The sequence below is a fragment of the Pan troglodytes genome, chromosome 1, assembly GCF_028858775.2.
Source record: "Pan troglodytes isolate AG18354 chromosome 1, NHGRI_mPanTro3-v2.0_pri, whole genome shotgun sequence".
In the NCBI taxonomy this organism is placed as follows: Eukaryota; Metazoa; Chordata; class Mammalia; order Primates; family Hominidae; genus Pan; species Pan troglodytes.
The window spans coordinates 214510303-214741815 of NC_072398.2; the positions used below are offsets into that span (position 1 = coordinate 214510303).

Below are 231513 nucleotides of genomic sequence, written 5' to 3' on the forward strand. Positions count from 1 at the left end.
GACTCTTGAAACAAAAGTAATAGAGACGGATTGTAAGGTTTATAACAGGTATAAAGTAAAATGCATGACACTAGCATAAAGGCAGGGAGAGGAGTCATGTGAAGAGGTATGATGCCACTTGAAGGCTGACTGTGATGGGTTAATTTTTGTGGAAAGCAAGGCAGAATTTTTGAAGTTTGTTTCTTCAAATACTTTGTTTCCCGTACATACAAGCTAGTTTGTTCTGCAGAGATCTTATTTTCTAGGAGGCTCGGAGGGGGACCTTCTGCTGTCTGTCCTCATGGGATGCACAAGACACAAGGGAACAGTCTTTCACTTTTAAATACAGTGATAGGTCTGAGGAGATAGATACAGCTGCAATTTTTTTTTTTTTTAAATGAGATGGGATTCTCACTGGTCTTGAACTTCTGAACTCAGTGGAGGCTTCCCCTACGTCGGCCTATCAAAGTGTTGGGATTACTAGGCGTGAGGCACTGCACCCGGCCACAACCACCAACATTTAAAATCACGTCCTTGGGTGGTGTCCAACCACCAAACTTACGGTTAACAGCCGAACGCGCTAACCGACTGCGCCACAGAGACAACGTCAATTGTCTACTTTCATCTCTATATAGATTAAGCAATCACAAAACCCTAGGGGTTGCCATTCGCTTTCTGCGGGACAACTGTGCAGACTACAAAGCTTCGGAAAACCGGAGAGGCTGAGTCGACTAATAGTCTTGCTGCACGTTAGAAACGCGTGCATTGCGTGACTCTGAAGCCAGAAGGGCGGCCGAATGGCCTTCACCCTGCGTTCACCCTCGCCTGCTTCAGAAGCCAGTGCCTCTGGAAATGCCTGGATCTGCGACCCCAGCCTGAGCCAAGTGGGGCCCAAGGGAAGCTGAACTCCCCGACGGCTCTCACGGTAGCTCTTTCTGTTTTTTTGCGCCGCCTTCAGGCAATCATCTGTTCCGCTTGCTCTCCCTTCACTCAACTCGGCTTCAGTAGATGGGGTCGGTGGGGCGGGAGCGGGAAAGAGGCAGGGGAGTCAAAAGGGAAAACGTGAAAAGGAGGAGGGAGAAGCAGGGGAGACCAGGACTAGACAATGGGACAGCTCAGGATGCCCGTGCAGAGGGCACCGGCTGGATGCAGAGAAGATGGGACATGTATCAGAATGGAGAGGGGGAAATGGGGAGAAGATGTGAGAGAAAATCACAAGAACCTGTAGCTGCCCAAGAATAAAGAAGTAAAAATCGCATAATGTTTTTACATTAATAAAAATAAAATCGGGGGACCAGGGGCAGTGGCTCACGCCTGTAATCCCAGCACTTGGGAAGGCCGAGGTGGGTGGATCACTCACTTGAAGTCAGGAGTTCGAGACCAGCCAGGCCAACATGGTGAAAGCCCGTCTCTACTACAAATAGAAAAATTAGCTGGGCGTGGTGGCGCACGCTTGTAGTCTCAGCTACTCAGGAGGCTGAGGCAGGAGAATCGCTTGAACCTAAGAGGCGGAGGTAGCAGTGAGCCGAGATCGTGCCACTGCCCTCCAGCCTGGGCGACAATGCGAAATTCTGTCTCTCAAAAAATATATAAATAAATAATAGAGGGGTAGGGAAGCAAAACGATGGGCAGTAGGTGTGGGGCGCCTTGGGATTCTCTAGTGGTTAGTAGTCTGCATTGTGCCTGCAGCAACCTCTGTTCTAATCCGAATCCTGGTACAGTCAGACTCTATCTTGGACCCACTGGGGCGAACCCACGTGTCTTTTGGTTTGCTTTTGATTCCTGCAGCAGCTGCGGCCTTTATGTGCAGCCAGAAAGCCGGAAAGCAGGGTTTACCGCTGGCCCCACAGCGCCATACTGTCTGGGGAAAAGAAGGAAACCCAAGAGTACACAAACAGTGGCCCAAAGACAAACCTTCGAAGTGCGCTATGCCTCACCGTTTAGCAGAAAATATCAAGAAACTCTCAACCTAGCTGGTCTGTAGCTTCCACGAATGAAATAATGTATTTATTGCAGTCTTTCTGGTTGAGATATTTCAAATATTTGGTGGAGCTTTTAATGAGAGAGAGAGACACTATCGAGTGTGGAAGAAAAAATGAGGGGATGTGAAGATGAGGCGACTTTAGGACAGAAAAAAAAAGAGACAAGGAAGCCATGTAAACGTTTTCGGGTGGGCGTGAGGCGATGTCAGTCTTGAACCCCGTTATGTCAGGTAAAGAGCTCAGCCTCTTCTAGCACAAACACCGTTTCCCACATGGAGGAAATCACAGGGATCAGCAACTCTAGAGTGAGATGAAGAAGCTTCACTCTGGGAGAACCCCCTTCGCGACCACGGTCTCTCCCCTGCCAGGTAAGTGGAAATGAGCACATGGCCTGCAGGGACAGCACACCCTCCTCGCCCTGGCCGGTCGCTCAGGGTCACCACCCTCCCCACTGCCGCCCCTCGCCAGTCTTCCAAACCACTCTCCACCAAAGATTCCAACGACAGTCACCCCACAAGACAACACAGGCCGCCTCTCAGCAGCGGCTCCCGCCCCGCAGCCACCGGGCCCTCTCACCCCCGCGGTTCTGCACACCGCCTCTGCCGAGTCTGTGCACTTCACCTCCCTGGCTCCCGCTCTCCCCTGAGCTTACAGTGGACTCGGGGTTCTTCCGAACCCCTCTTGGGAGTACTGAATGGAAAAGGGGGAGCGTGCGCAAGTGCTTGGTAGAGTGTAGACATCGTGGGATTTGACTGTGGTACCATCGCTTCGACGTCCTAGTGCTGATTTTTCCACCTGCCTTCTGCTTAGGGCACCGGCAGCAGTTTTCCATCTGTGCCTACTCCACCTGCTGTCCTTGTTGGGTCAGCGAACATCGCCTCCCTCTACCGCTCAATCAGCAAACGGGACCGCCCTCGAGGACCTCACCCGCCGCTTACCCCCCTAACAAATTCACGGGCATCGCCTCCGGTCGCCTCTTCCCAAGGCCTAACGAGCGCCTTCGCTGGCAACGGAGGTGAGGAGGCTCCGCTGACTGGCTGGTGCCCGTGTCCGGGGCTGCCACAAACGCCACGACTTGGCTTGGCCTCTCTCTTAGTTATTCGCAGCTCAGCCCGATAGGCGCCTCCGGGGTGGCGACGGGAAAGAGTGTGGGCTTATTGGGTGCAGCTCCATGGGGTCTGGCATCTCTGCCCGGCTGTGTACACCGGAGCGAGACGCTCAGTCGCTCTCTAAAGCTGCTCCCGCGGATGACGGACACGGAGATAAATAGGAGCGGTGTGTCGTGAGAGGTGGTCCACTAGGACTTGCCCTCCTTCGCCCCTCGCTGCGGAGACTGTTCTGCTTTTGGCCCTTGGAGCAGGCCAGCTGACAGCGTAGTGAAGGAAGATTCCTGCGGGAGGGCGGCCAGTGTAAAACAATTCCCTGACCGGGAATCGAACCCGGGCCGCGGCGGTGAAAGCGCCGAATCCTAGCCACTAGACCACCAGGGACACACCGGAGGGAGCTTTCTCTCCCTCCTTCCGTCAGAAGCGACAGCTTCCCTGAGCTCTGGGAGGACTTGGGCCTTATGAGGGTCGCTCTTTGCTCCTGGAGTCTCTCACAAGGCCATTCCCTCCCTGCTTTCTTCAAAAAAAGAGCCTGCAGGCGGCACACCGAGGGCTCCGCTAGGGACACCAAGGATACGAGTCCCGAGTCCTGGAGCGAGTTGCAGCGACCCGGCCGCAGCTCACCACTGGACTAGAGATGCGCCTTTGCGAGGCGGCAGCAAGTGACCAGCCGGTCGTGGGTCGCCAGGTCCGGAGCCGCGCACCAGGTTGCCAGGAGGAGGCGGGAGCCCGGAGGCGCCCGGGGTGAGACGGGGGCCCCCTCTGCATCATAAAGGACCCAGACGCCAGCACCCTCAACGTCATAAGGAATCCGACGGATGCGGAAACCGAGACGGGCTGGATGGGAAACTCTTTCCAGGAAGGCTCCGGGGCCCTCAGCTGGTCTCCGACCTTCCCCAGCAACCTGTGACACCTGCCATTTTCCCATCTTAGGCGATGGCAACGCCACCCTTCCGTTTGCTCCGGGCAAAACTTCGAGACTTCCCTCTGACGCTGGAGATTTTTCCTCAGATGCAAGAGCCAACTGGTCATCAATTCGTAATTTCCCATCGGCTAAGTGCGTGGGCATTGAGCTACACGCGAGTCTCTCCACCTCTGCGGAATGGCTACTTCGGGGTAGGGGAGGGGCCCTCCAGTGGATTGTAAGGTGTTTAGCAGCAGCCGTCGCCTCCGCTGACTAGATAGATGCCAGGGGGTTAACATTCTCCCTCCCCGCTTCCCCCATTCGTGACCTAGTGTCCCAGCGGGGATGGGAGAGGCGTGTAAGGGTGAAGTTGCCCCCTCTTGAGAACCACTGATGCGCGTTGTCCTGCTCTGAGCTTGTGCAGAGGACTCTCCAGATGAAGGCTGAGGGGTCGATCCAGCTTGAGACCCTCTCGCTCCCTCGCACAGTCGGACCTTAGGATTGGAGGTTTTTAACATCTCTACGTCATGAGATTCGAAACCTTTAGGTGTTTTCTTCCGTTCTGTCCTCCAAATCAGCCTCTTCCGAGCCTGTTGACCAGGGCCAGCCAGGAGAGGGCTGAGTTCGCTCAACGAGGCTCCTCTTGGCCCTCCTGGAGCTTCAGGCCTCTTTCGGTTGCAGAGAAGCTTTATGGGCCACTTCCTTCCGCATCCCCGGGGGCAGGTGCGCGGTGCCCCTGGAAGAAGAGGGTTTGACCGCGGTTCTCGACCCCCGGCGCCCAACTTCCACCTCGGTGCGCGCGCTCTTCCAGGCTCCTGCTGGTCCCACTCGCCGGGAGTTAGGTCTCGGGTCAGCCTGAGTTCCCGAGACGCCCAGGCCCGGAAGGACACGTAGGGGAAACCAGCTGCTCTCTTTGGTCTTGTCCGCAACGGACCCCTTTCTGCCGGGAAAGAAAGGCGGCGAGTCCTGTCCTGTTGGGTAGGCGGAAGAGAGATCAAAGGGAAGACAAGAAAAATCCTGGAGGTTTCCGGATCTAAAGTTACCATGAAGTCGACCTAACCTCCTCTGGAGGTCCTCCCAGTCCTCCCGTGGCTGGCGATGGTGAATCGAGTTTCCGTCTCCAGTTTGCCAAGGCGGACAAAGCCGACACAATGGGCCTGTCCACTATCTTCTTTCATATACACAAAATGTCAGCTCTTCCTGTTTCTGACTGGCAATATGCCGCCTGATGACCAGCTTAGCAAATTAGAGACCCTCCATGGGACTTCATCTCTGTCTTAGTTCGGGCTTCTCTAACAATGTACCATAAACTGGGTGGCTGATTCACAACAGAAATTGATTTCTCACAGTTCTGGAGGTTGGAAGTCCGAGATCAAGGTGCCAACGTGGTAGGGTTACGGTGAGGACCTTTGTTCTGGTTGTAGACTGCCACCTTCTCATTGTATCCTCAGGGGGCAGAAAGAGGGCGAGAGAGCTCCCCAGGGTCCCTTTTATAAGGGCATTAGTCCCATTCAGACTAATGGGACTAAATCCAGACTCTGTGCTGAGTGTTGTGGATTTTTTGCATGTTCATCCTCCCCGCAGGCAACTGGAGATGTATTGTCCCCAGAGGGTACAATAGAGAATCTTCCGTCACAAGTCAGCAACCAGCATATGTGAGTGACAGCATGTGTCCCACTCAGAAATGAGAGTGTATTAGTCCTTTTTCATGCTGCTGACAAATACATCACAGAGTCCAGGACCAAAAAGAGGTTTAATTGGACTTACATTTCCATATGACTGGGGAGGCCTCAGAATCATGGCGGGAGGCAAAAGGCACTTCTTACAAGGCAGCAGCAAGAGAAAATGAGGAAGAAGCCAAAGCAGAAACCCCTGAGAAACCCAGCAGATAGTGAGACTTACTGGCTATCAGGAGAATAGCACAGGAAAGACCCGCCCCCATGATTCAATTACCTCCTCCTAAGTCCCTCCCACAATACATGGGAATTCTGGGAGATACAATTCAAGTTGAGATTTGGGTGAGGGCACGGCCAAACCATATCAGAAAGGAATGAAGTGACAGCATATCCTGATGTGTGTGATGGTTTCATGAGTTATTATCTATTTCAAAATTTATTGCAATGTGTGAAAAAGAACAAGGACTTGTACTATCTGACTTTAAGGCTTCCTGTAAGCTATTAGAGACAAGGCATCAGGAGTGACAAACAGATAAACAGCCTGAGTTAAAAGACCTGAAATTGATCCACAGCTATATGGTAAATAAATGGGGTTTCAATAAAAGAAAATAAATCATTTCAATTAATGAACTTCTATATGGAGGTGGGGGAGACCAACAATGTTATTCTCCCTCACACTACACCCAAAGTAATTTCAGCTGCATTACACACCAAAATTGAAAAGTTAAAGATATAAAGCATTTCAAGGATACTTTGTGACTTGTTGGCAGGCAAAGATTAGCCTACCAACAAGCAGGACACAGAAAAAATACATATAGAAGAAAGACATGATAAATGAGACTTCATCAACATTAGCCACACCTTCTCATGAAAAGATACCACTAAGAAAGCGAAAAGGCAAGCAAGACACAGACAGAGAGAAAATAGCCACAAAACGTATCTGACCTCCACACCCTGCAATTATAATTATAGCGGTCTGATACACTGCACCCAGTTTCCGCTGGAGTATTTTCTGGGTGTCTCTAATGAGTAAGAGAGGGCCCCATGGGATATTCCTTCAGTTCCCAGATGAATAGTGGGAAAGACTCCACATTGACCAACCTTGGGGGCCTGAAAACCCAGGTCCTCAAGGAGGATAGAGTATACCTGGACCCTGACCCAGACCCCTGGATGGGCTGTGCCAAGAGACCCAGCAAGGGAAGGGATTTCCTCCTGCCTCAGGTTCTCTGTTCTTCTGTGGTTAGACCACCTGAACCCAACTCCTTCCCCAAGCACTAGAGATGGGCTTTTCCAAGGGCTGGGGATCTGGCTGTCCTGAGGACAGCTGAGCAAGGGGGTCGAGGAGGAGCTTGGGTTGTGGAGGAGAGGAAACCGGGTAAGATGCGTGAAGCAGTTGGCTATACCAGGCACAGAGAGGACCCGCTGAGACCCAAGAGCCTGCATGTGAAGCCAGGCCTTGGGCCACCTTGTCCATCAAGGGGGTGCCTACTTCCGTGGTGTCTTCAAAGGGACTGTGGAAAGAGAGGCCTTCAGCCCATACCTCTGAATGCTTTTCCACCACAGCATGCCCTGTGGCCTTTATCCTGCTGGTGTGGAACAGTCAGACGCCTGCAGGGCTGCAGAGCCTCTGTACTGAGCGGCATCCCAGCCTGAGTGCCAGAGCTCAGAGGGCAGGCCCCCGAGCAAGCAGAGAGGAGGGCACCTTTTGGACAGAATGTGTGGGACAAGAGCGATGGCTCATCCGTTCAGGTTCCTCACAAAATGAGAGTCAGGAAGATCAGGGCGCAGGCCTGATTTCCCAGGCAGGGCTGAAAGCAGACAACCGGAGGGAGAGCAGCACCTGGGCCAATGAGGTAGAAGACAGAAGACCACAGTGTACTCCTGCCCTCAACCTCACCCCCTCCCACCCACATCCTCCACACTCCCTGACCACCTTCCTCAGAAGTGTAATAGGAATCCAGATTCCCCCTGGCCTGGTTGCTGCAGGAGGCACAGTAGCCTGATGGAGCCTGAGGCAGGTGTGGGAAGATGTGGATTGTCTAACTGGAGGTTGGGAGTCCAGGGTGTAGAAGCAGCTTGGAGTGCAGGATTTGGTGGTATGTGTGTGGCAGTAGGCAAAAGAAAGAGACAACTGGCCGGGCGCGGTGGCTCACGCCTGTAATCCCAACACTTTGGGAGACCGAGGCGGGCGGATCACGAGGTCAGATGAAGACCACGGTAAAACCCCGTCTCTACTAAAAATACAAAAAAGTAGCCGGGCGTGATGGCGGGTGCCTGTAGTCCCAGCTACTGGGGAGGCAGAGGCAGGAGAATGGCGTGAACCCGGGAGGCGGAGCTTGCAGTGATCTGAGATCGCGCCACTGCACTCCAGCCACTGCACTCCAGCCTGGGTGACAGAGCAAGACTCTGACTCAAAAAGAAAAGAAAAGAAAAGAAAAGAAAGTGACAACTGAGCCACTTGAAATACCATGAGAATTCAAATTTAGAAAATTCCTGGGGAACTATGCATGCAGGCACTCACCAGATCCACAAAACAGCTGCTGCATAACTGCATGTTGCAAGCAAGCCCTAAATTGCTGATTTTGAAACAGCCTGCTGGGTTCACAAAGACAATTTCTGAATAGTCTTAAGAGCAGAGGTGCACTAAAGCCACTGTGCCCTGCAGGCCCGGATCCCAGTAAGTTCTTTAAGGAGTAAGTCTTACTTCCATTTATGGAAGATTTTTGGAGTTGTCCTTGGTCACCCCCAGGAATGTTTTGGTTAAGAGTAGAATTTTAGATGTCATCAATTTAAAAATTAAAACTAAAACGCTGGAACTCATAGAGAGATAAAATTAAGAGAATACATTCACTATCCTGAGTAGAAAGATTTCTTATAGAACATAACAGGCTTTAAAAATAAAGAAAAAATAGGGCAAAATTTCATCAAATTAAATGCTTTGAGAACTAAAATTAAAATCCAAAGCCACCCAACCAACTGGACAGACTGCTTCTTGGCCAAGGAGACCCCAGAGAAGTCTTAAATACTGAGTTCCTGCCCAGTAGTTGGAATCTCAGACACCTCTCCTTATACTCTCTCCCTTTGTGGTTTAGACACAACTGACCAGCATTATTGTTAAAATAGAGATCCTAAGACTGACAGAACAGACTCCTTGCAGTAGTAAGATACCATATTATAAACAAGACCTAAGGCCACGCCAGGCAAGGTGGAGTCATGCGCCCCTCAACTTAAAGAATAAACTGTGTTCTAATTGCCACAGGTTTTTTTCTTCTTCCTTTTTTTCTCTAGCTAAACAAGCACTGGCCTTGAGATAAGCAATGCTGAAGCACTTGCAGCTCACCCATTACCATAAACTGACTGAGCCCTCCCTACACAAGCCATAACTATAGCTTTGATTGGACAAGAGACTGATTTCAGTAACTTCCCCTTGATAAGAGACCACTGGCTGTGGACTGGTTCTGGACAGTTTACAGAGGCTGTGCACTTGACTGCCTTTGTGTCCCTGCTTCCCCTTTTGAAGCATAGGGCCTAATTATAATGTATTTAAATGTTGTCTCCACTCCAAAGTGAACATGGGTTGCATGTAACAGGCATGTTTACTCAGCATGCATGCAGCAGGATCCCTTCATGAATATTCAGAGCTCCTCCTATTCCCTGTTGAATATGTATATGTGGCCCACCACATCAACATAAATCCCTGTTCCCCCCTCCCCTCCCTGGAAACGTACTTTTCAGGTTTCAGCAGGAGGGTATGCCTCCCTGTCTGTCGGAATGGCCACCTTGCAGGCTGTAACCATTTATAAAAAATAAAATCTCCCTTCTAAATTTATAAATTGTGTGATTTTTCAGTTGACAGCTTTCAGTCAGACTTTTCACTGACTGGGAAAATTCATTTGCAATATATTTATTTTAAAAATGACTCCTCAGGATACAAAATCAATGTACAAAAATCACAAGCATTCTTATACACCAATAACAGACAAACAGAGAGCCAAATCATGAGTGAACTCCCATTCACAATTGCTTCAAAGAGAATAAAATATCTAGGAATCCAACTTACAAGGGATGTGAAGGACCTCTTCAAGGAGAACTACAAAACACTGCTCAACAAAATAAAAGAGGATACAAACAAATGGAAGAACATTCCACACTCATGGGTAGGAAGAATCACTATTGGGAAAATGGTCATACTGCCCAAGGTAATTTATAGATTCCATGCCATCCCCATCAAGCTACCAATGACTTTCTTCACAGAATTGGAAAAAACTACTTTAAAGTTCATATGGAACCAAAAAAGAGCCCGCATTGCCATGTCAATCCTTAGCCAAAAGAACAAAGCTGGAGGCATCACGCTACCTGACTTCAAACTATACTACAAGGCTACAGTAACCAAAACAGCATGGTACTGGTACCAAAACAGAGATATAGACCAATGGAGGAGGACAGAGCCCGCAGAAATAATGCCACACATCTACAACTATCTGATCTTTGACAAACCTGACAAAAACAAGAAATGGGGAAAGGATTCCCTATTTAATAAATGGTGCTGGGAAAACTGGCTAGCCATATGTTGAAAGCTGAAACTGGATCCTTTCCTTACACCTTATACAAAAATTAATTCAAGATGGATTAAAGACTTAAATGTCAGACCTGAAACCATAAAAAGCCTAGAAGAAAACCTAGGCAATACCATTCAGGACATAGGCATGGGCAAGTACTTCATGTCTAAAACACCGAAAGCAATGGCAACAAAAGCCAAAATTGACAAATGGGATCTAATTAAACTTAAGGGCTTCTGCACAGCAAAAGAAACTGTCATTAGAGTGAACAGGCAACCTACAGAATGGGAGAAAATTTTTGCAATCTACTCATCTGTAGTTTCATCAGAATCTACAAAGAACTCAAACAAATTTACAAGAAAAGAACAAACAACCCCATCAACAGGTGGGTGAAGGATATGAACAGACACTTCTCAAAAGAAGACATTTATGCAGCCAAAAGATACATGAAAAAATCCTCATCATCAGTGGCCATCAGGGAAATGCAAATCAAAACCACAGTGAGATACCATCTCACACCTGTTAGAATGGTGATCATTAAAAAGTCAGGAAGCAACAGGTGTTGGGGAAGATGTGGAGAAATAGGAACACTTTTACACTGTTGGTGGGACTGTAAACTAGTTCAACCATTGTGGAAGTCAGTGTGGTGATTCCTCAGGGATCTAGAACTAGAAATACCATTTGACCCAGCCATCCCATTACTGGGTATATACCCAAAGGATTATAAATCATGCTGCTATAAAGACACATGCACACGTATGTTTATTGCGGCACTATTCACAATAGCATAGACTTGGAACCAACCCAAATGTCCCACAATGATAGACTGGATTAAGAAAATGTGGCACATATACACCATGGAATACTATGCAGCCATAAAAAATGATGAGTTCATGTCCTTTGTAGGGACAGGGATGAAGCTGGAAACCATCATTCTCAGCAAACTATCGCAAGGACAAAAAACCAAACACCGCATGTTCTCACTCATAGGTGGGAATTGAACAATGAGAACACTTGGACACAGGAAGGGGAACATCACACACTGGGGACTGTTGTGGGGTGGGGGGAGGGGGAGGGATAGCATCAGGAGATATACCTAATGTAAATGACGAGTTAATGGGTGCAGCACACCAACATGGCACATGTATACATATGTAACAAACCTGCACGTTGTGCACATGTACCTTAAAACTTAAAGTATAATTTAAAAAAAGTCAAAACAAGACTCAATTCTTGAATATATGAGAACTTTTGTAAGTCAGTAATATAGAGCTAAGCCAAATAAAATAGGGCAAAATATTCGAATAGGCCTTTGCAAAGGAGAGTTTCTTATATGCTGGAAGCCATAAGAAAATATGCTTCATAGGATTGCTCATTAGGCAAATACAAATTAATTCCACACTGAGATAGCACTAACCACTCACCAGTGTATGGCTACTTTTTTTTTTTTTTTTCTGAGACAGGGTCTCATTCTGTCACCCAAGCTGGAGTGCAATGGTGCGATCTTGACTCACTGCAACATCCCCCTCCGGAGTAGCTGGGACTACAGGTGCATGCCACCATGCCCGGCTAATTTTTGTATTTTGAGTAGAGACAGGGTTTTGCCATGTTGGCCAGCCTGGTCTGAGAGCATAGCTACATTTAACAAAGTTAGTACATCAAATGCTGACAAGAATTTGGTGCCACTTCAACTGTCATCGCTGGCGAAAAAACATTCTAGAAGACTGGCAATTTATACTGATGTTAAACTTATACTCAGGTCATGACCCAGCAATTGAAGGACTTCCATGAATCTCAAGTGCACTCAAAGACTGTTATAAGAATATTCAGCACAAGAAATCAATAACCCCAAAATTGAGAAGTGATCTATGAAACTACATGGATATATCTCATGAGTATAATGAATGTAACTGGAGAAAAAAGGCCAGACACAAAACATATGTACATTCATTCATGTTAACTTTAAGAACAGGCAATTGTAACCTATGGGAATAGACATCAGAATAGTGATTAACTAAGAGGACACAGGGTGGGAATCACCTGGACAGGGGCTCTAACAGGCCTTTCTCAGATGATGGCAATTTTCTATAACTTGAGCTGGGTGGTGATAACATTGATCAAAACTAAACAAATTGCACTAAAGATTTGTGCACTTTATGTGAACTGTAGTTTCTTTACTGTTCTCATTGCTTGAACCTCGGAGACACAGGTTGCAGTGAGCCGAGATTGAGCCACGGCACTCCAGCCTAGGTGACAGAACAAGACTACATCTCAAAAACAATAATAATAGTAATAATTAACTATTCTCATAAAAATTAACGCATGGGGAATGGAGGCAAGCTGGTGCAGACCATGACAACTAGTTTAGATTTTATTGTAAACTCATTAAAAACTCGTTCTCGTTTTGTGTTTTTAAAAAATTCCACTGATACAGCCGTTTTCTCTACCGAAAAAGACTATAACCGCATTATTTCATCAGTGGAAGCTACAGACAAAGGGCCCTTGAGAGGCGGCATCTTCACCTACGGGAATTTTTCCTGCTCAATTGTGAGACAAAGAGCATGTCCAAGTTTTCCTATCGGCCAGGCCGCCCCCTAGTTTCTGCGCTGCGGGTTAAACTCCAGAAGCTGGCGCCCTTCAGGGCCAGAGGTTTACTCTGCTCTCTGGAGGCTGCTAGGATTAAAGGCAAAGCAAACGACAGGTCTATTAGCCACAATCGCAGGATAGAAAACACTGCTGTGACTCAGATTAGAACCGAGGTTGTGGCAACCACAACTACAAGTATTAACCACTACACGACCACAAAGCCTGCTGACAAGCATTGCACTTCTTCTATTTTTTTAATGTAAAAACACTCACACTATTTTATCTGCTTTATTCTTGGACGCCGCCGATTTTCGTGCTTTTCTGTCTTTCATGCGCTTCTCCTTTTCTCTCCCCATTCTGCTACATAATTTTAAAAAAATCTCATCTCCCAGGATCCACCCACTGCCTCTACAACAAGCCTCCTGGGAGGTCTCTTTGTCCCACTGACGTCTCTGCCTTCTTTCGCTCTTTTTTTTTTTTTTTTTTTTTTGACGGAGTCTCGCTCTGTCGCCCAGGTGGAGTGCAGTAGCGCAATCTTGGCTTACTGCAACCTCTGCCTCCTGGGTTCAAGCGATTCTCCTGCCTCAGCCTCCCAAGTAGCTGGAATAGCAGGTGCATGCCACCACATTCGGCTAATTTTTGTATTTTTAGTAGAGACGGGATTTTTCCATGTTAGCCAGGCTGGTCTTGAACTCTTGACCTCAAGCGATCCATCCGCCTCGGCCTCACACAGTGCTGGGATTACAGGCGTGAGCCAACGTGCCCGGCCAAATTTCAGGCCAACACCTGTTGACACACATTGCCAGACACACGGAATCTCTCGCAGAACACCGATGGGCCCACAAAGCACGCGGAGGCCGCGGCCGCTGACGATGTGAGCAAATTCGGTTCACGGTGTCTGGGGTACAGCCCTGAGGGTCCACTGGCCACCTCTGCGCAAGGACCAGTCCCCGCCGCTCCCCTCATCTCCACGCAGATTCTTCCCCACACACCTTCCCTTTCTTTGGGCCGCTGAAGCCTCTTGGACCTCTGAGGTGACTGTCCTGCCCGCAGCTTCTCTCCTTCCAAGAGCGTCATTTCTTGATCCTCTCTACAGTGGCTCAGCAGTAAGCCCAAGGTCCAGCACGCGAATCAGGAACCTGATGATTCTTCGGGTTTGCAGGGATCCGCCCCGTGAATAGATGAAAGTAACAGGTACCAATATCAAAACTGCAGTGACTCACCGGAAACACTTCGTGCTTGCCACTTTGCTAAGCTGTTTGAGTCCAACAGTTGCATGGGTCCTGGGTTAGTGTCCTGAATGTCTCTTGCCGCTACTTTCGTGAGTAATGTTGTCACTTTACCTTGTGGTGGCCAAGCACCTAAATGCACTATTAGGTTATGCAGTATAATTTTGCAGCGTAAAAGACGCATAAAGGGCCATAATGATGTGAAAAAGTCCCTGCTGCATTGGCCGGGAATTGAACCCGGGTCTCCCGCGTGGGAGGCGAGAATTCTACCACTGAACCACCAATCCCTCTCCACAGCTGTGGCCTGGAGGATAAGAGAAAAGAGTATCCAAAAAGACTTAGAAACTTCCAACCGCCTTTTTCAAGTGTCGACTGAAAGCTAACAAAGACATCCAAACCAAATGTTTTTATAGGAAACTTTTACTAGACAAAGTTATAAATATCAAAATAGCTCATTTGGTGGATCAAACTCTTAACTCTGAAAAAGGTCTTTCTACCTGCATTATAAACCCCTATAATAAAACATCAGAAATTCATTCAGGTTTCTTTTTTCTAATCTTAAATCTTCCATTGTCAATCTCAAACTGCTGCCTTTGAGGTTCTGAGAAGGTAACCTAACTGGTAGTTTAGGTAAATAAAGTTCAAATCCAGGGAGGAAATAAGAAGCAGAAGCAGAATTAGAAGAAAGAGGAAATAAAAGGACAGAACCAAGGTAGAGATAATGAAGAAACAAAGGTTGGTCCACTAAGTTAGTCTTTTGTCGCTGGTTTTTTGGGCAAAAGAGTAATGATCAGTCTCGTAATCATTATAATACTATTATTTGTCTGCTTGAAGATGTATAAAGCATTTGAAGGAAATGTGATGTGAAAAGATTAAGAACCCTTGCCGTCAATGTTTCATTGTTTGGGAGAATCCCATTTCCTAAGTTAATATGCTTTGATGTATTAGCTATGAAAGGAGTAGACTAGTTTAAGGAAATATTGACGGTCAAAATATTAACATATTAGTCTTTTGATGAAGTTCAAATAGTAGAGAGATTTCTTTCCTCAATTTTCAATGGAGACATTCAACTGAAGAGACAAATCCAGAGTTTTCCCCACATGTTGGGTCTGGGAGTCATTATGACTTTTTCAAAGACAGGAGCTGTGACATGGAATCATGCTTCTTCTCTAGCTGAGAAGCCAAGCTAGGTCCAGGCTGCGTCATAAACTTGAGCCCACCAAGGAAATCACCCTTCACATTGACCTCGCAGAGCTTTGGCTGTTCTCTGTTCTTTGCCCAACACCCAAGACACACACCAGCTCTGGCCAACAAACCTTAACATATGATCTATATCAACCAGAGCTATATTTATTCCCAAATCTCCTTCTAAAATACAAACCTGTACTTTCTACTCTCAACTTCTAAATTTACAAAGCCCTCATATGCATCTCAGAGTCACAGATGCTAAAACTTAACCGGTTTTCTGAGGATTATTTGGGGAAGGGGTATGCATTCAAAATCTTTTGTATGTAGATAATTCGTGTGGTTTCAGATTATTGACTCTACGAGTTCCAGATCCAGATTTAGAACCTTTTAAAATAATATTTTGTTTTTGTCTCGCAAATCAGCCAGATCTGCAACTTATCAGAGTAAAGCGAAGCCAAGCGGGACACTTAGGAAATGCACTAAGATGTCATCCACTTTCAGTGTCAGCCTGTGAAAATTCAGGCGACAGAAGAGAATGAAGAGAATCTTAAGGAATTTCTGGAACCAAAGCTAATATTAAGCAGGCCTCTTGCTGGCAGATCAGTGGAAACTGTAGCCTGGTCAACAATCTGTCTAGATTGAGGAGGTCTAAAGTGTAGCCACAGGTTCAACTACTTTTCTGTTTGTTTCCCAACCTCGATTAAACTCACTAAATTTAGGGACAAAAAGAAAAACCAAAAAACCATGTTTCCCTCCAGTCTCGAGCCAAGGGTCTTTCACATGTGAGGCAAACATGATAACCACTATACTACAGAAACTGCACATAAACTGGAAAAGGCAAAACATAATCATGAAAATCTTAGATCAGCCATTTCTATTATCGTTTCCAAAGTAAGAAATTCAACTGCATTTTGAAATTCGACTGAAAAAAGCCCAATAAGCACCAGCCATCAAGAAGACTATGGCTCCCAATAGGCCCAGGCTTAGCGTTCCGCACCTACCCCCAACACGAAGACCACGGGGACCCACACCCGGGCTTCGGGATCCCGCATCCTCCCCCGGGTATCCAGTTCCAGAACTAAGCGCCGTGTGCGGGATCCTTCCGGCTGACACTCTTGGCTCCCAGAAGCTGCAGAAGCCGGCGGGCTTTGAGCGTCCGAGCCCCGGGCGCCCCGTGCCTCGCAGGAGTGTGGACGCCGCCTCGGGGCCTTTTCCCCGGCGCCAGCTGTCAGAGCTCTTGGCTCTTCGCGTCCTCCCAGGAACCGTAGGACCCTCCTTGCCCTCCCTTCCGCAGGCCGAGGGGCGCGAGCTGCGGGCTCTTTCCTCACGGACCCTTTGGCCTCAGCGCCTCGACGTCTTTCTCCCAAAGGGCATCCTTCACTGCTGCTGTCTCTTAGTCTGCCCCACTCAATTTAAGTAATAGTTAATCACACTTCCAAATTTCAGCAGCTACCGTAGCAAAGGCTGTGTCTCAGGGCACTTGGCTGTTTGAAAATATGGGCACATCAACTCAGGCCAAGCCACCGAGTACAAAACCCTGGAAGACCCGGGGGCAGCCCACTTAGATTTCACGATCGCTCCTCTCTCCCTCGTCGGTCTTCTGATTCTTCTTGAAGGGCAGTTTCATTTTACCCTTTACAAAACTGAAACGTCTTATATGTGCTTTTTGTAATTTTTCTGTTCAATAAGGTTTTGGAGTGCGGATTTTAACCTAAGAGGGACAAAGAGATAAAGGCGGTTTTCACAGAAAGCCTCTCGATGGATTTTCACGTTCACCTGGCAGCAGATGGACAACAGGCAGAAAGAGTCTCTTTTTGCTTGAAGACATTAAAATCAATCTCTCTCTCCCCCCCCTTCCCTCTCTCTCTCTCTATGCCAAAAATTAGCTTCTTGGGAGGCCGAGGCAGGAGAATCGCTTGAACCCGGGAGGCAGAGGTCGCAGTGAGCCGAGATCGCGCCACTGCACTCCAGCCTGGACGACAGAGCAAGAGTGTCTCAAAAGTTTGGAGAAGAAGGTGCCATTTTCCCTAGTTGCTTTTCTTATTGCAGTGGTGACCGCATTGCCTTCAAACCTGAAGTCCGAGTGCTTCCACCCTGGGGAATATGCAGACCGCTGGGTCACTGGACGCCAGGCCGCAGTGCTGGCCTAGTTCTGCTTTTGGCTTTCAATGCAGTCGGCGGAGGCGACTGGACCTCACCAGAGACTGGTGGGATGTTACCCTCACCAGCGACTGGAGGGCCGAGCTCCCAAAGAGGCCTACTTCATGATAGCCTTGAATCAGGAAATTTCATGAAATCCCACCCCTCTACTGCCCCATTCCCATATTCTATCTCCTCCCCATATTCTATCTCCTCCCCTGCCCACTCTGAGAGGATTCGCCGCCTTTCTGTCGCGTCTGGACCCTTTGGAGTCCCACATGGACAAGACAAAAGGGGCACTGCCTTTTCCTACAGGAGCGGGAGGAGCCCTCACGGCGGAGGAAACACAGGCTCACAGAGCGCATCCCCACACATCTGAGCCCTGCCGGGTTCCAGAAAACCCAACAAAGCATTCTCTGAAGCTTCTCTTGGATATGTACCCAGAAATAGGGTTCCTGGATCATAGGGTAGATTCTATTTTTAGTTTTTTGAGGAAACTCCATACTGTTTTCCACACCACCTGTACTAATTTACATACCTATTCACAATGTGTGTGTTCCCTTTTCTCTGCATTATGTCTAACACATCATTCACCTTTTTGATAAATGCCACTCTAACAGGTGTGAGATGATATTCATTATGGTTTTAATTTGCATTTCCCTAATGATTAATGATGCTGAGCATTTGAGAAAAGCTAATTTTTAATGCCTTAATGTTGAGAACTGACAACATTGTTGTGAAAGATAGGAAGCAATAAGGTAAAAACAAAACAATGTCATTCAAACAGAATATCAGATTTGCACATAGGCCTTTGTGGGGCAAATGGGAACCCAGTGCACAAAAAGTTGAATTATATGGAAGCAATATCACAAATGAGTTAGGAAATGTGAAAAAAATAACCAATAAGAGAGATATAATTAAAAATAGACCTAATGGATTCACACTATCGCTACAAATACTGGAAGCCCGGGGGTTTCATTTGGGGGAAAGAAATATTTGCTTTCATACATGATCAAAACTAATGAAAAAGCTAGATCCTGAGTTACTTTTCAGGCCTTTACGTTTAAAACTTAAAGTTAGCCAAAGAAAGTCCACTTTGAGATGGAAATATGAAAACCCGAATTAGCCTGGGGAAAAATCAGACCCCTAGGCACTGTTTGATTTTCTCACTTTAAAGTGGGAAATTAGATGAGATGTACCTTAAGGTTTTTCTGGTGTTAACACTCATGGTTCATAATTTTTTCTTTTTAAAGAAAATAGGTATATTGAAACCAATAGAACAAGATAATATATATTCAGAAGGCACCTTAATAATGGGTAAACTTCATGAAAGTTAGACATTATTTTTAAGCAGAAGGAACCCTTAAGGCCTAGAAAAGAATAATGCTGTGCCCACGCTCAAGACTAATGGCAAAGTGTGTTTTAGTTAAGTTACTTGGAAAGAGTTTATATAGAATGACAACATCACATAGTTTAAATGAGGGGTGGGATCATAAGCTTTCAGAAGCAGCTTTATTGGGTCCCCTTCCTTTATTTTGTCACAAATGCTGGGGGGGCACATATGGAGATGGCCACCAGCCTGATTAAGCCTGCCAACAGAGTCTTAGAGACAGACATTCCCAAGAGCCTGTCAAATCTCAGGTTCACAAAGCCCAAGGAAGATTGGGTGCCTGGGAATTGAGCAGCTTTGTCTAAGGATCTTTCTTCTTTGACCTGGGTGCACATGTCTTCACAACCTCAACTGCTATGCTACTGAACGCCATTGCACATGTATACTGTGAATCAACCCTACCACAAACCTGTGACCTAGATTTGAACATACTTTGTTATGGGGAATAGCAAAAGTCAGTGGCTTTGCAGCAACCCCATCAGCTCTGTCAGTCGTTGATCCATATAAGCTGTTCAGGGCCCTGCTCTGTTTAATGTATTGGTGACCTGAATGGAGATCTAAAGCACATAATTAATTCTACAAATCATCCCCTATCAGGGGGCCACTACATGATTTGTGGAAATGCGCATCGAATATTTGGATGACTTGGATAATTGGGGAATGATTCAGTATAGCCAGAATGAATTTATAAGTGGCAATTACAAGTCACAATATTTATAGAGATAAAAGAAAACAGCATGACCCAGCAACAGCTGTGGGGGAGGGGTGGAAAATTCAGAGGTCGAAATTGACCCTAAGTTAAGTAAAAGCTCCAAATGCTGCCACTGAGAAGGAAAAGAAGCCAATGTGACATTGGGACGTAGTAAGATTAATATTGGACAGACAGGCAGGAACTCCTTGTACTGAAGTAATTAGTCATATGATAAGTGGGTTATCATACTCAGATTTTGATTTGCACCCTTTTAAGAGCACAGGAAAAGACCAAAGATAAGCCCAAAATGAACAATAACAAAGTCTAAAAGTGAACAAGTTCCCATTTGAGGAAAAGCGATAAGATCTGCTTTAATTAAAACATTGATGAATAACTTCAAGAGTGTCCTCGAGAAATAGAAAGGTGCTGGGCAATTGTTCCTGCCTCTGTTTCTTCCACATGCTGAGATTTGTAGAGAGAGTTTGTCTGGCAGCATCGGCACAAGGATAATAACCAAAAAGTGAGGTTGGCTGCTCGGCAGGGTGGCTTCACCTCCACCTCTCAGTAGCTGCAGAGTGTGATTCTTCTACTGCCAATGAAATAGTTGGTGTTGGCAGGGCGCGGTGGCTCACGCCTGTGATCTCAGCACTTTGGGAGGCTGAGGCGGGCAGATCATGAGGTCAGGAGATCGAGACCATCCTGGCTAACATGGTGAAACCCCGTCTCTACTAAAAATACAAAAAAAAAAAAAAAAAATTATCCGGGCGCGGTGGCAGGTGCCTGTAGTCCCAGCTACTCGGGAGGCTGAGGCAGGAGAAAGGCGTGAACCCAGGAGGTGGAGCTTGCAGTGAGCCGAGATCGCACCACTTCACTCCAGCCTGGGTGACAGAGCGAGACTCCGTCTCAAAATAAATAAATAAATAAAATAAAATAAAATAAGAAAAAGGAAATAGTTGGTGTTGTCTTCCCTGCGTAGCTCCACCTTATTCTAATTCTGTGACTGGGTCTGCTGACTTTCCCCAGTGCCCTGAGTCCTCCCTCTCAGCTGCCCTTGAGGGAGTCGGAGTGACAGGCAGGGCCTCAGGCTTTGCGCCCAGATATCTTAAGCCATCATCTCCCGCCATCCAGGGCTCAGGTGTTGCAGAGCTGATGAAGCTTCCTGACTTGTGATAAAACTCGCAGGACCCTGTCTCCTCAGGAAGAGAAGAATCACCACATTCACACCCTCCAGCCCTGTTTCAACCTCATTTGTTTGCATTTGTTTTTAATTTCTTATGTGCTTTTCTCCCTCACCATCTCTGGATTCTCTTCGCCTCTATGGGGAAATTCCTCCTGCTCATTTGGTGTGTCCTTCCCACCCAAACCAGTCCCCAGGGCCCTTATTGCCTGACTAAGGCACTGAGGTTGGGTTGCTGGAGGCGCACCAAGGTGGAGGTCTCTGTTCCCACGTGACACCTAGGAAGGGTGGAGAGAGAGGGGGCAAGTGTTGGATGCAGGGGCTGCCCCCCAATCCTGATGCTAGCTTGGTACAGCCCCACAGCCCCCCTTCCTGGCCCTGCTCAGCCCAGTAACCCTGTGTCACTCCTTCAGGCATTCCCTGAGCCCCTGGGAGTCAGGGCTGTGGCCCTGGGCCTGGAGCCAGTCTCCTGCCATGACAACCAGGTGCCTGTCGTGTAGGCAGCTCGCAGTCAGGACCTGCAGCCTCTGAAAACCCTGCATGGTGCTGCCTATTGGCTACGTACGGTTCAGAGAGGGCCAATTAGTTGCCCAAGGACAGAAGCAGGACTCAAACCCAGGATCCGCTTGACCCAAAAAAAACCATTGCTGAGTGAGGCCTGGCCAATTCTTCCAGGGAAGACAGAGAGCACAGAGCTACCTTCCAGGCCTGTGGGAGTCTGGGAGCGGCCCAAGCCAGGGGCGGGGCAGCAACAGGCTTTAGGACTTGAACCCGCTCTCCTCCCACAGGACAAAGACAATTCTGGTCCCACAGTCTTGCATCTGACTGCCTGCTTCGGCCACCCCGAGGTGGTGAACTGGCTCTTGCATCATGGCAGTGGGGATCCCACCGCGGCCACAGACATGGGTGCCCTGCCTATCCACTATGCTGCAGCCAAAGGAGACTTCCCCTCCCTGAGGCTTCTCGTCGGGCACTATACTGAGTAAGATCACTCCTCTTAAGGGGTCCTCTGGGTGGGCCGGGCCAGGGCTTTGGGGGATGCCTGGGATTTTCCACACTTCTCTGGCACTCCAGGGCAATGATCCCTCCAGTAGCCATCCTGGGGCCAGAGGGCCAGGCCAGAGAAATGGCTCCCACTCAACATGAAATTTTCCCCTCCTGGAAAACCCCTTCTGGGGCTGCCCCCAGAGCCCTGCAAGCAGGTGCTCCCAACATCCTCAGCTGCCCGGCCGCACACAGCTGGACCTGGGAGGCTGGGCACACAGGCCAAGGTCACCTGTTCCCCTTGGGCTGCTTCTGCCGCAGGGGCTCTCTCTGGCGCAGGCTGTGCTCATTTGCAAGACTGTTCAGAATGGAGTTGGGGGCAGCAAGGGCAGGAGCCCCTCCTAGGCCCTAGTCAAACAGGCAGAAAGGGAACCCCATTAGTTACCAAGCAGTTGAGGGAGAAAGGCCCCTCCCCAACCCCCACTCCACCTCCTGACCCCAGAGCCCCTGGCTGGAGGACATCCAGAAAGCAACTTGTTATCTCCTGTGGACCCTCAGCCCATTCCCACTATCAAGGGAAGCATGGGGATCCCAAACCTCCTGGGGAGTGGTCTGGGAGCTCCCCCGGGTGGGGTGGGGGGTCGTACAGAGCAGGTGGCATGTGTGAGTCTTGGGGAGGGAGGAAGAGACTCAGGTCTTAGGAGCGCCTGGGGAGGCAGGGATCCTGGGAAAAGCCGCCCAGGCCCTGTCTGAGAGGGTAGGGTGCCAGATGCCACAGGGGTCTGAGCGGGGAGTGGGTTACTCTGATGGGTGACCCTCGTTAGTCTAAGTGGGAGCCTGAGATGGAAATGTGAATGTGGACCCAGCCTCAGGACGAGAGCAGCTATGAGGTGAGAGGGTCTGGCCTGTCCCCACCACTGGTCAGTTTCTGGGTGTGCCTGCAGGGCCCCTGGCCACCAGGGAGCAAGCTGGAGGCCAGTTCTGGCCATATGGCCATGTGGCAAGGTAGCCACAGCTGCAGCCTCTTGGGCCCAGGCACACTGGCGTGGATGTAGGGTGGCCCTAGGACCCACCAGGCCGGGCTCCAGTGGTCCTCTCGGCCCAGGACAAGGGAGCTGGGCCTGGTTCCATCCTTGCTAAGAAGGGGCTCCCTGGTTTGGTTAGTGGGAGACCCAACAGGCAGCACCCAGGGGAAGGGGTGCTTCACAACCAGCCCTGCCAGGCCTTCTTGGTGGCTGCTTTGGTATGAATTCACTGCTTCCAAACAAACTAGGGTTTGGATCATGTCAAAGTCAGTGGGATTTAGACTAGGAGGGACCCAGGGACCCTTGAGTAGAGGGTTCCAACTGGCTCCTGTCAACACCTCTTGGAGGCTGTCCCAGATTCCTGAGTTAGACTCTCCAGGTTGGGGCCTGGGAGCCACACCTGGGACATGTCCCCATCCTCATGGTGGTGATTCTGATGCACCTGTCCCACCCCCTCACTTCAAGCAGAGGAGAAGGACAGGTCTTGAGAGGGGCAGGTGCCCCTGATGGCGGGACCAATATGGCCCAAGTGTGAACTGGAAGACACTGAGCCCACCTTATGCAAGTGCTGGTGGGGACCGCCAGCCCCTAAGCCTTCCTCACTGAGAAGCCACGATCCCTCCGTGGGCTGGATCCCAGGTGTTAGGAAGACTGGCTGTGCTGTGGAACGCCCTCCAGGGCTCCGGGGCTGGGGGACCCTGACCCCCTCCCAGGCCATGCCAGGTGCTGTGTGTGATTGGGCGCTGGTGCCGACTCAGTGGCCAGATGGCCTGGACTGATGAGCTGCCAGCCCCCCAGGAGTCACCATGAATCTCAGGGAGGTGGACAGAGGGCTTGGGCTCCGTTCCCCACAGCAGCATGTGACTCGACTGATAAGAAGGTGTCTTTCTGTGGTTGCCAGGCTGGGCTCATGCAGGAAGGGCAGCTGGGAATTGGGGTTGGGGGCTGGGGTACCCACTTAACCTCCTATCTTGGGGGTAGGGATTCCTGCTCACCGAGGCTGTGGATATGAAGGCTGGGAGCTGGGTAGGGCAGAGGCTTGAGCTGCCCCAGGCCACAGGGCCCAATCAGGGCACCCAGGTGGCCCAGCTTCATGCTCTTGCGAGCCTCTGGGGCCTGCTGTGAATCGCTGTGAATTATTCACAAGGCTCAGCTCTCTCGCTGGCGCGTGGGTGAGTGCTGAGGGAGGAAGGGCTCCCGGGCCTGCGGGTGGGAAACTCGATCCTGCCCAGGGAGGCTGTGGGTGGCCATGGGACACGGAAGTGACACGCTGCAGAGGAGCTGGGAGGCTGTGGGTGGCCACGGGACATGGAAGTGACACGCCGCAGAGGAGCTGGGAGGCTGTGGGTGGCCACGGGACAAGGAAGTGACACGCCGCAGAGGAGCTGGGAGGCTGTGGGTGGCCACGGGACAAGGAAGTGACACGCCGCAGAGGAGCTGGGAGGCTGTGGGTGGCCACGGGACAAGGAAGTGACACGCCACAGAGGAGCTGGGAGGCTGTGGGTGGCCACGGGACAAGGAAGTGACACGCCGCAGAGGAGCTGGGAGGCTGTGGGTGGCCACGGGACAAGGAAGTGACACGCCGCAGAGGAGCTGGGAGGCTGTGGGTGGCCACGGGACATGGAAGTGACACGCCGCAGAGGAGCTGGGAGGCTGTGGGTGGCCACGGGACAAGGAAGTGACACGCCGCAGAGGAGCTGGGAGGCTGTGGGTGGCCACGGGACATGGAAGTGACACGCCGCAGAGGAGCTGGGAGGCTGTGGGTGGCCACGGGACAAGGAAGTGACACGCCGCAGAGGAGCTGGGAGGCTGTGGGTGGCCACGGGACAAGGAAGTGACACGCCGCAGAGGAGCTGGGAGGCTGTGGGTGGCCACGGGACAAGGAAGTGACACGCCGCAGAGGAGCTGGGAGGCTGTGGGTGGCCACGGGACATGGAAGTGACACGCCGCAGAGGAGCTGGGAGGCTGTGGGTGGCCACGGGACAAGGAAGTGACACGCCGCAGAGGAGCTGGGAGGCTGTGGGTGGCCACGGGACATGGAAGTGACACGCCGCAGAGGAGCTGGGAGGCTGTGGGTGGCCACGGGACAAGGAAGTGACACGCCGCAGAGGAGCTGGGAGGCTGTGGGTGGCCACGGGACATGGAAGTGACACGCCGCAGAGGAGCTGGGAGGCTGTGGGTGGCCACGGGACAAGGAAGTGACACGCCGCAGAGGAGCTGGGAGGCTGTGGGTGGCCACGGGACATGGAAGTGACACGCCGCAGAGGAGCTGGGAGGCTGTGGGTGGCCACGGGACAAGGAAGTGACACGCCGCAGAGGAGCTGGGAGGCTGTGGGTGGCCACGGGACATGGAAGTGACACGCCGCAGAGGAGCTGGGAGGCTGTGGGTGGCCACGGGACAAGGAAGTGACACGCCGCAGAGGAGCTGGGAGGCTGTGGGTGGCCACGGGACAAGGAAGTGACACGCCGCAGAGGAGCTGGGAGGCTGTGGGTGGCCACGGGACATGGAAGTGACACGCCGCAGAGGAGCTGGGAGGCTGTGGGTGGCCACGGGACATGGAAGTGACACGCCGCAGAGGAGCTGGGAGGCTGTGGGTGGCCACGGGACATGGAAGTGACACGCCGCAGAGGAGCTGGGAGGCTGTGGGTGGCCACGGGACATGGAAGTGACACGCCGCAGAGGAGCTGGGAGGCTGTGGGTGGCCACGGGACATGGAAGTGACACGCCGCAGAGGAGCTGGGAGGCTGTGGGTGGCCACGGGACATGGAAGTGACACGCCGCAGAGGAGCTGGGAGGCTGTGGGTGGCCACGGGACATGGAAGTGACACGCCGCAGAGGAGCTGGGAGGCTGTGGGTGGCCACGGGACATGGAAGTGACACGCCGCAGAGGAGCTGGGAGGCTGTGGGTGGCCACGGGACATGGAAGTGACACGCCGCAGAGGAGCTGGGAGGCTGTGGGTGGCCACGGGACATGGAAGTGACACGCCGCAGAGGAGCTGGGAGGCTGTGGGTGGCCACGGGACATGGAAGTGACACGCTGCAGAGGAGCTGGGAGGCTGTGGGTGGCCACGGGACATGGAAGTGACACGCTGCAGAGGAGCTGGGAGGCTGTGGGTGGCCACGGGACATGGAAGTGACACGCTGCAGAGGAGCTGGGAGGCTGTGGGTGGCCACGGGACATGGAAGTGACACGCTGCAGAGGAGGTGGAAGGCTGGACAGCCTCGGGGAGGCTCAGCTAATTCCAGGGCTACACCTTGGGGTGTTATAATAGAAAGTGCTTGAGATTGCAGGAATGTCCTGCACGTCCCCCACACCTCCCCGTCTATCCCGTTCATGGGGCCAAGTCTTCCCAGAAGCAGAGGACTTGTCACAGTGACCTCGGGGCTGCTGCCACGTGGGACCCTCCCTCTGAGCCCTTGTAGAAAAGGGATCTCTCATACAAAATTAGCCGGGCGTGGTGGCGCGTGCCTGTAATCCCAGCCACTCAAGAGGCTGAGGCAGGAGAATCGCTTGAACCCGGCAGACGGAGGTTGCAGTAAGCCAAGATCGCGCCATTGCACTCCAACCTGGGCAACAAGAGTGAAACTCCATCTCAAGATGGGGAAAAAAAATAAAAAGAAAAAGGACCTCTCAGTTGGGAGGTATGGGGCTGGCAGGAGCTGGGCTGGGCAAGTCCCAGGCTCTGGGTCTCAGGGAGATTGAGTTGGGAGGGTTGGCCCTCCCAGCAGGAGCTCCAGTGGCTGATGGAGGGGAACAAGGGGTCCAGACCCCCATTCAGGGCAGAGTGAGGAGGGGCGAAGAGCAGGTGGCCCCAAGGCCAGTGGCCACCCTCCCACGAGGGTCCTGGAGCCCAGGAGCTCACTCTGCCCCCCTCACACCTGCTTCTGGCTGCGTCAGGGCCTGAGCAGCTGGGCAGGGCTGTGGGAGTCGGGGAGCTGGGGATCAGCTGGGACCCTGAGGCTTCAGCTTCCAGGCTGGGGAGTGAGGAGGCTCCAGTCTCTTCCCCTGGGCTTGTGGGTGCTGCCAGTCACAGCAAGCTGGAAAACCAGTTAGCCCAGAGATGTTATCAACTTCAGCAGGTGCCTCCTTCCCCCAAAGCCTCCCCTACCCCTGACCAGACTAGACTGGAATGGGATTGGAAAGTACCTGGGGCTGGGTATGGTGGCTCACGCCTGTAATCCCAGCACTTTGGGAGGCTGAGGCAGAATGATCACCTGAGGTCAGGAGTTCGAGACCAGCCTGACCAACATGGTGAAACCCCGTCTCTACTAAAAATACAAAAATTAGCTGGGCATGGTGGCACGCTCCTATAATCCCAGCTACTCAGAAGGCTGAGGCAGGAAAATCACTTGAACCTGGGAGGCAGAGGTTGCAGTGAGCCGAGATTGTGCCACTGCACTCCAGCCTGGGTGACAGAGCGAGACTCCATCTCGATAAAAAAAAAAAATTAGCTGGGTGTAGTGGCACACACCTGTGGTTCCAGCTACTTGGGAGGCTGAGGTGGGAGGATTACGTGAGCCCAGGAGGTTGTGGCTGCAGTGAGCCATGATCTCACCACTGCGCTCCACCCTGGCAACAGAGCGAGACCCTGTCTCAAATAATAATAATAATAAAACTTAGTCTTGAGATCTTATTGCTCTTATTGCCTGACTAAGGAGGTTCTGGGTAGGGAGTTCATTTTAGATCTGCTTTTTTTGTTTGTTTTTGTTCTCATCAAAAACTACCTTTGCAATCTCATGTTTCTCTTGGGCCCTCTTTAATGGCCTAACTTCTTCAAAGCATGATTTTCTTTTAGTTCCTCAAGGTGGCTTTGGAGAAAAGTCTGGCAACTGTGGAGACCCAGAACCCATCTTTGCCTTGAGAACGCAGAGCTGAAAGAGCAGATGGGAGAAGAAATGTCTGAGGGATGGGAGATTGAGGAAGACAAGGAGAAGGGCAAGATGATGGTTGAGACTGTGGTTGTCAAAGAGGGTCTGAGCGAGAGTAGTCTTCAGGCTGAGTTCAGAAAGCTCCAGGGAAAACTGAAGAATGCCCACAATATCATCAACCTCCTCAAGAACAACTTGTGCTGAGTAGCAAAGAAGGGAATAGTAAACTTACTCCAGAGCTCCTTGTGCATCTCACCAGCACCATTGACAGAATAAACGCAGAACTGGTTGGTTCTCCTGGGAAGCACCAACACCAAGAGGAGGGGAATGTGACTGTGAGGCCTTGCCCCAGACCCCAGAGCCTTGACCTTGGGGCTACCTTCACGGTGGATGCCCACCAAGTCAATGTGGGCTTAGATGGAATGAAAAACCACTGGAGAAGGGCTCGAGATGACAGTGTTTACTTTAAAACATTCTCCCATGTGAATCAAGAGGTACCAAGAGAAAGGTCTCTTTGTACCACAAACAACAGTAATAATATTCTGCCTACATTCAGCCTTTAGAAAGCCTTTTACAACATAAATATTTCTTGAGTACTTAATTTTTCAGATAACACACTAGGCATTGGCATGGAGCAATAAAACCAATGGCTGCCCTTGAGATACTTAATATGGTAAGGAAAGATGGCACACAAACAGGTAATTTTAATAGGAGGGGGTAACTGCTGTAACATAGGGATGCATCAGGTTATGAGGCAGCCCAGACAAGAAGTATGTAATGACATCCCTTCCTTATCAATGCCATTTTTTTTTTTTTTGGTCACAGCTCATCACAGGTGTCTGTTCCTGGACCTCAGATGGGTTATTGGGATCCTGTTTAGGGGAGGAGCCATGCTGAGGATTCAGTAAAATGGGGAATACAGGGGATTCTGAGAGAATCAATGGCACAGAATGTGAGGGGAGATGAGTGGAGGGTTCCACCCCTTCTCTTTTTGACCACTGAGAAAACGTTTCCTAAGAGCTCCTCTGTAGACTTGATTGGCGCTGTGCTGTGTGCTGTGGATACAGATATGAAGAAAACATTATCCCAGCACTCCAGGAGCTCCATCTGGAAAGCAAGTCACTGCCAAATGGCATGAGAAGTGCTGTGACAGACTTGAGTAAAGTCCACAGGGTTCACAACGGGCCTTGGTCATCACTGCATGGGGGTGGCCTCGGACTGTCCTGATCCTTGTCTTGGCCCCTTTCACAGTTGGAGAACCAGTCCCAGCCTCGTGACACTGGGCCCAATCAGCGTTTAGCCCACCAGGGTCCACCCAGCACCTGCGCTCCCAGCTGTCACAATGCAAACAACGCTATCAAGATCTCCAGGAGAAGCTGCTGCTATCAGAAGCCACTGTCTTTGCTCAGGCGAACGAGCTGGAGAAATACAGAGTTATACTTAGTAGGTAACTATGACTTACTAGTAAAGAACTAGCCTGTACGTCTTATAAGCTCTGTATGTTCTATACAGACATAACGTGGTTATTGAGCACATGAAGCGTGGCTAGTGCAACTTGGACATTTGGTTTTATTTAATTTTAGTTAATTTAGTATAAAGTGGCCATATGTGGCTACTAACTACCTTATTGGACAGTACAGGTCTAGGTGTCTTGGGACTCTAAATTAGTTCAGCTCCATTCAACATTTATTGAACCCTTGCTGATAAAGCACTTGCCAGCTTCAATGGGGCTGCTAGAGATGAGAGTACACAATCCCTGACTTACAGATACCTTGTCCCAACTAAGGCCTAGGTTATCTCAAGGGGAGATTATCAACGGCAAATGCAGGCTCCTCCTGTGGAAAGAAATTCTGCTTCCTGGAGCTGGTGGTCTCTTCTCCCACCAGTTCAAAGAAGCTTCTCTCGCACTGTGGATCTGCCCTCCCTGCCCCACAAGGTTAGGGTATGTGCCATTGAGGCTCAGGGCATATGTGGGAAATTCAGACATTCTGTAACACCTGCTGTCTCTTCCCATGCAGGTGAATCCTTGCTGAAGCAGGACAGTAAACAGGTCCAGGTGGACCTCCAGGACCTGGGCTACGAGACTTGTGGCCAAAGCAAGAATGAGGCTGAACAGGAGGAAACCACCAGTCCCAGTAAGAGCACAGGGTGTGGGGCTCACCTTCCCTCCCTGGAGTCAGCTGTCACATTTGGGTGCTGTTGGCCAATTCCACACCTGACAAGTAGTGGGGAAGAGGAGGACAGGAGGTTAATAGGAGAACTCTTACCCAAAATGAGGCTGAGTATAAGTTTGAATTTCTACAATTAGTTTGTGGCATACTGCTAATAATAATAATAATCATATAAAGTTCTATCCAACTGATTATTATAGAAATACTAAGGCCTACTTAGAGACCACGTGAGGTTTTGGAAACATGCAAACCATAAGTTAAAAATAATTTTGTTTTGCATTATAAAAGGACTACAACCATAGGGCCACCCACCACATTGAAAACCAGAAGAGAAGAAAAACACAGTCTGTCTCATTCTTGAGGAAGTGTAGTGTGGCAGTTAAGAGAAAAGATCCTGGGGCCAGACTTGTTGCTTCAAATCCCAATTTGTAAACTTTCCTATGCCCCAGTTTCTTCAAATGTTAAAATAGTAATAAAGGAACTACCTACCCCATCAGGTACTAATGTCAATTAAATGAGTAAATTCTTATAAAATGCTTTAGAACAGTGTCTGGCATCGGGTAAAATGCTGTGGATTAGTTCTCATTCTGACTACCACTGCCCCAATACACCGATGTTAACATGCTGATATATTTATTCGAAGTCTTATTTTCCTATGCCTATTTTTCACACAGTGGTAACCCAATAAACTTTTAAATTACAGTAAAATTTAGAGAGCATTAAACTTGCAGCATGCAGAAATAGCTTGTCCTACATTCTTGTGGCTATCCTAACTAGATAAGGGCATGTTAATGTCTTGAGAAACATCAGTGTGTGTGGAATGAACACAGGACATTGGAGGATTTGAATTCTGGCTCTGCCATGTGCTAGTTTGAGTGATCTAGAACAAGCTGGTTTACCACCTCTCTTTAAGTTTTGGTTTCCCCAGTCAGTAAAATAGAAAGTGGTGAAACCTAACTTATGGGTATAAGGAGGATAAGAAATACTGTATTTGAATGCCTAGCACAGTGCCAGGGTTGAATAAAGTATGACTTCACCTTTTTCTCTAGTAATTATTGTCCTCATGACCAAACCTGCCTCCTCTCAAAGGCAGTGGCCACAACAGCACATCCAACTTTTATTTAGGAAGACATCTTTGTCTTTTTTCAGAGCGTGAGGAGCACAACAGCTGCAAGGAAATGGTCCTGATGGAGGGGCTGTGCTCTGAGCAGGGGCGCCGGGGCTGAACGCTGGCTAGTTCCTCTGAGAGGAAGCCCTTGGAGAATGAACTCGGGAAGCAGGAAGAGTTCTGGGTATATGGAAAGTCAGAAAACATCTGGGTCCTATGAAAGGACATCAAAGATCTGAAGGCCCAGCTGCAGAATGCCAACAAGGTCATTCAAAACCTCAAGAACCGGGTCCGGTCCCTCTTGGTTACAAGTGATTATTCATCTAGTCTGGAAACACCCTGGAAGCTGAGAGCTCTTGACACCCTGGAGGGGTCTTCACCTCATAGTGTCACTGATGAGGATGAGGTGTGGCTATCTGATGGCACTGGGGCTTTCTACTCTCCAGGACTTCAGGCCAAAAAGGACCTGAAGAGTCTCCTCCAGAGAGTATCCCAGCTGGAGGCCCAGCTCCCAAAAAATTTATCTAGGGACATATATATAACATATATATAACAGTTGAAGAACAGTGGCATGGTAAATTTTTGTTTTGTTTTGATACAGAGTCTCACTCTGTCACCCAGGCTGGAGTGCAGTGGTGCCATCTAGGCTCACTGCAACCTCTACCTCCCAGGTTCAAGCAATTCTCCTCCCTCAGCCTCCCAAGTAGCTGGGATTACAGGCATGCGCCACCATGCCCAGCTAATTTTTTTGTGTGTTTTTAGTAGAGGAGGGGTTTCACCATATTGGCCAGGCTTGTCTCGAACTCTTGACCTTGTGATCTGCCTGCCTCAGCCTCCCAAAGTGCTGGGATTACAGGCATGAGCCACCACGCCCGGCCCATACTAAATTTTTTAGTGCAATACTTTATCAGAGTAGAATTTACTATTAAATGCCTCCTATGGCTTACGTGCCAGAATTCAGTTTGGGGGAGTTCCTTAGAGATGTTCTCATGGAAATCTCTACAGAAGCCCCATAACTTATCATCCACTCTTTCCTCTTCTGTCCTGCATTAGGAAATATGATTTCCTGATTCAGGATCAGGCCCGGGAACTGTCTTACCTACGGCAAAAAATACGAGAAGGGAGAGGTATTTGTTATCTTCTCACCCAGCATGCAAAAGATACAGTAAAATCTTTTGAGGATCTCCTAAGGAGCAATGACATTGACTACTACCTGGGACAGAGCTTCCGGGAGCAACTGGCCCAGGGAAGCCAGCTGACAGAGAGGCTCAGCAGCACACTCAGCACCAGTAAGTTGGCCACAGGGCTTTGGAATACTCTCAGTCACCCCACAGTTCCAGCCCCTGGTGGCCACCACATCTCCACTGCAACTTTTTAACGTAGGGTCCTGTTTCTATTTCATTTCCTGGGGCTAATACAGGATCAAGACTGCTCAATGGGGAGCATGGAGAGGAACACACAGGGCTGGAGCTGCCATGGTTACAACTCTAGAAACTTCACCACTCATGGAATGTGACCTGTGGGGCGGGGGAGACATCTCTCTGGTGCTAAGAGGGAGTAGGGGACATGAGATGGAACGGCCTTGTTATAGAAGGAAGAGCCGTGAACTAAGAATTGCAAGACGTCGAGGCGCTGAGGCCAAAGGGTCCGTGAGGAAACAGGCGCAGCTCACGCCCCTCGGCCTACAGAAGGGAGGGCAAGGAGGGACGGCAAGGAGGGTTCTACGGTTCCTGGGAGGACGAGAAGAGCCAAGAGCCCCGACGGCCGGCGCGGGGGAAAAGGCCCCGAGGCGGGGTCCGCATCCCTGGAAGGGCGGCGTCCACACTCCTGAGAGGCACGGGGCGCCCAGGGCTCGGACGCTCAAAGCCCGCCGGCTCCTGCAGCTTCTGGGAGCCGAAGAGTGTCAGCCGGGAGGATCCCGCACACGGCGCTTAGTTCTGGAACTGCATACCCAGGAGAGGATGCGGGAACCCGAAGCCCGGGTATGTGTCCCCGAAGCCCGGGTGTGGGTCCCCATGGTTTTCGTGTTGTGGGTAGGCGCCGAACGCTAAGCCTGGGCCTATTGGGAGCCATAGTCTTCTTGATGGCTGGTGCTTATTGGGCTTTTTTCAGTCGAATTCCGAAATGCAGTTGAATTTCTTACTTTGGAAACGATAATAGAAATGGCTGATCTAAGATTTTCATGATGATATTTTGCCTTTTTTGGTGCATATGCAGTTTCTGTGATGTAGTGGTTATCATGTTCGCCTCACACGAGAAAAGTCCCTGGTTCGAGACTGGGTGGGAACCTCGTGGTTTTTTTTTTTTTTTTTTTGGTCCCTAAATTTAGTGAGTTTAATCGAGGTTGGGAAACAAACAGAAAAGTAGTTGAACCTGTGGCTACACTTTAGACCTCCTCAATCTAGACAGATTGTTGACCAGGTACAATTTCCACTGGTCTGCCAGCAAGAGGCCTGCTTAATATTAGCTTTGGTTCCAGAAATTCCTTAAGATTCTCTTTATTCTCTTCTGTCGCCTGAATTTTCACAGGCTGACACTGAAAGTGGATGACATCTTAGCGCATTTCCTAAGGGTCCCGCTTGGTTTCGCTTTACTCTGGTAAGTTGCAGATCTGGCTGATTTGCAAGACAACAAAAACAAAATATTTTTTAAAAAGGTTCTAAATCTGCATCTGGAAGTCATAGAGTCAATATTCCTAAATCACATGAATTATGTATATACATTTGCATGCATACCCCTTCCTCAAATAATCCTCAGAAAACCGGTTAAGTTTTAGCATTTGTGACTCTGAGATGCATATGAGGCCTTTGTAAATTTAGAAGTTGAGAGTAGAAAGTACAGGTTTGTATTTTAGAAGGAGATTTGGGAATAAATATAGCTCTGGTTGATATAGATCATATGTTAAGGTTTGTTGGCCAGAGCTGGTGTGTGTCTTGGGTGTTGGGCAAAGAACAGAGAACAGCCAAAGCTCTGCGAGGTCAATGTGAAGGGTGATTTCCTTGGTGGGCTCGAGTTTATGACGCAGCCTGGACCTGGCTTGGCTTCTCAGCTAGAGAAGAAGCATGATTCCATGTCACAGCTCCTGTCTTTGAAAAAGTCATAATGACTCCCAGACCCAACATGTGGGGAAAACTCTGGATTTGTCTCTTCAGTTGAATGTCTCCATTGAAAATTGAGGAAAGAAATCTCTCTACTATTTGAACTTCATCAAAAGACTAATATGTTAATATTTTGACCGTCAATATTTCCTTAAACTAGTCTACTCCTTTCATAGCTAATACATCAAAGCATATTAACTTAGGAAATGGGATTCTCCCAAACAATGAAACATTGACGGCAAGGGTTCTTAATCTTTTCACATCACATTTCCTTCAAATGCTTTATACATCTTCAAGCAGACAAATAATAGTATTATAATGATTACGAGACTGATCATTACTCTTTTGCCAAAAAAACCAGCGACAAAAGACTAACTTAGTGGACCAACCTTTGTTTCTTCATTATCTCTACCTTGGTTCTGTCCTTTTATTTCCTCTTTCTTCTAATTCTGCTTCTGCTTCTTATTTCCTCCCTGGATTTGAACTTTATTTACCTAAACTACCAGTTAGGTTACCTTCTCAGAACCTCAAAGGCAGCAGTTTGAGATTGACAATGGAAGATTTAAGATTAGAAAAAAGAAACCTGAATGAATTTCTGATGTTTTATTATAGGGGTTTATAATGCAGGTAGAAAGACCTTTTTCAGAGTTAAGAGTTTGATCCACCAAATGAGCTATTTTGATATTTATAACTTTGTCTAGTAAAAGTTTCCTATAAAAACATTTGGTTTGGATGTCTTTGTTAGCTTTCAGTCGACACTTGAAAAAGGCGGTTGGAAGTTTCTAAGTCTTTTTGGATACTCTTTTCTCTTATCCACCAGGCTACAGCTGTGGAGAGGCATTGGTGGTTCAGTGGTAGAATTCTCGCCTCCCACGCGGGAGACCCGGGTTCAATTCCTGGCCAATGCAGCAGGGACTTTTTCACATCATTATGGCCCTTCATGCGTCTTTTACGCTGCAAAATTATACTGCATAACCTAATAGTGCATTTAGGTGCTTGGCCACCACAAGGTAAAGTGACAACATTACTCACGAAAGTAGCGGCAAGAGACATTCAGGACACTAACCCAGGACCCATGCAACTGTTGGACTCAAACAGCTTAGCAAAGTGGCAAGCACGAAGTGTTTCCGGTGAGTCACTGCAGTTTTGATATTGGTACCTGTTACTTTCATCTATTCACGGGGCGGATCCCTGCAAACCCGAAGAATCATCAGGTTCCTGATTCGCGTGCTGGACCTTGGGCTTACTGCTGAGCCACTGTAGAGAGGATCAAGAAATGACGCTCTTGGAAGGAGAGAAGCTGCGGGCAGGACAGTCACCTCAGAGGTCCAAGAGGCTTCAGCGGCCCAAAGAAAGGGAAGGTGTGTGGGGAAGAATCTGCGTGGAGATGAGGGGAGCGGCGGGGACTGGTCCTTGCGCAGAGGTGGCCAGTGGACCCTCAGGGCTGTACCCCAGACACCGTGAACCGAATTTGCTCACATCGTCAGCGGCCGCGGCCTCCGCGTGCTTTGTGGGCCCATCGGTGTTCTGCGAGAGATTCCGTGTGTCTGGCAATGTGTGTCAACAGGTGTTGGCCTGAAATTTGGCCGGGCACGTTGGCTCACGCCTGTAATCCCAGCACTGTGTGAGGCCGAGGCAGGTGGATCGCTTGAGGTCAAGAGTTCAAGACCAGCCTGGCTAACATGGAAAAATCCCGTCTCTACTAAAAATACAAAAATTAGCCGAATGTGGTGGCATGCACCTGCTATTCCAGCTACTTGGGAGGCTGAGGCAGGAGAATCGCTTGAACCCAGGAGGCAGAGGTTGCAGTAAGCCAAGATTGCGCTACTGCACTCCACCTGGGCGACAGAGCGAGACTCCGTCAAAAAAAAAACAAAAAAAAAAAAACCAGCGAAAGAAGGCAGAGATGTCAATGGGACAAAGAGACCTCCCAGGAGGCTTGTTGTAGAGGCAGTGGGTGGATCCTGGGAGATGAGATTTTTTTTAAATTATGTAGCAGAATGGGGAGAGAAAGGGAGAAGCGCATGAAAGACAGAAAAGCACGAAAATCGGCGGCGTCCAAGAATAAAGCAGATAAAATAGTGTGAGTGTTTTTACATTAAAAAAATAGAAGAAGTGCAATGCTTGTCAGCAGGCTTTGTGGTCGTGTAGTGGTTAATACTTGTAGTTGTGGTTGCCAAAACCTCGGTTCTAATCTGAGTCACAGCAGTGTTTTCTATCCTGCGATTGTGGCTAATAGACCTGTCGTTTGCTTTGCCTTTAATCCTAGCAGCCTCCAGAGAGCAGAGTAAACCTCTGGCCGTGAAGGGCGCCAGCTTCTGGAGTTTAGCCCACAGCGCAGAAACTAGGGGGCGGCCTGGCCGATAGGAAAACTTGGACATGCTCTTTGTCTCACAATTGAGCAGGAAAAATTCCCGTAGGTGAAGATGCCGCCTCTCAAGGGCCCTTTGTCTGTAGCTTCCACTGATGAAATAATGCGGTTATAGTCTTTCTCGGTAGAGAAAACGGCTGTATCAGTGGAATTTTTAAAAAACACAAAACGAGAACGAGTTTTTAATGAGTTGACAATAAAATCTAAACTAGTTGTCATGGTCTGCACAGGCTTGCCTCCATTCCCCATGCGTTAATTTTTATGAGAATAGTTAATTATTACTATTATTATTGTTTTTGAGATGTAGTCTTGTTCTGTCACCTAGGCTGGAGTGCCGTGGCTCAATCTCGGCTCACTGCAACCTGTGTCTCCGAGGTTCAAGCAATGAGAACAGTAAAGAAACTACAGTTCACATAAAGTGCACAAATCTTTAGTGCAATTTGTTTAGTTTTGATCAATGTTATCACCACCCAGCTCAAGTTATAGAAAATTGCCATCATCTGAGAAAGGCCTGTTAGAGCCCCTGTCCAGGTGATTCCCACCCTGTGTCCTCTTAGTTAATCACTATTCTGATGTCTATTCCCATAGGTTACAATTGCCTGTTCTTAAAGTTAACATGAATGAATGTACATATGTTTTGTGTCTGGCCTTTTTTCTCCAGTTACATTCATTATACTCATGAGATATATCCATGTAGTTTCATAGATCACTTCTCAATTTTGGGGTTATTGATTTCTTGTGCTGAATATTCTTATAACAGTCTTTGAGTGCACTTGAGATTCATGGAAGTCCTTCAATTGCTGGGTCATGACCTGAGTATAAGTTTAACATCAGTATAAATTGCCAGTCTTCTAGAATGTTTTTTCGCCAGCGATGACAGTTGAAGTGGCACCAAATTCTTGTCAGCATTTGATGTACTAACTTTGTTAAATGTAGCTATGCTCTCAGACCAGGCTGGCCAACATGGCAAAACCCTGTCTCTACTCAAAATACAAAAATTAGCCGGGCATGGTGGCATGCACCTGTAGTCCCAGCTACTCCGGAGGGGGATGTTGCAGTGAGTCAAGATCGCACCATTGCACTCCAGCTTGGGTGACAGAATGAGACCCTGCCTCAGAAAAAAAAAAAAAAAGTAGCCATACACTGGTGAGTGGTTAGTGCTATCTCAGTGTGGAATTAATTTGTATTTGCCTAATGAGCAATCCTATGAAGCATATTTTCTTATGGCTTCCAGCATATAAGAAACTCTCCTTTGCAAAGGCCTATTCGAATATTTTGCCCTATTTTATTTGGCTTAGCTCTATATTACTGACTTACAAAAGTTCTCATATATTCAAGAATTGAGTATTGTTTTGACTTTTTTTAAATTATACTTTAAGTTTTAAGGTACATGTGCACAACGTGCAGGTTTGTTACATATGTATACATGTGCCATGTTGGTGTGCTGCACCCATTAACTCGTCATTTACATTAGGTATATCTCCTGATGCTATCCCTCCCCCTCCCCCCACCCCACAACAGTCCCCAGTGTGTGATGTTCCCCTTCCTGTGTCCAAGGGTTCTCATTGTTCAATTCCCACCTATGAGTGAGAACATGCGGTGTTTGGTTTTTTGTCCTTGCGATAGTTTGCTGAGAATGATGGTTTCCAGCTTCATCCCTGTCCCTACAAAGGACATGAACTCATCATTTTTTATGGCTGCATAGTATTCCATGGTGTATATGTGCCACATTTTCTTAATCCAGTCTATCATTGTTGGACATTTGGGTTGGTTCCAAGTCTATGCTATTGTGAATAGTGCCGCAATAAACATACGTGTGCATGTGTCTTTATAGCAGCATGATTTATAATCCTTTGGGTATATACCCAGTAATGGGATGGCTGGGTCAAATGGTATTTCTAGTTCTAGATCCCTGAGGAATCACCATACTGACTTCCACAATGGTTGAACTAGTTTACAGTCCCACCAACAGTGTAAAAGTGTTCCTATTTCTCCACATCTTCCCCAACACCTGTTGCTTCCTGACTTTTTAATGATCACCATTCTAACAGGTGTGAGATGGTATCTCACTGTGGTTTTGATTTGCATTTCCCTGATGGCCACTGATGATGAGGATTTTTTCATGTATCTTTTGGCTGCATAAATGTCTTCTTTTGAGAAGTGTCTGTTCATATCCTTCACCCACCTGTTGATGGGGTTGTTTGTTCTTTTCTTGTAAATTTGTTTGAGTTCTTTGTAGATTCTGATGAAACTACAGATGAGTAGATTGCAAAAATTTTCTCCCATTCTGTAGGTTGCCTGTTCACTCTAATGACAGTTTCTTTTGCTGTGCAGAAGCCCTTAAGTTTAATTAGATCCCATTTGTCAATTTTGGCTTTTGTTGCCATTGCTTTCGGTGTTTTAGACATGAAGTACTTGCCCATGCCTATGTCCTGAATGGTATTGCCTAGGTTTTCTTCTAGGCTTTTTATGGTTTCAGGTCTGACATTTAAGTCTTTAATCCATCTTGAATTAATTTTTGTATAAGGTGTAAGGAAAGGATCCAGTTTCAGCTTTCAACATATGGCTAGCCAGTTTTCCCAGCACCATTTATTAAATAGGGAATCCTTTCACCATTTCTTGTTTTTGTCAGGTTTGTCAAAGATCAGATAGTTGTAGATGTGTGGCATTATTTCTGCGGGCTCTGTTCTCCTCCATTGGTCTATATCTCTGTTTTGGTACCAGTACCATGCTGTTTTGGTTACTGTAGCCTTGTAGTATAGTTTGAAGTCAGGTAGCGTGATGCCTCCAGCTTTGTTCTTTTGGCCAAGGATTGACATGGCAATGCGGGCTCTTTTTTGGTTCCATATGAACTTTAAAGTAGTTTTTTCCAATTCTGTGAAGAAAGTCATTGGTAGCTTGATGGGGATGGCATGGAATCTATAAATTACCTTGGGCAGTATGACCATTTTCCCAATAGTGATTCTTCCTACCCATGAGTGTGGAATGTTCTTCCATTTGTTTGTATCCTCTTTTATTTTGTTGAGCAGTGTTTTGTAGTTCTCCTTGAAGAGGTCCTTCACATCCCTTGTAAGTTGGATTCCTAGATATTTTATTCTCTTTGAAGCAATTGTGAATGGGAGTTCACTCATGATTTGGCTCTCTGTTTGTCTGTTATTGGTGTATAAGAATGCTTGTGATTTTTGTACATTGATTTTGTATCCTGAGGAGTCATTTTTAAAATAAATATATTGCAAATGAATTTTCCCAGTCAGTGAAAAGTCTGACTGAAAGCTGTCAACTGAAAAATCACACAATTTATAAATTTAGAAGGGAGATTTTATTTTTTATAAATGGTTACAGCCTGCAAGGTGGCCATTCCGACAGACAGGGAGGCATACCCTCCTGCTGAAACCTGAAAAGTACGTTTCCAGGGAGGGGAGGGGGGAACAGGGATTTATGTTGATGTGGTGGGCCACATATACATATTCAACAGGGAATAGGAGGAGCTCTGAATATTCATGAAGGGATCCTGCTGCATGCATGCTGAGTAAACATGCCTGTTACATGCAACCCATGTTCACTTTGGAGTGGAGACAACATTTAAATACATTATAATTAGGCCCTATGCTTCAAAAGGGGAAGCAGGGACACAAAGGCAGTCAAGTGCACAGCCTCTGTAAACTGTCCAGAACCAGTCCACAGCCAGTGGTCTCTTATCAAGGGGAAGTTACTGAAATCAGTCTCTTGTCCAATCAAAGCTATAGTTATGGCTTGTGTAGGGAGGGCTCAGTCAGTTTATGGTAATGGGTGAGCTGCAAGTGCTTCAGCATTGCTTATCTCAAGGCCAGTGCTTGTTTAGCTAGAGAAAAAAAGGAAGAAGAAAAAAACCTGTGGCAATTAGAACATAGTTTATTCGTTAAGTTGAGGGGCGCATGACTCCACCTTGCCTGGCGTGGCCTTAGGTCTCGTTTATAATACCGTCTGTTACTACTGCAAGTAGTCTGTTCTGTCAGTCTTAGGATCTCTATTTTAACAATAATGCTGGTCAGTTGTGTCTAAACCACAAAGGGAGAGAGTATAAGGAGAGGTGTCTGAGATTCCAACTACTGGGCAGGAACTCAGTATTTAAGACTTCTCTGGGGTCTCCTTGGCCAAGAAGCAGTCTGTCCAGTTGGTTGGGTGGCTTTGGATTTTAATTTTAGTTCTCAAAGCATTTAATTTGATGAAATTTTGCCCTATTTTTTCTTTATTTTTAAAGCCTGTTATGTTCTATAAGAAATCTTTCTACTCAGGATAGTGAATGTATTCTCTTAATTTTATCTCTCTATGAGTTCCAGCGTTTTAGTTTTAATTTTTAAATTGATGACATCTAAAATTCTACTCTTAACCAAAACATTCCTGGGGGTGACCAAGGACAACTCCAAAAATCTTCCATAAATGGAAGTAAGACTTACTCCTTAAAGAACTTACTGGGATCCGGGCCTGCAGGGCACAGTGGCTTTAGTGCACCTCTGCTCTTAAGACTATTCAGAAATTGTCTTTGTGAACCCAGCAGGCTGTTTCAAAATCAGCAATTTAGGGCTTGCTTGCAACATGCAGTTTTGCAGCAGCTGTTTTGTGGATCTGGTGAGTGCCTGCATGCATAGTTCCCCAGGAATTTTCTAAATTTGAATTCTCATGGTATTTCAAGTGGCACAGTTGTCTCTTTCTTTTCTTTTCTTTTCTTTTCTTTTTTTCTTTTTTTTTTTTTTTTTTTTTGAGTCAGAGTCTTGCTCTGTCACCCAGGCTGGAGTGCAGTGGCTGGAGTGCAGTGGCGCGATCTCAGATCACTGCAAGCTCCGCCTCCCGGGTTCACGCCATTCTCCTGCCTCTGCCTCCCCAGTAGCTGGGACTACAGGCACCCGCCATCACGCCCGGCTACTTTTTTGTATTTTTAGTAGAGACGGGGTTTTACCGTGGTCTTCATCTGACCTCGTGATCCGCCCGCCTCGGTCTCCCAAAGTGTTGGGATTACAGGCGTGAGCCACCGCGCCCGGCCAGTTGTCTCTTTCCTTTGCCTACTGCCACACACATACCACCAAATCCTGCACTCCAAGCTGCTTCTACACCCTGGACTCCCAACCTCCAGTTAGACAATCCACATCTTCCCACACCTGCCTCAGGCTCCATCAGGCTACTTTGCCTCCTGCAGCAACCAGGCCAGGGGGAATCTGGATTCCTATTACACTTCTGAGGAAGGTGGTCAGGGAGTGTGGAGGATTTGGGTAGGAGGGGGTGAGGTTGAGGGCAGGAGTACACTGTGGTCTTCTGTCTTCTACCTCATTGGCCCAGGTGCTGCTCTCCCTCCGGTTGTCTGCTTTCAGCCCTGCCTGGGAAATCAGGCCTGCGCCCTGATCTTCCTGACTCTCATTTTGTGAGGACCTGAACGGATGAGCCATCGCTCTTGTCCCACACATTCTGTCCAAAAGGTGCCCTCCTCTCTGCTTGCTCGGGGGCCTGCCCTCTGAGCTCTGGCACTCAGGCTGGGATGCCGCTCAGTACAGAGGCTCTGCAGCCCTGCAGGCGTCTGACTGTTCCACACCAGCAGGATAAAGGCCACAGGGCATGCTGTGGTGGAAAAGCATTCAGAGGTATGGGCTGAAGGCCTCTCTTTCCACAGTCCCTTTGAAGACACCACGGAAGTAGGCACCCCCTTGATGGACAAGGTGGCCCAAGGCCTGGCTTCACATGCAGGCTCTTGGGTCTCAGCGGGTCCTCTCTGTGCCTGGTATAGCCAACTGCTTCACGCATCTTACCCGGTTTCCTCTCCTCCACAACCCAAGCTCCTCCTCGACCCCCTTGCTCAGCTGTCCTCAGGACAGCCAGATCCCCAGCCCTTGGAAAAGCCCATCTCTAGTGCTTGGGGAAGGAGTTGGGTTCAGGTGGTCTAACCACAGAAGAACAGAGAACCTGAGGCAGGAGGAAATCCCTTCCCTTGCTGGGTCTCTTGGCACAGCCCATCCAGGGGTCTGGGTCAGGGTCCAGGTATACTCTATCCTCCTTGAGGACCTGGGTTTTCAGGCCCCCAAGGTTGGTCAATGTGGAGTCTTTCCCACTATTCATCTGGGAACTGAAGGAATATCCCATGGGGCCCTCTCTTACTCATTAGAGACACCCAGAAAATACTCCAGCGGAAACTGGGTGCAGTGTATCAGACCGCTATAATTATAATTGCAGGGTGTGGAGGTCAGATACGTTTTGTGGCTATTTTCTCTCTGTCTGTGTCTTGCTTGCCTTTTCGCTTTCTTAGTGGTATCTTTTCATGAGAAGGTGTGGCTAATGTTGATGAAGTCTCATTTATCATGTCTTTCTTCTATATGTATTTTTTCTGTGTCCTGCTTGTTGGTAGGCTAATCTTTGCCTGCCAACAAGTCACAAAGTATCCTTGAAATGCTTTATATCTTTAACTTTTCAATTTTGGTGTCTAATGCGGCTGAAATTACATTGGGTGTAGTGTGAGGGAGAATAACATTGTTGGTCTCCCCCACCTCCATATAGAAGTTCATTAATTGAAATGATTTATTTTCTTTTATTGAAACCCCATTTATTTACCATATAGCTGTGGATCAATTTCAGGTCTTTTAACTCAGGCTGTTTATCTGTTTGTCACTCCTGATGCCTTGTCTCTAATAGCTTACAGGAAGCCTTAAAGTCAGATAGTACAAGTCCTTGTTCTTTTTTCACACATTGCAATAAATTTTGAAATAGATAATAACTCATGAAACCATCACACATCAGGATATGCTGTCACTTCATTCCTTTCTGATATGGTTTGGCCGTGCCCTCACCCAAATCTCAACTTGAATTGTATCTCCCAGAATTCCCATGTATTGTGGGAGGGACTTAGGAGGAGGTAATTGAATCATGGGGGCGGGTCTTTCCTGTGCTATTCTCCTGATAGCCAGTAAGTCTCACTATCTGCTGGGTTTCTCAGGGGTTTCTGCTTTGGCTTCTTCCTCATTTTCTCTTGCTGCTGCCTTGTAAGAAGTGCCTTTTGCCTCCCGCCATGATTCTGAGGCCTCCCCAGTCATATGGAAATGTAAGTCCAATTAAACCTCTTTTTGGTCCTGGACTCTGTGATGTATTTGTCAGCAGCATGAAAAAGGACTAATACACTCTCATTTCTGAGTGGGACACATGCTGTCACTCACATATGCTGGTTGCTGACTTGTGACGGAAGATTCTCTATTGTACCCTCTGGGGACAATACATCTCCAGTTGCCTGCGGGGAGGATGAACATGCAAAAAATCCACAACACTCAGCACAGAGTCTGGATTTAGTCCCATTAGTCTGAATGGGACTAATGCCCTTATAAAAGGGACCCTGGGGAGCTCTCTCGCCCTCTTTCTGCCCCCTGAGGATACAATGAGAAGGTGGCAGTCTACAACCAGAACAAAGGTCCTCACCATAACCCTACCACGTCGGCACCTTGATCTCGGACTTCCAACCTCCAGAACTGTGAGAAATCAATTTCTGTTGTGAATCAGCCACCCAGTTTATGGTACATTGTTAGAGAAGCCCGAACTAAGACAGAGATGAAGTCCCATGGAGGGTCTCTAATTTGCTAAGCTGGTCATCAGGCGGCATATTGCCAGTCAGAAACAGGAAGAGCTGACATTTTGTGTATATGAAAGAAGATCGTGGACAGGCCCATTGTGTCGGCTTTGTCCGCCTTGGCAAACTGGAGACGGAAACTCGATTCACCATCGCCAGCCACGGGAGGACTGGGAGGACCTCCAGAGGAGGTTAGGTCGACTTCATGGTAACTTTAGATCCGGAAACCTCCAGGATTTTTCTTGTCTTCCCTTTGATCTCTCTTCCGCCTACCCAACAGGACAGGACTCGCCGCCTTTCTTTCCCGGCAGAAAGGGGTCCGTTGCGGACAAGACCAAAGAGAGCAGCTGGTTTCCCCTACGTGTCCTTCCGGGCCTGGGCGTCTCGGGAACTCAGGCTGACCCGAGACCTAACTCCCGGCGAGTGGGACCAGCAGGAGCCTGGAAGAGCGCGCGCACCGAGGTGGAAGTTGGGCGCCGGGGGTCGAGAACCGCGGTCAAACCCTCTTCTTCCAGGGGCACCGCGCACCTGCCCCTGGGGATGCCGAAGGAAGTGGCCCATAAAGCTTCTCTGCAACCGAAAGAGGCCTGAAGCTCCAGGAGGGCCAAGAGGAGCCTCGTTGAGCGAACCCAGCCCTCTGCCTGGCTGGCCCTGGTCAACAGGCTCGGAAGAGGCCGATTTGGAGGACAGAACGGAAGAAAAGACCTAAAGGTTTCGAATCTCATGACGTAGAGATGTTAAAAGCCTCCAATCCTAAGGTCCGACTGTGCGGGGGAGCGAGGGGGTCTCAAGCTGGATCGACCCCTCAGCCTTCATCTGGAGAGTCCTCTGCACAAGCTCAGAGCAGGACAACGCGCATCAGTGGTTCTCAAGAGGGGGCAACTTCACCCTTACACGCCTCTCCCATCCCCGCTGGGACACTAGGTCACGAATGGGGGAAGCGGGGAGGGAGAATGTTAACCCCCTGGCATGTATCTAGTCAGCGGAGGCGACGGCTGCTGCTAAACACCTTACAATCCACTGGAGGGCCCCTCCCCTACCCCGAAGTAGCCATTCCGCAGAGGTGGAGAGACTCGCGTGTAGCTCAATGCCCACGCACTTAGCCGATGGGAAATCACGAATTGATGACCAGTTGGCTCTTGGATCTGAGGAAAAGTCTCCAGCGTCAGAGGGAAGTCTCGAAGTTTTGCCCGGAGCAAACGGAAGGGTGGCGTTGCCATCGCCTAAGATGGGAAAATGGCAGGTGTCACAGGTTGCTGGGGAAGGTCGGAGACCAGCTGAGGGCCCCGGAGCCTTCCTGGAAAGAGTTTCCCATCCAGCCCGTCTCGGTTTCCGCATCCGTCGGATTCCTTATGACGTTGAGGGTGCTGGCGTCTGGGTCCTTTATGATGCAGAGGGTGCCCCCGTCTCACCCCGGGCGCCTCCGCGCTCCCGCCTCCTCCTGGCAACCTGGTGCGCGGCTCCGGACCTGGCGACCCACGACCGGCTGGTCACTTGCTGCCGCCTCGCAAAGGCGCATCTCTAGTCCAGTGGTGAGCTGCGGCCGGGTCGCTGCAACTCGCTCCAGGACTCGGGACTCGTGTCCTTGGTGTCCCTCGCGGAGCCCTCGGTGTGTCGCTTGCAGGCTCTTTTTTTGAAGAAAGCAGGGAGGGAATGGCCTTGTGAGAGACTCCAGGAGCAAAGAGCGACCCTCACAAGGCCCAAGTCCTCCCAGAGCTCAGGGAAGCTGTCGCTTCTGACGGAAGAAGGGAGAGAAAGCTCCCTCCTGTGTGTCCCTGGTGGTCTAGTGGCTAGGATTCGGCGCTTTCACCGCTGCGGCCCGGGTTCGATTCCCGGTCAGGGAATTGTTTTACACTGGCCGCCCTCCCGCAGGAATCTTCCTTCACTACGCTGTCAGCCGGCCTGCTCCAAGGGCCAGAAGCACAACAGTCTCCGCAGCGAGGGGCAAAGCCGGGCGAAGGAGGGCAAGTCCTGGTGGACCACCTCTCACGACACACCGTTCCTATTTATCTCCGTGTCCGTCATCCGCGGAAGCAGCTTTAGAGAGTGATGGAGCGTCTCGCTCCGGTGTACACAGCCCGGCAGAGATGCCAGCCCCCATGGAGCTGCACCCAATAAGCCCACACTCTTTCCCGTCGCCACCCCGGAGGCGCCTATCGGGCTGAGCTGCGAATAACTAAGAGAGAGGCCAAGCCAAGTCGTGGCGTTTGTGGCAGCCCCGGACACGGGCACCAGCCAGTCAGCGGAGCCTCCTCACCTCCGTTGCCAGCGAAAGCGCTCCTTAGGCCTTGGGAAGAGGCGACCGGAGGCGATGCCCGCGAATTTGTTAGGGGGGTAAGCAGCGGGTGAGGTCCTCGAGGGCGGTCCCGTTTGCTGATTGAGCGGTAGAGGGAGGCGATGTTCGCTGACCCAACAAGGACAGCAGGTGGAGTAGGCACAGATGGAAAACTGCTGCCGGTGCCCTAAGCAGAAGGCAGGTGGAAAAATCAGCACTAGGACGTCGAAGCGATGGTACCACAGTCAAATCCCACGACGTCTACACTCTACCAAGCACTTGGGGACGCTCCCCCTTTTCCATTCAGTACTCCCAAGAGGGGTTCGGAAGAACCCCGAGTCCACTGTAAGCTCAGGGGAGAGCGGGAGCCAGGGAGGTGAAGTGCGCAGACTCGGCAGAGGCGGCGGGCAGAACCGCGGGGGGGGGGGGGGGTGAGAGGGCGCGGTGGCTGCGGGGCGGGAGCCGCTGCTGAGAGGCGGCTTGGGTTGTCTTGTGCGGTGACTGTCGGTGGAATCTTTGGTGGAGAGTGGTTTGGAAGAATGGCGAGGGGCGGCAGTGGGGAGGGTGGTGACCCTGAGCGACCGGCCAGGGCGAGGAGGCTGTGCTGTCCCTGCAGGCCATGTGCTCATTTCCACTTACCTGGCAGGGGAGAGACCGTGGTCACGAAGGGGGTTCTCCCAGAGTGAAGCTTCTTCATCTCACTCTAGAGTTGCTGATCCCTGTGATTTCCTCCATGTGGGAAACGGTGTTTGTGGTAGAAGAGGCTGCGCTCTTTACCTGACATAACGGGGTTCAAGACTGACAACGCCTCACGCCCACCCGAAAACGTTTACATGGCTTCCTTGTCTCTTTTTTTTTTTCTGTCCTAAAGTCGCCTCATCTTCACATCCCCTCATTTTTTCTTCCACACTCGAGAGTGTCTCTCTCTCTCATTAAAAGCTCCACCAAATATTTGAAATATCTCAACCAGAAAGACTGCAATAAATACATTATTTCATTCGTGGAAGCTACAGACCAGCTAGGTTGAGAGTTGCTTGATATTTTCTGCTAAACGGTGAGGCATAGAGCACTTGGAAGGTTTCTCTTTGGGCCACTGTTTGTGTACTCTTGGGTTTCCTTCTTTTCCCCAGACAGTATGGCGCTGTGGGGCCAGGGGTAAACCCTGCTTTCCGGCTTTCTGGCTGCAGATAAAGGCCGCAGCTGGTGCAGGAATCAAAAGCAAACCAAAAGACACGTGGGTTCGCCCCAGTGGGTCCAAGATAGAGTCTGACTGTACCAGGATTCGGATTAGAACAGAGGTTGCTGCAGGCACAACGCAGACTACTAACCACTAGAGAATCCCAAGGCGCCCCACACCTACTGCCCATCGTTTTGCTTCCCCACCCCTCTATTATTTATTTATATATATTTTTGAGAGACAGAATATCGCTTTGTCGCCCAGGCTGGAGGGCAGCAGCACGATCTCCGCTCACTGCTACCTCCGCCTCTTAGGTTCAAGCGATTCTCCTGTCTCAGCCCCCTGAGTAGCTGAGACTACAAGCGTGCACCACCACGCCCAGCTAATTTTTGTATTTGTAGTAGAGACGGGCTTTCACCATGTTGGCCCGGCTGGTCTCGAACTCCTGACTTCAAGTGAGTGATCCACCCACCTCGGCCTCCCAAAGTGCTGGGATTACAGGCGTGAGCCACTGCCCCTGGTCCCCCGATTTTATTTTTATTAATGTAAAAACATTATGCGATTTTTACTTCTTTATTCTTGGGCAGCTACAGGTTCTTGTGATTTTCTCTCACATCTTCTCCCCATTTCCCCCTCTCCATTCTGATACATGTCCCATCTTCTCTGCATCCAGCCGGTGCCCTCTGCACGGGCATCCTGGGCTGTCCCATTGTCTAGTCCCGGTCTCCCCTGCTTCTCCCTCCTCCTTTTCACGTTTTCCCTTTTGACTCCCCTGCCTCTTTCCCGCTCCCACCCCACCGACCCCATCTACTGAAGCCGAGTTGAGTGAAGGGAGAGCAAGCGGAACAGATGATTGCCTGAAGGCGGCGCAAAAAAACAGAAAGAGCTACCATGAGAGCCGTCGGGGAGTTCAGCTTCCCTTGGGCCCCACGTGGCTCAGGCTGGGGTCGCAGATCCAGGCATTTCCAGAGGCACTGGCTTCTGAAGCAGGCGAGGGTGAACGCAGGGTGAAGGCCATTCGGCCGCCCTTCTGGCTTCAGAGTCACGCAATGCACGCGTTTCTAACGTGCAGCAAGACGATTAGTCGACTCAGCCTCTCCGGTTTTCCGAAGCTTTGTAGTCTGCACAGTTGTCCCGCAGAAAGCGAATGGCAACCCCTAGGGTTTAGTGATTGCTTAATGTATATAGAGATGAAAGTAAGCAATAGTGGTTGTCTCTGTGGCGCAGTCGGTTAGCGCGTTCGTCTCTTAACCGGAAAGTTGGTGTTTCGAGACCACCCAGGGATGTGGTTTTAAATGTTGGTGGTTGTGGCCGGGTGCAGTGTCTCACGCCTATTAATCCTCAACGCTTTGATAGGCCGACGTAGGGGAAGCCTCCACGGAGCTCAGAAGTTCAAGACCAGTGAGAATCCCATCTCATTAAAAAAAAAAAAATTGCAGTTGTATCTATCTCCTCAGACCTATCACTGTATTTAAAAGTGAAAGACTGTTTCCTTGTGGCTTGTGCATCCCATGAGGACAGACAGCAGAAGGTCCCCCTCCGAGCCTCCTAGAAAATAAGATCTCTGCAGCACAAACTAGCTTGCATGTATGGGAAACAAAGTATTTGAAGAAACAAACTTCAAAAATTCTGCCTTGCTTTCCACAAAAATTAACCCATCACAGTCTGTCTTCAACTGGCATCATACCTCTTCACATGACTCCTTTCCCTGCCTTTATGCTATTGTCATGCTTTTTACTTTACACCTGTTATAAACCTTACAATCCATCTCTGTTACTTTTGTTTCAAGAGTCAGATGTGTTTTTGTTTGTTTGTTTTTGTTTTTTTGTTGTTGGTGGTGGTGGTGTTTTTAAGACGAGTCTTACTCTATTGGACAGGCTGGAGGGCAGTGGCACAGTCTTGGCTTACTGCAACCTCTGCTTTCTGGGTTCGAGTCATTCTCCTGACTCAGACTCCTGAGTAGCAGAGATTATACGCTTGGGCCACCACATCTGACTAATTTTTGAATTTTTCGTAGAGAGGAAGGTTCACCATATTGGCCAGGCTGGTCTCGAACTCCTGACCTCAAGTGATCCGCCTTCCTCGGCCTCCCAAAGTGCCGGGATTCCAGGCGTGAGCCATCGTGCCCGGCTAAACAGTCAGATGTTAAAATTATATATTTGCCTTTGTAGATGTCATTTCTAGTGTCTTTTTTTTTTTCATCCAGATTTTCATCTGGTGTCAGTTTCCTTCTGCCTAGAGGACTCCTTTAACTTGTCTATTAGGTGTCTTAAACTTGCAGTATCATTCACTGATGCTCTGTTCATTAAAGAAAAAAAAAAATTGTTGGCCGGGTGCGGTGGCTCACGTCTGTAATCCCAGCAATTTGGGAGGCCGAGGCGGGTGGATCAGGAGGTCAGGAGATCCAGACCATCCTGGCTAACACAGTGAAACCCCATCTCTACTAAGAATACAAAAAATTAGCTGGCTGTGGTGGTGGGCGCCTGTAGTCCCAGCTACTCAGGAGGCTGAGGCAGGAGAATGGTGTGAACCCAGGAGGCGGAGCTTGGAACCTGTCAAAAGGCATTCTTAGCCTTAAAAGAAAAGCCAGGGACATCCCTTGCCTCAGGACTCTCGAACTTAGAAAAACCTTTCACCCTGTATGTGGATGAATAACAAGGGACAGCTTTGGATGTTCTAACTCAAAGGCTGAGGAATTACTTTGGACCAGTGGCTTATTTCTCTAAACAGCTAGACCAGGTGGCAGCTGGGTGACCAGGAAGCTTGAGATCTGTGGCTACCATCACTCTGTTGTTAGAAGAACCACTAAGTTTACCTTGGGACAACAATTACATGCCATACCACCCCACCCCCACCCCCACCCCCTGCCACCCCATGAAGTACAGTACAGAGGGTCCTAGAGGCAAAAGTACACCAATGGCTAACAGGGGGCCAGTTACTTAAATATCAGACCCTTCTGCTTGACACCCCAGATGTTACCCTGAAAGTATGCTGATTTTTAAACCCTGCTACTCTGTTGCTGCACCTCACGTCTCAAGAAACAGATCCCAAACTCATTGACTCCTGTGTGGAAACCATGGAAGAGCTCTACTCTAGAAGGCCCAACCTTGAAGACAAGCTCTTGTCTAACCCAAGTGTTGACTGGTTTAGAGATGGAAATAGCTATATTCATGAGGGAGTAAGAAAGGAAGCTTAGCCAACAAGAAGTCATTGAGGCCAAGGGTTTACCTTCTCAGACTTCTGCTCAAAAAGCAGAATTAGCTGCTCTAATTAGGGCCTTCCAACCATGAAAAGACTTAAGATGGGCACGGTGGCTCACCCCTGTAATCCCAGCACTTTGGGAGGCCAAGGTGGGTGGATCACCTGAGGTTGGGAGTTCGAGACCAGCCTAGCCAACATGGCGAAACCCCGTCTCTATTAAAAATACAAAAATTAGCCAGATGTGCTGGGGGGCGCCTGTAATCCCAGCTACTTGGGAGGCTGGGGCATGAGAATCCCTGAGTTTGCAGTGAGCTGAGATTGTAGTGAGCTGAGATCATGCCACTGCACTCCAGCCTGGGCGACACAGCAAGACTCCGTTTCAAAAAAAGAAGAAGAAAACCAAAACCCTCAAGAGTCAATGTGTTGACTGACTCTAAATGTGGGTTCCTGGTGCTCCATGCTCATGCAGCCATAGGGAAGGAAAGAGGACTATCAAAATCCAAGGGATGCCCCATACAACTTTACTCAGATCTTGGAACTTTTAGATGCTGTCCAACTCCCAAAGAAATAACAATTATTCACTGCAGGGGACACCAGAAGGGAGACACTTTTATTATTAGAGGAAATTCCCTGGTGGAAAGAGCAGCTAAGGCCACAGCTAAGGAAACCCTGGTATTTCAGGCTGCTGCGCTACTACCAGGTACTGCATCCGTGTCAGTGACACCATACTATACCCCTAAGGAAATTAAAGGGACTGAGTAAAAGGCTTCCAGGGAGACCCATCTGGATGGTTGGTAGAAAAGAACAAACTATTCCTGAGGCTGACAGATGGGAAATAATTAAACATTTTCATGATTCCTCACATTTGGGAAAGGATTTTCCATTCAAATTAGTTTCCTAAATATTCTTGGGGAAGGGACTGTTCCAAAATATAAAAAGGGTTACCACTCAGGAAGCCACCCCATACCCCGATCCCTGCTTAAACCTGTACAACACCAAGGAGCATACCATGGTGAAGACTGGCAGACAGACTTAACCCAGATGCCACCTTACAGGGGACTACAAGATTTGCTAGTATTTATAGACACTTTCACCAGGTGGATAGAAGCTTTCCCCACAAGGACAGGAAAAGTACTGGAAGTGTCTAAATTCTTAAAGAAATCATTCCAAGATTTGGATTACCAAAAGGTTTGCAAGGTGACAACTGACCTCACTTCACAGCTAAGGTGACCCAGTGAGGTCATGCCTCAGCCTTAGGCATTACCTATCTTCACTCCTCATGGAGATCTCAGTCTTCAGATAACATAGGAAGCCAATCGCGACATTAGCAAAACTCTTTCAGTTTAGGAGCTTGCCTGCCCTGCGTCACTATCATTGTTTCCTTGGGTTTCCCAGGAATGTACATGTGTGAGACTGCCGCCCTGCTTATAGATCTGTTTCCCTGCAAGGAAACAGGAATATGTTGCCTGTGGCTTCCAGAGTTGGAGATACATGTAGTTGCACCCCTGAGGGCTAACATTTAATTTTGGAATCAAGTGATGCATTCAGACTGGTTGTTATCATTCTGTGGTATATATTTAGTGAACACACTCATGATTGAGTTTCCCGCTTTTAGCTGGAGCAAGAAAGTTTAAGAATTGTGATTTGTATGAAAAATCATAGGCAAGGGAATGGATGTAAAATAAACTTTATTGTCAGAGGTTTCTAAAGGCTCATCCTTCAAGGAAAATGGACATATGCTGAAGAGCTGATAAACTGTCTACAGCACTGTTATTCTAACCTAATCTTGATTCCAAGTTCTTGCCATTTTCCTCCAGCTGCTGTTGACTCCAGTTATATATAGGATGGGGGAAAGGGGATTATCTATGAATGTAGGCATCACTGTCTCTTGGGCAGTTATCACTGAAGGGATGTGATTTCTACAATCAAACTATCCATTTGGAGTACAAATCTGGAGTGGCTGTAAAATTCGGTTCTCAGAGATGAACTTGCAGATTCAGACTTTCAATTGTTCTGTTGTTTTAGTTTTTCTCATCAACTGGGGAACTGTTTGTGACTAAGCTTTGTTAAAAGTAGGGAAGAGCTTTTCATAGTTCCAACATTAGTTGTTACCCAAAACAAACAAACACACACACACATACAATTAAACAATAATCTTTGGTGAGGTCTTGCTGATACCTGAGGCTGGAGTGAGAGCTGAGTGGTGATACAGGCCAGGTGCAAACTGAGTGCAACTAAGTGGATAATCTCCAGTAGTGAACTACAGTCTAGAAGAAGATAGTAATAATAGATTGAAAAAAAAGTCTCCTGAAATGAACTAGCTGGCCTGTGGTGTAGGACACAGGACCCCACCCACCTTATGATTCTAAAAGCCTTGCTCAAAGCCACTGCAGATGAGTTCGCTAGGTCTCTACCACCTCCTCAGCATCAATTGACTCTCCATAATACTCCTCTGGAGAGAAATAAGGGTCTTTCAACCTCCCAGGAAGGGATTTGCTTAGCCTCAAATGTGCACATTCAGAAATAGCTTGTCATAAGAAAGAGAGGATAGTTTGCAGAGAAATAACCCTCCTAAGTCCACATCCTATTCCTTTTAAATAAGAGAGTGGTGCCAAGGGAAGAGCCCTAGAATGTCAAAGCCAACAGGGTGCTCAGATACCACCCAAGTACAGTTCCATCTTTGGCCGTAAGGAGACAATGGTGTCAAGAGGCTGAGGCCATATGATCTGTAGGTGAAAAACCTGTGATGAGAATTGAGGCCTCAAAACTTTTCCCCTACATCAGAGAGTTTAGGAGCAGCTAGAGGGAAGGCTTCAATCTGGAGAACGCTAACAGGCTCTAGAGATTATTGGGTCATGGTGGCTGGGACAGAAATAAGGATTCACAGAAAGATGTTTATACTAAATGTTCTTCTGGGATTTTGCTTGATAAAAAGGCTGAGCAAAAGTAAAAATTTATTTCTTTTCTTTCTTTTTTTTTTTTAGACAGTTTCACTCTTGTTTCCCAGGCTGGAGTGCAATGGTGCAACCTCAGCTCACCACAACCTCCACCCCCTGGGGTTCAAGCAATTCTCCTGCCTCAGCCTCCCAAGTAGGTGTGATTACAGGCATGCACCACCACGCCCAGATAATTTTTTTTTTTTTTTTTTTTAGTAGAGACGGGGTTCCTCCATGTTGGTCAGGCTGGTCTCAAACTCCCAACCTCAAGTGATCTTCCCAAAGTGCTGGGATTACAGGCTCCAGCCACCACACCTGGCCAAAAGTAAAAATTTTCTAATTGCAATTCTGAACCACTTAGGGGTTGTGAAATCAATATAGTGGACTGCTTATTACTACAGGCTTTATTTAAATTCTAGGTAGGGTGGATTACACATAGTAAAAGATTTTCTAAAAACTGATCACAGGAGAGGCGCAGTGGCTCATTCCTGTAATCCCAGCACTTTGGGAGGCCGAGGCAGGCAGATCACGCGGTCAGGAGATTGAGACCATCCTGGCTAACACGGTGAAACCCCGTCTCTACTAAAAATACAAAAAAAAAAAATTAGCTGGGCATGGTGGTGGGTGCCTGTAGTCCCAGCTACTCAGGACGCTAAGGCAGGAGAATGGTGTGAACCCGGGAGGGCGGGGCTTGCAGTGAGCCAAGATCACACCAATGCACTCCAATCTGGGCAACAGGGCAAGACTCCGTCTCAAAAAAAGAAAAGAAAAACTGATCACAAAGAATTGTATATTTCTCACTGCATCCTGTGGTCAGAAAAGTTTGAGAAACTGCTCTACATAGGCAAATTACAGGTCCAATCTCTCCATCTACCTCTTTATCTCCTCTCTATTTCCACGCTATGCAGACAAGACCACGGAGAGATGAAGGCAAATTCCATCAATGGGTGGTGTTAAGCCTTTTCTATGAGGTAGCTGCACATTTGGGGCACTTCAATACTGGTTACCTGAGATTCTAGTAGATAGATTGTCCTTTTCATCTCTAGCTACATGGTAAAATTACTTGGGAGCTTTTTAAGACTACTAGTGGCTTCCACCCACCTGGAAGCATTTAAATCAGAATCTCTATGTGTAGAGTCCAGGCACTTGTGTTAGTTAAAACCTCACCAGGCTTTATAATATGACAGAGTGGTTTAAAGCTACTGAGTAGACCCATCCTATTTCCTACCTTTCTCTTTGTTTCTCTTTCACCATAGGCTTCTTTCCCATGAGAAGGTAAAGATTTTAGTCTCTGTTTTCAGAGTCTCAAGTAAATCACTCTCTTTCTCAACTGGACTTCCAAGGCAAAGATTTCTTTCTATTTATCTATCTGCATTTTTACAAAGTTGGCTTCTGGATTCCCTTTTCCCAAACCTAATTCACCACAAAGGCACCCCTCAAGTCAAGGAGCTGGGCTTTCATACACCTGCACCTGTCAATCATGGGTCAATATTTTGCAGGCAGGGTTGCTGGGTGCTGTGGGATTGACATAAACTCCCAGGTATTGCCAGCTCTGAGCCTCAGGCAAGCTTGTGACTAAATGACTCCAGTAGTCTGAGGATAGTCCTTACTCAGAAGGGTCTTCGGAAGCAAAAGCAAACATAGGCATGAGAGGGTAAAAAAAAAAAAAAAATCTCATGTCATCTTGGCTTATACCTAACAGAACTTGTGCAAGAATGGATATTAAGGTGGGTATTGTACACAGCAGAACTTAATAAATACCAAGTCTGGAGTTTAAGGGATAGGCTGAAGAGATTTTGCAGGTTTGTAAACATTTTTGCCAACTTGAACACACTTTTGTTTGGGTTTGGTTTTTCTCCTCAGTGGTAAGAGCTACGCACAATAGGGTAGCTAAGATATTATAATTTGAATCGATACATTTGTATTTTGCCGAGGACCAAGATGAACTATGATGATTTCCATTTTTTAGTACTTTATTTTCATCAGTTTGAAAATTAGGACTTTTGCTCCTTTTTTGGCTTGTGGCACCTTTTTGGTTTTCACACTTTCTCAAAGACCAGTAACTTAGAATCTAAATTATGATTGCTTATTCTTTCAGTACTCTAGGGGAAAGTTGAGTTAATCTTGACAAAATGTATTCAATTAAAATAATTGTTCTCTTAAATCTTTCTTTCTTTCTTTCTTTTTTCTTTTTTTGGAGATGGAGTCTTGCTCTGTCACCCAGGCTAGTGTGCAGTGGCACAATCTTGGCTCACTGCAACCTCCGCCTCCTGGGTTCAAATGACTCTCCTGCCTCGGCCTCCTGAGTAGCTGGGCCTATAGGCGCATGCCATCACACCCGGCTAATTTTTGTATTTTTAGTAGAGATGGGGTTTCACCATGTTGTTCTCTTAAATCTTTTCACCTTTTAAGTTTGTCCTTCCTTTCTCCAATTTGCAATAGTGGAGTGTGGCTCGCAGCTAAATAGTAGACTTCTCAGAGCTACTTATTCCTGGAGCCTGGCAGTCTGCAGGCCTGGAGGGGGAGCATCTAGAAAGCAGCCCTCTCTAAGTTGAGAATAACTATGAGAATTGTGGGTTATAAGGCTTTGAGCAGCTCTGGCCTCCCCGTCCTCTTTTGTTTCTACTGTGGGGTGTGACAAGAGAAGGAACTCGTCTGAGAGAGACTTCATATTGTAGCCTTTCACCGCTTACTTCTGGAAATTTGATTCAGGCAAGCCAGGGAGAATCTCTGGTATTCTTCTCTGAGAAGAAGAATTCATTATACAGCTGGACAATGGAATCTATGATCTGCCTGTAGAGGTTAGAGGTGCATCCTGTTCCAGGAAATAATTACAATTTAGGCAAGTTATACATGTTTGCTTAAGAGAATGCTTTCTGCACATTTCCTGTTCTTCCTTTCTATCTTAGCCTAGGGAGAAAACCGTGGGGACTCAGGGCTGGAACTTTAGTGTGATGGGGCAGAAGCTTAATTTTCACATGATTCTCAACAAATGGCAGCACATCCCATGTATTATCATGTCCAATGGCTGCAATATGAAGGAGGCTTTTCCAAAATAGTTGCTGCTTTGGTAAAAAATTAACTAGATGGATTCAAAGTCAAATTTGAAGAAAGCTGAGCAGGCAGAAGAAACAATCAGTGAACCTGAAGATAAGGCAATGGAAATCATCCAGGTTGAGGAACAGAAATAAAATAACATTGAAGAAAAGTGAACAGAGCCTAAGTGACCATCAAGTGGACCACCATGTACATTGTGGAAGTTCTTTTTTGTTGTTGTTGTTTTGGGGGGTGGGAGGGGGGAAGGAGTTTCATTTTTGCTGCCCAGACTGGAATGCAATGGCACTATCTCAGCTCACCGCAACCTCTGCCTCCTGGTTTCAAGCAATTCTCCCACCTCAGCCTCCCGAGCAGCTGGGATTGCAGGCATGCACCACCATGCCTGGCTAATTTTGTATTTTTAGTAGAGACGGCATTTCTCCATGTTGGTCAGGCTGGTCTCAAACTCCTGACCTCAGGTGATCCTCCCGCCTCGGCCTCCCAAAATGCTGGGATTACAGGCATGAGCTACCGCTCCCAGCCTTGCATTGTGGAATTTCTAAAGAAGAGGGAGAGAAGGGCAAGAGAGAATATTTGAAGAAATCATGGCTGAAAGCTTCCCAAATTTCATGAAAGACATGAATACAACCACAGTAGCATAACAAACTCCAAGTAAGATAAACCTAAAGAGACCTACACCAAAACACATTATAATCAAACTTTCAAAAGTCAAAGACAGAGAATCTTTAAATTGGTAAGAGAAAAGCAACTGGTCACATGCAAGAAATCTTTAATAAGATTATCAACAGATTTCTCATCAGAAACTTTGGAAGCAGGAAGGACAGGAAATCAAAAGCTGCCAACAACCAGGAGGGATGGCTCATACCTATAATCCCAACACTTTGGGTGGCTGAGACAGGCAGATCACTTGAGGTCAGGAGCTCAAGACCAGCCTGGCCAACATGGCAAAACCCTGTCTCTATTAAAAATACAAAAATTAACCAGGCGTGGTGGTGGGTGACTGTAATCCCAGCTACTTGAGAGACCAAGGTGGGAGAATCACTTGAACCCGGGAGGCGGAGGTTGCAGTAAGCCAAGATCTCGCCACTGCACTCCAGCCTGGGTGATAGAGTGAGACTCTGTATTAATAAACAAACAAACAAAAGCTGCCCGTGAAGGGGAAAAGGATCAATAAATGGGCATTCCAAAAAGTCAAAGTCACACAAATATCAAGCCAAAATAAACTGGTTTCCTGACTGGAAATTGAACCCAGGCTATGGCAGCAAAACGCAGCACTTTAAGCACTGAACTGCAAGGTAGAGCAGACTTTATTGTGCATCCTGGAAGGGATCCAGAGCAGGCAGTTTGAGCTTATGAAGAATTTTAACTTTGTTTTGGGTCAAATTTTGTTCTTTAATTTAGTCAAGAGAATTTTTTTCCCTACACAACACACATAATATTGTCAAGAGAATTTTTAAGGGTAGCCATGACACTACTATGTGTGTTTGTTTTAATTTGATCTTCCTATGAACTGTTAAAATAAGAGATCTCTAAAATCTTTTTTTTTTAATTCAGGTGTCTAATTTAAGGGATCCATCTTCAGGCCATTGGCAATTAGAATTTCCAATGGTGTAATTATTGCAATAGCAATTCAACCAAATAGCCCCTTTCTGGAAAACCCAGGATGTCATTTTCCACGTTAACCTTCTGGGAAGGGCAAAGAAGAGGCAATCCCAAAGATTCCCCTGCAAGAAAAAAGTTCAATGCAAGGAGTAGACCACAGATGGGTAAGGATGATGTTTGCCTCCAGCAACCCACAAATTTATGGGGACTTCCAGTCACAGACCTGTGAATCCGTGATACCAGGTAGGCCCTCTTGGGATTGAGCTTTCCTAGAACTAACCAGGCAACAAGAATTGAGAGGACAAAAGCCTCAAAGGGATGCGACTTCTTAAGACAAACCCCAAGAGCTTGACATGGTCAGAACAAAAAGTGTGCTGGGGTTCCCAGCCATTTTCAGAGGCCACCTAGTATGATCTGAAAGTTACCGCCTCTTTCCAGATAGTGGAAACCAAGAGAAAGCGCTCCCACTTGGTCACAAGTCAAGCTCTCAAGGACATAAAATAAGATGAGAAGGAACCTCAACCAGTACCCCCTTTTATGACAGAATAACACATAGAGACAAAGACAAAGGAACAGACAATTTCTGGGAAGAAAGGGATTAAACAGTAGGAATTGGTACCACAAAGTACCAAAAAGCACACCAGAGTCACTACACCCAAGACTAGTCACACAAATCCTTTTCTCCAATTAAGCAAGATTTTGGAGAGGGAAAAGAAACAAACAGTGATTTTTACCATCCACTTGATGAGATTCCACACAGAGAAGGAGGCCAGGAGCCTGGCTGGTAAAAAAATTCTTACCCTTATGACAGCTGATCAGATCCTGGGTTCTTCACTGCAACTTCCAGAAGAGCAGAGCTTTCCTATCCTGTTTACAGCTCCAAAACTGTAGGGGCCAATGGAAACCCTCCCTCTTAACTCTCTGAAGGTTCACTCAAAAATCAAGTCACAAAAGGCAGATTAATTGGAGAAAAGGCATAAAATGTACTAACATGTGCATGGGGAGAGTCACAGAGTGATTACCCTCCCCTACCCACAATGGGATGCAGAAGCTTATATACCATCTTGAGGTAACAGAATGAATGAGGGCTCAAAGCATGGCCAAAACCAGGTGCAATCAGAGTCAGAGGTATATCCATTTATTGTGGACAAGATAAGTGATGGCAGGGAGAGAAAATGAGGCTCGGCTAGCAAAGGTGGTCTTAATATGTAAATGAAACCTTACAGGTAGCAGCTCTCAGAAAGAATAAACCCTAAAAGTTTCTTTCAGACCTTTACAGGTGTCAGACTCTCAGTTCATCTTTCCTAGATCTGGACAAGGAAAGACTTGGCTGTATCAATGCAGATTCCCTACAGATGCAAATCTCCCCAACAAAAGACAACTTTGCAGGGCTACTTCTGCAGCTGGCTTTCTGAACAGACATCTCAAAATATGTCAAAGAAATGTAGTTTGGGGTAAAATATTTTTAATTCCTTCACATCTACAGCCTGATGCACCTGCCGTTTCAATGCACCATTGTTGGTGGCAACTCCATTCTTCCCTACACTCAAGCCAAAAAACCAAGTTCTCCTTGAGGCTAGTCTTTTTCTCACAGCACATATTCAATTTGTCAGAAAACTTATGTTTCCTGTTTGGTTAATTACAGATTTTGATCTGCCCAATCTTTCTCTTTCTTGGTCTCTGAATTTTGGCAAAGGAGTCTCCTGATACAGGCAGGATCGATTCTACTGACGATTCTCAAAACCGTCAGACACTTAAGAGCCTTAATCTCGGGGTCGGGGTTTGGGCCGCCCTCGAACCTTTTCTTTGGGCCTACCCATCAAAATCAGCCTGGCCAGGCCTGTCTTCAAGGCCCAGGGGCAGGGCCAGGTCCTCCCGACGCTTCTTGAAGCTTCTCCCGCCGGGTCGGCAGCCACCCTCCCCTTCCCTCTGACCTGCAGAGAAGCTTCAGGGGGCATTTATTCAATTTGCTAGGAGCCCACGGGCGCAGGTGCACGGTGACTCTGTGGTTCCCACTGCACCCACCGCCCTCCTTGGTCCTCTCAGTGTCTGCAGCGGGCAGTAATGTTCTGGGTGAGCTTGGGCTCCGAAGACACCCAGTCAAGGAGGGACCGGTAGGGAAGGGCACTGGCCCCTTAGGTCCTTCGCACCCAGGGATCCGAAAAAGGTCTTGAAGAAACAGAAAGGGAGAGTTGGAAGTAGATCAAAGGGAAAGAAAGAAAATCCTAGATTTCCTATCTGAAGGCACCATGAAGGGAAACTCCGTCTCCTCTGGGCCGCGTCCTCACGTTGCTGGTGAACCGAGTTCCGTTCTCCATTGGAGACCAAATCAGTTGACTTTGGCTTGACTCCTAGTGAAGAAGCCCCGCTTTGTCCTCCCCTGTTTAGCTCTTGGTCCTGAAGCACTTGATTGTCTCTCCCGGGCTTTCGATGGATTTCAGGGGTGCAACTGAGAAATTTGTTTTTAGTACACCTACTTGAAGTAAGAATATTTTAAAGTATTTTTGCAAGGAAAAACGTTTCCTTTTGCAATGAAGACATTCAGATGTGAGGAAAATCACTAGGCTGGGGAAAGCAAATGCTGTTGAGAATGTCTCACAAACACAAATTCCACATCAGCAGGTAGGTTTGACCCTCAGGTTGGGCACATTTTAAGTGCACTGTTGGAACTTAAGATGAATCTAGGACATTCATGATTAATATGTTTAGTGTTTCAGTACAATTTAATATTTTAAATTTAAATACACATTCTGAAAATTGTATAACCAGCACAAGAAACCGGCTTTACGCCCTATTTACAAACATAGGAAAGAAAGATGATATTTTAAATGACAATGCTTCATAAATGGCAACATTTTTAAAGTACCTAGAGAAAAAAAGTTAACCTAGAATTCTATGCAAAAATAAAATTTCAAAACTGTGAGTGAAATAAGGACATTGAAAAACATACGGAAGCTAAAACAATTCACCAACCCACGCTACAAGAAATCTTGAGTCCTCCAGGCAGAAGCAAAAGGATACCAGATAAAAATGTGGTCCTACACAAAGAAACGAATATTGGAAATGGCATTTCGAAAGCATGTACTACACGTTTTCTTATACTTTAAATCTTTCAAAAAATATTTGACGTAATAAATAAAAGTAATAATAATGAATCACAAAGGTTATAGTGCATAAAGTAAAAATACATAACATTACGATAAAGGCCAGAAAGGGAGGCATAATGACACTAGAAAGCAGACTATGATAAATTAAAGATGTATCCCGGAAACCCTAAAGCAGCCTCTGAAATAAGAAAACGGTTATAGCTAATAAAGCAACAAAGGAAAGAAAACGGAATGAAATAAAAGCTATGTAAACACTATGCTGGAACAACTACTCTCCAGGCCTCCACCCTACAGAAATACACCAGTGGCCAATGAGAGTGTACAAGAATGATGACTGCAGCATTACTTGTAATCATAAAATAATAAAACCAACGTAATTTTAAAGATATAGGAAAAGGGTTTTATTTATTTAACAGACAGACAATTGAACAAGCAAACAATGGGAGCAAGCCCTTTGCCAAAAGGAACACAGAGGGTCATGATGATGCTACTCCTCCAAGGATTTCAGAGTTCCCAGACGCCTAGTTTTCTGTCTAGTTCTTCTGGAAGATGTTATTCTTGGGGAGCAATAGGTCCTCCAGTTTGGGGCTCTTTCAGGTTCTCTCTCCATTTCCCCATTCTACTACAATAAACAAACAAACAAACAAACAAAAACAATTCTCACTTCCAGAAGATCCCGCCTGTGCCCCTTCATGAGCCTTTCAGGAGGTCTGGATGTCTGGTCCACCGCTCCCCGGCTTCTTTCCCAGCTTTTGCTTTTTCCTTTCCCAGCTCTTGACCTACCACCCCACGGCCGGACCACCGCCCAGCTGAGCCCCCGCGGCTCCACCGCGCAGAAGGTGCCCCAGAGGCCCTGCCAGTTGCCCTCCCTGCCGGGTGCCGAGAAATCAACGCTTTGTAAAAAGAACTTCCCCGTGGAAAAAATCTCTTGATTTCCACTCTCAGGGCTCTTCAAAGGACTAAAAGCTAAAGGCGACGATGAATTCATTCCACAAGTCCTAGTCATGCGCCCTGGTGAGTACCAGACCCTGCTCCCCCCAGGGGACCCACGAGCGACCCTCACCACCATCCCTGCCCTGGTGGAGCCCCCGTGCGGAACACAGGATCCGAAGATGGCAGCGGAAGCTCCTCAGCGGCCCGGAAAGCGACTGGGCAGGGTGGGCATAGGCTCCTTCAATGGGTGAAGGCGGCGCAAAGAACGGGAAGAACCATCCCGGGAGCCCACAGGGCGTTCAGCTTCCTTTGGGGCCCCAGGCAGCTCGGGCTGGGTCGCCCACCAGGGAGTTTCTGGAAGCTTCTGAAGCAGGCGAGGGGCAGGGCGAGCGAAGGCAATTCTGCTGTTCTTCTGGCTCCGGAATCTCCTAAAGCGCAGGCGTCCAACGTGACCGGCGCGACTCACCGCTCTAATCTCTCTGGTTTTCCAAGGCCTTGCTCGGTGGTCCTGCCCGGTGGGCCCTGAGAATAGACGGAACGGAGGACGTTCAGTGAATGCGCCCTTCCTATATGCCCAGTAGAGTTAGAAGCGCTTCTCTCTGTGGCGCAATCGGTTAGCGCGTTCGGCTGTTAACCGAAAGGTTGGTGGTTCGAGCCCACCCAGGGACGCTTATTGGACGTTTTGAAGCATTCACGCAATGTCAACCACTGGATAAATGGGGAAGATTTTATCTTCCCGAAGTCTCAAGCCACTAATTTATGAGCCACTAATTTATGACTGATCCCTGTCAACGGCCGCCCACCTCCCCGACCAGATTCTTAACCGGCTATCTCCTGAAATGCCGGGTTTACACCTGTGTCACTAAGGAATCCTGAAACAGAGACCTAGGAACCCACTTCTGATGTGATAAAATTCTAATTCAGTCCGTTATACGCTTAAACGAGTATTTACGTGTCTCCATTTTTTCATATGTTAGTAATAGGAGTCCAGTATTACCTCCAGGATGTGCCTGGGTTTCCCGATTGCTCTATCAATAATGTCACCAGTGGAATCATTCATCATGAAAGTGATTCTCTCCATCATTTTTGAAAATAGTATTTTTCCTCAGTTTATGCATGATTTATTTAACCCTTTTCAAAATGTTTTTGTTAGCCAGGCATGGTGGCATGCACCTGTAATCCCAGCTACTCGGGAGGCTGAGGCAGGAGAATCGTTTGAACTTGGGAGGTGGAGGCTGCAGTGAGCTGAGATCACACCGCTGCACTCCAGCCTGAGCATCAGAGCGAGACTCCATCTCAAAAAAAAAAATGTTTTTGAGATGACGTTAGTTTCATAGTTTTAGGATTACAAAGAATGCTGCAGTCACCAGTCCTGTACAGATATCTTTGGTCATTGTGGAAACGTTTACCCTGCAGACATTTCTATGGTGTAGAGAGCTGGATGTGCCATTGCTACATTATAGTGCTTGTATAATGCTTCTAATCTGAGTCAATTCTGCAAACGTATCTTTCACGGGAGCAGTACCAAATAATATTCCAATATGAATGTTTATAAGAGGAAAAATGTGCAGATGTGCAGTTGAGCTGCGTGCCTCTCCATGGGGCTCATGTTCATAAAATGGTGGCGTTAGCAATCATCTGAGAGTGGAGTTTGTGGCCCTCTGACGTCAAAATCTGAGGCAATGGACATGAAAACCCTCACTGTACATCCTCTGTAGTCTGGCCAGAATCATTCCTAGGTCGGTGGTCTCTTATCAGGAGGGAATGCTGCTTGCTTGTTTTGTCAAAACCACAAAAGGGAGGGAAAGCATCAGGCTGTTGGTTGATAACAGCAGTGAAGCAAGTCTCTCTAAAGGCTTGGATTGTTAACCCTTAGGAAAAACAATCCTAATTCTTGCCAGATGGTGCCATGCACTTCCAGGCTCTTGGTGTCCCAAACAAAGAACTGTACATGACACACACAAAGCAGCAAAGCAAAGCAAAATTTATTAAGCACAGTAACAGTCTCAGAGTGGGGAGAGTGGACTGACCTCTGGGATGTGAGATCAGTATTAGTTTGGTGTACTTTGGGTCTTTTTATGTGTGTTTCTTTTTCTTCTCTTCACAAGGATGCCTAATCGTTAGCCAGTGTTTGCCTTTTGATTGATAGGTGGGTTGCTTGGTTATTTTGGCCCTTGTGTGCTTGCACATTGCCTCCATCCCATAATTTTAAGTACATGCATGATATGCAGTCCATATGCATGAGTTTTAATGAGCTGATTATCATATGGAGTCATGTTAAGGATACTTTTTTTCTCTAATGCACATGCCTATCTCTGAGGAACTGCCCCTTTACTGGTTTGGATCTGGCCAGCCATGGGGTCCTGGCTTGCTTTTCTTTTTCTTTTTTTTTTTGAGACAGAGTCTCACTCTGTTGCCCAGTCTGGAGTGTAGTGGTGCAATCTCGGCTCACTGCAACCTCCGCCTCCCGGGTTCAAGTGATGCTTCTGTCTCAGCCTCCCAAGTAGCTGGGAGTACAGGAGTGCACCACCATGCCCAGCTAATTTTTTCTATTTTTAGTAGAGATGGGGTTTTGCCATGTTGGCCAGGCTGGTCTCAAACTCCTGACCTCAGGTGATCTGCCTGCCTTGGCCTCCCAAAGTGCTGGGATTACAGGCATGAGACACCGTGCCCAGCCTTGCTTGCTTTTTTAAATCTTACTTTTTGTTTTGGCTGCTCAACTTCTGCCTTATATCTTGCTTCTTGCTCTCTCACCCCATCACCTTGCTTCTTTCTCTGCTTTCACTCACTCTGCCTTTTATCCAACTTCCAATTCCCTCTGCTGTTCTCCTGCATCATAATGGCAGTTAGTGAGGGGAGGGTTTTGAGGTGGCATGTCCAACCTCCTAGCCTGCCACATCCAGAAACCGCTTTCGAGGTTTCTCTGTGGTCCTGTCAGCCAAGAGGGAGTCCATTCAGTTGGTTGTAGGGCCTAGGGCTTATTTTTATTTCTCAAACCTGACAAGATAAAGCTGGATTAATGCAGATTCTCTGCAGGTGTAAATTTCCCCTACAAAAGACAGTTTTGCAGAGTTCCTTCTGTTTGCTGGCTCTCTGACAGCCATCTTAAAATATGCCAAAGAAATATATTCTGGGGTAAAATACTTTGATTTTCTTCATCTATCAACAGCTTCACCATGCTGACAGCCTCCAATCCAAGCATACCTGAAGCTTTTCTTTGTTTGTTTGTTTGTTTGTTTGTTTGAGACACAGTCTCGCTCTGTCACCCAGGCTAGAGTGCAGTGGCGTAATCTCGGCTCACTGCAAGATTCGCCTCCCAGGTTCACGCCATTCTCCTGCCTCAGCCTCCAGAGTAGCTGGGACTACAGGTGCCTGCCACCACACCTGGCTAATTGTTTGTAAATTTTTTAGTAGAGATGGGGTTTCACCATGTTAGTCAGGATGGTGTTGATCTCCTGACCTCGTGACCACCCACCTGGGCCTCCCGAAGTGCTGAGATTACATGTGTGAGCCACCGTGCCCGGCCCCTGAAGCCTTTCTTTTTAAAAAGCTTTCCCACCTTTATGACTGCCTTCAAGTCTCTGCCAAAACACAAATAACAGTGACTGACTCCCTGCTATAGCAAGCTCAGAATAAATAGCTTTTGCTTTTTTTCATTTGGTTGGTCTTTGTTTATTTGCAGAAGCTTCAATGTAGAGTTGACAAGGACTCCAGTCTTTGACCAAACCTTAGTAGTTTCCTCTGAGCCCTTTTCTCTGTTATTTCTTTCCCTGCCAAGTCCAGTTTTAGGAAAGAATACTGTTGAGTCTAGTTTAGCAAGAGTCCTCGCAACCACCTTTGATAGCTAATCAAGTTCCTCTTAGTAATTTTCCATCCACTGACTTTCTTATCTTGCCAATTGGCTATAATCTTCAACTCCTCCTGCTGTATTCGAGGTTGAGCCCAGTTCTCTGCTGGTCTCTCTTGCCTACTGTAGTACATACAATAACATCTGTCTCATGTTTTTAAGAAGTGTCCAGTGCAGCCCCTCAGAAACTACCTTTGCAAAATTAGGACAACAAGAGAAAGCTGACATGGCTGACTCCATCTTGGTTCTAGCCTCACAGGCTTGCTGTCTTTGCTCATTCCTGTGCAATTTCTCCCAAGCTATCTTTGGGAAAAATTGAGTTTATAGTTTAAATCAGGGCTCCCCAATCCCCAGGGCCATAAGACAGGTACTGGTCCATGGCCTGTTAGGAACCCAGCTGAACAGCAGGAGGTGAGCTGCAGGCTTTCGAGCATTACCGCCTGAGCTCTGCCTCTTGTCAGATCAGCATGAGCATTAGCTGCTCGTCGGAGCTCGGACCCTATTGGGAACTGCTCATGTGAGTGATCCAGATTGCGCACTCCTTATGAGACTGTTACTGATGCCTGATGACCTGAGGTGGAACAGTTTCATCTGGAAACCATCCACCACCCCCTTCCATGGAAAAACTGTCTTCCATGAAACCAGTCCCTGGTGACAAAAAGGTTGAGGACAGCCAAAAAGGCTGCTTTAAATGATAACCTTCCCCAAAACTAAATTACCCCTGTAAAATGAATGAAAGGCCACCAAGTTAGAAGGATGAAAGGGGCCTGATTTCTACTAAGATGTATGCCTCGTTAAATAATTACCAGCCATTATTCCAGAAGTCACAAGATTGGGAGCTTCCCCAATTACTGCTGTGAAGAACATCACTATCGTAGAACCTAAGATTGGCCTCTTGAGATGTCTTTTCAGGCTTTGGCATTTCTGACTGCTGGATGGCACCATCTGGCCCAAAAATCAACCAGTTCCTTAGCCCCCACCCAGAAGCTGACTCCATGCAGGAGGGCCATTTTCCATGCCCCTGTGATTTCATCCCCAACAATCAGCACCGCGCAAGCCCTAGCCCCCTCCCCAACAAACTATCTTTGAAAAACCCCTTACCTCCAAGCCTTCAGTGAGATTGGTTTGAGTAATAACTCTGTCTCCCACATGTCGTGGCTGGCCTGTGTCAATGAAACTCTTTCCTGCAGTGCCATGGTCTCCATGAATTGAGTTTTTGTGTACATTGGTCAGGAAGAACCCATCAGGCGGTTACATCTGCAGGATGGTGCCAGTTCTTTCCACAAAGGCTGGTCAGATACCCAGAAAACATTTCTCCACTACTACCTGGACAATGTGTCTCCCTGTCAATCTCCAGGGAATGGGGCCTGGATCAAGTATTTAGTATTCAGCAGTTACTACACTGTCACCTAATCCCTCATTTTCAATATTTTGCCATGCCTTCCAGTGGCCTAACTGGCCACCATGCCACAGAATCTTTACTTTATGGTCTCCAAGGAGAACTCTCCACTCGATGTTTTGTGATTTGAGCAATGGAATAGAATCTGATACTGGTGGGCTGGGGGAGGTCCCTGGACACTGGTGGGATCTCGACCCCAGCCGTGGTGTCCAGGCTGTTGACACCATCGTGAGAACAAAGTCAAAGATGAGTCAGCAAATAGTGAAAGAAGAGCTTTATTGCAAAGCAAAAAGTACACACTCAAGAAAGGGGAGCTCGGGCATACCTGAGAGAGAATAATGGGTTCTGGGGTTTCATCTTGATGGGTTTCTTTAACCAAGAATTGGAATATTCACGAAAATTCCTGGGTAAAGGTGGAGATTTCTTGGAACTGTGGTGCCATTTTTACATCAAACACTGGTCTCAGAACTGTCATGGCACTGGCGGGTGTGTGATTTAGTATGTTAATGAGCATATAATGAGGGCCTAGGTAAAACCTCCATCAAATCCAGCACCACGTTGGGTCCACTCAGTCTTAGCCAGCTTGGTCCACACCCTGGTTTTTCAGCGTCTTAACAGCCCACAGCCTCAAGTCATGTAAATCTGCTGCCTAGAATTTGTTATCCTGTGACCACCCTGTAGTATTCCTGTCTGAAATCTACTTGTAAATATTCAAATGGTCTTTGACTTGGGCATTCCAACTTTGCTTACTTCACAGTGTTTCCTGCGTAATATATAAGAAAAGATGATCCAGACATTTGTTAAACATCTCAAATAAGATGTAGCCCAGGTATTTGTGTCAAATTTGGATTATTTTGGTTTCGTCTTTGCAGAATATAAAAAACTAACATGAGGTAAGCACTAAGGTGTGGAGATGGCTGTGCAAGAGATGACAAAGTCCAGCACCACACTTGAGAGTGTCCAATCACCTCTTCTGGGGCAGCATAGTTTTCTACAATACGGATTTTTGAAAAAAAACAACATAAAAAAAAACCCTACAAGATTCATGAAACTGGACAACTGTCTTTATAACATTACCAGTGATAAAACCAGTAAGGAAGGCTGGTTTGCAGTCATCTGAGCAGCCTCTTTACTTTCATAAATATGGTTTCTCTCTGATATTAAACGGCTTCCAATTGCAAGCGGAATGCTGCATCACAAGGATAAGGATGTGAAGAGAACCGGTTTCTTTTGTAATCCGAAACATTCTAGTCTGCGAATTAAAAGCCATTATTTGAAGAAGGATGCCCCGGCTCCATCTGGCCACCGAAAGGTTGCTCCTTAACACAGGCTAAGGACCAGCTTCTTTAGGAGAGAACAGACGCAGGGGCGGGAGGGAAAAAGGGAGAGGCAGACGTCACTTCCCCTTGGCGGCTCTGGCAGCAGATTGGTCGGTTGAGTGGCAGAAAGGCAGACGGGGACTGGGCAAGGCACTGTCGGTGACATCACGGACAGGGCGACTTCTATGTAGATGAGGCAGCGCAGAGGCTGCTGCTTCGCCACTTGCTGCTTCGTCACGAAGGAGTTCCCGTGCCCTGGGAGCGGGTTCAGGACCGCTGATCGGAAGTGAGAATCCCAGCTGTGTGTCAGGGCTGGAAAGGGCTCGGGAGTGCGCGGGGCAAGTGACCGTGTGTGTAAAGAGTGAGGCGTATGCGGCTGTGTCGGGGCAGAGGCAGAAGATGTCATACTTACCTGGCAGGGGAGATACCATGATCACGAAGGTGGTTTTCCCAGGGCGAGGCTTATCCATTGCACTCCGGATGTGCTGACCCCTGCGATTTCCCCAAATGTGGGAAACTCGACTGCATAATTTGTGGTAGTGGGGGACTGCGTTCGCGCTTTCCCCTGACTTTCTGTGGTTTCAAAAATAGACTGTACGCCAAGAATGATATCCTTTTTTTGTATTGGTTTGTGTCTTGGTTGGCGTCTTAGGTGTTAATCCTGCAGTGGAGGCCTGGGGAATAGGAAGTAACATGTCGCCTCCCCGCCATAGGAGAAAAAGCGAGCATCCGCCGTATCGGCTTTGTAACACAAATTAGCTATCGTGAAGGCCGCTCAGCTCTTCCCTTTCTACCCTGGCTGCTTTTTGCAGGGATTGGTCCGTGGTCTCCAGTCTCTTGGGTTCTCACCCTGTGTGAAAATCTTCGTGTTTTTCCCTACCCCCCAGTCACTTCTTACACAGCCTCTGCTTCCAAGCGCAGCCCCCACAGGAGTTTGTAGGATTTCTGTGCTAGCGGGGAATGTGTTCTCACCTCATAGAGCCAGGTAGAAACTACGCAGATGGGCGCTGTTCTCTGGGAAGAAAGCAGGGCCTTTGGGGCTCTCAGTGTCCCCGTTGGGTTGTAGACATAACACGCTTACTTTGCGTAGGGGAACGGCTCTGCCGGCCCCCAGGTGCCCTCGCGCATGTTCATGGAGGCCCGCAGGTCAGAACCGCAGTCTCACCTGTCTTGGCGGAAATGCCCTGCGATCCTCCCTGAGACAGAAGGCGGGAAGTTTTATGAGGAGCCGGTCCAGTTTCCCTACTATCTCCTGCCGTTTATATATCTAGTCTTTCTTCAGACTTTAAGCGACTGCTTCGTGTTTGATGTCTCACTCCCACATCCTACATCCACTGCCAGGCAACTTTCTAGATAGCACCCTGACCCATCCTTCCCACCCCCAAGAAGCCCTTTCCTATTTCTGGGGCCAGTGTCCTCCCCAGTCCCTCTTTCTTCAGGCCCTCGCTTATCACCTTCATGGACAGAAAATACTTAGCTCTCTCTCAACCTGAGGTTTACACCTGACACGCGTCAGTGCCCTGGCAAATTCCTTAATACCCCTTCTCAAATAGCACTGAAAATCATCTCTTTCTAACTCCCAGAACTATCTAATTGGTTTTGTCCCTGCACTACATGAATACTAGTATTCCACTACAGAGGAAAACCCCAGGCCTAGCGATGGCGGTTCTGGGCATTGTGCCAGCCTCTCCCAGGGTATGTTTTCTGACCTCACCTACTTTTGATCAACTGAGGTCAGGAGTTCAAGACCAGCCTGACCAACATGGCAAAACTCCGTCTCTACTAAAAATACATACACACGCACAATAATAATAATAATTATAATTATATATAATTATATATATAATTAATTGTATATAATTATATAATAATAATAATAATAATATTATTATTATTATTATTATTATTATTGCCAGGCGCAGTGGTGTGTGTCTGTAATCCCAACTACTCGGGAGGCTGAGGCAGGAGAATCACTTGAACCCGGGAGGTGGAGGTTACTGTGAGCCGAGATCGCGCCATTGCACCGCAGTCTGGGCAACAGAGTAAGACTCTGTCTCAAAAAAAGAAAAAAAATTAGTGCATCTGAGACATATTATTGGAGACAGTAGAATCCTGCGTCCAACAGGCACTTGGTGCAGATCTGAACCCATTGAGCTATTGGCTCATGTTCCCTATGTTCTATTAAGTATCATGAGCAGAAATTGAGCTCTTTGGCTTTTACCCACTGAGTATGGCTATAGGACAGGTCTGTCTCTCTCTCTCTCTCTCTCTTTCTCTTTCATTCTTTGCATCATTATTTTTTGCCATCAGTGTGGGTTTTTGGTTTTGAGGTTATGAAGTGAATTTCTGGGGACAATCTCTGTTGGGTCGTGTTGACAAGGATCCAGTCCCTGTTTGGTGATACATGACAGCTAATCTGGTCTGTGAGTCTTCTTTATTGTCTATTTATTGTCCTGAGAATAATGGTATTTCCTGATATTTGAGACTGCAGCAATGATAAGTTGTTCAGATCTTGTCTTTCCAATGTTTGGTAAAAATTTTATAGGCCCAATTGTTGTCAATATCTGCAAGAGTGGCATCTCTGTTACAAGAGTGATCTTACTACTCAATGTCCCCCCTCCCACCCAACTTCGTTTCCTAGGGGCTCTTGGCTTTAACGAATTTACTGTATCTAAAAGACATCTTAGTACAGGAAGAAAACTGAATCTGTAGCATGTAAGGAGCAGTTTTCTTTGATTGGTATATTCAGGTTTCTAACCAGCTGAAAAATTCAAATACATGCCCTTTAAGGATTAAGTTTAAACCACACTACAAAAAGAGAAAAGATTTATATGATCACATATAAGCAATGGAATCAGCTATATGAGTCCTTTTCACAATTTACAAATCAAATTTAATAATCTCCAGAACATTAAGGAAGTTCAGCCCTTAATGGAAATGAATGAAAAGAAATTATTCACCCACTGTTACATGCCCTGGAAAGAGAATGTCCTGCCAGACTCAAAAGAGTATCACAATATTACTGAGATTTTCAGCAATGAAGGCCCTCCAAGGATCTAATGATGTTCATCTTTTCAGTTTATTTCCTTCACTGATAAACATTGTTAATAGATACCATTGCCTCTGTTTTCACTTTAAGTGATGTTACTTAGCACAATTCGTTTCTTTAGAATGCACCCTAGTTTGGTGGAAGGAATTTTCCTGCTTTATAAATATAGGATATTTTCTCATGAAACAAATTGGCATACTCTTTCAGTGAAGTGAATAGACAAATTAGATCTCTACAATTGTAAAGAAGTCACTGCCCCAATTATCTTAGGAACAATAATAATCACTTATATAAAATTAAAATAAGAAAATTAAGCCAGGTATGGTGGCTCATAGCTACAGTCCCAGCACTTTAAGAGTTGGAGACCAGCCTGGGCAACACAGTGAAAACCCTGTCTCTACAAATTTTTTTTTTTTTTTTTTTTTTTTTTTTTTTTTTTTTTTTGAGACGGAGTCTCGCTCTGTCGCCCAGGCTGGAGTGCAGTGGCGCGATCTCGGCTCACTGCAAGCTCCGCCTCCCGGGTTCACGCCATTCTCCTGCCTCAGCCTCCCGAGTAGCTGGGACTACAGGCGCCCGCTACCACGCCCGGCTAATTTTTTGTATTTTTAGTAGAGACGGGGTTTCACCGTGTTAGCCAGGATGGTCTCGATCTCCTGACCTCGTCATCCGCCCGCCTCGGCCTCCCAAAGTGCTGGGATTACAGGCGTTGTCTCTACAAATTTTTAAGTATTAGCTAATTTTTCAAAGTTGGCCGGGCATGATAATGCATGACTGTAATCTCAGGCTGCAGGGAACTATGATTGTGCCACTGCCCTCCAGCCTGAGTGACAGAATGAGACTCCCAACTCAAAAAAAAAAAAAACGAAAGAAAATTAAGAATTTGTTGAAAATTGTTTTACTACAATGCTAGGCTGCATGTCTTGCACCTGTACTCCCAGCAACTCAACAGGCTGAGGTGGAAGGATTGCTTTAGGCCAGCGGTTGGAGACCAGCCTGGGGAACAGGGCAAGACATCATCTCTAAAAAAATACAAGGCAAGCTGAGCCAGGAGGATTGCCTGAGCCCAGAAGTTCCAAGTTGGTCAGCTATGATTGCCCCGCTGCACTCTAGCCTGGATAACAGAGCAAGACCCTGTGCCTTATTTTTTAATTTATGTTATTTTTTTACTACTTATGCTTATTTATCTATTTATTTATTTTTGAGACAGAGTCTTGCTCTGTAGCCCAGGCTAGAGTGCAGTGGTGCCATCTCAGCTCACTGCAAGCTCTGCCTCCCACGTTGAAGCTATTTCCCTGCCTCAGCCTCCAGAGTAGCTGGGATTACAGGCACACGCCACCACGCCCAGCTAATTTTTATATTTTTAGTAGAGACAGGGTTTCATCATGTTTGCCAGGCTAGTCTCAGACTCCTGACCTCAAGTGATGCAGCTGTCTCGGCCTCCCAAAGTGCTGGGATTACAGGTGTGAGCCAACTCGCCCAGGCTCCTTATGCTTGAAATGTGAGGTTTCATTAGGGAAAAATTTTCTTGTTGAATTTCTAACATGAAAAAATAATAGATTTAGCTGTAGATTAAATTAATGGTCCTGGTAGTTTGGTACAATAAAATAAATGAAATGAAATTGATAGCAGAGAGGAATCTTTGATGCTTTTGAACAATTTAAATAATGTAATATTTATTATATAAAGACATGAAAAAGTTCATTACATTATTATTTTATTTATTTATTTATTTATTTATGTATTTTGAGATGTAGTCTCACTCTGTCACCTAAGCTAGAGTGCAGTGGTGCAATCTCGGCTCACTGCAACCTCTGCTTCCCGGGTTCAAGCAATTCTCCTGTCTCAGCCTCCTGAGTAGCTGGGATTACAGGCACACACCACCACACCTGGCTGATTTTTGTATTTTTAGTAGACACGGGGTTTCACCATGTTGGTCAGGCTGTCTTGAACTCCTGACCTTATGATCCTCCTGCTATGGCTTCCCAAAGTGCTGGGGTTACAGGCATGAGCCACTGCACCTGGCCCATTATATTATTTTTTAAAAATCAGTGTGACTCTTTTGACAAATTAGAATGGTTTAATAATCTTGGTTAGGCTGGGCATGGTGGCTCATGCCTGTAGTCCCAGCACTTTGGGAGCCCGAGGTCAGGAGTTTGAGACCAGCCTGGCCAACATGGTGAAACCCTATCTCTACTAAAAATACAAAAATTAGCCGGGCATGGTGGGGGGCTACTGTAATCCCAGCTTCTCAGAAGGCTGAGGCAGGAGAATTGCTTGAACTCAGGAGGCAGAGGTCGCAGTGAGCCAAGATCATGCCATTGCACTCCAGCCTGGGGGGGCAACAGAGTGAGACTCTGTCTCAAAAAACTAATAAATAAATAAAAATAAAGTATAAAAAATTAAAATTATGTGTTCAAATACATTAAATATATGGCAATGAAAAGGAGGCCTAGCATGACTGTCTGCATTTTGCTCCTAACCCTTCCTACCCTGTGGTGACATCTTCCAGGCTAACTGCTTTTTCTTATTTCTGCACATAGGCCAAGCTATCTATGGGAGGGATTTAGCTTACAGTTTAACTTTAAAGCACAGATGATAATAATCCCTTCCCCAAACTAACTCCTGAGAAGATAGAGAGGTTGTATACACAAGTAACAGTGTTATGCTGAAGATTTATAAGAGCAGTGTGACCTGACAAAGGATGAAGGATTTTCACCATCCCCTTGGGCTCCCACTGCAGCCCATGTCTGTCATTGTCAGACCTCTTCACCTCAACCGCCTCCTTCTTCCTCCCTTCCCTAACGTACAAGGAGCCTGAAAATCGTATTAATTTAAGATGGTTCTTTAGGATATTAGTTCACCATCTGTTCAGTTTGGTGGCTCTCTGGAATAAAGTCACCTTCCCTGCCCCTACACCTCAACCCTCGACTTACTGGCTGTCATGCAGCAAGCGGTGAGTGCAGTAAGCGGAGATCACAGCACTGCACTCCAGTCTGGGTGACCCTGTCTCAACAAAAAAAAAAAAAAAAAGAGAGAGAGAGAGAGAAATTTGGTTTTCGAACCAGACAAATTAAATAGGAGACTGAATTCCAATGAGACCTAGAAATGTCTAAATTTCTAAAATTTCTAAAAGAACTGAGAAAATTGCCTCCATTGAGGAAGTAAGCTGAAGGAGGTAAACTGCCATGTTTTCTGATTTGAGAAATATTGAGGAGACTTTGTCTCTTTCACCTCCAACTGCTCCTTCTCCTCCTGCCCCTGCACCTGCATAGTCTTTCTTACCTGAGCCTTCCTGTCCTGCCTTGCCTCTTCTTCCATCACCATCACCTAAAGAAAGTCCTCAGGGATCTGGTCCCTTCCCTGAAACTTCTGTTCTGACAGCCCCTTTCAAGGTAAAACCCAAACCCACAGGAAGAGGGGAGCCTACCGTTGTGTATACCACTTCACCAAAACGTGAATTAAGAATATTATAAAGGACTTCCCTGATCTAAACTTAAATACATTTCACTCTTGTGTTTCTAAAGCAGGCTCCAAGATCCTGTAGGCTTTGGCAGAAAATTTGACTTAACTGTTGAAAGCTTTGAGCCCAAATATTCTGATCTTTATCAATTAATTCACATGCTGGTGAAGAAGGGAAGGCCACTAACTGGTTGCAAAAGGTAAATTGGAAGGATTTTCAAAAAGGGACTGAAGCAGAACATGAAAGGCTCACATTTTCACCAAATATCTCCAAGTTGCCATTCCCCAGGTCCTTCCTAAAAATATAGATTGGAGGATAATTCAGCATTGTACTAAAAAGCCACACAAATCTGTCTTTGCTTAACTAAAATGGTTTGAGAGCCAGGTGTGGTAGTTCATGCCTGTAATCCCAGCACTTTGGGAGGCTGAGGCGGGTGAATCACTTGAGATCAGGAGTTCGAGACCAGCCTGCCAACATGGTGAAACCCTGTCTCCACTAAAAATACAAAAATTAGCCAGGTGGCTACTCAGGAGGCTGAAGCAAAAGAATTGCTTGAACCCAGGAAGTGGAGGTTGCAGTGAGCTGAGATCCTGCCACTGCAATACAGCCTGGGAGACAGAGCGAGACTCTGTCTCACAAAGAAAAAAATAAAAAGAAAAAAGAAAAATAGAAAAAAACCCAGCAGGGTAGTAGAAATATAATGCACACAAGAATGATAATCATGAAGACAATCTGATTCTAGAAGAGTAAGGGAACCTATTCCATTAGAGAGCCAACTGAAAACATCAAATCCCAGTTCACACCCCAGGGTGTGGGGTCACGTGCCTGTAGTCCCAGCTACTCGGGAGGATTAGTAAGGAGGTTTGCTTGAATTCATGAGGTCAAGGCAGGAGTAAACCCTGATCATGCCACTGCACTCCAGCCTGGGTGACAGTGAGACCTTGTCTCAAAAACAAACAAACAAACAAACAAACAAACAAACAAAAACCCACAAAACCAGACAACAACAAATTGCCACCTCACTCTGAAATGACAATGGCAAACATCACTTTGCTATTGGCAAATTAAAAGAAAAACACTCCCTCTTGCTATCAACCTGGCCTCTTGCTCTAACATGTCTGACCCATGGTTTAAAATGCCCAAAAGCTGATGTACTCAAATTATAATACACTTACCTGTTCTGCACCAGCATTTATTTTTGTCTGGAGGAGATCACCATCCATGGTCCTGTAAATGTCTAACAGCATGGAATGATGAAGGGCAGTGTCTTTTAGGATATTGGTTATATCTATATATATGGCTCTGAAGAAACCCAACATTGGGTGAGTTCCCTCAAACTTTTCACTAGGCATGACCGCTGCTCTACTTTAGATAGAGATTCTGTGGGGCAAAACCTGAGAATTATCTGCCTGGCTATCAAGAAGATAGCTCCTTGCATTTTTGAGGGGAGAACACTTTTGCTTCAAGGGAGTGTTTCCTCCCAGGATTAGAAATCTTTCTGTAACCTCAGGAAACATTGCTGATGAAAACCAGGCATGGTGTGCTGCACAAGTTGTAGTAATAAGGCAGAAGTTAAAAGGAAAAGACAAGCTTTCCTGTACTTGGCTGACTCCAAGACCTGCCATACATAGAGCCCTAGCAGATCCTCGGTAACACGATCTGAAAAGTCAGAGCCCCGAAGTATGAGTTCCGGAGACTCTCTCAACACAGTCAGCCCCTAGCAAAGATAAGAGGAAAAAACAACAAATGCCTTTACTACCTTCTCTTTCCCCCTTTCCATTTCGAATTATTCAAGTTTTGTTAAGTTCCTGATTTCCCTTCAGTGCAGCTGCAAGGTCACCAGCTATACTTGCATTGCAAGACCTGTGACAGTTTGATTAGCTGCCTTTGTTCTGCTTCTATAAGCCCTCTTGCCCGCCCCCGAGTTTCATGCCATCAAATTCCCGCCACGCCATTCAAACTAGCCAACCCGCTTTCAGAAGTATCTATAAAGTCAAGCCCTGTCTTTGTTCGGGGCTCAGCCTTTGGATTTTAATCTGCTGGGCCTCAGTGCAGTCAATAAATCCTCCTGTTCCACCCATTGGTCTCTCTGTTCTCCTGATTCCCACAACAGTAGTAGGGGACTGCGTTCGCACTTTCCCCTGGTCTTTCATGGTATGAATAATGGACAGCATTTTTTTTTCGCCTATAGTCGCAGGCTCGGTCTCAGTGATTGTATGCTGTGGTCAGCTGTTTTTGTTTTTGTGAGACCTTGTTTTCTTGTTTACTGTCCTGGGACAGATGTCTGTAGTCACTTGTTTCCTCGGGAGGCAAATTTCAGTGTCTGTGGGGGAGGTCTCCCATGTTAGCTGTGGTGGTACTTGGCAGGCAGAGCTCAGGGATCTAGGCTTCCGTGCTTTGTAGATTGCTCAATGGTCCCCAAGGCCTAGTGGCTTTTAACACCACTTGAAAACCTTAGTGTTTTTCCAGTGTCCCCAGAGTCACCTCTTACACAGCCTCTTTTTTTGTTTGTTTGACTTATTCTCTGAGAGACAGTCTCACTGTATCTGGTGGCATCTTGGTTGAATCGATCCTCCCACCTCAGCCTCTGGAGTAGCAGAGGCACGAGTCACCACAGCCGGCTAATTTCTGTTCTTGTTTTTGTTGTTGTGGTGGTTGTCTTGTTTTTTTAAGAGTTGAAGTGTCTCCATGTTGCCCAGGCGACGTGCTCCCGGCGACGGAGGCCGCCTGCCTGGGGGCGGGCTGGAGCCACGTCCCAGGGCTGGGGGCGCTGTGGGCGCTGTGGGTGCCGCACCCACCACTGCCCGGCACCGGAGGCCAAGAGAGCGTTCCCGACGGGCTCCGCGGATGCCCCGCCGCATCCTGCTGCCCATCCTGCCCGGGTTGTCGCGGGCCGGGGGCACGACAAGAGGCCGGGGCCTGCCCGGATGCAGCGGCCTGCAGGGCGCAGCTGTCCCTCCACCAGCCGGGGTCCCCTCGCTCAGCCCATGAGACAAATAAATGAATAAATAAATAAATAAATAAATAAAAGATGGAGTCTTGCTCTGTCGCCCAGGGTGGAGTGCAGTGGTGCGATCTCGGCTCACTTCAACCTCTGCCTCCTAGGTTCAGGTGATTCTCCTGCCTCAGCCTCCTGAGTAACTGGGATTACAGGTGCATGCCACCACACACCGGCTAATAGGTGACCAGTGACTGGACTCACAGCTGCAAGGACATGGATCGGTGGGAAGCGGCATGGAGGCGCGAGGAGGAGGTGGGCATGGGGGTGCAGGGAGGCCAGCAATATAAGAGGAAGATAATGCACAATTATGCTAGTGAGACTCTCTTTTCCAATAATGTTTGCACTTCTCAATACTACATTTAAAAAGGAAATAGTAGCACTTGAACAGTTAAGTAAGAAGATGAACAAAATTGAACAGAGGAAAAATAACTGTCTGAAGACATGTTGAAAATACATTTAAAGACAGTCTGTCTGAGATAGGAGCTGAGCTGGCCAATCCATCTTTTAAATAATTGAACATCATTCAGGTGTCAAGTATTTGACCTGGAGACTGGAAGGGGAGGAGAGAGTCCAAAAAAAAGTCAAAATATAAAGAAAAAAAATTAAAGAACTTGTCCCACAAATCAGGCAACCAAGGTCTAAACTTATACCCTCTGCCTGGGTAAATTGTTGTTGCTTCTTTCTGTGACTCTTAAAAGATGTATCATATACCTCATTTAATGACTTTGATTTATTCATGAAAACTCTATCCCCATGGGAAAAGCTGTTAAATGAAAAAAGATTTCTTTTAAGTAGAAAAATTATGAAAGGATTCCTTCCAACCCTCCATACCCAAAATATCTCAAATGAATTATATAGCTATCAATTATCTATATATATCAAAATATACCAATTAAAAATATCAGTTAAACCGTACATCAATTGAATTATGAAAGCAAGCTTATTTAAGTAGCAAAGAATAATGTGAAGGTTAGTAAGTATAGCTTATACTTAAAATACAATGAATTGAAAGCTCATGGCACTTCATAGAGTAGGAAGAAGAAACTTAATAGAAAGTGGTAGTTGGGAGAGAAGGACTGCAAGGGAGTTATTTGGAAAATGCATTTTTTATTTCTGCATCATTTTATTCACAAATTATTCTTAATCTTTTGTGAATTTGTGGATTTCTTGAACTCAAACCAGACTTAAAAATACAGTTATAGCACAGAAAAAAATCTTTAATGGCAAAATAAAAGCTAAGCAAGAGAGCCTTTGAAAACACATGAAAATAGCACACACATTAAAAAAAAGAAAGAATAAAGAGATGTACAAGCGACACCTCCTCAACCTTCTCACTTGGTGTACATACGCACAGTAAATTATTTTGGGCTCAGCCAAGCATGGGAGCAATTCAAATAGATTCATTTGATATTCTCTGATTAGAAACTCTTGTGGAGTAAGTTAGTGAGTGTATCTTTGCCTAAAACAGTCATGTCAAAATATAGCTTCCTATAGCATATTTATTTAGTATCATTTTGGTGAAAAAGTGGTTATACAGAATAGAAAAGAGTTGTCCAAAACTAAGTGGTTGACCTTTCCAGAGCCATTACCTGCAGAATTGTTATGTAAGTCTGTTCCATACTCATAAAGGAATACTCAGCTGACCCAACTGATATTCTCGTGTTTTTTCCTTCAAGGGCTAGTAGAAGTCTATATGTTGTGGTGGAAAACAACCTCAGCCCTATAGTCCAACATTTGCCTAACAAAACTTGTCCTGTGATTTACAAAACTAGAACCTCACTGGTAAGTCACATTCCTAGAGTCTCCCCCATCCCTAACCCCAGTCACGGAAAATAAATCAAATCATTGTCACTCTTTCTTAACAAAGAGCGTACATTTAAAACTTGAGTAAAATTACAGGTACCGTCTGGGGCCTTCAAGGGGGAACTTGAAGTCTCAATACCGCAGTTGTCCAATCAGAGGATCCAAGATGAATATACTCAAGGACTTCATGCTTGGCATCCTCTGGAGACAGTACATAACCACCAGCTTGGTTTAACCGGAGATTCATTTGGGTTAGGAGAAATTATGTAGGCAATGTACTTAGTCAATGGAGGCCTTATGCCTGAAGACTTACAAGAATCTGAATTCGTATGTTACTTTTCCTTTAATGGAGTGGAATTCCAAATGAAAATAATCAAACAGCATGTGCATAAACATTAGATATCATACCCACATTTACAAAGCCTTTATAGATATGCAAGTGTTACTGCGTCTGTCCCTAGCTTCTGTACAGAATTTAATGGGTAGCTGTTACTATTTTATTGTTGTATAAAAATGAGGAAACTGATAAGTTGTCTAAAGGTGCACAATCAAAACACATCAAAGCCATTGTGAAATACAGGTCCCCGGATTTCAAAAACAGATCTTCTGCTTATAAATTCAGTCTTTTTCATACTGCCATAAACTCCAGAATGGGAAAACAAAGTTACTATCAGAAAAGCTGCTTTTAGCTGGGCGTGGTGGCTCATGCCTGTAATCGCAGCACATTGGGAGGCCAAGACAGGCGGATCACTTGAGGTGGGGAGTTCGAGACCAGCCTGGCCAACATGGTGATCTCCACTAAAAATACAAAAATTAGCTGGGCATGGTGGCAGACACCTGTAATTCCAGCTACTTGGGAGGCTGAGGCAGTAGAATCGCTTGAGCTGGGGAGGCCGAGATGGCTTAGTGATCCAAGATGGCGCCACTGCACTCCAGCCTGGGTGACAGAGTGAGACTCCATCTCAAAAGAAAAAAGAAAGCTTATTTTTCCCCTAATCACCATAATATTCACTATGAAGTGAACATTTTATGGAAAATTATTGAGCACAGTCTTTTCATGATCACTGTATGCTGTGTTTCCTGAGGGCACTAACTCAGAGTGTCCTGTTACTCCCTCATCAGTGTGTCACCTGGACAATTCACCGAGCTCGTTCTCTCTCTCTCTCTCTCTCTCTCTCTGTGTGTGTGTGTGTGTGTGTGTGTGTGTGTGTGTGTGTGTCTGTCTTTCTCTTTCATTCTTTTCCATTTGGCCCTGTTCTGTCCCAACATGAAGGCAATAATTTGTTACCTCATTAATGGATCTATCCTTTTACTTTCTTAACCACTTCCTTATGCTACCCATGAAACCTAGTTGGGGCTCTGTTGTGTCTGATTTCCCCTGGCTTATTCCTTACTTTTTCCTCCTTTTCCAGGCTCAGCAGGGAGCTGCTGGAGGTAGTAGAGCCTGAAGTCTTGCAGGACTCACTGGATAGATGTTATTCAACTCCTTCCAGTTGTCTTGAACAGCCTGACTCCTGCCAGCCCTATGGAAGTTCCTTTTATGCATTGGAGGAAAAACATGTTGGCTTTTCTCTTGACGTGGGAGGTGAGTACCTTTCTATGAAGGTGATAAGGATCCACTGAGTCTTCCATATAAAGATCATATTCCTGCTCCAAGTGGCCATTACTGAGCTGAGAGATGTCATTGCTGCAGTGAGGACCTATAGGCACATGTAGGTTGAATGAAACTCTAGTTCTAACTGGAAGCCCAGACATGGGATGGGTCAGTGAGCATGGCTCTCTTCCTAGTCTCAGGCCATGCCTGTGGCACTCTGATTCTACTCTCATGACATTGGACCTGGGCAGATGTGACAAATTCCGAGAACTATGATTTTGACTCAAGGGTTTGTAGATTTCCTTTTTCACTCTAATTTCAGTGTCTAAAGTCCTCACAACCATGAACAATCTGAGTATCTGATGAGACAGGGCTAAATATTGCAGTTTTTCTCCTAGAAATCATTTGAGGGTATTTGCTTTAAATTGATTGGAAAAATATGGCATAACTGTTTGCACAAACTTGGGACAAATGATATTGGGATAACGATCTACTAGAATAGGGACATTTTACCCACAGTTTCTGGGAGAAAAACCGAGGAATTTCTATCATGACCAGCCTTCAGGCCTCCTGAAATATATCTCTCACAGTCTCCTATTCTTATGCTGAGGAGCCTGAGGTCCCTGTGTGAGGATTAGACAGTGGATTGTTATGTGTGTAGGGGAATCAGCTTAATGTGTCTGTCCATGTCTGAATTTATTGCAGAAATTGAAAAGAAGGGGAAGGGGAAGAAAAGAAGGGGAAGAAGATCAAAACCCACCATGCCCCAGGTAACTTTCAGCAATTGCGGATGCTTAATTCTGTGTTAACACCTGGAGGCAAGAGATTCAGGGAAACCAGAGTGTGTTTGATTTCATGTTTTCAACGAAGGCTGAATGACTCCTACTGTCATTGCTGTTGGTTTTCATTGCAGTAGATGTTTAGGTTTCCATTTCTTCCTCCCCTTATCATTTACTAACGTACCATAGGATGACCATACCTCAAAAGCTGTACTCTCATGGCCACTGCATCGAATTTTGAGCATATTTTATGGAAAACTATTGCGCTCACTCTTTTCATGATCGCAGTTTGCTGTGTGTCATGAGGGCACTAACTCAGAGTGTCCTTTTACTCCCTTACTAGTACGTCACCTGGCCAATTCACTAGCTCACTTTCTCTCTGTCTCTGTCTCTGTCTCTCTCTCTCTCTGTCTTTCTCTTTCATTGTTTTCTACCTGGCCCTGTTCTATCCCAACATAAAGGCAATAATTTTTTTTTTTTTTACCTCATTAATGGATCTATCCTTTTTCTTTTCTAACCACTTCCTTATGTTACTTCTGCAATCTAGTGGGGCTCTGTGGTGTCTGATTTTCCCTGGCTGCTTCTTTAGTTTTGTCTCCTTTTCCAGGCTCAGCGGTGTGCTGATGGAAGTGGAAGAGCCTGAAGTCTTACAGGACTCACTGGATAGATGTTATTCGACTCCGTCAATGTACTTTGAACTACCTGACTCATTCCAGCACTACAGAAGTGTGTTTTACTCATTTGAGGAACAGCACATCAGCTTTGCCCTTGACGTGGACAATCGGTTTTTTACTTTGATGGTGACAAGTCTCCACCTGGTCTTCCAGATGGGAGTCATAGTCCCACAATAAGCAGCCCTTACTAAGCCGAGAGATGTCATTCCTGCAGGCAGGACCTATAGGCACGTGAAGATTTGAATGAAACTATAGTTCCATTTGGAAGCCCAGACATAGGATGGGTCAGTGGGCATGGCTCTATTCCTATTCTCAGACCATGCCAGTGGCAACCTGTGCTCAGTCTGAAGACAATGGACCCAAGTTAGGTGTGACACGTTCACATAACTGTGCAGCACATGCCGGGAGTGATCAGTCAGACATTTTAATTTGAACCACGTATCTCTGGGTAGCTACAAAGTTCCTCAGGGATTTCATTTTGCAGGCATGTCTCTGAGCTTCTATACCTGCTCAAGATCAGTGTCATCTTTGTGTTTAGCTCATCCAAAGGTGTTACCCTGGTTTCAATGAACCTAACCTCATTCTTTGTATCTTCAGTGTTGAATTGTTTTAGCTGATCCATCTGTAACACAGGAGGGATCCTTGGCTGAGGATTGTATTTCAGAACCACCAACTGCTCTTGACAATTGTTAACCCGCTAGGCTCCTTTGGTTAGAGAAGCCACAGTCCTTCAGCCTCCAATTGGTGTCAGTACTTAGGAAGACCACAGCTAGATGGACAAACAGCATTGGGAGGCCTTAGCCCTGCTCCTCTCGATTCCATCCTGTAGAGAACAGGAGTCAGGAGCCGCTGGCAGGAGACAGCATGTCACCCAGGACTCTGCCGGTGCAGAATATGAACAATGCCATGTTCTTGCAGAAAACGCTTAGCCTGAGTTTCATAGGAGGTAATCACCAGACAACTGCAGAATGTAGAACACGGAGCAGGACAACTGACCTGTCTCCTTCACATAGTCCACGTCACCACGAATCACACAACAAAAAGGAGAAGAGATATTTTGGGCTCAAAAAAAGTAAAAAGATAATGTAGCTGCATTTCTTTAGTTATTTTGAACCCCAAATATTTCCTCATCTTTTTGTTGTTGTCATTGATGGTGGTGACATGGACTTGTTTATAGAGGACAGGTCAGCTGTCTGGCTCAATGATCTACATTCTGAAGTTGTCTGAAAATGTCTTCATGATTAAATTCAGCCTAAACGTTTTGCCGGGAACACGGCAGAGACAATGCTGTGAGTTTCCAACCTCAGCCCATCTGCGGGCAGAGAAGGTCTAGTTCGTCCATCACCATTATGATATCAGGACTGGTTACTTGGTTATGGAGGGGTCTAGGAGACCTGTCCCTTTTAGAGACACCTTACTTATAATGAAGTATTTGGGAGGGCGGTTTTCAAAAGTAGAAATGTCCTGTATTCCGATGATCATCCTGTAAACATTTTATCATTTATTAATCATCCCTGCCTGTGTCTATTATTATATTCATATCTCTACGCTGGAAACTTTCTGCCTCAATGTTTGCTGTGCCTTTGTTTTTGCTAGTGTGTGTTGTTGAAAAAAAAACATTCTCTGCCTGAGTTTTAATTTTTCTCCAAAGTTATTTTAATCTATACAATTAAAAGCTTTTGCCTATCCCTCTGGACTGTTGGATTGTTTTTTACATTCAGTGTTATAATCTTTTGTTATGCTGATTGGTTTTGGTGGGTACTGATGTGAATTAATAAAAACATTTCCATTTCCCTGTTTATTTTCTAATCTCTTCCACCTTGTAGGCTATGTTTACCGTATGTAGCAGAATGCATTTACTCCATTTCTTGGTTCTAGATATTTATATTCTTTGTGAGAGTGTGTGTGTGTGTGTCTGTGTGTGCCTCTGGCATTTAGGAAGGGTTGTGTAGCTCATGTTTGATATTGATTAAAAATGTTTCATAGTTTTCCCCCCTTTGAACTAGACACACTTCTAATATTTGGTTTATACATTTTAAATTATGACTTTCAACGTCAGATATTTCCATATGACAGTCAGTTACATGATGTGTTTTCTTTTTCCTACCTCCTTTACCTGCCACTTCTCATAATGGTATTTGAACCTAAACATATACCAGTGACATTCTGTGGTTGTCATCTTGCCCACACTTTGGGTTTTGGTTTAGATCCACAATTAAATATATTAATGCTCATGAGCTGTTCAAAAGTGAATGTCACAGTCATCACTTGCTGAGTGGTGATACTCATCCTTAACAGAGTCCTCATGAGGGAATCAGGTCTCGCTGAGTTTAGCATGTTTAATAATCTTCCTCGTGGTCTTGATACATGGATCGCATTACTGGATATAAGGTGTTTGCCCAAAATGATTTTTCTTGCATTTTTAGGAGCTATTGTCTTCCTTGCGGGACATACATGGTGTATGTTCTCGTTGTGGGATTCTATTTTGTTCTACCAGGACCTATAATTTCTGCCAGTTACTTCATTTGTTCTCTTCACCATGAGTCTCCAGAGGATGCTTCCTTTGTCCATGCCTCCCCATCTCCCAGCAATTCTGCGTTTCCAAGACTGGCACCTCTGGTCCTGTGCATGGTGAAGCCCCTTCCTTTCAATTCCCCAGTAGCCAGTGCTCTAATCCACCAGGTCTCAGGCATGATCTGTGTTTCTCCACATGCTCTTTCTGAGGATAGTTTTACCTGTGTTCTCTCATGAACAGGCCCTCCCTGCTGTCCTGGCCTCGATTTGCATAGTGTTTCCTGCTCCCTCTGCCCTTGTGTGGCTCCCAGACCAAGTGAAAGAAAATCACCTGAGGGCCACAGTGTTCCCTAGCCCTGGCGTTTAGGGGCAGGGTTATGGGTGGGATTTTTGACTCTCTAAGTTAACCCCTAGGGCTTTGAAGTGTCTGTTGAGAAATTCAGCTGTTATCATCCTAGGTGGACTTGCTCTCTCCTGTCCTCCTACTTCAAATGCAGAACTTCAATCGTGTACAAAAGAAGACTGAGTCATATAATAGAACACACCCTTATTCATTGGCTGGCTTCACCAATCATCTCATGGCTGAACTTTGAAAAATACAATCTTAGCCACATACCTATGAAATGTATGTGTGTGTGTATACATATGTGAATTTGTTTCTGAGATTATGGAGGCTGAAATTCCCAAGATGGAAGGAAAGCTGGATACCCAGGAAAGCATTTGTTTCCCATTAGGCCTCTTAATTCTCTCCTGACCTTTGATTGATTGCATGAGCCCCACCCCCGTTAAGGGGGGCAATCTGCTTCACTTAGTCTGCCCATCCCGATGTTAATCATATGTGAAACACTCTCTGGAACACAACTAGAATCACATTTGGCCGAATGTCCCGGCACCCCGGTGCTCAGTCACAGTGACACGTGCAAGTAACTATCACACTTGCCCTTTGTCACATTTGTCATTTCCCCTGTTTTTCTCCCAATCTGCAGCTTATATTTGTTCTCTTAATACTGTCTCGTGTTGAGCAAAAACTTTTAATTTTTATAAAGTTGAATTTATCAATGTTTTCTTTAATGGTTTGTGTTTCTTGATAACAAAGAACACTTTGCCTAACTGTGTCGTGAAGATGTTGTCTTATATTTTCTGCTATACTTTTTCTACTTTTATAGTTTATATTTAGTTGCATAATCCATTTTGAGTTAGTTTTTGGTCAGTACTGAGGTTCAGGTGAATCTTTTTCCTTTGGGGATATGCATGTCCAGTTGTTTCTACACAATTTGTTGACAAGAGAATGCCTTCTCCACTGAATCATATTTGGACCTTTGTCAATCCATTGGGTGGTTGAGACTGGTCTGAGGGCTGTCCTGGTGTTTGGACAGAGAGACAGGGCATGAAGTAGGGTGGTTCTTATGGGAAAAATTAAGGAAGGCACATTTTTCTATGAGGCCTAGGAAGCCCCAAGCACAATTGGGGTACCTTCTACCAGCATGTTGTAGCACATTCATCTCTGCTGTCTCTACCTCTCCTGTTGCAAAAGCTTGGGTGTGCATAGACACTGAGGTTGAGTGGTGTCTTTGGGCACTTTTGAGCATTGACCCCAAAGCTCCAGCATCAAATCTTAGAATATCAAGCAGCCGGGTGGATCACCTGAGGTCAGGAGTTCACGAACAGCCTGACTAGCATGGTGAAGCCCTGTCTCTACTAAACACAAAAAATTTAGCTGGGCATGGTGGTGCATGCCTGTAATCTGAGCTACTTGGGAGGCGGAGACAGGAGAATCGCTTGAGTACCTGGGAGGCAGAGGTTGCAGTGAGCTGAGATCACACAATTGCACTCCAGACTGGGCAACGAGAGTGAAACTCCATTCCCCCAAAAACAAATAAATAAAAATAAAAGAATATCAAGCAGTCAAAGAAGCAGGAAAACATGACACATACTGAAGAATCTAATAATTTGGTTGAAATTGACACACATGTTGGAAATAGAAGAAAAGGACATTACAGCAATTAGTATAATTGTATTTTAATTAAATGGAGAGGTTGAAGATTTTTTAAATATCAAATTCTGTACATAAAAACTATGATTTACAGTGTGAAATGGAAGAAGGCACTGGATTAAATATTGCAGAAGAGAAGATTATTGAACTAGAAGGAATAGAAGTTGAAACTAACATAAATGAAACACACATTAACAAATGACTTGAAAACATATAAAGACCATCAGCATAAAAACTTTAAACACCCTAGTATAGGGCTAAATGGAATCCCCGAAGGGCAGGTAGTGGAGAAGAGAGACAAAGATATTTAAAACATACTGGATGAAAGATTTAGAAGCTCCATGGAAACCATAAACTTCAAATATTACAGAAATATGATTATCCTAAGAACAAGAAACATGCAGAAAACTTCACCAAGGAACACCTTAATCAAATCCATCAAAACCAGTGATAAAAAGGAAATCCTAAAAGTAATAAAAGGGAAAAGAACATGTTACATACAGAGCACTAAATATAAGGATGGCATAAGATTTCTCATAGGAAACTTTACAAACAAGAAGTTTGCAATAAAGTACTTAAAAAAAGAAAAACTGTCACCTACAATTCTACACCTGGCCAAATGATCTTTCAAAAATAAACATGAGAAAAAATATTTTTGAACAGAAAACAAAATGATCTCAATTTGCAGATGGTGTGATCCTATGTATAGAAAATCCCAAATAATACATACAAAGGCAAACACACATACATGCACACAGACACCAGACACACACACACACACACACACACACACACACACTATCAGAGTTAATAAGTGAATTCAGCAAACTTTCAGCAAACAATCCATTGTGATGGCAATGAACTATCTGAGAAGAAAACTGACGCAATGATTTCATTTATCATAGCACCTGTAAGGATAATATGCCTGGGAATAAATTTGTTCAAGAAGGTGCAGTACTTGTACACAGACAACTACAGAACATTGCTCGAGGAGACTAAGGAAGGCCTAAATCAATGGACAGACATCTTGTGTCCATGGGTTGGAAGTCGTAACATGGTTAAGATAAAAATACAACTCAAAGCAATCCACAGACTCAATACAATCCTATCAAAAAGTGGCTTTTTTTACAGGAATGCCTGAGAAGAACTTCATGTTCCTAAAAAATAGCAAGTGTCCCCCCAAAACAAAAGCAATCTTGAAATGCAAGAAGGAACGTTCTCTATTCCAAAGGTCTTTAACTGCTCTCAGCAATACTTGGTAATCTTCAATATATAGGCTTTCACACCTTTTTTTTTTCTTCTTTTGTTTCTAGACACGATCTCACTCTTTCACTCAGGCTGGAGTACAGTGGCAAGATCACAGCTCACTGCAGCATGGAATTCTCAGGCCGATGACATCCTAGGGCCTCATCCACTGAGTACCTGGGACTACAGGCTCACACCACCACAGCCGGATAATTTTTCTGATTTTCAGTAGAGATGAGGTCTCACTATGTTGCCTAAGCTAGTTTCAAGCTTCTGAGCTCAAGCGACCCTCCTGCCACGGCCTTCCTAAGCGCTAGGATTTGAAGCTGAGCCTGGCTGGCTTTCACATCTTTGCTATGTAGTTTATATTTCTTGGTGTTATTGTAAATGTTTATGAAAGGAATCTTTTAAAAATTTTGTATTAAAATTATATATTTAAGGAATTACATATATTATATATATTTAAGGAATACAACCTGAGCACTATATATACATATACACATACACATACACATACATACACATACACATACATATACATATACATATACATATACATATATGTATACTATACATAATGAACTAATGCCTACTAGGTGAGGGGCTGCCTTGTGAGCAAACCCAAAGTCCTTGGCTCACAAAGCCTTGTCTAGAAAGATGGAGGGATCAGCAAGGTGGGCACACAGCAGGTTCTGTCTTTGGTGCGGGCACCTGCCCACTCGGGTCTCTGGCAATCCTGACCAGGCTTCACGATGGGTGAGGTGAGCTAGGAATGGGAAAGTGGATGATCTCAGATCCAGAGACTGCAGTTGTCACCTGGGGACCTGGCATGTGCGTGGAGGAGTCTCCCACTGATTTGGCCCTGGGTCAATGCCCAAACATGCACAAGGACAGGACTGTTGGCCTCAATGTTTTAGGAGCCCCCAGTCTTCTAAAGAGGGTTTGTGGTGGGGAAGAATGTTCAACAAAACAGAAGAGTTATGGGTACTCTAGCTTGGCAACAGAGAATACTTCCTTGTGCTACTAAATGACAATATTTGACAATTATGGATGACACAATTGAGCAACAGCTTTCACTGTTTAACAAGCAGGGTCTCTGGAACACTAGGTTAGTGCTGTCGGAAGTTGACTGAAAAGTCGGTGGTTTGAGCCCATCCAGTCGCATTAATGTTTCTAGCTGATGTGACCTTCCCTCTGAAGAGTCTCTTCCTTGGACCAAATATATCTTCAAGCTTCTCCTCTTCTTGTCTCTTGTCTATTTTCCACGGTGCCTCTTTGTTGCTTGAGGCAAAAAAAGTTCATTATTAATCCACACCCAGCAAACATCTACCCTTACTTATCCCGGTTTTTAGGGTTTTGAGTTTGTTTGTTTTCTCAGCTTCTCATATTTGGAATACTGGGAATTCCTAAAGTGGAGAACAACAGAACCTGAATCACACCTATGGTGAAGCCACAGGCCCTGGGTGAAAAACCTCATCTGCTCGCGTTTAAAGATAAACACATTAATTTTCTGTGCTTCCATTTCTATCTGTCTAATGGGCTAAATCAGAACACTTAATTTGTCCAATGTTTAAATGAGCAGTGCAGGAAAAGCGTGGAGCCAATGCCTGTCACGTAGCAATTGGTCAACACGCATGAGCTCCTATCAGCGTCACGGCCTCCAGCATTTCCATCAGGCTTTGATCTTTGAAACGTCCTTCCTGATATGAATGGGTCATTCTTCAAACATTCTCTAACCGATGGCCATGACATTGTTCCAATGTGTATTATTACAAATACAACTGCAGAGACCAGACTGACACATGTATCTGTCATGCATCGCTTGTCTATTTCTCCGTAGATACCTGGAGATGGAATTGTCAGACCAAAGTATTTATACATTTCTGATTTTGCTAATTTCTATCCAAATTACTATGAAAAGAAGCTGTAACAAGTCATACTTGTAATACTTTATGAGAATTCTTTTTTTCTCCATCTTCTGGCCAAAACTGGGAAGTACTTGCCTACCATTTCCTCTGAACTCACTTTTGCCAACATTTCTGTAGTCACACAGTGGGATCACATTGCATGCATGACATCAAACTCAAATCCTTAATTGAAAAGAGGGGTTCACATGACTGTATAAAAATTTATATTCAAAATACAAAAATGCAAACATATATGTGTATACAAATACATATATACACACATACATATATGGGAAAGGAATTTTTTTATTTGGATACTTTATCAAAGTTATATAGACTGGAAAATTTGTTTAGTAAAACAGCAGTCCCCTTGTGTACTCCCAGAGTTTCATCACGTAGAAGCAAGTATTTAGTTATTTATCTCCTTATGTCTAAATAGATATTATTCCTTTTTGATTTTCAAGTGTAGGCACTATCTCTCCTTCACATACTTGCTCATCACCACCGCCCCCAAACATGCCTCTCACTACCTTACCCTCTAACATGTTTGTGTCCTAGTTTGAGGGCCAACTACTACATTATTATAACTTGTATATGTTATTCAGAGTTCAGTCACACTGGATATACATAGCAGGAAATGAAAGGCCAGTATCTTCAGGGACCCTCTCTCAAGTGGATAAGCTTCAGAGATTTTTGTAATCTTTGGTCACCCTCTCCATCTTTTTCCTATTCCGGGTAAGTACTGGATCTGATGGGCCCAGCTCAGGTCAGGCACTCTCTCCTTGAGCAGGGGAGAGCAGGACATCTTCATGTGTAGTACCAAGAAGACACTGTCCAAAGAGGGACAGGTAGTTCTAAGACAGAAAAGTCAATCTGGGGTATGGGTAGGCAAAATGAGGACACACAAAAAAACCATGTCTGTTCTGTGAGGGGAGCATGCAGTAGAGGGTGGATTCAGAGTGGGAGGGGAGAGTTTTGAGAGATATGGGCCATGGATAGCCCTCTGTGGGCTGGAGCCACGCAAGGCTGTTGGGGTCTCTCAGGGGCAGGGAGCTGAGGAGAATCTGCCTTCCCCAACCTGGGAGACTGGTGAGGGGACTGTCCTGGTCACCAGACAGAAATGGGGTCTGGGCCAGGGCAGTTCTGGTGGGAAAGAAAGAACAGGACATCTTCTCCTTAGGTAAGGTTCTGAGTTCAGGTCTTGGTAGGGAGGGAGGTTACCTTGGGCATTGGCCACTGAAGATGGTTGGCCAGATAAGCACACTGAAATCTATGTTCTATAAACTTGCAGTTCTAGGAAAAGAATGACTGCAGTAAAGGGTCTTTAGGAAGAGGAGGTGGAAGACCTGATTTGGGTTGGGGGCTCCAAGAAGAATGTCTGCCTTGCTGTGCAGAAGTCTTCTGCATAACCTCCCTGGTCCCCTTGCTCAGTCTCCCGGCCAGACCCCCAGAGTCCCTGCCCTGTGCGCCCTGGAAGTACACAGTGAGTTCAGCCAAGGCATCTCCAGCCGGGACTCATCCCTGGGCATTTCTGTGGCCTGGGGTGCCCTGGCCTTCTCCAGGCCCTGTCTTGCAGGCAATCGTCCTGCAAGGGAATGGGAGAAGGAGGCTACTTGACAGTTGACTCTGAGTGGCTCCACAAGTTCCTGACTTAGCTCCTAGTCACTTGCAAACCTATATACCCCCCTCTCATCCCCCAAATGATGAAAAGAAACTTTGCCAGGACTCATGCCAGACAAATAGAACAGAACCGTTCCATAGAGCCAAGGTCTTAGGACATCAATAAGAGATGGAAACCACCTGCTAGAAGGTGCCACAGTGGGAAGCTTGTTGGAAGGGAGCAGTCACTGAACTGTCAGGGTGAATCCTGGCTCCTGGCCCTCACACGCCCTTTCTCCCCTTCCTTCCTTCTCTCCTCCCTCCTGTCTGCTCTTTCCCCTCTCTCCCCTGCATCCCTCAGGTACCTTCCATGGGCCCTCACCCCTCCTTTTCAGAGGCTCCAAAGTGAGCCCTCAAAATACTTGGTAACCTTGGGCATTTCCAAAACTGGAGAGATTTGGCCACACCATTTTTAGGAGCTAGGAACGTCCTCCAGAGCTCTTGCCTAAATTTTTCTGCTGATGAGAAGAGAACAAAAGAGTTTCCATCTGATCTGGTCCTAAGGCAACTGCTCCTTGGAGCAGAGTCTGGGCAGGAAGAAGGGGGTTGCCCAGGGCCCCAGACTTGCCCCTCCCAGCTGCTGTGCTCCTCTCCCCTTCACTGCGGGAGAGCTGGCCAGGGATCGGGAACCTCTGTTCTCCACAGTTGCTGCGATCCCAGGCCCAAATCTAAATATTGGCTGATTTAGAAGGCTAAGGGAGGCAATTCCCTGGAGAGAGGTGTCAGGATCTGGGACAAGAGCAGCATCTGGTTGCCGTCCACAGAGACCCCAAGGACAGGAATCCACTGGTAGCCCGTTGGAGGGGATCCCATGACAATAAAATGAAACGTGCGCATTAGAACTGGAGCCAAGACCAGGAGCTGAAAAACTGCGCCGTCCTAAGGGATGAAGGAATTAGGGAATCCCGGAAGTAAAGTTTTTCATATAGGTCATTTCTTCCAAAGAGACACAGGGCAATGGCCCAATGACATGAATAAAAGAAAACTCAGGGTCTAGGATTGAGGGGAGGCAGCCTTTTCAGTGGAGGAGACCTGTCACCTGGAGGCCCAGGGTCTCCCTGAGAGGGGAGGGGTCTTGCTGGGTCGCTGGGTCTAGGACTCCAATTGCACACAGCCAGTAGCCTGGACGGTGGGTGACCATGACTGGGGCAATTTCCCCCATTCCGCTTAGGGAGCAATAGGAATATCATTGGCGTTATACAGAAAGGTCCCACTGAGACTTGAACGCTGATCACCGTACTCAGAGTCCAAAGCGCTCACCATTACATCATGGAACCTCACAATAGCTCGTAACTGGAGGGCACTGAGTTCACAGAGCAGCCGTAGTTCCCACGCACCTGTGTTCATGCATTTCCTCTGATCCCTCAAGCAACACCGAGGAAGGTGGACCTGAGAGGGAGGAATCGTCCTCTTTCTTTCTCTGCCCTCTCCTTTGATCAACTTTTACCATTTCCTTTGCATCTTAGAAAATGAGGCAAAATCCAGTTTGGGCTTAGGGCCAGAGAAGAGCCCTTGAGGCCTCCCTCATGGAAAACATACTCTCTCAGTTTACCAGAGTTTCCTGTACCAAGGGGAAATTTCTGCAAACAGTAATGTTATATTCTTTTTGCCTTCCCTCTTTTCCCTTTGCCCAGGGAGGCCAGATGATTGTCAGAACAGGACTTGGGACTTCCTGGGTGCCTCACTCCCTTCCTCCATGTAATAAATAATAGCTGACACCAAGCAAGTGGGATTGGGAGGCAGGGAAGCTTTCATTTTCTTTTTCATATACTTTTATGCATTTGCTTGGTTGGTTATGGCAAGATTTTCTCACCAGAAATGGAGATTTGTTGGATTGAAAATAAAAAGTAATCAGCCATGTTTTACATTCAACATTTATTGAACCCCTGCTGATAAAGCACTTGCCAGCTTCAATGGGGCTGCTAGAGATGAGAGTACACAATCCCTGACTTACACATGTCTCGTCCCAACTGAAGCCTAGGTTATCTGAAGGGGAGATTATCAATGGCAAATGCAGGCTCCTCCTGTGGAAAGAAATTCTGCTTCCTGGAGCTGGTGGTCTCTTCTCCCACCAGTTCAAAGAAGCTTCTCTCGCACTGTGGATCTGCCCTCCCTGCCCCACAAGGTTAGGGCATGTGCCATTGAGGCTGAGGGCATATGTGGGAAATTCAGACATTCTGTAACACCTGCTGTCTCTTCCCACGCAGGTGAACCCTTGCTGAAGCAGGACAGCAAGAAGGTCCTGGTGGACCTCCAGGACCTGGGCTACGAGACTTGTGGTCAAAGCAAGAATGAGGCTGAACAGGAGGAATCCACCAGTCCCAGTAAGAGCACAGGGTGTGGGGCTCACCTTCCCTCCCTGGAGTCAGCTGTCACATTTGGGTGCTGTTGGCCAATTCCACACCTGACAAGTAGTGGGGAAGAGGAGGACAGGAGGTTAATAGGAGAACTCTTACCCAAAATGAGGCTGAGTATAAGTTTGAATTTCTACAATTAGTTTGTGGCATACTGCTAATAATAATAATAATCATATAAAGTTCTATCCAACTGATTATTATAGAAATACTAAGGCCTACTTAGAGACCACATGAGGTTTTGGAAACATGCAAACCATAAGTTAAAAATAATTTTGGTTTGCATTATAAAAGGACTACAACTATAGGGCCACCCACCACACTGAAAACCAGAAGAGAAGAAAAACACAGTCTGTCTCATTCTTGAGGAAGTGTAGTGTGGCAGTTAAGAGAAAAGATCCTGGGGCCAGACTTGTTGCTTCAAATCCCAATTTGTAAACTTTCCTATGCCCCAGTTTCTTCAAATGTTAAAATAGTAATAAAGGAACTACCTACCCCATCAGGTACTAATGTCAATTAAATGAGTAAATTCTTATAAAATGCTTTAGAACAGTGTCTGGCATCAGGTAAAATGCTGTGGATTAGTTCTCATTCTGACTACCACTGCCCCAATACACTGATGTTAACATGCTGATATATTTATTCAAAGTCTTATTTTCCTTTGCCTATTTTTCACACAGTTGTAACCCAATAAACTTTTAAATTACAGTAAACTTTAGAGAGCATTAAACTTGCAGCATGCAGAAATAGCTTGTCCTGCATTCTTGTGGCTATCCTAACTAGATAAGGCCATGTTAATGGCTTGAGAAACATCAGTGTGTGTGGAATGAACACAGGACGTTGCAGGATTTGAATTCAGGCTCTGCCATGTGCTAGTTTGAGTGATCTAGAACAAGCTGGTTTACCACCTCTCTTTAAGTTTTGGTTTCCCCAGTCAGTAAAATAGAAAGTGGTGAAACCTAACTTGTGGGTATAAGGAGGATAAGAAATACTGTATTTGAATGCCTAGTACAGTGTCAGGGTTGAATAAAGTACTACTTCACCTTATTCCCTAGTAATTATTGTCTTCATGACCAAACCTGCCTCCTCTCAAAGGCAGTGGCCACAACAGCACATCCAACTTTTATTTAGGAAGACATCTTTGTCTTTTTTCAGAGCGTGAGGAGCACAACAGCCGCAAGGAAATGGTCCTGATGGAGGGGCTGTGCTCTGAGCAGGGGCGCCGGGGCTGAACGCTGGCTAGTTCCTCTGAGAGGAAGCCCTTGGAGAATGAGCTCGGGAAGCAGGAAGAGTTCTGGGTATATGGAAAGTCAGAAAACATCTGGGTCCTATGAAAGGACATCAAAGATCTGAAGGCCCAGCTGCAGAATGCCAACAAGGTCATTCAAAACTTCAAGAGCCAGGTCCAGTCCCTCTCAGTTACAAGTGATTATTCATCTAGTCTGGAAAGACCCTGGAAGCTGAGAGCTCTTGACACCCTGGAGGGGTCTTCACCTCATAGTGTCACTGATGAGGATGAGGTGTGGCTGTCTGATGGCACTGGGGCTTTCTACTCTCCAGGACTTCAGGCCAAAAAGGACCTGAAGAGTCTCATCCAGAGAGTATCCCAGCTGGAGGCCCAGCTCCCAAAAAATTGACTAGAAGGGAAGCTGGCTGAGGAGCTGAGATCAGCCTCGTGGCCTGGGTAAGGATGGCACTGTTTGGGCACTTTCTGGATTGAAAATGTGTAAGTTTGTGCTTGGTGTAGGGTAGCTCAGGCAGTTGGAAGAAAGAACATGTCTGGGTATTCACAAGGACACTGATTTAAATGGTAGATATAGGTCTGTGGAAAAGACAGGTAGGCAAGCAGGAGGGCATAGGATGATGTCCTAGTATCTGGGAGATACCAGATCTCAGGGATTTCCTCTTAGGGATATATTAGTAAAGTAATAGTAAATATAGTATAGTATAGTATAGTATAGTATAGTATAGTATAGTATAGTATAGTAGTAATACTGGAATCAGACTGCCTAGCTCTGATGCTTACTACCCATGCAACCTTCTTAACCTTTCTGAGCCTTTGTCATTACCTATTAAATGAGGATGATAACAGAACCCATCTCAAAGGGTGGATGTTAGGTTTAAATGAATTAATACAAGTGCTGGCCAGGTGTGGTGGCTCATGCCTGTAATCCCAACACTTTGGGAGGCTGAGGTGGGCAGAACACCTGAGGTCAGGAGTTCGAGACCAGGCTACCCATCATGGTGAAACCCTGTCTCTACTAAAAATATAAAAATTAGGTGGGCATGGTGGTGCACCCCTGTAATCCCAGCTACTCAGGAGGCTGAGGCAGGAGAATCGCTTGAACCTGGGAAGTGGAGGATGCAGTGAGCCGAGATGGTACCACTGCACCCCAGCCTGGGTGACAGAGCAAGACTCTGTCTTAAAAAAAAAAAAAAAAAAATTAGTACAAGTGCTTAGAATGGTGCCCAGCATACATTAAGCTCTCAATGCTATTTGCCATAGTTATCAGTGTTATTGACACTTTGTGTTGAAAACACAGACATTCATCTTGGTATGTGTCCTGGTTATCTACTGCTAAGTAAGAACCACTCTAAAACTTAGTGACTTCAAACAGTACTTTATTATGCTTCATGGTTCTGTGGTTTGACTGGGCTCAGCTGGGTGGCTCTCACTTAGGGTCTCTTGTTTTGGGTCTCATCAGTTGATGGCATGAGAGTTTATGTGATGGCCATGATTGCAAAATACAGTCAGTCACAGTACCACAACACAGAAGAAATTCAGGCATCAGGTGGTGGTTAAAACAGAAGACATGAAAGGTCCTATCTAGACTTAGGATGAGATGATTCTAATTATTCATTGAGTATCTGCTGTGAATCTCTGTGATGCTGGTGCTGTAAGGGATGTGAAACGCAGAACTATCTTCATTCTCACAGACCTTACGATTTATCTAGGGACATATAATTAACATATATAGAACAGTTGAAGAACAGTGGCATGGTAAATTTTTTGTTTTGTTTTGTTTGGATACAGAGTCTCACTCTGTCACCCAGGCTGGAGTGCAGTGGTGCCATCTCGGCTCACTGCAACCTCTCCCTCCCAGGTTCAAGCAATTCTCCTGCCTCAGCCTCCCAAGTAGCTGGGATTACAGGCATGCACCACCATGCCCAGCTAGTTTTTTTGTGTGTTTTTAGTAGAGGAGGGGTTTCACCATATTGGCCAGGCTGGTCTCGAACTCCTGACCTTGTGATCTGCCTGCCTCAGCCTCCCAAAGTGCTGGGATTACAGGCGTGAGTCACCACGCCCGGCCCATACTAAATTTTTCAGTGCAATACTTTATCAGGGTAGAATTTACTCTTAAATACCTCCTATGGCTTACGTGCCAGAATTCAGTTTGGGGGAGTTCCTTAGAGATGTTCTCATGGAAATCTCTACAGAAGCCCCATAACTTATCATCCACTCTTTCCTCTTCTGTCCTGCATTAGGAAATAGGATTTCCTGATTCAGGATCAGGCCCGGGAACTGTCTTACCTACGGCAAAAAATACGAGAAGGGAGAGGTATTTGTTATCTTCTCATCCAGCGTGCAAAAGATACAGTAAAATCTTTTGAGGATCTCCTAAGGAGCAACGACATTGACTACTACCTGGGACAGAGCTTCCGGGAGCAACTGGCCCAGGGAAGCCAGCTGACAGAGAGGCTCAGCAGCACACTCAGCACCAGTAAGTTGGCCACAGGGCTTTGGAATACTCTCAGTCACCCCACAGTTCCAGCCCCTGGTGGCCACCACATCTCCACTGCAACTTTTTAACGTAGGGTCCTGTTTCTATTTCATTTCCTGGGGCTAATACAGGATCAAGACTGCTCAGTGGGGAGCATGGAGAGGAACACACAGGGCTGGAGCTGCCATGGTTACAACTCTAGAAACTTCACCACTCATGGAATGTGACCTGTGGGGCGGGGGAGACATCTCTCTGGTGCTAAGAGGGAGTAGGGGACATGAGATGGAACGGCCTTGTTACAGGAGGAAGAGCCGTGAACTAAGAATTGCAAGACGTCGAGGCGCTGAGGCCAAAGGGTCCGTGAGGAAACAGGCGCAGCTCACGCCCCTCGGCCTACGGAAGGGAGGGCAAGGAGGGTTCTACGGTTCCTGGGAGGACGCGAAGAGCCAAGAGCCCCGACGGCCGGCGCCGGGGAAAAGGCCCCGAGGCGGGGTCCGCATCCCTGGAAGGGCGGGGTCCACACTCCTGAGAGGCACGGGGCGCCCGGGGCTCGGACGCTCAAAGCCCGCCGGCTCCTGCAGCTTCTGGGAGCCGAAGAGGGTCAGCCGGGAGGATCCCGCACACGGCGCTTAGTTCTGGAACTGCATACCCAGGGGAGGATGCGGGAGCCCGAAGCCCGGGTATGTGTCCCCGAAGCCCGGCTGTGGGTCCCCATGGTTTTCGTGTTGGGGGTGGGCGCGGAACGCTAAGCCTGGGCCTATTGGGAGCCATAGTCTTCTTGATGGCTGGTGCTTATTGGGCTTTTTTCAGTCGAATTTCGAAATGCAGTTGAATTTCTTACTTTGGAAACGATAATAGAAATGGCTGATCTAAGATTTTCATGATGATATTTTGCCTTTTTTGGTGCATATGCAGTTTCTGTGGTGTAGTGGTTATTATGTTCGCTTCTTATATGAAAGGTCTCTGGTTCGAGACTGCGTGGAAACATCGTGTTTTGTTTTGTTTTTTGTCCCTAAATTTAGTGAGTTTAATCGAGGTTGGGAAACAAACAGAAAAGTAGTTGAACCTGTGGCTACACTTTAGACCTCCTCAATCTAGACAGATCGTTGACCAGGCTACAGTTTCCACTGGTCTGCCAGCAAGAGGCCTGCTTAATATTAGCTTTGGTTCCAGAAATTCCTTCAGGTTCTCTTCATTCTCTTCTATCGCCTGTATTTTCACAGGCTGACACTGAAAGTGGATGACATCTTAGCGCATTTCCTAAGGGTCCCGCTTGGCTTCGCTTTACTCTGGTAAGTTGCAGATCTGGCTGATTTGCAAGACAACAAAAACAAAATATTTTTTAAAAAGGTTCTAAATCTGCATCTGGAAGTCATAGAGTCAATATTCCTAAATCACATGAATTATGTATATACATTTGCATGCATACCCCTTCCCCAAATAATCCTCAGAAAACCGGTTAAGTTTTAGCATCTGTGACTCTGAGATGCATATGAGGCCTTTGTAAATTTAGAAGTTGAGAGTAGAAAGTACAGGTTTGTATTTTAGAAGGAGATTTGGGAATAAATATAGCTCTGGTTGATATAGATCATATGTTAAGGTTTGTTGGCCAGAGCTGGTGTGTGTCTTGGGTGTTGGGCAAAGAACAGAGAACAGCCAAAGCTCTGCGAGGTCAATGTGAAGGGTGATTTCCTTGGTGGGCTCAAGTTTATGATGCAGCCTGGACCTAGCTTGGCTTCTCAGCTAGAGAAGAAGCATGATTCCATGTCACAGCTCCTGTCTTTGAAAAAGTCATAATGACTCCCAGACCCAACATATGGAGAAAACTCTGGATTTGTCTCTTCAGTTGAATGTTTCCAGAGAAAATTGAGGAAAGAAATCTCTCTACTATTTGAACTTCATCAAAAGACTAATATGCTAATATTTGACCGTCAATATTTCCTTAAACTAGTCTACTCCTTACATAGCTAACACATCAAAGCATATTAACTTAGGAAATGGGATTCTCCCAAACAATGAAACATTGACGGCAAGCATTCTTCATCTTTTCATATCACATTTCCTCCAAATGCTTTATACATCTTCAAGCAGACAAATAATAGTATTATAATGATTACGAGACCGATCATTACTCTTTTGCCAAAAGAAAGCGACAAAAGACTAACTTAGTGGACCAACCTTTGTTTCTTCATTATCTCTACCTTGGTTCTGTCCTTTTATTTCCTCTTTCTTCTAATTCTGCTTCTGCTACTGATTTCCTCCCTGGATTTGAACTTTACTTACCTAAACTACCAGTTAGGTTACCTTCTTAGAACCTCTAAGGCAGCAGTTTGAGGTTGACGATGGAAGATTTAGGATTAGAAAAAAGAAACGTGAATGAATTTCTGATGTTTTATTATAGGGGTTTGTAATGCAGGTAGAAAGAAAGACCTTTTTCAGAGTTAAGAGTTTGATCCGACAAATGAGCTATTTTGATATTTATAACGTTGTCTAGTAAAAGTTTCCTGTAAAAACACATTTGGTTTGGATGTCTTTGTTAGCTTTTAGTCGACACTTGAAAAAACCGCTTGGAACAGTTTCTAAGTCTTTGTGGATACTCTTTTCTGTTATCCTCCAGGGGATTGCTATGCAGAGGCATTGGTGGTTCAGTGGTAGAATTCTCGCCTCCCACGCGGGAGACCTGGGTTCAATTCCCGGCCAATGCAACGGGGTCTTTTTCACTCCGCTCACGAAAGTAGCGGCAGGAGACATTCAGGAGACTAACTCAGGACCCCATGCAGTTGTTGGACTCAAACAGCTTAGCAAGCTGACAAGCATGAAGTGTTTCCGGTGAGTCACTGCAGTTTTGATACTGGTACCTGTGACTTTCATCTATTCACTGGAAGGATCCCTGCAAACCCGAAGAACCATCAGGTTCCTGATTCGCGTGCTGGACCTTGGGCTTACCGTTGAGCCACTATGGAGAGGATCAAGAAATGACGCTCTGGGAAGGAGAGAAGCTGCGGGCAGGACAGTCACCTCAGAGGTCCAAGAGGCGTCAGCGGCCCAAAGAAAGGGGTGGTGCGTGGGCAAGAATCTGCGTGGAGATGAGGGGAGCGGCGGAGACTGGTCCTTGCGCAGAGGTGGCCAGTAGACCCTCAGGGCTGTACCCCAGACACCGTGAACCGAATTTGCTCACATCGTCAACGACCGCGGCCTCCGCGTGTTTTGTGGGCCCATCGGTGTTCCCCGAGAGATTCCGTGTGTCTGGCAATGTGTGTCAACAGGTGTTGGCCTGAAATTTGGCCGGGCACGGTGGCTCACGCCTGTAATCCCAGCACTGTGTGAGGCCGAGGCAGATGGATCGCTTGAGGTCAAGAGTTCAAGACCAGCCTGGCTAACATGGAAAAATCCCATCTCTACTAAAAATACAAAAATTAGCCAAATGTGGTGGCATGCACCTGCTATTCCGGCTACTTGGGAGGCTGAGGCAGGAGAATCGCTTGAACTCAGGAGGCGGAGGTTGCAGTGAGCCAAGATCGCGCTACTGCACTCCAGCCTGGGCGACAGAGCGAGACTCCGTCAAAAAAAAAAAAAAAAAGGAGTGAAAGAAGGCAGAGATGTCAATGGGACAAAGAGACCTCCCAGGAGGCTTGTTGTAGAGGCAGTGGCCGGATCCTGAGAGATGAGATTTTTTTTTTAATTATGTAGCAGAATGGGGAGAGAAAGGGAGAAGCGCATGAAAGACAGAAAAGCACGAAAATCTGCGGACGTCCAACAATAAAGCAGATAAAATAGTGTGAGTGTTTTTACATTCAAAAAATAGAAGAAGTGCAATGCTTGTCAGCAGGCTTTGTGGTCGTGTAGTGGTTAATACTTGTAGTTGTGGTTGCCACAACCTCGGTTCTAATCTGAGTCACGGTAGTGTTTTCTAGCCTGTGATTGTGGCTAATAGACCTGTCGTTTGCTTTGCCTTTAATCCTAGCAGCCTCCAGAGAGCAGAGTAAACCTCTGGCCCCGAAGGGCGCCAGCTTCTGGAGTTTAGCCCACAGCGCAGAAACTAGGGGGCGGCCTGGCCAATAGGAAAACGTGGACATGCTCTTTGTCTCACAATTGAGCAGGAAAAATTCCCGTAGGTGAAGATGCCGCCTCTCAAGGGCCCTTTGTCTGTAGCTTCCACTGATGAAATAATGCGGTTATAGTCTTTTCTGGTAGAGAAAACGGCTGTATCAGTGGAATTTTTTAAAAACACAAAACGAGAACGAGTTTTTAATGAGTTGACAATAAAATCTAAACTAGTTGTCATGGTCTGCACAGGCTTGCCTCCATTCCCCATCTGCTAATTTTTATGAGAACAGTAAATTATTACTAGTATCATTATTTTTGAGACGTAGTCTTGTTCTGTCACCCAGGCTGGAGTGTCATGGCTCAATCTCGGCTCACTGCAACCTCTGTCTCCCAGGTTCAAGCAATGAGAACAGTAAAGAAACTACAGTTCACATAAAGTGCACAAATCTTTAGTGCAATTTGTTTAGTTTTGATCAATGTTATCACCACCCAGCTCAAGTTATAGAAAATTGCCATGATTTGAGAAAGGCCTGTTAGAGCCCCTGTCCAGGTGATTCCCACCCTGTGTCCTCTTAGTTAATCACTATTCTGATGTCTATTCCCACAGGTTACAATTGCCTGTTCTTAAAGTTCACATGAGTGAATGTACATATCTTTTGTGTCTGGCCTTTTTTCTGCAGTTACATTCATTATACTCATGAGATATATCCACGTAGTTTCATAGATCACTTCTCAATTTTGGGGTTATTGAATTCTTGTGCTGAATATTCTTATAACAGTCTTTGTGTGCACTTGAGATGCATGGAAGTCCTTCAATTGCTGGGTCATGACCTGAGTATAAGTTTAACATCAGTATAAATTGCCAGTCTTCTAGAATGTTTTTTCACCAGCGATGACAGTTGAAGTGGCACCAAATTCTTGTCAGCATTTGGTGTACTAACTTTGTTAAATGTAGCTATGCTCTCAGACCAATCTGGCCAACATGGCGAAACCCTGTCTCTACTCAAAATACAAAAATTAGCCGGGCATGGTGGCATGCACCTGTAGTCCCAGCGACTCCGGAGGGGGATGTTGCAGTGAGTCAAGATCGCACCATTGCACTCCAGCTTGGGTGACAGAATGAGACCCTGTCTCAGAAAAAAAAAAAAAAAAAAAAAAAAAAGTAGCCATATACTGGTGAGTAGTTAGTGCTATCTCAGTGTGGAATTAATTTGTATTTGCCTAATGAGCAATCCTATGAAGCATACTTTCTTATGGCTTCCAGCATATAAGAAACTCTCCTTTGCAAAGGCCTATTCGAATATTTTGCCCTATTTTATTTGGCTTAGCTCTATATTACTGATTTACAAAAGTTCTCTTATATATTCAAGAATTGAATCTTTTTTATGGACTTTTTTTTATTATACTTTAAGTTTTAGGGTACATGTGCACAACGTGCAGGTTTGTTACATATGTATACATGTGCCATGTTGATGTGCTGCACCCATTAACTCGTCATTTACATTAGGTATATCTCCTAATGCTATCCCTCCCCCCTCCCCCCACCCCACAACAGGCCCTGGTGTGTGATGTTCCCCTTCCTGTGTCCAAGTGTTCTCATTGTTCAATTCCCACCTATGAGTGAGAACATGCAGTTCTTGGTTTTTTGTCCTTGCGATAGTTTGCTGAGAACGATGGTTTCCAGCTCCATCCATGTCCCTACAAAGGACATGAACTCATCAATTTTTATGGCTGCATAGTATTCCATGGTGTATATGTGCCACATTTTCTTCATCTAGTCTATCATTGTTGGACATCTGGGTTGGTTCCAAGTCTATGCTATTGTGAATAGTGCCGCAATAAACATACGTGTGCATGTGTCTTTATAGCAGCATGATTTATAATCCTTTGGCATTTATAATCATTTATAATAATCATTTATTTATAATCATATAAATCAAATAAATATATAATTTATTTATAATCATTTGGCTTTTAGCAGCATGATTTATATACCCAGTAATGGGATGGCTGGGTCAAATGGTATTTCTAGTTCTAGATCCCTGAGGAATCACCACACTGACTTCCACAACGGTTGAACTAGTTTACAGTCCCACCAACAGTGTAAAAGTGTTCCTATTTCTCCACATCCTCTCCAGCACCTGTTGCTTCCTGACTTTTTAATGATCGGCATTCTAACTGGTGTGAGATGGTATCTCATTGTGGTTTTGATTTGCATTTCCCTGATGGCCGCTGATGATGAGGATTTTTTCATGTGTCTTTTGGCTGCAGAAATGTCTTCTGAGAAGAGTCTGTTCATATCCTTCGCCCACTTCTTGATGGGGTTCTTTGTTGTTTTCTTGCAAATTTGTTTGTGTTCTTTGTAGATTCTGATGAATCTACAGATGAGTAGATTGCAAAAATTTTCTCCCATTCTGTAGGTTGCCTGTTCACTCTGATGATAGTTTCTTTTGCTGCACAGAAGCTCTTAAGTTTAATTAGATCCCATTTGTCAATTTTGGCTTTTGTTGCCATTGCTTTTGGTGTTTTAGACATGAAGTCCTTGCCCATGCCTATGTCCTGAATGGTATTGCCTAGGTTTTCTTCTAGGGTTTTTATGGTTTTAGGTCTGACATTTAAGTCTTTAATCCATCTTGAATTAATTTTTGTATAAGGTGTAACGAAGGGATCCAGTTTCAGCTTTCAACATATGGCTAGCTAGTTTTCCCAGCACCATTTATTAAATAGGGAATCCTTTCCCCATTTCTTGTTTTTGTCAGGTTTGTCAAAGATCAGATAGTTGTAGATGTGTGGCATTATTTCTGAGGGCTCTGTTCTCCTCCATTGGTCTATATCTCTGTTTTGGTACCAGTACCATGCTGTTTTGGTTACTGTAGCCTTGTAGTATCATTTGAAGTCAGGTAGCATGATGCCTCCAGCTTTGTTCTTTTGGCTTAGGATTGACTTGGCGATGTGGGCTCTCTTTTGGTTCCATATGAACTTTAAAGTAGTTTTTTCCAATTCTGTGAAGAAAGTCATTGGTAGCTTGATGGGGATGGCATGGAATCTATAAATTACCTTGGGCAGTATGACCATTCTCCCAATAGTGATTCTTCCTACCCATGAGCGTGGAATGTTCTTCCATTTGTTTGTATCCTCTTTTATTTTGTTGAGCAGTGTTTTGTAGTTCTCCTTGAAGAGGTCCTTCACATCCCTTGTAAGTTGGATTCCTAGGTATTTTATTCTCTTTGCAGCAATTGTGAATGGGAGTTCACTCATGATTTGGCTCTCTGTTTGTCTGTTATTGGTGTATAAGAATGCTTGTGATCTTTGCACAAGAATTTTGTATCCTGAGGAGTCATTTTTAAAATAAATATATTGCAAGTGACTTTTCCCACTCAGTGAAAAGTCTGACTGAAAGCTGTCAACTGAAAAATCACACAATTTATAAATTTAGAAGGGAGATTTTATTTTTTATAAATGGTTACAGCCTGCAAGGTGGCCATTCCCACAGACTGGGAGGCAAACCCTCCTGCTGAAACCGAAAAGTAGGTTTCCAGGGAGGGGAGAGGGGAACAGGGATTTATGTTGATCTGGTGGGCCACATATGCATATTCAACAGGGAATAGGAGGAGCTCTGAATATTCATGAAGGGATCCTGCTGCATGCATGCTGAGTAAACAAGCCTGTTACATGCAAGCCATGTTCACTTTGGGGTGGAGACAACATTTAAATACATTATAATTAGGCCCTATGCTTCAAAAGGGGAAGCAGGGACACAAAGGCAATCAAGTGCACAGCCTCTGTAAACTGTCCAGAACCAGTCCACAGCCAGTGGTCTCTTATCAAGGGAAAGTTACTGAAATCAGTCTCTTGTCCAATCAAAGCTGTAGTTACGGCTTGTGTAGGGAGGGCTCAGTCAGTTTATGGTAATGGGTGCTTCAGCATTGCTTATCTCAAGGCCAGTGCTTGTTTAGCCAGAGAAAAAAAGGAAGAAGAAAAAAACCTGCGGCAATTAGAACATAGTTTATTCTTTAAGTCGAGGGGCGCATGACTCCACCTTGCCTGGCGTGGCCTTAGGTCTCGTTTATAATACCGTATCTTACTACTGCAAGGAGTCTGTTCTGTCAGTCTTAGGATCTCTATTTTAACAATAATGCTGGTCAGTTGTGTCTAAACCACAAAGGGAGAGAGTATAAGGAGAGGTGTCTGAGCTTCCAACTACTGGGCAGGAACTCAGTATTTAAGACTTCTCTGGGGTCTCCTTGGCCAAGAAGCAGTCTGTCCAGTTGGTTGAGTGGCTTTGGATTTTAATTTTAGTTCTCAAAGCATTTAATTTGATGAAATTTTGCCCTATTTTTTCTTTATTTTTAAAGCCTGTTATGTTCTATAAGAAATCTTTCTACTCAGGATAGTGAATGTATTCTCTTAATTTTATCTCTCTATGAGTTCCAGCGTTTTAGTTTTAATTTTTAAATTGATGACATCTAAAATTCTACTCCTAACCAAAACATTCCTGGGGGTGACCAAGGACAACTCCAAAAATCTTCCATAAATGGAAGTAAGACTTACTCCTTAAAGAACTTACTGGGATCCGGGCCTGCAGGGCACAGTGGCTTTAGTGCACCTCTGCTCTTAAGACTATTCAGAAATTGTCTTTGTGAACTCATCAGGCTGTTTCAAAATCAGCAATTTTTGAAACATGTTTGCTTGCAACATGCAGTTATGCAGCAGCTGTTTTGTGGATCTGGTGAGTGCCTGCATGCATAGTTCCCCGGGAATTTTCTAAATTTGAATTCTCATGGTATTTCAAGTGGCTCAGTTGTCTCTTTCTTTTCTTTCTTTTTTTTTTTTTTTTTTTTTTTGAGTCAGAGTCTTGCTCTGTCACCCAGGCTGGAGTGCAGTGGCTGGAGTGCAGTGGCGCGATCTCAGATCACTGCAAGCTCCGCCTCCCGGGTTCACGCCATTCTCCTGCCTCTGCCTCCCCAGTAGCTGGGACTACAGGCACCCGCCATCACGCCCGGCTACTTTTTTGTATTTTTAGTAGAGACGGGGTTTTACCGTGGTCTTCATCTGACCTCGTGATCCGCCCGCCTCGGTCTCCCAAAGTGTTGGGATTACAGGCGTGAGCCACCGCGCCGGCCAGTTGTCTCTTTCTTTTGCCTACTGCCACACACATACCACCAAATCCTGCACTCCAAGCTGCTTCTACACCCTGGACTCCCAACCTCCAGTTAGACAATCCACATCTTCCCACACCTGCCTCAGGCTCCATCAGGCTACTGTGCCTCCTGCAGCAACCAGGCCAGGGGGTATCTGGATTCCTATTACACTTCTGAGGAAGGTGGTCAGGGAGTGTGGAGGATTTGGGTGGGAGGGGGTGAGGTTGAGGGCAGGAGTACACTGTGGTCTTCTGTCTTCTACCTCATTGGCCCAGGTGCTGCTCTCCCTCCGGTTGTCTGCTTTCAGCCCTGCCTGGGAAATCAGGCCTGCGCCCTGATCTTCCTGACTCTCATTTTGTGAGGAACCTGAACGGATGAGCCATCGCTCTTGTCCCACACGTTCTGTCCAAAAGGTGCCCTCCTCTCTGCTTGCTCGGGGGCCTGCCCTCTGAGCTCTGGCACTCAGGCTGGGATGCCGCTCAGTACAGAGGCTCTGCAGCCCTGCAGGCGTCTGACTGTTCCACACCAGCAGGATAAAGGCCACAGGGCATGCTGTGGTGGAAAAGCATTCAGAGGTATGGGCTGAAGGCCTCTCTTTCCACAGTCCCTTTTAAGACACCACGGAAGTGGGCACCCCCTTGACGGACAAGGTGGCCCAAGGCCTGGCTTCACATGCAGGCTCTTGGGTCCCAGCGGGTCCTCTCTGTGCCTGGTATAGCCAACTGTTTCACGCATCTTACCCGGTTTCCTCTCCTCCACAACCCAAGCTCCTCCTCGACCCCCTTGCTCAGCTGTCCTCAGGACAGCCAGATCCCCAGCCCTTGGAAAAGCCCATCTCTAGTGCTTGGGGAGGGAGTTGGGTTCAGGTGGTCTAACCACAGAAGAACAGAGAACCTGAGGCAGGAGGAAATCCCTTCCCTTGCTGGGTCTCTTGGCACAGCCCATCCAGGGGTCTGGGTCAGGGTCCAGGTATACTCTATCCTCCTTGAGGACCTGGGTTTTCAGGCCCCCAAGGTTGGTCAATGTGGAGTCTTTCCCACTGTTCATCTGGGAACTGAAGGAATATCCCATGGGTCCCTCTCTTACTCATTAGAGACACCCAGAAAATACTCCAGCAGAAACTGGGTGCAGTGTATCAGACCGCTATAATTATAATTGCAGGGTGTGGAGGTCAGATACGTTTTGTGACTATTTTCTCTCTGTGTCTTGCTTGCCTTTTCGCTTTCTTAGTGGTATCTTTTGATGAGAAGGTGTGGCTAATGTTGATGAAGTCTCATTTATCATGTCTTTCTTCTATATGTATTTTTTCTGTGTCCTGCTTGTTGGTAGGCTAATCTTTGCCTGCCAACGAGTCACATATCTTTAACTTTTCAATTTTGGTGTGTAATGCGGCTGAAATTACTTTTGTGTGTAGTGTGAGGAAGAATAACATTGTTGGTCTCCCCCACCTCCATATAGAAGTTCATTAATTGAAATGATTTATTTTCTTTTATTGAAACCCCATTTATTTACCATATAGCTGTGGATCAATTTCAGGTCTTTTAACTCAGGCTGTTCATCTGTTTGTCACTCCTGATGCCTTGTCTCTAATAGCTTATAGTAAGCCTTAAAGTCAGATAGTACAAGTCCTTGTTCTTTTTCACACATTGCAATAAATTTTGAAATAGATAATAACTCATGAAACCATCACACACATCAGGATATGCTGTCACTTCATTCCTTTCTGATATGGTTTGGCCGTGTCCTCACCCAAATCTCAACTTGAATTGTATCTCCCAGAATTCCCATGTGTTGTGGGAGGGACTTAGGAGGAGGTAATTGAATCATGGGGGCGGGTCTTTCCTGTGCTATTCTCCTGATAGCCAGTAAGTCTCACTATCTGCTGGGTTTCTCAGGGGTTTCTGCTTTGGCTTCTTCCTCATTTTCTCTTGCTGCTGCCTTGTAAGAAGTGCCTTTTGCCTCCCGCCATGATTCTGAGGCCTCCCCAGTCATATGGAAATGTAAGTCCAATTAAACCTCTTTTTGGTCCTGGACTCTGTGATGTATTTGTCAGCAGCATGAAAAAGGACTAATACACTCTCATTTCTGAGTGGGACACATGCTGTCACTCACATATGCTGGTTGCTGACTTGTGACGGAAGATTCTCTATTATACCCTCTGGGGACAATACATCTCCAGTTGCCTGCGGGGAGGATGAACATGCAAAAAATCCACAACACTCAGCACAGAGTCTGGATTTAGTCTCATTAGTCTGAATGGGACTAATGCCCTTATAAAAGGGACCCTGAGGAGCTCTCTCGCCCTCTTTCTGCCCCCTGAGGATACAATGAGAAGGTGGCAGTCTACAACCAGAACAAAGGTCCTCACCATAACCCTACCACGTTGGCACCTTGATCTCGGACTTCCAACCTCCAGAACTGTGAGAAATCAATTTCTGTTGTGAATCAGCCACCCAGTTTATGGTACATTGTTAGAGAAGCCCGAACTAAGACAGAGATGAAGTCCCATGGAGGGTCTCTAATTTGCTAAGCTGGTCATCAGGCGGCATATTGCCAGTCAGAAACAGGAAGAGCTGACATTTTGTGTATATGAAAGAAGATAGTGGACAGGCCCATTGTGTCGGCTTTGTCCGCCTTGGCAAACTGGAGACGGAAACTCGATTCACCATCGCCAGCCACGGGAGGACTGGGAGGACCTCCAGAGGAGGTTAGGTCGACTTCATGGTAACTTTAGATCCAGAAACCTCCAGGATTTTTCTTGTCTTCCCTTTGATCTCTCTTCCGCCTACCCAACAGGACAGGACTCGCCGCCTTTCTTTCCCGGCAGAAAGGGGTCCGTTGCGGACAAGACCAAAGAGAGCAGCTGGTTTCCCCTACGTGTCCTTCCGGGCCTGGGCGTCTCGGGAACTCAGGCTGACCCGAGACCTAACTCCCGGCGAGTGGGACCAGCAGGAGCCTGGAAGAGCGCGCGCACCGAGGTGGAAGTTGGGCGCCGGGGGTCGAGAACCGCGGTCAAACCCTCTTCTTCCAGGGGCACCGCGCACCTGCCCCCGGGGATGCCGAAGGAAGTGGCCCATAAAGCTTCTCTGCAACCGAAAGAGGCCTGAAGCTCCAGGAGGGCCAAGAGGAGCCTCGTTGAGCGAACCCAGCCCTCTGCCTGGCTGGCCCTGGTCAACAGGCTCGGAAGAGGCTGATTTGGAGGACAGGACGGAAGAAAAGACCTAAAGGTTTCGAATCTCATGACGTAGAGATGTTAAAAGCCTCCAATCCTAAGGTCCGACTGTGCGGGGGAGCGAGGGGGTCTCAAGCTGGATCGACCCCTCAGCCTTCATCTGGAGAGTCCTCTGCACAAGCTCAGAGCAGGACAACGCGCATCAGTGGTTCTCAAGAGGGGGCAACTTCACCCTTACACGCCTCTCCCATCCCCGCTGGGACACTAGGTCACGAATGGGGGAAGCGGGGAGGGAGAATGTTAACCCCCTGGCATCTATCTAGTCAGCGGAGGCGACGGCTGCTGCTAAACACCTTACAATCCACTGGAGGGCCCCTCCCCTACCCCGAAGTAGCCATTCGACAGAGGTGGGGAGACTCGCGTGTAGCTCAATGCCCACGCACTTAGCCGATGGGAAATCACGAATTGATGACCAGTTGGCTCTTGGATCTGAGGAAAAATCTCCAGCGTCAGAGGGAACTCTCAGAGTTTTGCCCGAAGCAAACGGAAGGGTGGCATTGCCATCGCCTAAGATGGGAAAATGGCAGGTGTCACAGGTTGCAGGGGAAGGTCGGAGACCAGCTGAGGGCCCCGGAGCCTTCCTGGAAAGAGTTTCCCATCCAGCCCGTCTCGGTTTCCGCATCCGTCGGATTCCTTATGACGTTGAGGGTGCTGGCGTCTGGGTCCTTTATGATGCAGAGGGGGCCCCCGTCTCACCCCGGGCGCCTCCGGGCTCCCGCCTCCTCCTGGCAACCTGGTGCGCGGCTCCGGACCTGGCGACCCACGACCGGCTGGTCACTTGCTGCCGCCTCGCAAAGGCGCATCTCTAGTCCAGTGGTGAGCTGCGGCCGGGTCGCTGCAACTCGCTCCAGGACTCGGGACTCGTGGCCTTGGTGTCCCTAGCGGAGCCCTCGGTGTGCCGCCTGCAGGCTCTTTTTTTGAAGAAAGCAGGGAGGGAATGGCCTTGTGAGAGACTCCAGGAGCAAAGAGCGACCCTCACAAGGCCCAAGTCCTCCCAGAGCTCAGGGAAGCTGTCGCTTCTGACGGAAGAAGGGAGAGAAAGCTCCCTCCGGTGTGTCCCTGGTGGTCTAGTGGCTAGGATTCGGCGCTTTCACCGCCGCGGCCCGGGTTCGATTCCCGGTCAGGGAATTGTTTTACACTGGCCGCCCTCCCGCAGGAATCTTCCTTCACTACGCTGTCAGCTGGCCTGCTACAAGGGCCAGAAGCAGAACAGTCTCCGCAGCGAGGGGCAAAGCCGGGCGAAGGAGGGCAAGTCCTAGTGGACCACCTCTCACGACACACCGCTCCTATTTATCTCCGTGTCCGTCATCCGCGGGAGCAGCTTTAGAGAGCGACGGAGCGTCTCGCTCCGGTGTACACAGCCGGGCAGAGATGCCAGACCCCATGGAGCTGCACCCAATAAGCCCACACTCTTTCCCGTCGCCACCCCGGAGGTGCCTATCGGGCTGAGCTGCGAATAACTAAGAGAGAGGCCAAGCCAAGTCGTGGCGTTTGTGGCAGCCCCGGACACGGGCACCAGCCAGTCAGCGGAGCCTCCTCACCTCCGTTGCCAGCGAAGGCGCTCGTTAGGCCTTGGGAAGAGGCGACCGGAGGCGATGCCCGTGAATTTGTTAGGGGGGTAAGCGGCGGGTGAGGTCCTCGAGGGCGGTCCCGTTTGCTGATTGAGCGGTAGAGGGAGGCGATGTTCGCTGACCCAACAAGGACAGCAGGTGGAGTAGGCACAGATGGAAAACTGCTGCCGGTGCCCTAAGCAGAAGGCAGGTGGAAAAATCAGCACTAGGACGTCGAAGCGATGGTACCACAGTCAAATCCCACGATGTCTACACTCTACCAAGCACTTGCGCACGCTCCCCCTTTTCCATTCAGTACTCCCAAGAGGGGTTCGGAAGAACCCCGAGTCCACTGTAAGCTCAGGGGAGAGCGGGAGCCAGGGAGGTGAAGTGCACAGACTCGGCAGAGGCGGTGTGCAGAACCGCGGGGGTGAGAGGGCCCGGTGGCTGCGGGGCGGGAGCCGCTGCTGAGAGTCGGCCTGGGTTGTCTTGTGGGGTGACTGTCGGTGGAATCTTTGGTGGAGAGTGGTTTGGAAGACTGGCGAGGGGCGGCAGTGGGGAGGGTGGTGACTCTGAGCGACCGGCCAGGGCGAGGAGGCTGTGCTGTCCCTGCAGGCCATGTGCTCATTTCCACTTACCTGGCAGGGGAGAGACCGTGGTCACGAAGGGGGTTCTCCCAGAGTGAAGCTTCTTCATCTCACTCTAGAGTTGCTGATCCCTGTGATTTCCTCCATGTGGGAAACGGTGTTTGTGCTAGAAGAGGCTGAGCTCTTTACCTGACATAACGGGGTTCAAGACTGACATCGCCTCACGCCCACCCGAAAACGTTTACATGGCTTCCTTGTCTCTTTTTTTTTCTGTCCTAAAGTCGCCTCATCTTCACATCCCCTCATTTTTTCTTCCACACTCGATAGTGTCTCTCTCTCTCATTAAAAGCTCCACCAAATATTTGAAATATCTCAACCAGAAAGACTGCAATAAATACATTATTTCATTCGTGGAAGCTACAGACCAGCTAGGTTGAGAGTTGCTTGATATTTTCTGCTAAACGGTGAGGCATAGAGCACTTCGAAGGTTTGTCTTTGGGCCACTGTTTGTGTACTCTTGGGTTTCCTTCTTTTCCCCAGACAGTATGGCGCTGTGGGGCCAGCGGTAAACCCTGCTTTCCGGCTTTCTGGCTGCACATAAAGGCCGCAGCTGCTGCAGGAATCAAAAGCAAACCAAAAGACACGTGGGTTCGCCCCAGTGGGTCCAAGATAGAGTCTGACTGTACCAGGATTCGGATTAGAACAGAGGTTGCTGCAGGCACAACGCAGACTACTAACCACTAGAGAATCCCAAGGCGCCCCACACCTACTGCCCATCGTTTTGCTTCCCCACCCCTCTATTATTTATTTATATATATTTTTGAGAGACAGAATATCGCTTTGTCGCCCAGGCTGGAGGGCAGCAGCACGATCTCGGCTCACTGCTACCTCCGCCTCTTAGGTTCAAGCGATTCTCCTGCCTCAGCCTCCTGAGTAGCTGAGACTACAAGCGTGCGCCACCACGCCCAGCTAATTTTTCTATTTGTAGTAGAGACGGGCTTTCACCATGTTGGCCCGGCTGGTCTCGAACTCCTGACTTCAAGTGAGTGATCCACCCACCTCGGCCTCCCAAAGTGCTGGGATTACAGGCGTGAGCCACTGCCCCTGGTCCTCCGATTTTATTTTTATTAATGTAAAAACATTATGCGATTTTTACTTCTTTATTCTTGGGCAGCTACAGGTTCTTGTGATTTTCTCTCACATCTCCCCATTTCCCCCTCTCCATTCTGATACATGTCCCATCTTCTCTGCATCCAGCCGGTGCCCTCTGCACGGGCATCCTGAGCTGTCCCATCGTCTAGTCCTGGTCTCCCCTGCTTCTCCCTCCTCCTTTTCACGTTTTCCCTTTTGACTCCCCTGCCTCTTTCCCGCTCCCGCCCCACCGACCCCATCTACTGAAGCCGAGTTGAGTGAAGGGAGAGCAAGCGGAGCAGATGACTGCCTGAAGGCGGCGCAAAAAAACAGAAAGAGCTACCGTGAGAGCCGTCGAGGAGTTCAGCTTCCCTTGGGCCCCATTTGGCTCAGGCTGGGGTCGCAGATCCAGGCATTTCCAGAGGCACTGGCTTCTGAAGCAGGCGAGGGTGAACGCAGGGTGAAGGCCATTCGGCCGCCCTTCTGGCTTCAGAGTCACGCAATGCACGCGTTTCTAACGTGCAGCAAGACGATTAGTCGACTCAGCCTCTCCGGTTTTCCGAAGCTTTGTAGTCTGCACAGTTGTCCCGCAGAAAGCGAATGGCAACCCCTAGGGTTTTGTGATTGCTTAATGTATATAGAGATGAAAGTAGACAATTGACGTTGTCTCTGTGGCGCAGTCGGTTAGCGCGTTCGGCTGTTAACCGTAAGTTTGGTGGTTGGACACCACCCAAGGACGTGATTTTAAATGTTGGTGGTTGTGGCCGGGTGCAGTGCCTCACGCCTAGTAATCCCAACACTTTGATAGGCCGACGTAGGGGAAGCCTCCACTGAGTTCAGAAGTTCAAGGCCAGTGAGAATCCCATCTCATTTAAAAAAAAAAAAAATTGCAGCTGTATCTATCTCCTCAGACCTATCACTGTATTTAAAAGTGAAAGACTGTTCCCTTGTGTCTTGTGCATCCCATGAGGACAGACAGCAGAAGGTCCCCCTCCAAGCCTCCTAGAAAATAAGATCTCTGCAGAACAAACTAGCTTGTATGTACGGGAAACAAAGTATTTGAAGAAACAAACTTCAAAAATTCTGCCTTGCTTTCCACAAAAATTAACCCATCACAGTCAGCCTTCAAGTGGCATCATACCTCTTCACATGACTCCTCTCCCTGCCTTTATGCTAGTGTCATGCATTTTACTTTATACCTGTTATAAACCTTACAATCCATCTCTATTACTTTTGTTTCAAGAGTCAGATGTGTTTTTGTTTGTTTGTTTTTGTTTTTTTTGTTGTTGGTGGTGGTGTTTTTAAGACGAGTCTTACTCTATCGGACAGGCTGGAGTGCAGTGGCACAGTCTTGGCTTACCGCAACCTCTGCTTTCCGGATTCGAGTCATTCTTCTGACTCAGACTCCTGAGTAGCAGAGATTACAGGCTTGGGCCACCACATCTGACTAATTTTTGAATTTTTCGTAGAGAGGAAGGTTCACCATATTGGCCAGGCTGGTCTCCAACTCCTGACCTCAAGTGATCCGCCTTCCTCGGCCTCCCAAAGTGCCGGGATTCCAGGCGTGAGCCATCGTGCCCAGCTAAACAGTCAGATGTTAAAATTATATATTTGCCTATGTAGATGTCATTTCTAGTGTCTTTTTTTTTTTCATCCAGATTTTCATCCCGTGTCAGTTTCCTTCTGCCTGGAGGACTCCTTTAACTTGTCTATTAGGTGTCTTAAACTTGCACTATCATTCACTGATGCTCTGTTCATTAAAGAAAAAAAAAAATTGTTGGCCGGGTGCGGTGGCTCACGTCTGTAATCCCAGCAATTTGGGAGGACGAGGCGGGTGGATCAGGAGGTCAGGAGATCCAGACCATCCTGGCTAACACAGTGAAACCCCATCTCTACTAAGAATACAAAAAATTAGCTGGCTGTGGTGGTGGGCGCCTGTAGTCCCAGCTACTCAGGAGGCTGAGGTAGGAGAATGGTGTGAACCCAGGAGTCGGAGCTTGGAACCTGTCAAAAGGCATTCTTAGCCTTAAAAGAAAAGCCAGGGACATCCCTTGCCTCAGGACTCTCGAACTTAGAAAAGCTTTTCACCCTCTATGTGGATGAATAACAAGGGACAACTTTGGATTTTCTAACTCAAAGACTGAGGAATTACTTTGGACCAGTGGCTTATTTCTCTAAACAGCTAGACCAGGTGGCAGCTGGGTGACCAGGAAGCTTGAGATCTGTGGCTACCATCACTCTATTGTTAGAAGAAACCACTAAGTTTACCTTGGGACAACAATTAGATGCCATACCACCCCACCCCCACCCCCTGCCACCCCAGGAAGTACAGTACAGAGGGTCCTAGAGGCAAAAGTACACCAATGGCTAACAGGGGGCCAGTTACTTAAATATCAGACCCTTCTGCTTGACACCCCAGATGTTACCCTGAAAGTATGCTGATTTTTAAACCCTGCTACTCTGTTGCTGCACCTCACGTCTCAAGAAACAGATCCCCAGTTCATTGACTCCTGTGTGGAAACCACGGAAGAGCTCTACTCTAGAAGGCCCAACCTTGAAGACAAGCTCTTGTCTAACCCAAATGTTGAGTGGTTTAGAGATGGAAATAGCTATATTCATGAGGGAGTAAGAAAGGAAGCTTAGCCAACAAGAAATCATTGAGGCCAAGGGTTTACCTTCTCAGACTTCTGCTCAAAAAGCAGAATTAGCTGCTCTAATTAGGGCCTTCCAACCATGAAAAGACTTAAGCTGGGCACGGTGGCTCACCCCTGTAATCCCAGCACTTTGGGAGGCCAAGGTGGGTGGATCACCTGAGGTTGGGAGTTTGAGACCGGCCTAGCCAACATGGCGAAACCCCGTCTCTACTAAAAATACAAAAATTAGCCGGGTGTGGTGGGGGGCACCTGTAATCGCAGCTACTTGGGAGGCTGGGACATGAGAATCCCTGAGTTTGCAGTGAGCTGAGATTGCAGTGAGCTGAGATCATGCCACTGCACTCCAGCCTGGGCGACACAGCAAGACTCCGTTTCAAAAAAAGAAGAAGAAAACCAAAACTCTCAAGAGTCAATGTGTTGACTGACTCTAAATGTGGGTTCCTGGTGCTCCATGCTCATGCAGCCATAGGGAAGGAAAAGGGACTATCAAAAGCCAAGGGATGCCCCATACAACTTTACTCAGATCTTGGAACTTTTAGATGCTGTCCAACTCCCAAAGAAATAACAATTACTCACTGCAGGGGACACCAGAAGGGAGACACTTTTATTATTAGAGGAAATTCCCTGGTGGAAAGAGCAGCTAAGGCCACAGCTAAGGAAACCCTGGTATTTCAAGCTGCTGCACTACTACCAGGTACTCCATCCGTGTCAGTGACACCATACTATACCCCTAAGGAAATTAAAGGGACTGAGTAAAAGGCTTCCAGGGAGACCCTCTGGATGGTTGGTAGAAAAGAACAAACTCTATTCCTGAGGCTGACAGATGGGAAATAATTAAACATTTTCATGATTCCTCACATTTGGGATGGGATTTTCCATTCAAATTAGTTTCCTAAATATTCTTGGGGAAGGGACTGTTCCAAACTATAAAAAGGGTTACCACTCAGGAAGCCACCCCATACCCCGATCCCTGCTTAAACCTGTACAACACCAAGGAACATACCATGGTGAAGACTGGCAGACAGACTTAACCCAGATGCCACCTTACAGGGAACTACAAGATTTGCTAGTATTTATAGACGCTTTCGACAGGTGGATAGAAGCTTTCCCCACAAGGACAGGAAAAGTACTGGAAGTGTCTAAATTCTGAAATCATTCCAAGATTTGGATTACCAAAAGGTTTGCAAGGTGACAACTGACCTCACTTCACAGCTAAGGTGACCCAGTGAGGTCATGCCTCAGCCTTAGGCATTACCTATCTTCACTCCTCATGGAGACCTCAGTCTTCAAATAACATAGAAAGCCAATCGCGACATTAGCAAAACTCTTTCAGTTTGGGGGCTTGCCTGCCCTGCGTCACTATCATTGTTTCCTTGGGTTTCCCAGGAATGTACATGTGTGAGACTGCCGCCCTGCTTATAGATCTGTTTCCCTGCAAGGAAACAGGAATATGTTGCCTGTGGCTTCCAGAGTTGGAGATACATGTAGTTGCACCCCTGAGGGCTAACATTTAATTTTGGAATCAAGTGATGCATCCAGACTGGTTGCTATCATTCTGTGGTATATATTTAGTGAACACATTCATGATTGAGTTTCCTGCTTTTAGCTGGAGCAAGAAAGTTTTATAATTGTGATTTGTATGAAAAAATCATAGGCAATGGAATGGGTGTAAAATAAACTTTATTGTCAGAGGTTTCTAAAGGCTCATCCTTCAAGGAAAATGGACATATGCTGAAGAGCTGATAAACTGTCTACAGCAGTGTTATTCTAACCTAATCTTGATTCCAAGTTCTTGCCATTTTCCTCCAGCTGCTGTTGACTCCAGTTATATATAGGATGGGGGAAAGGGGATTATCTATGAATGTAGGCATCACTGTCTCTTGGGCAGTTATCACTGAAGGGATGTGATTTCTACAATCAAACTATCCATTTGGAGTACAAATCTGGAGTGGCTGTAAAATTCGGTTCTCAGAGATGAGCTTGCAGATTCAGACTTTCAATTGTTCTGTTGTTTTAGTTTTTCTCATCAACTGGGGAACTGTTTGTGACTAAGCTTTGTTAAAAGTAGGGAAGAGCTTTTCATAGTTCCAACATTAGTTGTTACCCGAAACAAACAAAAACACACACACATACAATTAAACAATAATCTTTGGTGAGGTCTTGCTGATACCTGAGGCTGGAGTGAGAGCTGAGTGGTGATACAGGCCAGGTGCAAACTGAGTGCAACTAAGTGGATAATCTCCAGTAGTGAACTACAGTCTAGAAGAAGATAGTAATAATAGATTGAAAAAAAAGTCTCCTGAAATGAACTAGCTGGCCTGTGGTGTAGGACACAGGACCCCATCCACCTTATGATTCTAAAAGCCTTGCTCAAAGCCACTGCAGATGAGTTCGCTAGGTCTCTACCACCTCCTCAGCATCAATTGACTCTCCATAATACTCCTCTGGAGAGAAATAAGGGTCTTTCAACCTCCCAGGAAGGGATTTGCTTAGCCTCAAATGTGCACATTCAGAAATAGCTTGTCATAAGAAAGAGAGGATAGTTTGCAGAGAAATAACCCTCCTAAGTCCACATCCTATTCCTTTTAAATAAGAGAGTGGTGCCAAGGGAAGAGCCCTAGAATGTCAAAGCCAACAGGGTGCTCAGATACCACCCAAGTACAGTTCCATCTTTGGCCGTAAGGAGACAATGGTGTCAAGAGGCTGAGGCCATATGATCTGTAGGTGAAAAACCTGGGATGGGAATTGAGGCCTCAAACCTTTTCCCCTACATCAGAGAGTTTAGGAGCAGCTAGAGGGAAGGCTTCAATCTGGAGAACGCTAACAGGCTCTAGAGATTATTGGGTCATGGTGGCTGGGACAGAAATAAGGATTCACAGAAAGATGTTTATACTAAATGTTCTTCTGGGATTTTGCTTGATAAAAAGGCTGAGCAAAAGTAAAAATTTATTTCTTTTCTTTCTTTTTTTTTTTTTTAGACAGTTTCACTCTTGTTTCCCAGGCTGGAGTGCAATGGTGCAACCTCAGCTCACCACAACCTCCACCCCCTGGGGTTCAAGCAATTCTCCTGCCTCAGCCTCCCAAGTAGGTGTGATTACAGGCATGCACCACCACGCCCAGATAATTTTTTTTTTTTTTTTTTTTGGTAGAGACGGGGTTCCTCCATGTTGGTCAGGCTGGTCTCAAACTCCCAACCTCAAGTGATCTTCCCAAAGTGCTGGGATTACAGGCTCCAGCCACCACACCTGGCCAAAAGTAAAAATTTTCTAATTGCAATTCTGAACCACTTAGGGGTTGTGAAATCAATATAGTGGACTGCTTATTACTACAGGCTTTATTTAAATTCTAGGTAGGGTGGATTACACATAGTAAAAGATTTTCTAAAAACTGATCACAGGAGAGGCGCAGTGGCTCATTCCTGTAATCCCAGCACTTTGGGAGGCCGAGGCAGGCAGATCACGCGGTCAGGAGATTGAGACCATCCTGGCTAACACGGTGAAACCCCGTCTCTACTAAAAATACAAAAAAAAAAAATTAGCTGGGCATGGTGGTGGGTGCCTGTAGTCCCAGCTACTCAGGACGCTAAGGCAGGAGAATGGTGTGAACCCGGGAGGACGGGGCTTGCAGTGAGCCAAGATCACACCAATGCACTCCAATCTGGGCAACAGGGCAAGACTCCGTCTCAAAAAAAGAAAAGAAAAACTGATCACAAAGAATTGTATATTTCTCACTGCATCCTGTGGTCAGAAAAGTTTGAGAAACTGCTCTACATAGGCAAATTACAGGTCCAATCTCTCCATCTACCTCTTTATCTCTTCTCTATTTCCACGCTATGCAGACAAGACCACGGAGAGATGAAGGCAAATTCCATCAATGGGTGGTGTTAAGCCTTTTCTATGAGGTAGCTGCACATTTGGGGCACTTCAATACTGGTTACTTGAGATTCTAGTAGATAGATTGTCCTTTTCATCTCTAGCTACATGGTAAAATTACTTGGGAGCGTTTTAAGACTACTAGTGGCTTCCACCCACCTGGAAGCATTTAAATCAGAATCTCTATGTGTAGAGTCCAGGCACTTGTGTTAGTTAAAACCTCACCAGGCTTTATAATATGACAGAGTGGTTTAAAGCTACTGAGTAGACCCACCCTATTTCCTACCTTTCTCTTTGTTTCTCTTTCACCATAGGCTTCTTTCCCATGAGAAGGTAAAGATTTTAGTCTCTGTTTTCAGAGTCTCAAGTAAATCACTCTCTTTCTCAACTGGACTTCCAAGGCAAAGATTTCTTTCTATTTATCTATCTGCATTTTTACAAAGTTGGCCTCTGGATTCCCTTTTCCCAAACCTAATTCACCACAAAGGCACCCCTCAAGTCAAGGAGCTGGGCTTTCATACACCTGCACCTGTCAATCATGGGTCAATATTTTGCAGGCAGGGTTGCTGGGTGCTGTGGGATTGACATAAACTCCCAGGTATTGCCAGCTCTGAGCCTCAGGCAAGCTTGTGACTAAATGACTCCAGTAGTCTGAGGATAGTCCTTACTCAGAAGGGTCTTTGGAAGCAAAAGCAAACATAGGCATGAGAGGGTAAAAAAAAAAACAATCTCATGTCATCTTGGCTTATACCTAACAGAACTTGTGCAAGAATGGATATTAAGGTGGGTATTGTACACAGCAGAACTTAATAAATACCAAGTCTGGAGTTTAAGGGATAGGCTGAAGAGATTTTGCAGGTTTGTAAACATTTTTGCCAACTTGAACACACTTTTGTTTGGGTTTGGTTTTTCTCCTCAGCGGTAAGAGCTATGCACAATAGGGTAGCTAAGATATTATAATTTGAATCGATACATTTGTATTTTGCCGAGGACCAAGATGAACTATGATGATTTCCATTTTTTAGTACTTTATTTTCATCAGTTTGAAAATTAGGACTTTTGCTCCTTTTTTGGCTTGTGGCACCTTTTTGGTTTTCACACTTTCTCAAAGACCAGTAACTTAGAATCTAAATTATGATTGCTTATTCTTTCAGTACTCTAGGGGAAAGTTGAGTTAATCTTGACAAAATGTATTCAATTAAAATAATTGTTCTCTTAAATCTTTCTTTCTTTCTTTCTTTTTTTTTCTTTTTTTGGAGATGGAGTCTTGCTCTGTCACCCAGGCTAGTGTGCAGTGGCACAATCTTGGCTCACTGCAACCTCCGCCTCCTGGGTTCAAATGACTCTCCTGCCTCGGCCTCCTGAGTAGCTGGGCCTATAGGCGCATGCCATCACGCCCGGCTAATTTTTGTATTTTTAGTAGAGATGGGGTTTCACCATGTTGTTCTCTTAAATCTTTTCACCTTTTAAGTTTGTCCTTCCTTTCTCCAATTTGCAATAGTGGAGTGTGGCTCGCAGCTAAATAGTAGACTTCTCAGAGCTACTTATTCCTGGAGCCTGGCAGTCTGCAGGCCTGGAGGGGGAGCATCTAGAAAGCAGCCCTCTCTAAGTTGAGAATAACTATGAGAATTGTGGGTTATAAGGCTTTGAGCAGCTCTGGCCTCCCCGTCCTCTTTTGTTTCTACTGTGGGGTGTGACAAGAGAAGGAACTCGTCTGAGAGACTTCATATTGTGGCCTTTCACCGCTTACTTCTGGAAATTTGATTCAGGCAAGCCAGGGAGAATCTCTGGTATTCTTCTCTGAGAAGAAGAATTCATTATACAGCTGGACAATGGAATCTATGATCTGCCTGTAGAGGTTAGAGGTGCATCCTGTTCCAGGAAATAATTATAATTTAGGCAAGTTATACATGTTTGCTTAAGAGAATGCTTTCTGCACATTTCATGTTCTTCCTTTCTATCTTAGCCTAGGGAGAAAGCCGTGGGGACTCAGGGCTGGAACTTTAGTGTGATGGGGCAGAAGCTTAATTTTCACATGATTCTCAACAAATGGCAGCACATCCCATGTATTATCATGTCCAATGGCTGCAATATGAAGGAGGCTTTTCCAAAATAGTTGCTGCTTTGGTAAAAAATTAACTAGATGGATTCAAAGTCAAATTTGAAGAAAGCTGAGCAGGCAGAAGAAACAATCAGCGAACCTGAAGATAAGGCAATGGAAATCATCCAGGTTGAGGAACAGAAATAAAATAACATTGAAGAAAAGTGAACAGAGCCTAAGTGACCATCAAGTGGACCACCATGTACATTGTGGAATTTCTTTTTTGTTGTTGTTGTTTTGGGGGGTGGGAGGGGGGAAGGAGTTTCATTTTTGCTGCCCAGACTGCAATGCAATGGCGCTATCTCAGCTCACTGCAACCTCTGCCTCCTGGTTTCAAGCAATTCTCCCACCTCAGCCTCCCGAGCAGCTGGGATTGCAGGCATGCACCACCATGCCTGGCTAATTTTGTATTTTTAGTAGAGACGGCATTTCTCCATGTTGGTCAGGCTGGTCTCAAACTCCTGACCTCAGGTGATCCTCCTGCCTCGGCCTCCCAAAATGCTGGGATTACAGGCATGAGCTACCGCTCCCAGCCTTGCATTGTGGAATTTCTAAAGAAGAGGGAGAGAAGGGCAAGAGAGAATATTTGAAGAAATCATGGCTGAAAGCTTCCCAAATTTCATGAAAGACATGAATACAACCACAGTAGCATAACAAACTCCAAGTAAGATAAACTTAAAGAGACCTACACCAAAACACATTATAATCAAACTTTCAAAAGTCAAAGACAGAGAATCTTTAAATTGGTAAGAGAAAAGCAACTGGTCACATGCAAGAAATCTTTAATAAGATTATCAACAGATTTCTCATCAGAAACTTTGGAAGCAGGAAGGACAGGAAATCAAAAGCTGCCAACAACCAGGAGGGATGGCTCATACCTATAATCCCAACACTTTGGGTGGCTGAGACAGGCAGATCACTTGAGGTCAGGAGCTCAAGACCAGCCTGGCCAACATGGCAAAACCCTGTCTCTATTAAAAATACAAAAATTAACCAGGCGTGGTGGTGGGTGACTGTAATCCCAGCTACTTGAGAGACCAAGGTGGGAGAATCACTTGAACCTGGGAGGCGGAGGTTGCAGTAAGCCAAGATCTCGCCACTGCACTCCAGCCTGGGTGATAGAGTGAGACTCTGTATTAATAAACAAACAAACAAAAGCTGCCCGTGAAGGGGAAAAGGATCAATAAATGGGCATTCCAAAAAGTCAAAAGTCACACAAATATCAAGCCAAAATAAACTGGTTTCCTGACTGGAAATTGAACCCAGGCTATGGCAGCAAAACACAGAACTTTAAGCACTGAACTGCAAGGTAGAGCAGACTTTATTGTGCATCCTGGAAGGGATCCAGAGCAGGCAGTTTGAGCTTATGAAGAATTTTAACTTTGTTTTGGGTCAAATTTTGCTCTTTAATTTAGTCAAGAGAATTTTTTTCCCTACACAACACACATAATATTGTCAAGAGAATTTTTAAGGGTAGCCATGACACTACTATGTGTGTTTGTTTTAATTTGATCTTCCTATGAACTATTAAAATAAGAGATCTCTAAAATCTTTTTTTTTTTTAATTCAGGTGTCTAATTTAAGGGATCCATCTTCAGGCCATTGGCAATTAGAATTTCCAATGGTGTAATTATTGCAATAGCAATTCAACCAAATAGCCCCTTTCTGGAAAACCCAGGATGTCATTTTCCACGTTAACCTTCTGGGAAGGGCAAAGAAGAGGCAATCCCAAAGATTCCCCTGCAAGAAAAAAGTTCAATGCAAGGAGTAGACCACAGATGGGTAAGGATGATGTTTGCCTCCAGCAACTCACAAATTTATGGGGACTTCCAGTCACAGACCTGTGAATCCATGATACCAGGTAGGCCCTTTTGGGATTGAGCTTTCCTAGAACTAACCAGGCAACAAGAATTGAGATGACAAAAGCCTCAAATGGATGGGACTTCTTAAGACAAACCCCAAGAGCTTGACATGGTCAGAACAAAAAGTGTGCTGGGGTTCCCAGCCATTTTCAGAGGCCACCTAGTATGATCTGAAAGTTACCGCCTCTTTCCAGATAGTGGAAACCAAGAGAAAGCGCTCCCACTTGGTCACAAGTCAAGCTCTCAAGGACATAAAATAAGATGAGAAGGAACCTCAACCAGTACCCCCTTTTATGACAGAATAACACATAGAGACAAAGACAAAGGAACAGACAATTTCTGGGAAGAAAGGGATTAAACAGTAGGAATTGGTACCACAAAGTACCAAAAAGCACACCAGAGTCACTACACCCAAGACTAGTCACACAAATCCTTTTCTCCAATTAAGCAAGATTTTGGAGAGGGAAAAGAAACAAACAGTGATTTTTACTATCCACTTGATGAGATTCCACACAGAGAAGGAGGACAGGAGCCTGGCTGGTAAAAAAAATTCTTACCCTTATGATAGCTGATCAGATCCTGGGTTCTTCACTGCAACTTCCAGAAGAGCAGAGCTTTCCTATCCTGTTTACAGCTCCAAAACTGTAGGGGCCAATGGAAACCCTCCCTCTTAACTCTCTGAAGTTTCACTCAAAAATCAAGTCACAAAAGGCAGATTAATTGGAGAAAAGGCATAAAATGTACTAACATGTGCATGGGGAGAGTCACAGAGTGATTACCCTCCCCTACCCACAATGGGATGCAGAAGCTTACATACCATCTCGAGATAACAGAATGAATGAGGGCTCAAGGCATGGCCAAAACCAGGTGCAATCAGAGTCAGAGGTATATCCATTTATTGTGGACAAGATAAGTGATGGCAGGGAGAGAAAATGAGGCTCGGCTAGCAAAGGTGGTCTTAATATGTAAATGAAACCTTACAGGTAGCAGCTCTCAGAGAGAATAAACCCTAAAAGTTTCTTTCAGACCTTTACAGGTGTCAAACTCTCAGTTCATCTTTCCTAGATCTGGACAAGGAAAGACTTGGCTGTATCAATGCGAATTCCCTACAGATGCAAATCTCCCCAACAAAACACAACTTTGCAGGGCTACTTCTGCAGCTGGCTTTCTGAACAGACATCTCAAAATATGTCAAAGAAATGTATTTTGGGGTCAAATATTTTTAATTCCTTCACATCTACAGCCTGATGCACCTGCCATTTCAACGCACCATTGTTGGTGGCAACTCCATTCTTCCCTACACTCAAGCCAAAAAACGAGGTTCTCCTTGAGGCTAGTCTTTTTCTCACAGCATACATTCAATTTGTCAGAAAACTTATGTTTCCTGTTTGGTTAATTACAGATTTTGATCTGCCCAATCTTTCTCTTTCTTGGTCTCTGAATTTTGGCAAAGAAGTCTCCTGATACAGGCAGGATTGATTCTACTGACGATTCTCAAAACCGTCAGACACTTAAGAGCCTTAATCTCGGGGTCGGGGTTTGGGCTGCCCTCGAACCTTTTCTTTGGGCCTACCCATCAAAATCAGCCTGGCCAGGCCTGTCTTCAAGGCCCAGGGGCAGGGCCAAGTCCTCCCGATGCTTCTTGAAGCTTCTCCCGCCGGATCGGCAGCCACCCTCCCCTTCCGTCTGACCTGCAGAGAAGCTTCAGGGGGCATTTATTCGATTTGCTAGGAGCCCATGGGCGCAGGTGCACGGTGACTCTGTGGTTCCCACTGCACCCACCGCCCTCCTTTGTCCTCTCAGTGTCTGCAGCGGGCAGTAATGTTCCGGGTGAGCTTGGGCTCCAAAGACACCCAGTCAAGGAGGGACCGGTAGGGAAGGGCACTGGCCCCTTATGTCCTTCGCACCCAGGGATCCGAAAAAGATCTTGAAGAAACAGAAAGGGAGAGTTGGAAGTAGATCAAAGGGAAAGAAAGAAAATCCTAGATTTCCTATCTGAAGGCACCATGAAGGGAAACTCCGTCTCCTCTGGGCCGCGTCCTCACGTTGCTGGTGAACCGAGTTCCGTTCTCCATTGGAGACCAAATCAGTTGACTTTGGCTTGACTCCTAGTGAAGAAGCCCTGCTTTGTCCTCTCCTGTTTCGCTCTTGGTCCTGAAGCACTTGATTGTCTCTCCCGGGCTTTCGATGGATTTCAGGGGTGCAACTGAGAAATTTGTTTTTAGTACACCTACTTGAAGTAAGAATATTTTAAAGTATTTTTGCAAATAAAAATGTTTCCTTTTGCAATGAAGACATTCAGATGTGAGGAAAATCACTAGGCTGGGGAAAGCAAATGCTGTTGAGAATGTCTCACAAACACAAATTCCACATCAGCAGGTAGGTTTGACCCTCAGGTTGGGCACATTTTAAGTGCACTGTTGGAACTTAAGATGAATCTAGGACATTCATGATTAATATTTTTAGTTTTTTAGTACAATTTAATATTTTAAATTTAAATACACATTCTGAAAATTGTATAACCAGCACAAGAAACCGGCTTTACGCCATATTTACAAACATAGGAAAGAAACATGGTATTTTAAATGACAATGCTTCATAAATGGCAACATTTTTAAAGTACCTAGAGAAAAAAAGTTAACCTAGAATTCTATGCAAAGATAAAATTTCAAAACTGTGAGTGAAATAAGGACATTGAAAAACATACGGAAGCTAAAACAATTCACCAACCCACGCTACAAAAAATCTTGAGTCCTCCAGGCAGAAGCAAAAGGATACCAGATAAAAATGTGGACCTACACAAAGAAACGAATATTGGAAATGGCATTTCGAAAGCATGTACTACACGTTTTCTTATAATTTAAATCTTTCAAAAAATATTTGACGTAACAAATAAAAGTTATAATAATGAATCACAAAGGTTATAGTGCATAAAGTAAAAATACATATCACTAGGATAAAGGCCAGAAAGGGAGGCATAATGACACTAGAAAGCAGACTATGATAAATTAAAGATGTATCCCGGAAACCCTAAAGCAGCCTCTGAAATAAGAAAACGGTTATAGCTAATAAAGCAACAAAGGAAAGAAAACGGAATGAAATAAAAGCTATGTAAACACTATGCTGGAACAACTACTCTCCAGGCCTCCACCCTACAGAAATACACCAGTGGCCAATGAGAGTGTACAAGAATGATGACTGCAGCATTACTTGTAATCATAAAATAATAAAACCAACGTAATTTTAAAGATATAGGAAAAGGGTTTTATTTATTTAACAGACAGACAATTGAACAAGCAAACAATGGGAGCAAGTCCTTTGCCAAAAGGAACACAGAGGGTCATGATGATGCTACTCCTCCAAGGATTTCAGAGTTCCCAGACGCCTAGTTTTCTGTCTAGTTCTTCTGGAAGATGTTATTCTTGGGGAGCAATAGGTCCTCGAGTTTGGGGCTCTTTCAGGTTCTCTCTCCATTTCCCCATTCTACTACAATAAACAAACAAACAAACAAACAAAAACAATTCTCACTTCCAGAAGATCCCGCCTGTGCCCCTTCATGAGCCTTTCAGGAGGTCTGGATGTCTGGTCCACCGCTCCCCGGCTTCTTTCCCAGCTTTTGCTTTTTCCTTTCCCAGCTCTTGACCTACCACCCCACGGCCGGACCACCGCCCAGCTGAGCCCCCGCGGCTCCACCGCGCAGAAGGTGCCCCAGAGGCCCTGCCAGTTGCCCTCCCTGCCGGGTGCCGAGAAATCAACGCTTTGTAAAAAGAACTTCCCCGTGGAAAAAATCTCTTGATTTCCACTCTCAGGGCTCTTCAAAGGACTAAAAGCTAAAGGCGACGATGAATTCATTCCACAAGTCCTAGTCATGCGCCCTGGTGAGTACCAGACCCTGCTCCCCCCAGGGGACCCACGAGCGACCCTCACCACCATCCCTGCCCTGGTGGAGCCCCCGTGCGGAACACAGGATCCGAAGATGGCAGCGGAAGCTCCTCAGCGGCCCGGAAAGCGACTGGGCAGGGTGGGCATAGGCTCCTTCAATGGGTGAAGGCGGCGCAAAGAACGGGAAGAACCATCCCGGGAGCCCACAGGGCGTTCAGCTTCCTTTGGGGCCCCAGGCAGCTCGGGCTGGGTCGCCCACCAGGGAGTTTCTGGAAGCTTCTGAAGCAGGCGAGGGGCAGGGCGAGCGAAGGCAATTCTGCTGTTCTTCTGGCTCCGGAATCTCCTAAAGCGCAGGCGTCCAACGTGACCGGCGCGACTCACCGCTCTAATCTCTCTGGTTTTCCAAGGCCTTGCTCGGTGGTCCTGCCCGGTGGGCCCTGAGAATAGACGGAACGGAGGACGTTCAGTGAATGCGCCCTTCCTATATGCCCAGTAGAGTTAGAAGCGCTTGTCTCTGTGGCGCAATCGGTTAGCGCGTTCGGCTGTTAACCGAAAGGTTGGTGGTTCGAGCCCACCCAGGGACGCTTATTGGACGTTTTGAAGCATTCACGCAATGTCAACCACTGGATAAATGGGGAAGATTTTATCTTCCCGAAGTCTCAAGCCACTAATTTATGAGCCACTAATTTATGACTGATCCCTGTCAACGGCCGCCCACCTCCCCGACCAGATTCTTAACCGGCTATCTCCTGAAATGCCGGGTTTACACCTGTGTCACTAAGGAATCCTGAAACAGAGACCTAGGAACCCACTTCTGATGTGATAAAATTCTAATTCAGTCCGTTATACGCTTAAACGAGTATTTACGTGTCTCCATTTTTTCATATGTTAGTAATAGGAGTCCAGTATTACCTCCAGGATGTGCCTGGGTTTCCCGATTGCTCTATCAATAATGTGACCAGTGGAATCATTCATCATGATAGTGATTCTCTCCATCATTTTTGAAAATAGTATTTTTCCTCAGTTTATGCATGATTTATTTAACCCTTTTCAAAATGTTTTTGTTAGCCAGGCATGGTGGCATGCACCTGTAATCCCAGCTACTCGGAGGCTGAGGCAGGAGAATCGTTTGAACTTGGGAGGTGGAGGCTGCAGTGAGCTGAGATCACACCGCTGCACTCCAGCCTGGGTATCAGAGCGAGACTCCATCTCAAAAAAACAAAATGTTTTTGAGATGACGTTAGTTTCATACTTTTAGGATTACAAAGAATGCTGCAGTCACCAGTCCTGTACAGATATCTTTGGTCATTGTGGAAATGTTTACCCTGCAGACATTTCTATGGTGTAGAGATGTGCCATTGCTACATTATAGTGCTTGTATAATGCTTCTAATCTGAGTCCATTCTGCAAATGTATCTTTCACGGGAGCAGTACCAAATAATATTCCAATATGAATGTTTATAAGAGGAAAAATGTGCAGATGTGCAGTTGAGCTGCGTGCCTCTCCATGGGGCTCATGTTCATAAAATGGTGGCGTTAGCAATCATCTGAGAGTGGAGTTTGTGGCCCTCTGACGTCAAAATCTGAGGCAATGGACATGAAAACCCTCACTGTACATCCTCTGTAGTCTGGCCAGAATCATTCCTAGGTCGGTGGTCTCTTATCAGGAGGGAATGCTGCTTGCTTGTTTTGTCAAAACCACAAAAGGGAGGGAAAGCCGTTGGTTGATAACAGCAGTGAAGCAAGTCTCTCTAAAGGCTTGGATTGTTAACCCTTAGGAAAAACAATCCTAATTCTTGCCAGATGGTGCCATGCACTTCCAGGCTCTTGGTGTCCCAAACAAAGAACTGTACATGACACACACAAAGCAGCAAAGCAAAGCAAAATTTATTAAGCACAGTAACAGTCTCAGAGTGGGGAGAGTGGACTGACCTCTGGGATGTGAGATCAGTATTAGTTTGGTGTACTTTGGGTCTTTTTATGTGTGTTTTTTTTTCTTCTCTTCACAAGGATGCCTAATCGTTAGCCAGTGTTTGCCTTTTGATTGATAGGTGGGTTGCTTAGTTATTTTGGCCCTTGTGTGCTTGCACATTGCCTCCATCCCATAATTTTAAGTACATGCATGATATGCAGTCCATATGCATGAGTTTTAATGAGCTGATTATCATATGGAGTCATGTTAAGGTTACTTTTTTTCTCTAATGCACATGCCTATCTCTGAGGAGCTGCCCCTTTACTGGTTTGGATCTGGCCAGCCATGGGGTCCTGGCTTGCTTTTCTTTTCTTTTTTTTTTTTTTGAGACAGAGTCTTGCTCTGTTGCCCAGTCTGGAGTGTAGTGGTGCAATCTCGGCTCACTGCAACCTCCGCCTCCCGGGTTCAAGTGATGCTTCTGTCTCAGCCTCCCAAGTAGCTGGGAGTACAGGAGTGCACCACCACGCACAGCTAATTTTTTGTATTTTTAGTAGAGATGGGGTTTCACCATGTTGGCCAGGCTGGTCTCAAACTCCTGACCTCAGGTGATCTGCCTGCCTTGGCCTCCCAAAGTGCTGGGATTACAGGCATGAGCCACCGTGCCCAGCCTTGCTTGCTTTTTTAAATCTTACTTTTTGTTTTGGCTGCTCAACTTCTGCCTTATATCTTGCTTCTTGCTCTCCCACCCCATCACCTTGCTTCTTTCTCTGCTTTCACTCACTCTGCCTTTTATCCAACTTCCAATTCCCTCTGCTGTTCTCCTGCATCATAATGGCAGTTAGTGAGGGGAGGGTTTTGAGGTGGCATGTACAACCTCCTAGCCTGCCACATCCAGAAACTGCTTTCGAGGTTTCTCTGTGGTCCTGTCAGCCAAGAGGGAGTCCATTCAGTTGGTTGTAGGGCCTAGGGCTTATTTTTATTTCTCAAACCTGACAAGATAAAGCTGGATTAATGCAGATTCTCTGCAGGTGTAAATTTCCCCTACAAAAGACAGTTTTGCAGAGTTCCTTCTGTTTGCTGGCTCTCTGACAGCCATCTTAAAATATGCCAAAGAAATATATTCTGGGGTAAAATACTTTGATTTTCTTCATCTATCAACAGCTTCACCATGCTGACAGCCTCCAATCCAAGCATACCTGAAGCTTTTCTTTGTTTGTTTGTTGGTTGGTTTGAGACACAGTCTCGCTCTGTCACCCAGGCTAGAGTGCAGTGGCATAATCTCGGCTCACTGCAAGATTCGCCTCCCAGGTTCACGCCATTCTCCTGCCTCAGCCTCCAGAGTAGCTGGGACTACAGGTGCCTGCCACCACACCTGACTAATTGTTTGTAAATTTTTTAGTAGAGATGGGGTTTCACCATGTTAGTCAGGATGGTCTTGATCTCCTGACCTCGTGACCACCCACCTGGGCCTCCCGAAGTGCTGAGATTACGTGTGTGAGCCACCGTGCCCAGCCCCTGAAGCCTTTCTTTTTAAAAAGCTTTCCCACCTTTATGACTGCCTTCAAGTCTCTGCCAAAACACAAATAACAGTGACTGACTCCCTGCTATAGCAAGCTCAGAATAAATAGCTTTTGCTTTTTTTCATTTGGTTGGTCTTTGTTTATTTGCAGAAGGTTCAATGTAGAGTTGACAAGGACTCCAGTCTTTGACCAAACCTTATTAGTTTCCTCTGAGCCCTTCTCTCTGTTATTTCTTTCCCTGCCAAGTCCAGTTTTAGGAAAGAATACTGTTGAGTCTAGTTTAGCAAGAGTCCTCGCAACCACCTTTGATAGCTAATCAAGTTCCTCTTAGTAATTTTCCATCCACTGACTTTCTTATCTTGCCAATTGGCTATAATCTTCAACTCCTCCTGCTGTATTCGAGGTTGAGCCCAGTTCTCTGCTGGTCTCTCTTGCCTACTGTAGTACATACAATAACATCTGTCTCATGTTTTTAAGAAGTGTCCAGTGCAGCCCCTCAGAAACTACCTTTGCAAAATTAGGACAACAAGAGAAAGCTGACATGGCTGACTCCATCTTGGTTCTAGCCTCACAGGCTTGCTGTCTTTGCTCATTCCTGTGCAATTTCTCCCAGGCTATCTTTGGGAAAAATTGAGTTTATAGTTTAAATCAGGGCTCCCCAATCCCCAGGGCCATAAGACAGGTACTGGTCCATGGCCTGTTAGGAACCCAGCTGAACAGCAGGAGGTGAGCTGCAGGCTTTCGAGCATTACCGCCTGAGCTCTGCCTCTTGTCAGATCAGCATGAGCATTAGCTGCTCGTCGGAGCTCGGACCCTATTGGGAACTGCTCATGTGAGTGATCCAGATTGCGCACTCCTTATGAGACTGTAACTGATGCCTGATGACCTGAGGTGGAACAGTTTCATCTGGAAACCATCCACCACCCCCTTCCATGGAAAAATTGTCTTCCATGAAACCAGTCCCTGGTGACAAAAAGGTTGAGGACAGCCAAAAAGGCTGCTTTAAATGATAACCTTCCCCAAAACTAAATTACCCCTGTAAAATGAATGAAAGGCCACCAAGTTAGAAGGATGAAAGGGGCCTGATTTCTACTAAGATGTATGCCTCGTTAAATAATTACCAGCCATTATTCCAGAAGTCACAAGGTTGGCAGCTTCCCCAATTACTGCTGTGAAGAATATCACTATCGTAGAACCTAAGATTGGCCTCTTGAGATGTCTTTTCAGGCTTTGGCATTTCTGACTGCTGGATGGCACCATCTGGCCCAAAAATCAACCAGTCCCTTAGCCCCCACCCAGAAGCTGACTCCATGCAGGAGGGCCATTTTCCATGCCCCTGTGATTTCATCCCCAACAATCAGCACCGCGCAAGCCCTAGCCCCCTCCCCAACAAACTATCTTTGAAAAACCCCTTACCTCCAAGCCTTCAGTGAGATTGGTTTGAGTAATAACTCTGTCTCCCACATGTCGTGGCTGGCCTGTGTCAATGAAACTCTTTCCTGCAGTGCCATGGTCTCCATGAATTGAGTTTTTGTGTACATTGGTCAGGAAGAACCCATCAGGCGGTTACATCTGCAGGATGGTGCCAGTTCTTTCCACAAAGGCTGGTCAGATACCCAGAAAACATTTCTCCACTACTACCTGGACAATGTGTCTCCCTGTCAATCTCCAGGGAATGGGGCCTGGATCAAGTATTTAGTATTCAGCAGTTACTACACTGTCACCTAATCCCTCATTTTCAATATTTTGCCATGCCTTCCAGTGGCCTAACTGGCCACCATGCCACAGAATCTTTACTTTATGGTCTCCAAGGAGAACTCTCCACTCGATGTTTTGTGATTTGAGCAATGGAATAGAATCTGATACTGGTGGGCTGGGGGAGGTCCCTGGACACTGGTGGGATCTCGACCCCAGCCGTGGTGTCCAGGCTGTTGACACCATCGTGAGAACAAAGTCAAAGATGAGTCAGCAAATAGTGAAAGAAGAGCTTTATTGCAAAGCAAAAAGTACACACTCAAGAAAGGGGAGCTCGGGCATACCTGAGAGAGAATAATGGGTTCTGGGGTTTCATCTTGATGGGTTTCTTTAACCAAGAATTGGAATATTCACGAAAATTCCTGGGTAAAGGTGGAGATTTCTTGGAACTGTGGTGCCATTTTTACATCAAACACTGGTCTCAGAACTGTCATGGCACTGGCGGGTGTGTGATTTAGTATGTTAATGAGCATATAATGAGGGCCTAGGTAAAACCTCCATCAAATCCAGTACCACGTTGGGTCCACTCAGTCTTAGCCAGCTTGGTCCACACCCTGGTTTTTCAGCGTCTTAACAGCCCACAGCCTCAAGTCATGTAAATCTGCTGCCTAGAATTTGTTATCCTGTGACCACCCTGTAGTATTCCTGTCTGAAATCTACTTGTAAATATTCAAATGGTCTTTGACTTGGGCATTCCAACTTTGCTTACTTCACAGTGTTTCCTGCGTAATATATAAGAAAAGATGATCCAGACATTTGTTAAACATCTCAAATAAGATGTAGCCCAGGTATTTGTGTCAAATTTGGATTATTTTGGTTTCGTCTTTGCAGAATATAAAAAACTAACATGAGGTAAGCACTAAGGTGTGGAGATGGCTGTGCAAGAGATGACAAAGTCCAGCACCACACTTGAGAGTGTCCAATCATCTCTTCTGGGGCAGCATAGTTTTCTACAATACGGATTTTTGAAAAAAAAAACATCAAAAAAAAACCTACAAGATTCATGAAACTGGACAACTGTCTTTATAACATTACCAGTGATAAAACAAGTAAGGAAGGCTGGTTTGCAGTCATCTGAGCAGCCTCTTTACTTTCATAAATATGGTTTCTCTCTGATATTAAACGGCTTCCAATTGCAAGCGGAATGCTGCATCACAAGGATAAGGATGTGAAGAGAACCGGTTTCTTTTGTAATCCGAAATATTCTAGTCTGCGAATTAAAAGCCATTATTTGAAGAAGGATGCCCCGGCTCCATCTGGCCACCGAAAGGTTGCTCCTTAACACAGGCTAAGGACCAGCTTCTTTGGGAGAGAACAGACGCAGGGGCGGGAGGGAAAAAGGGAGAGGCAGACGTCACTTCCCCTTGGCGGCTCTGGCAGCAGATTGGTCGGTTGAGTGGCAGAAAGGCAGACGGGGACTGGGCAAGGCACTGTCGGTGACATCACGGACAGGGCGACTTCTATGTAGATGAGGCAGCGCAGAGGCTGCTGCTTCGCCACTTGCTGCTTCGTCACGAAGGAGTTCCCGTGCCCTGGGAGCGGGTTCAGGACCGCTGATCGGAAGTGAGAATCCCAGCTGTGTGTCAGGGCTGGAAAGGGCTCGGGAGTGCGCGGGGCAAGTGACCGTGTGTGTAAAGAGTGAGGCGTATGAGGCTGTGTCGGGGCAGAGGCAGAGGATCTCATACTTACCTGGCAGGGGAGATACCATGATCACGAAGGTGGTTTTCCCAGGGCGAGGCTTATCCATTGCACTCCGGATGTGCTGACCCCTGCGATTTCCCCAAATGTGGGAAACTCGACTGCATAATTTGTGGTAGTGGGGGACTGCGTTCGCGCTTTCCCCTGACTTTCTGTGGTTTCAAAGATAGACTGTACGCCAAGGATGATATCCTTTTTTTGTATTGGTTTGTGTCTTGGTTGGCGTCTTAGGTGTTAACCCTGCAGTGGAGGACTGGGGAATAGGAAGTAACATATCGCCTGCACGCCGTAGGAGAAAAAGCGAGCATCCGCCGTATCGGCTTTGTAACACAAATTAGCTATCGTGAAGGCCGCTCAGCTCTTCCCTTTCTACCCTGGCTGCTTTTTGCAGGGATTGGTCCGTGGTCTCCAGTCTCTTGGGTTCTCACCCTGTGTGAAAATCTTCGTGTTTTTCCCTACCCCCAGTCACTTCTTACACAGCCTCTGCTTCCAAGCGCAGCCCCCACAGGAGTTTGTAGGATTTCTGTGCTAGCGGGGAATGTGTTCTCACCTCATAGAGCCAGGTAGAAACTACGCAGATGGGCGCTGTTCTCTGGGAAGAAAGCAGGGCCTTTGGGGCTCTCAGTGTCCCCGTTGGGTTGTAGACATAACACGCTTACTTTGCGTAGGGGAACGGCTCTGCCGGCCCCCAGGTGCCCTCGCGCATGTTCATGGAGGCCCGCAGGTCAGAACCGCAGTCTCACCTGTCTTGGCGGAAATGCCCTGCGATCCTCCCTGAGACAGAAGGCGGGAAGTTTTATGAGGAGCCGGTCCAGTTTCCCTACTATCTCCTGCCGTTTATATATCTAGTCTTTCTTCAGACTTTAAGCGACTGCTTCATGTTTGATGTCTCACTCCCACATCCTACATCCACTGCCAGGCAACTTTCTAGATAGCACCCTGACCCATCCTTCCCACCCCCAAGCAGCCCTTCCTATTTCTGGGGCCAGTGTCCTCCCCAGTCCCTCTTTCTTCAGGCCCTCGCTTATCACCTTCATGGACAGAAAATACTTAGCTCTCTCTCAACCTGAGGTTTACACCTGACACGCGTCAGTGCCCTGGCAAATTCCTTAATACCCCTTCTCAAATAGCACTGTAAATCATCTCTTTCTAACTCCCAGAACTATCTAATTGGTTTTGTCCCTGCACTACATGAATACTAGTATTCCACTACAGAGGAAAACCCCAGGCCTAGCGATGGCGGTTCTGGGCATTGTGCCAGCCTCTCCCAGGGTATGTTTTCTGACCTCACCTACTTTTGATCAACTGAGGTCAGGAGTTCAAGACCAGCCTGACCAACATGGCAAAACTCCGTCTCTACTAAAAATACATACACACGCACAATAATAATAATCATAATTATAATTATATATAATTATATATATAATTAATTATATATAATTATATAATAATAATATAATAATAATAATTATGATTATTATTATTGCCAGGCGCAGTGGTGTGTGTCTGTAATCCCAACTACTCGGGAGGCTGAGGGAGGAGAATCACTTGAACCCGGGAGGTGGAGGTTACTGTGAGCCGAGATCGCGCCATTGCACCGCAGCCTGGGCAACAGAGTAAGACTCTGTCTCAAAAAAAGAAAAAAAATTAGTGCATCTGAGACATATTATTGGAGACAGTAGAATCCTGCGTCCAACAGGCACTTGGTGCAGATCTGAACCCATTGAGCTATTGGCTCATGTTCCCTATGTTCTATTAAGTATCATGAGCAGAAATTGAGCTCTTTGGCTTTTACCCACTGAGTATGGCTATAGGACAGGTCTCTCTCTCTCTCTCTCTCTCTCTCTTTCTCTCTCATTCTTTGCATCATTATTTTTTGCCATCAGTGTGGGTTTTTGGTTTTGAGGTTATGAAGTGAATTTCTGGGGACAATCTCTGTTGGGTCGTGTTGACAAGGATCCAGTCCCTGTTTGGTGATACATGACAGCTAATCTGGTCTGTGAGTCTTCTTTATTGTCTATTTATTGTCCTGAGAATAATGGTATTTCCTGATATTTGAGACTGCAGCAATGATAAGTTGTTCAGATCTTGTCTTTCCAATGTTTGGTAAAAATTTTATAGGCCCAATTGTTGTCAATATCTGCAAGAGTGGCATCTCTGTTACAAGAGTGATCTTACTACTCAATGTTCCCCCTCCCACCCAACTTCGTTTCCTAGGGGCTCTTGGCTTTAACGAATTTACTGTATCTAAAAGACATCTTAGTACAGGAAGAAAACTAAATCTGTAGCATGTAAGGAGCAGTTTTCTTTGATTGGTATATTCAGGTTTCTAACCAGCTGAAAAATTCAAATACATGTCCTTTAAGGATTAAGTTTAAACCACACTACAAAAAGAGAAAAGATTTATATGATCACATATAAGCAATGGAATCAGCAATATGAGTACTTTTCACAACTCTACAAATCAAATTTAATAATCTCCAGAACATTAAGGAAGTTCAGCCCTTAATGGAAATGAATGAAAAGAAATTATTCACCCACTGTTACATGCCCTGGAAAGAGAATGCCGTGCCGGACTCAAAAGGGTATCACAATATTACTGAGATTTTCAGCAATGAAGGCCCTCCAAGGATCTAATGATGTTCATATTTTCAGTTTATTTCCTTCACTGATAAACATTGTTAATAGATACCATTGCCTCTGTTTTCACTTTAAGTGATGTTACTTAGCACAATTCGTTTCTTTAGAATGCACCCTAGCTTGGTGGAAGGAATTTTCCTGCTTTTTAAATATAGGATATTTTCTCATGAAACAAATTGGCATACTCTTTCAGTGAAGTGAATAGACATATTAGATCTCTAAAATTGTAAAGGAGTCACTGCCCCAATTATCTTAGGAACAATAATAATCACTTATATAAAATTAAAATAAGAAAATTAAGCCAGGTATGGTGGCTCATAGCTACAGTCCCAGCACTTTAAGAGTTGGAGACCAGCCTGGGCAACATAGTGAAACCCCCGTCTCTACAAATTTTTAAGTATTAGCTAATTTTTCAACGTTGGCCGGGCATGATAATGCATGACTGTAATCTCAGGCTGCAGTGAACTATGATTGTGCCACTGCCCTCCAGCCTGAGTGACAGAATGAGACTCCCAACTCAAAAAAAAAAAAAAGAAAGAAAAAGAAAGAAAATTAAGAATTTGTTGAAAATTGTTTTACTACAATGCTAGGCTGCATGTCTTGCACCTGTACTCCCAGCAACTCGACAGGCTGGGTGGAAAGATTGCTTTAGGCCAGCAGTTGGAGACCAGCCTGGGGAACAGGGCAAGACCTCATCTCTAAAAAAATACAAGGCAAGCTGAGCCAGGAGGATTGCCTGAGCCCAGAAGTTCCAAGTTGGTCAGCTATGATTGCCCCGCTGCACTCTAGCCTGGATAACAGAGCAAGACCCTGTGCCTTATTTTTTAATTTATGTTATTTTTTTTACTACTTATGCTTATTTATCTATTTATTTATTTTTGAGACAGAGTCTTGCTCTGTAGCCCAGGCTAGAGTGCAGTGGTGCCATCTCAGCTCACTGCAAGCTCTGCCTCCCAGGTTGAAGCTATTTCCCTGCCTCAGCCTCCAGAGTAGCTGGGATTACAGGCACACGCCACCACGCCCAGCTAATTTTTGTATGTTTAGTAGAGACAGGGTTTCATCATGTTTGCCAGGCTAGTCTCAAACTCCTGACCTCAAGTGATGCACCGGTCTCGGCCTCCCAAAGTGCTGGGATTACAGGTATGAGCCACCTCGCCCAGGCTGCTTATGCTTGAAATGTGAGGTTTCATTAGGGAAAAATTTTCTTGTTGAATTTCTAACATGAAAAAATAATAGATTTAACTTTAGATTAAATTAATGGTCCTGGTAGTTTGGTACAATAAAATAAATGAAGTTGATAGCAGAGAGGAATCTTTGATGCTTTTGAACAATTTAAATAATGTAATATTTATTATATAAAGACATGAAAAAGTTCATTATATTATTATTTTATTTATTTATTTATTTATTTATTTTGAGATGTAGTCTCACTCTGTCGCCTAAGCTAGAGTGCAGTGGTGCAATCTCGGCTCACTGCAACCTCTGCTTCCCGGGTTCAAGCAATTCTCCTGTCTCAGCCTCCTGAGTACCTGGGATTACAGGCGCACACCACCACACCTGACTAATTTTTGTATTTTTAGTAGACACGGGGTTTCACCATGTTGGTCAGGCTGGTCTTGAACTCCTGACCTCATGATCCTCCTGCTATGGCTTCCCAAAGTGCTGGGGTTACAGGCATGAGCCGCTGCACCTGGCCCATTACATTATTTTTTAAAAATCAGTGTGACTCTTTTGACAAATTAGAATGGTTTAATAATCTTGGTTAGGCTGGGCATGGTGGCTCATGCCTGTAGTCCCAGCACTTTGGGAGCCCGAGGTCAGGAGTTTGAGACCAGCCTGGCCAACATGGTGAAACCCTGTCTCTACTAAAAATACAAAAATTAGCCGGGCATGGTGGGGGGCTCCTGTAATCCCAGCTTCTCAGAAGGCTGAGGCAGGAGAATTGCTTGAACTCAGGAGGCAGAGGTTGCAGTGAGCCAAGATCACGCCATTGCACTCCAGCCTGGGGGGGCAACAGAGTGAGACTCTGTCTCAAAAAACTAATAAATAAATAAAAATAAAGTATAAAAAATTAAAATTATGTGTTCAAATACATTAAATATATGGCAATGAAAAGGAGGCCTAGCATGACTGTCTGCATTTTGCTCCTAACCCTTCCTACCCTGTGGTGACATCTTCCAGGCTAACTGCTTTTTCTTATTTCTGCACATAGGCCAAGCTATCTATGGGAGGGATTTAGCTTACAGTTTAACTTTAAAGCACAGATGATAATAATCCCTTCCCCAAACTAACTCCTGAGAAGATAGAGAGGTTGTACACACAAGTAACAGTGTTATGCTGAAGATTTATAAGAGCAGTGTGACCTGACAAAGGATGAAGGATTTTCACCATCCCCTTGGGCTCCCACTGCAGCCCATGTCTGTCATTGTCAGACCTCTTCACCTCAACCGCCTCCTTCTTCCTCCCTTCCCTAACGTACAAGGAGCCTGAAAATCGTATTAATTTAAGATGGTTCTTTAGGATATTAGTTCACCATCTGTTCAGTTTGGTGGCTCTCTGGAATAAAGTCACCTTCCCTGCCCCTACACCTCAACCCTCGACTTACTGGCTGTCATGCAGCAAGTGGTGAGTGCAGTAAGCAGAGATCACACCACTGCACTCCAGTCTGGGTGACCCTGTCTCAACAAAAAAAAAAAAAAAAAAAAAAAAAAGAGAGAGAGAGAGAGAGAAATTTGGTTTTCGAACCAGACAAATTAAATAGGAGACTGAATTCCAATGAGACCTAGAAATGTCTAAATTTCTAAAATTTCTAAAAGAACTGAGAAAATTGCCTCCATTGAGGAAGTAAGCTGAAGGAGGTAAACTGCCATGTTTTCTGATTTGAGAAATATTGAGGAGACTTTGTCTCTTTCACCTCCAACTGCTCCTTCTCCTCCTGCCCCTGCACCTGCATAGTCTTTCTTACCTGAGCCTTCCTGTCCTGCCTTGCCTCTTCTTCCTTCACCATCACCTAAGGAAAGTCCCCAGGGATCTGGTCCCTTCCCTGAAACTTCTGTTCTGACAGCCCCTTTCAAGGTAAAACCCAAACCCACAGGAAGAGGGGAGCCTACCGTTGTGTATACCACTTCACCAAAACGTGAATTAAGAATATTATAAAGGACTTCCCTGATCTAAACTTAAATACATTTCACTCTTGTGTTTCTAAAGCAGGCTCCAAGATCCTGTAGGCTTTGGCAGAAAATTTGACTTAACTGTTGAAACCTTTGAGCCCAAATATTCTGATCTTTATCAATTAATTCACATGCTGGTGAAGAAGGGAAGGCCACTAACTGGTTGCAAAAGGTAAATTGGAAGGATTTTCAAAAAGGGACTGAAGCAGAACATGAAAGGCTCACATTTTCACCAAATATCTCCAAGTTGCCATTCCCCAGGTCCTTCCTAAAAATATAGATTGGAGGATAATTCAGCATTGTACTAAAAAGCCACACAAATCTGTCTTTGCTTAACTAAAATGGTTTGAGAGCCAGGTGTGGTAGTTCATGCCTGTAATCCCAGCACTTTGGGAGGCTGAGGCGGGTGAATCACTTGAGATCAGGAGTTCGAGACCAGCCTGCCAACATGGTGAAACCCTGTCTCCACTAAAAATACAAAAATTAGCCAGGTGGCTACTCAGGAGGCTGAAGCAAAAGAATTGCTTGAACCCAGGAAGTGGAGGTTGCAGTGAGCTGAGATCCTGCCACTGCAATACAGCCTGGGAGACAGAGCGAGACTCTGTCTCACAAAGAAAAAAATAAAAAGAAAAAAGAAAAATAGAAAAAAACCCAGCAGGGTAGTAGAAATATAATGCACACAAGAATGATAATCATGAAGACAATCTGATTCTAGAAGAGTAAGGGAACCTATTCCATTAGAGAGCCAACTGAAAACATCAAATCCCAGTTCACACCCCAGGGTGTAGGGTCACGTGCCTGTAGTCCCAGCTACTCGGGAGGATTAGTAAGGAGGTTTGCTTGAATTCATGAGGTCAAGGCAGGAGTAAACCCTGATCATGCCACTGCACTCCAGCCTGGGTGACAGTGAGACCTTGTCTCAAAAACAAACAAACAAACAAACAAACAAAAACCCACAAAACCAGACAACAACAAATTGCCACCTCACTCTGAAATGACAATGGCAAACATCACTTTGCTATTGGCAAATTAAAAGAAAAACACTCCCTCTTGCTATCAACCTGGCCTCTTGCTCTAACATGTCTGACCCATGGTTTAAAATGCCCAAAAGCTGATGTACTCAAATTATAATACACTTACCTGTTCTGCACCAGCATTTATTTTTGTCTGGAGGAGATCACCATCCATGGTCCTGTAAATGTCTAACAGCATGGAATGATGAAGGGCAGTGTCTTTTAGGATATTTGGTTATATCTATATATATGGCTCTGAAGAAACCCAACGTTGGGTGAGTTCCCTCAAACTTTTCACTAGGCATGACCGCTGCTCTACTTTAGATAGAGATTCTGTGGGGCAAAACCTGAGAATTATCTGCCTGGCTATCAAGAAGATAGCTCCTTGCATTTTTGAGGGGAGAACACTTTTGCTTCAAGGGAGTGTTTCCTCCCAGGATTAGAAATCTTTCTGTAACCTCAGGAAACATTGCTGATGAAAACCAGGCATGGTGTGCTGCACAAGTTGTAGTAATAAGGCAGAAGTTAAAAGGAAAAGACAAGCTTTCCTGTACTTGGCTGACTCCAAGACCTGCCATACATAGAGCCCTAGCAGATCCTCGGTAACACGATCTGAAAAGTCAGAGCCCCGAAGTATGAGTTCCGGAGACTCTCTCAACACAGTCAGCCCCTAGCAAAGATAAGAGGAAAAAACAACAAATGCCTTTACTACCTTCTCTTTCCCCCTTTCCATTTCGAATTATTCAAGTTTTGTTAAGTTCCTGATTTCCCTTCAGTGCAGCTGCAAGGTCACCAGCCATACTTGCATTGCAAGACCTGTGACAGTTTGATTAGCTGCCTTTGTTCTGCTTCTATAAGCCCTCTTGCCTGCCCCCGCCACGCCATTCAAACTAGCCAACCCCCTTTCAGAAGTGTCTATAAAGTCAAGCCCTGTCTTTGTTCGGGGCTCAGCCTTTGGATTTTAATCTGCTGGGCCTCAGTGCAGTCAATAAATCCTCCTATTTCACCCATTGGCCTCTCTGTTCTCCTGATTCCCACAACAGTAGTAGGGGACTGCGTTCGCACTTTCCCCTGGTCTTTCATGGTATGAATAATGGACAGCATTTTTTTTTCGCCTATAGTCGCAGGCTCGGTCTCAGTGATTGTATACTGTGGTCAGCTGTTTTTGTTTTTGTGAGACCTTGTTTTCTTGTTTACTGTCCTGGGACAGATGTCTGTAGTCACTTGTTTCCTCGGGAGGCAAATTTCAGTGTCTGTGGGGGAGGTCTCCCATGTTAGCTGTGGTGGTACTTGGCAGGCAGAGCTCAGGGATCTAGGCTTCCGTGCTTTGTAGATTGCTCAATGGTCCCCAAGGCCTAGTGGCTTTTAACACCACTTGAAAACCTTAGTGTTTTTCCACTGTCCCCAGAGTCACCTCTTACACAGCCTCTTTTTTTGTTTGTTTGACTTATTCTCTGAGAGACAGTCTCACTGTATCTGGTGGCATCTTGGTTGAATCGATCCTCCCACCTCAGCCTCTGGAGTAGCAGAGGCACGAGTCACCACAGCCGGCTAATTTCTGTTCTTGTTTTTGTTGTTGTGGTGGTTGTCTTGTTTTTTTAAGAGTTGAAGTGTCTCCATGTTGCCCAGGCGACGTGCTCCCGGCGACGGAGGCCGCCTGCCTGGGGGCGGGCTGGAGCCACGTCCCAGGGCTGGGGGCGCTGTGGGCACTGTGGGTGCCGCACCCACCACTGCCCGGCACCGGAGGCCAAGAGAGCGTTCCCGACGGGCTCCGCGGATGCCCCGCCGCGTCCTGCTGCCCATCCTGCCCGGGTTGTCGCGGGCCGGGGGCACGACAAGAGGCCGGGGCCTGCCTGGATGCAGCGGCCTGCAGGGCGCAGCTGTCCCTCCACCAGCCGGGGTCCCCTCGCTCAGCCCATGAGACAAATAAATGAATAAATAAATAAATAAATAAATAAATAAATAAATAAATAAAAGATGGAGTCTTGCTCTGTCGCCCAGGGTGGAGTGCAGTGGTGCGATCTCGGCTCACTTCAACCTCTGCCTCCTAGGTTCAAGTGATTCTCCTGCCTCAGCCTCCTGAGTAACTGGGATTACAGGTGCATGCCACCACACCCGGCTAATTTTTCGATTTTTAGTAGAGACGGGATTTCATCATGTTGGCCAGGCTGGTCTCGAACCCCTGACTTCAAGTGATCCACCCGCCTTGACCTCCCAAAGTGCTGGGATTACAGGCATGAGCCACTGCACCCAGCCAGAAGCGGGCATTAATATGCAGGCGCCTTATAGGGCAACATCTGTGTGCACCTCTTACAAATCTTAATGCTGTGTATATGAGGGGGTTCCTTCGTGTCCCCCTGGGGATGTTTGAGGTTGCCTGTATGTGTTATGTGTGTGCATATCTTTAAGCTCAGATATGCATAGGCGGATTGACACCTCTGTTTGAATGTATTCCCATGAGCTCATGCCATTAATTCACCATCACAAGAAATATTTACTGAGCGTGAGCCATGCCATTCCACAGCCACCATTATAGTACTAAGGTAGAATGAGGAACAAAAAATCCAGGCTTTCTGAGCTCACACTGGGGTGGGGGCATGGTGGGAAGACACAGGCATCCATGTAATAAACAGAAACCACGACAGGGCTAAGTGTTCTGGAGGAGAGGCACATAGTGTACTGAGGCCCCTGAGGTAGACCCCAGGTGCACCTTTGAGCTTTGCCTGCATGGTTTGGGTTTGTGGGCTCACCTGCATGTGTCCATGCATGCCCCATCTGCGTGCCCGTGCATGGCTGCATCACCCCATGCACACGTGCACTGCCCCTGGGCTTGCCCACATGTGCTGCTCCCCAGGGCGCCAGGCTATCAGCCTACAAGGCATTGTGGGTCTGGGCCCAGCCTGCCACCCCCTACAGAGGCCTGAGCTTGCCTTCCCAGGAGGCCCAGGACTCTCACCCAGGGCCCTTCCCTGCAGCTGGAGCAGGCTCTGTGGCTGGAATCTGGTGAGCTGGAGACGCAAGAGCCCAGGGGGCTGGTACCCCAGAGCGTGGAGTTGCGGAGGCAGCTGCAGGAGGAGCAGGCCTCCTAGTGGCGCAAGCTGCAGGCCTACCTGGAGGGCCAGCAGCGGCAGGCCCAGCTTGTGCAGCGGCTGCAGGGCAAGGTCAGGGCCACCCATTCCTGCTCTTTCCCTCCCACGTGTTCACTTTGCTCTGCCCCCACCCCTGGGGCTCACCATCAGCTCCCAATCCCCAGATTCTCCAGTACAAGAAGAGGTTCTCGGAGCTGGAGCAGCTGTTGGAGAGATCCGGAGAGCTGGAGCAGCAGCAGCTGAGGGTGGGTGCCATGGTGGGGAAGAGGCAGGCCCTGCCCTCCACCTGCCCAGCCTGATGCTTTAACTTCTCTCCCACCCAGGACACAGAGCACAGCCAAGACCTGGAGAGTGCCCTCATCTGGCTGGAGGAGGAGCAGCAGGGAGGGCCAGGGCTGGCGGCATGGCCCCCTGGGCGAGCGCCTACTGATCCCCTGTGCCCCATTCAGGAGTGCCAGCCTGGCCCAGGTGAATGCCATGCTCTGAGAACAGCTGGACCAGGCAGGTTTGGCCAACCAGGCTCTGAGTGAGGAGATACGAAAGGTGACCAGTGACTGGACTCACAGCTGCAAGGAGCTGGAGCGGTGGGAAGCGGCATGGAGGCGCGAGGAGGAGGTGGGCATGGGGGTGCAGGGAGGCCAGCAATATAAGAGGAAGATAATGCACAATTATGCTAGTGAGACTCTCTTTTCCAATAATGTTTGCACTTCTCAATACTACATTTAAAAAGGAAATAGTAGCACTTGAACGGTTAAGTAAGAAGATGAACAAAATTGAACAGAGGAAAAATAACTGTCTGAAGACATGTTGAAAATACATTTAAAGACAGTCTGTCTGAGATAGGAGCTGAGCTGGCCAATCCATCTTTTAAATAATTGAACATCATTCAGGTGTCAAGTATTTGACCTGGAGACTGGAAGGGGAGGAGAGAGTCCAAAAAAAAGTCAAAATATAAAGAAAAAAAATTAAAGAACTTGTCCCACAAATCAGGCAACCAAGGTCTAAACTTATACCCTCTGCCTGGGTAAATTGTTGTTGCTTCTTTCTGTGACTCTTAAAAGATGTACCATATACCTCATTTAATGACTTTGATTTATTCATGAAAACTCTATCCCCATGGGAAAAGCTGTTAAATGAAAAAAGATTTCTTTTAAGTAGAAAAATTATGAAAGGATTCCTTCCAACCCTCCATACCCAAAATATCTCAAATGAATTATATAGCTATCAATTATCTATATATATCAAAATATACCAATTAAAAATATCAGTTAAACAATACATCAATTGAATTATGAAAGCAAGCTTATTTAAGTAGCAAAGAATAATGTGAAGGTTAGTAAGTATAGCTTATACTTAAAATACAATGAATTGAAAGCTCATGGCACTTCACAGAGTAGGAAGAAGAAACTTAATAGAAAGTGGTAGTTGGGAGAGAAGGACTGCAAGGGAGTTATTTGGAAAATGCATTTTTTATTTCTGCATTATTTTATTCACAAATTATTCTTAATCTTTTGTGAATTTGTGGATTTCTTGAACTCAAACCAGACTTAAAAATACAGTTATAGCACAGAAAAAAATCTTTAATGGCAAAATAAAAGCTAAGCAAGAGAGCCTTTGAAAACACATGAAAATAGCACACACATTAAAAAAAAGAAAGAATAAAGAGATGTACAAGCGACACCTCCTCAACCTTCTCACTTGGTGTACATACGCACAGTAAATTATTTTGGGCTCAGCCAAGCATGGGAGCAATTCAAATAGATCCATATGATATTCTCTGATTAGAAACTCTTGTGGAGTAAGTTAGTGAGTGTATCTTTGCCTAAAACAGTCATGTCAAAATATAGCTTCCTATAGCATATTTATTTAGTATCATTTTGGTGAAAAAGTGGTTATACAGAATAGAAAAGAGTTGTCCAAAACTAAGTGGTTGACCTTTCCAGAGCCATTACCTGCAGAATTGTTATGTAAGTCTGTTCCATACTCATAAAGGAATACTCAGCTGACCCAACTGATTTTCTCGTGTTTTTTCCTTCAAGGGCTAGTAGAAGTCTATATGTTGTGGTGGAAAACAACCTCAGCCCTATAGTCCAACATTTGCCTATCAAAACTTGTCCTGTGATTTACAAAACTAGAACCTCACTGGTAAGTCACATTCCTAGAGTCTCCCCCATCCCTAACCCCAGTCACGGAAAATAAATCAAATCATTGTCACTCTTTCTTAACAAAGAGCGTACATTTAAAACTTGAGTAACATTACAGGTACCGTCTGCGGCCTTCAAGGGGGAACTTGAAGTCTCAATACCGCAGTTGTCCAATCAGAGGATCCAAGATGAATATACTCAAGGACTTCATGCTTGGCATCCTCTGGAGACAGTACATAACCACCAGCTTGGTTTAACCGGAGATTCATTTGGGTTAGGAGAAATTATGTAGGCAATGTACTTAGTCAATGGAGGCCTTATGCCTGAAGACTTACAAGAATCTGAATTCGTATGTTACTTTTCCTTTAATGGAGTGGAATTCCAAATGAAAATAATCAAACAGCATGTGCATAAACATTAGATATCATACCCACATTTACAAAGCCTTTATAGATATGCAAGTGTTACTGCGTCTGTCCCTAGCTTCTGTACAGAATTTAATGGGTAGCTGTTACTATTTTATTGTTGTATAAAAATGAGGAAACTGATAAGTTGTCTAAAGGTGCACAATCAAAACACATCAAAGCCATTGTGAAATACAGGTCCCCGGATTTCAAAAACAGATCTTCTGCTTATAAATTCAGTCTTTTTCATACTGCCATAAACTCCAGAATGGGAAAACAAAGTTACTATCAGAAAAGCTGCTTTCAGCTGGGCGTGGTGGCTCATGCCTGTAATCGCAGCACATTGGGAGGCCAAGACAGGCGGATCACTGGAGGTGGGGAGTTCGAGACCAGCCTGGCCAACATGGTGATCTCCACTAAAAATACAAAAATTAGCTGGGCATGGTGGCGGACACCTGTAATTCCAGCTACTTGGGAGGCTGAGGCAGTAGAATCGCTTGAGCTGGGGAGGCCGAGATGGCTTAGTGATCCGAGATGGCGCCACTGCACTCCAGCCTGGATGACAGAGTGAGCCGACATCGCGCCACTGCACTCCAGCCTGGGTGACAGAGTGAGACTCCATCTCAAAAGAAAAAAGAAAGCTTATTTTTTCCCCTAATCAGCATAATATTCACTATGAAGTGATGGAAATAGAAATAATTTACTTAGCAAATCCTTTCTAGTTCAAATAATTTGTATATAGGCTGTGCAAACATAATAATGAGAGATTCTTTTTAGTCATCTTGCTTTATATCACTAATTACACTCTTATTTAATGATATTTTAAAGAAAAACGTGTTTATTTTCAAGTAGAAAAGTCATATATGTCCACCAAGGAAAGCTGTAACAAATGTAAAATACATAAAAAAGATAACAGCTAAATTTCTAAAGCATTCAAAAAAAAGACAAATAGAAGGGTGTCAGATTAGGAAAGTATGTCTTGTAAGGTGTGATGGACAGACTGATTAGCTTAGAGATGTGGATCTCAAAGTGGTTCTCAGAGCAACAGCATCAGCGTCACCTGGGAACGTGTTAGAAATGCAGATTCTCAGGTACCATCCCACATTTAATGAATCAGAAGCTCAGAGTAGAGACCAGCAGTTTGTTTTAACAAGTCCTTCAGGGATTCTGATACAGCTGATGTTTGAGAAACACTAGATTTAGGTAAACGTAAGAGGGTCACGTTAGTATTTTTAAATCATTGGAAGTTGGTTTGTTTTGTTTTTTCTTAAGTGGGACTCATTTGTACTTCAATACACAGAATGGATATTTAGAGGAAGTCGTTTTTGACCTAACACAGATGAGCACTTCCAATTGAACAGCGCTTTCTGATAATGGGGCTGCCCCCTACAAGTGAATAACTGGGTTTCTCTAGGCTGGAGCTGCAGACAGGTCACTATGTGTATGGAGGATTGTATTAATATGATCGTGGCTCTTTATAGCTCTGCATTACTAATATTCTGTTTTAAAGTCTCTCCTCAATATCCAACGTCTCTGTGTTAATGATGGTAAGGAGTGGGTAACAGTAACAATCATCCTGTTGTTGACAACAGATGATAAGAGAAAGCCCAACTTTACACTCTGTATAATCTTACACCGATGCCCCATTCCTCGTCTAATTTTTTTTTTACATGTTAACACATGACCTTGGCATTACTAAATAAGAAGCCCTCTCACTTAGAACCCGATGCAGTATGATAAAAATTATTTTGAGAACAATCAGGAGCTCTAGTTTTCAATTCTGCTTCTCTTCTCAAGTAGTTCTGTGCCTTAGTTTCTTCTTTGTAAATTTAAATGGTTGGAACAGAGGATCTGTTAAGTGTGATTCAAGCTGAAATTGTATGTACCCCACACTGAGTTTCTCTGCTATACCCCTAACCCATTCAACAATCACACCACCAGTTTTCAGGACTCACAGTAGGATAGCCGTCTATCATTTGTTAATAGGTGTGCTCTTTCATCCAAACAAGAAACTCATGATTTCTGCAGTTTTTTATTCTAGCCAGGTTCTAGGTGCTGGCCTGGAACTATAAAACGAACATTTCACAAAAAGTTATGACAATATACAAAGGAAAGACAATTTCTTTGAATATCCATAATCTCAATATGGAGTCTGGCTGTGGATGGCCAAGAGATAGTTTCCTTAACTGGAAAAAGTTTTTAAATGAGGCTTGGTGGAGGATATATCTTTGCATCATTACAAAGAAGAAAAAAGAGAAATCTCACAACTGAAGAAAGTGAAATCCACTTTACTTAATGCGGACCTCTGTCTCTGGTGTGCAGGTCCTCTGTGTCCAAAGATAATTAGCACTTTATAATGCTAATTATTATAATTATGTCTGAGAAAAAAATCATTAGGGGGTAGGCCCGTTCACTGATTTTCAACTGCCCCCTCTATTTAAAAATAAGGTCATTTTTCTATGAAATAGCTTTAGGAGCTCAAAGCAGAAAGAGGGTTATAGAAAATCCTGTGTAGGTATAAGCCTGCGTTTTTAATATTCTTATAATTCTGTGATGTGTCTGGAAACTGAACCGGGAGGAAAACAGTGAACCTATTTAGTCCAGGAGACTAGAAATCAGGACTCAGAAGAGTAAACATTTCTGTAATAGTTAGTCCTCAAATAGTCATTCATTGACCTTCCACTGGGTGTCTGGCAATGTGCAAGCTGTTTCTAGATGCTACCTCATGTAACAACCATCACAGTTGCACAGAGCAAGTACTAGTACTCCACTTTCACCGATAAAGAAGTAAAATCTTAGAAATTAGCTGCCCAATGTCATGTATGTAGGAAAGGAAAGCTGGATTCTGATTCATATTTGCTGGCTCCAAAGCACTTGTTGTAAATACTTCACTATCCTGTGCTTACATGTAAATGTACCATTTCTCTTAGGGGTCTTGAAATACTGAACCAAAGAATGGTGTAGGGGAAGGGCAGTTTAGAAATACCTGGAAATTTGGTTGTTTGAAGGAAGCCCACTCTCAGATGGTAGGAGATCAAGCTAACAGAATAGCTGAGACCAGGCTAAGGACCAGCTTCTTTGGGAGAGAACAGACGCAGGGGCGGGAGGGAAAAAGGGAGAGGCAGACGTCACTTCCCCTTGGCGGCTCTGGCAGCAGATTGGTCGGTTGAGTGGCAGAAAGGCAGACGGGGACTGGGCAAGGCACTGTCGGTGACATCACGGACAGGGCGACTTCTATGTAGATGAGGCAGCGCAGAGGCTGCTGCTTCGCCACTTGCTGCTTCGTCACGAAGGAGTTCCCGTGCCCTGGGAGCGGGTTCAGGACCGCTGATCGGAAGTGAGAATCCCAGCTGTGTGTCAGGGCTGGAAAGGGCTCGGGAGTGCGCGGGGCAAGTGACCGTGTGTGTAAAGAGTGAGGCGTATGAGGCTGTGTCGGGGCAGAGGCAGAGGATCTCATACTTACCTGGCAGGGGAGATACCATGATCACGAAGGTGGTTTTCCCAGGGCGAGGCTTATCCATTGCACTCCGGATGTGCTGACCCCTGCGATTTCCCCAAATGTGGGAAACTCGACTGCATAATTTGTGGTAGTGGGGGACTGCGTTCGCGCTTTCCCCTGACTTTCTGTGGTTTCAGAGATAGACTGTACGCCAAGGATGATATCCTTTTTTTGTATTGGTTTGTGTCTTGGTTGGCGTCTTAGGTGTTAATCCTGCAGTGGAGGGCTGGGGAATAGGAAGTAACATATCGCCTGCACGCCATAGGAGAAAAAGCGAGCATCAGCCGCATCGGCTTTGTAACACAAATTAGCTATCGTGAAGGCCGCTCAGCTCTTCCCTTTCTACCCTGGCTGCTTTTTGCAGGGATTGGTCCGTGGTCTCCAGTCTCTTGGGTTCTCACCCTGTGTGAAAATCTTCGTGTTTTTCCCTACCCCCCAGTCACTTCTTACACAGCCTCTGCTTCCAAGCGCAGCCCCCACAGGAGTTTGTAGGATTTCTGTGCTAGCGGGGAGTGTGTTCTCACCTCATAGAGCCAGGTAGAAACTACGCAGATGGGCGCTGTTCTCTGGGAAGAAAGCAGGGCCTTTGGGGCTCTCAGTGTCCCCGTTGGGTTGTAGACATAACACGCTTACTTTGCGTAGGGGAAGGTTCTGCCGGCCCCCAGGTGCCCTCGCGCATATTCATGGAGGCCCGCAGGTCAGAACCGCAGTCTCACCTGTCTTGGCGGAAATGCCCTGCGATCCTCCCTGAGATAGAAGGCGGGAAGTTTTATGAGGAGCCGGTCCAGTTTCCCTACTATCTCCTGCCGTTTATATATCTAGTCTTTCTTCAGACTTTAAGCGACTGCTTCATGTTTGATGTCTCACTCCCACATCCTACATCCACTGCCAGGCAACTTTCTAGATAGCACCCTGACCCATCCTTCCCACCCCCAAGAAGCCCTTTCCTATTTCTGGGGCCAGTGTCCTCCCCAGTCCCTCTTTCTTCAGGCCCTCGCTTATCACCTTCATGGACAGAAAATACTTAGCTCTCTCTCAACCTGAGGTTTACACCTGACACGCGTCAGTGCCCTGGCAAATTCCTTAATACCCCTTCTCAAATAGCACTGAAAATCATCTCTTTCTAACTCCCAGAACTATCTAATTGGTTTTGTCCCTGCACTACATGAATACTAGTATTCCACTACAGAGGAAAACCCCAGGCCTAGAGATGGCGGTTCTGGACATTGTGCCAGCCTCTCCCAGGGTATGTTTTCTGACCTCACCTACTTTTGATCAACTGAGGTCAGGAGTTCAAGACCAGCCTGACCAACATGGCAAAACTCCGTCTCTACTAAAAATACATACACACGCACAATAATAATAATAATAATAATAATAATAGTTACTATTATTATTATTATTGCCAGGCGCAGTGGTGTGTGTCTGTAATCCCAACTACTCGGGAGGCTGAGGGAGGAGAATCACTTGAACCCGGGAGGTGGAGGTTACTGTGAGCCGAGATCACGCCATTGCACCGCAGCCTGGGCAACAGAGTAAGACTCTGTCTCAAAAAAAGAAAAAAAATTAGTGCATCTGAGACATATTATTGGAGACAGTAGAATCCTGCGTCCAACAGGCACTTGGTGCAGATCTGAACCCATTGAGCTATTGGCTCATGTTCCCTATGTTCTATTAAGTATCATGAGCAGAAATTGAGCTCTTTGGCTTTTACCCACTGAGTATGGCTATAGGACAGGTCTCTCTCTCTCTCTCTCTCTCTCTCTTTCTCTCTCATTCTTTGCATCATTATTTTTTGCCATCAGTGTGGGTTTTTGGTTTTGAGGTTATGAAGTGAATTTCTGGGGACAATCTCTGTTGGGTCGTGTTGACAAGGATCCAGTCCCTGTTTGGTGATACATGACAGCTAATCTGGTCTGTGAGTCTTCTTTATTGTCTATTTATTGTCCTGAGAATAATGGTATTTCCTGATATTTGAGACTGCAGCAATGATAAGTTGTTCAGATCTTGTCTTTCCAATGTTTGGTAAAAATTTTATAGGCCCAATTGTTGTCAATATCTGCAAGAGTGGCATCTCTGTTACAAGAGTGATCTTACTACTCAATGTCCCCCCTCCCACCCAACTTCGTTTCCTAGGGGCTCTTGGCTTTAACGAATTTACTGTATCTAAAAGACATCTTAGTACAGGAAGAAAACTAAATCTGTAGCATGTAAGGAGCAGTTTTCTTTGATTGGTATATTCAGGTTTCTAACCAGCTGAAAAATTCAAATACATGTCCTTTAAGGATTAAGTTTAAACCACACTACAAAAAGAGAAAAGATTTATATGATCACATATAAGCAATGGAATCAGCAATATGAGTACTTTTCACAACTCTACAAATCAAATTTAATAATCTCCAGAACATTAAGGAAGTTCAGCCCTTAATGGAAATGAATGAAAAGAAATTATTCACCCGCTGTTACATGCCCTGGAAAGAGAATGCCGTGCCGGACTCAAAAGGGTATCACAATATTACTGAGATTTTCAGCAATGAAGGCCCTCCAAGGATCTAATGATGTTCATCTTTTCAGTTTATTTCCTTCACTGATAAACATTGTTAATAGATACCATTGCCTCTGTTTTCACTTTAAGAGATGTTACTTAGCACAATTCGTTTCTTTAGAATGCACCCTAGTTTGGTGGAAGGAATTTTCCTGCTTTTTAAATATAGGATATTTTCTCATGAAACAAATTGGCATACTCTTTCAGTGAAGTGAATAGACATATTAGATCTCTAAAATTGTAAAGGAGTCACTGCCCCAATTATCTTAGGAACAATAATAATCACTTATATAAAATTAAAATAAGAAAATTAAGCCAGGTATGGTGGCTCATAGCTACAGTCCCAGCACTTTAAGAGTTGGAGACCAGCCTGGGCAACATAGTGAAACCACTGTCTCTACAAATTTTTAAGTATTAGCTAATTTTTTAAAGTTGGCCGGGCATGATAATGCATGACTGTAATCTCAGGCTGCAGTGAACTATGATTGTGCCACTGCCCTCCAGCCTGAGTGACAGAATGAGACTCCCAACTCAAAAAAAAAAAAGAAAAGAAAATTAAGAATTTGTTGAAAATTGTTTTACTACAATGCTAGGCTGCATGTCTTGCACCTGTACTCCCAGCAACTCAACAGGCTGAGGCGGAAGGATTGCTTTAGGCCAGCGGTTGGAGACCAGCCTGGGGAACAGGGCAAGACCTCATCTCTAAAAAAATACAAGGCAAGCTGAGCCAGGAGGATTGCCTGAGCCCAGAAGTTCCAAGTTGGTCAGCTATGATTGCCCCACTGCACTCTAGCCTGGATAACAGAGCAAGACCCTGTGCCTTATTTTTTAATTTATGTTATTTTTTTACTACTTATGCTTATTTATCTATTTATTTATTTTTGAGACAGAGTCTTGCTCTGTAGCCCAGGCTAGAGTGCAGTGGTGCCATCTCAGCTCACTGCAAGCTCTGCCTCCCACGTTGAAGCTATTTCCCTGCCTCAGCCTCCAGAGTAGCTGGGATTACAGGCGCACGCCACCACACCCAGCTAATTTTTATATTTTTAGTAGAGTCAGGGTTTCATCATGTTTGCCAGGCTAGTCTCTAACCCTGACCTCAAGTGATGCAGCTGTCTCGGCCTCCCAAAGTGCTGGGATTACAGGTGTGAGCCACCTCGCCCAGGCTGCTTATGCTTGAAATGTGAGGTTTCATTAGGGAAAAATTTTCTTGTTGAATTTCTAACACGAAAAAATAATAGATTTAACTGTAGATTAAATTAATGGTCCTGGTAGTTTGGTACAATAAAATAAATGAAGTTGATAGCAGAGAGGAATCCTTGATGCTTTTGAACAATTTAAATAATGTAATATTTATTATATAAAGACCTGAAAAAGTTCATTTCATTATTATTTTATTTATTTATTTATTTATTTATTTTGAGATGTAGTCTCACTCTGTCGCCTAAGCTAGAGTGCAGTGGTGCAATCTCAGCTCACTGCAACCTCTGCTTCCCGGGTTCAAGCAATTCTCCTGTCTCAGCCTCCTGAGTAGCTGGGATTACAGGCGCACACCACCACACCTGGCTAATTTTTGTATTTTTAGTAGACACGGGGTTTCACCATGTTTGTCAGGCTGGTCTTCAACTCCTGACCTCATGATCCTCCTGCTATGGCTTCCCAAAGTGCTGGGGTTACAGGCATGAGCCACTGCACCTGGCCCATTACATTATTTTTTAAAAATCAGTGTGACTCTTTTGACAAATTAGAATGGTTTAATAATCTTGGTTAGGCTGGGCATGGTGGCTCATGCCTGTAGTCCCAGCACTTTGGGAGCCCGAGGTCAGGAGTTTGAGACCAGCCTGGCCAACATGGTGAAACCCTGTCTCTACTAAAAATACAAAAATTAGCCGGGCATGGTTGGGGGCTCCTGTAATCCCAGCTACTCAGAAGGCTGAGGCAGGAGAATTGCTTGAACTCAGGAGGCAGAGGTCGCAGTGAGCCAAGATCACGCCATTGCACTCCAGCCTGGGGGGGCAACAGAGTGAGACTCTGTCTCAAAAAACTAATAAATAAATAAAAATAAAGTATAAAAAATTAAAATTATGTGTTCAAATACATTAAACATATGGCAATGAAAAGGAGGCCTAGCATGACTGTCTGCATTTTGCTCCTAACCCTTCCTACCCTGTGGTGACATCTTCCAGGCTAACTGCTTTTTCTTATTTCTGCACATAGGCCAAGCTATCTATGGGAGGGATTTAGCTTACAGTTCAACTTTAAAGCACAGATGATAATAATCCCTTCCCCAAACTAACTCCTGAGAAGATAGAGAGGTTGTATACACAAGTAACCGTGTTATGCTGAAGATTTATAAGAGCAGTGTGACCTGACAAAGGACGAAGAATTTTCACCATCCCCTTGGGCTCCCACTGCAGCCCATGTCTGTCATTGTCAGACCTCTTCACCTCAAGCGCCTCCTTCTTCCTCCCTTCCCTAACGTACAAGGATCCTGAAAATCGTATTAATTTAAGATGGTTATTTAGGATATTAGTTCACCATCTGTTCAGTTTGGTGGCTCTCTGGAATAAAGTCACCTTCCCTGCCCCTACACCTCAACCCTCGACTTATTGGCTGTCAAGCAGCAAGCGGTGAGTGCAGTAAGCCGAGATCACAGCACTGCACTCCAGTCTGGGTGACCCTGTCTCAAAAAAAAAAAAAAAAAAAAGAGAGAGAAATTTGGTTTTCGAACCAGACAAATTAAATAGGAGACTTAATTGCAATGAGACCTAGAAATGTCTAAATTTCTAAAATTTCTAAAAGAACTGAGAAAATTGCCTCCATTGAGGAAGTAAGCTGAAGGAGGTAAACTGTCATGTTTTCTGAATTGAGAAATATTGAGGAGGCTTTGTCTCTTTCACCTCCAACTGCTCCTTCTCCTCCTGCCCCTGCACCTGCATAGTCTTTCTTACCTGAGCCTTCCTGTCCTGCCTTGCCTCTTCTTCCATCACCATCACCTAAGGAAAGTCCCCAGGGATCTGGTCCCTTCCCTGAAACTTCTGTTCTGACAGCCCCTTTCAAGGTAAAACCCAAACCCACAGGAAGAGGGGAGCCTACCGTTGTGTATACCACTTCACCAAAACGTGAATTAAGAATATTATAAAGGACTTCCCTGATCTAAACTTAAATACATTTCACTCTTGTGTTTCTAAAGCAGGCTCCAAGATCCTGTAGGCTTTGGCAGAAAATTTGACTTAACTGTTGAAACCTTTGAGCCCAAATATTCTGATCTTTATCAATTAATTCACATGCTGGTGAAGAAGGGAAGGCCACTAACTGGTTGCAAAAGGTAAATTGGAAGGATTTTCAAAAAGGGACTGAAGCAGAACATGAAAGGCTCACATTTTCACCAAATATCTCCAAGTTGCCATTCCCCAGGTCCTTCCTAAAAATATAGATTGGAGGATAATTCAGCATTGTACTAAAAAGCCACACAAATCTGTCTTTGCTTAACTAAAATGGTTTGAGAGCCAGGTGTGGTAGTTCATGCCTGTAATCCCAGCACTTTGGGAGGCTGAAGCGGGTGAATCACTTGAGATCAGGAGTTCGAGACCAGCCTGCCAACATGGTGAAACCCTGTCTCCACTAAAAATACAAAAATTAGCCAGGTGGCTACTCAGGAGGCTGAAGCAAAAGAATTGCTTGAACCCAGGAAGTGGAGGTTGCAGTGAGCTGAGATCCTGCCACTGCAATACAGCCTGGGAGACAGAGCGAGACTCTGTCTCACAAAGAAAAAAATAAAAAGAAAAAAGAAAAATAGAAAAAAACCCAGCAGGGTAGTAGAAATATAATGCACACAAGAATGATAATCATGAAGACAATCTGATTCTAGAAGAGTAAGGGAACCTATTCCATTAGAGAGCCAACTGAAAACATCAAATCCCAGTTCACACCCCAGGGTGTAGGGTCACGTGCCTGTAGTCCCAGCTACTCGGGAGGATTAGTAAGGAGGTTTGCTTGAATTCATGAGGTCAAGGCAGGAGTAAACCCTGATCATGCCACTGCACTCCAGCCTGGGTGACAGTGAGACCTTGTCTCAAAAACAAACAAACAAACAAACAAACAAACAAACAAAAACCCACAAAACCAGACAACAACAAATTGCCACCTCACTCTGAAATGACAATGGCAAACATCACTTTGCTATTGGCAAATTAAAAGAAAAACACTCCCTCTTGCTATCAACCTGGCCTCTTGCTCTAACATGTCTGACCCATGGTTTAAAATGCCCAAAAGCTGATGTACTCAAATTATAATACACTTACCTGTTCTGCACCAGCATTTATTTTTGTCTGGAGGAGATCACCATCCATGGTCCTGTAAATGTCTAACAGCATGGAATGATGAAGGGCAGTGTCTTTTAGGATATTTGGTTATATCTATATATATGGCTCTGAAGAAACCCAATATTGGGTGAGTTCCCTCAAACTTTTCACTAGGCATGACCATTGCTCTACTTTAGATAGAGATTCTGTGGGGCAAAACCTGAGAATTATCTGCCTGGCTATCAAGAAGATAGCTCCTTGCATTTTTGAGGGGAGAACACTTTTGCTTCAAGGGAGTGTTTCCTCCCAGGATTAGAAATCTTTCTGTAACCTCAGGAAACATTGCTGATGAAAACCAGGCATGGTGTGCTGCACAAGTTGTAGTAATAAGGCAGAAGTTAAAAGGAAAAGAGAAGCTTTCCTGTACTTGGCTGACTCCAAGACCTGCCATACATAGAGCCCTAGCAGATCCTCGGTAACACGATCTGAAAAGTCAGAGCCCCGAAGTATGAGTTCCGGAGACTCTCTCAACACAGTCAGCCCCTAGCAAAGATAAGAGGAAAAAACAACAAATGCCTTTACTACCTTCTCTTTCCCCCTTTCCATTTCGAATTATTCAAGTTTTGTTAAGTTCCTGATTTCCCTTCAGTGCAGCTGCAAGGTCACCAGCCATACTTGCATTGCAAGACCTGTGACAGTTTGATTAGCTGCCTTTGTTCTGCTTCTATAAGCCCTCTTGCCTGCCCCCGAGTTTCATGCCATCAAATTCCCGCCACGCAATTCAAACTAGCCAACCCGCTTTCAGAAGTGTCTATAAAGTCAAGCCCTGTCTTTGTTCGGGGCTCAGCCTTTGGATTTTAATCTGCTGGGCCTCAGTGCAGTCAATAAATCCTCCTATTTCACCCATTGGTCTCTCTGTTCTCCTGATTCCCACAACAGTAGTAGGGGACTGCGTTCGCACTTTCCCCTGGTCTTTCATGGTATGAATAATGGACAGCATTTTTTTTTCGCCTATAGTCGCAGGCTCGGTCTCAGTGATTGTATGCTGTGGTCAGCTGTTTTTGTTTTTGTGAGACCTTGTTTTCTTGTTTACTGTCCTGGGACAGATGTCTGTAGTCACTTGTTTCCTCGGGAGGCAAATTTCAGTGTCTGTGGGGGAGGTCTCCCATGTTAGCTGTGGTGGTACTTGGCAGGCAGAGCTCAGGGATCTAGGCTTCCGTGCTTTGTAGATTGCTCAATGGTCCCCAAGGCCTAGTGGCTTTTAACACCACTTGAAAACCTTAGTGTTTTTCCACTGTCCCCAGAGTCACCTCTTACACAGCCTCTTTTTTTGTTTGTTTGACTTATTCTCTGAGAGACAGTCTCACTGTATCTGGTGGCATCTTGGTTGAATCGATCCTCCCACCTCAGCCTCTGGAGTAGCAGAGGCACGAGTCACCGCAGCCGGCTAATTTCTGTTCTTGTTTTTGTTGTTGTGGTGGTTGTCTTGTTTTTTTAAGAGTTGAAGTGTCTCCATGTTGCCCAGGCGACGTGCTCCCGGCGACGGAGGCTGCCTGCCTGGGGGCGGGCTGGAGCCACGTCCCAGGGCTGGGGGCGCTGTGGGCACTGTGGGTGCCGCACCCACCACTGCCCGGCACCGGAGGCCAAGAGAGCGTTCCCGACGGGCTCCGCGGATGCCCCGCCGCGTCCTGCTGCCCATCCTGCCCGGGTTGTCGCGGGCCGGGGGCACGACAAGAGGCCGGGGCCTGCCCGGATGCAGCGGCCTGCAGGGCGCAGCTGTCCCTCCACCAGCCGGGGTCCCCTCGCTCAGCCCATGAGACAAATAAATGAATAAATAAATAAATAAATAAATAAATAAATAAAAGATGGAGTCTTGCTCTGTCGCCCAGGGTGGAGTGCAGTGGTGCGATCTCGGCTCACTTCAACCTCTGCCTCCTAGGTTCAAGTGATTCTCCTGCCTCAGCCTCCTGAGTAACTGGGATTACAGGTGCATGCCACCACACCCGGCTAATTTTTCGATTTTTAGTAGAGACGGGATTTCATCATGTTGGCCAGGCTGGTCTCGAACCCCTGACTTCAAGTGATCCACCCGCCTTGACCTCCCAAAGTGCTGGGATTACAGGCATGAGCCACTGCACCCAGCCAGAAGCGGGCATTAATATGCAGGCGCCTTATAGGGCAACATCTGTGTGCACCTCTTACAAATCTTAATGCTGTGTATATGAGGGGGTTCCTTCGTGTCCCCCTGGGGATGTTTGAGGTTGCCTGTATGTGTTATGTGTGTGCATATCTTTAAGCTCAGATATGCATAGGCGGATTGACACCTCTGTTTGAATGTATTCCCATGAGCTCATGCCATTAATTCACCATCACAAGAAATATTTACTGAGCGTGAGCCATGCCATTCCACAGCCACCATTATAGTACTAAGGTAGAATGAGGAACAAAAAATCCAGGCTTTCTGAGCTCACACTGGGGTGGGGGCATGGTGGGAAGACACAGGCATCCATGTAATAAACAGAAACCACGACAGGGCTAAGTGTTCTGGAGGAGAGGCACATAGTGTACTGAGGCCCCTGAGGTAGACCCCAGGTGCACCTTTGAGCTTTGCCTGCATGGTTTGGGTTTGTGGGCTCACCTGCATGTGTCCATGCATGCCCCATCTGCGTGCCCGTGCATGGCTGCATCACCCCATGCACACGTGCACTGCCCCTGGGCTTGCCCACATGTGCTGCTCCCCAGGGCGCCAGGCTATCAGCCTACAAGGCATTGTGGGTCTGGGCCCAGCCTGCCACCCCCTACAGAGGCCTGAGCTTGCCTTCCCAGGAGGCCCAGGACTCTCACCCAGGGCCCTTCCCTGCAGCTGGAGCAGGCTCTGTGGCTGGAATCTGGTGAGCTGGAGACGCAAGAGCCCAGGGGGCTGGTACCCCAGAGCGTGGAGTTGCGGAGGCGCTGCAGGAGGAGCAGGCCTCCTAGTGGCGCAAGCTGCAGGCCTACCTGGAGGGCCAGCAGCGGCAGGCCCAGCTTGTGCAGCGGCTGCAGGGCAAGGTCAGGGCCACCCATTCCTGCTCTTTCCCTCCCACGTGTTCACTTTGCTCTGCCCCCACCCCTGGGGCTCACCATCAGCTCCCAATCCCCAGATTCTCCAGTACAAGAAGAGGTTCTCGGAGCTGGAGCAGCTGTTGGAGAGATCCGGAGAGCTGGAGCAGCAGCAGCTGAGGGTGGGTGCCATGGTGGGGAAGAGGCAGGCCCTGCCCTCCACCTGCCCAGCCTGATGCTTTAACTTCTCTCCCACCCAGGACACAGAGCACAGCCAAGACCTGGAGAGTGCCCTCATCTGGCTGGAGGAGGAGCAGCAGGGAGGGCCAGGGCTGGCAGCATGGCCCCCTGGGCGAGCGCCTACTGATCCCCTGTGCCCCATTCAGGAGTGCCAGCCTGGCCCAGGTGAATGCCATGCTCTGAGAACAGCTGGACCAGGCAGGTTTGGCCAACCAGGCTCTGAGTGAGGAGATACGAAAGGTGACCAGTGACTGGACTCACAGCTGCAAGGAGCTGGAGCGGTGGGAAGCGGCATGGAGGCGCGAGGAGGAGGTGGGCATGGGGGTGCAGGGAGGCCAGCAATATAAGAGGAAGATAATGCACAATTATGCTAGTGAGACTCTCTTTTCCAATAATGTTTGCACTTCTCAATACTACATTTAAAAAGGAAATAGTAGCACTTGAACGGTTAAGTAAGAAGATGAACAAAATTGAACAGAGGAAAAATAACTGTCTGAAGACATGTTGAAAATACATTTAAAGACAGTCTGTCTGAGATAGGAGCTGAGCTGGCCAATCCATCTTTTAAATAATTGAACATCATTCAGGTGTCAAGTATTTGACCTGGAGACTGGAAGGGGAGGAGAGAGTCCAAAAAAAAAGTCAAAATATAAAGAAAAAAAATTAAAGAACTTGTCCCACAAATCAGGCAACCAAGGTCTAAACTTATACCCTCTGCCTGGGTAAATTGTTGTTGCTTCTTTCTGTGACTCTTAAAAGATGTACCATATACCTCATTTAATGACTTTGATTTATTCATGAAAACTCTATCCCCATGGGAAAAGCTGTTAAATGAAAAAAGATTTCTTTTAAGTAGAAAAATTATGAAAGGATTCCTTCCAACCCTCCATACCCAAAATATCTCAAATGAATTATATAGCTATCAATTATCTATATATATCAAAATATACCAATTAAAAATATCAGTTAAACAATACATCAATTGAATTATGAAAGCAAGCTTATTTAAGTAGCAAAGAATAATGTGAAGGTTAGTAAGTATAGCTTATACTTAAAATACAATGAATTGAAAGCTCATGGCACTTCACAGAGTAGGAAGAAGAAACTTAATAGAAAGTGGTAGTTGGGAGAGAAGGACTGCAAGGGAGTTATTTGGAAAATGCATTTTTTATTTCTGCATCATTTTATTCACAAATTATTCTTAATCTTTTGTGAATTTGTGGATTTCTTGAACTCAAACCAGACTTAAAAATACAGTTATAGCACAGAAAAAAATCTTTAATGGCAAAATAAAAGCTAAGCAAGAGAGCCTTTGAAAACACATGAAAATAGCACACACATTAAAAAAAAGAAAGAATAAAGAGATGTACAAGCGACACCTCCTCAACCTTCTCACTTGGTGTACATACGCACAGTAAATTATTTTGGGCTCAGCCAAGCATGGGAGCAATTCAAATAGATCCATATGATATTCTCTGATTAGAAACTCTTGTGGAGTAAGTTAGTGAGTGTATCTTTGCCTAAAACAGTCATGTCAAAATATAGCTTCCTATAGCATATTTATTTAGTATCATTTTGGTGAAAAAGTGGTTATACAGAATAGAAAAGAGTTGTCCAAAACTAAGTGGTTGACCTTTCCAGAGCCATTACCTGCAGAATTGTTATGTAAGTCTGTTCCATACTCATAAAGGAATACTCAGCTGACCCAACTGATTTTCTCGTGTTTTTTCCTTCAAGGGCTAGTAGAAGTCTATATGTTGTGGTGGAAAACAACCTCAGCCCTATAGTCCAACATTTGCCTAACAAAACTTGTCCTGTGATTTACAAAACTAGAACCTCACTGGTAAGTCACATTCCTAGAGTCTCCCCCATCCCTAACCCCAGTCACGGAAAATAAATCAAATCATTGTCACTCTTTCTTAACAAAGAGCGTACATTTAAAACTTGAGTAAAATTACAGGTACCGTCTGCGGCCTTCAAGGGGGAACTTGAAGTCTCAATACCGCAGTTGTCCAATCAGAGGATCCAAGATGAATATACTCAAGGACTTCATGCTTGGCATCCTCTGGAGACAGTACATAACCACCAGCTTGGTTTAACCGGAGATTCATTTGGGTTAGGAGAAATTATGTAGGCAATGTACTTAGTCAATGGAGGCCTTATGCCTGAAGACTTACAAGAATCTGAATTCGTATGTTACTTTTCCTTTAATGGAGTGGAATTCCAAATGAAAATAATCAAACAGCATGTGCATAAACATTAGATATCATACCCACATTTACAAAGCCTTTATAGATATGCAAGTGTTACTGCGTCTGTCCCTAGCTTCTGTACAGAATTTAATGGGTAGCTGTTACTATTTTATTGTTGTATAAAAATGAGGAAACTGATAAGTTGTCTAAAGGTGCACAATCAAAACACATCAAAGCCATTGTGAAATACAGGTCCCCGGATTTCAAAAACAGATCTTCTGCTTATAAATTCAGTCTTTTTCATACTGCCATAAACTCCAGAATGGGAAAACAAAGTTACTATCAGAAAAGCTGCTTTCAGCTGGGCGTGGTGGCTCATGCCTGTAATCGCAGCACATTGGGAGGCCAAGACAGGCGGATCACTGGAGGTGGGGAGTTCGAGACCAGCCTGGCCAACATGGTGATCTCCACTAAAAATACAAAAATTAGCTGGGCATGGTGGCGGACACCTGTAATTCCAGCTACTTGGGAGGCTGAGGCAGTAGAATCGCTTGAGCTGGGGAGGCCGAGATGGCTTAGTGATCCGAGATGGCGCCACTGCACTCCAGCCTGGGTGACAGAGTGAGCCGACATCGCGCCACTGCACTCCAGCCTGGGTGACAGAGTGAGACTCCATCTCAAAAGAAAAAAGAAAGCTTATTTTTTCCCCTAATCACCATAATATTCACTATGAAGTGATGGAAATAGAAATAATTTACTTAGCAAATCCTTTCTAGTTCAAATAATTTGTATATAGGCTGTGCAAACATAATAATGAGAGATTCTTTTTAGTCATCTTGCTTTATATCACTAATTACACTCTTATTTAATGATATTTTAAAGAAAAACGTGTTTATTTTCAAGTAGAAAAGTCATATATGTCCACCAAGGAAAGCTGTAACAAATGTAAAATACATAAAAAAGATAACAGCTAAATTTCTAAAGCATTCAAAAAAAAGACAAATAGAAGGGTGTCAGATTAGGAAAGTATGTCTTGTAAGGTGTGATGGACAGACTGATTAGCTTAGAGATGTGGATCTCAAAGTGGTTCTCAGAGCAACAGCATCAGCGTCACCTGGGAACGTGTTAGAAATGCAGATTCTCAGGTACCATCCCACATTTAATGAATCAGAAGCTCAGAGTAGAGACCAGCAGTTTGTTTTAACAAGTCCTTCAGGGATTCTGATACAGCTGATGTTTGAGAAACACTAGATTTAGGTAAACGTAAGAGGGTCACGTTAGTATTTTTAAATCATTGGAAGTTGGTTTGTTTTGTTTTTTCTTAAGTGGGACTCATTTGTACTTCAATACACAGAATGGATATTTAGAGGAAGTCGTTTTTGACCTAACACAGATGAGCACTTCCAATTGAACAGCGCTTTCTGATAATGGGGCTGCCCCCTACAAGTGAATAACTGGGTTTCTCTAGGCTGGAGCTGCAGACAGGTCACTATGTGTATGGAGGATTGTATTAATATGATCATGGCTCTTTATAGCTCTGCATTACTAATATTCTGTTTTAAAGTCTCTCCTCAATATCCAACGTCTCTGTGTTAATGATGGTAAGGAGTGGGTAACAGTAACAATCATCCTGTTGTTGACAACAGATGATAAGAGAAAGCCCAACTTTACACTCTGTATAATCTTACACCGATGCCCCATTCCTCGTCTAATTTTTTTTTTACATGTTAACACATGACCTTGGCATTACTAAATAAGAAGCCCTCTCACTTAGAACCCGATGCAGTATGATAAAAATTATTTTGAGAACAATCAGGAGCTCTAGTTTTCAATTCTGCTTCTCTTCTCAAGTAGTTCTGTGCCTTAGTTTCTTCTTTGTAAATTTAAATGGTTGGAACAGAGGATCTGTTAAGTGTGATTCAAGCTGAAATTGTATGTACCCCACACTGAGTTTCTCTGCTATACCCCTAACCCATTCAACAATCACACCACCAGTTTTCAGGACTCACAGTAGGATAGCCGTCTATCATTTGTTAATAGGTGTGCTCTTTCATCCAAACAAGAAACTCATGATTTCTGCAGTTTTTTATTCTAGCCAGGTTCTAGGTGCTGGCCTGGAACTATAAAACGAACATTTCACAAAAAGTTATGACAATATACAAAGGAAAGACAATTTCTTTGAATATCCATAATCTCAATATGGAGTCTGGCTGTGGATGGCCAAGAGATAGTTTCCTTAACTGGAAAAAGTTTTTAAATGAGGCTTGGTGGAGGATATATCTTTGCATCATTACAAAGAAGAAAAAAGAGAAATCTCACAACTGAAGAAAGTGAAATCCACTTTACTTAATGCGGACCTCTGTCTCTGGTGTGCAGGTCCTCTGTGTCCAAAGATAATTAGCACTTTATAATGCTAATTATTATAATTATGTCTGAGAAAAAAATCATTAGGGGGTAGGCCCGTTCACTGATTTTCAACTGCCCCCTCTATTTAAAAATAAGGTCATTTTTCTATGAAATAGCTTTAGGAGCTCAAAGCAGAAAGAGGGTTATAGAAAATCCTGTGTAGGTATAAGCCTGCGTTTTTAATATTCTTATAATTCTGTGATGTGTCTGGAAACTGAACCGGGAGGAAAACAGTGAACCTATTTAGTCCAGGAGACTAGAAATCAGGACTCAGAAGAGTAAACATTTCTGTAATAGTTAGTCCTCAAATAGTCATTCATTGACCTTCCACTGGGTGTCTGGCAATGTGCAAGCTGTTTCTAGATGCTACCTCATGTAACAACCATCACAGTTGCACAGAGCAAGTACTAGTACTCCACTTTCACCGATAAAGAAGTAAAATCTTAGAAATTAGCTGCCCAATGTCATGTATGTAGGAAAGGAAAGCTGGATTCTGATTCATATTTGCTGGCTCCAAAGCACTTGTTGTAAATACTTCACTATCCTGTGCTTACATGTAAATGTACCATTTCTCTTAGGGGTCTTGAAATACTGAACCAAAGAATGGTGTAGGGGAAGGGCAGTTTAGAAATACCTGGAAATTTGGTTGTTTGAAGGAAGCCCACTCTCAGATGGTAGGAGATCAAGCTAACAGAATAGCTGAGACCAGGCTAAGGACCAGCTTCTTTGGGAGAGAACAGACGCAGGGGCGGGAGGGAAAAAGGGAGAGGCAGACGTCACTTCCCCTTGGCGGCTCTGGCAGCAGATTGGTCGGTTGAGTGGCAGAAAGGCAGACGGGGACTGGGCAAGGCACTGTCGGTGACATCACGGACAGGGCGACTTCTATGTAGATGAGGCAGCGCAGAGGCTGCTGCTTCGCCACTTGCTGCTTCGTCACGAAGGAGTTCCCGTGCCCTGGGAGCGGGTTCAGGACCGCTGATCGGAAGTGAGAATCCCAGCTGTGTGTCAGGGCTGGAAAGGGCTCGGGAGTGCGCGGGGCAAGTGACCGTGTGTGTAAAGAGTGAGGCGTATGAGGCTGTGTCGGGGCAGAGGCAGAGGATCTCATACTTACCTGGCAGGGGAGATACCATGATCACGAAGGTGGTTTTCCCAGGGCGAGGCTTATCCATTGCACTCCGGATGTGCTGACCCCTGCGATTTCCCCAAATGTGGGAAACTCGACTGCATAATTTGTGGTAGTGGGGGACTGCGTTCGCGCTTTCCCCTGACTTTCTGTGGTTTCAGAGATAGACTGTACGCCAAGGATGATATCCTTTTTTTGTATTGGTTTGTGTCTTGGTTGGCGTCTTAGGTGTTAATCCTGCAGTGGAGGGCTGGGGAATAGGAAGTAACATATCGCCTGCACGCCATAGGAGAAAAAGCGAGCATCCGCCGTATCGGCTTTGTAACACAAATTAGCTATCGTGAAGGCCGCTCAGCTCTTCCCTTTCTACCCTGGCTGCTTTTTGCAGGGATTGGTCCGTGGTCTCCAGTCTCTTGGGTTCTCACCCTGTGTGAAAATCTTCGTGTTTTTCCCTACCCCCCAGTCACTTCTTACACAGCCTCTGCTTCCAAGCGCAGCCCCCACAGGAGTTTGTAGGATTTCTGTGCTAGCGGGGAGTGTGTTCTCACCTCATAGAGCCAGGTAGAAACTACGCAGATGGGCGCTGTTCTCTGGGAAGAAAGCAGGGCCTTTGGGGCTCTCAGTGTCCCCGTTGGGTTGTAGACATAACACGCTTACTTTGCGTAGGGGAAGGTTCTGCCGGCCCCCAGGTGCCCTCGCGCATATTCATGGAGGCCCGCAGGTCAGAACCGCAGTCTCACCTGTCTTGGCGGAAATGCCCTGCGATCCTCCCTGAGATAGAAGGCGGGAAGTTTTATGAGGAGCCGGTCCAGTTTCCCTACTATCTCCTGCCGTTTATATATCTAGTCTTTCTTCAGACTTTAAGCGACTGCTTCATGTTTGATGTCTCACTCCCACATCCTACATCCACTGCCAGGCAACTTTCTAGATAGCACCCTGACCCATCCTTCCCACCCCCAAGAAGCCCTTTCCTATTTCTGGGGCCAGTGTCCTCCCCAGTCCCTCTTTCTTCAGGCCCTCGCTTATCACCTTCATGGACAGAAAATACTTAGCTCTCTCTCAACCTGAGGTTTACACCTGACACGCGTCAGTGCCCTGGCAAATTCCTTAATACCCCTTCTCAAATAGCACTGAAAATCATCTCTTTCTAACTCCCAGAACTATCTAATTGGTTTTGTCCCTGCACTACATGAATACTAGTATTCCACTACAGAGGAAAACCCCAGGCCTAGAGATGGCGGTTCTGGACATTGTGCCAGCCTCTCCCAGGGTATGTTTTCTGACCTCACCTACTTTTGATCAACTGAGGTCAGGAGTTCAAGACCAGCCTGACCAACATGGCAAAACTCCGTCTCTACTAAAAATACATACACACGCACAATAATAATAATAATAATAATAATAATAATAGTTACTATTATTATTATTATTGCCAGGCGCAGTGGTGTGTGTCTGTAATCCCAACTACTCGGGAGGCTGAGGGAGGAGAATCACTTGAACCCGGGAGGTGGAGGTTACTGTGAGCCGAGATCACGCCATTGCACCGCAGCCTGGGCAACAGAGTAAGACTCTGTCTCAAAAAAAGAAAAAAAATTAGTGCATCTGAGACATATTATTGGAGACAGTAGAATCCTGCGTCCAACAGGCACTTGGTGCAGATCTGAACCCATTGAGCTATTGGCTCATGTTCCCTATGTTCTATTAAGTATCATGAGCAGAAATTGAGCTCTTTGGCTTTTACCCACTGAGTATGGCTATAGGACAGGTCTCTCTCTCTCTCTCTCTCTCTCTCTTTCTCTCTCATTCTTTGCATCATTATTTTCTGCCATCAGTGTGGGTTTTTGGTTTTGAGGTTATGAAGTGAATTTCTGGGGACAATCTCTGTTGGGTCGTGTTGACAAGGATCCAGTCCCTGTTTGGTGATACATGACAGCTAATCTGGTCTGTGAGTCTTCTTTATTGTCTATTTATTGTCCTGAGAATAATGGTATTTCCTGATATTTGAGACTGCAGCAATGATAAGTTGTTCAGATCTTGTCTTTCCAATGTTTGGTAAAAATTTTATAGGCCCAATTGTTGTCAATATCTGCAAGAGTGGCATCTCTGTTACAAGAGTGATCTTACTACTCAATGTCCCCCCTCCCACCCAACTTCGTTTCCTAGGGGCTCTTGGCTTTAACGAATTTACTGTATCTAAAAGACATCTTAGTACAGGAAGAAAACTAAATCTGTAGCATGTAAGGAGCAGTTTTCTTTGATTGGTATATTCAGGTTTCTAACCAGCTGAAAAATTCAAATACATGTCCTTTAAGGATTAAGTTTAAACCACACTACAAAAAGAGAAAAGATTTATATGATCACATATAAGCAATGGAATCAGCAATATGAGTACTTTTCACAACTCTACAAATCAAATTTAATAATCTCCAGAACATTAAGGAAGTTCAGCCCTTAATGGAAATGAATGAAAAGAAATTATTCACCCGCTGTTACATGCCCTGGAAAGAGAATGCCGTGCCGGACTCAAAAGGGTATCACAATATTACTGAGATTTTCAGCAATGAAGGCCCTCCAAGGATCTAATGATGTTCATCTTTTCAGTTTATTTCCTTCACTGATAAACATTGTTAATAGATACCATTGCCTCTGTTTTCACTTTAAGAGATGTTACTTAGCACAATTCGTTTCTTTAGAATGCACCCTAGTTTGGTGGAAGGAATTTTCCTGCTTTTTAAATATAGGATATTTTCTCATGAAACAAATTGGCATACTCTTTCAGTGAAGTGAATAGACATATTAGATCTCTAAAATTGTAAAGGAGTCACTGCCCCAATTATCTTAGGAACAATAATAATCACTTATATAAAATTAAAATAAGAAAATTAAGCCAGGTATGGTGGCTCATAGCTACAGTCCCAGCACTTTAAGAGTTGGAGACCAGCCTGGGCAACATAGTGAAACCACTGTCTCTACAAATTTTTAAGTATTAGCTAATTTTTTAAAGTTGGCCGGGCATGATAATGCATGACTGTAATCTCAGGCTGCAGTGAACTATGATTGTGCCACTGCCCTCCAGCCTGAGTGACAGAATGAGACTCCCAACTCAAAAAAAAAAAAGAAAAGAAAATTAAGAATTTGTTGAAAATTGTTTTACTACAATGCTAGGCTGCATGTCTTGCACCTGTACTCCCAGCAACTCAACAGGCTGAGGCGGAAGGATTGCTTTAGGCCAGCGGTTGGAGACCAGCCTGGGGAACAGGGCAAGACCTCATCTCTAAAAAAATACAAGGCAAGCTGAGCCAGGAGGATTGCCTGAGCCCAGAAGTTCCAAGTTGGTCAGCTATGATTGCCCCACTGCACTCTAGCCTGGATAACAGAGCAAGACCCTGTGCCTTATTTTTTAATTTATGTTATTTTTTTACTACTTATGCTTATTTATCTATTTATTTATTTTTGAGACAGAGTCTTGCTCTGTAGCCCAGGCTAGAGTGCAGTGGTGCCATCTCAGCTCACTGCAAGCTCTGCCTCCCACGTTGAAGCTATTTCCCTGCCTCAGCCTCCAGAGTAGCTGGGATTACAGGCGCACGCCACCACACCCAGCTAATTTTTATATTTTTAGTAGAGTCAGGGTTTCATCATGTTTGCCAGGCTAGTCTCTAACCCTGACCTCAAGTGATGCAGCTGTCTCGGCCTCCCAAAGTGCTGGGATTACAGGTGTGAGCCACCTCGCCCAGGCTGCTTATGCTTGAAATGTGAGGTTTCATTAGGGAAAAATTTTCTTGTTGAATTTCTAACACGAAAAAATAATAGATTTAACTGTAGATTAAATTAATGGTCCTGGTAGTTTGGTACAATAAAATAAATGAAGTTGATAGCAGAGAGGAATCCTTGATGCTTTTGAACAATTTAAATAATGTAATATTTATTATATAAAGACCTGAAAAAGTTCATTTCATTATTATTTTATTTATTTATTTATTTATTTATTTTGAGATGTAGTCTCACTCTGTCGCCTAAGCTAGAGTGCAGTGGTGCAATCTCAGCTCACTGCAACCTCTGCTTCCCGGGTTCAAGCAATTCTCCTGTCTCAGCCTCCTGAGTAGCTGGGATTACAGGCGCACACCACCACACCTGGCTAATTTTTGTATTTTTAGTAGACACGGGGTTTCACCATGTTTGTCAGGCTGGTCTTCAACTCCTGACCTCATGATCCTCCTGCTATGGCTTCCCAAAGTGCTGGGGTTACAGGCATGAGCCACTGCACCTGGCCCATTACATTATTTTTTAAAAATCAGTGTGACTCTTTTGACAAATTAGAATGGTTTAATAATCTTGGTTAGGCTGGGCATGGTGGCTCATGCCTGTAGTCCCAGCACTTTGGGAGCCCGAGGTCAGGAGTTTGAGACCAGCCTGGCCAACATGGTGAAACCCTGTCTCTACTAAAAATACAAAAATTAGCCGGGCATGGTTGGGGGCTCCTGTAATCCCAGCTACTCAGAAGGCTGAGGCAGGAGAATTGCTTGAACTCAGGAGGCAGAGGTCGCAGTGAGCCAAGATCACGCCATTGCACTCCAGCCTGGGGGGGCAACAGAGTGAGACTCTGTCTCAAAAAACTAATAAATAAATAAAAATAAAGTATAAAAAATTAAAATTATGTGTTCAAATACATTAAACATATGGCAATGAAAAGGAGGCCTAGCATGACTGTCTGCATTTTGCTCCTAACCCTTCCTACCCTGTGGTGACATCTTCCAGGCTAACTGCTTTTTCTTATTTCTGCACATAGGCCAAGCTATCTATGGGAGGGATTTAGCTTACAGTTCAACTTTAAAGCACAGATGATAATAATCCCTTCCCCAAACTAACTCCTGAGAAGATAGAGAGGTTGTATACACAAGTAACCGTGTTATGCTGAAGATTTATAAGAGCAGTGTGACCTGACAAAGGACGAAGAATTTTCACCATCCCCTTGGGCTCCCACTGCAGCCCATGTCTGTCATTGTCAGACCTCTTCACCTCAAGCGCCTCCTTCTTCCTCCCTTCCCTAACGTACAAGGATCCTGAAAATCGTATTAATTTAAGATGGTTATTTAGGATATTAGTTCACCATCTGTTCAGTTTGGTGGCTCTCTGGAATAAAGTCACCTTCCCTGCCCCTACACCTCAACCCTCGACTTATTGGCTGTCAAGCAGCAAGCGGTGAGTGCAGTAAGCCGAGATCACAGCACTGCACTCCAGTCTGGGTGACCCTGTCTCAAAAAAAAAAAAAAAAAAAGAGAGAGAAATTTGGTTTTCGAACCAGACAAATTAAATAGGAGACTTAATTGCAATGAGACCTAGAAATGTCTAAATTTCTAAAATTTCTAAAAGAACTGAGAAAATTGCCTCCATTGAGGAAGTAAGCTGAAGGAGGTAAACTGTCATGTTTTCTGAATTGAGAAATATTGAGGAGGCTTTGTCTCTTTCACCTCCAACTGCTCCTTCTCCTCCTGCCCCTGCACCTGCATAGTCTTTCTTACCTGAGCCTTCCTGTCCTGCCTTGCCTCTTCTTCCATCACCATCACCTAAGGAAAGTCCCCAGGGATCTGGTCCCTTCCCTGAAACTTCTGTTCTGACAGCCCCTTTCAAGGTAAAACCCAAACCCACAGGAAGAGGGGAGCCTACCGTTGTGTATACCACTTCACCAAAACGTGAATTAAGAATATTATAAAGGACTTCCCTGATCTAAACTTAAATACATTTCACTCTTGTGTTTCTAAAGCAGGCTCCAAGATCCTGTAGGCTTTGGCAGAAAATTTGACTTAACTGTTGAAACCTTTGAGCCCAAATATTCTGATCTTTATCAATTAATTCACATGCTGGTGAAGAAGGGAAGGCCACTAACTGGTTGCAAAAGGTAAATTGGAAGGATTTTCAAAAAGGGACTGAAGCAGAACATGAAAGGCTCACATTTTCACCAAATATCTCCAAGTTGCCATTCCCCAGGTCCTTCCTAAAAATATAGATTGGAGGATAATTCAGCATTGTACTAAAAAGCCACACAAATCTGTCTTTGCTTAACTAAAATGGTTTGAGAGCCAGGTGTGGTAGTTCATGCCTGTAATCCCAGCACTTTGGGAGGCTGAAGCGGGTGAATCACTTGAGATCAGGAGTTCGAGACCAGCCTGCCAACATGGTGAAACCCTGTCTCCACTAAAAATACAAAAATTAGCCAGGTGGCTACTCAGGAGGCTGAAGCAAAAGAATTGCTTGAACCCAGGAAGTGGAGGTTGCAGTGAGCTGAGATCCTGCCACTGCAATACAGCCTGGGAGACAGAGCGAGACTCTGTCTCACAAAGAAAAAAATAAAAAGAAAAAAGAAAAATAGAAAAAAACCCAGCAGGGTAGTAGAAATATAATGCACACAAGAATGATAATCATGAAGACAATCTGATTCTAGAAGAGTAAGGGAACCTATTCCATTAGAGAGCCAACTGAAAACATCAAATCCCAGTTCACACCCCAGGGTGTAGGGTCACGTGCCTGTAGTCCCAGCTACTCGGGAGGATTAGTAAGGAGGTTTGCTTGAATTCATGAGGTCAAGGCAGGAGTAAACCCTGATCATGCCACTGCACTCCAGCCTGGGTGACAGTGAGACCTTGTCTCAAAAACAAACAAACAAACAAACAAACAAACAAACAAAAACCCACAAAACCAGACAACAACAAATTGCCACCTCACTCTGAAATGACAATGGCAAACATCACTTTGCTATTGGCAAATTAAAAGAAAAACACTCCCTCTTGCTATCAACCTGGCCTCTTGCTCTAACATGTCTGACCCATGGTTTAAAATGCCCAAAAGCTGATGTACTCAAATTATAATACACTTACCTGTTCTGCACCAGCATTTATTTTTGTCTGGAGGAGATCACCATCCATGGTCCTGTAAATGTCTAACAGCATGGAATGATGAAGGGCAGTGTCTTTTAGGATATTTGGTTATATCTATATATATGGCTCTGAAGAAACCCAATATTGGGTGAGTTCCCTCAAACTTTTCACTAGGCATGACCATTGCTCTACTTTAGATAGAGATTCTGTGGGGCAAAACCTGAGAATTATCTGCCTGGCTATCAAGAAGATAGCTCCTTGCATTTTTGAGGGGAGAACACTTTTGCTTCAAGGGAGTGTTTCCTCCCAGGATTAGAAATCTTTCTGTAACCTCAGGAAACATTGCTGATGAAAACCAGGCATGGTGTGCTGCACAAGTTGTAGTAATAAGGCAGAAGTTAAAAGGAAAAGAGAAGCTTTCCTGTACTTGGCTGACTCCAAGACCTGCCATACATAGAGCCCTAGCAGATCCTCGGTAACACGATCTGAAAAGTCAGAGCCCCGAAGTATGAGTTCCGGAGACTCTCTCAACACAGTCAGCCCCTAGCAAAGATAAGAGGAAAAAACAACAAATGCCTTTACTACCTTCTCTTTCCCCCTTTCCATTTCGAATTATTCAAGTTTTGTTAAGTTCCTGATTTCCCTTCAGTGCAGCTGCAAGGTCACCAGCCATACTTGCATTGCAAGACCTGTGACAGTTTGATTAGCTGCCTTTGTTCTGCTTCTATAAGCCCTCTTGCCTGCCCCCGAGTTTCATGCCATCAAATTCCCGCCACGCAATTCAAACTAGCCAACCCGCTTTCAGAAGTGTCTATAAAGTCAAGCCCTGTCTTTGTTCGGGGCTCAGCCTTTGGATTTTAATCTGCTGGGCCTCAGTGCAGTCAATAAATCCTCCTATTTCACCCATTGGTCTCTCTGTTCTCCTGATTCCCACAACAGTAGTAGGGGACTGCGTTCGCACTTTCCCCTGGTCTTTCATGGTATGAATAATGGACAGCATTTTTTTTTCGCCTATAGTCGCAGGCTCGGTCTCAGTGATTGTATGCTGTGGTCAGCTGTTTTTGTTTTTGTGAGACCTTGTTTTCTTGTTTACTGTCCTGGGACAGATGTCTGTAGTCACTTGTTTCCTCGGGAGGCAAATTTCAGTGTCTGTGGGGGAGGTCTCCCATGTTAGCTGTGGTGGTACTTGGCAGGCAGAGCTCAGGGATCTAGGCTTCCGTGCTTTGTAGATTGCTCAATGGTCCCCAAGGCCTAGTGGCTTTTAACACCACTTGAAAACCTTAGTGTTTTTCCACTGTCCCCAGAGTCACCTCTTACACAGCCTCTTTTTTTGTTTGTTTGACTTATTCTCTGAGAGACAGTCTCACTGTATCTGGTGGCATCTTGGTTGAATCGATCCTCCCACCTCAGCCTCTGGAGTAGCAGAGGCACGAGTCACCGCAGCCGGCTAATTTCTGTTCTTGTTTTTGTTGTTGTGGTGGTTGTCTTGTTTTTTTAAGAGTTGAAGTGTCTCCATGTTGCCCAGGCGACGTGCTCCCGGCGACGGAGGCTGCCTGCCTGGGGGCGGGCTGGAGCCACGTCCCAGGGCTGGGGGCGCTGTGGGCACTGTGGGTGCCGCACCCACCACTGCCCGGCACCGGAGGCCAAGAGAGCGTTCCCGACGGGCTCCGCGGATGCCCCGCCGCGTCCTGCTGCCCATCCTGCCCGGGTTGTCGCGGGCCGGGGGCACGACAAGAGGCCGGGGCCTGCCCGGATGCAGCGGCCTGCAGGGCGCAGCTGTCCCTCCACCAGCCGGGGTCCCCTCGCTCAGCCCATGAGACAAATAAATGAATAAATAAATAAATAAATAAATAAATAAATAAAAGATGGAGTCTTGCTCTGTCGCCCAGGGTGGAGTGCAGTGGTGCGATCTCGGCTCACTTCAACCTCTGCCTCCTAGGTTCAAGTGATTCTCCTGCCTCAGCCTCCTGAGTAACTGGGATTACAGGTGCATGCCACCACACCCGGCTAATTTTTCGATTTTTAGTAGAGACGGGATTTCATCATGTTGGCCAGGCTGGTCTCGAACCCCTGACTTCAAGTGATCCACCCGCCTTGACCTCCCAAAGTGCTGGGATTACAGGCATGAGCCACTGCACCCAGCCAGAAGCGGGCATTAATATGCAGGCGCCTTATAGGGCAACATCTGTGTGCACCTCTTACAAATCTTAATGCTGTGTATATGAGGGGGTTCCTTCGTGTCCCCCTGGGGATGTTTGAGGTTGCCTGTATGTGTTATGTGTGTGCATATCTTTAAGCTCAGATATGCATAGGCGGATTGACACCTCTGTTTGAATGTATTCCCATGAGCTCATGCCATTAATTCACCATCACAAGAAATATTTACTGAGCGTGAGCCATGCCATTCCACAGCCACCATTATAGTACTAAGGTAGAATGAGGAACAAAAAATCCAGGCTTTCTGAGCTCACACTGGGGTGGGGGCATGGTGGGAAGACACAGGCATCCATGTAATAAACAGAAACCACGACAGGGCTAAGTGTTCTGGAGGAGAGGCACATAGTGTACTGAGGCCCCTGAGGTAGACCCCAGGTGCACCTTTGAGCTTTGCCTGCATGGTTTGGGTTTGTGGGCTCACCTGCATGTGTCCATGCATGCCCCATCTGCGTGCCCGTGCATGGCTGCATCACCCCATGCACACGTGCACTGCCCCTGGGCTTGCCCACATGTGCTGCTCCCCAGGGCGCCAGGCTATCAGCCTACAAGGCATTGTGGGTCTGGGCCCAGCCTGCCACCCCCTACAGAGGCCTGAGCTTGCCTTCCCAGGAGGCCCAGGACTCTCACCCAGGGCCCTTCCCTGCAGCTGGAGCAGGCTCTGTGGCTGGAATCTGGTGAGCTGGAGACGCAAGAGCCCAGGGGGCTGGTACCCCAGAGCGTGGAGTTGCGGAGGCGCTGCAGGAGGAGCAGGCCTCCTAGTGGCGCAAGCTGCAGGCCTACCTGGAGGGCCAGCAGCGGCAGGCCCAGCTTGTGCAGCGGCTGCAGGGCAAGGTCAGGGCCACCCATTCCTGCTCTTTCCCTCCCACGTGTTCACTTTGCTCTGCCCCCACCCCTGGGGCTCACCATCAGCTCCCAATCCCCAGATTCTCCAGTACAAGAAGAGGTTCTCGGAGCTGGAGCAGCTGTTGGAGAGATCCGGAGAGCTGGAGCAGCAGCAGCTGAGGGTGGGTGCCATGGTGGGGAAGAGGCAGGCCCTGCCCTCCACCTGCCCAGCCTGATGCTTTAACTTCTCTCCCACCCAGGACACAGAGCACAGCCAAGACCTGGAGAGTGCCCTCATCTGGCTGGAGGAGGAGCAGCAGGGAGGGCCAGGGCTGGCAGCATGGCCCCCTGGGCGAGCGCCTACTGATCCCCTGTGCCCCATTCAGGAGTGCCAGCCTGGCCCAGGTGAATGCCATGCTCTGAGAACAGCTGGACCAGGCAGGTTTGGCCAACCAGGCTCTGAGTGAGGAGATACGAAAGGTGACCAGTGACTGGACTCACAGCTGCAAGGAGCTGGAGCGGTGGGAAGCGGCATGGAGGCGCGAGGAGGAGGTGGGCATGGGGGTGCAGGGAGGCCAGCAATATAAGAGGAAGATAATGCACAATTATGCTAGTGAGACTCTCTTTTCCAATAATGTTTGCACTTCTCAATACTACATTTAAAAAGGAAATAGTAGCACTTGAACGGTTAAGTAAGAAGATGAACAAAATTGAACAGAGGAAAAATAACTGTCTGAAGACATGTTGAAAATACATTTAAAGACAGTCTGTCTGAGATAGGAGCTGAGCTGGCCAATCCATCTTTTAAATAATTGAACATCATTCAGGTGTCAAGTATTTGACCTGGAGACTGGAAGGGGAGGAGAGAGTCCAAAAAAAAAGTCAAAATATAAAGAAAAAAAATTAAAGAACTTGTCCCACAAATCAGGCAACCAAGGTCTAAACTTATACCCTCTGCCTGGGTAAATTGTTGTTGCTTCTTTCTGTGACTCTTAAAAGATGTACCATATACCTCATTTAATGACTTTGATTTATTCATGAAAACTCTATCCCCATGGGAAAAGCTGTTAAATGAAAAAAGATTTCTTTTAAGTAGAAAAATTATGAAAGGATTCCTTCCAACCCTCCATACCCAAAATATCTCAAATGAATTATATAGCTATCAATTATCTATATATATCAAAATATACCAATTAAAAATATCAGTTAAACAATACATCAATTGAATTATGAAAGCAAGCTTATTTAAGTAGCAAAGAATAATGTGAAGGTTAGTAAGTATAGCTTATACTTAAAATACAATGAATTGAAAGCTCATGGCACTTCACAGAGTAGGAAGAAGAAACTTAATAGAAAGTGGTAGTTGGGAGAGAAGGACTGCAAGGGAGTTATTTGGAAAATGCATTTTTTATTTCTGCATCATTTTATTCACAAATTATTCTTAATCTTTTGTGAATTTGTGGATTTCTTGAACTCAAACCAGACTTAAAAATACAGTTATAGCACAGAAAAAAATCTTTAATGGCAAAATAAAAGCTAAGCAAGAGAGCCTTTGAAAACACATGAAAATAGCACACACATTAAAAAAAAGAAAGAATAAAGAGATGTACAAGCGACACCTCCTCAACCTTCTCACTTGGTGTACATACGCACAGTAAATTATTTTGGGCTCAGCCAAGCATGGGAGCAATTCAAATAGATCCATATGATATTCTCTGATTAGAAACTCTTGTGGAGTAAGTTAGTGAGTGTATCTTTGCCTAAAACAGTCATGTCAAAATATAGCTTCCTATAGCATATTTATTTAGTATCATTTTGGTGAAAAAGTGGTTATACAGAATAGAAAAGAGTTGTCCAAAACTAAGTGGTTGACCTTTCCAGAGCCATTACCTGCAGAATTGTTATGTAAGTCTGTTCCATACTCATAAAGGAATACTCAGCTGACCCAACTGATTTTCTCGTGTTTTTTCCTTCAAGGGCTAGTAGAAGTCTATATGTTGTGGTGGAAAACAACCTCAGCCCTATAGTCCAACATTTGCCTAACAAAACTTGTCCTGTGATTTACAAAACTAGAACCTCACTGGTAAGTCACATTCCTAGAGTCTCCCCCATCCCTAACCCCAGTCACGGAAAATAAATCAAATCATTGTCACTCTTTCTTAACAAAGAGCGTACATTTAAAACTTGAGTAAAATTACAGGTACCGTCTGCGGCCTTCAAGGGGGAACTTGAAGTCTCAATACCGCAGTTGTCCAATCAGAGGATCCAAGATGAATATACTCAAGGACTTCATGCTTGGCATCCTCTGGAGACAGTACATAACCACCAGCTTGGTTTAACCGGAGATTCATTTGGGTTAGGAGAAATTATGTAGGCAATGTACTTAGTCAATGGAGGCCTTATGCCTGAAGACTTACAAGAATCTGAATTCGTATGTTACTTTTCCTTTAATGGAGTGGAATTCCAAATGAAAATAATCAAACAGCATGTGCATAAACATTAGATATCATACCCACATTTACAAAGCCTTTATAGATATGCAAGTGTTACTGCGTCTGTCCCTAGCTTCTGTACAGAATTTAATGGGTAGCTGTTACTATTTTATTGTTGTATAAAAATGAGGAAACTGATAAGTTGTCTAAAGGTGCACAATCAAAACACATCAAAGCCATTGTGAAATACAGGTCCCCGGATTTCAAAAACAGATCTTCTGCTTATAAATTCAGTCTTTTTCATACTGCCATAAACTCCAGAATGGGAAAACAAAGTTACTATCAGAAAAGCTGCTTTCAGCTGGGCGTGGTGGCTCATGCCTGTAATCGCAGCACATTGGGAGGCCAAGACAGGCGGATCACTGGAGGTGGGGAGTTCGAGACCAGCCTGGCCAACATGGTGATCTCCACTAAAAATACAAAAATTAGCTGGGCATGGTGGCGGACACCTGTAATTCCAGCTACTTGGGAGGCTGAGGCAGTAGAATCGCTTGAGCTGGGGAGGCCGAGATGGCTTAGTGATCCGAGATGGCGCCACTGCACTCCAGCCTGGATGACAGAGTGAGCCGACATCGCGCCACTGCACTCCAGCCTGGGTGACAGAGTGAGACTCCATCTCAAAAGAAAAAAGAAAGCTTATTTTTTCCCCTAATCAGCATAATATTCACTATGAAGTGATGGAAATAGAAATAATTTACTTAGCAAATCCTTTCTAGTTCAAATAATTTGTATATAGGCTGTGCAAACATAATAATGAGAGATTCTTTTTAGTCATCTTGCTTTATATCACTAATTACACTCTTATTTAATGATATTTTAAAGAAAAACGTGTTTATTTTCAAGTAGAAAAGTCATATATGTCCACCAAGGAAAGCTGTAACAAATGTAAAATACATAAAAAAGATAACAGCTAAATTTCTAAAGCATTCAAAAAAAAGACAAATAGAAGGGTGTCAGATTAGGAAAGTATGTCTTGTAAGGTGTGATGGACAGACTGATTAGCTTAGAGATGTGGATCTCAAAGTGGTTCTCAGAGCAACAGCATCAGCGTCACCTGGGAACGTGTTAGAAATGCAGATTCTCAGGTACCATCCCACATTTAATGAATCAGAAGCTCAGAGTAGAGACCAGCAATTTGTTTTAACAAGTCCTTCAGGGATTCTGATACAGCTGATGTTTGAGAAACACTAGATTTAGGTAAACGTAAGAGGGTCACGTTAGTATTTTTAAATCATTGGAAGTTGGTTTGTTTTGTTTTTTCTTAAGTGGGACTCATTTGTACTTCAATACACAGAATGGATATTTAGAGGAAGTCGTTTTTGACCTAACACAGATGAGCACTTCCAATTGAACAGCGCTTTCTGATAATGGGGCTGCCCCCTACAAGTGAATAACTGGGTTTCTCTAGGCTGGAGCTGCAGACAGGTCACTATGTGTATGGAGGATTGTATTAATATGATCGTGGCTCTTTATAGCTCTGCATTACTAATATTCTGTTTTAAAGTCTCTCCTCAATATCCAACGTCTCTGTGTTAATGATGGTAAGGAGTGGGTAACAGTAACAATCATCCTGTTGTTGACAACAGATGATAAGAGAAAGCCCAACTTTACACTCTGTATAATCTTACACCGATGCCCCATTCCTCGTCTAATTTTTTTTTTACATGTTAACACATGACCTTGGCATTACTAAATAAGAAGCCCTCTCACTTAGAACCCGATGCAGTATGATAAAAATTATTTTGAGAACAATCAGGAGCTCTAGTTTTCAATTCTGCTTCTCTTCTCAAGTAGTTCTGTGCCTTAGTTTCTTCTTTGTAAATTTAAATGGTTGGAACAGAGGATCTGTTAAGTGTGATTCAAGCTGAAATTGTATGTACCCCACACTGAGTTTCTCTGCTATACCCCTAACCCATTCAACAATCACACCACCAGTTTTCAGGACTCACAGTAGGATAGCCGTCTATCATTTGTTAATAGGTGTGCTCTTTCATCCAAACAAGAAACTCATGATTTCTGCAGTTTTTTATTCTAGCCAGGTTCTAGGTGCTGGCCTGGAACTATAAAACGAACATTTCACAAAAAGTTATGACAATATACAAAGGAAAGACAATTTCTTTGAATATCCATAATCTCAATATGGAGTCTGGCTGTGGATGGCCAAGAGATAGTTTCCTTAACTGGAAAAAGTTTTTAAATGAGGCTTGGTGGAGGATATATCTTTGCATCATTACAAAGAAGAAAAAAGAGAAATCTCACAACTGAAGAAAGTGAAATCCACTTTACTTAATGCGGACCTCTGTCTCTGGTGTGCAGGTCCTCTGTGTCCAAAGATAATTAGCACTTTATAATGCTAATTATTATAATTATGTCTGAGAAAAAAATCATTAGGGGGTAGGCCCGTTCACTGATTTTCAACTGCCCCCTCTATTTAAAAATAAGGTCATTTTTCTATGAAATAGCTTTAGGAGCTCAAAGCAGAAAGAGGGTTATAGAAAATCCTGTGTAGGTATAAGCCTGCGTTTTTAATATTCTTATAATTCTGTGATGTGTCTGGAAACTGAACCGGGAGGAAAACAGTGAACCTATTTAGTCCAGGAGACTAGAAATCAGGACTCAGAAGAGTAAACATTTCTGTAATAGTTAGTCCTCAAATAGTCATTCATTGACCTTCCACTGGGTGTCTGGCAATGTGCAAGCTGTTTCTAGATGCTACCTCATGTAACAACCATCACAGTTGCACAGAGCAAGTACTAGTACTCCACTTTCACCGATAAAGAAGTAAAATCTTAGAAATTAGCTGCCCAATGTCATGTATGTAGGAAAGGAAAGCTGGATTCTGATTCATATTTGCTGGCTCCAAAGCACTTGTTGTAAATACTTCACTATCCTGTGCTTACATGTAAATGTACCATTTCTCTTAGGGGTCTTGAAATACTGAACCAAAGAATGGTGTAGGGGAAGGGCAGTTTAGAAATACCTGGAAATTTGGTTGTTTGAAGGAAGCCCACTCTCAGATGGTAGGAGATCAAGCTAACAGAATAGCTGAGACCAGGCTAAGGACCAGCTTCTTTGGGAGAGAACAGACGCAGGGGCGGGAGGGAAAAAGGGAGAGGCAGACGTCACTTCCCCTTGGCGGCTCTGGCAGCAGATTGGTCGGTTGAGTGGCAGAAAGGCAGACGGGGACTGGGCAAGGCACTGTCGGTGACATCACGGACAGGGCGACTTCTATGTAGATGAGGCAGCGCAGAGGCTGCTGCTTCGCCACTTGCTGCTTCGTCACGAAGGAGTTCCCGTGCCCTGGGAGCGGGTTCAGGACCGCTGATCGGAAGTGAGAATCCCAGCTGTGTGTCAGGGCTGGAAAGGGCTCGGGAGTGCGCGGGGCAAGTGACCGTGTGTGTAAAGAGTGAGGCGTATGAGGCTGTGTCGGGGCAGAGGCAGAGGATCTCATACTTACCTGGCAGGGGAGATACCATGATCACGAAGGTGGTTTTCCCAGGGCGAGGCTTATCCATTGCACTCCGGATGTGCTGACCCCTGCGATTTCCCCAAATGTGGGAAACTCGACTGCATAATTTGTGGTAGTGGGGGACTGCGTTCGCGCTTTCCCCTGACTTTCTGTGGTTTCAAAGATAGACTGTACGCCAAGGATGATATCCTTTTTTTGTATTGGTTTGTGTCTTGGTTGGCGTCTTAGGTGTTAACCCTGCAGTGGAGGGCTGGGGAATAGGAAGTAACATATCGCCTGCACGCCATAGGAGAAAAAGCGAGCATCCGCCGTATCGGCTTTGTAACACAAATTAGCTATCGTGAAGGCCGCTCAGCTCTTCCCTTTCTACCCTGGCTGCTTTTTGCAGGGATTGGTCCGTGGTCTCCAGTCTCTTGGGTTCTCACCCTGTGTGAAAATCTTCGTGTTTTTCCCTACCCCCCAGTCACTTCTTACACAGCCTCTGCTTCCAAGCGCAGCCCCCACAGGAGTTTGTAGGATTTCTGTGCTAGCGGGGAATGTGTTCTCACCTCATAGAGCCAGGTAGAAACTACGCAGATGGGCGCTGTTCTCTGGGAAGAAAGCAGGGCCTTTGGGGCTCTCAGTGTCCCCGTTGGGTTGTAGACATAACACGCTTACTTTGCGTAGGGGAACGGCTCTGCCGGCCCCCAGGTGCCCTCGCGCATATTCATGGAGGCCCGCAGGTCAGAACCGCAGTCTCACCTGTCTTGGCGGAAATGCCCTGCGATCCTCCCTGAGATAGAAGGCGGGAAGTTTTATGAGGAGCCGGTCCAGTTTCCCTACTATCTCCTGCCGTTTATATATCTAGTCTTTCTTCAGACTTTAAGCGACTGCTTCATGTTTGATGTCTCACTCCCACATCCTACATCCACTGCCAGGCAACTTTCTAGATAGCACTCTGACCCATCCTTCCCACCCCCAAGAAGCCCTTTCCTATTTCTGGGGCCAGTGTCCTCCCCAGTCCCTCTTTCTTCAGGCCCTCGCTTATCACCTTCATGGACAGAAAATACTTAGCTCTCTCTCAACCTGAGGTTTACACCTGACACGCGTCAGTGCCCTGGCAAATTCCTTAATACCCCTTCTCAAATAGCACTGAAAATCATCTCTTTCTAACTCCCAGAACTATCTAATTGGTTTTGTCCCTGCACTACATGAATACTAGTATTCCACTACAGAGGAAAACCCCAGGCCTAGAGATGGCGGTTCTGGACATTGTGCCAGCCTCTCCCAGGGTATGTTTTCTGACCTCACCTACTTTTGATCAACTGAGGTCAGGAGTTCAAGACCAGCCTGACCAACATGGCAAAACTCCGTCTCTACTAAAAATACATACACACGCACAATAATAATAATAATAATAATAATAATAATAATTGCCGGGCGCAGTGGTGTGTGTCTGTAATCCCAACTACTCGGGAGGCTGAGGCAGGAGAATCACTTGAACCCGGGAGGTGGAGGTTACTGTGAGCCGAGATCACGCCATTGCACCGCAGCCTGGGCAACAGAGTAAGACTCTGTCTCAAAAAAAGAAAAAAAATTAGTGCATCTGAGACATATTATTGGAGACAGTAGAATCCTGCGTCCAACAGGCACTTGGTGCAGATCTGAACCCATTGAGCTATTGGCTCATGTTCCCTATGTTCTATTAAGTATCATGAGCAGAAATTGAGCTCTTTGGCTTTTACCCACTGAGTATGGCTATAGGACAGGTCTCTCTCTCTCTCTTTCTCTCTCATTCTTTGCATCATTATTTTTTGCCATCAGTGTGGGTTTTTGGTTTTGAGGTTATGAAGTGAATTTCTGGGGACAATCTCTGTTGGGTCGTGTTGACAAGGATCCAGTCCCTGTTTGGTGATACATAACAGCTAATCTGGTCTGTGAGTCTTCTTTATTGTCTATTTATTGTCCTGAGAATAATGGTATTTCCTGATATTTGAGACTGCAGCAATGATAAGTTGTTCAGATCTTGTCTTTCCAATGTTTGGTAAAAATTTTATAGGCCCAATTGTCAATATCTGCAAGAGTGGCATCTCTGTTACAAGAGTGATCTTACTACTCAATGTCCCCCCACCCACCCAACTTCGTTTCCTAGGGGCTCTTGGCTTTAACGAATTTACTGTATCTGAAAGACATCTTAGTACAGGAAGAAAACTAAATCTGTAGCATGTAAGGAGCAGTTTTCTTTGATTGGTATATTCAGGTTTCTAACCAGCTGAAAAATTCAAATACATGCCCTTTAAGGATTAAGTTTAAACCACACTACAAAAAGAGAAAAGATTTATATGATCACATATAAGCAATGGAATCAGCAATATGAGTCCTTTTCACAACTCTACAAATCAAATTTAATAATCTCCAGAACATTAAGGAAGTTCAGCCCTTAATGGAAATGAATGAAAAGAAATTATTCACCCGCTGTTACATGCCCTGGAAAGAGAATGTCCTGCCAGACTCAAAAGAGTATCACAATATTACTGAGATTTTCAGCAATGAAGGCCCTCCAAGGATCTAATGAGGTTCATCTTTTCAGTTTATTTCCTTCACTGATAAACATTGTTAATAGATACCATTGCCTCTGTTTTCACTTTAAGTGATGTTACTTAGCACAATTCGTTTCTTTAAAATGCACCCTAGCTTGGTGGAAGGAATTTTCCTGCTTTATAAATATAGGATATTTTCTCATGAAACAAATTGGCATACTCTTTCAGTGAAGTGAATAGACAAATTAGATCTCTACAGTTGTAAAGGATTCACTGCCCCAATTATCTTAGGAACAATAATAATCACTTATATAAAATTAAAATAAGAAAATTAAGCCAGGTATGGTGGCTCATAGCTACAGTCCCAGCACTTTAAGAGTTGGAGACCAGCCTGGGCAACACAGTGAAACCCCTGTCTCTACAAATTTTTAAGTATTAGCTAATTTTTTAAAGTTGGCCGGGCATGATAATGCATGACTGTAATCTCAGGCTGCAGTGAACTATGATTGTGCCACTGCCCTCCAGCCTGAGTGACAGAATGAGACTCCCAACTCAAAAAAAAAAAAAAAAAAGAAAGAAAATTAAGAATTTGTCTTGCACCTGTACTCCCAGCAACTCAACAGGCTGAGGCGGAAGGATTGCTTTAGGCCAGCGGTTGGAGACCAGCCTGGGGAACAGGGCAAGACCTCATCTCTAAAAAAATACAAGGCAAGCTGAGCCAGGAGGATTGCCTGAGCCCAGAAGTTCCAAGTTGGTCAGCTATGATTGCCCCGCTGCACTCTAGCCTGGATAACAGAGCAAGACCCTGTGCCTTATTTTTTAATTTATGTTATTTTTTTACTACTTATGCTTATTTATCTATTTATTTATTTTTGAGACAGAGTCTTGCTCTGTAGCCCAGGCTAGAGTGCAGTGGTGCCATCTCAGCTCACTGCAAGCTCTGCCTCCCAGGTTGAAGCTATTTCCCTGCCTCAGCCTCCAGAGTAGCTGGGATTACAGGCGCACGCCACCACGCCCAGCTAATTTTTATATTTTTAGTAGAGTCAGGGTTTCATCATGTTTGCCAGGCTAGTCTCTAACCCTGACCTCAAGTGATGCAGCTGTCTCGGCCTCCCAAACTGCTGGGATTACAGGTGTGAGCCAACTCGCCCAGGCTCCTTATGCTTGAAATGTGAGGTTTCATTAGGGAAAAATTTTCTTGTTGAATTTCTAACACGAAAAAATAATAGATTTAACTGTAGATTAAATTAATGGTCCTGGTAGTTTGGTACAATAAAATAAATGAAATGAAATTGATAGCAGAGAGGAATCTTTGATGCTTTTGAACAATTTAAATAATGTAACATTTATTATATAAAGACATGAAAAAGTTCATTACATTATTATTTTATTTATTTATTTATTTATTTATTTTGAGATGTAGTCTCACTCTGTCGCCTAAGCTAGAGTGCAGTGGTGCAATCTCGGCTCACTGCAACCTCTGCTTCCCGGGTTCAAGCAATTCTCCTGTCTCAGCCTCCTGAGTAGCTGGGATTACAGGCACACACCACCACACCTGGCTTATTTTTGTATTTTTAGTAGACACGGGGTTTCACCATGTTGGTCAGGCTGTCTTGAACTCCTGACCTCATGATCCTCCTGCTATGGCTTCCCAAAGTGCTGGGGTTACAGGCATGAGCCGCTGCACCTGGCCCATTACATTATTTTTTAAAAATCAGTGTGACTCCTTTGACAAATTAGAATGGTTTAATAATCTTGGTTAGGCTGGGCATGGTGGCTCATGCCTGTAGTCCCAGCACTTTGGGAGCCCGAGGTCAGGAGTTTGAGACCAGCCTGGCCAACATGGTGAAACCCTGTCTCTACTAAAAATACAAAAATTAGCCGGGCATGGTGGGGGGCTCCTGTAATCCCAGCTACTCAGAAGGCTGAGGCAGGAGAATTGCTTGAACTCAGGAGGCAGAGGTCGCAGTGAGCCAAGATCACGCCATTGCACTCCAGCCTGGGGGGGCAACAGAGTGAGACTCTGTCTCAAAAAACTAATAAATAAATAAAAATAAAGTATAAAAAATTAAAATTATGTGTTCAAATACATTAAATATATGGCAATGAAAAGGAGGCCTAGCATGACTGTCTGCATTTTGCTCCTAACCCTTCCTACCCTGTGGTGACATCTTCCAGGCTAACTGCTTTTTCTTATTTCTGCACATAGGCCAAGCTCTCTATGGGAGGGATTTAGCTTACAGTTTAACTTTAAAGCACAGATGATAATAATCCCTTCCCCAAACTAACTCCTAGAAGATAGAGAGGTTGTATACACAAGTAACAGTGTTATGCTGAAGATTTATAAGAGCAGTGTGACCTGACAAAGGACGAAGAATTTTCACCATCCCCTTGGGCTCCCACTGCAGCCCATGTCTGTCATTGTCAGACCTCTTCACCTCAAGCGCCTCCTTCTTCCTCCCTTCCCTAACGTACAAGGAGCCGGAAAATCGTATTAATTTAAGATGCTTCTTCAGGATGTTAGTTCACCATCTGTTCAGTTTGGTGGCTCTCTGGAATAAAGTCACCTTCCCTGCCCCTACACCTCAACCCTCGACTTATTGGCTGTCATGCAGCAAGCGGTGAGTGCAGTAAGCCGAGATCACAGCACTGCACTCCAGTCTGGGTGACCCTGTCTCAAAAAAAAAAAAAAAAAAAAAAAGAGAGAGAAATTTGGTTTTCGAACCAGACAAATTAAATAGGAGACTTAATTGCAATGAGACCTAGAAATGTCTAAATTTCTAAAATTTCTAAAAGAACTGAGAAAATTGCCTCCATTGAGGAAGTAAGCTGAAGGAGGTAAACTGTCATGTTTTCTGAATTGAGAAATATTGAGGAGGCTTTGTCTCTTTCACCTCCAACTGCTCCTTCTCCTCCTGCCCCTGCACCTGCATAGTCTTTCTTACCTGAGCCTTCCTGTCCTGCCTTGCCTCTTCTTCCATCACCATCACCTAAGGAAAGTCCCCAGGGGTCTGGCCCCCTCCCTGAAACTTCTGTTCTGACAGCCCCTTTCAAGGTAAAACCCAAACCCACAGGAAGAGGGGAGCCTACCGTTGTGTATACCACTTCACCAAAACGTGAATTAAGAATATTATAAAGGACTTCCCTGATCTAAACTTAAATACATTTCACTCTTCTGTTTCTAAAGCAGGCTCCAAGATCCTGTAGGCTTTGGCAGAAAATTTGACTTAACTGTTGAAATCTTTGAGCCCAAATATTCTGATCTTTATCAATTAATTCACATGCTGGTGAAGAAGGGAAGGCCACTAACTGGTTGCAAAAGGTAAATTGGAAGGATTTTCAAAAAGGGACTGAAGCAGAACATGAAAGGCTCACATTTTCACCAAATATCTCCAAGTTGCCATTCCCCAGGTCCTTCCTAAAAATATAGATTGGAGGATAATTCAGCATTGTACTAAAAAGCCAGACACATCTGTCTTTGCTTAAGTAAAATGGTTTGAGAGCCAGGTGTGGTAGTTCGTGCCTGTAATCCCAGCACTTTGGGAGGCTGAGGCGGGTGAATCACTTGAGGTCAGGAGTTCGAGACCAGCCTGCCAACATGGTGAAACCCTGTCTCCACTAAAAATACAAAAATTAGCCAGGTGGCTACTCAGGAGGCTGAAGCAAAAGAATTGCTTGAACCCAGGAGGTGGAGGTTGCAGTGAGCTGAGATCCTGCCACTGCAATACGGCCTGGGAGACAGAGCAAGACTGTGTCTCACAAAGAAAAAAATAAAAAGAAAAATAGAAAAAAAAATAGCAGGGTAGTAGAAATATAATGTACACAAGAATGATAATCATGAAGACAATCTGATTCTAGAAGAGTAAGGGAACCTATTCCATTATAGAGCCAACTGAAAACATCAAATCCCAGTTCACACCCCAGGGTGTGGGGCCATGTGCCTGTAGTCCCAGCTACTCGGGAGGATTAGTAAGGAGGTTTGCTTGAATTCATGAGGTCAAGGCAGAAGTAAACCCTGATCATGCCACTGCACTCCAGCCTGGGTGACAGTGAGACCTTGTCTCAAAAACAAACAAACAAACAAACAAACAAAAACCCACAAAACCAAACAACAACAAATTGTCACCTCACTCTGAAATGACAGTGGCAAACATCACTTTGCTATTGGCAAATTAAAAGAAAAACACTCCCTCTTACTATCAACCTGGCTCTTTAACATGTCTGACCCATGGTTTAAAATGCCCAAAAGCTGATGTACTCAAATTATAATACACTTACCTGTTCTGCACCAGCATTTATTTTTGTCTGAAGGAGATCACCATCCATGGTCCTATAAATGTCTAACAGCATGGAATGATGAAGGGCAGTGTCTTTTAGGATATTTGGTTATATCTATATATATGGCTCTGAAGAAACCCAACATTGGGTGAGTTCCCTCAAACTTTTCACTAGGCATGACCAGTGCTCTAGTTTAGATCGAGATTCTGTGGGGCAAAACCTGAGAATTATCTGCCTGGCTATCAAGAAGATAGCTCCTTGCATTTTTGGCGGGAGAACACTTTTGCTTCAAGGGAGTGTTTCCTCCCAGGATTAGAAATCTTTCTGTAACCTCAGGAAACATTGCTGATGAAAACCAGGCATGGTGTGCTGCACAACTTGTAGTAATAAGGCAGAAGTTAAAAGGAAAAGACAGGTTTTCCTGTACTTGGCTGACTCCAAGACCTGCCATAGATAGAGCCCTAGCAGATCCTTGGTAACACTATCTGAAAAGTCAGAGCCCCGAGGAATGAGTTCCAGAGACTCTCTCAACACAGTCAGCCCCTAGCAAAGATAAGAGGAAAAAACAACAAATGCCTTTACTACCTTCTCTTTCCCTCTTTCCATTTCTAATTATTCAAGTTTTGTTAAGTTCCTGATTTCCCTTCAGTGCAGCTGCAAGGTCACCAGCCATACTTGCATTGCAAGACCTGTCACAGTTTGATTAGCTGCCTTTCTTCTGCTTCTGTAAGCCCTCTTGCCTGCCCCACGAGTTTCGTGCCATCAAATTCCTGCCATGCCATTCAAACTAGCTGACCCCCTTTCAGAAGTGTGTATAAAGTCAAGCCCTGTCTTTGTTCAGGGCTCAGCTTTTGGATTTTAATCCACTGTGCCTGAGTGCAGTCAATAAATCCTCCTGTTCCACCCATTGGTCTCTCTGTTCTCCTGATTCCCACAACAGTAGTAGGGGACTGCATTCACACTTTCCCCTGGTCTGTCATGGTATGAATAATAGACGGCATTTTTTTTTTTTTTTTTTTTTGCCTATAGTCGCAGGCTCGGTCTCAGTGATTGTATGCTGTGGTCAGCTGTTTTTGTTTTTGTGAGACCTTGTTTTCTTGTTTACTGTCCTGGGACAGATGTCTGTAGTCACTTGTTTCCTTGGGAGGCAAATTTCAGTCTCTGTGGGGGAGGTCTCTCATGTTAGCTGCGGTGGTACTTGGCAGGCAGAGCTCAGGGATCTAGGCTTCCCTGCTTTGTAGATTGCTCAATGGTCCCCAAGGCCTACTGGCTTTTAACACCACTTGAAAACCTTAGTGTTTTTCCACTGTCCCCAGAATCACCTCTTACACAGCCTCTTTTTTTGTTTGTTTGACTTTTTCCCTGAGACAGAGTCTCACTGTATCTGGTGGCATCTTGGTTCAAGTGATCCTCCTACCACAGCCTCTGGAGTAGCAGAGGCACGAGTCACCACAGCCGGCTAATTTCTGTTGTTTTTGTTGTTGTTGTGGTTGTTTTGTTTTTTAAGAGTTGAAGTTTCTCCATGTTGCCCAGGTTGGTCTCCAACTCCTGGACTCAAATGATCCGCCCTACCTCAGCCTTCTAAAGCACTGGGATTACAGGTGTGATCCATCATACCTGGCCAGCCCCTGCTTTTCACTATAGCATCCATGGGAGTTTCTAGGATTTCCGTGCTGGGGGGAACTTGCACTCAGCTCCTAGAGCCAAGTAGTAATTGTACTTGGAACTGGTGCCATGCTTCAGGGGGTGTTTATTCAATTTGCTAGGAGCCCATGAGGCACAGGTACATGGTGACTCAGTAGTTCCCACTGCACCCACCGCCCTCCTTGGTCCTCTCACTGTCTCTGGCAGGCAGTAACATTCTGCATGAGCTCCGGTGCTGAAGACACCCAGGCAGGAAGGGTAGGGAAGGGCACCAGCCCCTTGGGTCCTGCACATTAGGGATCCAAGAAAGGTCTTGAAGAAACAGAAAGGGAGCATTGGGAGTAGATCAAAGTGAAAGAAAGAAATCCTAGGAGATTTCCTATCTGAAGGCACCATGAAGAGAAAGTCCGCCTCCTCTGGGCTGCATCCTCCCTTTGCAGGTGAACCGAGTTCTGGTCTCCATTGGAAACCAAAGCGGATAACTTTGTCCTGACTCCTAGTTAGGAAGCCATGCTTTGTCTTCCCCTGTTTAATGCTTGATCCTGTAGTACTTGATTGTCTCTCCTGGGCTTTCTATGGATTCCAGGGATGCAACTGAGAAGTTTATTTTTAAAGCACTTTTCCTTGAAGTAAGAGTATTTTTGGCCAGGCGCAGTGGCTCACGCCTGTAATCCCAACACCTTGGGAGGCAGAGGTGGGCAGATTACTTGAGGTCAGGAGTTCGAGACCAGCCTGGCCAACATGGTGAAACTCTGTCTCTACTAAAAATACAAAAATTAGCTGGGTGTGTTGGTGCAGGCCTGTAGTCTCAGCTACTCATGAGGCTGAGGCGGGAGAATCCTGTGAACATGGGAAGTGGAAGTTGCAGTGAGCTGATATCAAAAAAAATTTATTTTACTTTATTTTATTTATTTATTTATTTATTTATTTTGAGACAGGGTCTCGCTCTGTTGCCCAGGCTGCAGTGCAGTGGCACCATCTCAGCTCACTGCAGGCTCCGCCTCCTGGGTTCACGCCATTCTCCCACCTCAGCCTCCGTAGTAGCTGGGACTACAGGCGCCCGCCACCACACCCAGCTAATTTTGTTTTTGTATTTTTAGTAGAGTCAGGGTTTCACCATGTTAGCCAGGATGGTCTCGATCTCCTGACCTCATGATCCGTCCACCTTGGTCTCCCAAAGTGCTGGAATTACAGGCGTGAGCCACCACACCTGGCCTAAAAAAAAAAAAAAAGTATTTTAGAATCTTTTGGCAAAGGAAATGATTTCTGACTGACAGGTTTTGCACTTAAGACATTCAGGTGTGAGGAAAACACGAAAACCACTATGCTAGGGAAAGGAAATGCTGTTGAGAATGTCTCACAAACACAAACTACATGTCAGCAGGTAGGTTTGACCCTCAGGTTGGGCACATTTTACTTTAAGCACACTGTCGGTGGAACTTACGATGAATCTAAGACATTCATGATGTGTGTGTGTGTGTGTGTGTGTGTGTGTGTGAGAGAGAGACAGAGAGACAGGGTCTTGCAATCTTGCCCATACTGGTCTCCAACTCTGGTCCTCAAGCGATCCTCCTGTCTCCTCCTCCCAAAGTGCTGGGACTACAGGCGTGCACCACCTGGTCCAGCCCATTTTAATGTTTTTAACTTAAATACACATTCCGAAAATTATATAAGTACAGGAAGCCAACTTTATGCCAGTTTTACAAAAACAAAGTGGCAACATCCTAAAGTACTGAAAGAAATAAAGTTTTCCTAGAATTCTATGTCAAAGTGAAAAATCTTTCAAGAATGTGACTGAAATAAGGACATTTAAAGACATACAAAAAAATGAAAGAATTCAGCAACCCACACTACAAGGATACCAGACAGAAATCTGCATCTACACAAAGAAATGGAGACTACTGGAAATCGCTATGTACACAGTTAAATATACATGTTCTTATTATTTAAATCTTTTAAAATAATTTGACCGATTAAACAAAGGCAATAATAATGGATTCTGGGGTTTATAACATGTCTAAAATCAAATTACATGACAACACTAGCATAATGGCCAGAAGGGGAGGTATAATGTCACTAGATGGCACTGATAAAGATGTATTCTGGAAACCCTGAAGCCTTCACTGAAAAAGCAAAAGCAGGGAAAGAAGTCAGGGAGTGGTGGACCAGAAGAAAGAGTTATAGCTAATAAGCCAACAAAGGAAAGAAAATGGAATGATATAAAAACCATGTAATCACTATGCTGGAACAACTGCTCTCCATGCACTCCAGCCTGGGAGACAGTGAAACCCTGCCTCAAAAAAAAAAAAGCCCACTGTTAGGGCTGGGCAGGGTGGCTCATGCCTGTAATCCTAGCACTTGGGGAGGCCAACCTCGGGTTGATCACCTGAGGTCAGGAGTTCAAGACCAGCCTGGCCAACATGGCGAAACCCCATCTCTATTAAAATACAAAAAAATGAGCCAGGCATGGTGGCGGGTGCCTGTAATCCCAGGTACTCGGGAGGCTGAGGTAGGAGAATCGCTAGAACCCTAGTAGGGGAGATTGCAGTGAGCCGAGGTTGCGCCACTGCACTCCAGCCTGGGCAACAGAGCGAGACTCCGTATCCAAAAAAAAAAAAAAATCCTACACATAAAAGGTCACCAAGGCTAGCAAAAATCACCTGGTGGCCATAAAGCAGACCATCCAGAGGCAAAACTCCTTATCTGAGGAATTTAGAGGCAATTAGAGTTCCTTACTATCTAAAGCAAGAATCTAGTTCCAGGCTTCTTTCCCAAAAATTTATAAGTAACTAGAATGTCTGCTTTTTTTTTTTTTTTTTTGAGACAGAGTCTTGCTCTGTTTCCCAGGCTGGCGTGCAGTGGCACAATCTCGGCTCACTGCTACCTCCATCTCCTGGGTTCAAGCAATTCTCTGCCTCAGCCTCCCAAGTAGCTGGAATTACAGGTGCCCGCCACCATATCCAGCTAATTTTCGTATTTTTAGTAGAGACAAGGTTTCACCATCTTGGCCCGGCTGGTCCTGAACTCCTGACCTCGTGATCCACCGCCTTGGCCTCCCAAAGTGCTGGGATTACAGGCATGAGCCACCGTGCCCAGCCAGTAACTAGAATTTCTATACATCTCTGGAATACATGCCTATCAAAACTTGTGCAACCCTTGCTCACATTAAGGCACCAAAATGTCTACAAATGTAGTACATTGTGAGCCACCACACCCGGCCTACAAATTTTTTTTTTTAATCATTGGGTCAGGAGTGAATTATTGGGCTGGTGGATGATGTCTGTAATCCCAGCACTTTGGGAGGCCGAGGTGGGTGGATCACTTGAAGTTAGGAATTCAAGACCAGTCTGGCCAACACACTGAAACCCCACCTCTACTAAAAATACAAAAATTAGCTGGGCGTGGTAGCGGGCGCCTGTAATCCCAGTTACTTGGGAGGCTGAGGCAGGAGAATTGCTTGAACCCAGGAGGCGGAGGTTGCAGTGAGCCGAGATTGCGCCAGTGTACTTCAGCCTGGGTGACGAGCGAAACTCCGTCTCCAAAAAAAAAAAGGAAATCTTTTTTTTTTTTTTTTTTACAATATGGGCTTATTCTGTATTACTTTTCTGAACCTTTCACTTAATATATCGTAACCATCTGTCCAGTCATTGAACGTTCTTCTATAACATTTGGAATGACATCATAGTGTGCCATTATATGAATAACCCATGGTTTATTATACAAGTCCCCTACTGCTGAACGTTTAGGTCTTTCTAACTTTTTGCTATTAAAGTCTGGCATGATAGAAAGACTCTGCAAGTTAGCCTTCAGATGCCCAGCAAATCCAGTTAACCAGAGCAATTACCTCTAAGCCTCCTGGTGAATGTGGTTTTGCTGATGGTGGGCAGAGTCCACCCCAGCCGAGCCGCTGGATTTGGCAGGCATTTGGCCTTAGCAACCTGAGGGTGGTAACTCCAATCAGTTGTTTCCCTGTTACCTGAGTTGCAGATTTAGAGCCCTCTGCAGTGAGCAGGTGAGCACCTGGCATGATTCTTTTCTGGAGGGTGGTCTTGGGGGTCACTGGGCCAGTCACCACCTGGTGACAGGACAGGGTGACCGGTGGGCGGCAGCACTGGGGATTCAAATGACCGCAGCCGGGTCAGGCTGAGCTGAGCAGAGCCAAGGACTCAGCACAGCGGGGAACGTAGGCTCTACACAGAGAGGGGAGCTGGAGGCCCCCCCAAGGAGGTTAAGTATGTGCCACCCTGCAGCAGGGTCCTATGGGCTTTGGGAGTGAGAGGGTCAAGGGGAGAGGAGCTGTGTTTGCCGCCCCCTGTTAAAACCTCAAGTGAGTCAGCACGGTGTAGAGGAAAGAGCATGGGATTGGAAGCCATTGAACTTCCTGCGTGTGTCCTTGGGCAAATGACTGCATGTCTCTGATCCTCAATCTCCCCTTCTATAAAATGGAGATGATCCTAGAACCTGCTTCACGGGAGTGTTCAGAGGGGACTGTGGACAGAGCGGGAACATAGAAGAGGAAGTGGGCGGCAGTGTGGTTCACAGCCAGCGCAGGCTGCCTGCAGGGTGCAGGTACTGTCACCAAGGGAGACCCAAGATGCCCTGGAGAGAGGGGCAAGGACACAGGCCTGAGCCCAGCCCTGGTGATATGAACACTGGAGTGGGCTTCACAGGGACAGGCAGCATCAGAACCGGACTGGGGAGGTCATGAGCCCACCAGGGCCTGGGTAGGGACATAGCAAGTCTGGGGACTCCAGACAGGGTCACACAGACCTGGGCCATGCTGGGCATCCAGGGACTGGCTGTGCATACTGGCAGATGTCAGTCAGCCCTCCTGCAGTTGGGCCAGGGACACCTCAGGGAAACTGTGACCTTCCTTCCAATCTTGGTAACATCACCCTTCCACCCCAAACCCCAGGGAATGGCCCGAATCTCTCCTGACAAACAGCTCTCAGCCCTGGTCCCGGCCACAGTCTTGATTGCACTGGGCCGGGTTTCAGAGCCCGAAGGGCACACTGGCAGCCTTTAGTGCAGTGTTTCAGATGTCACAGACAGGTTCCTCTTTGACGAAGATGGAACTTCCACTGCTTCCCTCCTACCACGCAGGAAACACAGAAGCAACCATCAGCCGCGGGCCTGCTGGCCGTTCTCTCTGGGTACTGTGTTTGGAAAAAACACAAAATCATTAAATTAAACATGCTTTTTCAAACCAAACACATCCCTCTCTTAGCCCTAGAGATTCAGAGCTGCCTCTCCCTTTGAAAATGAATGATCTCGGCCGGGTGCGGTGGCTCACGCCTGTAATCTCAGTACTTTGGGAAGCCAAGACGGGTGGATCGCGAGGTCAGGAGTTCGAGACAAGCTTGGCCAATATGGTGAAACCCCGTCTCTACTAAAAATACAAAAATTTGGCCGGGCACAGTGGCTCACGCTTGTAATCCCAGCACTTTGGGAGGCCGAGGCAGGCAGATCATGAGGTCAGGAGATCGAGACCACGGTGAAACCCCGTCTCTACTAAAAATACAAAAAATTAGCCGGGCGTGGTGGCGGGCGCCTGTAGTCCCAGCTACTCAGAGAGGCTGAGGCAGGAGAATGGCGGGAAACGGGAAGTCGGAGCTTGCAGTGAGCCGAGATCGCGCCACTGCAGTCCAGCCTGGGTGACTCCGTCTCAAAAAAAAAAAAAAAAAAAAAAAAAAATCAGCCGGGCGCAGCAGCGGGCGCCTGTAGTCCCAGCTACTCAGGAGGCTGAGGCAGGAGAATCTCTTGAATCCGCGAGGTGGAGGTTGCATTTAGCCGAGATTACACCACTGCCTGGGCAATAGAGCGAGACTCCCTCAAAAAAAAAAAAAAAAAGAAGAATGATTTCATCCTATGCCTTCAATAACAGAAGGAGGTCGAAGCCCAGTCGGGGGTTGAAACGAACATATTGTTACAGTAGAAAGGACACGAGACAGGCGCGCCGCCGGGTTGAGTCTCGCGAACAAAATGAGGCCAGAGTGCCTTCCCCAGGATTGCACGTCAGTCAGGAAAACAAAGGCATTCTCTCTGACCGGTCAAATCACCGAAGCTTCGGGATCGTCGCTGGGGGCTGTGACAGGGCTGGCATGAAACGTCCCCTCGGTCTGGCTGGGCGATGGGTCAGGAGTTTCAGGCCTTTGAGGCCCGGCCAAACCGCAGGGGGACTCTGCAGCCGGGTCGGGGTTTCGATCCTAGGCTGCGGTCTTGCAACTGCGAAACCTTGGGGGTCGTGGTTCGTTCCTGTGGAATCCTCCTTCGTGCGTGCAGGAGGAGCCTGGCTTGCCGGGCGGTGCGAGGCTGCAAGCGGGAGGGCTCACCAGGCGTTTCCGCCCAGGGTGGCCCCTGTAAGCGCCGCAGACCCGCGGCCCCTGGCGCCCGGCCCCGCCCCCGCCTCGGCCCCGGCCCCGCCCCCGCCCCGGCCTGCGCCTCTCTCGCGCGGCGCAGGCTCCGCCCCCGGTTCCCCCGCCTAGTGGAAGGGACGCTCCGCCCCGCCGCACCAGGTGCGGCCCCTCGGCCTCGGCGGCAGCGGCTGCGGAGAAGGCGCGCGAAGGTAGGAGGCCCGGGGTGCGCGCGTGCGCGGGGGCTGGACGGACGCGCTCCGGGCGAAGGAGGCCGCTCGCCTGGGGGCGGGCTGGAGCCATGTCCCGGGGCTAGGGGCGCTGTGGGCGCCGCGCCGGCTGCTGCCCGGCACCGGAAGCCAAGAGAGCGTTCCCGACGGGCTCCGCAGATGCCCCTCCGCGTCCTGCCGCCCATCCTGCCCGGATTGTCGCGGGCCGGGGGCGCGACAGGAGGCCGAGGCCTGCCCGGGGGCAGAGGCCCGCCTGGGCGCAGCGGCCTGCAGGGCGCAGCCGTCCCTCCGCCGGTCGGGGTCCCCTCGCTTCGCTGGCGGCCGTGGGAGGCCCTCGCGACGGCTGCCACCCCTCGCAGATGCCCTCTGCAGCTCCTGCGTGCGGGCGCCGCCCTGCACTGCCCTCCTAGTGTGGGACGCGGTTTCGTCTTCATTGCAACCCTGCCGAGTCGGAAGCATCTCCATTGTGCGGATGGGTAAACTGGGGCCCAGAGCGCGCGGTTGGTCTGGCCACGGAGGCAGGGCCGCCGGATGCAGTGCGGGGATGGGGCCCTGCACCCCTTGCGCCTCTCACCATGGGGCCTCAGGCCCCTGTGCCCGGCAGCGTCCCTGGAGTGGGCATTTTGAACGAGCTCCCTCCTGATTTTCACACAGACTTAAGCCTGACGACCACGACCGTGCTGGGGCGGATGTCTGCCCCTCTGGTGACCAGGTCACAGCTCCCTTGGGAAGACGATTGACTAGGGAATGGGGACCCTGGGGAGGGGGCCTTCAGGGTGCCATCTGTCTGTTTACGCCAGAAAACAGAGATTTCTGTTTTCTTTCGCTGGGCTCACAGCAGGTGCTTAATAAACAGATCTTGTGGCGGGAGCAGAGGACAGCGAGGTTCAGGCACGACTCCAGGAGTCAACCCCTGGATCTCGGAGGCTCCCCACCCGCGCACATTTCCCTGACTTAACTCTCCTCTCCCTAGTCTTTCAGCCCTAGGAGGGGAGGCCCCCTTTCCACCTAGGTGGCCCCTGTGGGGGTCACTCCCTGGTTTTCACCCTGAACTTCTGGGATGCGGCAGATGCTGGATATGTGTTCGCTGGTGTCCTTGGCTCTTAGCATTCATTAATTCATTCAGCAGCTCTTCATGGAGCTTTGGCCTTAGCCCATGCACTGTGGAAGTGGCAGTGAACTAAGCCAACCTGGCACTTTGGGAGGCTGAGGTGGGAGGACGGCTTGAGCCCAGGAGTTGGAGACTAGCCTGGGCAACATCTCATCTCTACAACAAGTAAAAAATTAGCCAGGCATGGTGGCATGCACCTGTGGTCCCAGCTACTCAGGAGGCTGAGGTGGCCTCCCAAAGGCCCCCACTCCTGGGTCTCCCTTAAGCCCAGGAGGTCAAGGCTGCAGTGAGCCATGATTTTGCCACTGCACTCCAGCCTGGACAACAGAGCAAGACCCTGTCTCAAAGAAAAAAAAAAGGAGGAGACAGACAACATACATGTTGGAGAAAACGGAACAGCCACTGGAGGGACCTCTTTAGCTGAGAGTCAGGGGTAGCTCCCTCAGAAGGTGATACTTTTGAGCAAAAATCTGGCCGACAAGCGGGAGTCAGCTGTGCAAAGGAAGAGGGAAGAGCGTCCCAGGCAGAGAAAGTGGCAGTGCAAAGGCCCAGAGGTGGGTGCATGCCTGGTGTTTGAGGAATCAAGAAGGCCATGAGCAGCCGGGTGTGGTGGCTCACACCTGTAATCCCAGCACTTTGGGAGGCCAAGGTGGGTGGATCACTTGAGGTCAGGAGTTTAAGACCAGCCTGGCCAATACAGTGAAACCTCATCTCTACTAAAAATGCAAAAATTAGCTGGGCATGGTGGTTCATGCCTATAATCCCAGCTACTCGGGAGGCTGAGGTAGGAGAATTGCTTGAACCCAGGAGGCGGAGGTTGCAGTGAGCCGAGATTGTGCATTACTGCACTCTAGCTCCAGCGTGGGCAACAGAGCAAGACTCTGCCTCAAAAAAAAAAAAAAGAAAAGAAAGAGAAAAAAAAAGGAGATGAGGTGGGAGAAGTGGAGTGGGACCAGATCTGGTGGGCCCTGTAGGCCATGGAAGGACTTTGAACTTCATTTTAGGTGTGGTAAGGGCTAGTAGAGGGCCTTGGGTAGGGGAGGGGTATGACCTTTACTGTGTGAAACTTGAGTGGGTGAGGGGATGAGCAGGAAGCATAGAGACCCTCGGGGAGCCATCTCAGCAGTCCAGGCAGTGGCTTATATAATACACATCGGCGTCCTGGGGTGGTGCCAGGTACACAGCAGGCGCTGCAGGATGGAAGTCATTGCTGTTACTGGTTTTGTTTATTTGAGACAGGGTCTTGCTCTATCACCCAGGCTAGAGTGCAGTGACACAACCACGGCTCATTGCAGCCTCAACCTTCCAGGCTCAAGCAATCCTCCTGCCTCAGCCTCTCAAGGAACTGGGCCTACAGAAGGTGCATGCCACCATGCCAGGCCAGTTTTTTGTATTTTTTTTTGGTAGAGATGGAGTCTCACTATGTTGCCAGGGCTGGTCTCAAACTCCTGGGCTCAAGCAATCCTCCTACCTCAGCCTCCCAAAGTGTTGGGACCACAGGTGTGAGTCACTGCACCCGGCTTGCTGTTATTATTTAAAACTCTGGGCTGGGCGCAGTGGCTCATGCCTATAATCCCAGCACTTTGAGAGGCCGAGGTGGGTAGATCACTTGAGGTCAGGAGTTTGAGACCAGCCTGGCCAACAAGGTGAAACCCTGTCTCTACTAAAAATACAAAAATTAGCTGGGCGCGGTGGTGCATACCTGTAATCCCAGCTACTCAGGAGGCTGAGGTAGGAGAATTGCTTGAGCCCAGGAGGCGGAGGTTGCAGTGAGCCGAGATTGTGCCATTGCACTCCAGACTGGGTGACAGAGTGAGACTCCATCTCAAAAACAAAACAAAACAAAACAAACAAACAAAAAACAAAAACCCTTTGGAATCAGGCACACCTAGGTCGCGGCTGTGACTTGAGCTCTTTGTGGCTGGGTGCATTGGAGCCAATTATTTAACTTCGCTGAGACTCCACGCTGTCATCTGTAAAGTGAGTAGGGTGGTGCCAGGAGTGTTAAAGCAGGTAAGGGACAGATGTAACGTTTTGGGCACAGGGCCTGGCTCGTGGTTGGTTCAATATTTTTGTCATAATTTCTAGTCAGCAGCAGGAGGATAACGAAGGGGTAAGCGGATAAGAGCAGCTGCTATGTTTGAAACGAGTAATCTTTGAGGGGCTTTTTGGCTAGTTCCTGCCGCTAGCCCTGGCAAAAGGCAAGTTTGGAGGGTGGTAGTGGGGAGGGAAGGGTACATAGGGTGTCTCCTCTGTATTTGGTCACCAAATAATGTCTCAGCATCTAGAACAAGGCACAGTGTTCTAGCTTGGGGACTAGAAAGAGCCAATAATACTCATGATAGTAATGATAACAGTAGTAATAGCCAACACTTACCCGCTGTTGAACTGCAGGTAGTAATTAAGGTAACACTAGCTAATGTGATAGTGAAACCCTGAATGCTCAGAGGCTTAGCGCAATAGAAGTTTATTTCTCATTCATGAAAAGTCCTGTTGGGTGTTTGGCAGGTGGCTTTCTATGTGGCGACCCAGGGACCGAGATCCCTTCTGTCTTGTGGTTGCGGCATCCCCTAGGACCTTGGAGTTATTTCCTTCTAGCTGATGGACCAGGAAGGAGAGAAATAATTTTATGGACCAAGCCTAAAGTGGCACGCTGTCTTTCTATCTTAATTCTGTGGACCAGAACTTGACCACATGGCCATATCTGACTGCAAGGGAGTCTGGGAAATGGCTTTTAGCCATATTCCTAAGAGGAATCGGAAATGCTTTGTGGTGAGCACATTGCAGTTTCTGCCACACCATATCCAGGCATATAGCTTAGCACAGAGTATTTTATTTAATGCTCATGCTAGAAACAGGCACCATTATTATCCCATTTTGCAGATGAGGAAACTGAGGCTCAGAGAAGTGAAGACACTGGTGCAGGGTCACACAGCTGGTGAGGGGCTGGTGAGCCAAGATTGGAGTCCAGGTGGCCAGATGCTGAAGCTGTTAGCATCCAGATTTCTAAGAGGAATTCAGTCTTTTTTTTTTTTTTTTTTTGGAGAATTGGGTGGAAGCAGTGGACACATACACGGGGTTCAGATATGACTTCCTGGGACCCACAGAACCCAGCAGGACTCTGGGGGAGAACTTTGGGAATGGAGCCAAGGGTGGGTGTCACCTGGTGCCAGGGGCTGACATCCTGTCTCCTTCCCCCAACCCTTAGGACTATGGTCAGGAGAAGGCACAGAATAATTCAGTTCGGTCCCTCAAGGACATCTGGGGCCCCCTCTGCTGAGCTGGGCATGCAGGGCTGGACATGCTGGTCCAGGGGTATTTGTGGCTTCCCCCCTGCTCTGGTGGGCAGGTGTGCAGCCTGTAGAGGGGATTTTTGGAGGCTGCCTAGAGATAGAAGAGTGGGTGTCCCTGGGGTTTGTAGTGGCAGCTCTATGCTGCTGGCTGGATTAGTTTTCTTTTCTTTTTTTTTTTTTTTTTGAGACAGAGTCTCTCTCTGTCACCCAGGCTGGAGTGCAGTGGTGCAATCTCAGCTCACCGAAACCTCTACCTCCCAGTTTCAAGTGATTCTTGTGCCTCAGCTTCCCGAGTAGTTGGGACTACAGGCACCCACCACCATGCCCAGCTAATTTCTGTATTTTTAGTAGAGACGGGGTTTCACCACATTGGCCAGGCTGGTCTAGAATTCCTGACCTCAAGCGATCCACCTGCCTTGGCCTCCCAGTGTTGGGATTACAGGCATGAGCCACCGCACCTGGCCAGTGGCTGGTTTGGTTTTGCCCAAATCTGGCTTGCTTGCCATTGCAACTTGGCAACATTTATCTTTTTGGCCCTGTTTCTTGGTTTTCCATTTGCAGGGCAGGTTCCTTAGTTGGGCATGAGCGGTCCAGCCTGGACTGATGAGCATTTATACAGCACCGTGGCATTCTGGGTCTGACCTGGATACAGAAGTAGAGCCTCAAAGCACAAATGCCTCGGCCTTGCCCTTCAGTCACTCATTGGGAGGCTGCTGGTCTAAGTGGAATGAGCTTTGGGCTCACCACTTCCCTGAAGCATGTCGCCTTGAATAGGTGAGAGCCCAATCTCTCTGAGCCTCAGTTTTCTCATCTGGAAATGGGTTGAAGTAAGGATTTAATGAGATAATGTGAATATGCCCCCTTTGGGGCACAGCATGGAGCAGCGGGCACCCAGAGGTCAAGGGCTGAGGCATAGCAGTGTAGCAGGACGAGCTGCAGGCAAAACTCCTCAGACACCAGGTTAAAGAAGGAAGGAGCTTTATTCGGCCGGGAACTTCAGGAGACTTGCGTCTTAAAAGCCGAGCTCCTTGAGTGAGCAATTCCTGTCCTTTTTCAGGGCTTACAACTCTAAGGGCAGGAGGCCAGACACGTGATGCTAATGACAATAGGAACAGCGGCCACCATTGGCTAATAGCTCACCACCTGCCAGGTGTGGTAGGTACTATCAGTCGCATTTTTTTGTTGTTTTTGGTAGGACAGAGTCTCGCTATGTTGCCCAGGCTGGTCTCAAACTCCTGGGCTCAAGCGATTCTCCCATTTTGGCCTCCCAAAGTGCTGGGGTTACAGACCTGAACCACCACACCCAGTCTAGTATCATTTTATTTTATTTTATTTTATTTTTTTGAGACAGAGTCTTGCTCTGTCACCCAGGCTGGAGTGCTGTGGCACAATCTTGGCTCACTGCAACCTCCTCTTCCTGGGTTCAAGTGATTCCCCTGCCTCAGCCTCCTGAGTAGCTGGGATTATATGCACATGCCACCACGCCCCAGCTAATTTATTTATTTATTTATTTATTTATTTATTTATTTATTTTTTGAGACAGAGTCTTACTCTGTTGCCAGGCTGGAGTGCAGTGGTGTGATCTCGGCTCACTGCAATGTGGCCTCTTGGGGCTTCCTCCGTGCCTCTGCTCGGTAACCATAGCCATCTTCCAGGGAACTGTGGGCATGGGTTGGTGACACTCAAAATGCGAGTGATAGGGAGGTGAACAAGGTAGGCCCTCCCACTACCGGGCTGGTATTCTGGGAACAACAGACAAGCTAACTGATGTCTTTAATGCCACAGTCAGCTTCAAGGTTCAAGCGATTCTCCTGACTCAGCCTCACAAGTAGCTGGGACTACAGACATGCACCAACATGCCCAGCTAATTTTTGTATTTTTAGTAGAGACGGGGTTTCACCATGTTGACCAGGATGGTCTCAATCTCTTGACCTCGTGATCTGCCCACTTTGGCCTCCCAAAGTGCTGGGATTACAGACTAATTTTTGTATTTTCAGTAGAAATGGGGTTTCACTATGTTGGCCAGGCTGGTCTCGAACTCCTGACCTCAAGTGATCTGCCCGCCTCAGCCTCCCAAAGTGCTGGAATTACAGGCTTGAGCCACTGCGCCTGTCCTGGTCTAGTCTCCTTTTAGAGATGAGAAAACTGAGGCTCAGGGAGGTAACCTGTTCAAGGTCTTACTGTCTTGAAGACCATAGTTGCAAGTGACAGAGCTGGGTCTCAGATGCAACCTCAGACCTGATACTGACTCCAGAGCTGTGCGCCTAAGCACTAGAGCACATAGCCTCCTTGCCCCAGGGAAAGAACAATGGGAGGTGGTGGGTGACCTCTGGGTCTCAGGGCCCTGGGATATAGGGACTGTGCCTTTTTTTTTTTTTTTTTTTTTTTTTTTTTTTGAGACAAAGTTTCGCTCTTGTTGCCCAGGCTGGAGTGCAATGGCATGATCTCAGCTCACTGCAACCTCCGCCTCCCAGGTTCAATTGATTCTCCTGCCTCAGCCTCCCAAGTAGCTGGGATTACAGGCATGTGCCACCACACCCAGCTAATTTTTGTATTTTTGGTGGAGATGGGGTTTCGCCATATTGATCAGGCTGGTCTCGAACTCCTGACCTCAGGTGATCCGCCTGCCTTGGCCTCCCAAAATGCTGAGATTACAGGTGTGAGTGCCCATGCCTGGCAGGGACTGTGCCTTTTGCATTTTCAAATGAAGGAAATGAGTATTTCTTGAGTGTTGACCGTGTGTCCCCCCGGCACCGTGTCATGTGCTGGGTATGCACACACGATATTCTGTTTCATCCCCGGACAGCTCTGTGAGGTGAGTACCAATATTATCACATCTTACGTAAGAGGACCCTGAGTCTCAGAGAGAGGCAGAGTCACTGTCCCTGGTGCACCCAGCTAGTGGGGGCTGGGGTGGGTGTGAAGGGGCCAGAAGCTTCCCAATACGTGCCTGAAGGGCAAGGCTAGGGCATTTGTAGTTCGAGGCTCTGTGTCTAGGTCAGACCTAGGAATGCCGCAGGTGTTGCATAAATGCTCATCAGTCCAGGCTGGACCGCTCTTGCCCAACTAAGTGCCAAGCCTGGCCTGGGTGATCTCACAGCCTGCATTCTTTGCCCTACACCTGTTGTGGGAAAACGTAAATCCTCTCATTCTTTGCTAACCATGTGACCCCCGTTCTGGGCCAGCAAAGATGATCCCAAATACTTAGGACTCTGGCCTTTCGCACTGCGTGGCTACTGACCCCACCCCCTGGGCTTGGAGGGCTCTAGGACCCAACAACCTGCGGAGGGTGAAGAGTGTGTGAGGTCCTGACCTCCAGCTGCCTCCCCTCCTTTCCTCCCCCCATTCCCTCTTCTCTCTCCTCCCTCCCTTTCTCTCCCCATTCCCTCTTCTCTCTCCTCCCTCCTTTCCTCCCCCCATTCCCTCTTCTCTCTCCTCCCTCCCTTTCTCTCCCTTCTCCTCCCCTCTCTTCATCCTTCCTCTTCCTTTGGCTCCCCACCTCTGCTTCCCTCCTCTCCTGTCCTTTTCCATCCCCTCCCTCCTCAGCCCCCATCCCAGAGCCTGGAGTTGCAGAGGCAGCTACAGGAGGAGCAGCCCTCCTACCGGCGCAAGCTGCAGGCCTACCTGGAGGGCCAGCAGCGGCAGGCCCAGCTTGTGTGCAGCGGCTGCAGGGCAAGGTCAGGGCCACCCACTCCTGCTCCTGCCCTCCCACATGTTCGTTTTGCCCTGCCCCCACCCATGGGGGTCACCATCAGCTCCCCATCCCCACATTCTCCAGTACAAGAAGAGGTGCTCGGAGCTGGAGCAGCAGCTGCTGGAGAGATCCGGAGAGCTGGAGCAGCAGCGGCTAAGGGTGGGTGCCAGGGTGGGGCAGGGGCAGGCCTGCCCCTGCCCTTCACCTGCCCTGCCTGATGCTTTAACCTCTCTCCCACCCAGGACACAGAGCACAGCCAAGACCTGCAGAGTGCCCTCATCCGGCTGGAGGAGGAGCCGCAGAGGTGGGGGCACAACAGGGAGGGCCAGGGCTGGCAGCATGGCCCCCTGGGCAAGCGCCTACTGATCCCCTTTGCCCTATTCAGGAGTGCCAGCCTGGCCCAGGTGAATGCCATGCTCCGAGAACATCTGGACCAGGCAGGCTCGGCCAACCAGGCTCTGAGTGAGGACATACGAAAGGTGACCAACGACTGGACATGCAGCCGCAAGGAGCTGGAGCAGCGGGAGGCGGCATGGAGGTTCGAGGAGGAGGTGGGCAGGGGGGTGCAGGGAGGCCAGCTTGACCCAAGGGGAAGGGGCACTGCAGAGGAGGGAGGCCTCAGAAGCCTGGAGAGGGAGAGGGAGCACTGTCCAAGGGAGCCTGTTAGCAGAAGTAAATAGCCATCATCACAATAGCTGGTCTTTATCAGTGTGTAGCATGTACCATGTGCACGGTGTGCATTGACCTTTATTCCTGGTGATAACTGCATGTGGTAAGTGCTATCATCCTCCTGATTTTAAAGACAGGTTAAGGCCGGTCGCAGTGGCTCACGCCTGTAATCCCAGCACTTTGGGAGGCTGAGGCAGGCGGATCACTTGAGGTCAGGAGTTCGAGACCAGTCTGGCCAACATGGTGAAACCCCGTCTCTACTAAAAATACAAAAATTAGCTGGGCGTGATGGTGCACGCCTGTCATCCTAGCTATTTGGGAGGCTGAGAGATCATGCCACTGCACTCCATCCTGGGCAACAGAGCAAGACTCTGTCTCAAAATAAATAAATAGAGATTAAGTAACCTGCCCACAGTCATGCAACTGGCAGCTGGGACGCAAAGCTAGGTCACTTGCATTTTTGCCCTTCCTTGCTGCCTCTTGCAGCCAAAAGGGGACTTGAAACCCAGGTCCCTGTGCAGGAGGGAGCCATGAGGCTTGGGAGGCGAGCGTGGCTGCTGCGACACAACTCTGTGCACAGGCCCACAGGAAGACCCAATCCCTGAATGACAGTGCCTCCCGGGATGGTCGGAGATGAGGGAAGCAGTGGGAGGGAGTAAACCCGCTCTCACACCAACCCTTCCCTCAGCATGTCTTCCCTCCAGTCTTTCAATGCCTACTTCAGCAAGGAGCACAGTCACCTGCTCCTGCTATGGAGGCAGGTGGTGGGGTTCCGGCGGCTGGTCAGCGAGGTGAAGATGTTCACCGAGAGGTGAGGCCTGGCCAGGGATGGGCAGCAGCTGAGAGCCAGCCCTGCTCTTTACATCGAACTCAACTCAGTTGAATTTCAGTTCAACTCAATGCACCTGCTGTGCACAAGGGCCGGTGAGGACACAGAGGCAACTTGTAATAACCATTACCACAGTCGTGGCAGTCAGCATTTATTAGATGTTTACTCTGGGCTAGGCTCTTTGTATATTTCATTTCAACTAATATTCATAGCTTCCCTGTGAGGTAGGAACTGTGTTCATTCCCATTTTATAGATGAGGACATTGAGGTACAGAGAGGTTGAGTGATCTTCCTGAGGTCGCACAGTAGTACATAAGTGGCTGAGTCAGAGTTTGAAGTTCCTGATTGATTGATTGATTGATTGATTGATTTTGAGATGGAGTCTCATTCTGTCACCAGACTGGAGTGCAGTGGCACGATCTTGGATCACTGCAACCTCCACCTCCTTGGTTCAATCAATTCTCCTGCCTCAGCCTCCCAAGTTGCTGGGATAACAGGCACATGCTGCCACGACTGGCTAACTTTTTTTGTAGTTTAGTAGAGACGGGGTTTCACCATGTTGCCCAGGCTGGTCTCGAACTCCTGAGCTCAGGCGGAGCCTTAGCCTCCCAAAGTGCTGGGATTATAGGCCACCGTGGGATTATAGCTGAGCCACCATGCCAGGCTGAAGTTCCTGATTTTAATCCACTAGAATATTCAGCTTTGCTACCAAGGACCTCACAGCCTCTTGTGATGAAAAGATGTAGATCCCCAAAATTCTAGACTGAGGAAGCGAGTGGTCAGTGATATGTACGTGGGACAGAGGGAATGTCCTGGAGGCTCAGAAGGATGGGAGGGGTGGGGAGGTCAGAAAAACCAATTTGTGGAGATGGAATTTGCTCAGAGCGTCAAGGGATGGGTAGGGTTGAAGCAGAGCAGCAGGCGCTCCAAGCAGGAGCAAGGCATGAGCAAAGGCATGGTGGTGGGAGCCCATGACAGCCAGGGGGTTGCAAGGAAGAGCTGGTACAGGGAAAGGAGAGCCTGCCTCAGCGGGGGAGCTTGGGCCTGCCTTATCTTTGAGCAGGGGTGTCTGATTGGTGTGAGCAGTCAGCTCAACAGTAGTGTCGGGGAGGCTGCGGAGAGAGCCCCAAGGCAGGAGGCCAAGGTATTTCATTTAGTGCGTTAAAAACATTTTAGTTAGGAAAGTTGGCCCAATATGGTCTAAAAAAGAGTGGACTCAGAGAGCTCCCTCTCCCCTCTCCCCTCCCCCCTCCCCCCTCCCCCCTCTCCCCTCTCCCCTCTCCCCTCTCCCCTCTCCCCTCTCCCCTCTTTCCACGGTCTCCCTCTGATGCCGAGCCGAAGCTGGACGGTACTGCTGCCATCTCAGCTCACTGCAACCTCCCTGCCCGATTCTCCTGCCTCAGCCTGCCGAGTGCCTGCGATTGCAGGCGTGCGCCGCCACGCCTGACTGGTTTTCGTATTTTTTTGGTGGAGACTGGGTTTCGATGTGTCGGCTGGGCTGGTCTCCAGCTCCTAACCGCGAGTGATCCGCCAGCCTCGGCCTCCCGAGGTGCCGGGATTGCAGACGGAGTCTCGTTAACTCAGTGCTCAATGGCGCCCAGGCTGGAGTGCAGTGGCGTGATCTCGGCTCGCTACAACCACCTCCCAGCCGCCTGCCTTGGCCTCCCTAAGTGCCGAGATTGCAGCCTCTGCCTGGCAGCCACCCCGTCTGGGAAGTGAGGAGCGTCTCCGCCTGACTGCCCATCGTCTGGGATGTGAGGAGCCCCTCTGCCTGGCTGCCCAGTCTGGAAAGTGAGGAGCGTCTCTGCCCGGCCGCCATCCCATCTAGGAAGTGAGGAGCGTCTCTGCCCGGCCGCCATCCCATCTAGGAAGTGAGGAGCGCCTCTTCCCGGCCGCCATCACATCTGGGAAGTGAGGAGCGTCTCTGCCCGGCCGCCCATCGTCTGAGATGTGGGGAGCACCTCTGCCCTGCCGCCCCGTCCGGGATGTGAGGAGTGTCTCTGCCCGGCCGCCCTGTCTGAGAAGTGAGGAGACCCTCTGCCTGGCAACCGCCCCATCTGAGAAGTGAGGAGCCCCTCCGCCCGGCAGCCACCCCGTCTGAGAAGTGAGGAGCGTCCTCCCTCCTCGTCTGGGAGGGAGGTGGGGGGGTCAGCCCCCCGCCCGGCCAGCCACCCCGTCCGGGAGTTGAGGGGCACCTCTGCCCAGCTACCCCTACCGGGAAGTGAGGAGCCCCTCTGCCCGGCCAGCTGCCTCGTCCGGGAGGGAGGTGGGGGGGGTCAGCCCCCCGCCTGGCCAGCCGCCCCGTCCGGGAGGCGAGGGGTGCCTCTGCCCGGCCGCCCCTACTGGGAAGTGAGGAGCCCCTCTGCCCGGCCAGCCGCCCCGTCCGGGAGGGAGGTGGGGGGGTCAGCCCCCCTCCCGGCCAGCCGCCCCATCCGGGAGGGAGGTGGGGGGGTCAGCCCCCCGCCCGGCCAGCTGCCCCGTCCGGGAGGGAGGTGGGGGGATCAGCCCCCCGCCTGGCCAGCCGCCCCATCCGGGAGGGAGGTGGGGGGATCAGCCCCCTGCCCGGCCAGCCGCCCTGTCCAGGAGGTGGGGGGGGCGCCTCTGCCCGGCCGCCCCTACTGGGAAGTGAGGAGCCCCTCTGCCCGGCCAGCCGCTCTGTCTGGGAGGGACATGGGGGGGTCAGCCCCCGGCCCGGCCAGCCGCCCCGTCCGGGAGGGAGGTGGGGGGGTTAGCCCCCCGCCTGGCCAGCCGCCCCATCCGGGAGGTGAGGGGCGCCTCTGCCCGGCCGCCCCTTCTGGGAAGTGAGGAGCCCCTCTGCCCGGCCAGCCGCCCCATCCGGGAGGGAGGTGGGGGGGTCAGCCCCCCGCCCGGCCAGCCGCCCCGTCCGGGAGGGAGGTGGGGGGTCAGCCCCCCGCCCGGCCAGCCGCCCCGTCCGGGAGGGAGGTGGGGGGGTCAGCCCCCCGCCCGGCCAGCCGCCCCGTCCGGGAGGGAGGTGGGGGGTCAGCCCCCCGCCCGGCCAGCCGCCCCGTCCGGGAGGGAGGTGGGGGGGTCAGCCCCCCGCCCGGCCAGCCGCCCCGTCCGGGAGGGAGGTGAGGGGGTCAGCCCCCCGCCCGGCCAGCCGCCCTGTCCGGGAGGTGAGGGGCGCCTCTGCCCGGCCGCCCCTACCGGGAAGTGAGGAGCCCCTCTGCCCGGCCAGCCGCCCCCTCCGGGAGGGAGGTGGGGGGGTCAGCCCCCCGCCGGGCCAGCCGCCCCGTCGGGGAAGTGAGGGGCACCTCTGCCCGGCCGCCCCTACTGGGAAGTGAGGAGCCCCTCTGCCCGGCCAGCCGCCCTGTCCGGGAGGGAGGTGGGGGGTCAGCCCCCCGCCCGGCCAGCCGCCCCGTCCGGGAGGGAGGTGGGGGGGGTCAGCCCCCCGCCCGGCCAGCCGCCCCGTCCGGGAGGTGAGGGGCGCTTCTGCCCGGCCGCCCCTACTGGGAAGTGAGGAGCTCCTCTGCCCGGCCACCACCCCATCTGGGAGGTGTACTCAACAGCTCATTGAGAACGGGCCGTGAAGACAATGGCGGTTTTGTGGAATAGAAAGGGGGGAAAGGTGGGGAAAAGATTGAGAAATCGGATGGTTGCTGTGTCTGTGTAGAAAGAGGTAGACATGGGAGACTTTTCATTTTGTTCTGTACTAAGAAAAATTCTTCTGCCTTGGGATCCTGTTGATCTGTGACCTTACCCCCAACCCTGTGCTCTCTGAAACATGTGCTGTATCCACTCAGGGTTGAATGGATTAAGGGCGGTGCAAGATGTGCTTTGTTAAACAGATGCTTGAAGGCAGCATGTTCGTTAAGAGTCATCACCACTCCTTAATCTCAAGTACCCAGGGACACAAACACTGCGGAAGGCCGCAGGGTCCTCTGCCTAGGAAAACCAGAGAACTTTGTTCACTTGTTTATCTGCTGACCTTCCCTCCACTATTGTCCTGTGACCCTGCCAAATCCCCCTCTGCGAGAAACACCCAAGAATGATCAATAAAAAAGAAAAAAAAAAAAAAAAAAAAAAAAAAAAACATTTTAGTTAGTAATCTTTTCTTTTCTTTATGGCTCACTACAGCCTCGGCCTCCTGGTCTGAAGCAATCCTCCTACTTCAGATCCTGTGCAGTTGGGACCACAGGTGCATGCCACCAGGCTTGCTGATTTTTTTATTTCTTGTAGAGTCGAGGTCTCACTTTGTTGCCCAGGCTGGTCTTGAACTCCTGAGCCCAAGTGATCCCCCTGCCTTGACCTCCCAAAGTGCTGGGATTACAGGCAAAGTGTGGGATTACAGCAACCACAACTGGTTTAATAATCTTTTCTTAATATCATCGAATAGCCAGTGTCTAAATTTTCCCTATGTCTCATAAATGTCACAGATAGGCCAGGTGCTCACACCTATAATCCCAGTACTTCGGGAGGCCAAGGCAGGTGGATCATCTGAGGTCAGGAGTTCGAGACCAGCCTGGCCAACATGGTGACACCCCCATCTCTACTAAAAATACAAAAATTATCCAGGTGTGGTGACACATGCCTGTAATCCCAGCTACTGGGGAGGCTGAGGTACCAGACTCGCTTGAACCCAGGAGGCGGAGGTTTCAGTGAGTCGACGTCACACCACTGCACTCCAGCCTGGGTGACGGAGTGAAACTCTGTCTCAAAAAAAAAGTCACAGATAGTCTTGCTTTAGTTTTTTCTTTACAATTTGTTTGAATCTGGATCCACAGACATTCACAAAATGTGAATGGTTGCTTTGTCTTTTTTTTTTTTTTTTTTTCGAGATGGAGTCTCGCTTTGTTGCCCAGGCTGGAGTGCAGTGGCAGGATCTTGGCTCACTACAACCTCTCCCTTCTGGGTTCAGCAATTCTATGGCTTCAGCCTTCTGAGTAGCTGGGATTACAGGAGTGCGCCACCACGCCCAGCTAACTTTTGTATTTTTAGTAGAGATGGGGGCTTCACCATGTTGGCCAGGCTGGTCTTGACCTCAGGTGATCCACCTACCTTGGTCTCCCAAAGTGCTGGGATTACAAGAGTGAGCCACTGTGCCCGGCCCCTGCTTTGTCTTTGAAGTCCCTTTTAACTTATTTGTTCAGGAAACTGGGCCAATTGTCCTTGGAGATTCTCATGGTCTGGATTTTGCTGGTTGCATCCTTATGGTGTCATTTAACATGTTTCTTTATCCCATGTATTTCCTGTAAATTGGATGTTGGATCTAAAGCTAGGTCAGATTCAGGTTCTTCTGCTTGCTTTTTCGTTTGATCAAGACTCCATAAGTAGAATGTGTTCTTCCAGCAGGATGCCCCTATGCCAGCTGTCTCTCTTTTCAAGATCCAACCCACTCATCAGAGGCTGCAAAACTGTGAGCTTCTCATTTAGTCACTCCTGTGTGTATTAATTAGAATTCTATAATGAGGCACTTTCTCTCCTTACTATTAGATAACCAGTGGTACAGTTCATTCAGGAAAGGAAAGGAAAGGATTTAACCTGTATTATGGACTTAAAATACTTTTTTTTTCTTTTTTTTTTTTTTGAGACAGTCTCTCTCTGTTGCCCAGGCTGGAGTGCAGTGGCATAATCACAACTCACTTAGGCTTGACCTCCCAGGCTCAAGTGATCCTCCCACCTCAGCCACCCAAGTAGCTGGGACTACAGGAGTGCGCCACCACACCTGGCTAATTTTTTGTATTTTTAGTAGAGACGGGGTTTCACCATGTTGCCCAGGCTGGTCTCGAATGCCTGACCTCAGGTGATCTGCCCGCCTCAGCCTCCCAAAATGCTGGGATTATAGGTGTGAGCCACCACGCCTGGCCTCAGCGTAGTTTTAATTTGTAGTTGGGAGCGAGCCCCATCCCATCCCCATCCTGTGCTCTCTCCCAAAGGACCTGCTGCAGCTGGGAGGGGAGCTGGCCCGGACATCACAAGCTGTCCAGGAGGCAGGCCTGGGACTGAGCACGGGCCTGTGGCTGGCAGAGAGCCGGGCCGAGGCAGCCCTGGCGAAGCAGGCCCTGCTGCAGGCCCAGCTGGAGGAGCAGCTGCGGGACAAGGTGCTCCACTAGAAGGACCTGGCCCAGCAGCAGATGCAAAGTGACCTGGACAAGGCTGACCTCAGTGCCAGGCGGGTCCCTGGTGGGTGCCGCACGGGGCAGGCGTCCTTGCAGAAGGTAAAACTGGAGAGTTGGGGAGAAGGGAGCATCTGTTCACTAGGGGCAGGGCCTTCCTCTGTGAGCTCAGCCAGTCTTCCTAGGCACCCAACTGAGTTTCCAAGGCACTTGCCCAGTGTGTATCATAAACAGCTTAGCCTCCTATGACAGAACTTGTGGCCAGGTGTGGTGGCTCACACCTGTAATCCCAGCACTTTGGGAGGCCAAGGTGGGGCATTACCTGAGGTCAGGAGCTCAAGACCAGCCTGCCCAACAGGCGAAACCCTGTCTCTACTAAAAATACAAAACTTAGCCGGGTGTGGTGGTGTGTGCCTGTAATCCCAGCTACGAGGGAGGCTGAGACAGGAGAATCGCTTGAACCCAGGATGTGGAGGTTGCAGTCAGCCAAGATCACATCACTGTATTCCGGCCTGGATGACACAGCGAAACTCTGTCTCAAAAGAAAACCACAAAAAAACAACTTGTGCCCCTTTCTCCTGCCACCTGGACAAGTCCTCCAGTGCTTTCCCATGAGATAAAGCTGGTGGGAACCTCATTCCCATTTCACAGACGAGAAGTGTGAGGTCTGGAGAGGAGCCGCAACTTGTTTAAGGTCACACAGCCAGGGAGGTGGATGTTAGGGTCCCTGCCTCGGGTTTGGAGAAGCATGGTGGACACAGAGCTAGTGGATTTGAGAGGCTGGGGTGGTCCCGTATTCATCTCTGTTGCTCCCCCAACTCCAGAGTGACAGAGCTGGGCTTGGCAGTGAAGCGTCTTCAGAAGCAGAATCTGGAGAAGGATCAGGTCGACAAGGACCTCATCGAGAAGCTTGAGGCCCTGGTGAGCTGCAGCTGCCCGTGAGATGGGGCAGGGTGGGATGGGGTACCGGCCAGATCTATGGACACAGGCTTAGGGCTGGGCTGCCTGGGCCACCCCCAGCATCCCACTCACACTCAGGTTCAGCCCACACAGGTGTGCAGGCTTTGTGGTAAGAACATTCACCTCCTCCATCCCATTTCTTCCTCCCAGCAGCCCTGTAGCATAATCCTCATGACACAGATGGGGAAACTGAGGCCCAAGAGGGGAAATGCTTGTCCAGTCTCAGAGCCAGTAAGCCGGAGAGTTGGGACTTGAACTCCCATCCGCGCTCTCCAGGTCCAGATGCTGCCTCTGGAATCCCAGCTGCCCATCCCCACTAGTGGGACACTCACTCCCCCAGGGTACAGCCTGGTTTGGTCACCCCTCTGTGTGGGGCCTGGCCTGGGTTCTAGGTCTGGCTCTCCTCCAATCGACTGTGTGACCTGGGGCAGGACACAGCTGTTCTCTGCGCCTGGTCTGTTCATTGAGGGCCTCGGACCTGCTGTGGGGTCTACCAGATGTCTGGCCTATGGACATAGCTTCAGAGGCCACCTGGTCAGTGGTGGACCAGGAAGGGAGGGGAAGGGGAGGTTTCAGATAAGACAGAACCCCGACCACCCTTTGTCTCCCTAACTACACTCCAGGAATCCCTGCGGCTACAGGAGCAGGCGGCCCTGGAGACAGAGGACGGAGAGGGGCTACAGCAGAGCCTAAGGGACCTGGCACAGGTGTGAGCCCAAAGAGGTGGGAAGACAGGGCACTGCCAGGCAGTCCCGGGCTCCCCTGCCACGCCTTTCGGTGGCCTGGGACTGAACTGCAAATGGGTGGGGACCTGGGACCCAGGCTGTAGCTGCTCAGCACCCCTGGCCCTGGGGAGCCCCCAGTCTCAGAGGGGAGGCACGGCCCTTTTGGAGGCCACCTGTGAGCTGAGGACTGAGCTAGTGGAGGAGGTGAAATCAGGAAGGCTTCTTGTAAGAGGGAGCATTTGGGATGAGGCGGCCCCCAGCCTCGCCTGGACGACTTTGCCAGCTAACACTGCGGTTCCTAACTCTGAGGCCTTCTTCTGCCTGCCTCCCCTACCCTCAGTCCGTCCTGTCGGACACTGAGAGCGGCGTCCAGCTGAGCGGCTCCGAGCGCACCGCGGATGACTCCCTTGGCAACCTGCGGGGGCTCTCGGGCCAGCGGACCCCGTCCCCACCGTGGCGCTCTTCGCCCGGCCGAGGCCGTTCACCCCGCCGAGGCCCCTCCCCGGCCTGCTCAGACTCCTCCACGCTCGCCCGGATCCACTCCGCCCTGCACAAGCACGAGCTGCAGGTCCAGGTAGGAAGGGGCTCGAGCGTTCTGGGCTCAGCCAGAGGCCTGGAGAGAGCGTCTGGCGCCCTCCGGGTGGGGGCGGGGCGGGGGCAGGTCCGGGGCCAGGGTCCGGGGGAGGAGTCCGAGCGCCTTGGGGTGCAGCCAGAGCTCTGAGAAAGTGTCTGAGGGTGTCAGGATCCCGAAGGAGGTGGCCGAGAGCTCTGCGGTGAAGCCAGCCCAGAAGTGGGGGTGCTTGGGCAGCTGGGGGTGGGCGCTTGGGCAGCCGGTGGAGGGAGGAGGCTGCGGCAGTGTTAGGGTCCTGGTAGAGAGGGAGACAGGTCCCTGGTCATACAGAGCCAGGACCCTGGGAAAAGGTCTAGCAAGGGAAATCACAGCCTAGGATGAGAGCTTGGGAACTAGGGGCGGAGCCAGGGTAGGGAGGAGTCTGAGAGTGGAACCAGGATGCAAGGGGGAGGAGCCTGGGAGCCCTGGGGGGTGGGATCAGAACCCAGGAGACGAGTGTGCCTGGGGGTTTGTCTGGCATCCGGGGGGCTTTGATAGGAGTTGTCCGGGACCCCAGGGAGGTGAGGGCTCAGAGGGTGGTGAGGGCACATAGGAGGGGAGCGGAAGCCTGGCTCTCACGCCTAGGGCCCTATCCTGCCCCAGGCCAGGTCCAGGCCCTGGACCCCGCCTAGCGTAGGCTAGTGTGTATCCCTGGAACCAGAAGAGAGTAGGTGGCTCTGGAGGCCTCAAAGGACCCCCCTAGACTCTGTGATCCCCGCGCCCCAGGACATGCGTGGGCGCTATGAGGCAAGCCAGGACCTGCTGGGCACCCTGCGGAAGCAGCTTAGCGACAGCGAGAGTGAGCGGCGGGCCCTAGAGGAACAGCTGCAGCGCCTGCGGGACAAGACCGACAGCACCATGCAGGCCCACGAGGACGCCCAGCGCGAGGTGCAGCGGCTGCGGAGCGCCAAAGAGCTCCTGAGAAGGTGCCGGGGAGGTCTGAGCTGGGGGGTGCTGAAGAATAAGTCGGCGGATGGGCATAACACCAGTGGAGCCTTATGCGTGTGGCTCTGCACTAATATGGTCGCCACTAGCTGCATGTGCCTATTAACGTTTAGGTATTTATTTATTTATTTATTTATTTTTAAGATGGAGTCTTGCTGTGTCACCCAGCGTGGAGTGCAGTGGCGCGATCTGGGCTCACTGCAAGCTCCGCCTCCCAGGTTCACGCCATTCTCCCGCCTCAGCCTCCCTAGTAGCTGGGACTATAGGCGCCCGCCACCACGGCCGGCTAATTTTTTTTTTTTTTTTTTTTTTTTTTTTTTTTTTTTTTTGAGACGGAGTTTCACTCTGTCACCCAGGCTGGAGTACAGTGACGCGATTTCAGCTCACTGCATCCTCCGACTCCGAGTTTTAAGCATTTCTCACCTCAACCTCCCGAGTAGCTGGGATTACAGGTGCCCACCACCACTCCCAGCTAATTTTTTGTATTTTTAGTAGAGGCGGGGTTTCACCATCTTGGCCAGGCTGATCTTGAACTCCTGACCTCGTGATCCACCCACCTCCGTCTCTCAGAGTGCTGGGATTACAGGCATGAGCCACTGCACCCGCCCAACATTTATTTTTTAGTATTCAGTTTTGTTTTGTTTTGCTTCATTTCGAGTCACGCTCTTGCTCTGTTTCCCAGGCCGGGGCACAATTGGTCCCTCACAGCTCACTGTAGCGTGGAACTCCCAGACTCAAGCGGTCCTCCAACCTCTACTTCCCAACTGCCCCTAGTTGGGGGCCAGGGCCTGGGCCTGGCCTGGGGAAGGATATGGGACCGAAGCCTGAGAGTTAGGTTTCCACTCCCTTCCTCTGTGCCCTCATCACCCTCTGAGCCCTCACCTCCCTGGGTTCCTGGGCAACTCTGATCTCAGCCTCGAGGATAGTAGACAAGCCGCCAACATTTCTAAATTTTTTGTAGAGATGGGGGTCTCACTATGTTGCCCATGCTGGTCTTGAACTCCTAGCTTCAAACACTCCTCCCACCTCAGCCTCCCAAATTGCTGGGATTACAGGCACAAGCCACTGTACCTGGCTCTATTAAAATTTAATTAAAAATTTGAAAAAGTGAAAATTCAGGCTGGGTGTGGTGGCTCACAGCCAGGTGGCTGGCCAACATGGTGAAACCCGGTTTCTACTAAAAATACAAAAATTAACCAGGCATGGTGGCATGCTCCTGTAATGCCAGCTACTCGGGAGGCTGAGGTGGGAGAATCACTTGAACCCCGGAGGCAGAGGTTGCAATGAGCAAGGATAACACCACTGCACTCCAGGCTGGGAGACGTAGTGAGACTCCATCTCAAAAACAAACAAACAAAAAAGATGCGGTGGCTCACACCTGTAATCCCAGCACTTGGGGAGGCCGAGGTGGGCGGATCACGAGGTCAGGAGATCGAGACCATCCTGGCTAACACGGTGAAACCCCGTCTCTACTAAAAATACAAAAACAAAATTAGCTGGGTGCAGTGGCGGGCGCCTGTAGTTCCAGCTACTCGGGAGGCTGAGGCGGGACAATGGTGTGAACCTGGGAGGTGAAGCTTGCAGTGAGCCAAGATTGCGCCACTGTACTCCTGCCTGGGTGACAGATCGAGACTCCATCTCAAAAAAAAAAAAGAAAGAAAGAAAAAAGAAAAAGAAAATTCAGTTCTTTAGTTGCCCTAGGCACATTTCAAGCACTCATCAACCACACATGGCCATAGAACATTTCTGTCATCTCAGAGAGTTCTATTGACAGCGCTATTCTGGACCGTATTTCTTGGAGTTTTTTGTTTGTTTGTTTGTTTGTTTGTTTGTTTTCAGAGATGGGGTCTTGCTGTGTTGCTCAGGATGGTCTCAAACTCCTGGCCTCAAGCGATTCCCCTGCCTCGGCCTCCCAAAATGCTGAGATTACAGGCATAAGCCACCATGCCTAGCCTTGAAGATTGTTTTTTTCTTTTAATTTGAGACAGGGTCTCGTTCTGTCACCTAGGCTGGAGTACAGTGGTGCGATCTCAGTTCACTGCAACCTCCACCTCCTAGGCTTAAGTGATCCTCCCACCTCAGCCTCCTGAGTAGCTGGGACTACAGGCACACACCACCACGCCTGCCTAATTTTTCTGTTTTTTGTAGAGATGGGGTTTTGCCATGTTGCCCAGGCTGATCTCTAACTCCTGAGCTCAAATGATCACCCATCTTGGCTTCCCAAAGTACTGGGATTATAGGTGTGAGCCATCACACCCAGCACCTTGAAGATTTTTAAGACAAGAAATTATCCACTTTTTTTTTTTTTTCCGCAGTCTTGTTGCCCATGGCACGATCTTGGCTTACTGCAACCTCCGCCTCCCAGGTTCAAGCAATTGCCTCAGCCTCCCTGGTAGCTGGGATTACAGATGCCTGCCAGCATGCCTGGCTAATTTTTATATTTTTAGTAGAGATGGGGTTCCACCATGTTGGCTAGGCTGGTGTCGAACTCCTGACCTCAGGTGATTCGCCCACCTCGGCCTCCCAAAGTGCTAGATTACAGGCATGAGCCACCGTTCTTTGCACCTTGAAGATTTTTAAGACAAGAAATTATCCACTTAGCTGCCAGGTTGTTTTTGATATTTTGTTGTTTGGTTTTTCTCTTCATAAATGTAACCATCTAATGAAAAGTTTGAAAAATAGAAATAAAAAGACCTCGCCTTCTCACAGCCTCATCTGCCCATCCTAACTCATGTAGGGCACTGGTTTTCCTTCCCACTGTGTTGCCTGGCAGTGAGATAGCAAACGTTTCCTGCACACCTACTGTGCGCCAGGCTCTTGGCCAAGTGTTTTATACATACTCTGTTATTTAGTCTTCCTGTCAAACTTATGCAATTCAGAACTCTTTTGTTGTAAGCTTGAGAGGCTCGCTCAGAGCTTGTAAGCTTGAGAGGCATGTGTGGCTGGGGTGGCAGGGTGGGAATTGGAATTCAGGTCCATGGGAGAGTAAACCCAGGCTTTCCATGCCTGGAAAGGAGAAGGTCTTTTTAAGTAGTTGTGTTCACAGCAAACATTCCATTTTGCATTCTGTGAAATGTAGAGATGGGGGTCTCACTATGTTGCCCACGCTGGTCTTGAACTCCTAGCTTCAAACACTCCTCCCACCTCAGCCTCCCAAATTGCTGGGATTACAGGCATAAGCCACTGTGCCTGGCTCTATTAAAATTTAATTAAAAATTTTAAAAAGTGAAAATTCAGGCTGAGTGTGTTTTACTGAACAGCACGTTGTCAACTGGGCACAGTGGCTCACGCCTGTAATCCCAGCACTTTGGGAGACTAAGGCGGGTGGATCACTTGAGGCCAAGAGTTTGAGCCCAGCCTGGCCAACATGGCAAAACCCCGTCTGTACTAAAAATTTTAAAAATTGGCCCGGCATAGTGGCTCACGCCTGTAATCCCAGCACTTTGGGAGGCCGAGGCAGGAGGACCACCTGAGTTCGGGAGTTTGAGACCAGCCTGACCAACATGGAGAAACCCTGTCTCTACTAAAAATACAAAATTGGCCGTCCGTGGTGGTGCATGCTTGTAATCCCAGCTACTTGGGAGGCTGAGGCAGGAGAATCGCTTGAACATGGGAGGCAGAGTTTGCGGTGAACCGAGATCACGCTATTGCACTCCAGCCTGGGCAACAAGAGTGTCAAAAAAATAAATAAAAATAAAAGTACAAAATAAAAAAAATAATAAAAAAATTAGGGCTGGGTGTGGAGGCTCACGCCTGTATTCCTAGCACTTTGGGATACCGAGGCGGGCAGATCACTTGAGGTCAGGAGTTTGAGACCAGCCTGGCCAATATGGTGAAACCCCGCTTCTAACTAAAAATGCAAAAACTAGCTGGGTGTGGTGCTAGGTGCCTGTAATCCCAGCTACTCAGGAGGCTGAGGCAGGAGAACTGCTTGAACTCTGGAAGTGGAGGTTGCAGCAAGCTGAGATTGTGTCACTGCACTCAAGCCTGGGTGACAAAGTGAGACTCTGACTAAAAAAAAAAAAAATTGCTGGACGTGGTGGCTCACAACTGTAATCCCAGCACTTTGGAGGCCGAGGCGGGCAGATCACGAGGTCAGGAGATCAAGACCATCCGGCTAACATGGTGAAAACCCGTCTCTACTAATAATACAAAAAATTAGCCGGGTATGGTGGCAGGCGCCTGTAGTCCCAGCTACTCAGGAGGCTGAGGCAGGAGAATGGCGTGAACCCGGGAGGCGGAGCATGCAGTAAGCCGAGATCACGCCTGGGTGACAGAGCAAGACTCCGTCTCAAAAAAAAAAAAAAAGAAAATCACATCGGGAAGGTTTTTCGCACCTACCGCCAGTGGGGAACGTGGCAGCTCACGGCAAGTCTTTGGGGTCCCAGTTGTTCCCTTCTCCTCCCTCCCCTGCCGTGGCCACCATGTGACTGTGTAGCAGGAAGCCGTGGGATCTGCAGACTCAGCTCTATCAGGCTTCCCAGAACTGAGGGGCATGGGTTGTTATAGGGGACATTTCCTGGTCACGTGGCCTAGCAGAGCTGGTGGCACAATTGCCCATGTGTCCCAGGGGGCTAACCTGGCCTCTTCTACCTGGTAGGGTGCTTGGAGATAAAGCCAGCACCTCCATCCACTCCAAGTGGATGGGCTGGGGAGAAGGAAAGCCAGGTTCTTCTGCTGGAGGGTGTGAGTGAAATGAGTCAGCTATGGGCAGGGTCAGGGAAGGCTTCCTGGAGGCAGGTGCCTTGGAAAACGGGAGATTGTAGCTCATGGCTAGAGGAGCAGCCAGCCACCTTCCCTGCAGAGAGCAGCCCCAGCATCCCCTCTGCTTGTCCTGAAGGGAGAAGAGCAACCTGGCCCACAGCCTGCAGGTGGCCCAGCAGTAGGCCGAGGAGCTGCGGCAGGAGCAGGAGAAGCTGCAGGCTGCCCAGGAGGAGCTGCGGCGCCAGCGGGACTGGCTGGGGGAAGAGCAGGAGGACACAGTGCAGGATGGTGTGCGGGTGCGCCGGGAGCTTGAGCACAGGTGAGCAGCATCTCGCCACCCTGCCAGGGCCCTTCAAATGTGCCTCGGGTCCCCTGACAGTGCCCTGGGGGGTTAGGGAGCACCCACTGGGTCCTGGGCCTCCTACCATTTGGACCCCTCTGATGTCGGGTTTTCTAACCAGACCCATTGCAGGAAATTGGGGCTCAGGGAGGTGTAGTCACTTACCTGGAGTCAGAGAACTAGTTAAAAGGTAGAACTTGGATGATAATAACAAGAATAATTAAAATAACAGTAGTAATATTAACGATAGTATTTTTAAAATTAAGTTATGATCATAATAATATCCTTACTAATTTCACTAAGTGCCAGATACCATTTTAAGCAATTCAGTTCTCTCATTTAACCTATGATAACTGTGACATAGAAACTGTTATCTTCATTTTGTGGATGGTAAACTGAGGCACAGAGAAGCCATCTCACTTGCCCCAGGTCACACAGCTAGTTAGAAGAGCCAGGATTTTAACCCAGACATTCTGCCTTCAGAGTTAACCTCTTCACCACTGCGCTGCTTACCTCTCTGGGACGTGATCGATGATGATGTTTAGTAGACTGTGGTGGAGCATGTTATTCTTGTTTCTGAAGGCCCTTGGGGAGATGTGTCAGGCACTATTTTAAGCACATGTGAAGTTTGTATCCTTAAAACAGGCTGGGCACGGTGGCTCACGCCTGTAATCCCAGCACTTTGGGAGGCCGAGGCAGGCGAATCGCCTGAGGTCAGGAGTTCGAGACCAGCCTGGTCAACATGGGGAAACCCCGTCTCTACTAAAACTACAAAAATTAGCCAGGCGTGGTGGTGCATGCCTGTAATCCCAGCTACTCGGGAGGCTGAGGCAGGAGAATGGCTTGAACCCAGGAGGCGGAGGTTGCAGTGAGCTGAGATCTCACCACTGTACTCCAGCCTGAGCGACAGAGCGAGACTCTGTCTCAAAAAAAACAAAGAAACAATGTGACAAGGTAGGTGTTACCTCATTTTGCAGATGTGAAAACGGAGGCCCAGGGTCATGGAGCTAAGCAGTAGTGGGCTTGGTTGCCCTGTGGCTCAGGCTCTTTCTCTCCAAACTCCTGCCTCAGGCCTGGTCCACAGCCAAGCATCTCGCTGGCTGTAGGAGGTTCGGGGCAGGAAAGTGACATGGGCCACCCACCTGCCCTCTGTCCTGCAGCCATAGACAACTGGAGCAGCTGGAAGGGAAGTGCTCAGTCCTGGCCAAGGAGCTGGTGGAGGTGAGGGAGGCGCTGAGCCGCGCCACGCTGCAGCGGGACATGCTGCAGGCCGAGAAGGCCGTGGTGGCCGAGGCGCTGACCAAGGTGGGTCCCTGTCTGCTGCACAACCACAAACCTACCTCTGACCCCCAGCCCCAAGCCTTGTCACTCTGGCACAGACTGGTCCCAGTGTCAGGCAGACCTCTGAGCCTGGTCACAGACTGAACCCTTCCTTCTGGATACAGGCTGATCTTTGTCACAGGCCACAGACCTCTGGACCTCTGGTCCCAGCCATAAGTGGACTGACCTCTCTTTATGGCCATATCCCTGCTCTTCTGGATGCTCCTGGGGGCAGTGCCTATAGCTCAGGGTCATCCTGAGATTCAGCTCCTGGAGTCTGAGAGTTGTGGCCACAGTGCAGAGGGTCCTTGGCGGGGGGGCCTGCGCTGTCCGCTGCAGCCTGGGCTCTGAGCAGTGCTATCCCTAGACCCTACTCAGGGGATCCTCTGAACTCTGGCCCTGCCCTGCAGCTTGAGCTATTTTTGCACAGCTCTGTGGTGTGTGGCTTTTAAATGGCTCCATAAGCAGCAGGCTTTCTGCGGTGATTTTTTTTTCCATCTCACGCTGTGTCCCCTGCTTGTCTCCCCTCCCCTGTCTCCGAGGGTCCATCTCTCTGGGTCTCTTCTTGTCCCTTCTCACCTCCTCCCGACCTTTCTGCCTTTCCTCATTTCTCGGGGCCTGACCCTGCAGGCTGAGGCTGGCCGCGTGGAGCTCGAGCTCTCCATGACCAGGCTGAGGGCAGAGGAGGCCTCCCTGCAGGACTCCCTGTCCAAGCTGAGCCCCCTTAACGAGAGCCTTGCTCAGGACAAGTTGGATCTGAACTGCCTTGTCGCCCAGGTACGCTGTGCACCTGCGGGCCCACCTGCCTTGCCCACCCGTCTTCCCCACTCAGTAAGGCACCCCGGGCCCGGCCCTGCACCTGTCTTGGCCCCTGCCTCCCTTTCTGTCTCTGGTTCTCTGTCTGTCTCTGTCCGTCTATCCTCTCTAGGCATCAAAGCACAGAAGCTCCATGGGCCCTCTTCATCTCTCCCTCCCCAGTGTCCCGCACACCCAAGGGCACTGTCCCTCATTGCCTGGGAGCCTCCCCTGGGCTATTGTGGCTGGTGGGTGGGTGGGTGGAGGCGTCCTGGTCCTGGGAGGGACGCCCTGCTCACGAGGCCCCACTTCTACCCAGGCCACAGCTGGAGGAAGAAAAGTGCGCCCTGCAGGGCCGGCAGCGGCAGGCGAAGCAGGAGGCCACAGTGGCACGGGAAGAGCAGGAGCGGCTGGAGGTGCTGCAGTTGGAGCAGGAGGTGGCGCGGCAGGGCCTGGAGGGCTCCCTATGAGCGGCGGAGCAGGCCCAGGAGGCATTGGAGCAGCAGCTCCGCACGCTGCATCATGAGTGCAGCCGGCTGCAGGAGCAGCTAGCGCAGGTGGGCCAAGCTGTGTGTGGGGTGGTGTGGAGAGCATGTGGGGCAGGCCGGGCTCCCAGCCCCCCTGCATCCAGTCCTGGGTTAAGTCACAAGCACTGGAGCCTGCTTCTTGGTTAAATCCAGCCCCACTTCTGCTAGCTGGGGACCTTGGACAAGCTGCCCAACCTCCCCATACCTCAGCTGCCCCATCTATAGCATGGGGCTAGCTGGGCGCAGTGGCTCACGCCTATAATCCCAGCACTTTGGGAGGCCGAGGCGGGTGGATCACCTGAGGTCGGGAGATCAAGACCATCCTGGCTAACACGGTGAAACCCTATCTCTACAAAAAATTAGCTGGGCGTGGTGGCATATGCCTGTAGTCCCAGCTACTCAGGAGGCTGAGGCAGGAGAATCGCTTGAACCCAGGAGGCAGAGGTTGCAGTGAGCCGAGATCGTGCCACTGCACTCCAGCCTGGGCAACAGAGCGAGACTCTGTCTCAAAAAAAAAAAAATAATAATAATAATAATAATAATGATGATACAGATTAATAATAGGTCGAGACTTTTTAGAATTGGAATCTTAGACTTTTGGGAACATCACATCTGGAAGAGACTTTAATGTTTCAGGGATCCAGGGACCTTCATGCAAGGTCTATCCTGGAGCGCCTGGGTTTCTGGGAGGGGCCTCTAGAGGATGGGGTAGGGGGTGCAGGAAGCAGGGTGCAGGTCTCCACCTTGAGGCCTGCTGAGCAGCTGCACTTGAGTCTGTTTTATATATTCAGCTTCTCTGCTTAGGGTAATACAAGGGTTCTGTTACTCCCAAAGCTGAGTGAGGGCCCTCTTTTTTGTTGTTGGTTTTTGTTTTGTTTTGTTTGAGACAGAGTCTTGCTCTGTTGCCCAGGCTGGAGTACAGTGGCATGATCTGGGCTCACTGCAACCTCCACCTCCGGGGTTTAAGCTGTTCGCCTGCCTCAGCGTCCCAAGTAGCAGGGACTACAGGCGTGCACCACCATGCCCGGCTAATTTTTGTATTTTTAGTAGAGACAGGGTTTCACCACCTTGGCCAGGCTGGTCTTGAACTCTCGCCCTCAAGTGATCCACCTGCCAAAGTGCTGGGATTATAGGCGTGCGCCACCGTGTCCGGCCAGGCCCTGGTTTTTGTACACACGTGCATTGCAGAGCTAAAGAAGGTCATGACTTGCCCAAGTACATGTAGCACATCAGGGCAGACCCTGGGCTCGAACCCAGGCCTTCTGCCAGGACTGGGTTAGGCCTAGAGTTGGGGTGCTGCACGATGAACAAGCTGGGGGACGCTGGGAGTTCTGCTGAGTCTCTGGGTGGGGGCCAGCTCTCCCGGCAGCTGAGCTGGCGGGAGCAGAAGCTGGAGGAGGCCCAGGGGGGAGGCCCAGTGGCAGGTGGAGACGCTGGAGCCAGCAGCCCGCGGGGTATCCAGTTCCACAACTACGCACCGCGCCCGTGTGCGGGATCCACCCGGCTGACACTCTCCTGGTCCCAGAAGGTGCAGCAGCCGGCGGGTTTTGAGAGTCCCGGGCGCCCTGCACTGCGCAGGAGTGTGGACCCCGCCTCAGGGCCTTTTCCCTGGCGCCCGCCATCAGGGCTCTTGGCTTTGACAGGCGATCCACCCTTCGGCTCCTCCCAGGAGCCATAGGACCCTCCCTGCCTGCCCTTCACTCAAGTCGAGGGGCCTGGTCCGCAGGCTCTTTCCTCTCAGGCCCTTCACTCAGGGTGTTAACAGAGGTGGGTCAGATGAGAAACCTGGATTTCTACACACACCTGGCTACAATGAGATGGCACCACTCCCCTTCCCCTGCAGAAGCAGACTCAGAAAAAGGTAGTTAAAACAGAAGGTTTCAATAAAATCGACAGTCTGATAACATAATACCCAAAAGTCCAAGTTTCCATTGAAAATCATTCATCATACCAAGAACCAGGAAAATCTCATACTGAATGAAAATAGGCAGCAAGGACACACTGGCAATAAAATGAGAGAAGCGCTGGGATTGTCTGACCAAGATTTTAAAGCAAGCAAGCCTGATGAAAATGATTTAGCGAGTAATTATGAGCACACTTGAAATAAATGGACAAGTAGAAAGTCTTAGCAAATAAATACAAGACTTAAGGGAGAACCAAATGAAGTATTAGAAGTGGAAAAATACAACCACCAAAATAAAAAGTCCGGCACATAGGCCCAACAGCAGAATGGATGGTGCAGAGCAAGGAAATCCATCCACTGCAGATGAAAAAGTAGAAATTACACAATCTTAACAGGGAAAAAATAGACTCGGGGAGAAAGTGAATAGAACCTCAGGCACTTGTGAAACTACCTCAAAAGGTCTCACTTTCATGTTGTCATCTATGTCTGGAAGGGGAAGAGGAAGAGGACAAGGCTGAAAACATAAAGAAGTAAATGGCTAAAAGCTTCCCAGAGTTGGCAGGAGACATAAACCTATATGCTTAAGAAGCTGTGAGGACCCCAAATAGGATAAAACCCAAAGAGGTCTATGGCAAGACACGTGAAAAAATAAAATGTTGGAAACTAAAGACAAAGAAAATATATTGAAAGCAACAGAGAAAGGTGACACCTTACCTAGAAAGGAAAAACAATTCCGACGATGATGGCTTCTCATCAGAAACCACGAAGGCAGAAAGAAGTTGTGCAGTGCTTTTCAAGCCGCAGAAGAAAATTGTCAGCCCAGACTCCTCTCTCCAGCAGAAACATCTTTCAGGGATTAAGGGGAAGATCAAAACAGTTTCAGATTAAGAAAAGCTAAGGACATCTCTGACCAGCAGTTCTACCCTAAAAGAAGGGCTAAGGGGAGTTCTCTAGACAGAAAGGAAATGATTAAAGAAGGAACCTTGGGACATCGGAAAGAAAGAAAACAGCAAAATAGGCCTTCCTTCTCCTCTTGAGTTTTCTAAACTATGCTTGACGGTTTCAGAAAAAAATCGTAGCACCATTCAATGTGGTTCTAACTCTCCATAAAGAAAATGTTTGAAATGGTTATAAACTGGGAGGGTAAAGAGACCTACAAGGGAGGTAACTCGTCTATCATTCACTCAAATTGGTAAAACAATGACACCAGTATACCGTGTGGTTAAGATGTAGATGCACAGATATACGAATGTCTGGAAAAACCAAGAGGGCTATACAAACAGACATACTAAAAAGCACTATGGATAAGGCAAAACACCATTCTCAAAGATGTTCAAGTCACGACAGGAAGGTAAGAAAAAGAAAGCATATCCAGAAAATGAAACCAGGGAGAACAAACAGAAAAGGAAAAATAAAATGGCAGACTTAAGCCCTACCATGTCAGTATCATTAAATATCAATGGCCTAAGTATACCAGTTGCAAGACACAGGCTGGCAGAGTACGTTAATGGACACGAACCAACTACATACTGGCTACAAAGAGACTAACTTCAAATATGATGATACAGGCAAGTTGAAATGAAAAGGGTGGGAAAAGATACATCATGCAAACCTTAGCCAAAGGAAAGCGAGATTGGCTATATTAATGCCAGATATAGTATATTTCAGAACAAATAAACTAATCAGAGACAGAGAGGGAGACTATATAATGTGCAAAGGACCAATCCACCAACTCCTCCCCTGACAAATTCATAAATGTCTATGCAAGAACAACTGAAAGTACTTAACAGAGAACTAGACAAATGCACAAATACAGCTGTATGCTTCAATGTCCCCCTTTCTCAACAATTTATACAACAACCAGATAGAAAATCAGCAAGAATATAGAAGAACCCAACAACACGATCAACCAGCGGGACTTAAATTGGCAATTTTAGAACACCCAACCACACCAGAATACACATTGTTATGGGATGCATTGTGCCCAGCCCCCCCAAATTCATATGTTGAAATCAGAACATTATTAGCCACTAGTGATTTACTAATTAAAACTATGAGAAATTGCTACGTACCTATCAGAATGGCCAAAATAAAAGTGTGACCACATCAAGTGCTGTCAAGGATTCAGAGAAAGCTGGATCACTCATACATTGCTGGTGGGGATGTAAAAGATTACAGCCCACTCTGGAGAATATCTGTATAATTTTTACTTTTAAAACTCTATGTGCAACTACCATACCACCTCGGAATTACATTCCCTGCATTTATCACAGAGAAATAGAATCTTATGTTCACACAAAACCCATGTACTTCAAGTTTATAGCAGCCTTGTTTTTAATAGCCCAAACTGGGGAAACAATGTATACACGACTTTTGTGAGGTGAATGGTTAAACTGTGGTATATATCCACAGCATCAAATAGTCCTCAGTAATTTTTTTAAAAAAAACAACAAATTATTGATACTCATAATAACCTGGACGAATCTCCACAGAATTATGGTGAGTGGACGAAGGGTAATCCCAAAGGTTACATGTAGGATTCCATTTAAATAACATTCTTGAAATGAATAAATTATAAGAATGGGGAATAGATTAGTAGTTGCCAGGGGTTAAGGAGGGAAGGAGGAGCAGCACTGAATAGAAGGGGTCATGACTATAAAAAGGCAACATGATGAATCCCGGTGTTGACGGAAATGTTCTGTACCTTGCTTGTATAAATGTCAATCTCCTGGTACTGTGGCATTTGCAATATTTGCAAATTTTATTTATTTATTCATTCATTCATTTTTCTGAGACGGAGTCTTCCTCTGTCGCCCAGACTGGCGTGCAGTGGCGCGATCTTGGCTCACTGCAACCTCCGTCTCCTGGGTTCGCACCATTCTCCTGCCTCAGCCTCCTGAGTAGCTGGGACTAGAGGTGCCCGCCACCATACCCAGCTAATTTTTTACATTTTTAGTAGAGACGGGGTTTCACTGTGTTAGCCAGGATGGTCTCGATCTCCTGACCTCATGATCCACCCACTTCAGCTTCCCAAAGTGCTGGGATTACAGGCGTGAGCCACCACGCCCGGCCACTATTTGCAAATATTACCATTTTGGAAATATTACCAAGATGTTACCATTGGAGGAAACGGAGTAAGGCGTACAAGGGACCTCTCTTTTTCTGAGTTAAGATTGTATGTGAATTATTAAAACGTAAAAATTAACTTTAAAAAAGCTAAGTATATTTCTCCTTGAGTGATCATGCCTTTGCTTAGAAAACATTAAGGCAACAATAATTTTCCAACACCATTTATTTTCTTGAAGATAGTTTTAACAAAAGCTGTGCTTAGGGGTTTTCCTAGAAGTTTAAAACTTCTACTAATCCTTACTGTTCTTCTTTGAGAACCCTCCAGGATTTTATTTATTTATTTTACACCTTTCAAAAGCATAGAGACAAAACCCGGCAACTGGCATATAATACTATATTAGTCTGAGTTCTCCAGAGGACAAGATACACACACACACACACACACACACGCACACGCACACGCACACGCACGCAGAGAAGCCCAAGTTCTACTCTGAGTAAGCTCTATACCTAGGAGAGTCGAATATCGTTCAAGACCAAGTCCAAGGCTTAAGGCAGAAGACTGATGTCCCAGCTCAAAGACAGTGGAGCAGAAACCTTTCTTAACCCATCATCTTATTCAAGCCGTCCATGGGTTGGATGAGGCCCACCCACACTCGGGAGGGCAATCTGCTTCACTCAGTTTACTGATTCAAATGTCAATCTCTTCCAGAAACACCCTCAAAGACACAGTGAGAAATAATGTCTAACCAAATGTCTGGGCACCCCCGACCCAGGCAAATTGACACAAAAATTAATTTTCACAAATACTATCAATAGAAGTGACTAATAAATGTAGCATCATGTCCTGCCTGTTTATCCCATGACAATTAGTATAGTCGAGCGTAACATTGGCTTCCGTTCCCTTATAGTAGCAACATGTAGGAGTTTCATTTAAAGTGAGGATAATTTTGACCTTTCAGAGTTTCTCCCTACCCCTATCTACCATTGCCACTTGTGGATTGTCATTTTGCCATGACTTTCTTTTAAAAAATATCAATAAGCTCTATACTTTGGTAATGTAAGTTTGAATTTCATCCTGGCTGCATAAGTCACTTTCCATTTTGACAAAGTCTAGAAATATTTTTCTCCATCTCCTTGAATATGGGTAATGGATACCTATTGTGGGGCCCACTCTCAATCTCATGGTTTTCTTTATTTTAATTTAGTTCTCAATAGATATGCCTCAGCTGCTTAAAAACCATTGAAAATGGCCGGTGGCCTTGTCCATGTAACAGAGTCCAGTAAAATCCTGACAATGGAATGGGGAGAGAGAAAGTGAGAACCACCAAACTCAGCACAAAACGACTGAGTTTAAACCTCTGTGCTAAGAGATGATCAGAGTCTATCATGGCTTCTAGTAGCATAAGACCATGTCTCACGAATGACCCTAGGCTCCCATGACAATGCCTACCTAAGAAAGCTCAAGGCTGCCAGGGGAACTTACTTTAGTCTAGCCAATACTTGCTGATGATGGTAGTTTCAGGATCTTTCTTTCTTATAGCACTTACTAAGAAGGGAATCCTTCCTCCATCCCTTTGATATATGTGTGTATCTCCTAGGGACTTAAATGTATCTTTGCCCAGGATCTGAAAGGCAATACTTTTGAGGTGTAGTCCTCAGGAAGGACTGAGCCTCTGTCTTCCAGTCTCTGTGGGAGGTTAGAATCCTAACTTCTAATATTGCCAGCTGGCAGACACAGCTGTCCTGATGAGGCAGACATTTAAAATGACCAATCTTTTATAATGTTTCACTTGTGCCCTGCCCCCTGCCCTCTCCCCTGCCTCTCTCTCCCGTTAGAATGCCATCACCTCTGCACAAATGCGAACAGAACTCAGCCCCTTC

At 47.0% G+C, this 231513-nt stretch overlaps 2 protein-coding genes, 2 long non-coding RNA genes, 13 other non-coding genes and 6 pseudogenes across 23 annotated transcripts; 18 read left to right on the top strand and 5 right to left on the bottom strand.

Moving 5' to 3' along the window:
* Positions 1-3379: 3379 nt before the first annotated feature.
* TRNAE-UUC (transfer RNA glutamic acid (anticodon UUC)) lies at positions 3380-3451 on the bottom strand. Its single transcript has one exon. It is a non-coding gene; the product is annotated as a tRNA-Glu (tRNA).
* Positions 3452-6691: 3240 nt separating this feature from the next.
* On the top strand, positions 6692-9445 carry LOC112207542 (FAM231A/C-like protein). Its single transcript, XM_063808959.1, has 2 exons — positions 6692-6787; positions 7054-9445. Exons 1-2 carry the CDS (start codon positions 6692-6694, stop codon positions 7648-7650), a joined length of 693 nt encoding a protein of 230 aa, XP_063665029.1. The 3' UTR covers positions 7651-9445.
* Positions 9446-14237: 4792 nt separating this feature from the next.
* TRNAG-CCC (transfer RNA glycine (anticodon CCC)) lies at positions 14238-14308 on the bottom strand. Its single transcript has one exon. It is a non-coding gene; the product is annotated as a tRNA-Gly (tRNA).
* Positions 14309-34699: 20391 nt separating this feature from the next.
* TRNAG-CCC (transfer RNA glycine (anticodon CCC)) lies at positions 34700-34770 on the top strand. Its single transcript has one exon. It is a non-coding gene; the product is annotated as a tRNA-Gly (tRNA).
* Positions 34771-40961: 6191 nt separating this feature from the next.
* LOC129388408 (FAM231A/C-like protein) lies at positions 40962-44534 on the bottom strand (annotated as a pseudogene).
* Positions 44535-45581: 1047 nt separating this feature from the next.
* On the top strand, positions 45582-45653 carry TRNAE-UUC (transfer RNA glutamic acid (anticodon UUC)). Its single transcript has one exon. It is a non-coding gene; the product is annotated as a tRNA-Glu (tRNA).
* A 12574-nt stretch (positions 45654-58227) lies between these two features.
* LOC129138119 (uncharacterized) lies at positions 58228-63258 on the top strand (annotated as a pseudogene).
* TRNAN-GUU (transfer RNA asparagine (anticodon GUU)) lies at positions 62693-62766 on the top strand. The gene has a single exon. It is a non-coding gene; the product is annotated as a tRNA-Asn (tRNA).
* A 4350-nt stretch (positions 63259-67608) lies between the features above and the next one.
* LOC112207544 (neuroblastoma breakpoint family member 15-like) lies at positions 67609-84710 on the top strand. The gene is made up of 4 exons (XM_054663137.1): positions 67609-68948; positions 81388-81560; positions 82275-82339; positions 82956-84710. Exons 1-4 carry the CDS (start codon positions 68854-68856, stop codon positions 82989-82991), a joined length of 369 nt encoding a protein of 122 aa, XP_054519112.1. The 5' UTR covers positions 67609-68853; the 3' UTR covers positions 82992-84710.
* On the top strand, positions 69067-69230 carry LOC112207547 (U1 spliceosomal RNA). Its single transcript, XR_002941984.1, has one exon. It is a non-coding gene; the product is annotated as a U1 spliceosomal RNA (small nuclear RNA).
* Positions 84711-101050: 16340 nt separating the features above from the next.
* Positions 101051-101121, top strand: TRNAG-CCC (transfer RNA glycine (anticodon CCC)). Its single transcript has one exon. It is a non-coding gene; the product is annotated as a tRNA-Gly (tRNA).
* A 6495-nt stretch (positions 101122-107616) lies between these two features.
* LOC129138113 (FAM231A/C-like protein) lies at positions 107617-108675 on the bottom strand (annotated as a pseudogene).
* Positions 108676-111892: 3217 nt separating this feature from the next.
* TRNAE-UUC (transfer RNA glutamic acid (anticodon UUC)) lies at positions 111893-111964 on the top strand. Its single transcript has one exon. It is a non-coding gene; the product is annotated as a tRNA-Glu (tRNA).
* Positions 111965-124519: 12555 nt separating this feature from the next.
* On the top strand, positions 124520-129422 carry LOC112207877 (uncharacterized; annotated as a pseudogene).
* On the top strand, positions 128986-129059 carry TRNAN-GUU (transfer RNA asparagine (anticodon GUU)). Its single transcript has one exon. It is a non-coding gene; the product is annotated as a tRNA-Asn (tRNA).
* Positions 129423-133887: 4465 nt separating the features above from the next.
* Positions 133888-183182, top strand: LOC104004085 (uncharacterized). Of its 7 annotated transcripts, none has more exons than XR_008538261.1 (10): positions 133888-135225; positions 145437-145517; positions 145596-145887; positions 147312-147417; positions 161306-161386; positions 161465-161756; positions 163182-163287; positions 177178-177258; positions 177337-177628; positions 179054-183182. It is a non-coding gene; the product is annotated as an uncharacterized LOC104004085 (long non-coding RNA). The 7 variants fall into 7 exon arrangements; XR_008538266.1 differs by having other exon boundaries at positions 177337-177481; XR_008538269.1 differs by having other exon boundaries at positions 161465-161609.
* On the top strand, positions 135344-135507 carry LOC129138446 (U1 spliceosomal RNA). Its single transcript, XR_008541695.1, has one exon. It is a non-coding gene; the product is annotated as a U1 spliceosomal RNA (small nuclear RNA).
* Positions 151276-151439, top strand: LOC129138444 (U1 spliceosomal RNA). Its single transcript, XR_008541691.1, has one exon. It is a non-coding gene; the product is annotated as a U1 spliceosomal RNA (small nuclear RNA).
* Positions 167146-167309, top strand: LOC129138440 (U1 spliceosomal RNA). The gene has a single exon (XR_008541683.1). It is a non-coding gene; the product is annotated as a U1 spliceosomal RNA (small nuclear RNA).
* On the top strand, positions 183018-183181 carry LOC129138439 (U1 spliceosomal RNA). Its single transcript, XR_008541679.1, has one exon. It is a non-coding gene; the product is annotated as a U1 spliceosomal RNA (small nuclear RNA).
* A 10214-nt stretch (positions 183183-193396) lies between the features above and the next one.
* Positions 193397-197888, bottom strand: LOC134809359 (uncharacterized). The gene is made up of 2 exons (XR_010154896.1): positions 197526-197888; positions 193397-196634 (listed from the first exon to the last, which is right to left on the bottom strand). It is a non-coding gene; the product is annotated as an uncharacterized LOC134809359 (long non-coding RNA).
* Positions 197889-204889: 7001 nt separating this feature from the next.
* On the top strand, positions 204890-215398 carry LOC134809352 (rootletin-like; annotated as a pseudogene).
* LOC104006424 (rootletin-like) lies at positions 214974-224688 on the top strand (annotated as a pseudogene).
* Positions 224689-231513: the final 6825 nt, after the last annotated feature.

Excerpts from the sequence above, each read along its gene's own strand:
- LOC112207542 (XM_063808959.1), top strand. The coding sequence starts at position 6,692 with ATGGGATATTCCTTCAGTTCCCAGATGAATAGTGGGAAAGACTCCACA. Across the intron at positions 6,788-7,053 it reads AGGTCCTCAAGGAGGATAGA|GCACAGAGAGGACCCGCTGA; the intron begins GTATACCTGGAC and ends TGGCTATACCAG.
- LOC112207544 (XM_054663137.1), top strand. The coding sequence starts at position 68,854 with ATGAGGCAGCGCAGAGGCTGCTGCTTCGCCACTTGCTGCTTCGTCACG. Across the intron at positions 68,949-81,387 it reads TTCAGGACCGCTGATCGGAA|GCTCAGCAGGGAGCTGCTGG; the intron begins GTGAGAATCCCA and ends CTCCTTTTCCAG. Across the intron at positions 81,561-82,274 it reads CTTTTCTCTTGACGTGGGAG|AAATTGAAAAGAAGGGGAAG; the intron begins GTGAGTACCTTT and ends AATTTATTGCAG.